Source organism: Tamandua tetradactyla, chromosome 5 (genome assembly GCF_023851605.1).
Source record: "Tamandua tetradactyla isolate mTamTet1 chromosome 5, mTamTet1.pri, whole genome shotgun sequence".
Taxonomy (NCBI): domain Eukaryota; kingdom Metazoa; phylum Chordata; class Mammalia; order Pilosa; family Myrmecophagidae; genus Tamandua; species Tamandua tetradactyla.
Window position 1 is genome coordinate 768,748 of NC_135331.1, and position 226,598 is coordinate 995,345.

The 226,598-nt window shown below is 44.0% G+C and overlaps 3 protein-coding genes, 3 long non-coding RNA genes and 3 pseudogenes across 12 annotated transcripts; 5 read left to right on the forward strand and 4 right to left on the reverse strand.

The window, feature by feature from the left end:
* Window positions 1-29,344: 29,344 nt before the first annotated feature.
* Window positions 29,345-35,746, forward strand: LOC143683448 (uncharacterized). The gene is made up of 3 exons (XR_013175436.1): window positions 29,345-29,591; window positions 34,356-34,533; window positions 34,673-35,746. It is a non-coding gene; the product is annotated as an uncharacterized LOC143683448 (long non-coding RNA).
* A 155-nt stretch (window positions 35,747-35,901) lies between these two features.
* Window positions 35,902-39,703, forward strand: LOC143683450 (uncharacterized). Its single transcript, XR_013175437.1, has 3 exons — window positions 35,902-37,092; window positions 39,047-39,102; window positions 39,454-39,703. It is a non-coding gene; the product is annotated as an uncharacterized LOC143683450 (long non-coding RNA).
* A 9,609-nt stretch (window positions 39,704-49,312) lies between these two features.
* LOC143683447 (uncharacterized) lies at window positions 49,313-63,162 on the reverse strand. Of its 3 annotated transcripts, none has more exons than XR_013175434.1 (5): window positions 62,932-63,162; window positions 59,450-62,816; window positions 59,020-59,219; window positions 58,642-58,726; window positions 49,313-49,673 (listed from the first exon to the last, which is right to left on the reverse strand). It is a non-coding gene; the product is annotated as an uncharacterized LOC143683447 (long non-coding RNA). The 3 variants fall into 3 exon arrangements; XR_013175435.1 differs by having other exon boundaries at window positions 59,445-62,816; XR_013175433.1 differs by having other exon boundaries at window positions 59,020-62,816.
* Window positions 63,163-63,303: 141 nt separating this feature from the next.
* CHFR (checkpoint with forkhead and ring finger domains) lies at window positions 63,304-108,776 on the forward strand. The gene is made up of 17 exons (XM_077159500.1): window positions 63,304-63,551; window positions 66,835-66,934; window positions 70,638-70,747; window positions 71,645-71,704; window positions 71,861-72,070; window positions 86,929-87,081; window positions 88,387-88,486; window positions 89,402-89,562; window positions 89,688-89,844; window positions 92,630-92,772; window positions 94,117-94,236; window positions 95,324-95,407; window positions 95,911-95,981; window positions 97,302-97,389; window positions 99,850-99,957; window positions 100,404-100,476; window positions 101,750-108,776. The coding sequence occupies exons 1-17, from the start codon at window positions 63,419-63,421 to the stop codon at window positions 101,790-101,792; spliced, it is 1,914 nt and encodes a 637-aa protein (XP_077015615.1). The 5' UTR covers window positions 63,304-63,418; the 3' UTR covers window positions 101,793-108,776.
* Window positions 108,777-110,799: 2,023 nt separating this feature from the next.
* LOC143682207 (peroxiredoxin-1 pseudogene) lies at window positions 110,800-111,360 on the reverse strand (annotated as a pseudogene).
* Window positions 111,361-114,315: 2,955 nt separating this feature from the next.
* On the reverse strand, window positions 114,316-116,687 carry LOC143682659 (uncharacterized). Its single transcript, XM_077159222.1, has 3 exons — window positions 116,680-116,687; window positions 115,186-115,621; window positions 114,316-114,760 (listed from the first exon to the last, which is right to left on the reverse strand). Exons 1-3 carry the CDS (start codon window positions 116,685-116,687, stop codon window positions 114,674-114,676), a joined length of 531 nt encoding a protein of 176 aa, XP_077015337.1. The 3' UTR covers window positions 114,316-114,673.
* GOLGA3 (golgin A3) lies at window positions 114,592-197,257 on the forward strand. 5 transcript variants are annotated; one of them, XM_077159502.1, is made up of 24 exons: window positions 114,592-114,643; window positions 122,156-122,462; window positions 124,608-124,886; window positions 127,463-127,575; window positions 132,561-133,225; window positions 133,692-133,803; window positions 148,661-148,967; window positions 158,982-159,184; window positions 161,968-162,105; window positions 177,016-177,177; window positions 177,541-177,909; window positions 179,812-179,889; window positions 180,649-180,912; window positions 182,290-182,384; window positions 183,869-184,085; window positions 187,017-187,160; window positions 187,778-187,975; window positions 188,691-188,807; window positions 191,700-191,839; window positions 192,545-192,677; window positions 192,930-193,052; window positions 193,737-193,901; window positions 194,769-194,932; window positions 195,585-197,257. In XM_077159502.1, the coding sequence occupies exons 2-24, from the start codon at window positions 122,330-122,332 to the stop codon at window positions 195,772-195,774; spliced, it is 4,509 nt and encodes a 1,502-aa protein (XP_077015617.1). In that variant the 5' UTR covers window positions 114,592-114,643; window positions 122,156-122,329; the 3' UTR covers window positions 195,775-197,257. The 5 variants fall into 5 exon arrangements, with proteins under 5 accessions (XP_077015617.1, XP_077015616.1, XP_077015619.1 ...); XM_077159501.1 differs by lacking the exon at window positions 114,592-114,643 and adding an exon at window positions 114,830-114,923; XM_077159504.1 differs by lacking the exon at window positions 114,592-114,643 and adding an exon at window positions 114,831-114,923 and having other exon boundaries at window positions 122,156-122,450.
* On the reverse strand, window positions 118,040-119,744 carry LOC143683453 (importin subunit alpha-1-like; annotated as a pseudogene).
* LOC143683452 (threonine--tRNA ligase 2, cytoplasmic pseudogene) lies at window positions 162,112-170,629 on the forward strand (annotated as a pseudogene).
* Window positions 197,258-226,598: the final 29,341 nt, after the last annotated feature.

The window sequence follows — 226,598 nt, forward strand, 5'->3', positions numbered from 1 at the left end:
GTCTGTGTTCTCTAGCCACAGCTCCTGTTGGGCAGCCACTCTTCCATGGCTGTAGCTCTCTTCCACTTTGTGTTAAAGCATTGCCTTGCCTTGCTGTTCATACATAAGTGGATAATGGCTCCTGGGTGCTTCATTATCCCTCCTTGGTTTTCTTAATTGAACATATATCTGTAAGTAGCCATTTCATTAAATTTTCTTAAGTTAATACTTTGAGTGTGTCATTTGTTCTCTGTGCCATCTTTTAAATGGGGAACATTTAATAAAATTGAGTTTATTTTATTGTTTTGATTTATTGATTATGTGCCTCATAAGGCATAGACTGACATCTATCAAGATTTCTCACAGTAAAATAAATATTAGTGTTTTCTATTTGCATTTCAACAGTGCAGTAGAAATTATAGCTTAAATAACATAATTCTTTGTGCTTTTTCTTTTTTCTACATGGGCAGGCACGGGAAATTAAACCCGGGTCTCAGGCATGGCAGGCAAGAACTCTGCCTGCTGAGCCACCGAGGCCCACTCTGTGCTTTTTTTTTCATTTATTTTTTATTATCAAACCAAAACAACATACAGACATGAACATTCTTAACATACAAACATTCTGTGCATGGTGTACAATCAGTGACCCACAATATCATCACATAGTAGTACGTTTATCACCATAATCATTTATTAGAACATTTGCATCACTCCAGAAAAAGAAATTAAAAGAAAAAACTTATATATACTGTACCCCTTACCCCTCCCTCTCATTGACCACTAGTATTTCCATCTACTCAAAAGATTTTAACTTTTGTTCCCCGTTTTTTTTTTTCACATGGATGAGCACCAGGAATCAAACCCGGGTCTCCTGCATTGCAGTCAAGAACTCTGCCACTGAGCCACCGTTGCCCACCCCTTCTATTTTTTTTCTATACCCTTTACCACTCCCTTTCATTGTCTACTAGTGTTTCAATCTACTCAATTTATTTTAACATTTATTCCTCCTATTATTTATTTTTAATGTTTATTTTTTACTCATCTGTCAATATCATAGATAAAAGGAGCATCAGGCACAAGGTTTTTACAATCATGCAGTCACACTGCGAAAGCTATATCATACATTCATCTTCAAGAAACATGGCTAATGGAACACAGCTCTACAGTTTTAACAGTGCAGTAGAAATTATAGTTATAACATAGTTCTTTGTGCTTTTTTTTCTGATTGTTACCAATTGCTACATATATAAATAGGCTCTCAGTCGTTACTAAATCCAATCAATAATAGAAACCAAAATGTTTATGAAGTATTATGCTACCTCTGAGTTAATCAAATAATTTGAATAAAGCAATGTTATTTGTGTTAAATATGTACGTACAAGAAACAAGGTAATCAGCCACTAGCTGAGGATACAAAGGCATAATGTGCCATTTTCTCAGGACTCTAATTTTTTAAAGTACTGTGCAATATAAATATCCTCCTTCCATATTATGCTGCTTTTTAATATGCATAATTCATGTAACCTGTAACTCATGGACCAGATTTTCCATTTTGATAATCAAAATTACTATAAGGAATCTCTTCAAAGGCACTGCACAACCTTTCCCATCAGTTCCCATCTAGAAACTGTGCCAAGAAGAAAATCAGCTTTTCTGAGATCATGCCAGAATTGTTTCATGTGTATCTCATGAAACATGAATTAGGTTGCAATAGCATACCAAAGAGGCCTAATGTAGATAGCACCATCTCCTATCATTTGCCAGATATTTCCCATAAGAACTTCTTAATCTTCTGTCACCCATCCATTTTCTCAGGCAGGCCTGCATACTTCATTTGAAGGGAAATAATTACCGTGGCTGCACAGCAGTATCCCCTCTCCCAGCTGATTTTGTATTTCTGTCTGCATTTTTAATATGCTCTTTATGCAGGTTTCTCATGTTGGACACCCCCAGAAGCACCATTCCCATCATATTTTGTATCAATCAATTCATGTACTCTCTGGTCCTGTCTTTAAAGAATTTTCTTACTAAAGAAATAAATCTTTTGAGATTTAGACATAATTGAAATAGAGCATCAGAAGTTACCTGTGATAATTTCTTTGTAATAATACTGTATGATCTATGTATAACAGAAGAATGGTTTCCCTGTCAGGATCCCCCCATGATCCCTTTTATTTGGGATTCTCATTCTCATTATCTCAGAAAACCTTTTATACCTCGTGATACCTGTCAGCAGCTTGGGACAGTCAATATAACATCTCATGATGAGCTCAGAAGAGTGAAATTCAGCTAAATTATGTTTAAAGTCTGCTTTCCTCATTGTAAAGTTTCCCCTGAAGTCTTTCTCACCACAGGACTCCTCTGTATCAACTCACATATGTTACTGAGCAGTAGATTTGTTTTGAGGCCAAATCTATGAATTTGGTGATATTATCTGACAATTCTTTATTCCCTCAGGTATCTTTGCAACCTGGAACTCAGTTATTACTCATTGTATCCAGGTAATCTTGACATCCTGCCATTGAGACTTTTATATTCAGAATGCTAAGATTCAATAAACCAGAGAACAACAAATACATTTAACAATACCTAAATCATTAAAGGTACCCAACAAAAAAGAACATTTCTTTAGAAGCATTCAGTGGGAAGTTGAAAGGAGTAGAGACATGAAGGGGCATTTGAAATTTGAGCTTCTTGTATAAGTATTCTTCTTATATATACTAATAAAAATTTAATCAGGCTCAGACTTGCCAAAAGTGTTAGGGATGGGTTAAGGTGATTAACATTCAGAGCTCCTTAGAGTGTGATCATGTGAATGGGCTGTTCAAAACATGTAGTACCATTGCAGCCATCCATATGTAGAGTAGGTTTATTCCCAAATTATGAAGATCATAAGACAGTTCTCAGGGCGTAAACAGATTATATATGTTGTAGCCTATTATGTCTAATATGTTTGCATTAAGTAGAATGAGTCAAATGGCCATGATGTCTGAAATCTGGGACCACTTGTGCTTCACCTATAAGGAAGTGGTAAATAGCTCACCGAAAAAGACCGAACTCCTCTTCCCTGTAGATGAGGAGCCGGCATAAGCCGCTGACATTTGTTTCCTCTGATGGATGCATCTTGAGATCAAAAGCAACTAGGGGAGCTGTGCTTTTACACCTATCGCTGACACTTCCTTCTGTGCTGTATTTGAAAAACAAATTTCTGTACCCATGTATTTACCAAGTAAACTATTTCATGAATGAATATGTGTGGGTGTGATCATTGGGAACATTTTGCAATTAAACTCTGGTTTGCATTACAACTAAATCTGAATTCTCGCCAGTTCCCAGGTTATAATCAGATGCACTTAAAGCTCATAGAGAACATCATCCATGATTCAGTTGTCTTTCTTGGTCGTGTTGGTAATAGCTAGTGCCCTTTTTGGCTCTTGGTTACGTGACTAGGATCTGCAGTCTGGGAAAACATGCATGCTGTTCTTACAACTAAACTGGGGAGCCCCAAATCCTCCGAGGCTTAAAAAGAGCAGTATGTTCGTAGGTTAGAGGTACCAAGAACATAATTCCAAGAAAAGTAAAGGTGAGGAACAGCCTGTAGAAGATTTATCCACATGTACCTGAACCTTCTGAAAAGGAGGTCTGGGTAGGATCACAGACAGTTGAAATTGGGAGTTCTATCAGATATCATTTATCTAGATTTATGTTAAACAGATGGGCAGTATCTTGCCAAAGGATCAATCATAAAGTCAGTGAAATTTAAATCTCCCTAGCCAGTACCCTGCGTTTGATGAGACATTGCTCTCCTTGATTTCCTTTCCTATCTTAATGCCTTCCACTCCAATAGCACAAACACAGGCAGATTTCTGTTTTGGTTAATGTCTGAGTGTGGCTTTTAAATGCCATGCCTTTGCCTTGTTTCTCCAATGGAAGGAATGAGATACCCACTATCTCTGGCATTTTTTAATGCAGTGACATTTTTTTACTAGGTAAACCTTGTGCATTTTGTTTTACACATTTTATTTACTCTTTACTCATTTAATAGTTAGCTCATCATTCTGTGCTGTTTTCTACTATCTACATGATGGAGGTGAAAAGCCTGAAGCCTAGAGGTAGCAGGACTTGGGTTCGAACTTCAGTCCATCTCCTTAGGATTTGGACACTTCATTACAATATCATTAATTACCCAATATTCACCCCTGTTTAAAATGGCTATTTTCTTCAAGTAGTTCAAAACCTTCACTCATGGTTTTCATAAACTAAGGCCAGGAAGATTGAGGGTCTGAAACAATCAGAAGCAAACTACTTAAGCTTTCGGGTGTCTGGTTTCCCAGTCTGTGAAATCAGTGGAGGCTGTAGTGGTCTTAAGGTGTCTAGCCAGTATATTTCAATTGGAAAGTATTCCAACACTATTCTGTTCCTGGGGACTGGACATCACGGCCCATCCCTCATCAACACAAGGGTAACTGACCTAGTTGGCCAAAGCAATATTCTATCCCTGTAATCATAGTGACTGTCCAGAAGTATATTTACCAAGATTGCATAGATAGATGCTGGGAGAAGAGGCCTCCTTTGGATTTGAAAACCCTAGGTATAACGACTCTTGTCCATCTTCCCTCACCCTGTGTTCAGTCAAAAAAACAAAAGATTTCAAGAGATAAAATGAAGCAGAGAGAAGCATAGATGAGAGATGATTGAGTAAGGAAAAAATCCCAATGAGTAAAATGAGGTGTTGATCCATTGTCCCTGATGTTATTTCCATCTCTCTAAATTTTCTATTTATTTCCTAATTCTTTTCTACTTTAATTAAATATGTCTCTTGCAACCAAGAGTCTTGACTAAGGTAGATATGACACTTGCTTTAGCTATTTCCAAGATACTTGGGACCAAAGAAGAAAAACAATTAGTAGATAGGCTTCTTATGATTCTTAAATCACTTCTACTTCACCATAATTTCTCCCTTTCCCAAGCTGCAAAACTGGTCACTGGAACTAACATTCCTCCAGCAATGAAACATCGCTCCTCTTCTTTATCCTTGTTACCTGATGTATATAGTCTGGAGCCAAATTCTGTTCACGTTCTTCTTTCAAAATGTCTTATGTAATTTCACATCCATTCTCATGACCACCCTTTAATTTATCACTTCTACACAGCTGCAGTAGCCTACAGTAAAGGGCTAGCATCATTCCATGCATGGGATTTGCTTGGGTTCAAATCCTGAATATACTGTTCAGTTTCTTCATCTTTGAGTATAGTGATAATAATAGTACAAACTACCTATGGTTGTTCTGATGATTAAATGCAGTAGGTGTAAAATACTTAAAATGCCTTGTACATAACAAACGGCCTGATATTATTAATGGGCTTTCTTGCTGCTCTCAATTTTCTACATTCAGAATGTGAGAGTTGGAAGGGCCTTTTAACATATCTAATAATCTAGTATAGATGAGAAACTGAGGTCCAGGGAGGGTAGGTGTACTCCATGACACACAAGGGGTCATTTAACTTTTGGGTCCCAATGAATGGCTTTACCCTTCTATCTTCTCCAATCTGGTCGCTTCTATCACATGAATCTTTCAATTGCACCTCTATCAGAATGGCTCATCTCTACTCCCAGCCTTTCATTGTTTTTCCCAATTAAGGATATTTTCTTAACCCCAGTGCAGTGATCAACTAATTTAATGATGATACAATTTTGTTAATGTTGTCCACATTCCAGTTTTGTCAACTGATCCAATAATGCTGATTCCCTTTTTTTTTTTAGTATTCCCCACCCCCCAGTACTATATTTTATAAAAGATTAAATACTGCATTTTGATTTCATGCCTCTTGGAGTCACATATAATCTTAAATATTTCCATATCCTTTCATCTTTTGACACTGATATTGTCGAAAACCACGAACAAAACTTGGTTAGGTATCAGAGAGTTTTGTTGAATCAGTTCATGAATTGAGGAGATTCCAATCACCATAAGATAGAGAAATTCTGTTGAACAAAGAGAGCAACAAGGCTTTTTTTGTGTGCTGTATGGCAAGGGTCACATTTCATTCTTTTTTAAAAATTTATTTATTAATTAAAAAATTAAAATAAAACATCAACATACATAATCAGTAATTCACGATATCATCACTTAGTTGCATATTCACCATTTCTTAGAACATTTCAGAAAAAGAAATAAAAAGACAATAGAAAAAGAAATAAAACACAGTAACATTTCATTCTTTTTCCATGTAAATTTCCTGTTACAACAAGGCTTATTCAACAAGGGACTACTTTGGGAGGAAATCCTCACTGTCTAATACAGATTATACTTCCTTATCTTTTTTTTTTTTTTTTTTTAACATGGGCAGGCACCAGGAATCGAACCTGGGTCCTCTGGCATGGCAAGTCAGCACTCTGCCTGCTGAGCCACCGTGGCCCACTCAGATTATACTTCCTAAAATGGTTAGTGCAGGCTGTTGCTTAGCAATATTAAATAAAACAAAATAGAGTTTCTATGGCTAAGAGAGTTTAGATGGACTCTGGAGGTCATTATGGAAGTTACTTTTATGCAGGTCTCAGCCAGATGTCACAAACTGCCACAGTGTGCAAATCCTCAAGCCACAATGTTCCTCAAAACCCAAGGACACCCAAACCATAAACTACAAGATAAAGATCTCAGTTAACCATCTCACCTGAAGGACAACTGGAGTACTCCAAATATCCACCAACAACAAACTTGTCTAATCTTTTCCTTTAAAAACCCTTGCCTGGAAATGCCAAGATGGAACATGATTTGGGTTGCTACCTGAATCACAATTCTAAGACCCCAAATTAATGCCTTTGTTGACTTGTAGCTTAGTTATTTCTTGGTTGACATCACATGGCGTCACAAGTGGGACCCAAAGTGGCCACCGATCTGACTTTGGAGCCGTCATTGGATTTGAGCACAATACCAGTCAGAGCCTCTTGAGCTCTGTCGTTTCCCTGTTGGCTCTGGATTCCTGTTGATGAGTCCTCTTGGCTCAGAATCTCTGTCTTTCTGGTTGAAGTTCTAGCCTTTCTTTGGGTGTATTCTGGCGAAGGAAAATTTGAACTTCAGTTTGGTCTGGGACCAGCAACTCATTTTGTGAACTTTGGTTCATTTGGTTTGGGTAACAATCATGTTCTCATCTGGGCTTGTGGCAGAGCCACAGGCCATGTTTGCATTTCCCTTTTTTGCTATATTTGGCAGTTTGAAGCTGTATATACCCCCAGAAAAGCATGTTCTTAAAGCTAATCCGTCCTTTGGGCGTGGGCCATTGTAAATAGGCTCTTTTGGTGGGGAGGATCTTAATTTGAGATGAGACCCACTTCATTCTGGGTAGGTCTTAATCCTCTTATTGGAGTCCTTCATAAGAGGATGGAAGAGAGAGCACATAGGAAAAAAAGCCAGAGAGAAGCTGAGAGGAAAAAAACGCAGAGGAGTTGAAAGAGAAGGACATACGGAAGCTCAAAAAGAAAGCCACAGGTGGAGCAGCCAGAAGCTGAGCACCACAAAACCCAGGAGAAAAGAACCAGCAAATGCCACCATCTGCCTTCCCTTGTGATAGAGTCCCAGATGCTGGTAGCCGTTTCTTCAGGAAAAAGAGATGCTCCTATTTATGCCTTGATTTGGACATTTTTATGGCCTCAGAATTGTAAGTCTTTAAGTTAATAAATCTCCATTTTCAAAGCCAGCCCACCTGTGGTATATTGCATTTTGTCGGCTCTAGCAAACCTAAAACGGTATACACGGGAAATTTCCTTGTCTGATGAGTACTGAAACGGGACTTTAAAAATCCCCACTTTGGAAAGATATTTAGTTGGTGCAAACTTTATATTTTAGGTAGTATATTACCTAATGTAACTTGTCTGGTCAGTTTAGTTGAACACCATAAGTACACGGTATCTGGAATAGGACATGCGATGTGTTGGCTTGTCCAGCTTAGTGTGATGTCCCAATATATCCCAGAGCAATTCGAGCAGTGAATAAAGAAGTACTGGCAAAGTCCCCTTGGGGAACTGGGGAGAATGGAGAAATATTCAAATTCCCCATTTGTAGAATTTCTGATATTCTTGCAAACAGCAGGGACAACCAAATCAGCAGGGTGAGCCCTCAATCTTGGGGTTCACCCATATGAAACTTATTCCTGCAAAGGGTAGGCTAAGCCTACTAAAATTATGCCTGAGATCACCCCCAGAAAATCTCTTTTGATGCTCAGATGTGGCTTCTCTCTCTAAGCCAACTCAGCAGGTGAACTCAACTGCCCCTTCCCCCTATGTGCGACATGACTCCCGGGGTGTAAATCTCTATGCCATGTGGGACAGAAATCCCGGGAGAAGCCGGGACCCAGATTGAGAAAGCCTCCTTCACCAAAAGTGGAAGAGAGAAACTAGACAAAATAAAGTGTCAGTAGCTGAGATTTCAAACAGAGTTGAGAGGTTATCCTGGAGGTTATTCTTATGCATTATATAGATGTCCCTTTTTAGTTAATAGTGTATTGTAGTGGCTGACAGGAGGTAAGTGAAACTGCTGAGCTCTGTTCCAGTACCTTGATTCTTGAAGACAACTGTAACAACTATATAGCTTTTACATTGTGACTATGTGATTATGAAAACCTTGTCTCTGATGCTTCTTTTATCCAAGATATGGACAGATGAGTAAAAAAATATGGATAAAAATAAATAAATAATAGGGGGGATAAAGGGTCAAATAAATTGGGTAGATTGAAATACTAGTCAGTGAGAGGGAGGGATGAGGGGTATGGTATGTTTGAGTTTTTTCTTTTTTCTTTTTCTTTTTCTGGAGAGATGCAAATGTTCTAAAAATGATCATGATGATGAATGCACAACTATGTGACGATATTGTGAGCCATTGATTGTACACCATGTATGGACTGGATGTGTGTGAAGATTTGTCAATAAAAATATTTATCTTTAAAATTCCCACTTTGATAATGAGCTCATTTCAGTGGAGGGACACCTCCCTAACAATCCGTTTGCCGTCTGTTTTGACTGTGAGCAGTCAAATAATTATTTTGGTGGGCACAGGTTAGGCATTTAAATGCGATTAGAATGCCTGCCACCTTTTGATGAGAAGCCTGGGCTTCCAAAGAACAGGACTCTCATGAAAGAATAAGGTGGTTGTAGATGGGCTAGGTTGACACAAGGTCTACCACCACCCTCAGGACAATTTCTCTGCAACTGGGGATACCTGGTTGTGGGACAGACAACTAGAGTGCAGGCTGTCCTCCAAGGAAAACAAGAATCTCATGAAAGTCACACTTAAAACATCGTACTTGGCCCAAGACCAGAGAACACCCCTCAGGCTTAGGCTTTAGGATTGCTCGCAGTCAGAACTCACTTAAAGAATGGGTTCCAACCCATTGAGAAATTCTAATGGTGAACTGCCATCTAGCATACCAGCTAGTTTAATATACAAAAATTATGGTCCTGCCTCATGTAAATTCTTATCCTGCTGGACCTGGCACATAGAGAAAATTTTGAATTAGAATAGCCACAATGGGGATCTTTTGATATGAGTAAATTGGTATATTTGCATGCTCAACTAGAAAATAGAGGCTCTAAAGCCAAGCAACCCAAATGGAATACTTAGTTTAATTGGTACATGGAAGCTCCAAATGTACAACTCATTATATAATTGTCTCTCTTCAAGAAACAAACACTAAATTAACAAAGACTTATTTAAGTGCACTGTCAAGCTTAAGAAGTTATCCCGAACTCCTAATACTGACTGTTCTAACCCACCTCTAAACCTCTTTTGTCCTTCTCCTCTATATTTGGCTTAGCTAAACTCCCATTCTATACAGATAAGATTTCCCTAGTCCTGGGCAGCCCACGGTGGCTCAGCAGGCAGAGTTCTCTCCTGCCATGCCAGAGACCCAGGTTCAATTCCCAGTGCCTGCCCGTGCAAAAAAAAACACGATGTGACTGTGTGATGATGAAAACCTTGTGTCTGATGCTCCTTTTATCTACCTTATCAACAGATGAATAAAACATACGGAAGAAAAATAAATAATAGGAGGAACAAATGATAAAAAAAAAAAAGATTTCCCTAGTCCTGCTGAAGACCAGTGGGTTTTGAAAATTAATTTAGTGTTATCATACAGACTTATGAGCCTGGATACACAGACCTTTACCAGTTAAATTCACATAAGTGCTGGGAAATGTCATGCCGGAATCTGAATAGACGAAGCTAACTGGAAAGATCCCTTAACAAGTATTTTAGCTAGCTAAGGAACTTCGTGTGGTCATGAGGTCATACATGAAATTTTACCCCCAAATTATTCACTAGAAAAACAACAATGTACCCAAAAATTCAATGAGCCCATATATGATATTATAACAGGATAAAAAGAAAACCCTCAGATAATTCTCAGATCTTGACCATATGAACTATTAAAACTCCTACTCTATTTTACTTTTACTAAAGGCCTCTCAGAAGAATAAACACCACTCTAAGACCTAAACAAAACTGGACCAAAAAAAAACTTGGACCATGTGCTAGTTTGAAAGGATTTTGTACCCTAGAAAAAACATGTTTTAATCCTGATCCAATCTTTGGTAGCAACCATTTATTTTAATCCCTATTCAGCACTATAGGCTGGCAACTTGATTAGATTATTTTGTAGAGATGTGACTCGCTCATTTGTGAGTATTAACCTTGATAAGATGAAGTGACTCCACCTATTCCAGGTGGGCCTGGATTAGTTTACTGGAATCCTTTAAAAGAGGAAGCATTTTGGAAAAAGCTTGAAAAAGCCATGATGGAACCATGAGAACCATGAGAGCCCACACAGCCAGAGACCTTTAGAGATGAAAAAGGAAGCACCCTGGAGGTGCTTCATGAAAGAAGAAGCCTGGAGAGAAAGTTAGCAGACATCGACAGGTTCACCATGTGCCTTTCCAGTTGAGAGAAAAACACTGAACGTCATCAGCCTTCTTGAACCAAGGTGTTTCTCCCTGGATGCCTTAGATTGGACATTTTTATAGACTTGTTTTAACTGGGACGTTTTCATGGACTTAGAACTGTGACCTTGAAACCTAATAAATTCTCTCTTTTAAAAGCCATTCCAGGGGGAACTTTGTATAGGACATGAGATTTTGTTGGTTTGCCCAGGTGATGCCCTGATGAATCCCAGAGTGATTTGATCAGTGAGTGGAAAAGTATTTGCAAAGTCCCCTTCGGGGAATGGTGAGAACGGGGGAAAACTCAACTTCCCCAAGTTGAATTCTTGATATTCTCACAAGCAGTGTGGACAACCAAAGCTATAGGCTGAGCCCCCAGTCTATGAGTTTGTTCATATGAAACTTAACCCCACAAAGAATAGGTCAAGCCTACTTAAAATTAAGCCTAAGAGTCACCCCCAAGAGAACCTCTTTTGTTGCTCAGATGTGGCCTCTCTCTCCAGCCAACACAGCAAGCAGACTCACCACCCACCCCCTGTCTACGTGGGACATGACTACCAGGGGTGTGGATCTTCTTGGCAGCGTGGGACAGAAATCCCAGAATGAGCTGAGACCCAGTATCAAGGGATTGAGAAAACCTTCTCGACCAAAAGGGAGAAGAGGGAAACGAGACAAAGTGTCAATGGCTGAGAGATTCCAAACAGAGTCGAGAGGTTATCCTGGAAGTTATTCTTATGCATTAAGTAGATATCACCTTGTTATCCAAGATGTAATGAAGAGGCTGGAGGGAACTGCCTGAAAATGTAGCGCTGTGTTCCAGTAGCCATGTTTCTTGATGATGATTGAACAATGACATAGCTTTCACAATGTGACTGTGTGATTGTGAAAACCTTGTGTCTGATGCTCCTTTTATCTACCTTGTCAACAGATGAGAGGAACATATGGAATAAAAATAAATAATAGGGGAAACAAATGTTAAAATAGATTTAGTTTGAAATGCTAGTGATCAATGAAAGGGATCAGTAAGGGGTATGGCCTGTAAAATTTTTTTTTTCTGTTTGTTATATTTTTCTGTTGTCTTTTTATTTCTTTTTCTGAATTGATGCTAATGTTCTGAGAAATTATCATGATGATGAATATGCAACTATGTGATGATATTGTGAATTGCTGAGTGTATGTGTTGGGAATGTTTGTTTCTTGTAATTTTTTTTAATTAAAAAATTAAAAAAGAAACTTATGAAAACAAAACAAAACAAAAAAGCCATTCCAGGGGGAGGGGCATGGGTAGCGTGGTGGTAGAATTCTTGCCCGCCATGCAGGAGACCCCAGTTCGATTCCCAAATCTAAACTTGCCAAAAAAAAAAAACCAAAAAAAACCGTGGTTCTGTTTCTGGTATATTGCATTCCAGCAGCTAGCAAACTAGAACAGACCACAATGAAACTAATTATATAGTAAATCTCACAGATCAATTAGATTGCACCTTAAAAAAAGAAAAAAAGCTGAGAAAAAATCCTCCAAAGCTAAAACAGCAGCCTAATGAACTCCAGTGAGCTCTCTAGGCACCAGGGTTCAAGGTGCTGGTGCTAGTAATGACTGTAAATCTGGGCATTGAAAAAGAGACTGCCTAAAACTTCCCCAAATAGTGGCAAACCCCTTCTCCCTTGGCTCTGTTGCCTCTAAGAAAGCAGTGTCTTTCATGTGACAGCTAAGGCTTCCCCAGCAAACAGGAGAGGCTTTTCTAAATGTCCACGTCACCATAACTTTAGGTAGAATAGATCTGATCATTGGAAGCAATTGGAATTGATTGCAAACAGCTCTAACAGATACTATGGCCATCTTCTCTGTCTTAAATTCCACTGCCCTCATTTTCCCTCCTTCCCTGTGTACAGAAACAATCCAAATGGTGGGACTGTGACCAACCTTAATTCCTCCAGTTCCCTTTCAGTTAGGACCCTCTACCCAGATTCATCTTCAGGGAAAATGTTTCCTTGGATAATTTATTCCAAGCATACATATCCTTCTCCCAAAAGGGGGAAATTAGTTTGGAACTCTTAAAACCAGATTCAACAGAACAGACTAATACATAGTCCTGTCCTTTCAGTCAAAGAAATAAAATTTAAATGCCACCCTCTTTTAGATGCTCTTCCAACCCACTTAGCCACATTCTTTGTATCTTATCTGTCTCTCTCCCTCAGGGCCTCCTCCTAGACTTTGGCCAAATCCAAAGCATTCCAGCTCTCAGTCCTCCCAAGACCAAACATTAACTAAGGATTTTTAGATCTTGTGGAATATTGTAGAAATTGGATTACTAATTTTTCCTTAATGGCTCAACCCTTATATGCCTTGTTTAAATGTAAATAAATTGAGCCCCTTATTCAGGAATGCAACTAGTCAAAATTCCCTTAAAGAAATAGAGCACAGTTCGCCAGTTCTCCTGCTCTGGGACACTGTAATTACAAATTACCCTGTTTTCTGTTTGTCCCTGAGCAGGAAGGGAACACCTTAGGTGTCCTTTCTCAAGCAGAGAGCCAACTAGACCTCTAGGATATTGCAGCCAGCAGCTGGATACCTAACCAAGGGACTCCCCCTTGTGTGAGCTCCATTGCTGCAACAGCCAAATTTTAGAATCAATTAAAGAATTATGGTAATTAATAACAAATTAACTATCTACAACCCTCATTTTCTTGAAATTCTCTCTAGAAATCCTCTCTACCAAAAGATCAACTTCTTAATGAAATTCTTTTACTTCCCCTCCTAATGGGGTTGATGTTGTCACAGCCTTAATCAGCTACTTTACTCCCTGCTAATTCTGATGAAACTCCCCATGATTGCATAGCTTTTACTGACTAATTATTAACCCCCTCAAATAGATTTAGAAGAAACCCCAATTAATAATGCAAATATTATCGGGTATACAGATTGTTTCCACCTTAAAGATAATTCAGGGATCTATCAAATTGGATATGTGCTTAATGTAACTATGAAAGAATATAATTAAATTCCTTACCTAACCCTACATCACTCTGCAACCTGAATTTTTTGCCCTCACAAAAACCTGTATACTTGCAGAAGGAAAAACAGCAAATATATATACTGATAGTCAGTATACTTTTGCGGCTAGTCATGATTTGGGGGATATTATGGAAATGAAGAGGTTCTCAACCTTCAATAGAGGGGAAAAAAACACAGCTCTTTTGTTAAGAAGTTACTATACTGTTATCAAAGGCTTTGGCTGTAAGTAAAATTCATGGTCATTCTCAGGCAAATGAGGAAAGCACTGGCAACCACATATCAGACACAGCTGCAAAAAAAAATACAGTAACTAATTCTAGTCCCATTCCTGTTTCTGTAATGACTTTTGAACCAAGCAACTCTATTGGAAAACATTAAAAAATAAAAGGGGGCAACACCGCCTGCTTTTATAAGCCTGCAATCAAACCATGGTTTAGTCCAGGTGGTAAACCAGTCCTCCCAACTTCCCTCTATCGCCCCCAATTCTAAGGCTTAGTAAAACTCCAAACCTATGCCTTTCCCCTCTTCCCATACACAGCCCTTTCCCCATTGCTACCCTAACAGGTTCCTCTTGACTCTCTGAAGGAAGAAGTTAGTCTGGCCCTCTAAAGATTAAGGCTCCTGTGGAAACTGGCTGCCCTCTACAGAAGAATTTAAACCTTGGGCCTAAATTGAATTAAGAGCTAAAATGAAAGATTTCCACAAATAAGACCAGCAAATAACTCATAGAAGAATTTAGATTTCTTTTGGGTGCGTATGATCCAGGCCTAATTAACCCATATCAGTTTGTACAAATGTTGGTCAGAACCTCAAATGTTAAATCCTAGATGGTAAAAGCTGGTTGGATTGACCTTGCAAGGGACATGGAAGATTCCTCTTTCCACAGTCAAATAGAGTCAAATAGACCTGAGAAATAGGACAAAGTTTGTGTGAGGTTACACATCAGGGCAAAGAAAATCTTTAAAGTCTCCTCCGCAAATTGCAATGGGAAAGTTTTAAACTTCATACCAAATAAATAATCTCAACTTGTCCCATCTGCCAAGAACAAAAATTTTAATATATATTTGGAGTAAGGAGAGAAAGTCAACTCTTTATATAGAAACTGATGTGTTTTCTCTTTCTGTTTCTGCCTTGTTATGACTGACTTATTGCTGAAAAAAATTTAATTGAAACTATAAACTCTCTATGTTTATCTGTTTGCTTCATGTGCATTTTCCTACCACCAGATGGTGGTATATTAACAAATACAAATTCTTAAAAGAGCTCTATTAAGATTGCCTAAAGATAAATAAGTACTTATATATAAATCAATACTCCTAAAGTCTCAGAAATTAAGGAAACTGAACTAATAATTCCAATGTAGAAAGAGTATTCATAGAATGAAATCCAAATGTTTTTAAGAATTCAAGTACACATAATCTGGGTAAACTTTTGGCAAACAAGACTAGTTTAATATTGTTAAACAGCTGTATCTTCTAACTTACCAATGTTAAGTATAATACAAGCATACAATTTTATTTTATGTGGGTATGTTCTTAAATTTTTACAGGTTTATTTTTCTTTAAATGAAGAAAAAGTATAAATTTATGTTTAATAAGATTGAATTATTATTTGACAATCTTAATTTTAAGAATAATTTTGTTTTATAAGATGTATGAAGACAGTTTTAAAAATCTTTTTGTTAACTTAGAGTATGCATATATGAAATGTATACAGATGTCTTTGTGAAGGAAAAGGCGTGTAGTTTTGTCCTAAAGTAAAATGATTAGTTTTCACAAAATGAGAAGCAGGAGTGTGTAGGGCAAAACCTATATGAATATAGAAAGTTACAGAAGATTTGTGGAAATAAATTTTATTTGTCGTGCTCAATGTTAAGTTTTATAGGCTTATTTATAAAATAAAATGAAACAGTATATTCATACAAAACTAGAATCTGGTTTTCTCTCTATTAAAATAGGATTTTCTTGGATTATTGATGTGCTCTTGGTGAGAGGTTATAAAAGGTTTTTCTTTGTCATCTGAGTAATCTGCCTAAAATAACAAAGACTTTATATCATATTAGAATAATATTCTAATTGATGTTTATATAGACTGTTCTAGTTTGCTGGCTGCTGGAATGCAAAATACCAGAAACAGAATGGCTTTTAAAAAGGGGAATTTAATAAGTTGCTAGTTTACAGTTCTAAGGCTGAGAAAATGTCCCAATTAAAACAAGTCTATAGAAATGTCCAGTCAGAGGCATCCAGATAAAGATACCTTGGTTCAAGAAGGACGATGAAGTTCAGAGTTTGTCTCTCAAGTGAGAAGGCACATGGTGAACACAAGGTTTCTCTCTCAGCTGGAAGGGCACATGGCAAACACGGCATCATCTGCTAGCTTTCTTCTCCTGGCTTCTGGTTTCATGAAGCTCCCCGGGAGGCATTTTCCTTCTTCATTTCCAAAGGTCGCTGGCTGGTAGATTCTCTGCTTCGTGGTGCTGCAGCATTCTCTGCTCTCTCTGAATCTCCTTCATTCTCCAAATTGTTTCCTCTTTTATAGGATTCCAGAAACCTATCAAAACCCACCCAAATGGGTGGAGACATGTCATCAGCTAATCCAGTTTAAGAACCACTCTTGATTAAATCACACCTCCAGGGAGATGATCTGATTATAGTTTCAAACATACAGTATTTAGATTAAAACATGGCTTTTCTAGGGGACATACATCCTTTCAAACCAGCACATAGCCCTTATCATCCTTTAATGTTTTAGAAAACAATACTTCTCACTTTTAAAAGACCTAACTATTTTTCTTACAAAACAAATTAACTCGTATTTACTCTTTTATTATTACTTTGGTTAAATAGGGAATCAAATACTGTTAAACTGTGACCCATTTTCCTGTTTAATATAATGTTCAAACTGCACAACTTTTAACATTTTGCCTTCCCCAAATCAAACCCTAAAAGATACCTTTTTAATACCTTCTAGAGGACCACTGGAAAATCACAAAGGATTTGTTCTTTCACCTTGTAAAAAGAGAGGTGCTAAAAATAATTAGATTCATTTAATATGCTATGACTTGTATTTAATATGCTGTGTTGTCAAATTAAAAGGGATTTTTCTAAATTTTCTATTTGTTAGATTTGCAAAGGGAAAATGTTATTCATAAATATTTAGAGATAATATAAAATTCCTAGATATTTGCCAATGTCCTAATTGTCCATGATTTGTCCTGCTACTGATCTACATGATATTAGACAATAGTGTAGTGTTATAGGTCATAATTTTAGTTATTTAAAAAAATGGTACATGACACAAAACAACCGAATTTCCTTATCAGTTTCATTGTTTTACTCTAATACTTCTCTGAAAATGCTCGCAGTCCACTCCAGACCATACCTTTATCTTCAGCAAAAGAGGATTTTAAACAAGAAGCAAGGCAAGTATATAAATTATATTCTACCTGCCAATTAATATAACCTTGGTAAATGTGAAAAGGTAGAACAGGGTCAGAAATTCATCTGACAGGAAACTTTTGGCCATCTTCAAATGAACTTTATATAACTACACTGTTCCGTGGGATATGAATTTGTACTTGTTATCATCTGCCTGTTTCCTGAATGGAGAGAGGCTTTTCTTTGTCACAAGGTTACTGGCCTCCAAGTAGCTAAAAAACTATTAAACTTCCCCACCTGAGGAATTCCTGCTATTTAAAGAAAGCTCCTAGCCTTACCTGGAAATCCACTCCAATTGGGAACTTAAAGCTCAAAATCACAAAGGATCAGAAGTAGACAGCATCCGATATAGACAGCTATCCCAATATCTGGGACCAGGCTTGCATCATCAATACTAACTAGTGATTTTAGGCATAAGTCACCCAGATGTAGATAGTATCTGATACAAACCGCTAACCTGGGAAACAGGGCCAGATCTGATTTTCATAAAATGGAATGAACTCAATAATACTGTTATAATCACCATTGTTATCCTATTAGCTCTCTTATGCACATTCGTATTCCTTCTCCTTTGTTTGTATCCCAGTCCATCTCTGTCCCTCCCACAATGAATCCTACCCCCTTTAAACTCCTCATTCTTGTCCTTACTCTCTATTCCTCGTCTCTTGCCATTCCCATCCTTTTTTCCCAGCCATACAAAAAGTTACAACCTAAGTAATCTACTAAATTGCTGGGTCTATGCTAAATGCAAATTCCATGAAACTTACTTAAACTAAACCTAATTATAATTAATACCTGAGTCACCCCCTGAAAACCATCTTGTTGTTAAAAGGTGCCCCCAGCCCCACCCCCATCAAGCCAAAATCTGAAAGTATACTCACTACCTTCTCCCCTAAATGGGACATGATTCTCAGGGATGAGCCTCCCTGGCATCAAGGAATTATGGGGAAATGTCTATTTGTATGCTGTCCAAATCAGTGCTTTCATCAAGAATAGAAACTGGTTATTTTTCTAAGTCTATAATTTCTACATTTAGTAATTGGCATACTTCTATAAAGAAAAGCTCCCCTTCACAGCTAGTATCATTTGGTTTTTCTGAAATACAGTTTATTCTAGACTACTAGCTGCCGGGATGCAATATGCCAGAAGCAGAATGGCTTTTAAAAGGGGGAATTTAATAGTTTATACTTCCAAGGCCGAGAAAATGTCCCAATTAAAACAAGTCTATAGAAATGTCCAATCTAAGGCATCCTTGGTTTAAGAAGGCTGATGAATTCAAGGTTTCTCTCTCAAGTGAGAAGGCACATGGCGAACACAGCCAGAGTTTCTCTCTCATCTGGAAGGGCACATTGCAAACACGGCATCATATGCTAGCTTCTTCCCCTGGCTTTCTGTTTCATGAAGCTCCCCGGGAGGCATTTTCCTTCTTCATCTCCAAAGGTCGCTGGCTGGTGGACTTCTGCTTCTCGTGGCTATGTCGTTCTGCTCTGCTCTCTCTGAATCTCTTTCATTCTCCAAAATATTTCCTCTTTTATAGGACTCCAGAAACTTATCAAGACCCACCCAAAAGGGTGGAGACATGTCGTCACCTAATCCAGCTTAACAACCACCCTTGATTAAATCATATTTCTAGGGAGATGATCTGATTACAGTTTCAAGCATACAGTATTGAATAGGGATTATTCTGCCTTTACGAAATGGGATTTAGATTAAAACATGGCTTTTCTAGGGGACATACATCATTTCATACCAGCACACAGTTCCTACTGGAAATCAGGAGAAATACTTCAATTTTACTCTTTAACTGTGAGTTTTCAGAGTAAGATGTTATACAGGAAAAGGCAATCACAAACCAAAAAGATAAAATAGTTCCAAAGAAGAGAGCCTAAGTAAAACAAAATAAAAAATCAGAGGAACAAACTCAAAGCATTGAATAAAATGTAGGTCTAAATATACTTGTATGAATAATTACATAAATGTGAATGGCCTAGTAGCCAAGCCTACTTGTAAGTATGCCTAAGTCACCCCAGAGAATCTCTGTTGTTCCTCTGGTGTAACCATTCTTTCTAAGCCAACTCTGCAAATAAAAGCACTACCCTCTCCCCACACATTCATGAGACTTGACTCTCAGGGGTATAAATCTCACTGGCATCATAAGACATGACTCCCAGAGATGAGCCTGACCTTGGCATTGTGGGATTTAGAATGCCTTCTTGACCAAAAGGGGGAAAAACGGAACAAAATAAAGCTTCAGGGGCTAAAAGATTTCAAATAGAGCTGAAAGGTCCTTCTGGAGGTTACTCTTATGCAAGCTTCAGCCAGATATTTCAAATTACCACATATGCCCAGCCCCAACTGACAGTATTCCCAAAAACCCTAAAGAATACTCTGGGCTCTATCTAAATTTCTATAAATGTTTTGCCTAGTAAGTTTATTTTTCAGAAACTTAAGGACTCCACATTGTTCCTATGCCAGATAAGTCCTGAAACCAAGAGGTAACAGTCTCCCCAAGAACATCAACCAGCTGCATACCTCTACCCCATATGGTCAACACCCTTTTAATTTTTTTTTTTTTTTTGCATGGGCATGTACCAGGAATCCTGGGTCTTGGCCATGGCAGGCAAGAACTTGTCTGCTGAGCCACCGTGGCTTAGCACCTTTAACTTTTAAGAAGTTAAAATGGTCATTGCTCAGTGTACCAGTTTGAAATTTTTGTACCCTATAAAAGCCATTTCTTTAATCCTGATTCAATATTGTTGGGATGTTTTTTAAAGTTGTTTCCATGGAGATGTGACCCACCCAATTATGGGTGGGACCTTTTGATTAGGTGGTTTCTGTGGAGATGTGTTTCTACCCATTCAAGGTGGGGACACCTATTGGGGCTCTTTAAGAGGGAATCATTTTGGAAAAAGCTTCAGTGCCAACAGAGCCCACACAGCCAGAGACCTTTGGTTGGATATGCAAGAAGAAAATACCCCCAGGAAAGCCGTTTGAAGAAGCCAGGAGAGAAAGCTTGCAGATGTCACCACATGCCCTCCCAGCTGAGAAGAGAAACCCCAAAGCTTCATTGTCCCTTTCTTTGGAATGATGTTATCTCTCTCTGGATGCCTTAGTTTGGTCATTTTTCTGGCCTTAGAACTGTAAACTTGTAAAGTAATAAATTCCCTTTACAAAATCCATTCCAATTCTGATATATGCCATTCCAGTAGTTTAACAAACCCAAATACCCAGATATCCCTGAAGATTGAGAGAATGATTAAATGAGAGGGAGGAGGAATAATGGAGAAATTTTGATTTAACAAATGATTATGACTACTGATTCATCATATATATATTTATTTTTAGTTTCATTAGAATAGCTAGAAAGATATACCAGAAATTGTTGAGCTGTAATCCAGTAACCATAATCTTTATAATTGATGGTATAGCTATATAAAAAAGAAGTCTATTACCCATGTTTGTATGGATCTTCTTCTGGATGTTTTATTTTGTTCCACTGATCTATGCATTTATCTCTGACAATACTATATGGTCTTAGTTAACTCAGCTTTATTGTAAGTCTTTAAATTGGAGAGAATGCAATGCTAAGTGTCAATAAAAAGTATGAGATGTTTGGGGATTTCTCTTTTGTTTCTTTTTCTGGAGTGATGCAAATGTTTTAGGATTGAGCGTGGTGATGAATGTAATACAAGATACTGTGAACCACTGATTTCATACTTTGATGGGTTGTATAGTGTATTAATAGTAACTCAATAAAATTACATTTGAAAAAATGTGAATGGCCTAAAAATGCCAATTAAAAGACAGAATTTGATATCCTGGATGAAAAAAGATACAATTATGTTGATCATGATGAAAAATACACAACTATGTTATGATATAGTGAGCCATTGATTATGTAGTATGGTTGGACTGTACATATATGTATATATCTCAATGAACATATTAAAGAAAGATGCAATTATATACCCAATTACATTTAAAAACACACATTAAATATAATTACGTGAACAGGCTAAAAAAAATGATGGGAAAAATATACCATACAGTAATAATCAAAGAAACCTGGAATGGCTTTATCAATATCAAAATAGATTTCATACCAAAGAATATTATCACGGATAAAGAGTGTCATTCCATATTTATAAAAGGGTCAGCTCATCAAAAAAGCATAATAATCCTAAATGTATGCAGTTAAAAAGGGAGTCTGTAAATGCATGAAGGAAAAATCAATAACTGAAGGGAGAAATAGGCAAAAACGTTATTATACTTGGATATTTTAATATTCCTCTCCATTAATTGATAGAAGAGAAAGAAGTAAGACTTTCCATTTTTGAAAATGACATGATCCTGCATACAGAAAGTCCTCAAAAACCAGAGATAATAAATGAATCCAGCGAAATGGTGGGATAAAAGGTCAACACCCAAAAAACAATACTGTTTCTATACATTTGTAATGAACAATCACACAAAAAAAAAAATCAAGAAAAAATTCCAATTACAATAACAACTAAATAATCAAATATCTAGGAATAAATATACCCAAAGATGTAAAGGACTTGCACACAGAAATCTGCAAAACATTGATAAAAGAAATCAGGGAAGATGTAAATAAATGAAAAGACATTCTGTGTTCCTGAATTGGAAGACTAAATATTGTTAAGATGTCGATTTCACCCAATCAACATTCCAACAAACTTCCTTGCAGAAATGGAAAAGCCAATCAAATTTATATGGAAGGGTTAGGGTCTCATATAGCCAAAGCCATGTTGAAAATGAAGAACGTAGCTAGAGGAGGCACTCACACTTCCCAATCTTAGAACTTATTACAAAATCTGGAGAGGAGAATGCTTCTTAACTCTTTCTGGTTCGCATCTGTACTGAGGCTTCCATCTCTGCCTCAGTCTTCACCTGGCATTCTATCCTCTCTCTGTCTCTCTGTGTCCAAATCCACCCTTCTTATAGTAACATCAGTCATATTGGATTAGGGTCACCCTAATCCAGTTTGACCTCACCTTCACAAATAACATCTTCAAGACATTCTTTCCAAGTAAGGGCATGCTCATAGCACCAGATGTTAGGACTTGAACATGTCTTTTTGTGGGGTACAATTCAATACATAACAATATCCAATTGATTTTTTACAAAATTGCGAGGTCAGGTGAATGGGGCAACAATGATCATATGAAAAACGGTGCTGGAAGAACCTCAATATATATCTCATACCATTCATTTGTACAAAATGAATCATGGATCTAAATGTAAAACTACAAAAATTCTAGACATTGCAGATTGGCAAAGACAAAGAGCTTAACACTAACAAGCCCTCACTGAAGGAACTTCCAAAGAGGGATTTTAGGAAAAAAGAATGTGAAGAAAGAAATAGATAAGCTTGTCAGTGAATCTAAGGTTGTGCTGGCTATGTGAAATAATACTGATTAATTTGGGGATAAAAATTATGCAAAACTAAGACATTGAACAAGTGATCTGTGTGCAGAATGATCAGAAGTAATATCAAGTAGCTAATTTTAGGTTGTGCAGAGTAACATTTCAGCCTTAACATGATTAATATAAAAGAATAGATACCAAAAGTATAATTTAAACATCAGTAGAGATTATAAAAGAGAATAGACAAAATTGATTGATCCAAAAAAGACAGAAAAGGGGGAAGGATAGTTAGAAAAAGCAAGGTCAATAGAAAGTAAAATGTAACATGGTAGAAATAAACATCAGCATATATATCAGAATATATATTCATCAATTAAAAAGCAGAATTTGTCAGATTATACCATAATATTCCATTTATATGCTGTTTACAAGAGAAACGCCCAAAAATAAATCGCAAAGACTGTATGTAAAAGTGGAAAAAAACATACTTAATAATCATTAATTAGGCAAGCATCAATATTAGGGATAAAAAAGGGTCATTATATAAGAGAAAGGTGCAATTCACCAGGAAGATAGAAGATAGAAGATACAGTCTATTTACACAGACTGTAGAAATGATCATGCAAATTTGACAATTATAAGAACATATTAACAAATCCACATTTCCATTTAGAAATTTATACACACCTTTCTCAGTAACTGTTAGATCAAGATAAAAACATAATTTAAAAGGATATGGAAGATTTGAATTATGCAATAAACAAACTAGATTTAATGATATCTTACCCAAAATATACATACACATATCTTTTAAGCAAATATGTAAGAGTTTGAAAATTGAGCATTATTCAATTGAGTCTCAACAACAATTGAACAGTATCATACAAATGAATATAATTAAGCTTGAAGTCAATGTCATAAAGATAATTTTAGAAGTCAGAAATTTATGTAAGAATAAGTCCACTGGGTGCACGGGTGGTTCAGTGGTAGAATGCTCGCTTTTCCTGCAGAAGACCCAGGTTCGATTCCCAGAGCATGCTCCCAAAAAAACAAAAACAAGTGTAAATAGCTCATTGTCAAAGAAAAATCAGAATGGCAATGAGAAAAATAATTAAAACTGAATAATAGGGTGGGCCACGGTGGCTCAGCAGGCAAGGACGCTTGCCTGCCATGCCAGAGGACCTGGGTTCAATTCCCGGTGCCTTCCCATGTAAAAAAAAAAAAAAAAGAATAATAGCAAAATTTATTACCTATTAAAACCTGCAGAATGACCCTATAGGTGATACTTAAGGGAAAAAGTGCTTCCATTAGGGGAAAAAAAGGAGGAAGAAAATTAATGAGTTACACTTCTAACTTGAGACTAGAAAGAATCATGGAGCTTACCCAAATAAAATAGATAAAAGGAAATAATACGGGGAAAAATTGAAAACTTTCCCCCTAAGATCAGGAACAAGACAAGGATGTCCACTATCACCACTATTATTCAACATTGTGTTGGAAGTTCTAGTCAAAGCAATTAGACAAGAAAAAGAAATACAAGGCATCAAAATTGGAAAGGAAGAAGTAAAACTATCACTGTTTGCAGACGATATGATACTATATGTCGAAAACCCGGAAAAATCCACAACAAAACTACTAGAGCTAATAAATGAGTACAGCAAAGTAGCAGGCTACAAGATCAACATTCAAAAATCTGTAGCTTTTCTATACACTAGTAATGAACAAGCTGAGGGGGAAATCAAGAAACGAATCCCATTTACAATTGCAACTAAAAGAATAAAATACCTAGGAATAAATTTAACCAAAGAGACAAAAAACCTACATAAAGAAAGCTACAAAAAACTGCTAAAAGAAATCACAGAAGACCTAAATAGATGGAAGGGCATACCGTGTTCATGGATTGGAAGACTAAATATAATTAAGATGTCAATCCTACCTAAACTGATCTACAGATTCAATGCAATACCAATCAAAATCCCAACAACTTATTTTTCAGAAATAGAAAAACCAATAAGCAAATTTATCTGGAAGGGCAGGTTGCCCCAAATTGCTAAAAACATCTTGAGGAAAAAAAACGAAGCTGGAGGTCTCGCGATGCCGGACTTTAAGGCATATTATGAAGCCACAGTGGTCAAAACAGCATGGTATTGGCATAAAGATAGATATATCGACCAATGGAATCGAATAGAGTGCTCAGATATAGACCCTCTCATCTATGGACATTTGATCTTTGATAAGGCAGTCAAGCCAACTCACCTGGGACAGAGCAGTCTCTTCAATAAATGGTGCCTAGAGAACTGGATATCCATATGTAAAAGAATGAAAGAAGACCCGCATCTCACACCTTATACAAAAGTTAACTCAAAATGGATCAAAGATCTAAACATTATGTCTAAGACCATAAAACAGTTAGAGGAAAATGTAGGGAGATATCTTATGAATCTTACAACTGGAGGTGGTTTTATGGACCTTAAACCTAAAGCAAGAGCACTGAAGAAAGAAAGAAATAAATGGGAGCTCCTCAAAATTAAACACTTTTGTGCATCAAAGAACTTCATCAAGAAAGTAGAAAGACAGCCTACACAATGGGAGATAATATTTGGAAATGACATATCAGATAAAGGTCTAGTATCCAGAATATATAAAGAGATTGTTCAACTCAACAACAAAAAGACAGCCAACCCAATTACAAAATGGGAAAAAGACTTGAACAGACACCTACCAGAAGAGGAAATACGGATGGCCAAGAGGCACATGAAGAGATGCTCAATGTCCCTGGCCATTAGAGAAATGCAAATCAAAACCACAATGAGATATCATCTCACACCCACCAGAATGGCCATTATCAACGAAACAGAAAATGACAAGTGCTGGAGAGGATGCGGAGAAAGAAGCACACTTATCCACTGTTGGTGGGAATGTCAAATGGTGCAACCACTGTGGGAGGCAGTTTGGCGGTTCCTCAAAAAGCTGAATATAGAATTGCCATACGACCCAGCAATACCATTGCTAGGTATCTACTCAAAGGACTTAAGGGCAAAGACACAAACGGACATTTGCACACCAATGTTTATAGCAGCGTTATTTACAATTGCAAAGAGATTGAAACAGCCAAAATGTCCATCAACAGAAGAATGGCTAAATAAACTGTGGTATATACATACGATGGAATATTATGCAGCTTTAAGACGAGATAAACTTATGAAGCATGTAATAACATGGATGGACCTAGAGAATATTATGCTGAGTGAGTCCAGCCAAAAATTAAAGGACAAATACTGTATGGTCCCACTGATGTGAACGGACATTCGAGAATAAACTTGAAATATGTCATTGGTAACAGAGTCCAGCAGGAGTTAGAAACAGGGTAAGATAATGGGTAATTGGAGCGGAAGGGATACAGACTGTGCAACAGGACTAGATACAAAAACTCAAAAATGGACAGCACAATAATACCTAATTGTAAAGTAATCATGTTAAAACACTGAATGAAGCTGCATCTGAGCTATAGGGTTTTGTTTTTTTTGTTTTTTACTATTATTACTACTTTTATTTCTTTTCTCTATATTAACATTTTATATCTTTTTCTGTTGTGTTGCTAGTTCCTCTAAACCGATGCAAATGTACTAAGAAACGATGATCATGCACCTATGTGATGATGTTAAGAATTACTGAGTGCATATGTAGAACGGTATGATTTCTAAATGTTGTGTTAATTTCTTTTTTTTTCTTTCTTTCTGTTAATAAAAAAAAAGGAAATAATACGGATAAAAGTGGAAACTAGTGTATAAAAAAGAAATCTATACATAAAACTACATCTTTGAAAAGATTAATAAAATAAAAACCACCAAATGAATCAGAAGTAAAAAGAAATCTAGATGGTTTCCCGTTTGAGATCTCTCAAGCATTTAAAAACAGATTATTCCAATCTTATACAAACTGCTCTAGAAAACAGAAAAAGAGAGAATGCTTTCCAACGCAGTTTATTAATCCATTATAATCTTGTTATCAAAACTGAATAAGTGGGCAGGCCAGGTGGCTCAGCAGGCAGGCTTCTTGCCTGCCATGCCAGAGACCTGGGTTTGATTCCTGTTGCCTGCCCATGGAAAAAAAAACTGAATAAATCCTGCAGGGGTAAAAAAAATAAGGACATGTTACAGCCTGGTCATGAAAGTAGATTTTAAAATCCTCAGTTAAAAATAAATAAGTAATGAATAAAAATAAAATCCTCAATTAAATAGTAGCAAAATTAATCAAGCAATCTACATATATCTATGAATATGTGTATATATAAGTACAAAGTACATATATTTTTATATGCTTACATCTGATCCTTTGGGTTTATCCCAGAAATTCATAGATGGATTAACATTAGAAAATCTTTTAATATAATTCACCAATCAACAGAATAAATGATGGACAAAAACTATATGATCCTCCCAACAGATCCAGAAAATAGAATTCCAGATATTTAATATTCAAGGTAAAGAAATAAAAAATAAAGCTAGCTATTTGTAAACTATAATAAGGAAGGAATGTCAATAACCTGATAAAATATTTCTATTAAATGGTTACAATTCTAAGAAATTGTCTTTCCAGTTAGCGATGAAACAAATCTGCCGGTAGCACTACTTGTATTCAACAATCTTGGGAAGAATTTCTAATAAATGTTAGAAAAAGCACTATTTACAATAAATAAATAAATTTGACTATATCAAAATTCAAATCTTCTGTACAAGAAAAAAAACATAGGCAAAATTGGAAGATAGCAACAGACTAGAAGAAACTTAGAGTAATTACAGAGAATTGGTATCTAGAATATATTATATTAAAAACCTTCTGTAAATCTATAAGTAAAGACAAATAGCACAAAGATAATTAGGCAGAAGCTGTTTACAGAACACGTGAAAAACGTGGACTAATGGGAGCTTCATTCATTGCTGGTCATAGTGTAAATTGATAGAGCCACTTTGCAGAGCAATTTGGCAATATCTAATAAACAGTGGAGGATATTCATATGAAAAACCAAGCAGTTTATACCCCAAAGAAATATCCAGTAAAAATACAAGAAGATATGTACAAGAATGTTCCCTGAAGCAGCTTTTTCAAAAGCTGCACAAGTAAAAAGTATTCCTATTGCGAAAGTAAATACCTGCCTGTGCATTCACTAGTCGGGGAGGACAGAGACACATTAAGGGAGCACCAAAGCTAAAAAGTAATGATGTTTCTCCCAAGGAAACGCTGTAAATTGTCATAAAGGGTCCTCTCTTTCATTGACCGCTGCTATCTTCTTCACTAAGAAAAGTTTAACATCACAAATTGTTGGAAACTTTGCTGTTGAAGGTTACATCTGTAAAAATTCCGTATCCCACCCTGTGATCGCGACACAGAGAAGCAGCCTTGAAATCCAGCCGAGGGGCATAGTGCCAGAGAAGGGTTTCTGGGCACGGTATTCCACCTTCACTTTAACTTCATAGTGTTTCAAGGAAACTGGTCCCTGGCCCCTCTGCACTGCGAGATTTATCTGCTCCAGGGACCCATCTGGAGCTTGAAGGTTTTGGAAAGTTACTCTAGTGCATGGAACCTTTGCAGGATGTTATATATTGCCCTAGGTGTTCCTTAGGATTGGCTGGAATGGTTTTGGTTGAGGTTTGGCAAGTTATGATAGGTAGCAATGTCTAACTGAAGCTTGCGTAAGAGTGACCTCCAGAGTAGACGCTCGACTCTATTTGAACTCTCTCAGCCACCGATACCCATTTGTTAGACTTGTTTCCCCCCTTTTGCTCAGGATGGAATTGTTGATCCCATGGTACCAGGGAAGTCCTTGATTTTTGCTATTCATTTTTTCTTTTGTAAGCTCCATGATGGGGGCCACATTTCATTCTTTTTGCATGTGATAATCCCCTTATTGTAGCACTATTTGTTGAACATTTTTTTTTTTTTTTTTGGCAGTGGGGAGGTGCATGGGTCGGGAATCAAATCTAGGTCTCCCACATGGCAGGCAAGAATTCTACTACTGAACTACCCTTGCACCACCCCCCTTCTTTTTAAATATAGGCATATAGGGCAATAAATTTCTCTCTCAGCACTGCCTTTGCTGCATCCCATAAATTCTAATTTGTTGTATTCTCATTTTCATTCATTACCAGATATTTACAGATTTCTCTAGCAATTTCTTCTTTGACCCACTGATTGTTTAAGAGTGCATTATTTGTCTCCATATATTCGTGTTCTGTTTCTTTGATGGTTATTGATTTCTATTTGGAGTTTATTGGGCTTCTTTGGTTTGCAAACTTTTGTCCTTTATAAGGTTTGGAAGGTGTGCTGGTTTGAAATTATGTACCCTGGAAAATTATATGTACCCTAGAAAAGCCATGTTTTAATCCTAATCCCATTTTGTAAAGGCAGCCATTTCTTCTAATCCCTATTTAGTATTGTATGTTTGAAACTGTAATTAGATCATCTACCTGGAGGTGTGATTTAATCAAGAGTGGTTGCTAAACTGTATTAGGTGATGACATATCTCTACCCATTTGGGTGGGTCTTGATAGGTTTCTGGAGTCCTATAAAAGAGGAAACATTTGGAGAATGAGAGATTCGAGAGAGCAGAGAATGCTGCAGCACCACGAAGCAGAGTGTCCACGAGCCAGCGACCTTTGGAGATAAAGAAGGAAAACGCCTCCCGGGGAACTTCGTGAAACAGGAAGCCAGGGGAGAAAGCTAGCAGATGACGCCGTGTTTGCCATGTGCCCTTCCAGCTGAGAGAGGAACCCTGTGTTCGCCATGTGCCTTCTCACTTGAGAGACAAACTCTGAACTTCATCGTCCTTCTTGAACCAAGCAAGGTATCTTTCCCTGGATGCCTTTGACTGGACATTTCTATAGACTTGCTTTAATTGGTACATCATCTTGGCCTTAGAACTGTAAACTAGCAATTTATTAAACTCCCCTTTTTAAAAGCCGTTCTGTGTCTGGTATATTGCATTCCAGCAGCCAGCAGACTAGAACAGGAGGCTTCCCTCATTATATCCTCAGCTTCTCTTCCTAGCCCTTTCTTCTTCTCTTCTTCTGGGACACCACTGATTCTTGTATTTTTGTGCTTTGTTTTGTCTATCATTTCCCTGAGATCCAGTTCAAAATTTTCCATCTTTTTTTTGCCATTTGCTCTTTTGTGTGTTTGAAATCAGGTCCCTGTCTTCTAGTTCGTTTATTCTTTCTTCTGCCTCTTCAAATCTGGGGTTGTGTGTCTCTAGTGTATTTTATTTATTCTACAGCATGTCGGCGTCTTTAATCTCTGCAATATCTGCTCTTTTCTATTTATTTTCTTCAAATTCTTCTTTATGCTCTCCTCCTGTCATCTTAATCTCCTTTATGCCATTAGCCATCCCACTGATTTTATTTAGTAGAGTTATATGAACAGCTTTGATTAGTTGTTCCAAAATCTGTCTTTGGTGTGTGAATTTGGTCTTTGGGCTGGGCTGTATGTGTCTGCATTGTCATATGCTTAGAGATCTTCTGTTGTCTTTGTGCTGTGTAAGTATTTTGATAGGGTCACTTTAGGTATTGATTTCCTTCAGTAGTGTAAAGCTCTGTATTTGCAGGTCGGGTGTGGAGCAGGATGCGGGGTGTGGGGAGGGGCACAACAGTGTGGGACAGTTACAGTGCAGGTATATGCACAGGTTCGGGACTCTATGCCGGTGGCTGTGGGCGTGCGGTGCCCAGGCCTGGGGGCGGGGTGCAGCTCAGGCAGGCCTTGGAGTGCAGGAGCAGGGTTCCACCTGAGGGACACAGAGGTAGGGTGTGGCAGAGGCGGATGGGGGGCTGTGCGGAGGCACGGGGGTTGGTGCACAGACAGGATGTGGGTGGGAACATGGAGCGTGGGGGTCGTGGGCATCAGGCTGTAGAGTAGGTGGCACAAAGGTCAGGGCACAGGGAGGTTGGGGCGTGGGTGTGTCCTTGCTCAGGGGGAGGGGCCTAGGGGGGCTATTATGCGGATGGACAAGGGTGTACGAGTGGGCACAGGTCACAGGGGTTGCAGGATATGAGTCAGGGATAGGGGATATTGGGTAGACGGCGCCCTGGCACGGTCCACAGGTGCAGGGCTGGGTGGGGCAAGGGTGCCCGCTTGTGAAGGGCAGGGACTATGTAGCACAGATGCACACCTACCAGGTGTGGGAGCAGGGCACTTTTGCTGGTGTTGGGGCAAGGGTGTGCATGTGTGCAGGGAAGGGGATTGGGGTGCAGGGGGTGCACGTATGTATGGTGCCCAGCAGGGAAGATGCGGCTGTGCCGGGCCCTGGTATGGGCGGGGTCCTGGTGTGGGAAGTTTTGGGGGCGGGGCCCTGGTGTGCGCGTGCGCAGAGCTCAGGGGCAGTGGGAAATGTGCTTGCGTGGGCTGGGGTCTGGAGTGGCCTGGATGCGCTTGCCCAGAACTGGGTGGCGTGGCGGTAGGTGCATCTGTGCCAGACGAGATGCGGTTGTGCGGCTGCGTGCCCCGAGCTGGGTTTGGTCCACGCATGAAAGTGAGCGCCGTGGCAGGGGGCAGAGGGGGAGGTGGGGGTCGGGGCGGGGGTCCTTGGAGCATGGTGCGGGGGGCTGTGGGCCAGTGCGGGTTCGGGGAGCGCGTCCGGGGGTGCGGCGTGGCTTTCCTTCCTGGTTGGCGTCTCCGCCCCTGAGGCCCCGGGCCTCGCCTTGGGCTTCGCACGTGCGGACGGCCTCGGTCCCTCCGCCTCGCACCCGGGGCCGCCCGCGTGGGGCGGAGACCCCCAGTCCACGGGCACCCTGGGGTCGCCGGGCCCTTCCCTCTGCCCCGGGAGCCGGTGAACCGGCCTGTCCCACCCCGCCCGCTTCCCGGAGCTCCCCCCGCGATGGGTTTTGTTTCTGGCGGTCGGGGAGCTGTGGGGATCGGTGTCTGGGCGTCTAAGGGTCACCGGGTGGCTGGGGATATGGGAGGGGCGGCCACACCCGGAGGCTGGGCTGGCTTATGGTGACTTGGCGGGGCTGCGAGTGGCGGTGAGGGGCAGCTGGGGGCCTCGATGGGGCATGAGGGGCAGCTGCGGGACTCGACCCTTGGAGGACCCGGCAGTTGAGCGTTTGTGGAGTGAGTGAGGGGCATCAGGGATGCAGAGCCAGCTCGGTGGGAATGGGGGGCAGTGTGGGGAGGGCTGACCCCGTGGCTCTGAGGGCCTCTTGGGGGACTGTGAGGCTGGAGACGGGAGGAGGGGGTAAGGAGCTGCGAGAAAGGTCTTTCTGGCTGCAGGGGTGAGGTGGTCAGGGGGACTTTGTTGTGTAGAAGCTTAAGGTCTGAAGCCATCTTTTTCTTCCCTGCAGTCCGAGTTGTTTTCTCGTGGCTCCCAGAGCTTCAGTAGTGTGTGCAGGAGGCGAGGGCAGGGCGGGGAGGACGTGAGGGGTTGATGTCTGTGGCTGGTGCTCAGGCTGCCGAGGATGAGGTCTGGTCACTCTTAGGGACGTGGGACAGGAGAGCCTGTGGGTTTGGGTGACTGAGGCCTGCGGATCAGGCCCGAGGAGGGGATGTGCTTGGGGGGCTCTGAGGGCGAAGGATTGGTAGCCGAGGTGGAGGTGGAAAATCCGTAGACGTGGTGGCGAGTGATCGGGATGTGGTAGATTTGGACACTTGGAGTGACGTTTTGTGAGGACGGGAGTGCTGTGCGGGGTGACCTTGTGGGTTGGTGATGGGAGTGGAGGGCCTGAGCAGGGAGGTGATGATGGGCCCGGTGGATCTGAACAGCTGGGACCTCAGGGTTGGGAGAAGTGAGTGGTCACAGAGACTTTGCAAGTGGTTGATGAGGGAGCCTTGGGTGCTGGGGGCCTGGGGACCAGTGAGCGGCCTGTGGAGAGACTGGTTGGGAGCTGGGGGCATGAGTTCTTGGGCGTTTCTGAGATTCATGATAAGGGAGACCCTTTGGAGTTGATGGGTGGAGGACTGGAAGGAGGCACCGAATGTGGGGCCGGGGGGCGAGCACTTAGGGTCCTTTGCAGGTTAGGGGTTGAAAACTGAGTGGGTGGTTTATGAGGGTAGGAGAATAGGACCTTGGGTGCATTTACCGGTCAGAAAATATGTTCACAGTTTTGTGTAAAAGCCAGTTCAATAATGTAAAACGGACCACAGGGTCACATTTCTGTAGAAATACCAGCCTAGACCCCACCAGTCTCAGAGTGGTTGCTTTGAAGAAGTGGAGCTTTGGGTAATAGTTGTGTGTTGAGTTTGTCTGTGTTTTCTGGTTTCTCTATTATATTATATAATAATAGCAGTGATAATTAGAGTTTACTGAATGTGTATGTGCCAGTCATAGTTTTAAGCTCTTCATACATACTAGCCAATTTAGAACTTTCAAGAACAATATGAGATTAACCTGAACTGTTTCTTATATTTTGGGGAGAAACTGTAATGAACTATTCCTTTAATGGATTGTTAGATTGAACTTCCTATTTTATTCATGCCTGTATTTAAAAGAAATTGGTGTTACTTCTTATTTGTTGTATGTTCATCTCACTAGCCACGCAGTCTCACACGGACGTGGTTATACACACCTTTTGTCTCTCTTTATTCCTCCCTTACTTTCAGAGTATACAATTAAATACCCAGTCTCCCAGGCCAGCCACTTCCCAACAAATAGATGAGGTAGAGATTTTTTCACCTCCCAGAGTGGTGTGCTGTGAAGCTACGTGAGACAGGATTTCTGGAATTCAGTGGCAGGCCTATACAGAAAGACCATGCATGCTGGACTCATCCCCTTTATTGCCACACATCCACTTCTGCTTTTGGACTGTGCCCCTTTTCTCTGATCCTGCATCAGGCCAGCCCAGGACAGAGGCCCTTGTTCTCATGTGCCTCCAGACACAGAAAGGGGATGTGTGTCCCTCCAGATGAAAGAGCTGAAGGGGACTCCAGGGGCAGAAGCACGATTCCATTTATACATGCAGGCTCTGAAACCCTTCCCTTAATCATTCCACTTTCCATTTTTTATTATAAAAGGCTTTGGTAGGCACTATATTTCAGTATCTCCTTTCATCCTTATAAACACCCCACTGTCCATGTTTCCATCAACATCTGAAAACAGAACAAAACAGCCCAGCTCGGGATGGGGAAGCTGCTTAACCAGCAAGAGAAAAAGTTTAGATTGAATCTCATTTGCTGTATTCCACTTCTTTTGTCCTCCTTTGCCTGCAACACGTTTTATTCCCAAGCACCTAAATGTTCAGAACCATGGGGTCTTGAGAAAATAATTGTAGAGGTACTATTGAACTAGTCTTACAGGTGACCCTGGAATTATCAGGAGGGCTGCTGTTCCTGCAGCGCATGTGGCGTAGACATTGCTGTTCATTCTGTGAGGCTCCGTCTGCATGCACCAGTACTCTGGGCACCTGAAGCTCCGTTTAGAGTCTAGATGACAAAGACCAGGCTTTATTATTATTTTTTTTTATTAATTAACGGAAAAAAAAAAAGAAATTAACCCAACATTTAGAAATCATACCATTCTACATATGCAAGACCAGGCTTTAAATGGAAGGGAGTTGCCAGCAAGAAAAGGAGATTTAGGTGCCAGAGAGAATGCCTCAGCTAAAGGGAATATCCATTGATTTAACAGATTCCAGCTCCCCCAGACTAAGTGGACCACTGGGGATAAAGAGAAGGTCCCAGGACTAAGGGTTCATCCTTGGCAAGGAGGGTCTTGAGCAGAGACCTCTAACAGTGTCCAGGAGCTCCAAGGAGCAGTAGGCCCTGGTGGGGCTATTTCCCAGCAGCAGAAGATGGCCATGTCATAGGTAAGTTTTTTTGTTTTTTAATTTCTTCCTCACTTGGAGTTCCATACAATTTACCCAGTTAAAGGGTACATTTCAGTGCTTTTTATGGGGTTGGTAAGCATCACCAGAATCTAATTTTAGAATCCGTTCATCTCCGCAGAAACCATCTACCCAGTAACAGTCACTTTGCATTCCTCCCTCCGTGCCCAGCTCGAGGCTACCCCGAGTACACTGTCTGTCTGTTTGGATTTTTCCAGCCCTGAGATTTCAGCTAAGTGAAATTATACAACCTGGTCTTTTGGGACTGGCGTTCATTTAACATAATGTTTTCAAGGTTCTCCCATGTTGCAGCAGGTATCAGTACTCATTCCATTTTACAGTTAAGTTCTAGCCCATTGTATGAATTTACCACATTCTGTTTATGCATTGATCAGCTGAAGGACTTTTGGGTTGTTTTCAACTTTTGGTTATTATAAATATGCTGTCATGAACATTTGTGTACAACTTTTTTTTTGGTGGACGTTTTAATATTTCTTGGAGTTTTCATTTCCTTCCTACCTAGGAGTGGACTTGCTGGGTCATATGGTAACATATTTCGCATTTTGAGGAACTGCCAAATTACTTTTCAAAGACGTTGCACACGGGGACAACCAAATCAATAGGCAGAGCCCTTGATTTTGGGGTTCACCCCTATGAAACTTATTCCTGTAAAGGATAGACTAAGTCTCCTTAAAATTATGCGTAAGAACCACCCCAGAGAACTTCTTTTGTTGCTCAGATGTGCCCTCTGTCTCTAAGCCAACTCGGCAGGTGAACTCACTGCCCTCCCCTTACATGGGACATGACTCCCATGGGAGTAAATCTCCCTGTCAGTGTAGGAGAGAAATCTTGGGATGATCCAGGACCTGGCATCAAGGGATTGAGAAAGCCTTCTTGACCAAGAAGGAGAAGAGAGAAAGGAGACAAAATAGTTTCAGTGGCTGAGAGATTCCAGAGTTGAGAGGCTATCCTTATGCATTATATAGATAGCCCTTTTTAGTTTATGGTGTATTGCAGTAGCTGGAGAGAAGCATCTGAAACAGTTGAACTGTCTTCTACTAGTCTTCATTCTTGAAGGCGATTACATAAGGATATAACTTTCACAATGTGACTGTGTGATTGTGAAAACCTTATGCCTGTTGCTCCTTTTATCCAGGGTTCAAACAGATGAGTAAAAAATATGAATGTAAAATAAATTGGGCAGATTGAGATACTAGAGGTCAATGGGGGGGGGGTAAGGGGTATGGGATGTATGAGTTTTTTCTTTTTTGTTTTTATTTTTCTGGAGTGATATAAATGTTCTAAAAACTGATCGTGGTGATGAATACACAACTATGTGATGATATTGTGAGCACTGATTGTCCACCATATTTGGGCTGTATATGTGGAGGATTTCTCAGTAAGAATATTTAAAAAGAAAGAAAAAATAGAAGCTGCACTGTTTTACAGCATCACCAACAATCTGTTAGTCTATTTTTTGAGTACTTCTTTACTTTCTGGGATGACAAGATACTCCGAATGCATCATTCTTGTTGCTCCCAACTGTTTCTAGACCCTCTCAGCCAGGAAATGTGGATATGCATGTGTACGGTTCTCACACATTCAGGCTACATGGGTCTGTTACAGATACAAAACATGAGTTCACAGGATGCCTCCGATGCCTGTCCAGCACCTTAGGGTTCCTTCTAGTCTCTCTCTTTCTATGTTTGTCAACCCCTTCTCCAACAGTGAGAAACTTGGCTCTTAGTATCTTCAATATATTTGCTTCTTAGCTCCATCAGCTTAACTATTTGCTTAATATATCCATTTCCTGACCATGCTGTCCCTTTTTTCCACCTGCGCCTCTGTTTCCCCCAGTCCTTGCATCCTCAGTGGCCTGTGGCCAGTGCATCGGGACTTGGCACCCCTTCCTTGCAGCACCCTTTGAGCTTGGGCTGTGGCAGGCACGTTGACTGTGTACTTCAGTGATGGCCCCTTTCCCCTTTGCCATGTGGCAGAGCTGCACAGTCCTCTACTCTGCCGCCCACGAAGTTGGGCATTCGTGGGTGTGCTGCGGTGCATCTTTGTGCACCATCACTTGAGCTCCCCAAACTTGGGTGTTGCAGACGTGGGCTCATGCAGCTCTCCCTTCCTGCTTTCAGCACTCTGGGCCATCAGGAAAACACCTTTATGGACTTCCTCTCTCCCCCCCCCCTCCCCCATGATGTGGTGGGTCCACCTTCCTTGTTGGGCCCTTTGGTGCTGGTCATGTGCTGGCCTCCACGCAGCTTCCCTCTTCTCCCCGCAGTCCCAAGAGTCCACAGGTATGGCCATGAAGCCCCCCATTTGGGCCTCCACCATTTCTTCACCACCAAGTGATGGGAAGCTGGGACAGGAAGGGAAGACGGGAAGGCTCAAACAACTTTTTTGTTGTTGTTTGTTTTGCATGGGCAGGCACCAGGAATTGGACCTGGGTCTCCGGCATGGCAGGCGAGAACTCTGCCTGCTCAGCCACCATGGCCCTCAAACAACTTTTGAAGAACATAAGAGAAGAGAAAAAAGGTCTTTTATATTTGTCCATGCACTTTCCTTTTTGGGCTCTTCCTTTCTTTATGTAGATCCTAGTTTACAATTGATGTCACCTCCCTTCATTTTGAAGAACTTCACCATTTTTTTCTGCTGTAGCTCTGCTGGCAACAAATCCTTCAACTGTTGTTTATCTTAAAATGTCTGTATTTTTACTTTATTGTGAAGGATTTTTTTTCTGGAAATAAGTTTCTAGTTAGATAGTTGTTTTTTTTTAATCTATCATTGCTTTAAGGAAATTATTTCAATCTCCTGGTTTCTATTATTACTGTTAAGAAATCTGTCAGTTTAATTGGCATTATTTCATAAGTAATGTATCTTTCTGTTTCACTTCCTGTAAGTTAGATTTGCTTTTGGTGTTTTGCAATTTCCCATTTGTTTTTCATCATCATCATCAGTGCTTCTCTGCCCAGAAAACTATTGTTATTACTCATGACTTCTCAGTTGTTCTCAGAAGTTCTATCTCGGAATATTTCCTCTCCCATCCTTTCTATCCCTTCCTTGGGGAACTCCTTTTAGATGCATATTGCTCTGCCTGATTTGGTCTCTATGCGTAATAGTTTCTGATTCAGTATTTTCAGTGTCTTTGGTGCATTCTCTGACATTCCTCGGGTATGTTTAACTTTTATCTGTCTCTGCCATCTAACCACTCCGTTTCTGACAGTTCTTATTTTGTTCATTGGTGTTGTTTTCTAAATCTGCTGGTCTTCTAAAATATTGTCATGTTTCTCTCTTGTGTTCTGAGTCCCTTCATTGTGACTTTAGTGGTTTTAACATCCCTTGTTTTATCGTTTGCATCCAATATTTATTAGCTCAAGTTTGTAGGAGCCAACTTCTACTCTAGGCTATTTCTGCTGACTCTTGCTTATGGTGGGAAATTTCCTCATGTGCTCTGAATTTTGTAGTGAGATCACATGTTTGGCAGGACTTTATCTGTGCAGTTTTGTCGCAGCTTGGTTGAGAGTGTGTCCCTCTGGATTTGTGTTGCTGCTACTTGGTGACCCTGCAGAGGAATTACTAGATAGAGACAACTTTTTTCACCTAATTCTTGAATGCCTTTATTTTTTATTTTTTATTATATATATATATATATATAAAACCCAATGAATTTCAAAGCACACCACGACAATTAGACATAGAACAGATTTCAGAGTTAGATATGGATTATAGTTTTATAATTTTAGGTTTTTCCTTCTAGCTGTTCTAACACACTGGAGACTAAAAGAAATATCAGTATAATGATTCAGCAGTTATACTCATTTGTTAAATCCTGTCTTTTCCTGTTATAATTTCTCCTTCTCCTTTGATCTTTCTCCCAATCTTTAGGACTATTTGGGCTATGACCATTGATAGAGACAACTTTTATGTTAATTTCTTAGCTTAGAAATTCCTGGACCTTGCAGGTATTGTACATTGGAACCACAAATTCACGTGGGGTCAGACCCATGATTGCTAGCTCTCAGTTAGGGATGATTTCACCAACATGTTTTGAAGTTTGATCCATGCTCTTACATAGAACTGTAATCCATACACTTTCACTGTTGTGCAATCCATTGCTTGCATTGTTATTTATCTTTTTTTTCCTATCAGTGGAGATCGTGGTCTTAGACATTGATGCCCTGAGCCTGATACACATGTGTAAAAGCATCTCTAACACGGGTCACCTGAGCTTTTCTGTAAAGGACTGGATGGGAAATATTTTAGGCTTTCCAGGCCATAAGGGCTCCATAAACCACTCATGTCTACCACCATAGTATGAGACAGCCATAATATACAAACAGATGGGCATGACTGTGTTTCATAATTTAATTTGCAAAAATGAGTGATGGGCTGGGTTTGGCTCACAAGCTACAATTTGTCAATCTCTGCTGTAAGGTATAGACCAGAGAACTGCTGTATTATGGGAATTATGAATGTTCATCTTTTCTAGATAATGCCAGATTGTGTCACACAGACTTTGGAGCATTCTGTGTGCTTACCAGCCAGGTACTAGTTTTTTATTCATTCATATCCTCACCAACTCTTGATATGGTCAGGTTTAAAGTTTTGCCAATCTAGTGGAGATAAATGGTATCTCAGCGTAGTTTTAATCATGGTACCTTTATGCCTCTGTCATTGCCACTGTACGAGTTTGACCTCCTATAGAAGATTGAAAGCTTGTTAAGGGCATAATGTGTTTTGTTCATCTTTATACTAATTGCAGTCATCCCTTTTGTCGCTCAATAAATGCATTCTAGATCATTCTGTTATTTAAAGCATTGAAAGTATAATAGCAGACTATTTTTTTAAGGTTTAAAACCATAGCAACACTGCTCTTTTGTTTTCTTTCTTTAAAAGCACACCCTGGTGACTGTGGGTCATGAGCATTGTTGGGTTGCGGTGCACTCCTTCCAGTGAACCACGCTGGGCCAGCCAGGCTCCCATCTGCATTCGAAAACCTTCCTGTTTTTACTTCAATAGACAGCAGTGATAATCAATCTTATGTACAGTTTCTTACAGCTAAATCCTTTTGCCTTTGGCAAAATTACTTACAACTCATATAACTTTTTAATATTGAGAACTGTTTAAAATATTCTAAATGCATAAAAATAAAGATTTTGGCTTTTTGATATATATTTATAATATTTATTCTGTTACTTAAAATGGAAGTGCAACTTTCCTCCAAAAATATAGCTTTCTTGGGCGGTTGACAGTGTGACCTCCAGGAATTCTGAGCACACAGCATGTTTCTCTCTTCCCCAGCCTGAGCCCAAGCTACACTGTCCTTGATCTCCAAGACAGGCCAGTGTAAGTTGTGGCAGGTGAGCAGCCTGAAAAGCAAAGGGAGATCATTTTGCTTCCAATAGCACACTTTTTCAAAGGTTTTTGTTTTCAAATAAAGTGTAATGTAAGACTAATTATAAAACAGACAATCTATATGATGAATCCTGATTAAAGTGGATGTTTTCAGTTACAAGGAACAGAAAACCTAAATAATGGAACCTTTAATAATAAGGACATTTAGTTTTTCTGCTATAAGGCACCTGGAAATAGACAGTCTAGGACTGGCAGAGTCTTCAGAGATGAAGAATATTCTAATGCTTCATTCTGACATACTTAACAATTTGGTTTTCTACCTTCACATATTGCCACATGGTTTAATTTAAGATAGCTGCTGTGACTCGGAATATAATGTCTGCATTAAAAGCAGGAGGGATGGTGGAGGGCAGTATCATATCTGCCTCTTTATCAGAAAAGTGAAAGCTTCCCCCAGAACACCCTAGCAGACTTCTTGTATCTCATTGACCAGAACGTAGTGGCTAACTCTAGATGTAAGTGAAACGGAAAACAAGGGAACTAGGACTGTCAAGATTGGCGTAGAACAGTTATTTGTCAGTGAGGACTGGGCACATTTCACTTATAATATGATTGGAGAAGAAGAAGAGAAAAATAACTTACCAAGGATGAAGAGGAAAATAACGATTTGAAGGCAAACAGTGGTGCCTACCATACCATTTCTTTACATTTTTGTCATTATTATCCGTTATGAGTTTCTTCGGATTTAATGTGAACACCCGTTTTCAGGGGTCATTGTCATTTGAGGATGTAGCTGTGGACTTCACATGAGAGAAATGGCAGCTACTGGATTCTGCTCAAAAAAATGAGTACAGAAACATGATGTTGGAGAACTTTAGCAGCCTTATGTCTTTGGGTAAGGATAGCTTCCTGTAGACTGCAGACTCCACCTGGTTCATTGTCTCTTCCTACTCATTTGCTAAAAACCGGAGCACTTTTAAAGTGTTTAATGATTTAGGGCTTTCGTTTATGAATTCAAAAAGTCTTAGTCCCTTTTTGTCTTCAAAACGAGTGTTTGTACACTCATATCTGAAAGGAAAGCCATCATTGCTCAGCCTTTGAAACTAACTTCTGGAGCCTGAAGCCAAAGCATTTGGGCTCAAGTGTTCTGCCATTTTCCATGGAGAGGGTTTAAAGTTACCAAACCAGATGTGATCTTCAAATTGGAGCAAGAACAAACATGGATAATAGATAGATACCCCAAGTCAGAGTGTTTCAGGTAAGTGATTGATGCCATGTGAGATGATAGAATTTAAATACCACGTTGCAGGATACTGAAGAGTTGTACTTTGACATTTTCTTTAGAGAATGCATCTTGAATTCTCTAGACCTTTGGAAGTCACTCAGGGTGGTTGACATGATCTTCTCAGTTACCAAAATATCATAACACATGTCATTTATCCATACTGGGAAAATATGGTCTTCTTTGCTTTGATTTTTAAATGAGATTTGCCCCACTTATCTAGATGTGTTGCTTCCTGTGAAACGGAGCTCGAAGGATATTAAGGAATGACGAGAAAGAAAGAAAGAAAGACACAGACAGACGGGTTCAGGGGGTCTGAAGCTTAGCAATAAAGACAACAGACAACTTTATTCTTAACTAATTCCTGCTTATATAGTGCAGGGTTTAGGTGACTAAAAGCATGCATACATTTCGTGATAAAACAGAGTGCCTACTTATCAGTATATTACTCCCTACATACAAGAGATAGCTAACCAGACCTTGGGGCTTAAGAAAAAACAAACATTCTCTCCCTCTCAGAGTGTCCTCCAATTAAGCAGATAACAGCCACTCCGGAGCCAGTTGTGCCCAATAAATTCCGCAGGTTTTCCATTAACCCTGGCTCCTACATATCTGTACTCAGGAGCTTAACCCTGCCACTCTTACATTGGACCTTGTATATTCTATTTTTTTTCTCTCCACCAAATCTTATGTTGCCAATAGGTTCCATATGTTGTATACCGAAGGAGTTGTTGTTTATTTTTTCCCACAATTTTCTAATTCCTATCCACTTTTCCCCCTTCCATTGTTAAATGCCTCAGATTATTCTTGTATACCCAGTCATCTTTTCTGTTCCCTGCTTGAGAGTCTGCCTCTTTGTCTATAACTGAGGTGCTAAGTTTGAAGTCATCCTTCCCTACCTTCCAGTGTAACATTTTGTTGCTTTCGTTAGTGTTGCTTGTGATGTAATAAAAACCCTAGCTTTGCCTAGAATGACTTATTCTGTCTTGGCTTCTAAATGTCTATTTAGTCAAAGCATTTTTGTTCCTCTAACATGTTATCCATTTCCTAGCCTGGGTCTCATGATACTAGTTCATTTGATTTTCATTCTCAAATGAAAGCATATAGTTGTACATGATAATTTCTACATTTCATAAGCAATGTCAATGAAGGATTCAAAAGATGTGCTTGTTCTCCTTCCTAGAACTCTGAAAAGTTGATGATTATGTAGATTGACCCCAGAAAATCCCCAATAAGCCTAAAAGATTGCAACAAGACCATGAAAGTAATGCAAATGGAAAAATATTTTATTCAGGCATGAGCCCTATACTTTAAAGACCCAATAAATATGTCTCAAATATAAAACATTTGAATTATCTGTTAGATTTATCTACTCAACGTGGAAGCTATGGAAGAAAGAAACCTGTTAAGTTTAATGGATAATGTAAATCACTTCATTGTATCCAGTATGAAAAAGCTCATGCTAGGTTAAAATACTGTGAATGAAATGAATGTGGAAAAGTGAGTAGCAGAAAGTCTTGGCTCATTGTGCATCAGAGATACAAGTCCTCTAAATGCAGTGCATGTGGTAAAGCTTTTCCCCAGAGGTCACACCTTGTACACATCAGATAATTCACACAGGAGAAAAACTTTATGGTTGTAGTGAATGTGGGAAGGCCTCCTCTCAAAAGTCACAGCTCGTTACACATCAAATAATTCATACAGGAAAGAAACCCTATGAATGCAGTGATTATAGCAAAGTCTTCTCACAGGCATCATAGCTCATTATTCATCAGCAGAGTTACACAGGCGAGAAACCCTATGGCTCTGGTGGATGTGGGAAAACCTTCAGTGGGAAATCAGAGCTCATTACTCATAAGAAAACCCAGTAAATGCAGTGTGTGTAGAGAAATGTCAGTCTCAGTAAGTGTCAGAAAATTCATTCTGGAGAGAAACTTTATGGATGCAGTGAGTATGGAAATGCCTTCAGTGAGAAGTCACTCCTCACTGGGCTTCAGAAAACTCATGGAGGAGAAAAACCTTATGGATGTAATGAATGTATGAAAGCCTTCATCTGGAAGTCACAGATCATTATGCATCAAAGAACTCACACAGGAGAGAAACCGTATGTATGCAATAACTGTGGAAAAGCCTTCTCCCAGATATCATAACTGCTGATTAATCAGAGAACTCACATAGAATAGAAATTCTATTCCCTAGGGATATAGTGAATGAGAGAAAATTTAAAGAGAATATTCACACTCTTTCTATACCACAAAAGTCATTTATAGAAATCCTATGAATGCCATGAGTATAGGAAAGTCTTCCAAAGGAAGTTATATTTCCTTAAACAACAGGATGTCAAATGGTAGAGTAAGCCCATGAATGGAGTGAAAGAGACAAGCGGTATGGAAAAGCACACCAAGGATTGTTTAATCTCATTGTAAGCTAGGTTATACATACTGAGGAGAATAATAATGACTTAAATGAATATGGAAAAATATTGCCATCTTTGGTGGTTTGAAATTGTTATATACCCCAGAAAAGCCATGTTTTCTTTGCTAATCCAAAGAGTGGAAACTTTGATTGGATTGTTTCCAAAGGTATGACATACCAGCTGTGGGTGTGGTCTTTTGATTTAGATTGTTTCCGTGGAGATGTGACGCACCCAGTTGTGGGTGTGGCCTTTTGCTTAGATGGTGATGTGACTCTGCCCATTAAGGTGGGTCTTGATTACTCTACTAGGGTCCTTTAAAAGGGGAAACATTTTGGAGAAACCTTAGGTGCAGATGTTTGGGGTACAGTTGCTTTGGAGCCAGAAGAGAGACAGACATGCTTGAAGTGCCAACAGTGAGAGCAGATGTGTAGACATGGACATTTGGAGATGCAGGGCCTGGCCGATTTCACCGTGGACTTCCCATGAGATGCTGAGCTAGCCAGAACCCAGAGTTGTGTCCTGCAGGAGCTAAGTGAAGGCCCGCAGATGCTTAGAGAAGAAGCCACTGGCATCAGAATCTGGAAGCAATGGAACCAGGAACAAGGACCAGAAGACACCAGCCATGTTTTTTTTTTAAACTGTTAAAAAAAAAATCTGTCTGCTTATTTAATGTACAAAAGACTTCTTGTGCAAGTTTTTTACTGTTGGAAAAAAATCTGCTATTTAACGTGCAAGAAACTTCTGCAAGGTATTAACCCTGTTTAAAATGCATCAAGCTTTAATTTAGTTAAGTTCTTAATTATGTTTCTTGAAAATGTCAGTAGCCTTTCTTGAATGTTGGTTAAATTCAGGTATTTGCGCCATTGTCTAAATGTGTGATTTTCTTCTGTGGCCAGCACAAGACCATGTTCTTGTTGAAATCTTCTATTATGAAAGTTATACCTACCTTTTAGTTTAAGCTTTTAGTAATACCTCTCTTTGGTGTTGCTTGACAATACTGAAAACTGTCTTAAATGGTTGTAACTTACGGGGTCACACAACTCTGAGCTGTCTGTTAGAAAAGGGAGATGTCTATAGATTGTATATCCAAGAGTAAAGATTATTTGCTTATGAGGCTATATTCAAGGTTACAGTTATTGTCTAGGTCAGCAAAATATTGCTTTGGGGAATGACTGTACCCCGTTTTTTTTATGCAGCCCATAAGGGGAGGTATCCATTATTAACTGGTTTATCCATTAGGATACAACCTAGAAAATAGAAACTATTCCAAGTAGTTAAAATAGAGGGAACTTAATACAGAAAGTTGGATACACCGGTGACAGGAGAGATGAGAAGCCAAAATAGATTGGTGTCATAAGTATGAAAACTTCTTGTGTGCTGATTTGGCATTCCTCTCACTTGGGCTAAGCCACTTGCCTCAACGCTGATGTGTGGCCTAGTTAGTAAGCAACTCTCCAGTCCTGGGGTATAAGGTCTTGCAGAGCCCAAACCTGCATCTGAGGCCACCACCTGCTCACCTGTCCCAAAATCCACAGCTGGTTTCAAAGGGTGAGTTAACTGTCTGCACTGCCCTCAGATACTCCTCCTTTCCCTTTTTGCATGTGTTTACTTTAAACTAACCAATCCTTGACTCCCATGGGAAATCATCTAACATCCTCTCCTGGAACACAATAAAGGAACACACCCGTGCATATGTGCTCTGCTTATGGGCTCCCCCACCTGCTGGTTGAACCACCCAAGCCAATTGTGCTTTCCATTTGCCCCTCATCATACCCCCTTGCTGTGAATGTGAATAACAATCTTTTCTCATGCATTATGGCCTCAGTTTCCCATCATGTCACACTTTACCTCCATCTGGACCCACGTTTAAAATCCAAGATAACTTATTTGAAACAGCTGGTGGCATCCCAGAAGTTATCAGGAGCAGGAATTCATTATCACCACTAGGCTAGAGGAATAGAGCAAAGAAGGATGAAGTTACCAGAGCCCATAGTACAGGGTCATCCAGTGGAAGATGGGGCCATGGTGGGCCCATCCAGAAAGAACTGGAGTCACAGGGTGGGGACACAGCCATTGCTGGAGACACTACCTGAAGTACAAATGTGAATATACTCCGTTTCACTCAACTAACTCCCTCCAGTTTTTCACCAGTGCCTTCCACTAACCAAAATGCAAACTAGAGGCACTTGATACAGGAGACTGGGATGCATCCTGTAGGGCAGATTTCCTCTGTGTAGGAGCCAAGTGTTAATAGAAAACCTGAGGAATTTATTGGGAGTGACTGGCTTCAAAGTGGCCTTGGCAGTAGACTGTGGAAACTCTTATCTGCATACTCGGAGGACAGTCTGAGAGGGACAGAATGTTTGTTTTTTCTTAAGCCCCAAGGTCTCTTTAGCTATCTCTTGTATGTAGGGAGTATTATACTAAAAAGCAGGCTTGGTCAGCAAAAAAGCTGTGAGAAAGGATATAAAATAAAGCAGCTGGGCGGGCCGCGGTGGCTCAGCGGGCAAAGTGCTTGCCTGCTATGCCGGAGGACCTCGGTTCGATTCCCGGCCCCAGCCCATGTAACGAAAACGGAGAAACAAAATACAATAAAACAAGAAAATGTTTAAAAGATGTTTCCCTTTCTTCCTCTCTTCCTTCCTTCTATCCTTCCTTCCTTCTCTCTGTCTTTCCTTTTAAAAAAAAAAAAAAAAAAAAAAAAAATAAAGCAGCTGAAGCTCTTCGGGGCTGCTGCAGTCATCTTGTATGTCGTGTGTGTCTGTGTGTCTCATTTCGCAGGGTTGCTGAAAGATTGCGACAAGTGTCCGTGTCTGCAACACCTCTGCCCAAGAGCAGAGCCAGTGTGAGAAGGAGAAGGGATGGGTCAGAGGACCAAGAGATCAAACATCAGCACAGTCCACCCATTTTGTTATTCAGCATGCTTCTCACCCTTCTGCAATACACACATGTGCCTTTAAATAATAATTTTGTGCTTCTGCATATCATGAATCAACCAGGCAATGTATAAGCCTCTCACTCCCAATAAGAAGAGATATAAAGTACCATAAGTCATCGTTTGCATTTAAGTGCAGAATCTCCAGGTGCGGTGTGACTTTTCTTGATCTCATGAACTATGAACTAAATTATAAAACTAAATTGCACCAATACATAATAGGTAGTTGTTCTAGTTTACTAGTTGCTGGAATGTAATATACCAGAAACGGAAGGCTTTTAAAAAGGGGAATTTAATAAATTGCTAGTTTACTGTTCTAAGGCCAAGATGATGTACCAATCTTCAAAGCAAGTCTATAGAAATGTCCAGTCAAAGGCATCCAGGGAAAGATACCTTGCTTGAGGAAGGTTGATGAAGTTCAGGGTTTCTCTCTTAAGTGAGAAGGCACATGGCGAAGACAGTCAGTGTTTCTCTCATCTGGAAAGGCACGTGGTGAACATGGTGGCATCTGCTAGCTTTCTCTCTTGGCTTCCTGTTTCATGAAGCTCCCTGGGAGGCGTTTTCCTTCTTCATCTCCAAAGGTCGCTGACTGGTGGTTTCTCTGCTTCTTGTGACTGTCGTTCTCCTCTCTCAGAATCTCCAGCTTTCTCCAAAATGCTTCCTCTTTTAAAAGATTCCCATAAAATCAAAACCCACCCAAATGGGTGGAGACATGTCTCACCTAATCCAGTTTAACAACCACTCTTGATTGAGTCACATCTCCAGGGAGATAATCTAATTACAATTTCAAGCATACAGTACCTTATAGGGATTAGAAAAAACATCTGCTTTTACAAATGGGATTAGGATTAAAACATGGCTTTTCTAGGGAACATACATCCTTTCAAACCAACACAGTAGTCAACTCTCCTACCCATGAAACTCTCGTTCATTTATTTTTTTTCTGCCACCAGTTCCATGTTATGCTTGCCATTAGCCAGCAATTGGCTGGTCAGTGTGTGTTCCTTACCTAATGTGGAAACCCAGATTTTCATTCCTGAAGAGTCCGAATTTCTAATTGTCTTGTCCTTACTGTCATACATGGATGTATTGAGAGGCTTGCCAGTGAATCATGCATAGCCTACTCTGAGAGCTGAGTGGCAGTAGGCCCTTAATTCCTTGGATTAAAATGTTCCGGAAGTAATGGTCATCTCCTTTTCTAATTATTGGTTCACTGATTTACAAAGTTTAAAATAGCAGATGACTTCAGTGTCAGTGAATGACTTGTGTTACTCCAAGGAAGCATTTTTCCCTGGGAAATACAACATCTCAGAGGAGCCCAAGGTTGCAGAGATAGAAAACAAAAATTGCAAGTAAATTATTTCATTTCCACCTCTTGGTTCCCTGTGTATTACACCTATGGGAGCAACAGCGTGTGGTACACGTGGTCCAAAGGATATAGTGCATCCTATAAGATGGCAGTGTAGACTCCCAGAATATGCAAGTTCCGAGCATTTCCTAATACAATTCTGAGCATTCATAATAGACAAATACTGGAAACAATCCAAACCATCTTAGTGCATGGATAAAGAAAACATGGCATATTGATCCAGTGAAATAGTATTCAGCAGTAAAAAGGTGTTACAGCATGGATGAAACATGAAACAAGCCAGGTGCAAAAGGACTGCATTTTCCATTTTTATTAGATGTCTAGGAAGGGCAAATTTTAAAAAAAGATCTGTGGTTGCCTTGGACTGGGAGTCGAAGCAGGGATGACTGAAAATGGGCATGGGGGAGCTTTTGGGGATGATAAAAATGTTCTAAAACTAGATTGTAGCAGTGGATGAATTTACTGAATGAATTTACTAAAAATAATTGAACACTTATAGTGGGTGGTTTTTATAGTACAGGAATATTCAGTAAAATTGCTTTTAAAATGGATGGAAATAAAGGGAGAAATAGACCTGCACAATAGTAGCTGGCAATTTTAACTCCCCGTCTCAGTAACTGATAGCAAAAGTGTACAGAAAAGGAGAATATAAAAGACTTGAACAATTTTATGAAGCAGCTTGACTTGATCAACATTTAGAGACCTCTAATGTTGGAGGATCGACAATGCCATCCTGACCAAAAGCGTAAATAGATGTATAACTAATAAAGTATCAGTGGCAGAGAGAGTTCAGATAGAATCGAGAGGCTACTCTGGAGGTTGTTCTTACACAAGCTTCAGGTAGACCTTGCTACCTGTCATATCCTGCCAACCCCCAACCAGGACCATTCCAGCCAATCCTAAAGAACACCTAGGGCAATATATAAGATTCCACAAGGGTTCCAGGCACTAGAGTAACTTTCCAGAAACCTACAACCTCCAGATGGGTCCCCGTTCCAGATAAATCCTGAAACCTAGAGGGCTCAGCCTCTCCAGAACATCAGCTAGTTCCATCTCCCTACCCCATATTATTGACAGGCCCTTCCAACATGAAAAAGTTAGGATGGCCATAGCCCAAATACCCCTAAAGAGTAGGATAGAAAGATCAAAGGTGAGGGTGGAGTTATACAGAAAAGATAGGATTTAACAAATGAATATGAATGCTGAATCATTAAATAGATATTTCTTTTAGTCTCCAGTATTTTAGAACAGCTAGAAGTAAAAACCTAAAATTGTGGAATCGTAACCCATACCAAATTCTGAAATCTCTTCTACAACTAATTGTTGTGCTGTGCTTTGAAATTTATTGGTTTTTTTTGTATATATGTTATATATCACAAAAAAGAAAAAAAAGTTGATTGTAATGGTGTTCTAGTTTGCTAGCTGCTGGAATGCAACACACCAGAAACAGATTGGCTTTTAATAAAAGGGGATTTATTTTGTTAGTTCTTCAGAGGAAAGGCAGCCAACTTTCCACTGAGGTTCTTTCTTACATGGAAGGCACAGGATGGTCTCTGCTGGTCTTCTCTCCAGGCCCCTGGGTTCCAACAACTTTCCCCGGGGTGACTTCTTTCTACATCTCCAAAGGCTTGGGCTAAGCTGCGAGTGCTGAGATGAGGAATGCCGAGCCGCTTAGGCTGTGCTACATTGCGCTCTCTTATTTAAGCATGGCCAGTTAAGCCAAACATCACTCATTGCAGCAGCCACGCCTCCTAGCTCACTGCAGATGTAATTAGCAACAGATGAGGTTCACGTACCATTGTCTTATGTCCGCAGCAACAAGACTAGGTATGCTCACCTGGCCAAGTTGACAACTGAATCTAACTAACACAAATGGTAAAAAATATTTATTCCTTCTAGCCTCCTTTATTCTGGAGCAGCTAGAAGGAAGAATCTGAGAGGATTATATGGTAGCCCATGACAAACTCTGGGATCTGTCCTGTAACTATTTGTTGAAGGTTACTCTGAAAATGGTTTTTTTCTTTCTTTGTTTTGTATATATGTTAAATTATAGTTAAAAAAGTAAAAAAAAAAAATTTATAGGATGCAACTAAAGCTATGCTTAGAGGGAAATTTGTAGCTAAATTCTTATTAGAAAAGAAGAAAAATCTGACAATGTTTAAGCCTCCATCTTAAAGAGCTAGAAGGGGAGATGCAATTTAAATCCAATATAAGTAGAATATAGGATATAAAATAGATAAAAGTGGAAATCAAATAGGAAACAATAGGGAAAATCAATAAAAACAAAATTGGTTTTTAAAAAACAAATGGATAACCTTCTAGCTATACTAGTCAAGAGAGACAGAAAGCTCAGATTACTCATGACAGGAATGAAAGGGGTTATCACCACAAATTATTCAGATATTAAAAGGAAAATAGGAGAATGTAATGAACAGGTTTGCAGTAATATATATATATTTTTTGGTATGTGCAGACTCCGGGAATGAAACATGGGTCTTCCACATGGCAGGCGAGAATTCTACCACTAAGCTCTCCTTGCACTCTCTACACTAATATATTTTAAAACACAGATTAAATAGAAAAATTATCTGAAAAACACAACTTACTAAAACACACAAGATGAAATATAATATCAGTATGACTTTATATCTGTTACATATGTTAACTTCATCCCCCCCCAAAAAAAATTCACTTGTGAATTCTGTGAAACACTTCAGTGAAAAAGTAACACCAATCCTATAAAAACAGTCATAAAGCTGAGAAGGAAGGAACACTTCCCAAATCATTTTATAAGGCCAACACAGCCTTACACTAAAGTCTGAGAATATTATACAAAAATAAAATCATAGGCCAATATAATATAGATGCAAAATCCCTAAGCAAAATATCAGCAGATCATTCTTAGCAAATATTTTAAAAATGCTAAAACACCATCCTGGAATTGATCCCAGGAATCCAAATTTTTCATTTTTCTGGTGCTAGAACTAATACCCCCCAGTAGGCTGGCTGGAAGAAGGGGGTCGATGGGCTGTTGGTTTTGAGGCTGGGAAAAGCCCAGGACCGAGGCAGCAGTGAAGGGGTGCTTTCTTCCCAAAGCCTGGGGTGCTGTGTGGCTGGCTGCTGGCTGCCCGGGCCCTGGGCTTTTCTTTCACCTGGCACTGCCCCTTATGTCTCTCAGCTTCTCTCCATCTCACTTTCTCTCTGCCTGTAAGTCTCTAGTCACCTGGTTAAAGCCCCACTGCGAGGGACTTCCTGGAAGATGGCGGCTTAGTAAGACGTGCGGATCTTAGTTTCTTCTCCAGGACAGCTACTAGGGGAGTAGAAACGATACAGAAAGCGCCCAAAGCCACAACAGAGATAAAAAAGACAGCGTACCCCATCCTGGAACGGCTGGCTGGCTGAGCGAAGCAGCTCGGGTGAGATCGCCGAGGCGCGCGGGCCTCACCAGGCGGGGCGGCAAGCAGCCGGAGTTACTCCCTTCCCCCTTCCCGGGCCGGCTGGGAGAACTGGAGAGGCGGTCCCCTGAAACCAAGGCGGCTGGCGCCCACACCACGCGCAGCCCCCCGGACCAACTGAGAGAATTGGATCGGAAATCCCCAGGCCGTGGAGAACGGTGACGGGCGGGGGAGGCCCCTTCCAAACCCGTGACTCCCGGGGAACGTGCACTCTCTCGGGCGGGCTGCTGCCGCTGGTGCCCTCCCGCCATGCTTGTCGCCCAGGGCCGACTAGGAAATTCGGACGGGCTCTTTCCCAGGCTGCGGCGACCAGCAACCCTCCCTGCGTTCGGACCCCGGGCCGGCTCAAGCCGCTTCGGCTAGCGAACCCCCCGGACGGCAAGAGTTTTCCAAAGTTTAAGGTCCCACAGCACCTTTTACTGGTGGGACCCGCAGACAAACGTCTGCCACGAGTGCCACCTACTGGGCAGGATAAGAAAAACAGAACCCAGAGATTTCACAGAAAAATCTTCCAAACTTTTGGATCCAATACCCAGGGAAACCTGTCTAAATGCGCAGACGCCAACAGAAGATAACGGATCACGCTCAAATAATTGAAAATATGGCCCAGTCAAAGGAACAAACCAATAGTTCAAATGAGATACAGGAGCTGAGACAACTAATGCTGAATATACGAACAGAAATGGAAAACCTCTTCAAAAACGAAATCGATAAATTGAGGGAGGACATGAAGAAGACATGGGCTGAACATAAAGAAGAAATAGAAAAACTGAAAAAACAAATCACAGAACTTATGGAAGTGAAGGACAAAGTAGAAAAGATAGAAAAAACAATGGATACCTACAATGATAGATTCAAAGAGACAGAAGATAGAATTAGTGATTTGGAGGATGGAACATCTGAATTCCAAAAACAAACAGAAACTATCGGGAAAAGAATGGAAAAATTTGAACAGGGTATCAGGGAACTCAAGGACAATATGAACCGCACAAATATACGTGTTGTGGGTGTCCCAGAAGGAGAAGAGAAGGGAAAAGGAGGAGAAAAACTAATGGAAGAAATTTTCACTGAAAATTTCCCAACTCTTATGAAAGACCTAAAATTACAGATCCAAGAAGTGCAGCGCACCCCAAAGAGATTAGACCCAAATAGGCATTCTCCAAGACACTTACTAGTTAGAATGTCAGAGGTCAAAGAGAAAGAGAGGATCTTGAAAGCAGCAAGAGAAAAACAATCCATCACATACAAGGGAAACCCAATAAGACTATGTGTAGATTTCTCAGCAGAAACCATGGAGGCTAGAAGACAGTGGGATGATATATTTAAATTACTAAAAGAGAAAAACTGCCAACCAAGACTCCTATATCCAGCAAAACTGTCCTTCAAAAATGAGGGAGAAATAAAAACATTCTCAGACAAAAAGTCACTGAGAGAATTTGTGACCAAGAGACCAGCTCTGCAAGAAATACTAAAGGGAGCACTAGAGTCAGAACCGAAAAGACAGAAGAGAGAGGTATGGAGAAGAGTGTAGAAAGAAGGAAAGTCAGATATGATATATATAATACAAAAGGCAAAATGGCAGAGGAAAATATTATCCAAACAGTAATAACACTAAATGTTAATGGACTGAATTCCCCAATCAAAAGACATAGATTGGCAGAATGGATTAAAAAACAGGATCCTTCTATATGCTGTCTACAGGAAACACATCTTAGACCCAAAGATAAACATAGGTTGAAAGTGAAAGGTTGGGAAAAGATATTTCATGCAAATAACAACCAGAAAATAGCAGGAGTGGCTATACTAATATCCAACAAGTTAGACTTCAAATGTAAAACAGTTAAAAGAGACAAAGAAGGACACTATATACTAATAAAAGGAACAATTAAACAAGAAGACATAACAATCATAAATATTTATGCACCGAACCAGAATGCCCCAAAATACGTGAGGAATACACTGCAAACACTGAAAAGGGAAATAGACACAAATACCATAATAGTTGGAGACTTCAATTCCCCACTCTCATCAATGGACAGATCATCTAGACAGAGGATCAATAAAGAAATAGAGAATCTGAATATTACTATAAATGAGCTAGACTTAACAGACATTTATAGGACATTCCATCCCACAACAGCAGGATACACCTTTTTCTCAAGTGCTCATGGATCATTCTCAAAGATAGACCATATGCTGGGTCACAAAGCAAGTCTTAACAAATTTAAAAAGATTGAAATCATACACAACACTTTCTCAGATCATAAAGGAATGAAGTTGGAAATCAATAATAGGCGGAATGCCAGAAAATTCACAAATTCCTGGAGGTTCAACAACACACTCTTAAACAACGAGTGGGTCAAAGAAGAAATTGCTAGAGAAATTAGTAAATACCTCGAGGCAAATGAAAATGAAAACACAACATATCAAAACTTATGGGATGCAGAAAGGCAGTGCTAAGAGGGAAATTTATTGCCCTAAATGCCTATATCAGAAAAGAAGAAAAGGTAAAAATGCAGGAATTAACTGTTCAATTGGAAGAACTGGAGAAAGAACAGCAAACTAATCCCAAAGCAAGCAAAAGGAAAGAAATAACAAAGATCAGAGCAGAAATAAATGAAATTGAAAATATGAAAACAGTAGAGAAAATCAATAAGACCAGAAGTTGGTTCTATGAGAAAATCAATAAGATTGATGGGCCCCTATCAAGATTGACAAAAAGAAGAAGAGAGAGGATGCAAATAAATAAAATCAGAAATGGAAGAGGAGACATAACTACTGACCTCACAGAAATAAAGGAGGTAATAACAGGATACTATGAACAACTTTACGCTAATAAATACAACAATTTAGATGAAATGGACGGGTTCCTGGAAAGACATGAACAACCAACTTTGACTCAAGAAGACATAGATGACCTCAACAAACCAATCACAAGTAAAGAAATTGAATTAGTCATTCAAAAGCTTCCTAAAAAGAAAAGTCCAGGACCAGATGGCTTCACATGTGAATTCTACCAAATGTTCCAGAAAGAATTAGTACCAATTCTCCTCAAACTCTTCAAAAAAATCGAAGTGGAGGGAAAACTGCCTAATTCATTCTATGAAGCCAACATCACCCTCATACCAAAACCAGGCAAAGATATTACAAAAAAAGAAAACTACAGACCAATCTCTCTAATGAATACAGATGCAAAAATCCTCAATAAAATTCTAGCAAATCGTATCCAACAACACATTAAAAGAATTATACATCATGACCAAGTAGGATTCATCCCAGGTATGCAAGGATGGTTCAACATAAGAAAATCAATTAATGTAATACACCATATCAACAAATCAAAGCATAAAAATCACATGATCATCTCAATTGATGCAGAGAAGGCATTCGACAAGATTCAACATCCTTTCGTGTTGAAAACACTTCAAAAGATAGGAATACAAGGGAACTTCATTAAAATGATAGAGGGAATATATGAAAAACCCACAGCTAATATCATCCTCAATGGGGAAAAATTGAAAACTTTCCCCCTAAGATCAGGAACAAGACAAGGATGCCCACTATCACCACTATTATTCAACATTGTGTTGGAGGTTCTAGCCAGAGCAATTAGACAAGAAAAAGAAATACAAGGCATCAAAATTGGAAAGGAAGAAGTAAAACTATCACTGTTTGCAGACGATATGATACTATACGTCGAAAACTCGGAAAAATCCACAACAAAACTACTAGAGCTAATAAATGAGTACAGCAAAGTAGCAGGTTACAAGATCAACATTCAAAAATCTGTAGCGTTTCTATACACTAGTAATGAACAAGCTGAGGGGGAAATCAAGAAACGAATCCCATTTACAATTGCAACTAAAAGAATAAAATACCTAGGAATAAATTTAACTAAAGAGACAAAAAACCTATATAAAGAAAACTACAAAAAACTGCTAAAAGAAATCACAGAAGACCTAAATAGATGGAAGAGCATACCGTGTTCATGGATTGGAAGACTAAATATAGTTAAGATGTCAATCCTACCTAAATTGATTTACAGATTCAATGCAATACCAATCAAAATCCCAACAACTTATTTTTCAGAAATAGAAAAACCAATAAGCAAATTTATCTGGAAGGGCAGGGTGCCCCGAATTGCTAAAAACATCTTGAGGAAAAAAAACAAAGCTGGAGGTCTCGCGCTGCCTGACTTTAAGGCATATTATGAAGCCACAGTGGTCAAAACAGCATGGTATTGGCATAAAGATAGATATATCGACCAATGGAATCGAATAGATTGCGCAGATATAGACCCTCTCATCTATGGACATTTGATCTTTGATAAGGCAGTCAAGCCAACTCACCTGGGACAGAACAGTCTCTTCAATAAATGGTGCCTAGAGAACTGGATATCCATGTGCAAAAGAATGAAAGAAGACCCATAACTCACACCTTATACAAAAGTTAACTCAAAATGGATCAAAGATCTAAACATTAGGTCTAAGACCATAAAACAGTTAGAGGAAAATGTTGGGAGATATCTTATGGATCTTACAACTGGAGGCGGTTTTATGGACCTTAAACCTAAAGCAAGAGCACTGAAGAAGGAAATAAATAAATGGGAACTCCTCAAAATTAAACACTTTTGTGCATCAAAGAACTTCATCAAGAAAGTAGAAAGACAGCCTTCACAATGGGAGACAATATTTGGAAATGATATATCAGATAAAGGTCTAGTATCCAGAATTTATAAAGAGATTGTTCAGCTCAACAACAAAAAGACAGCCAACCCAATTACAAAATGGGAAAAAGACTTGAACAGACACCTATCAGAAGAAGAAATACGGATGGCCAAGAGGCACATGAAGAGATGCTCAATGTCCCTGGCCATTAGAGAAATGCAAATCAAAACCACAATGAGATATCATCTCACACCCACCAGAATGGCCATTATCAACAAAACAGAAAATGACAAGTGCTGGAGAGGATGCGGAGAAAGAGGCACACTTATCCACTGTTGGTGGGAATGTCAAATGGTGCAACCACTCTGGAAGGCAGTTTGGCGGTTCCTCAAAAAGCTGAATATAGAATTGCCATACGACCCAGCAATACCATTGCTGGGAATCTACTCAAAGGACTTAAGGGCAAAGACACAAACGGACATTTGCACACCAATGTTTATAGCAGCGTTATTTACAATTGCAAAGAGATGGAAACAGCCGAAATCTCCATCAACAGAAGAGTGGCTAAACAAACTGTGGTATATACATACGATGGAATACTATGCAGCTTTAAGACAGGATAAACTTATGAAGCATGTAATAACATGGATGAACCTAGAGAACATTATGCTGAGTGAGTCTAGCCAAAAACTAAAGGACAAATACTGTATGGTCCCACTGATGTGAACAGACATTCGAGAATAAATTTGAATATGTCCTTGATAACAGAGTCCAGCAGGAGGTAGACACAGGGTAAGATAATGGCCAATTGGAGTTGAAGGGATACAGACGGTTTAACAGGACTAGATACAAAAACTCAAAAATGGACAGCACAATAATACCTAATTGTAAAGAAATCATGTTAAAACACTGAATGAAGCTGCATCTGAGCTATAGGTTTTTGTTTTGTTTTGTTTTGATTTTACTATTGTTACTTTTATTTTTTTCTCTATATTAACATTCTATATCTTTTTCGGTTATGTTGCTAGTTCTTCTAAACCAATGCATATGTACTAAGAAATGATGATCATGCATCTATGTGATGATGTTAAGAATTAATGATTGCATATGTAGAATGGTATGATCTCTAAATGTTGGGTTAATTTCTTTTTTTTCCGTTAATTAAAAAAAAAAAAAAAAGAGAAGGGATAATTGGAGCTGAAGGGATACAGACTGTACAACGGGACTGGATATAAAAACTCAGAAATGGACAGCACAATACTACCCAATTGTAATGCAATTATGTTAAAACACTGAATGAAGCTGCATGTGAGGTATAGGTTTTTTGTTTTTGTTTTTGTTTTTTTTTTTTTCTTTCTATTATTGTTTTAATTCTTATTCTGTTGTCTTTTTATTTCTTTTTCTAAATCGATGCAAATGTACTAAGAAATGATGAATATGCAACTATGTGATGTTAAGAATTACTGATTGTACATGTAGATTGGAATGATTTCTAACTGTTTTGTTAATTCTTTTTTTAATTAATTAAAAAAAAGAAAAAAAAAAAAGAAAAAAAAAAAAAAAAGCCCCACTGCTTCAGGGGGCCTCCACTAACTGCAGTCACTGTCTGAAAAGCCCTTGTCCGCAGTGGGTCGGCGCCCACCAGCTTGCAGGGCGAGGGCACACACTGAAACCCTCCATGCAAATTTTCATCAAGATTTGAGAAGCAATCTATGTGATTCACCACATTAACAAAATGAAGGAGAAAAATCAAGCAGTTTACCTCAGTTTATGCAAAAGAAGCATGTGACAAGATTCAAATGGGAATATTGAGAGATTTAGAAAGTCTATTTCTTGATTGGAGTGTATTTGTCAAAGCTACACATTTAAAATATGTGCATGTAACTGTATGTAAATTGCACCTCAATGCAACGTGACTCAGCTGTAATACAACTCAGCCCCTGAATGGACTGAAGTTAATGTGTCTACCTTGTCTTTCTAAAATAGAAAAGGAAGAAGCTGTGATGTAAGATAATATCTAAAAACCTTGTATTTCTTAATTTCAGTGTTTAACATAAAAATTACAAGTGTGAAAAATCAGGAAAACGTGACTGATCAACAAGAGTGAAAAAACAGCCACTAGAAACAGATGGACAAATTGTTCAGAAGCTGAAGTTGGCAGTCAGGGACCTTGAAATTCTGTAATTAATTAACGTAGCAGAAGATAAAAGAAAAGGTGGACACTATGAATACAAAGATTAGAATTTTAACAGAAAAGGAATGTATAAAAATTATCATTAAAATATATTATCTGTAACTATGAGCTTATCAAACATGATTGATAGAGTTTACTTAGGAGAGGATTGGTGAGTATAAGGTGGTCCAAAATAACGACCAAAACTTTAGCACAAAGAGACAGAGATGGATAAAACCAGAAGGTACAGGAGATACGAAGGAAAGTAAAAATTTCTAACATGTATAAGTGACGTCCCAGAGGGAAGGGCTTGCAGGCAATATTTGAAGAGATAATGAATGACTGGGCATTTTCTGAAAATGATGAAAGACATCAGACTCAATATGTCTCTATTCATTTGGATTTCCTGTGGAAACAAGGAAATGAGCCTACCTCACACCACACACAAGACACCAATTCCATGTGGTTGTAGGTCCAAATGTGAAACACCTTACATATTTCACCAACCGTAAATCTTCTAGAAGAAATTAGGAGGGAATGTCTTTATAATATTGAAATAGGAAAAGATCTAAACAGAACACAAAATTTGCTAAACATTACAAAAGATATAAATTGTACTATATTGAATTTATTATTTGTAAATATGACTATCAAGAAATTCCACTTAAATTTTAAGTCAAAGAACAGGTAATTCATTCACAATACCTTAAAGGGCTACTTTGCTTCAAAATAATGATATCTTGGGTAAAACATGCCTTTTTGATCTCCAAAGAGGTAAAAGAACTTGCTAAACGAAACAGTGATACACACCCTGAGTTGAAACAAAGCTGAAGTCTGCCTGCCTGGCTCCGACAGGGTTTGGGCTGCACTCGCGCCTGGGGCTGGCTGGGCCCAGAGGTGGTCGTAGGGAACACGAGTTCATGGGGAAGGAAGGAGGGGTCTGAAGCAATTCCAGTTCCTCCTCACTACAGTCTTCAACCCCAGCCATCGAACTATGCATTTCTCTTTAACTACGGCAAAATACATGTAACAAATTATTTAAACAATTTGAAGTGTATAGTTCTTTGACGTTAAATATACTGACAGTACTGACTTTCACTACTATTTCCATCATACCAAACCATAATTCATATTCATTTAGCAATAATTCCCCACTTCTCCCACTCCTCCACCCCATCATTCTGCTTTCTGACTCTAAGCATTTGCTTATTCTAAGTATTTCACATAACAGAAACCTGACAGTGTTTGTCTTTTTTTCTCATCCCTCTCAGCATAGTGTCTCCAAGGCTCACCCATGTGGTCCCAGTGCTTTGTAACAGTTTTTCCTCTGTGAAAGAAGCTGCTAAGAAAATGATAAAAGAAGGCAAGACTGAGAGATAAACTGTAGAATTTATTAGAAAAGTCCTATCTTACAGCCTTTCCTAAAATCTAAATGTTGAAAATGTAAAGGTTAACTACTAAAAAATAAAATAGAATGTTAACTTCCAGTCAATTGGAAGGGAAAGAAGGAAATAAAAAATGACACAAAATAGGACAAAGACTGCATGGTAAATAGAAAACATGATATAAGAAATTATAAATACGTTCAAATATTATAGTAAGCAAAACATGTATAAATGACTCAAACTTGTCCAGTAGAGTATTGAAATTCTTACACCTTCGCTGTTTATGAGAGACTACCTAAGGAACCCAACAATTTATAATTATCAAGTGATGCAGAGGTGTGATTGACAGGACCCCAGCCAATGCAAATAAAACATATGAGCAGTTTTAATGCTGGCAAAACTCCAGAAAATTATCTATGTGAAGGTGTGCAACAAAATATTAAGCAACAAGGATTATTCCAAGAAAGGGGATAAGTTTGTTTTTTAAAATATATAATTCACTCTTTTTTTGTACGTTCTATGGCAGAGCAACATTTCATTATTTTCCCATGTGAGTATCCTGTTATTTCAGCACTATTTGTTGACTTTTTGTTTGTGTGTGTTTTGGGAAGTGCATGGACCGGAAATCACAACTGAGTCTCCCACATGGCAGGTGAGAATTTTACCATTGAACTACCCTTGCACCCCCTATAATTCACTTTAAAAGTATATTTTTATAGAGATATCTCCAGGTACATACAGGCCATCCAAAGTATACAGTTAGTAGCTCACAATATCATAAATTAGCTGTGTATTAATCACCACGATGATTTTTAGAACATTTGTATCACTCCAGAAAAATAAAGACAAAAGAAAAAACTCATACATCCCATGCCCCTTACCCTTCCGTCTCCTTGGCCACTAGTATTTCAATCTACCAACAAATTTTTTTACCCCTTATCCCCCCATTATTTATTTATTTTTGTCCTTTTTTTTCACTCATCTGTCCATACCCTTACCCTGGATAAAGGGAGTGTCAACCACAAGGCTTTCACAATTACATGCTCACATAGTAAAAGCCATACTTTTTTACCATCATCTTCAAGAATCAAGGCTACTGGAACACAGCTCAGCAGTTTCAGGTACTTCCCTCCAGCCACTCCAATGCACCAGAAACTATAAAAGGATAACTATATAATGCATAAGAATAACCTCCAGGATAACTTCTTGACTGTTTGAAATCCCTTAGCCACTGAAACTTTATTTTGTCTCATTTCTCTCTTCTCCTCTTTGATACATTTTGAGTTAATTTTTATCTACAGTGTGAGGTATGACTCCAAATTCATTTTTTTTACATGTCCCAGCACAATTTGTTGAAAAGCCTATTTTTTTAAAAAAGTTCTCATTATGAAATATACATACAAAAAAGCAATAAAATTCAAAGTACATTGTAAGAAGTAGTTATAGAAGTTTGATAAGTTTCAAAGTTTGGTATGGGTTAGTGTTCCACAATTTTAGGTTTTTACTTCTAGCTGCTCCAAGACACTGGAGACTAAAAGGAGTATCAATATAATAATTCAGCAATCATACCCATTTGTTAAACCCTATCTTCTGTGTTACAACTCTGCCTTCTCCGTTGATCTTTCTCCCACTCTTAAGGGTTATTTGGGCTGGGCCCATTCTGACTGTTTCATGTTAGGAAGGAGTGTTGATCATATGGGATGGGGGGATAGAACTAGTTGACGTTCTGGAGAGGCTGGGTTTCAGAACTTATCTGGCCTAGGAACCCCTCTGGAGGTAGTAATTTCTGGAAAGTAATTTCAGTTCATGAAGCTTGTAGGATCTCAGTTCTTTAGGGGTAACAGGAATGATCTTGGTTGGGGGTTGGCAAACTGTGGTAAGTAGCAATGTTTAGCTGAAGCTTGCATAACAGTAGCATCCAGAGGAGCGTCTCGATTCTATTTGAACTCTCTCAGCCACTGATACCTTATTTGTTACACTTGTTTTCCCCCTTTTGGTCATGATGGCATTGTTGATCCCATAGTGCCAGGGCCAGACTCGCCCCTTGGAGTTATCTCCCATGCTGCCAGGGAGACTTTCACCCCTGGACATCATGTCCCACATAGCAGGGAGAGTAATGATTTTACTTGCAGACCTGGGCTTAGAGAGAGAAAGAAGAACAGAGGTCCTCCAGGAGTAACTCTTAGGCACACCTACAGGTAGGCTAAGCTTCTCTGCTACATGTATAAGCTTCACCAAAGCAAGCCTCAAGATCAAGGGCTTGACCTACTGACTTAGGAGTCCCTAATGTTAGAGACAGTATTAGGGGTTTCCCCCGTGGTAAAGTTTAATAGTTCCATATTTTTTTCTCCTGTGCCTGAAGGGACTTTGTGAAAAGGTTTCATTTTAACCTATTGATTTGTCTTGGCAACCCTGTCAAAAATCAGTTGCCTATATATGTGTGGGCTTATTGCTGGAGTCTCAATTCATCCCATGGAATTTTGGAGGAATCTGAACTAAAAAATCTGCCAAATCCTGGAAACTAATCCTTAAATGAAGGAGTTGAATGCACTTTCTGCCAGGAGATTTAAGCAAACGTTTTTACTTTCATCTATTTCTTACCTAACATAAGATGTATTAACAAGTTAACTTTATATCATGGTATGTAAGTTACAGGGAATCAAAAGAGTCAAAACCATGCAGTGAGTTTACATCCTCTTCTGGGGAAAGGGATAGCATGTTTTAGGCTGTACACAGGATAGTTGTGTCGTGTTAGGCAGAAGTGTAACTTTGTTATGGTGTTTATTTGGAGATTCAGTGTGATATAAGGAAGTGAGCATGGTTGAAGAGTTGACGAGCCATAGAGTGTGATGGTCATATGTGCCAACTGGGCTAGGTCATAAAGTCCCCAGCTTACCTGTGAAGATATTACTGTAACTGTGATTAGTTCATAACCAGCTTCCCTTATGAAAGATTATTCTGGATAATCAAAATAGAACTGATTGAATTACTTGAAAGGCCTTCAGAGCAGAAGCGAGGCTTCCCAAAGAACACACTATGCCTGGGAATTACAGATGACCTCAGCTTTGGCCCGCGACTCTGCGGCCCTCGGCGGGGTGTCCGTGCCCACGTGTGCGCTCGGGAGCGAAGTGGCCTCACCTCTAAACCCCGACAGGAGCGCGCATTTCCGGCCGTTTTCCGGAATCCGCCAGTGCTGGTCGCTCGCATTTCCTCCAGGGGCAGCTACGAGCACAGAAAAGGTTCAAGGAATTGGGCGCTTCTTCAGACCTTCCAGCCCCCCCACCCGGGAGCTCTCCCAGGGCAGCCACGGCCTCACGCCCACCCGGGCCGCCCTCACCGGCCGACGGTCAGCTTTTCCAGTCTCCTCTTGAGTACGGCTGAGCCTCGCTTCAGGCACCGGAAGGCCGCGTGTGTTTCCAGCGCCCTTGCAACCTGGGCTCCCAGGCACCGCCCCGTAGCCACTCGCGGCTTTGGCCCGAACCCTTCTGGCGCCAGCTGCTGCAACTCCGCGGGCGGGAGGGCACCGAGTCATCCCTACCAGCATCAAACATGGCTCTGCAGCCGTCAGGGCCTCGACTGCGCACGCGTTCGTGGTCGCGTGTCCCAGCCCGGCCCTTCTAGCCGCAGCGCTCGGTGGGCTCCACCGCGGGCCAATGGCAGCGCTTGGGCGGCCGCCCGCCCCGCCCCTGCGTCAGCTGACGGAGCGCGACGCCTGTTGACAGCGTCCGAAGCGCAGCCGGTTCCGGGTTTGGCGCGGCGCAGGAGTGAGAGGCGGGCCCTCTGCCCCGGGCTCTGCAGCCTCGCCCAGCGCGGCCAGGGAGTCGATGGCGCTGCCTGAGGAGGGTGAGCAGCCGCCGCGGCAGCAGCCCTGGGGACGGCTCCTCCGTCTGGGCGCCGAGGAGGACGAGCCGCATGTCCTCCTGTGGAAGCGCGAGTGGACCATTGGGCGGCGGCGAGGTGCGCGGTTGGGCGGGGGCCTGGGCTGGAGTCTGAAGTCTGGGGGTCAGAGGGCGGAGGCGGGAACCTGGGGCCTGGGGCTCGGAGGGCCGGGGCAGGGTTTTGGGGCATGAGATCTGGGGGTCAGAGGGTCGGGGTGAGGGCCTGGGGCCTGGGGATCAGAGGGCCGTGGCGTGGTCCTGGGGCTCAGAGGGCCGGGGTGGGGGCCTGGGGCCTGGGGTCTGGGGTCTGGGGATCAGAGGGCCGGGCCTGGGTCCTGGGCTCGGAGGGCCGGGGCGGGGGTTCTGGGGCCTGAGGTCTGGGGGTCAGAGGGCCGAGGTGGGGGCCTGGGGTCTGGGGGTCAGAAGGTCGGGGCGGGGGCCTGGGGCTCAGAGGGCCGGGGTAGGTGGGTGGGAGCCTGGGGCCTGGAGTCTGGGAGTCAGAGGACCGGGCTGGGGACCTGGGGTCTGGTGCTCGGAGGGCCGGGCCGGGGTTCTGGGGCCTAAGGTCTGGGGGTCAGAGGCCCGTGGCGGGAGCCTGGGGCTCAGAGGGCCCGGGCAGGGGCCTGGGACATGGGGTCTGGGGGGCAGAGGGCCGAGGCCGGGTTCTGGGGCCTGGAGTCTGGGACTCGGAGGGCCCGGCCTGGTCTGGGGGTTAAAGGGCCGAGGCAGGGAGGGACCTGGGGCCAAGGGCCGGGGAGGGGGTCTGGGGCTGAGGCAGAGTTTTAGGATGCATAGTGGGGCAGGTGAATGCAGGGAGATTCCCTTGGAAGGCTACAGAGGCAGGGACAAGGTATTCTTTAGGTTTTTCAATGGAATGTGTTCTTTTTAATAGCTGCCATTTATTGAGTAATTTGCTCATAATTCTTCTGAGTACGTCATGCAAATTATTTAATCTTCGTTACAACTTTATGAAGTCGGTACAATTACTATATCCTCTGGAATGCAAGCTTCTTATGTCCTTACTATACCAAGTATCTTCTCTGATCACCATGGGATGAGACCAGAAATCAGTATCAGAAGAAAAACTGGAAAATCCACAAATAAAATTAAGCAACCAATTTGCTTAATTTTGTGGGCCAAAGAAGAAACCACAAGAAAAATTACAAAATCTCTTGGGACCAACTAAATTGAAAACTCAAATACTAAAATGTGTGGGATGCAGGTAAAGCAGTGTTCAGAGGGAAATTTATAACTGTAAATGAGAACATTTGAAAAAAGAAAGATCTTAAGTTCATTACTTTACTCTGTTCCCTGCTATAACCCCAGTTTCTGGAATAGAATCCCTCAAATATTTGTGGCTGTTATGAACCCAGGAGCCTAAAGAATTGAACACTATCACAGAGCTAGTGTGACGAAGTGCCCTCAACCTTTGCATGGGTTATACTGCTGCTGAAGCAGCCATTTGGTAACCTGACCTCTCTTGTAGCTTTTCTACCAGGAGAGAAATGCACTGTTCAGACCAACAAAACATAAGTTTGTATGAAAATGAATAAATCATGATTCTGACTTTATAGTTTAAAAAATAGAAAGCTTGACCAGTGTTCTGGAGCAGCTAGAAGGAAAAATCTGAGACGATGGTATGGTAGCCCATGACAAACTCTGGGATCTGTCCTATAACTGCTTGTTGAAGAGTGCTTTGAAAACTATTGCTTTTCTCTTGCTTTGCTTTGTATATATATTATGTTATATAATTAAAAAAAAGTTAAAAGAGCTTAGAAGGACTGCTGTTCAGAAACAAAAATTTTTTTGTTTCAATTTATCTTTTATGATTTATCTGAACCTATTTTTTCTTTGGCAGTCTTAAGTCCCAGTATCAAGTTAAGTTTTTTTTTACATCTTTGAAAGTATTTACATTCCATTAGGCACTTTTGAAAAATGCCTTTAAGTGTCTTTAATGGACATAAGAGGTTTGGTCCTGGAGATAAACAGCCTGGCTTTCCCTGCCGGCACCACCAATAATTTTCTTGGCTAAATGGATTTTTTTTTTTTTTTATTAATTAACGGAAAAAAAGAAATTAACCCAACATTTAGAGATCATACCATTCTACATATGCTAAATGGATTTTTGTGCCTTTGTACTGACTTAGTAGATTTTCAGTGACGATCACATGGAATCATACTTGTGGAGAGTATAGAGCAGAGCCTGGCTTACACTTACCTTTTAGTAGCTTAACCATGGTCATTACAACATCCTTTCCCATGTTGGGACAAGGAGCAAACACCTGTTGAGTTCATCTGCTTGTTAATTGCAGAAGTCCTTTTAGTGAATGTATTAATAATCTTTCCCAGAAAAACAAAGTTTGTATTACTTATGTTTATATTAAAACTAATGCATGTCTCCTGTATACAAGGCTTGGTTTTGGGAGTAACGGCCAGGGCAGGGGAATTGACAGTGTGGGCAGGAAGATGAGAATGCTTTCCCATTCTGGGGAAGCAGCAGAAATGGTCACTACTCATAAGAAATGTAAACCACTAAATAGCAGGCAGAGCGTGTTCCAGAAAAAGAACTTTAGCACAGAGCATCGAAGTTCCAAATTGGCAAGTGGGTGTGGTAGCATGGAGACTGTGGGGTCTGTGCAAGCGAGGAGGCCCTCCTGGCAGCGTGCATGGCCCCGGAGCTGCCGTGAAGTTGGGCTTGGATAAGTGGATAATGAATGTGTCAGTCAGATTTTAAATGTCAGGTTTATTGAGGTATAATTTATATTTGGTGAAATTCACTCTTTTTTCATGTTTGGGTCAATGAGTTTTTACAAATGTCAAGATGTGGAATATTTCTATTATCCTGGTAAGTTCCCTCCTGTCCTTTGATTTGAAAGAGAAAGCAAAGTATTTGAGGATTTTTCTCCTGTGCAAATGATTTGCTCAGTCATATATTCTGTGACTCTTTGTTATTATTTCAGTTTTGTGATAATCTATGAAACTAAAGATTGCACAGAAAAGAGAATAAAGTCTTGGTTGTGATACTACAGAATTACTTGAGTCCTTTAATTTTTTCTCAAGTTCTGGTAATATTTAGCAGGTTAGCCGTATATGGGTACATATAACATTGCCGATAAACTCTTTCTGTGTAGCTGTGTGTGTGAATGGACATCCATTGGGGAATGGGGGTTCAGAAAGGCTCAAGGCAGCCCCTGCCCTTGCTCTGGTGGACACTTACATACTTTTAAAATAATTTCTGCATACCTGGCTTTGTTGAACATAGTTTTCCTGGTGCGTGCAGTGGGGATGCTTCTAGTCTCAGCACAGTGTCGACACATGGTAGTAACTGCAGTATCCAGAAACCTCCCCTCTCCACGCTTTAGGTTGTGACCTCTCGTTCCCGGGCAATACACTGGTCTCTGGAGATCACTGTAAGATTATGATGGATGAAAAGTCTGGCCAGGTGTCACTGGAAGATACCAGGTGAGCTTTTTCCGAACTTCTTTTTTGTTTGCATTCATAGCTTACAGATGTTAAAGAGGCCGTACTGTGCTATGACTGAGAAGACGACGACGTTCTATGTTTTTAGTGGGATAATAATGACTCATGTTTTCTATAACATAGTAGTTAGTTAGGGTCTCAGGGTACTTAGGAAATGTATTTCTCGATTTTGAGGGTAGGTTATTCAGTGACACTTTGGTATTTATGTCTCTTCTTAAATGTGTTCAGATAAAACCAAAAATATCTCAGAAATAAGTTAAAAGGACTTGATAAGTTTCTGATTCTTGCAAATCTGTTCAACTTTGACTTCTTTCTCCAAAATCAGAATTTTTCTTTTTTCTGCTAATGAATTCTTAAACAACTTAAAAAAGCGTATAGAAAGTGAAAAGCTTTCCGTAATCTCACTCACATTAAAGATGCATATAAAGGTATATTTGTTTTATATGAAAGAGATTATACTATGTATATTGTTGTATGGTCTACCTTTTTCATATATAATAGTTGATTGTTTGTTTTGGGTGAATTTCTAGGAAGGGAATCCTGTATCAGAATGTGCATATTTTAAATTTGATTCAAGTGGCCAGGTAGCCTTCCAGCCATATGTTTAGAATAGACCTTTCCTACCAGATGAATTTAAAAAAATTTTTAAGCAGCATAAGCTGCTGACAGTTTTGGGGGTATAAGACTAGGAAGTAAGATTTTATTGGTAAGAACTGATATTCCTGTTTTATTCTCACAGGTAGCAGGTGAGGTTATTTATTTCTCAACACAGTGTAGGATGCTGAAGAGAGCTAGTTCTAGTGCCACCCTGTCGGGTGGTTTAGTCCAACCTATTCGGGGGTTAGTCCTAGCTCTCTCCACACTTGCTCTGTGCCCGTATGAGCTTCCTGCAGCGAACTAGGAAATTACCACAACTTGGTGCCTTAACACACGCATCTCACAGTTCTGCAGATCAGAAGCTGGACACGGGTCTCACAGGCTAAAAGCACGGCGTTGGCAGCACTGTGCTCCTTTCTGGAGGCTTTAGAGGAGAGTTGGTTTCCTTGCCTTTCCCAGCTTCTTGAATGTGTTCAAATAAAACCTAAAATATGCCACTTGTGGCCCCTCCTGTGTTTAAAGCCAGCAGTGGGCAGCTCTCTCCCGTTCTGATCCTCCTGCTCTAAGCACCCTGCCATGGCCAGGCCCACCTGATAACCCAGGATGCCCTCTGCAGACAGGACCCTTGCGTCACACCTTTTGCCACATGAGGTCACACATCAGCACGTTCTGGAGAGTAGGGTGCCTGCCACATGCCCCAACCCCTCTGAGGTTCAGGGCTTCATCCTGGGTGGGGTATGGCTTTTGTGGAGAGGGAGAGAGTTAATGTGCACAGAGTTCCCAGAACACAAAATGCTAGTCATTTCACCAGCCTGAGTTGTTCAGCAGATAAGAAATCTGAATCTGTCTTGGCATTCACAACTCAGTCTGCATTGAATAGTCTGGCCAGCCTGGTGGAACGGGGAGTGAGGATTGGCATCGAAGAGCAGGATGTTGAGGGCTGTACTCTTAGTGTGGCCATATGACACCCTTACTTCAAGTGCAGATACTTTAACGGACACGCTAGGCCGGGAGCCAGGCTGCTTTGAGTTCATGTTCTAGTTCCCTCTTGCTAGCAGGCAAGTTCCTGAGCTTCCTTCTGTCAAATGGGGCTAATCATTCCTTGGAAGTTGGTTGAGCAGCCTAAGATGCCAGGTGCAGGGGCTTGGCATGCAGTAGACTCAGTAAAGGTTCTGCTCTTTTTGGTCGGCAGCATAATGGCCCCCCATGGTGTCCGAATCCCCAGAACCTTACATGATAAAGGAAACTGCAGATGTGATTAACTTAACGACCTTGAGAGGGGAGCTCATCCTGGATTACTGGGATCCTAGATACAGTCTTTATAAGGGGGAGGCAGAGAGTCACCGAGAGGGAGAAATGGCAGCAGAAGCAGAGGTTGGCTTGGTGCCTTAGCTGGGGAGGGAGAAGGGGCCAGTCAGGGAAGGCAGGCGGCCTCAGCTGGAAAAGGAGCGCAGGCCAGGCAACACCTTGCTCTGAGGACTCCGGCCTGCAGAACTGTAAGAATCAATGTCTTGTAAGCCCCAGGCCTGTGGTGATTTTTCACTGCAGTAATAGGATGTGGATACCCTGCTGCTCCCGTGCTGCCCTGAGACTAGATTAGGAGGCAGTGACATTCCTGCCACAAATCGTAGTAAATTATGTGCACTGGAATTTGACTCTTCTTTTTCTGTCCTCAGAAATGGTTTTGAGAGTTGTGATTCCCTCCTGCTCTCCCTTTCACCTCCCAGCCCCCAAACCCTTCTGTGACAGCAGCCAGCATGTCGGTTGTCTATGAGACGTGCGCTGGTGTGCGCTGTGCTGACTGCTCTCCATCCAGGCCTTTGTGGTCAGTGCTGTCACCGTTTCCGTTTCGTAGATGGGCCCGTGGAGGCCAGCAGAATTGGGAATCCCCCCAAGATCGCCCAGCCAGCATGTTGTTCTCTGGTTTGGGAATGGCTCCCCAGAGTCTATTGTATTTGTCCAAACTCCATTATAGGACAGTGAAAGCCATGTCTTCCCTTTTCATGCCACCCCACACCCCAACCACTGTCCTTTCCACCTGGGATCCAGTGGGAAGACCCCGAGTCATGGAGCAAGGAAGACACAGTGTGATGAGTTGTATTGGATGCCTCTCCCCGGCCTGGGAGGCCATGACAAAGCTGGGCCCTGAGGAAGGGACAGGTGCTGGGCAAGGGGGGGGTGGGGGGGGCAGGGCACAGATTTTTCCAGGCAGGCAGAAGGAACCCCATGTCCAAAGGAAGTATGCTTACCAGTAAAGGCAGTTTGCCAACAGGGCTTCCAAAGTCAGGACTGTGGGGATAAAGCATGGGTGGTTTGAAGGATTTAAATGGTTAATTTGCTCTTGTCAGATTTCGTTTTGGTTATGTATGCTGGTTCCTTTGCCTGCAGTGGACTCTCCATTCTGCATCAGCCAAGTCCTGACTTTGCATCAGCTGCCAACTCCCAGGGAAGCATGGCCTGTCCCCAGCCTGCCGCAGGTCCTGGTCATCATGCCATGGCCCCCTGTGCCACAGGCCCTGACCTCAGACTTCTCACACTGCTGTGGGTCCTTGGTTGGCTTATGGCTCCCCACTGGGCGGCACGTTCCCAGGGGCAAGGACTGTCACCTCCTGCCGAAATCCCAGCTTGTATTTTGCTTTGTCAAGAACCCACTTCTTAGGAGGAATCAGTGTCTATTTGAGGAATTAACCTGACCAGGAGGTTGCAACCGCTGAAGGGAGCAGGGAGAGATCTGTGGAGAGAGCTGAGTGCAGAAACAGGTGATGTGGGGATCGAAAGTCCAGTCCAGATGATGGAAGTCTATGGGTCTGCATAGAGGAAAACGGGAGGAAACACTGCATTTGGATGGCAGAAATCCTAAATTGCAGGTTAAGACCATTTGGTTGCTAGCTAGGTTGTGAATAATGGCATAATAGGCACCTTTTTGCCTCAAGACAAATATCAAGGCGGCACTTGCATCTGTACCTTATTGATACGTATGTTAGTCCTATGACTCCTTTATTATTTGCAAAATGGTAATATTGAGTTGCTTTTCTAGTGGTGGTAGGTATTTTAGGTATGATGAGTTGCATTTTTGTTTTCTTTACAGTACCAATGGAACAGTAATTAACAAGCTGAAGGTGGTTAAGAAGCAGACGTGCCCTTTACAGACCGGAGATACCATCTATGTGGTGTACAGGAAGAATGAGCCGGAACACAGTAAGAGAGTAAAAATCATTGTGCTCACACACACAGGGAAGGTCCTGCAGAAGTTGGAAAGCAGTCTTCAGAAAGAGCTCTTGTGTAGAACGTTCCCTTTACCTCTTACACAGACGCTTCCTCTGCCTTGGCATAAACTGTCATGCTGAGAAATGGGGCTGCAGGACTAGCCTGGCCATGTTTTAAGGCCATGTGGTCATTAGAAGAGAACCTCAAAATGGCAGCTGAGGGAAAAATGAATGGAGATAGGTTAGATTGTATAATAGAAGACATTTGAGTCATGGGGAATAAAACCTAGGAATGGGGAACTGGCGGCCACTCATGGTTTTTATTTTTGGAGATACAAAAGAAGGCCAAAGTAAGTGGGTTCTGTTAGGACTTGTCCAGCTCAGTAGTCTTGTGTTATGTTTGTGGAAGAAGATGAAATAGAAGAAGGAGAGTCCTTAGAAAGGGCAGGGGGCAAAATATTTAGACTACCGATGGGACGGAAGAGAGAGAAGGAGGCAAACATTCCTGAGGTCATTTCGAACGCGATCCAGACCAGCCCCTTCCCACACATCAGGCCCTGTAACTTGCTTTCATTGGTTTGGAATCGCACGGAGGCCTAGATTCCTCAGCTTGTCATCCCCTTGCCTCCCTCTAGTCAACCTTCTGATGTCAGACCTTTTGCTGAGACTTGTTTATTTTAAAGTTGATGAAGATATTTTCAATCACGTGTTTTGAAATATCTCAACCAGGGCAATTTCGAGTTACTGACTGATAAATAAAAATAGTCAACAAGTCAGACTGACCGTGAAGTGATTGCTGGGAAGTCTCCAAGGGTTTTAGAGAAAAGAAATAAAGGGGTTTTCACTTTACACATGGACCAGTACTCTGACTTGATTGATTTCCTTTTAGATGTGGCATACCTCTATGAGTCTTTAAATGAAAAGCAAGGCATAATACAAGAATCTTTCGGTAAGTAAAATTATAGCAGAGAAGTGGGTGCATATTAAGGATTGTCACAATCTAAGGAGAAAAGCCTTTCACTTGCCCTGGAATTTCTCTGCCTAAAGTAGCTGTCTTCTCCCTGGCCCTGAGGGCATGCTCCTTCTGCTCCTTTCGTGGTTACAGAAGCTAATAAAGAAAACGTGTTCCACGCGACTGAAGATGCCTTGGGCGTGGGGAGAGGTGCCGAAGTACAGGCCCTGCTGCCCTCGCCCACCGCCCAGGTGAGCTTCGAGGAACCAGAGCCATCGACGTCGGCATCCGACCTCTTCCGGAGCGCCACTGCCTCCTCCGCGGAGGCCATTTCTGCAGGGCAGGAGCCTTCTTCTGCTCCCGGTGAGACTGAGATCTCCTTGCCCACATTTAAGGACATCACAGTGATAGTTGAGAATAGATTTTTAAAAACAGTTTATTTTTAATTGCAGTAAAAATATACATAACAGAAAAATCATTTTAATCATTTAAGTGGACAGTTCTTTGATGTTAAGTATGTTGTCAACACTGTGGAACTTTCACCACTATTTCCGACTGTTTTTATCACCCCAGTGACAACTTGTACTCATTTAGAATAACTCTCCACCCCTCCCTACCCCCTCGTCGCATCGTACTTTCTGTCTCCTGAGTATTTCGTGTGAGAGAACACATACATCGGGACTTTGGTGTCCGGCTTATTTCACTCACCACGAGGCCCCTGAGGCTCACCCATGTTGCAGCGTGTTCTAGCCCTTCACTGGTTGCAGAGAGATTTGTTCACTAATCGCTGTCTGTGTTGTTACAGAGACAGGTGAACCACCTGAGAATTGAGAGATGGTGTTGAGCCTTTGGTTCTCAGTAGTAAGATTTTTATGGTAGTAAAGTTTGTCTTGTTCTGTCCCCAGGAGAAAACTTCAGTGTCAAGATGCTGTGGTAGTTCTTCTTTTAAAGCTTTGTTGAGATCTAAGTCACATCCTTCAGCAACCATAATCACAACTTCCAGAAGTCTTCCCCCATGTTAGAGGAACCTATTTCCATTTTTGTTATTACTTTTTGTTAATTTACTAGTACTGTGCCTCTTTTTTTTAAAATTTATTTAATTAAAAAATAAAGAAACAAAACATCAACATACATAATCAGTAATTCACAATATCATCACTTAGTTGCATATTCATCATTTCTTAGAACGTTTGCATTAATTCAGAAAAAGAAATAAAAAGACAATAGAAAAAGAAAGAAAATGAACACAGAAAGAAAAAAAAAAGATTATACATACCATATCCCTTACCCTCACTTTCATTGATCACTAGCATTTCAAACTAAATTTGTTTTAGCATTTGTTCCCCCTATTATTTATTTTTTATTCCATATGTTCTACTCCTTTGTTGACAAGGTAGATAAAAGGAGCAACAGACACAAGGTTTTCACAATCACACAGTCACATTGTGACATTATTATTGTATCATTATTCAGTCATCCTCAAGAAACAAGGCTACTGGGACACAGCTCTACATTTTCAGGCAGTTCCCTCCAGCCTCTCCATTACATCTTAAATAACAAGATGATATCTACTTGATGCATAAGAATAACCTCCAGGATAACCTCTCGACTCTGTTTGGAATCTCTTAGCCATTGACACTTTGTCTCATTTTACTCTTCCCCCTTTTGGTCGAGAAGGTTTTCTCAATCCCTTGATGCTAAATCTCAGCTCATTCTAGAGTTTTTCTCAATCCCTTGATGCTGAGTCTCAGCTTATACCAAGATCTCTGTCCCACGTTGCCAGGAAGGTCCACACCCCTGGGAGTCATGTCCCACGCAGAGAGGGGGAAGGTGGTGAGACTGCTTGTTGTGTTGGCTGGAGATAGAGGCCCCATCTGAGCAACAAAAGAGGCTCTCTTGGGGGTGACTCTTAGGCCTAAATTTTAAGTAGACTTGACCTGTCTTTTGCGGGGTTAAGTTTTGTATGAACAAACCCCAAGACTAGGGGCTCTGGCTGGGAGCTTTTTTTTTTTTTTATTTTTTATTAATTAAAAAAAATTACAAGAAACAAACATTCCCAACACATACACTCAGCAATTCACAATATCATCACATAGTTGCATATTCGTCATCATGATTATTTCCCAGAACATTAGCATCAATTCAGAAAAAGAAATAAAAAGACAACAGAAAAATATAACAAACAGGAAAAAAAAAAATTTTACGGGCCATACCCCTTACTGATCCCTTTCATTGATCACTAGCATTTCAAACTAAATCTATTTTAACATTTATTCCCCCTATTATTTATTTTTATTCCATATGTTCCTCTCATCTGTTGACAAGGTAGATAAAAGGAGCATCGGACACAAGGTTTTCACAATCACACAGTCACATTGTAAAAGCTATATCATTATACAATCATCATCAAGAAACATGGCTACTGGAACACAGCGCTACATTTTCAGGCAGTTCACTCCAGCCTTTCCCTTAATCTTGGATAACAAGGTGATATCTACTTAATGCATAAGAATAACCTCCAGGATAACCTCTTGACTCTGTTTGGAATCTCTCAGCCATTGACACTTTGTCTCATTTCCCTCTTCCCCCTTTTGGTCGAGAAGGTTTTCTCAATCCCTTGATGCTGGGTCTCAGCTCATTCTAGAGTTTTTCTCAATCCCTTGATGCTGAATCTCAGCTCATTCTGGGATTTCTGTCCCACGCTGCCAGGAAGATCCACACCCCTGGTAGTCATGTCCCTTCTAGACAGGGGGAGGGTGGTGAGTCTGCTTGCTGTGTTGACTGGAGAGAGAGGCCACATCTGAGCAACAAAAGAGGTTCTCTTGGGGGTGACTCTTAGGCTTAATTTTAAGTAGGCTTGACCTATCCCCTGTGGGGTTAAGTTTCATATGAATAAACCCCAAGACTTCAGCCTATAGCTTTGGTTGTCCACACTGCTTGTGAGAATATCAAGAATTCAACTTGGGGAAGTTGAGTTTTCCCCCGTTCTCACCATTCCCCGAAGGGGACTTTGCAAATACTTTTCCACTCACTGATCAAATCACTCTGGGATTCATCAGGGCATCACCTGAACGAACCAACAAAATTTCATGTCCTATGCAAAGTTCCATGTACTTAAGGTGTTCAATCAACTGTCTACATAAGTTATATTAGGAGATGCACTAGTCAAAGTATAGATTTGTACCAAATAAACATTTTTTGCTTTAGTCTCACACATTAGTTGAAATTTTAAAATATTAACTGCCATCTATTTTCAGCACACTGCAGTAATGACATTCCTTTGTTCTTCCTCATGCAAAAACATTTTTTAAATTTGTACATTTAGTCACTATCATTATATACTCTAGGCATTCCTAGATTACACCATCTCAATCTTTATCGTCTGTCTTTCTTTGTGATTTCATTTATGCCCCAGCCCTCCTCCCTCTATCATTCTCATATGCAGCTTCATTCAGTGTTTTAACTTAATCGTATTACAGTTAGGTACTATTGTGCTGTCCATTTCTGAGTTTTTATATTCAGTCCTGTTGCACAATCTGTATCCCTTCAGCTCCAATTACCCAATATCTTACCCTATTTCTATCTCCTGATGGTCTCTGTTACCAAGGAAATATTCCAAGTTTATTCACTAATGTCAGTTCATATCAGTGAGACCATACAGAATTTGTCCTTTTCTTTCTGGCTAATCACACTCAGCATAATGTCCTTAAGGTCCGTTCATGTTGTTACGTACTTCATAACTTTATTCTGTCTTACAGCTGCATAATATAATATTCCATCTTATGTAAATATCACAGTTTGTTTAGCCAACTGTTGATGGACATTTTGGCTGTTTCCATGTCTTGGTAATTGTTAATAATACTGCTATAAACATTGGTGTGTAAATGTCCATTTGTGTCCTTGGTCTCATGTCCTTTGAGTAGAGACAGCATATAGATGGGTCCTGTGTTTTAATCCATTCTGCCAGACTATGTCTTTTGATTGGAGAGCTTAATCCATTAACATTCAGTGTTATTACTGCGTGGGTAGTATTTTCTTCTACTATTTTGCATTTTGGATTTTATATGTCATATCTAATTTTCCTTCTTTTTACCTTTACTCATAGTCTTCCTTTCTTACACTCTTCTCCACGTCTCTCTCTCCTGTCTTCGTATCTGTCTCTAGCGTTCCCTTTAGTATTTCTTGCAGAGCTGGTCTCTTGGTCACAAATTCTCTCAGTGATTTTTTGTCTGAAAATGTTTTAATTTCTCCCTCATTTTTGAAGGACAATTTTGCTGGATATAGAATTTTGGGTTGGCAGTTTTTCTCTTTTAATAATTTAAATATATTATCCCACTGTCTTCTCGCCTCCATGGTTTCTGCTGAGAGATCTGCACATAGTCTTATTGGGCTTCCCTTGTATGTGATGGATTGCTTTTCTCTTGCTGCTTTCAAGATCCTCTCTTTCTCTTTGACCTCTGACATTTTGATTATTAAATGTCTTGGAGAACGTCTATTTGGGTCTATTCTCTTTGGAGCGCGCTGCACTTCTTGGATCTGTAATTTTAATTCTTTCATAAGAGTTGGGAAATTTTCAGTGATAATTTCCTCCATTAGTTTTTCTCCTCCTTTTCCCTTCTCTTCTCCTTCCGGGACACCCACACACATATATTCATGCGCTTCATATTGTCTTTCAATTCCCTGAGTTCCTGTTCATATTTTTCCATTTTTTTTCCTATAGTTTCTGTTTCTTGTCGGATTTCGGATGTTCCGTCCTCCAGTTCAGAAATCCTATGTTCTGTCCTTCGAAATCTACCATTGTAGGTTTCCATTGTTTTTTTCATCTCTTCCACTGTGTCTTTCATTCCCATAAGTTCTGTGATTTGTTTTTTCAGACTTTCAGTTTCTTCTTTTTGTTCTTTCCTTGCCTTCTTTATATCCTCCCTCAATTCATTGATTTGGTTTTTGATGAGATTTTCCATGTCTGTTCGTACATTCTGAATTAATCGTTTCAGCTCCTGTATGTCATTTGAACCGTTGGTTTGTTCCTTTGACTGGGCCATATCTTCAATTTTCCTAGTGTGATTTGTTACTTTTTGCTGACATCTAGGCATTTAATTACCTTAATTAGTTTATTCTGGAGATTGCTTTCACTTCTTTTATCTAGGGTTTTCTTGCTGGATGAGTTTGTTGTCTATCTGTTCTTTGACATTCCATTCAGCTTTATCTGGACCTTTAGCTTAAGTTTCTTTTAACAGAGGAGAGTTTTTCAGTTCTTGTTTTCTTGTTTTTTGCCCTGCTTGTGTGTTGCCTTCCCCCCACACACTTAGGAAGGTCTACTTAGATATTATAGACCCCAGCCAGATTTTCCCAGACCACACTGGCCTCCTATCAGGAGGAAAGAGTCCCCTGGATCAGTTTTCCCTGAGGGTGAGACCCAGCAGGTTGAAAGACTTTCCTGTGAGTCTCTGGACTCTGTTTTTCTTATCCTGCCCAGTATGTGGCGCTTGTCTGACTGCAGGTCCCACCAGCATAAGATGATGTGGTACCTTTAACTTTGGCAGACTCTCCCTGCTGGGGGTTTGTGGAGACAGAGAAGAGGTTGTAGGCTGGTTTTAATGGCTTCAAATTACCAAACCCTGGTGTCTGAATTCCTTGAGGGAGGGATTCCACCTGGGTGGGGCTTCTCCCCTCCCCTGGGGAAGGCACAGGCTCCAGACAAGCCCCCAAAAGAGCTCACTTCTCCCTATGCCTGGGGCAGTTGCAGCCTGAAAAGTCCTGCCGCTATATCCAGAGGCAGTCAAGCCTTTGTAGATACACAGCCACAAAAACCTCTGTTTCCTTCTTTTTTTTTTTCCTCCTTTTTCTGTCAGTCCTGCCCCCTTGGCACCAGGGCAAAAATGAGCAACCTCCACTTTAATCAGGTTCACCTAAGCTGGGGGCCTATTTTTAGTAGTCAGTATTTGTTAATTAGTTCCACAATTGGCGTTTGATTGTGCCCAGTCCCTGCTGCTGCTAGAGTCCTTTCCCCTCTGGGAAGCGGCCTGTTGGGGAGGGCTGCTGGCTGCCGCAGCTTTGGGAACTCACGATTCTGGGGGGTGCTTGCAGCCAGTCCAGCTGGTCCAGACTGGGGTACGCTGTGTGTCCGGGTTCTTGTGGCTCTGGGAGCTGTTCTGTACTGTTTCTGGTTATGTAGTAGTTCTGGAGGACGAACTAAAATGTGCACGTTGTTAAGCTGCCATCTTGGTCCGGAAGACCTGTTCCTCTTTTTTAACACAGACCACTCACCTCATGCATTTTTAATTACTTTTAAGGCCTTGTAGCCCGTCACTTCCTTACCCAGAGGCCCTTTACCTAACTGCACTGCTCAGGAGTACAAGGCTTCCAAGCAACATGCTCCCTTTCCCAGATCTAGACAGCTCAGCCGTCTAAATAACAATACTCTGGGTCTTGTTGTGGTTTTCCTGGCTTCATATTAAAGGGCTTAGTCCTTAGGGCTTCTTCATTGCTCATCACAAAGTCTTGTTTACAGAAAAGACTGGGCAGTGAGTGGCATTTCAGTCCTGATTCTTTACCTTGAAGTTAAGAGTCAGCTGAGACCACACAGCTGACAAGGGGGCTTCCTCCCAGCCCTACGAGGCTCAGCCCACACTCAGCAGTCAGGACAAGACACAGGTACGGCTGGGACAGTCGCACAGCCAAGGCTCAGCCCACCCTTAGCTCTCAGGACAAGAGACCTCAGTGGAACGAGATGCAGTATCAGCCCCTGATGTGCGTCCCTGGCCTATTCCAAGTAACACATGCAGATAAGACAAAAAGTTGGGTGCATTTTGGATTGAGTGCAAATCTCCAGCTCTCTGCGTAGAGGAAAATAGCCACATGGGTAGTCCATTTTGTGTACTTTGTGGTTATTACATAATTTGCTTCAGAAATGAAGTACGAAATGGATAGTCTGTAAGGAAAACCTGAGTCACCCACAAAATCCTTTTGTGTTCCATTTGTATGCCTAACACAGCATAAAAGTGATAAGGTTTTGTTGAATGCCTAAGTGACATGGGGTCATGAAGAGAAAGTAGTGCAGTCTTGCATTACTGCTTTCGGTACTTAAGTCCCAGCACCTTTTCTTTTTGACTGGCAACCACAGCCTTGGTCCCCAGAACCTCTGAGTGTGTAAGAGGCCATCCCAGCACTCCCGCCATGACATCCCACATCCAGAGGATGAGCCTCTCCTATAGGTAAAAAGCAGTCAGGGTCTTTTGATGGCATGGCTAGTTTGGGGTCTGGTGATGGCGGTGGTGGCAGCTCTTACTGCTGCTGGTGTGTGCTCCTCCGTCAGGTCCTCTCGGCCGTGCTTTGTCCCCATCCTACGCCAGGGAAAGGGAGAAGGGAAGCGAGTTGCCCAGGACCAGAGCGCAGACTGCAGCTGTGCTGCACCCCAGACCCAACCTCCTTCCTAGACGGCACCTGGCTATGCCTGGAAGGCCTTGCCAGCCCACTCCATGTCTTTGCAGCCCCTCCATGCCCAGCTCCTCTTGACCTCCTTCCCTGCTGGACACCCCCTTGAGTGCTGTGGTCCTCTGGAAGTTACCAGACACAGAATCATGTCTTTCTCACTACCTTCCTCTTGTCGCATCCATTCACCACACTTCCAAAAAGTGGTTGGCAGACTTCCCCTGTAGCTGAATAAAAATCTAGTTTATTACATAATATCCATCTGGTTTTTAATAGTCAAATGCTAAGTATTTTTACTTTGGAAAAGGAAGAAATTGGTCTATAACAGCTAGAACAGAAAGAATTGTTTGCAGGAAAAACTAAGTCATGGAGTGATGTGCGGGAGTGAAGCGAAGAGCTGCTGCTGGTGAGGCTGGAGCTGCGGGAGTCGCCTGGGCCACAGCCTTGGGGCCCCCCTGTGCCCGGCTGGGCCCCATCTCTCTTGGGGGTGGCCTATGGTGAGGATCGCCTTAGCCTTTAGGGGCACTTTGCACGCTGCCTCCCCTTAGAGTATGCTTGGGGCACATGAGCTGTTCCTGTTCTGTTAGATGGGTAGACATAGGCATACCGGAAGGAGAGCTTCCTTGGCTTTGCACAATTAGAGCTCAGTTGAGCCTCTGAACAGTTGTTTACAGCTGGATTATTTTGTTTTTATTTTAAAATATGGAAATAATATGTAAGTACATTGCCCTTTTGAAGAAATTAGAACATTTTAAAAAAACTAAAGTTGACTTGACATCTCTTCTCCCTGTTTATTCTCCACCCTCTGTGCTCCATCTCCTGGCAGCCACTGCTGTGAGTTCACAGTCCTTTCTGATGTGCTTTCACATAGTCACGTGCACACGCGTTTCTGTTAGGTTCAGCATTCCTTTTGGGATATAGCCATGAAGTGACTTTATTTTTTTCTTCTACAGTCCTTTCATTTATTTTCCAGAAGGCTAACTTTTCTTCTGTCCCTGTTCAGGGCATACCCTGTGACTTCTGGTCACTTTCTAGTAAGAATTCATCATGAGAAGAGACGTTACACATCCTTCTTCATCCTGTGCTGTGTGATGTGAAATGTCTTGGCTTCGTTCTGCGTGGCAGCTCCTTATTGAAAGGGGTGGTGGGGTCTCCGAGTTGCCTCCCCTGGCCTCGAGGACACGTCTCTGCCCAAGGAGCGGTTTAAAGCTGAGGTGGAGAGAAGTTTTCCCAGATTTTTCAGACCCTTCCCTCTCTGCCCTCACTGAGGCGCTCTCTTGTCCGTGCGTAGAGGGAGGAACTTCCCCCACCCGCCCTGCTGCCCGGCGCTCAGTGGGTCCGGGGAGCAGCCTCGCTCCCCTTGCCTCTCAGACTGGGCAAGCTGGGCTCCCGAAGCAGCCCCTCTTGGCTCGGCCATGAGAATGACTGGCAGTGGAGGGTGCGATAGATGCCAGCCCAGTGTGTGTCCCACCTGGAACTTTCTCTCTTGGTCCTGACATGTGGCGAAGAGGGAAGGGGGCACCCCACCCCTTTCCTGGACAGAGGCTCGCCGCTTTCCAACAGCTCTGGCCCGTAACTCATTTCTGTGCTCCCCCTTGCTTGCCTTTCCATTCTGTTTTGTTTTGTTTTCTTTTCCTAGAGGAGTTGTGGGTTAACAGAACAATCGTGTAAATACAGGATTCCCATGTGCCACCCTGTGTTAATATCTGCGTTGGTGTGGTGCAGTGGTTACAGTTAATGAAGGCACGGCTCTATAATTGTACTGTTATCCATAGTCCATGGTGTAACTTAAGGTTTGCTGTTTGTGTTGTACAGTTCCATGAATATTTTTAAAAAATGTTCTATTATATACAAATGAACACTTCCCCTTTTAACCACAGTCCGCCACTGTCAGTGCTGTTGGTTACCTTCGCAGTGCTGTGCTGCCATCACCACAATGTTCCGTCACCCCAAATAGGAACCTAAACTTTGTCTTTTTTTTGTACATGAGCTGGGAGTCAAACCCTGGTCTCCTGCATGGCGGGGGAGCATTCTCCTGCTGAACCACTGCACACCTGACCCTGTACATTTTAAGCTTTAATTTCCCATTACCTAACTCCACCTTGTCCCCTGGTAACCTGTATTTTATTTATTTTTTTGTGTGAGTGGGTATTAACTTTTTGTTATTAGGATCATTTTGTTCTACATATATAGTCAGTAATTCATAATATCACATAGTTGCATATTCATCATCATGATCATTTCTCAGAATATTCACAACAATTCAGAAAAAGAAATAAAAGACAACAGAAAAAAATTCATACGTACCATACCGCTTACCCCTCCCTTTCATTGGTCACTAGCATTTCAGTCTAAATTTATTTTAACATTTGTTCCCCCTATTATTTATTTTTATTCCATTTGTTTTACTTGTCTGTTGATAGGGTAGATAAAAGGAGCATCAAACACAAGGTTTTCATAATCACAGTCACACTGTGAAAGCTTTATCATTATATAATCATCTTCAAGAAACATGGCTACTGGAACACAGCTCCACATTTTCAGGTAGTTCCCTCCAGCCTCTCCACTACATCTTGACTAACAAGATGATTTCTGTTTAATGTGTAAGAACAACCACCGGGATAACCTTTCGAGTCTGTTTGGAATCTCTCAACCATTGACACTTTATTTTGTCTCACTTCGCTCTTCCCCCTTTCGTTCGAGAAGATTTTCCATGATGCTGAGCCTGAGCTCATTCTAGGATTTCTGTCCCACGTTGCCAGGAAGGTCCACACCGCTGGGAGTCATGTCCCACGTAGACGGAGAAGGGCAGTGAGTTTGCTTGTTGTGTTGGCTGGAGAGGGAGGCCACGTCTGAGCAACAAAAGAGGTGTAACCTGTATTTTAGATTCTGACTCTGTGAGTTTGTTTATTCTAATCATTTTCATATCAGTGAGATCATACAATATTTGTCCTTTTGGGTCTGGCTTATTTCACTCATGTTGTGTTCAAGGTTCATCCATGTTGCTGCATGTATCAGGACTTCCCTTTTTTACAGATGAAAAATATCCCATTGTGTGTACACATCCCATTTTATTTGTTCAGTCATCTGTTGAGTGCTTTGGTTGCTTCCATCTTTTGGCAGTCATGAATGATGCCACTGTGAACATCGGTGTGTAAGCATCTGTTCGAAACCCTGCTTTCGCTTCTTTTGGGTACACATCTGACAGTGGGACTGATGGGAAATGTTGTAACTCTGTACTTAGCTTTCTGAGGAACTGTGAGACTGTCCTCTAGAGGGGCTGCACCATTTTACATTCCCACCAGCAACAAATGAGTGTTCCTATTTTTTGTATCTTCTCTAGCACTGGTAATTTTCCATTTTTTTTATTAACAACCATTCTAGTTGGTGTGAAATGGTATCTCACTGTGGTTTTGATTTACATTTCCCTGATAGCTTATGATGCTGAGCATCTTCTTATGTGCTTTTTGACCATTTTTATATCTTCTTGGGAGAATGTCTATTTGATTCTTTTGTCCATTTTTTTATTGGGTTGCCTATCTTTTTGTTGTTAAGCTGAAGGATTTCCTTATATATTATGGATACCAAACCGTTATCGGATATATGGTTTGCAAATATTTTCTCCCATTGTATAAGTTTTCATTTTACTTTCATGATTAAGCCCTTTGAGGCACAAAAGTTTTTAATTTTGATGAGGTCCCATTTTTCAAAGTTTTCTTGTGTTGTTTGTGCTTTGGGTACAAAGTCTAAGAAACCATTGCCTAACAGAAGTCCTGAAGATGCTTCCCTGTGTTTTCTTCTAGGAGTTTGATAGTTCTGGCTCTTATTTTAAGAACTTTGATCCATTTGGGGTGATTTTTATGTAAGGTGTGAGGAAGGAGTCTTTTCTTTCACATGTGGAGATCCACTTCCCCCAGCACCATTTGTTGAGGAGACTATTATTCCCTAATTGCATGATCTGTGCCCCCTTGTCAGAAATCAGTTGACCATAAAGATCCCTAAAGAGTAGGAGAATAATCAAAGGTGATGGTGGAGTTACACAGAGAACGTTGGGTTTAACTAACGAAAATGATTGCTGAATCATTAAATTGGTAACTCTTTTTAGTCTCTAGTATCTTAGCACAGCTTAGAAGTAAAAATCTAAAATTGTGGAATTGTAACCTATACCAAACTCTGAAATCTGTTCCACATCTAATTGTTGTGATATACTTTGAAATATATTGCTTTTTCATATATGTTATTTTTCACATGCAAAAAAAGAAAAAAAATCAATTGTGATGATAAAAAAATATTTATTCCTTCCAGTGTGGACAAGCAGAGCTATAGGCTGAGCCCCCAGTGTTGGGGTTTGTTCAGATGAAACAACCCCAAAAAGGATAGCTCAAGTCTACTTAAAATTTAGGCCCAAGAGTCACCCCCAAGACAGCTTCTTTTATTGCTCAGATATGGCCTCTCTCTCCAGCCAACACAAGAAGCAATCTTACCACCCTCCCCCTGTCTCCCAGGGGTGTGGACCTGTGCAACATGGCACAGAGATCCTAGAGTGAGCTGAGACTTAGCATCAAGGGATTGAGAAAAACCCTAGAATGAGCTGAGATTTAGTATCAAGGGATTGAGAAAACCTTCTCGACCAAAAGGGGGAAGAGGGAAATGAGACAAAGTGTCAATGGCTGAGAGATTCCGAACAGAGTCAAGAGGTTATCCTGGAGGTTATTCTTATGCATTAAGTAGATATCATCTTGTTATTTAAGATGTAATGGAGAGGCTGGAGGGAACTGCCTGAAAATATAGAGCTGTGTTCCAGCAGCCATGTTTCTTGAAGATGATTGTAGAATGATATAGCTTTCACAATGTGACTGTGTGATTGTGAAAACCTTGTGTCTGATGCTCCTTTTATCTACCTTGTCAACAAACGAGTAAACATATGGAATAAAAATAAATAATAGGGGGAACAAATGCTAAAATAAATTTAGTTTGAAATGCTAGTGATCAATGAAAGCGAGGGGTAAGGGGTATGGTATATATAATCTTTTTTTTTTCTTTCCTGTGTTCATTTTCTTTCTTTTTCTATTGTCTTTTTATTTCTTTTTCTGAATTAATGCAAATGTTCTAAGAAATGATGAATATGCAACTATGTGATGATACTGTGAATTACTGATTATATATGTTGATGTTTTATTAATTTTTTTAATTAATAAATAAATTTTAAAAATATATATTTATTCCTTCTAGCCTCCAATGTTCTGGAGCAGCTAGAAGGAAAAATCTGAGAGGGTGATATGGTAGCCCATGACAAACTCTGGAATCTGTCCTGTAACCACTTGTTGAAGAGTGCTTTGAAAACTATTGCTTTTTACTTTATTATTTTTTGCATATATGTTATGTTATACAGTTTAAAAAGTTGAAAAAAATCAGTGGGCCATAAATGTGAGGGTTGACTTCACAGCTCTCGATTCAGTTCCATTGGTCTGTCTCAACTTGTTTTTCTGTTTTTTGTATGCTGTATGGTAGGGTCACATTTCATTCTTTTTCCATGTGAGTGTCCCATCATCGTAGCCCCACTTGTTGAATATTTGTTTGTTTTGGGAAGTACACGGGTCAGGAATTGAACCCGGGTCTCCTGCGTGGCAGGAAGAACTACCCTGGCACCCCCAACCTGTTCTGTCTCTTTTTTTTTTTTTGAACTTTTTTTATTGTACAATATATAGCATATATAGAAATCAAAGAAAGAAAAAAGCAAAAGTTTTCAAAGCACTCTTTAATAAGTAGTTACAGGACAGATCTCAAAGTTTGTCACTGGCTACCATACCATCATATTTTTCTTTTTTTTGTGAAAAATAACATATATACAGAAAAGCAAATAATTTCAAAGCATAGCACAACAATTAGTTGTAGAACAGATGTCAGAGTTTGGTATGGGTTACAGTTCCACAATTTTAGGTTTTCCTAGCTGCTCGAAGATACTGGAGACTAAAAGAAAATCAGCTTAATGATGCAGCAGTCATATTCATTTGTTAAACCTTCCCTTCTCTGAGTAACTCCACCATCACCTTTGATCTTCCTGTCCCACTCTTTAGGGGTGTTTGGGCTATGGCCATTCTAACGTTTTCGTGTTGGAAGGGGCTGTCACTAATATGGGGTAGGGAGATGGAACTATCTGATGTTCTGGAGAGGCTGAGCCCTCTAGGTTGCAGGACTTAGCTGGTCCAGGGACCCATCTGGAGGTTGTAGGTTTCTGGAAAGTTACCCTAGTGCCTGGAACCTTTGTAGATTCTTACATGATCACCCTAGGTGTTCTTTAGCATTGGCTGGAATGGTTTTGGTTGAGGTTTGGTAAGTTAATGTAGGTAGCAATGTCTAACTGAAGCTTGCGTAAGAGTGAACTCCAGTGTAGCCTCTGGACTCTGAGCTCTCTCAGATACTGATACTTTATTTGTTACACTTTTTCCCTCCCTTTTGGTCAGAATTGTTGATCCCACAGCACCAGGGCCAAACTGATCCCTGGGAGTCATCTCTCACGCCTCAACCTGTTTTTAAATGTTGCAAGTATGTGGTCCATTAAGGATGCAAACCTGCTTTTCCTAATCTTTTTCAAATTGCCCATGGTGTCTTTTGCTTCACTTTGGAGTGTGGAATCTGAAGAATTGTTTTAAAGTCTTAGATGAAGCAAAGAGAAAGTTAGATTTTTGTGTCTTCTTACGGGTCATACATGTGGAGTTTTTTATATGTAAATTGATACGTCTGGGGAGTAGACAGGTGATATCGTTTGTAAAGGAAAACCTCTCTGTGGCTCTTGGGTGCAATAAACTGCACCCTGATTGTGGCAGCACTTAGAACTGCCCCCAGGTGAGCTCGGAGGAGGCGTCAGCCTGAGCATCTTTGCTCAGTGTGCAATCTGGTTCTCGCAGGGAGAGGCCTGAGGTGTCGCCAGTTGTCTGCACCCTGCTACATCGGGCTCTGCGGGCAGTGAGGCTGACACGCCCGGTGCCCTGCTCCCCTGTGCAATCACAAGTGTTCCTTTCGCTCCGTGGTCCCCTTGCAAGGTTGACTGCGCCTCTTCCCATTTAACGCCCTCGTGAGTTTTCTGGCATGAGCTGTGGCTTCCTGCCATGGCAGGCCAGGTGGCGGGGGGACGGCGGGTGCCTGTCAGGGAAGGGTTGCCAGAAAGCGCAGTAGGCAGCAGCACTACAGGAAGTCATGGTCGCCGGCCCATCAGCCAGCAGCGTGAAGCTGAGTGCTCACGGCACTCCTCGAGGGCATCGACCCTGAGACAGTTCTGGATTCCCACTTTAGGACTCGGAGGGTTATGGGAAACTTCCCCTGTCTTTCTGCCAAATTCCAATTATTTATGATAAGCCAGCTTCTTGCTTCCTGGTTTACCTGCAAATTGCTGCTCCTTCCCTCCTTTCCTTTATCTCACACCTCACCTGCCTGGTGTTTGGCTCCTTGTAGCCTGAAGCCCACTGCATCCATTCCATGAGTGTCAGTCCATGGCGACCGCACCGTGGCACTGTTAGCAGCTCTGCTTGTGACTGTTGGTGGGTGACATTTCCCTCCTGTGACGGTGCTGCCTTCCTGCCCCTCCCAGCACAGTGTCTGGCACAGGTGCATTTAAGAAATGTGAGTTGAGTGAATCAGTGTTTCTAGCAAACCACATGTAATCCTTAAGCTGTGCCCTCTTGGATCAGTATTGGTGTGCAGACTGCACTTGGTTTGAGATCAGTGCTCCTTCACCCAGGTCTTCTCTCCTGGGTAGGGGCAGAACCTCTTACCTGCCTGTCGTCTCACAGGGCCCGGGAGAACGAGATGTGCTTCGTTCGTGGCAAGTGACCCAGTCTCCAGTTTTGCTTCCGCTCACGCCAGCAGAGATGGAATGTCGCTTCCCCTGGCAGAGCCCCAGGATCGGGAGGACCTGGAGCCCGTTAACAAGAAAATGAAAGGGGGTGAGTCTTGCACTCCTGCTGTCCTTTACCTTTTTGCGACTTGTGTGGGAGCCCACCATCGCGTGGACACTGCCCTCAGTCAGTACTGACAATGCCTCAGCGTCTTCTGAGGGGAAATCTAGCCCTTTTCTTTGCTGTTTGCATAATCAAGACAGAACGAAGTTTCTGAGCAGGACCTGCTCTTTGCTGTTGGCCTGGAAGTGAAGCTGTTCTGAACTGCAGAAGTGATTTAAGACACTCTCTGTGCACATGTGACAACTGAAACATATTGTCTCTAAGTCATAATTTGAACTCACATTACAGATGATATTGAGAAAAATCAGTGCTCTAAAACGGAAGTTTAAAAGTCTGTAGAACCTATTTGGAAATGTAGTAATGGAACAGTAGCCAGCAGCTGTGTGTGAGACTTGGAAATGAGGCAGGGTGGGGTAGGAGCGGGGGGGTCCTGAGGTGTTGTGGGGAGGGGGCAGGAGCTGCCCCTTAGCTCAGAGCCAGGGGGTAGATTGGTCAGCTGGGGGACGATGTGGAAAGAATTGCCAGTAGGTACATAGAAAATAGAAACAAGTATATGCATGAGGCAATTTTTATTTCCAGGAAAAATGAAAATTTTGAGGAAAAGAGCTTATAGTGTGCTGCTTGTCTCGGTGGTGACTTAATACCGCGGCAGTTCACCTTGTCGGGAGGGGCCACGGGGTGGAGCTCCCCCCAACGTGACCAGGCAGAGTGTGTGGCCACAGTCAGAAGCAGGAAGTAGACGCCCGAGGGGGCAGCTTCCTCAGAGGAGGGCCATAAGAAAGGTTTTTTTAAAAAATATTTGACTTTTAAAATTGTGTGCAACTATTTTAAAATAAAAAAAAATTATACTTAACATATGACATTATTGAAAAATAATAACAAACAAGTTGAAGAAAAGAAAAAATGTAAAAACCCACTGTCAACCTCGTGGAATCTTTGCCAGCACTTTGCTATGTACGAGTCCATTTTGTTTGGTTTTTATTGTTTGTTTTGTTAAATACATCACATACAAATACTGTTTGACAACTGACTGTTACCACTTGACCATAGAGCCTCAGCATCTTTTTTATATCACTAACTATATTCTCCTAAAACAAAACGTGGAAGCGTTGGCTTACTTCTGAAAGTGCACGCACGTGGGGAAGGGCTTCGCCGTCTGCCTCTGGGGCCCAGCAGCGGCACGGGGGCTTCCTATACCTTCGGATCCAGCAGCTGGCGACGCGGGAGGCCATGAGCTTGTCCGCTCTCACAGCTGGGGCGTCCAGCCTGACCCCTGGTTGTCTGCTGCAGACCAGCACGAGGGCAGCCCGGCGGTCCCCGAGGGCGCGGACAGGATGGGAGAGTCCCTCACCTGCATCATCTGCCAGGAGCTGCTGCACGACTGTGTGAGGTGCGACGGGGCCGGTGCCGGCACACTGGGGCAAGCCTGTGGGTTGCGTTTGCAAGTGACCATCCACATCTTGCTGGTGGGGCTGATGAGGAGGATGCCAGCCCTGGCGACGTGGCTGTGGTAGAAGCCGCGAGAGCCACAGGGCCAGCGCCGCACTGACACGGCCATTTATAACCTCCGGGGGCCGAGGGTGCTGGCAGCTGCAGAGCCAACAGACTGTGGCGTGCTGTAAATGTTCCTAGTTAAAGAAGTGTGGTCTTGGGAGAAACTTCTTGTACCTTAGGCCTGTCCGAATCCCAGCATATCCCTGCCCTGCCAGTTCTCACCGCCCCCCCCCCCCCAAAAACAGCAGTTACTGTGGCTGCCAGTTTCTTTTAATTAACCAAGTGGAGTGAAGGCATGGGCAGGTGGAATCGTGTTTTCCCTTGGGGACCATGTCTCACGGCAGTGAGGACCCACACAGCTGGTATCAGTCCCGCCTTGTGGGTGGGCTGGGGGCAGCAGGAGCCCCCGTCCCCTCAGCGTCCACCAGAGCAGTTCCTACCCACGTGGAGCAGGGAGCACCCAACCCCACACAGAGGTGCTGCCACGGGCCACTCCAGCTCGAGGCGTACTGAGACCAGAGAGCTCAGGGCTTCTGTGGGCTTGTTTCTCCCGTTTGTGATCAGAGTTCAGCCTGAGCAAGGGCCCAGCCTCCTTAGGGAGAGAAAGGAGGGGGGCCCCCAGGGACCCCCCCGCTCTCTGCTTGTTGCCTCCTGGGCGGAACTGGCCCCACAGTCTGTCTGGCTGTGGGATCCTGTACGGCCGTTTGTCTGGGCGTGCTGCCACAGAGCAGGATCTGTGGGTCCCAGCCGCCAGCCCCTGGGTCCTGGTGTCCCCTCTCTGCTTGGAAACTTGCCCTGTCTTTGTACTCAGCCTGCAGCCCTGCATGCACACGTTCTGTGCAGCTTGCTACTCGGGCTGGATGGAGCGCTCATCCTTGTGCCCAACATGCCGCTGCCCCGTGGAGCGGATCTGCAAGAACCACATCCTCAACAGCCTGGTGGAGGCATACCTCGCCCAGCACCCAGGCAAGTGTGCTGGCTGCCCGACCTTCCTCAAGAGGTGCTCGCTGCGTGTTCAGCTCTGCGGGTTCACTTTGCACTGTCCCTGCGGCAGGTGGCCAGTGAGCAACACTGGTTCCTTTGACTTGTAGACAAAGGTCGCACTGAGGAAGATGTGCGAAGTATGGATGCCAGGAATAAAATCACCCAAGACATGCTGCAGCCCAAAGTCAGGAGGTCTTTTTCTGACGAGGAGGGGAGCTCCGAGGACCTGCTGGAGTTGTCAGATGTCGACAGTGAATCCTCAGACGTTAGGTAGGACTTGGCCTGGCCGGGGGTGGGGTGGGCTGGGGGTTGGATATTAGGAATGAGTTTCCTGCTGTGGTCGGGCTGAGCTCCTTACTTGTCCTGAGCTTGTTTTTCTGGTGTGTGGTGCTGGGATGGTCATTTCCCTGGGCTGGTGGTGTGGCAGTGATGGGCGGGTGCGTGTTGTGAGTCCTTCCATAGGCGTTGGAGCTGTGGGTGTCCCCGTCCCCACCTTCACCTGTGTCCTCTTCACCTGCTCACGCCCCTCATCATGGTGGCGTGCTGGCTGCTGTGTCGGGGTCATAGCTCCCGTTATGCCATTTGTTCCCCATGAAACACACTTCCTCTCTGTGCATCTGTCGAGGGACTCCAGAGTCCTACTGGATCCATTGCAGTGCTTATTAGGATATTATAATGAAAAGGCACAGGCACCTACCTAAGGGGATAAAACCCTAAGTAGGCTTCATTATACCTGCTTGACTTGTTGGTGTTTCCTAATTCAAAAGTCCAGGATTTGAACTGTGGGTTGAGGCCCTGGTTTTTTTTTTAATTGACAAATCTTCACGCACATACAGTCCATACATGGTGTACAGTCAGTGGCCCACAGTATTGTCACATAGGTGTGTATTCATCACCATGATCACTTGTAGAACATTTGCATCACTCCAGAAAAAAAATAAAAGGGAAAAACTCATACATCCTGTACCTCTTACCCCTCCCTCTTAGTGACCACTAGTATTTCAGTCTACCCAGTTTATTTTACCCTTTGCCTCCACTATTATTTATTTGTTTATTTATTGTTCCCCCCCTTTTTTTCTTTAACTCATCTGCCCTGGATAAAAGGAGCATCAAACACAAACAAGATTTTCACAATCACATAGTCACAGTGTAAAAGCTGTATCATTATACAGTCATCTTCAAGAATCAAGGCTACTGGAACACAGCTCAGCAGTTTCAGGTGCTTCCCTCCAGCCATTCCAGGACACCATAAAGTAGAAAGGGATGAATAACCTCCAGGATAACCTCCCAACTCTATTTGAAATGAAACCTCACCTTGTCTCATTTCTCTCTTTGCCCTTTTGGTCATGAAGACTCTCAATGCCATGATGCTGGGTCCCGGCTCATCCCACGAGTCCTGTGCCATGTTGCCAGGGAGAGTCACACCCTGGGAGTCATGTCGCACGTAGCAGGGAGGGTAGTGTGTTCACCTCCCAAGCTGGTTTAGAGAGAGGCCACATCTGAGCAGCAAGAGAGGTCCTCTGGAAATGACTCTTAGGCCTCATTTTAAGTAGGCTTAGCCTATCCTTTGCGGGAATAAGTTTCATAGGAGTGAGCTTAGAGGCCCAGATATTTTAAAAGATGAAAAACAAAAACCCCCAAACCCAAAACACATCTTTGTTTCTTTTATAAAATTTAATGAATAATGGCCAAGCAAAAAGAAGAAAACCAAAAACCACTGTTAATCTTGCTTTCCAGAGATAACCAGTATTTAGCATTTTGTTGTGTATCCATCTGGTCATTTCTATGTGTATTCTCAGAATTTAAGAAAAATAAGAATCTAATATACTTATAAATAATGTTATAAAGATGGGTTTGTACTTACTGTACATATGAGGTTGTTTTTTTTTTTTTTTAAGTTTAATGGGTTTATTGCTAGAGAGAAAGAAACAGTAAAAGCAAGAGGAGAGCAGGCAGGTGGGAGCCAGTGAAACCTGCTAACAAAAGGAAGAGAAAAATGGCTCCTATACATATGAGTTTGTTACCTGCATTTTCTTTTTAACAGTATATTGTGAATATCTTTTTGCGTAAAAAAGTATATCTCATCATCTTTTCAGATGGTCATCTTTTAAGTTCATTTTTTGGTGTGCTGTGATTACTATACCTAATAATTATATATTGTAACTGATATTCTGTTGTTGAATATTTGAGGTGGTTCTGACTTTGTAAATTCAGAAATGGTGCAGTGCTTGTCCAAATATAATTTTATGCACGTGTCCAGCTATTTCATGAAGATAAGTACATAGAAGTAAATGACAGGCCATCCTACTGTGTCAGCCTGGTGGCGTGTGTGTCACCACGCTGCCCTCGAGCTGGTGCTCTGAGCACTCTGTGTAACCCTCACTGCTGCTCGATGCCAGCACGCTTACAGACCTGTGCAGCTCAGGAGGAGGAGCGGCCATCTCGTCTCAGCGTTACTTCTCTTCTTCCATGGCTTTTAGCCTTCATTCGGTCAGTCCTTTGGCGGCACCCTAGAAGGGCTTTCTCCACCAGAGAGGAGAGAATCTCTGCAGTTTCCAGGGTTCTTTCTTATGTCCTACTTTTCTCTCTAGTGGTTTTGAAAGCACGGTTGAAATGCAGTGGAGGAACTGATTTGGAGTGGTGAGGCGAGGAGAGTGCCACTTGCCGTATAGCGTTTTATTGTGATGTAACAGCGGGAAGAAAGTGGGGTGCTGGTCAGGTGCCCAGGGCCTGCTTCTGGATGCCAGCTTGTTGGACTTCGATGGGGTTGTGTTTGCGGAGGGAGCCCGAGCTGCGTCGGCACCCCCAGAGCGGGCCGGGAGCAGTCAGGGCCACAGTGGGGACGTCTGGGCAGTGTGCTGGGCTGAGGCTAAGTGTGGGTGCAGAGGGAGTAGAAAGGAGTTCCCAGGACGGCTCTCAGCATCTGGCCTCTTCTCTGAGAGACCCAGAGCCCTTCGCGTAGGCAGGAGAGTCCCCATACTGGATGGCCTCCGTGCAGCAGGTTCTGCAGCTCCCTGCCTGCAGGCGGCTGAGTTCTGCCCCGTTTCTCTCACAGCCAGCCCTACATCGTGTGTAGACAGTGCCCGGAGTCCAGGAGGCAGCTGGCACAGCCCCTTGCCTGCCCCAGGCCTGGAACTGAGTCAGGAGTGCTGCCGGCCCAGGGGGACGCACCCTCGACGTCTGCCAGCTACGCTGCAGGTGAGGCCCGTTGGCGTGGGTGCCCCTGCTCTTCTGTCCCTGTGGATTTCTCCACACGGCATCTGGCTTTTCAAATGTTTTCATCCAAGTAAAAGACTCTGAAAATAACGTACCTGGATTTTGTGAGTTGAGCTGGTCGGCACAATGGTTGTGTTTGCAGGACTCTGCTGCGCAGCCTGTGTTCATGGCCACGGCTTGTATCGTCTCTGGTCCTTTTGTTGCTGTGCTCACACCTGCCCACGCTGGCCCTACTACCCCTGTCACTTGTGGCTTTGACATCCTGCAAATGGCTGTTGGTTTGTGGACTGGTGACAGCTCTGCTCCTGAACCCTGGAAGCTGGGCTGCCTCTTGGGCGAGCTGATGTCCACTAGGAGGGTTGTCGAAGAGACAGGATGCCCACCCCGCACCCGCCCTTCAGACTAGACACCGCCCTCTGAGACAGGCATGCCCTGCTCAGTGCTGTTCCAGCAGAGCTGCCTGCTCCTGTAGCTGCGCCTTTCCAGAGGGGCCCGAATGCCATCGTGAAGGAAAGCCAGGGGCTCCCGGCTGGCACAGGGCCTGGCCTCTGGGTAGCTGGTCAGCCTGAGCGGGTGGCAAGGTACCTGGCCAGGGCTGACCGGCTCTGTAGCCCGCATGCCCAGTGGCTCCGCTGCAGCACCAGGCCGCATCCACAGGTGTGCTCGAGCGTGGGTTCTGGCCAGCCCGGCCTGTCCTGATGCCTGACACTTCTGACTCTGCCCTTGCCGGCTCTGCATCTGTGTCATTAGATAAGCCCCCCTCTTGCGAAGTGGGATTCTCACAGCACCTGCCATATGTGGTTGAAGCATGTAGCGAGCGCCTCACGGGCCTGGCTCCCTGAGCTGGTCTCCTTGCTGGTGCCAACGGCAGAGCTCGGGCTCAGTGCAGGGGGCTCCCCTGCTTCGGGCCGGGTGGGCCTGGAGCCTCCATCCGCACCTGTCACCTGCCAGTTGGAAGGGTGCAGATTTTCTCCTACCTCCTCAGAAATTAAACATAGAGCATGTTTTGTTGTTGGAGAGCATGTTTTGTTGTTGGAGAGCATGTTTTGTGTGCCTGTTCCTTACTTTTTAGAAAACAGTAGGAAACCTTCAACTGATCTTTGAAATAAACCAAAAGAGAATTTTCAGTTATTTTTCAGTCTTTTGCAGGCTCACGCAATGTAAACAGCAGACCCTGCTTTGGCCTTCAGGAAACTAGGCCTGTGCTCCCTGTGTTTTCTCCCCTGTGGCGCGTCCCTCCTGTTCTGCCCTCCCGTAGTCGCTTAGGCTGGGTGTTTCTCTCCTGCTGTCCAGCATGTTCCAACCCAAGATCTGTGTCTGCTTCAGCCACCCAGGAGTACGTGTGCCCACTGCAGGGCCGCCACGCCGTCTGCACCTGCTGCTTCCAGCCCATGCCTGACCGGAGGGCCGAGCGGGAGCACAGCCCCCACATCGCCCCCCAGCAGTGTGAGTGGCTCTCATGGTGGGGGCAGGTGGGGGTGGACTTTGGGGTCAGGTGGTGGCTAGGTGGGTTCCCTGCCCCCAGAGGCAGCCCCCATGGGACCTTTGGGGACTTTCATCCCCGCTGAGCTCTGGTTTCCTTGTCTGACAGCGAGGCTTACTGCTTGCTATAAGTAATATTTACTTACTTACCGTGGGGGCCGAGGTGAGAGATGCAAGGTGGGTGCCTTGCCCAGCTACTGACACATACCATGGGGTCAGTACGCACTAGCCAGGGAAGAGTGTGAACTCCCCCAATAGTCTTCACTTTTGACCCTCCTTTCATGTAGATTGCTTTTATACAGAGACATTCTTCGATGTCTTTTCTATACCTGTAGAAAGACTTAACTACTTACAGGAATTTTAACCTGTTTGTTGACACTACATTCCATGGAATTCTGTTGTATGGAATATTAAGCACTAAGAAAGGTACTGCACCCTCTCACTTATGTAAAATAACTGGAATTTGCAGAGTTGTAGAGACGGAAGTCGGTCAGAGGTCCCCAGGGACCGACTTCTAAGCAGGAATGGGGGACTGGCAGGCACCTCATGTGGGCAGGGCTGCTCTTTGTGGGTGAAGGTCTTGCCAGTGGCTATTGGGGACGGTGGACAACATTATAGGCTCTGGAGGGGTTAATGTGAGAAACATTACGTTGCATGTACATTAACACAATTAAAAAAAACTCTGCAAAGGCGAAGTAACAGCCTGAAATATCAGTGTGGTGCGTGGAGGGAGCAGCCACTGAGTCCACGGCAAGACAGGTAGGGGCTCGGCCATGGCCTCGGCACCATGACACAGGCGGACATCTGTTTCATGGATCTTAGTATTTTTCTTAGATGAGCATCTTTACAAAATAAGAAATAACATGGGTTTGTTAGCTTTGTCTAAACTCATAAGTCACAGTCACCCCGTGCACTCACCTCTTACAGGAGCTCTGCTCACCTTCCCTGAAACTTCTCATGTCCGCTGCTAGAAACTGGGATAGAGTGTGATTCTGCAGGCGGCAAATTGCATCCCCTGTGGGGCCTGACTGCTTCTCCTTTGTGTCCCCAGGTGCGGTTTGCCTGCAGCCCTTCTGCCACCTCTACTGGGGCTGTGCCCGCACGGGCTGCTTCGGCTGCCTGGCCCCGTTCTGTGGTAATGCCAGCTCTTTCGCCCTGATTGGGGTTGGTTGTCGACATTCTTCTGTGACCTTTAGGGCAGGTGATGGGCCGGTGGCCTGCCATGTCCCCAAGAAAGGGACACACGCATTAGTCCACCACTAATTAGCCCCCGTGTCTGCTGAATGGTATGTTCTTAGATGTATCTTAAATTCAAATTAGCTCAGAATCAAAGTGACTTAACAATTAGGGAAAAATACTAAGTTTCGGTCCATGGGGTCCGTTTACACACTTGACCCGGCACCGCTGAAGGGCTCGCTTCTGCGGCAGCCTCCCAGTCTGGCAGACCTAGGCAGATGCTGGGAAGCAGCCGGATGGCAGCGATTTTTATTTGTTCTCCATTTAAGGGTGCGTTCTATCCCAGAGCATTTTGTTCTGGCTGGGAGTATAGTGAAGGGAATTGGTTGTGCTAGCTGTGGGGTCAGTAGTACTTTCAGAAAGTGTCTTCATAGGGCAGGTCACTCTCCCTTCCTCACGCAGAGCTCAACCTCGGAGACAAGTGTCTGGACGGCGCGCTGAATGGGAACAGCTACGAGTCGGACATCCTGAAGGTATCTCCACTTCACTCCAGCCTAGGTCCAGCTGGGACCCGCCACGCTACGTGGCTTTTCAGTTGCCTTCAGGACTTTTTTTGTGTTTCCTGTCTTCAGTCCATTGGCCTATCTCTGATTTCCTCATATTCCCAAAATATGTATTTCCTTTGTGCCTCTGATGCCACGAGCCCCTCACCCTTGTTTCCCACTGCTCTGCCTCTAAGGGGGTCTTTACTGGATGGGGTTGGGTGCTGTATGTGAGCCTTTCGGGGCGCCGGGGGCCTTTCTCTGTGGCCCCCTTCCTTCTGGGCATATTTTGTTCCCAGGTCTTACTCACGAAGCCCACTGAGTTTTTAGCGTTTTCAGTGTTGCCTGTGCTTGCTGGTTCTCTTGCCGTGTGTGTAGCCTGTACACAGTGTGCTGTACCCCCGATGCCCAGGGAACCCTCGCTGTGTGCACTTGGTTGCACAGTGGCATGCCCCTGTTTGAAGCCTCCAGGAGCACTGTGGGTGCTTTGGCGTCTCGGGGCCTGTGAGGAGAGCCAGGCACTCTGCTCTTCTCCCAGGTTGCTGAAGCCTGTCCCCAGAATGGGGAGGCTCCAGCCAGGTGGCCTCAATTGTCTGGACCGCCCCTGTTTCAGGAATGTCTTTGCAAAGTGTGTGAGACCTTTTGGTAATGTCCTGGGGCTCTGAAGCAGCCTCTCGAATCAGGGTCCTTATGCAGCCAGTGTTGGGGGCAAGAGCTCCTGATGGGGGGGAGCACAGGGCCCTGGAGCCGCAAGGAGCAGCGTCCACTTTGTTGTGCTCAGACTCTGCCGAGGCTTTCAAAAGCTGCCAGACTTCCCTCAGTAGGGTTGTCTGGTAGGTGGTTTGTTTGGGCAGTTTGAATGCAGTTGTTCCTGGGAGTGGATTAACGTGAGTGCTTGAGAGTTCTGTGGCTCCTGAAAGTCTTTTCTTCTTAGTGTGTAAATCCTCTGGGGCTCACAGCAGACAAGCTCCGTCTGTGTAACCCCCAGCTTTGTCTGGGCATTGGAGCCCCTGGTGGTGAGAGGCCCCCTGAGGGCAGCACTAGCAGCCAAGCAGCCCCACTTCCCAGCTCAGGGCCTGGACCCCAGACCGCAGGCCCTCCCAGCCCCTCCCCATCCAGTCTCTGAACGCGGTGTGTCCTCGCAGTCCAGCCTCAACTGGAGGCCCAGCTGTTGTGCTGCTGCTTGGCTTGGCTCTCCTGGGCTTCCCCACCGCCAAAGCCCCTCAGTGGCACAGTTTACCTGCTTGTTCTAGTATTTCTTTCTCTAAACTAATATTTCTTCTCATTGCTCCTTTTCTTTCCATGACCCAGAATTACTTGGCAACGAGGGGTTTGACGTGGAAAAACGTGTTGATGGAAAGTCTGGTGGCGCTTCAGCGGGGAGTGTTCTCATTGTCCGGTGAGCTCATTTCCTCGCTCGGCTCATTCTAGAATGGTGGTGTGTCCACCCGACCATGCCCAGCACGAACTCTCGCTGGCCAGTCTCCTGCAGTTCATGACTTGAACCTCACACGCCCTGGCACACAGGCCTGTGAGCTTTCCTCTCCCAGGGTGGGAGTGCGGCTGCAGAGGCGCGGCCTTGTTGGAGTCTCAGCATATCCATGGGTTAACTTTGGGGCACTGGGCACGTTGTTCTCCAGCCGTCATGTCCCCTCCCGGGCGGGACCCACACAGCGTGCTGGGAAGGATGATTTCCATCGCTGAGAGTCTATATCAGGGGTAATGTGTGACGCTGTTTCTAAGACAAACCTATTCTGGAAGAAGACAGCTCCTCGAGCCCAGCAGGCCCTGTGTGTCCTCTCCAGTCTTCCCTGGCAGGACAGCTGTTGCCCGCTTGATTAGCCAAATCTGTATGCAGGGTTTTCCTTCCTTTTTTTTTAATGGACTTATTGTTTTTTTGTAACAATAATGATTCTCAGGGAAAATGTAAGAGATGCAGAAAAGTAGAAGGGATAACGTAAAAATCACCTGGAATCCACCCTGTAGAAATAGCACCAGTGGTGAGGCTTTGGTGACACCCCTGCGGATGCCTCTGCGTGTGCAGACCTTTGTGTGTGCCCAGTTCCACCTGCAGATGCCTCTGTGCGTGCAGATGCTTCTGTGTGTGCCCAGTTCTACCTGCAGATGCTTCTGTGTGTGCCCGGTTCCACCTGCAGATGCCTCTGTACGTGCAGATGCTTCTGTGTGTGCCGGGTTCCACCTGCAGAAGCCTCTGCGCGTGCAGACCTGTGTGTGTGCCGGGTTCCACCTGCGGATGCCTCTGTGCGTGCCCAGTTCCACCTGCAGATGCTTCTGCACGTGCAGACTTCTGTGCGTGCCCGGTTCCACCTGCGGATGCCTCTGCACGTGCAGATGCTTCTGTGCGTGCCCGGTTCCACCTGCGGATGCCTCTGTACGTGCAGATGCTTCTGTGCGTGCCCGGTTCCACCTGCGGATGCCTCTGTACGTGCAGATGCTTCTGTGCGTGCCCGGTTCCACCTGCGGATGCCTCTGTACGTGCAGATGCTTGTGTGCGTGCCCGGTTCCACCTGCGGATGCCTCTGTACGTGCAGATGCTTCTGTGCGTGCCCGGTTCCACCTGCGGATGCCTCTGTACGTGCAGATGCTTCTGTGTGTGCCCAGTTCCACCTGCAGATGCTTGTGTGTGTGCCCGGTTCCACCTGCAGAAGCCTCTGCGCGTGCAGACCTCTGTGTGTGCCGGGTTCCACCTGCGGATGCCTCTGTGCGTGCCCAGTTCCACCTGCAGATGCTTCTGTGTGTGCAGACTTCTGTGTGTGCCTGGTTCCACCTGCAGATGCCTCTGCACGTGAGATGCTTCTGTGCGTGCCCGGTTCCACCTGCAGATGCCTCTGCACGTGAGATGCTTCTGTGTGTGCCGGGTTCCACCTGCAGAAGCCTCTGCGCGTGCAGACCTCTGTGTGTGCCGGGTTCCACCTGCGGATGCTTCTGTGTGTGCAGACTTCTGTGCGTGCCCGGTTCCACCTGCAGATGCTTCTGTGTGTGCAGACCTCTGTGTGTTCCCCGTTCGGAAAGTGAGCCCTATGTGACGGGTGCTTGATCACCTCGTTTTCCACTCAGCAGTGTGCCATGGGCCCTTGCCACATTGATTTTTGATTACTATGTCATATTCCAATAAATATAATTCCGCAATAAAGGACACAATTATTTTCAGTTTCTCACTGTTTCAAACAACACTGCGGTTGTTAAGTAGCATGTGATATCCAACGTTTGAAAGCTGGTCTCCTTCAGAAGATAAATGGGGTTTCTGTGGTTGATGTGTCCTTCCAGGCTGACCCCGCCTTCTCCTTGCCTGCCTCAGGCCCTGCATTTGCCTTTCAGATCTCACAAATAGGAGAGATGAGCAGGGATTTACTTGTATTTGCCCATGTTTTACTCTTAACAAAATTAAGATCTTCTTATGGTTGTGTATCATTTGCTTGGCTGTGTCCTTTGCCCATATTTATGCCAGGCTGTTTGTTTTTTCCTGGTATGGATTTGTATGATCTTTGTTAACTAAGGTTATAACACATTGCCATGTCTTTCCTTGTATCGCTAGGGTTTCAGCTCTGTTGATTATATTTATTTCATTTTTGGTATTTAAATTTGTAGGTAGTGAAATTTCTAATCCTTTCCTGTGTACATTTGTTTAACACTTATAACTATCCAAAGGTTCCCTGCAGTTTTCTTCTTAGTACTTTTAGGTTCTGATCTACATGGAATTGTTTTGCTGTAAGTAAATAACTTTGTGTCTAGATTAGTTTTGTTTTAGTTTGGACTGTGCAGACACCCCGTGTGGGCAGTGCCCTCTTCCTGCTCGCATGGAGGCTGCACTGCTTGATGGCTGCCTTTCTCCCTCCAGACCGCCGGGTCGCTGGAGACACCGTGCTGTGCTACTGCTGTGGCCTGCGCAGCTTCCGGGAGCTGGCCTACCAGTACCGGCAGAGCCTTCCCGCCTCCACCCTGCCAGGTGAGGGACCCGTGCTCACGGGGCTCCCGTGCTGCCTGCGCGGCACCTTCCTTGTGCGCCTCTGCTCTGTGGGCTCGGCAGAAGCGCGCGTGGCCAGGGAGTAATCCCGCTGCCCCCTGGGCCCCCAGCTTATGCGAGGACTGCCCTATTTGTGTGACAAATAGGTGTTGCTCTAAGGAGCCGAGAACATTCGTCGTTGCCCATCACAGCACTGTGGTTTCCTGAAACACAGCTGTGCTGCAGGCAGCAAGAGCAATTCACTTCCTGAACTGGATTTTGTGCTTTTTTTTTCTTTTCCTAATATCTCGGGACAGTTTAAGGAAACTCGCTATGGAGTATGACACAATGCTATTTGTCTCTCTTTGGTTCTGCACTTTAATGAAGTGATTCTGGTTGTGACTGGTGTCCGTGCATGACGGCGTAACCGGCTCTCTCTCCCCTTTTAGTGGCTGTCGCGTCCCGTCCTGACTGTTACTGGGGTCGCAACTGCCGGACTCAGGTGAAAGCGCACCACGCCATGTGAGTCGTCGCGCCCGCAGGCGTGTGCAGGGAAGGAGGGACGCCTGGGAGGTGGGCTTCTGGCCACACGTCTCACTCTCGCTCACGGCAGGAGCACTTTTGGGAAGCCTTTTGGATAAATTGATATCTCAGCTTATAGGGATGTGCCTGGAATAGCGAGCAATTTCCTTGGAAAGCCACATATTCTTTAAATGGCGTCTCAGTGTACAAATGCTGCTCCTCCTCTGTGGCCTCACGTCGCGCTGTGTGTTTGTGTGAAGGTTGATCTGTCTTCAGCCTCCATGTTTTCTTCGTGGAGTCATGTTCCCGGCCTCCCGGGCAGCCCTCCATTCCCGCTCGTGCCCTCCCTGAGCCGCTGCCCATGGTCACTGGTGACGAGGTGGCTGGGTTTGTTCGGTACTGTGGGCAGGCATGGTGGCGGCTCTGACTGACCCCGTGGAGCTTCCCTGTGTGCTTTTGCAGGCTTGTGCATGCTGGCCTCCTCGCTGGGCCACGAGTTCCACATCTGGGAATCATTTCTTTACCTCTGTTTTCAAACCGGCGACATGATCGCTGTAAATAGACCAGACTCCTGTGTAGTTTCAGGTTGATGTGTAATCCCCAGACAGTAATTTGGGGTTCGAAATAAAGTAGTTGAGAGAGCACCCTCAATTCAAGCACCGTGGTGAGCAACAAATAGGAAGTGTCCCTTCTAAATACAGAGTGGGGCGAACTAACCTTGTATTTGGACATAAAAAGTCTGTGGAAGGGCAGGCCACGGTGGCTCAGACAGAGTTCTCGCCTGCCATGCTGGAGACCCGGGTTCGATTCCTGGTGCCTGCCCATGAGGAAAGAAAAGCCTATGGAAGAGGCTATTTTTCCCCTACTAAGTGGCTAACCTTTCCTCGTATAAATATAAAGAAAGAGGAGCAAAGACATAACCATGTTTTCCTCCTTTTCTGCATGATTAATGGAGAGGAAGGGACGGCTTCCCTGTCCCCTGTCCCCAGTTAGCCATGTCCACTTTGCGTCGTGTCACAGTGACCTACCGCACTCGACTGCTCTGAGGTCGGCTCTGAATCCCGTCATTAAGAAAATTACCTGGAATGCTGCTTTGACTTCCGTTTTATACCTTTGGGAATTAGTCTTTTGTTATTAAAAATACACTGTTGTGAGATTGCACTCATGCACAGTTTATTTCTCAAGTGGGTCTTCCAGTGTGTGGTCTCAAAACTGTGTGTTTGAATAATTGTCTGATGCTTTTTTATATAATTTGACCATTTTCTTCTTGCAGGAAATTCAATCATATTTGTGAACAAACAAGGTTCAAGAACTAAGTATCAGCTGGAGCACTGAAATGGTTTTAGAGTATTGAAGATTAAATGGTGAAAGTTTTTCAAAAGCATGAATACTGAATACTGATATTCTAAGAACATTTCGAGAGTTCCTTCCTCAAGGGACTCTGGGGTGACATTTTCCTTTTGTCGAGCTTTACCCTCTGAGTGAGGCTTTCCATGGGCCTGGATCCCTGCGTGGAGCCCTGCACAGATCCCTGGAGCCCTGCACGGATTGTTGTGCAGGTCCCCGCCTGGATTCTTGCGTAGATCCCTGCCTGGAGCCCTGCCTGGATCTCTGCACAGATCCCTGCCTGGCCCCTGCATGGCCCACAGTGTGTCTTCCTAGCTGAGCTCATCCTGAGGGATTTGAGCCTCTCTGGGGCCGTCCTGGACTGGAGGAACCACTGTATCACCCTCAGTCGTCCTGGAAGGAGATGGTGCTTCCCGTCAGAAAAGCAGAGGACCCTGTCAAGACCGCTGGGGTTCAGGTCTCCTCTTTCACCTGTTCCTCAGCCGTGGTTAAAACAAATCTCCTTTCAAGAAAAGTTCCGTGGGAGGAAAAGAAAGTTTGGCAGAAGCCTTTTGTTGTGTAAGGAAAAGGGGGCAAATGTTTACAGCCAAGAGGTTGTACAGAATATTCTGCTGTAGGGAGAACCGCAACGTTTTATATATTTTTTATTTTAATAGGCTCGGTGCTTAACTTCTAATAAGATTTAAATATCACAAACTGTAGCGCAAAAAAATATAATTTATAATTTACAAGTTGACTAAAATTTGGGATAATATGAAGAATAAACATATGTTTCTATCTGTTAAAGAAAAGACCATAAAATGTCCCAAACTGCTAACTTAAGAGCACCCAGTACTGAGTTAGCGCAGTTCCTTCTTGGATCAGTGTGTAGTCTCTCTCACTCGTTCTCATGTGATCCTGCCTTCGGCCAAGCAGGAAGTTGATCTGGAGCGGCACAGAAAGCCAGGCACTGCTGGCATCAGGTCTCCTCTGCTGATCACTGGAGTCTTGACCCAACACGTTGCCACAGAGCCGAGCCAGAGCCCCTCTGTTTTGGGTCTCTTCACCCCTTTGTTCCTTCCCTGCTTCCCAGTAACTGCAGCATTTGAGCAGGGGTTCGTCAGAGGCAGTTCCTCCCTGTGCCGGCCCCAGCCTTTCCCTGGGGCTCACGGCCACCCGTCTGTCTGTCAGAGCAGCTTCTTCCTACTGGGGTCCCAGGAACTCAGGAAGAGAGGCCGTGGAGCCGGTTCCAGCTGCTGCGGGGCGGGCGCTCCACTTTCTCGTGTGCTCGCCTTTCCCCTGCCTTCTGTTTCAGGATTCCATTTCATCTGGAAGAATACTTGAAATTTTGCTTTTTGTATATTAAAAAAGAATCATTTTTTATCTTTTGTTGCACTCACCTGTTAACATTTGTTCACAAACTTTTAACTCTTTTGCTTCTTCTCAGGAATATGATTTTCAACTGTTATCTTGCTCTTGATATAAACTCTGAGAAGCAGCACCCTGTATTTGTGGGGAAAAAGCTCTTTTTTCCTACTTTTAGTAAACAAGTTGTTTGTTTCTCTCCGCTTCCTGTTTGGTTCTTATAGTGTCTGGAGCTTCTTGTGCTGAAAACCATGGCCAGCCTGGTGAGTTGCTGTCACACGCAGAGACGGGCTACACCTCATCTGTGCAGGTTTTGCTTGCTATTTGCTATACTGTTTACTCTAGTAGCTAATAAATCTGGCAGTTCTGTGATCCAATTGGGCATGTTGGGTGAGCAGCTCTCGAGCTGTAACTGACCTGGGGAGGTGAGGTGGGGGCAAGATCCAGGTGTGCCACAAAACCAGGTGCTGTTGCCGCCCTGCCAGCCCCAGAGAGGGGCCCAGTCTGCCATCTGTCCAGTGTTGAGGCCGTCTGTCCGGTGTTGAAGCCACAGCTCCGTGCTCTGTGGAGCAGCAGCTCAGCAGCAGGCTGGGGCTGGGCCGTGACTCCTTGCTGCACCTTAGGGATGGGCGGAGGCCCTCTTCCCTCACTCCCCCTCCCCACCAAAACAAAAGAGAAGCTGAGCACCTTGAAGGACACATCGGCTTTTCTAATGTCTGAGTTTAAACAGAACGTTCAGCTTTCCCTGCATTATGCTTGATGTGTCTGGAGGGACAGAAAGCTCGTGCGACCCTTGTGTGACCATGGGCACTCCCAGGTGAATGTTGTTGCTGTGTCCCAGTCCCGTCAGCAGGTGAGCCGTGTTTGCAGGGTGGGAGTGTAGCAGCTCTAGCCCCCTGAGGCAGGCCTCCGAAAGCTGCGGGCATGGGCGCACGTTGTAATGAGGCATTTGTGCCGTCGAGGGGTCAGGATGGACTCGCCCCGCTCTCAGGATTTTCTGTCACCCTATTCCTTGGTACCCCCTCTTCCCACCCAGAGACAAAGCAGGAGAACCTGCATGGGTCTCCGTGATGCACCTCTGTCTTCCCACTGCAGGTGTCTAGGTCCCCTGCTGTGGGTGTTGAGGGGCACAGGCCTGGCTCCCCAACACTCTCACCCAAGGCCACAGGAGATGCGCGTCTCTGCTTCCTTAATGCCAGCTCTGCACGTCCACCCTGACCAGGACCTGCCTGTCCTCCCACCTCTTCACAGTGATCCTGCCAGAGCCTGGGGCTCAGCCTTGCACACACCCTTCTCAGATCACTCAAGGACCTGCTAGCTTCTGTCTGAGCTACCTCTTCCTGTCCCGAGGGGATCTGCTCCAAGCCAGAAGGGAGGCCCTGGCTGAGTCCCCAGGCAGGCTGTGTCAGGCAGTTTTTGCTTGGCTTCTGCAGGACTCCTAACTGCAACCTGGAGGCCCAAGCAACTTGATTTAAGCAAAAAACCAAAGGGACTAGGTAACTTGGACCAACCTCCTACTAAAGATGACTAAAAATGCCATTTGGGAAGGTTTCTAAGTCCCCCTCCGTGCCTTACAGCTACCAGGCTTGCACTCGTTGGGTGATCCTGAGGCAGTCCAAAGAGTGGCGGGTTGGTCCCAGCACTGGCCATGGCTCTTCTCCGCAAGCTGGAACCTGTGCTGTTGGTAGGGCCACTGGAGACACCCAGACCTTCACACCCTAGGAGTAAAGTGAGCTCAAAGTGGACCAGCCTTGGTACAGCCAACGCCTGGCTTAGTTAAGTGGCCCAGAAAATGTCAGGTTCTGAAATTGGGTTAAGATGTTCCCTGCTCGTACCACTAGGAACCTGGCAATAGTAGACTAAAATTCTCTCTGAAAGAAAACCAAAAAATGGATGCACTGGATCTAGAAAGTTCAGAGTGGATCTTACTGCAAGTGTGGCTTTATGTGGGAACCTGAGACTCACTAGGACTTCTCTCCTGTCCCTTCAATGTCCCCGTTTTGGCCCACTTTAGGATGCCAGGATGGATGCCAGCTTCCCAGACTTCTGGTTCTAATCCAGACAGAAGAGAAAGGGCAGACCTCTTCCTCCAGGGTTCAAAGAGAAGCACTAATCCACCTGCGGCCCAGGCAAGGGCGTGCTCTGATAGGCCACACGCCTCCTCCTGGGGCCTTGGGGCCTCCACAGGCAAGTTGGCCCAGAGCAGTTCCTGGCCAAGGGAAGGAAGTGTTACCAAAGGAGTCGCTGCTGGGCCACAGGTTGGAGACCACCAAAGTGCAGTCAAGACCTAAGCCTCATGTGAAAATTTGATCTCACCCTCATGCTGGTGAGAGGAAGCAGCCCAATCTACCACTGGACTGCCCAGGGTAGAGCTGCCCCCACCCCCCAGGGGTTAGTGCCCGCTAGTGAGTGGCATCCTCGAGAGATCTGGCCCAGTGTGGTCGCAATTAACCCATTTGGAAATGTGGCCCACTCTGCCTTGTTGCTCTCAGGCCCGGGTGTGAGTGGGTCGGTGGGGAAGGCCATGTATAGAGAAGGGATCTTTTAAACCAAACCGGGAGTGAGAGCAGACAAAATGGAGCACGAAGCACTAGCCACCGGTCCCTCCACAGAAGCAACATTTGAGCTGGAATGAGCAGTGTAATCAGTTATTGTGGAACTCTGAATAGTGTTCAGACACTCATAGGGACCAGGGGAGCGCTTGGTGAGAAGAGAGGCTGCTGAGCTCTGTCCCTCCTTACAGAAGTGGGGGCAGTGCCCTGCATTCTGGAGTGGCTGGCTGGCACTGGGCTGGGCAGCACGGACCTTGTCTCCAAAAACAGGCTGTATCTCTCCGCTGGCCGGCTGGCTCCCTGGGGGATTCGCACAAACCCCTTTCTTGGTCTCACCTTCGGGTTGTAGTGACTCCCCCAGCAGCACGTACCAGAAGATAAAAGGGAGAGAACGCTGGTTTCCCCTTATTGTAGCCAGTCAGGCTACCGGCTGACTGCAGAGGTGATGGAACAGAAGCTGCAGTCACCACACACAAGAGATACAAACTTCAGAAAACTTTGTAAAAAGCACAAACAGATAGATGGCTGTTTCCCTCATCAAGCAAAAATTTAGTAGTCCCTGAGGTGTGAGAGAATCACATTTCGAGAATTAACTCATTAAAATATTCAGAATGTCCTGTTCTCAAATAAATAAATAAATAAATAAAACATACAGAGAAAAAAGGAAGGTATGGCCCATTCATATAGAAAGTAGGATTTGATGGACACTTTCTCTGAGGAGGTCCAGACATTAAAGAAACCATTTATTTCTCCATAATAATAACCAAATAAATAACCAAATAATAATAAACCAATAAATAACCAAAACGATTTATTTTGAATAGGGAATGAGATCTGATGATTCTATATAGCTTAATGCAATACCATGATACATTCTAGAGTGTTTAGGGCAGATAATTAAAAAGTACTTGCAAATCCTTTGAGGGACTGGAGAAAAGAATATGGAACAACTAACCTTCCCCACCTGGGGAATTCCTAATACTCTCTCAGGCACTGGGACTCCCAGTGTAATGAGGCTGGCCGTTATGAAACTTACTTCTGTAGTGGTGAAGCTCAGCCTACTCATAAGCATGCCTGTGCCAGTCTGAACTGTTATTACCCCAGAAAAGCCATGTCTTTTTCTGAGCCAATCTTGTGGGGGCAGCCATCTCTTTTAATCCTGAATCAATATCATAGGGTGAGACTTGATTTGATGAACTCTACAGAGATGTGACATGCCCATTTGTGGGTGTGACCATTTGATTAGATGGGAGATGTGACCCACCCATTCAAGGTTGGCCTTGATTAGTTTACTGGAGTCCTTTAAAAGGGGAAACATTTTGGGGAAAGGCAGAGACACTTAGAGATGCAGATACTTGGGGAATAGTTGCTTCAGAGCTGACAGAGACACAGATGTTCGGACATCTTGCAGCACCAACAGAGCAGATGCCTAGACATGGGCAGAGAGCCCAGCAGATGTTGCCATGTGCCTTCCCATGAGATGTTAAGCAAGCCAGAACCTGGAGAGAGCCAAGGGAAGCCAAGAGATGAACGCCAGTCCTGGGGGAGCAAATGAATCCTGCAGGAACAGAGGCTGAAGGCAGTGGAGGCCAGGAGCAATGGCACCAGCAGATGCCAGTCACATGCCTTCTCAACTGACAGAGCTGTTCCGGGTGGCATCAGCCTTTCCTGAGTGAAGGTTAACTCTTGTTGGTGCCTTAAGTTGTACATATTCTCGGCCTTGGAACTGTAACCTTGTGATTTCCTAAATTCCCTTTATAAAAGCCATTCAATTTTTGATATATTGCATTCCAACAGCTTAACAAACTCATACAACACCTAAGAGTCACCTCCAGAGAATGTCTTTTGTTATTCAGTTGTGGGCTCTCTCTCTAAGCCACACTTTGCACATAAATCATTGTCCTCCCCTCTACGTGGGACATGACTTTAAGTGTTGTCTCATTGGCAGTGTGGCATGAGGGACCATGATGGTCCTGGTTCACCATTCAACATCCCAGGACATGATGCCTGCCGCTGGCATCATGGGATCAACAATGTCTTCTGCCCAAAAGGGGGAAACGGTACATAAAAAAAATTAAGTTCCAGTGGCCAAGAGAGTTCAAATAGAGTTGAGAGGCTATCCTGGAGGCTACTCTTATGCAAACTTCAGCCAGATATTGCTAATTGTTGCAGTATGTCATGGCCCAAGCAACGGTATTCCTGAGAACCCTAAAGAACACAGGGCTCCATCTAAGATGCTGTAAAAGTTTTACTTATTAAGTTTATTTCAGAATATTATTCAGAAACTTAAAACCTCCAGATTGTACCTATACCAAATAAGCCCTGAACCTTAGAGGTACCAATGTCTCCCAGAACATCAACCAGTTGCATTCCCCTACCTCATAATGTCAGTACCACTTTTCAGCATGAAGAAGTTGGAATGGTCATTGCCCAAATATCCCTGAAGGTTGAGAGAATGATCAAATGAGAGGCAGGGGTTTCAACAGAGAAGTTAGGATTTAACAAATGATTATGACTACTGAATCATTATATAAACATTTCTTTTTAGATTCTAGTGTATTAGAATAAACAGATGGAAATACCTGAAATTGTGGAAATGTTATGCCTACTATGATTTGAAACTTGCTCTATAACTACTTGTTAAACTGTACGTTGAAACACCATTTTTCTGCATGTTGTATTTCACAATAAAAAATATAAAAAAAAATTCTGGAGTTGCAAATTACATTAGAGGACAGGAAAAACTCAGAGTGGATTCAATAGTAGATTTGAGCAGGCAGAAGAAAGGAGCAGTGAACTTGAAGACAAAGCAACTGAAATGACCTAGTGTGAGGAGCAGAAAGAAGAAGGAAGAAAAGGAGAGCCTGAGGGGCCAGTGGAACACCATCAGGTATACTGTATGTGCATCACAGGACCCAGAAGAAAGAGAAAGGGGCAAAAATAATATTTGAAGAGATAATGGCCTCAAATTTACCAAGTTTGATGTATCCATCTGTGCCAGTTTAAAAATATTATGTACCCCAGAAAAGCCATGTTTTAATCCTGAATCAGTCTTGAGGAGGCAGCTGTTTCTTTTAATCCTGATTCAATACCGCAAGGCGGAAAGTTTTGATTGGATTATACCTATGAGGATGTGGTGTGCCCAATTGCGGGTGTGAACTTTTGATTAGATGGAGATTTGCCTCCACCCATTCCAGGTGGGTCTTGATTAGTTTATTGTAATCTTTAAAAAGGGGAAACATTTTGGAGAGAGCCAGAAATAACAGAGCCAACATAAACTTCAGAGCAGAGCTGACGCACATGCCAGCACTTGGAGAACAGAGACACAGATGTTTGGAGATGCTTAGAGCCCAGCAGACGTTGCTGTGTGCCTTCCCATGAGATGTTATGTAAGCCAGAACCTGGAGAGAGCCAATGGAAGCCAAGGCATGGGCCAGTCCCAGATAAACAAACTTAGGAACCCCCACAGGAACAGAGGCTGAAAACAAGAGAGCCCAGGAGCAAGGGACCAGCAGATGCCAGGCACATGACTTTCCAGCTGACAGAGCTGTTCCTGATCCATTGGCTTTTCTTGAATTAAGTTATCTTTCCCTGGAGACCTTAGTTTGGACATATTTATAGGCTTAGAACTGTAAACTTGTAAGTTAAAACCCGTTTTATTTCTGGTATATCACATTGCAGCAGCTTGCAAACTAACACACTGTGCCAGTTTGAAAGTATTATGTGCCCCAGAAAAGCCATGTTTTAATCCTGATTCCATATTCTGGAGGCAGCTGTTTCTTTTAATTCTGATTTAATAATGCAGATTGGAATATTCTGATTAGATTACATCCATGGAGATTTGGCACACCCAATTGTGTGTGTAAACTTTGATTAGATGGAGATGTGACTCCACCCATTGCAGGTGGATCTTGATTAGTTTACTGGAATCCTTTAAAGGAGGAAAATTTTGGAGAGCGTCAGAAACGACAGAAACAACATAGCCTAGAAAAACGACATAAGTCTCAGAGCCAACAGAAACTTCACAGCAGAGATGTTGCTATGAGGTGTTAAGCAAGCCAGAACCTGCAGAGAGCCAAGGGAAGCCAAGAGATGAAAGCCAGGCCTGGAGAAGCCAAGTGAGGAACCCCAGTAGGGGCAGAGGCTGAGAGCAGCAGAGCCCAGGAGCAAGGGACCAGCAGATGCCAGCTACATGCCTTCTCAGCTGACAGAGCTCGCACAGATGGCATCTGCCTTTCTTGAGGAAACGTAAACTCTTGTTGGTGACTTTTTTCCTAATCTGGACATTTTCATAGGATTAGAATTGTAAATTTGTAACATATTAAATTTCTCTTTTTAAAAGCTCTTCTAGTTCTGGTATATCGCTTTCTGGCAGCTAGAATTTGCAGCTAGCAAATTAAGACACACCATCCAAAAATCTCATTGAAAAAGAGGTCTATGCTGAGATGTATTGCAGTCAACATTTTTAAAAGCTAATTTTAAAAAACAGTAAAGGAGAAGAGGCTCATCACATATAAGGGGTCCTCATTAAGGGTAACAGCTGACTTCTCATGGGAAACCATGAAAATAAGAACATACTAGGGTGACACATTTAAAGTCCTGAGGGGAAAAAAACCCTGCCAAGCTGAATTCTATATTCAGCAAAATTATCCTTCAAGAATGAAGGACAGGAGAGGTTGTAGGTTTCTGCAAAGTAAACATAGTGTGTGAAACCTTAGAGGGAGCTCAGAGAGAGCCCTGGGTGCTCTGAGTTGAGAATGGTTTTGTTTGGGGTTTGGCAAGTTACCATGGGTAGCAAAGTCTAAATGGAGCTTGCATAAGAGTAAACTCTAAAGTAGCCTCTCGACTCTATTTGAACTCTCTCAGCCACTAATACTTTATTAGTTAGGCTTCTTTTCCTCCTTTTGGTCAGGATGGCATTGTTGATCCTATGGTGCCAGGGCCAGCCTCATCTCTGGAAGTCATCTCCCACGCTGCCAGGGAGACTCACACCCCTGGATGTCCTGTCCCACGTACTGGGGAGGGCAATGGTTTCACTTGCAGAGTTGGGCTTAGAGAGAGAGGCCACATCTGAGCAATAAAAAAAGTTCTCTCGGAGTGATGAGTCTTAGCCTGTGCTCGCTTTTGCTTGGAGAAATATTCTTTACTGGATGTCAGGCTTCCAGGCAGCCAGGCACACTTCCCCATGTTTGTCCATGAGCTGGAAGGCCTGGACTAGTCTCCGAGTCTCATCCTCAGAGCGACCATCACAGAGGCCTTCACAGCTGTCAGTGAGGCCCTGCATGGGATTCCTTTGTCTACCATTAAGACCCCCTCACCCTGAGCTTGGGCACGCTTGGGAACGGATACCAACAGAATGTTGGTGGGCCCCAGTCCTCCTGCCAGATGCCAGAAGGAAGAACCCACGGAAGCACGAGTCACCTGTCAGTCGAGTTTCTCAAATTCTTCTGGCCTGTCTGGATCATCCTGAAAGCAATGATTCCCACAAGGCGCACGAAGTCAAGTCAGGAGGGTATTAGAAATGTACAGTATATTTCCTTTTGTTGGCAGACACCGTTGTCTTGGAATTGGCCATCTGGCATAACAGCTGTGGCTTTGAAGCTGGGGACAGGGGCCCAATTTTGGCAGTTCCTGAAGACATCTTGCTAGTAGTAATTGCCAGGCAGAAGAACTGAGAGGTGCCAGGAAGAGGATGCCACAACACACTATTTAGCCCTAAAAAGGAATGGGTCTTGATGCAGGCTACAGCATAATTGGTCTTGGAAATGTATGCGGAGTGGAGCGAGCCAGACGCCAGAAGACGAGTGTGGCCCCTCTTAGGCTGGCCGTCTAGGGTACCAAGTCACATGGAAAGTCGGGGGTTCCCAGGCCCGGAGGGAGGGCAGTGGGGGCTACTGCTTCGTGGGTCAGCCTTGGTCTGTGATGCTGAAAAGGTTCTGGAAACAGACATGACATTGTGAACGTGATTATGCCACTGAGCTTTACCCTTACAAACTAAAAATGGCAAATGTTATGTGTCTTTTACCACAATAAGGAAAACAACAATTAAATTAATTGGGTCATGTTCCTTCTGTTGCCATGGCAGTTGTAATGAAATCCCTGCCCCGTGGCTGTAGCAGGCTGTGCTTGGGACTCAGGGTCATGTGGGGGTCAGGGGCCTGCTGGGCAGCCAGTGCCTACAGCCACGTGGGCACCTGGATCCTAGCTGCTGCAGGTGCGGTGGCCAGGGGGCCGGCCCAAGGGGACGCTGGCCCCAGGGACTACTGACCGCTACACATCAGGGTCGTCCATCTCGCTTTTGTTTTCTTGTGGAGAGGTCGTCTTAGGTGGTAGTCGCAGCCCACTCTGCCGGCCACCAGGAAGCCACAAGCAATAATCAGTCTTTGTTTTAAGCCACCACCTTTGAGTGATGTGTCTGGTCCCCAGGTCTGACCCACTGGCTCCGGACCCCAGCCCGGAACCCTGCCCCCCGCCCGCGCCCCCAGGACTCTGGCCCGGAACCCCCCTTCCCGGGTCCCCACCCCCGGCCCAGCCGCAGAGCTCGACCTGTTCCCTCTGGCCCACGCCCCGCACTGCCCACCCCAGGGCTAGCTCCAGCTCCCTCATGGGCTCAGCCGGCCCCGTTTGTCCCCTTCCTGGCGCCTATCAATATGGAAGTCCACACTGGTTTACTGCTTGTCTCTGCCCTTCAAATAAAAACAAGCAAATAAGTCATAGAGCTGGGATGCTCTCCTTGCCCCTGTGTACACCCAGCTCCACCCTGGGCTGCTCGAGGACTGGCACTGCCTGTCTCCCACCTTCCCTGGGCTCTGTCGGCAGCTCCTTCCTTGGTGTCCCCTCTCAGCTGGGTGCACCTTCACGTATCTGGTTTATGTCTCCTTCCCAAGGCTGTGAGCCTGGACCCTGTCTCTCTCTTTTTTTTTTTTTTTTTTTAATTTTTTAAATTTTAAGCTTTTTATTTTGAAAGAAACGTACAGGACAGTTGCAAACATAATACAAAACCCATACAGCCCACTCCACTGTACCCCTCACAGATGCCCAGACCCACCCTTTTAACATTTTGCCACATTTCTTTACATACTAGCCGTCTATCCTTTCCGTCCCCTACCTATCATCTAACTTCTGTCGATCTACCATCTATCTCCATCTAATCCACACCTGCCACTCTATTGTCTATCGAGATCTCTACATCTCTACCTGTCATTATCTATGCCTGTCATCTCTGTCAGTCATCTTTCTAGACCTCTATCTGTCTAGATCTCTGTCTGTCCTCTTGATCTATCATCTGTCATCTGTCTTTCTAGTGGACCATGTCTCTATCTTTGTGTCTAACACGCATGGCATAGTAGTCAGCAGTAGCTCATGTCTTTTGAATGGAAAGAAACGCCGACTAATTAATCAGACCAGGAGTTACAACTGTTCATCATGTGCTTGCTCCACAGGGTTTTACAAAAGTCGGGTTTGGGTTTTATCCAGACGCTGCGCCCTACATCCACTACCACCCTGCGGTCTTCTGGACCTCCGGTCCCCAAACATGGGAACTTGGGCATGGGTCGCCTTCGTGCTGGACAGGAATTTAAGACAGGGAGAAGCTCCTGCGCTGGCGATCCCCAGTGTAAGTCAAGAGCCCTTAGGGGAAGGCAAGATGGCCACAGGCCCCAAAGAGAGCTGGGGGTCAGGCTGACGCACGGGGACGGTGGAGGTCAGGGCCCTGAGCCAAGGAACCGCCCAGCCCGTGACACTAGTCCTTCCTTTTCATTCTGGCTCTTCTGGTGGGTGGGAGGCATGGCTCCATGGGGTCTTCATTTGCATCTCACTAATGGCTAGTGATGTTGAACAACTTCTCAGGTTTGCGTCATCCATATATTCTTTTGATGAAGTATCTTTTTGCCATTTTCTGTTTTTACTGTTGTTTTGAGGGTTCTTTATATCTTCTGTGTGCGAGTCCTTCAATCAAATATGTGCTTTGCAAATATTTTCTCAGTCAGTAGCTCGTTTCTCATTATCTTAACAGAGGCTTTTTCTGAACTTTTTCATTTTAAGTCTAGATTATCAAATTTTTTTCTTTTATGTGTTGTTTTTGGTGTCATGCCTAAGAACTGTTCACGAATCCAAGTTTTATGGCTTAACATTTTACATATAATGTTTAATATACATATAAGTCCATAATCATTTTTACTAAGTTTTTGTATTTGCAGATGACATGATACTCACTGGAGAAAACCCCAAGAAACCGACAGAAAATCTTAGAATTACTAAGTGAGTTCAGAAGGTCTCAGGACACAAGACCAACACATCTAATCCAGCCACACTTATAAATACTAACAACGGACACGTGGGAGCCAAAATTAAAAACAACACATTTACAATTGCTCCAAAGAAAATGAAATGCTTTGGTAGAAATTTAACAAAACACATACTGGATCGGAATGCTGAGAATTATGAAATGCTGATGAAAGAACCAAAGGAAAACCTGGACAAAAGGAGAGAGACGCTGTGCGCACGGACTGGGGGACGCGGCCTGGTCCCCCGGGGGCGGCGCGGGGCCGGCGCAGCCGCGAGGGCTCCTCCTCTCAAACCGCACACCCTGGGCCAAAATGCTAATTTTTTATTTTTTTTAAAAGGTAAAGCAGTAAGTGCCCAAAGAACAGGCCACTTCTGAACCGGCACTTTCGTCGTCGGCTGGGCGAGACGTTTGCTGTGGGGAGCTGCCAGTGTGGGTAATGTCCCTGGGGGAGTAAACCCCTGAGCTCCGGACCCGCCTCCGCCCCCAACGCTGCTCTCCGTTTCTGTCGCGTCTAGGGGCCGCGCCCACTAGCGGGGGCGGGGCGATGTGGCCACGCCCACAACCGGACGGCAGGCGGAGCAGGGCCCGGCCTAGCCATTTCCGCCGGAAGCTCATTTGGTCGCCTTCCTGCCAGGAGGTGTGTTTCTGTCAGGGAGGCGCCGCAGACTCAGGTCCACTGAATGAATTCCGTCTCGTGCCAGTCCCGGGTGTGCTTCACCCCGACTCCGGCCAGGGCGTTCCCGTCCGAGTGTGCCTGCCGGCGAGCGGGAGAGGACAGTCTCGCTCCCGGAACGAAGGCGCCGCTCCCCTCGTGTTTCCGGGGGGGGCCCGAGGCGGGTGCACGCGCCCCGCCCCTCGCGCGGCCACGTCTCCTCCTGCCGCCTCCCGGGCCGCCGCCGCGCCTGCCGCAGCACCGGGTGAGGGTCTGGCCGGGGCGGCCAGGGCTACTGGGCGTCGCGGCGCCAGGGCGCCAGGCGGGGCGGGGCCAGGTCCCCTTCCCCTTTCCAGGGCCGGATCCCCTTCCCCAGGGCCGGGTCCCCTTCCCCACGGCCGGGTCCCCTTCCCCAGAGCCGGGCCCGGGCCAGCCCCTTATCGGCTCGTCACACTGGGCACCCGTGGGCGCCGCGTGCTGTACCCGGATGTGTCGGGGCCGTCCCGAAACGCGCGTGGTAGCCTCACCTCGCGCAGAGGTTCTGTGGGCCTAGCGGGGAGCGACGTGGCGCCGGCTGGCTGGCGTGGGCAGGGCGGAGCGCTGTCCGCGAGCTTCCCGTTGGCCTCCCCGGCGCCGAGGGCTGCTTGCTGGGGAGTGGGCCCGGCAGCTGTGGCTGCGCGTGAGTCAGGTGGGCAGCCGGACCTCCACCCGCAGCTGGTCACTGAGAGCCGGGGGCTGTGTCCAGGGGCGCTGCCTGTCGGGAGCTCACGTTCCAGGGGAGGGAAGCGCAGGAAGACGGTCGAACGGTGACTGCGCTGGGTCAGCTGCTTGAGGTCGTGCGGGGAGGCTCGTGGCACCCGTGCGGCAGCGCGGGAGGAGAGTGCTGAGAGCAGAACGCGAAAATAGTAGAGTGCTGAGGGCTGGGAAGCGCGTACGCCCGGCGCCAGACTGAAAAAAAGGCTTCTAGTTTTTTTATGGTAGGAAGTTTGGCTTTCGTTGTCAGTGTGATTGAAGCCGTTAGGATATCATAAGCCGTTTTTACAAGTGATTCTCATTTAAAATTGTCCCTTCAGTGTTTCAAACATAACCCTTTACTCAGGTGATAACTTTCAACTACAGTCTACCTTCAAAGGCAAGAAAAGGAAATAGATGTTTTAACTTTTTTATCTGACATAACTTAAATTAAAAAATAATTGTTTTTTTAAATTTTGTTTTAGCCAGTTTCTATGTCAAGGGAGACTACTTTCAGTCTGTTAGTTTTGATAAGCTGCAATTGGAGAAAAAATAGTGATAATTATTATTGCTGCCATTTATTGAAGACCTGGGAAAGTCTTCATTACTGCATTAATCCTAGCCATAATCTTGTTCAATTTTCTCAATGTTTTACTGATAAGGAAAGGGGCTAAGAATCATAAAGAAGTCCTCTCAAGAGCTTACAGCTAATTATCAGCGGAACCAAGATTCGTTTGACTCCAGAGGCTGTCCTTGAAATCGCTTTGCTATTCGGGACACAAAGCTTGGAATAACATTTTAGATTTCCCCTTTGAATGTAGGTCTGTGTGTTGTTTACTTTTGATTACTAGTTATGGCCATTTTACTTTTTGGCTATGCTCTTGTTCTTTTTAATTGCCCATAGGAGCAACTTAAAGTATCGTGGGGTAGATGAGGCTGTTAATGTATTTATACTCAGCTCAGGTGATCTACTAAATGAGGAAAGCTGGAAGTCGAATAGATGTAGAAGACAGTGGTTTTTTCACACGAAGTTCCTCGAGGTGAGACCAGGGTGAATCTAAAGGGAACTGCACCTTGTGGAGTTCTAAGTGAAAACTTTGTTCCTTCTCTTCCACTCTAGGAAGCACACCAGAATGCACATAGTCTTTATTTAGGGAAAAAAAACTTCACATAATCGCTTCATGTTACTATTAGCTTCCTTCTGACGTGCCCCAGCTGTCTGACCCTCCTCAATGTAAGCCCAGAAATTTGCTTTTGTCAGTGGCCTGAGGTGATGAGGTTGTGAAAACTGCGTCATGCTACCGAATACAAGTGAGACTGAGGACAGACAGAGGATTCCAGTTTCCCACCCTCCAGTGAGAAGTGCAGCCGTCACTGCAAGGCCACCTCAGGCACGCTCACACCTTTGATTGTGAATTCCTTCTCTGTGGTCAGACTTCAGGAAGAGCAGCACATAAGCAGAAGTGTCCTCTTCAGCTACCAGGAGAAGTCACAGACATGGTCCCTGTGGTCATTGTGGGGTAGGACTGTTTGGGAATGAGCAGGTTTCTTGTTTAGCAAGAATTCAGAATAAAGGAGAGTTAGTGAATGTAATAGTTGATGGCGTTGGGCAAGGGCAGCCTGGTGTTCTCTGTGTAGCTGGCATGCTTTCCCCCATGGAGCCTGGATCTGCTTGGCTGATGTCCCCTCTTTCCTGGACAGTGGTAAGTTTAGGCCTTGTCACCATTGGTCTCTATGCACCTTCTCTTTTGTAATCCCTTGGCTGTGTACCTTCCAGCCTCCCTCCTGCTTGGTGTAGTAAGTCAGTCTGTCTCGTGCTGCTGGTTTGCTCTGCTTTTCTTTCTCACTTAGGTGACAACCTTATCTATGCTGTGGCCCTTCCAGGTCGCTCTTTCAGTTTATCATTCCCAGAGGCATTCTTTTTGCATATATATTTTTAAATTTAGTCTTTATTTACAGGAAACTGCAAGATAGATAATTAGAAACATATTGAGAGGAGAGGCTTCCTACAGCATGTACAGTTTGGAACTGTTCAAGTATAGTTTTGTTATAAAAAGTGCTATATAACGAATCTAAAAAGAGAAACAAGACTTACACCAAACATAGCATACAAACATTTCTATAGTTCAGCTGTACAACCTAAAAGTTAAAAGTCCCAGGAGTACTATGGTAGTTAGATTCAGTTGTCAACTTGGCTAGATGAAGGTACCTAGATCTGTTGCTGCGGACATGAGCCAATGGCATGTGAACCTCATCTGTTGCTGATTACATCTGCAGTCAGCTAGGAGGCATGCCTGCTGCAACGAATGATGTTTGATTTAATTGACTGGTACTTAAATGAGAGAGCTTGAGGTAGCACAGCCCAAGCAGCTCAGCATACCTCATCTCAGCACTTGCACATCAGCCCAGGCCTTTGGAGATGCAGAAAGGAATCACTCCCAGGAAAATTGTTCGAACCCAGAGGCCTGGAGAGAAGGCTAGCAGAGATTGCCTATGCCTTCCCATGTAAGAAAAACCCTGAGTTGAAAGTTACCTGCCTTTCTTCTGAAGAACTATATGTTTTTAACTAAATAAATTCCCCTTATTAAAAGCCAATCCATCTCTGGTGTGTTGCATTCTGGCAGCTAGCAAACTGGAACAAGTACCTTCCTAAACTTGCAAGGTACAGCCTTCAGAGGTTGTTTCTGCACAACCTTCTGAACTTCTCCAGAGAAACATTTCTCAGTCATGCTTAATGAAACCTTGTACACAGACCCATTTTTGTGGTTTTATAGAGCTTCAATTTTGTCCCAGCCTCCACATTCTTCAATCATTATACTAAGTTTCTCAGTTTCACCTAGTTTCTCAGCAACCTGAAGGATATTTGAAATGACATCCAAAATAACCAGTACAATTTGATGTTTCACAGTTAAAAAGTTCATCAGTGGTTCTACTACACCATAGTGGACGACATATACAAACTGTTCAGCTGTTCTACTGCTTATATAGTTGGTCATAGCCCATATGGCTTTCTTTTTTGTCATAAAGTCTGCCTTAAAAAGAATGCTGATGAGAACTGGGACTAATCCATGATTCACTGCTTGCTGTATTTAGTCCTGATGGCCAGCTGTGGTGTTTGACATTGTCCATGTAGCTTCCTTCTGAATATTAGTTTTGGTAACCCCAGCAGGTTGGGAAAGACGTCATGTGCTGGGGCTGTGCTATGTTGAGCTCTCTCGTTTAAGCACCAACCAATTAAATCAAACATCATTCATTGCAGCAGGCACGCCTCCTTGCCGACTGCAGATGTAATCAGCAACAGATGAAGTTCACATGCCATTGGCTCATGTCCATAGCGGTAGAACTAGGCACCTGCACCTGGCCAAGCTGACACTTGAATCTAACTACCACATGCTCCCACCTCTGTTACAAACTGAGTCTGTTGGTCCCAGTGACAGCACTTCCTCTGGCTCTTGGTGCAGGAGTCACAGTTGTTAATTCAGTAACCCCTAGAGTCTTCACCAGCAGGGACACAGCTCTAGTTCCCACGACCCCTTCAGTCCGTTCATTTGGACCATCAGTGAGCTATGAAATGGCCACCAGGTATCTGCTGATACTTCTGAGTCCTCTTGATACAGGAAGCACAGTAAAGTGGGAAGAATTTGCCCCACAGCATCTAATGGGGGTGCAGGATTCTTGTTCCCACAAAGGTTGGAAAGTGTTCAGGTAAGATTACTTAAGTAACCACTGCTGAAGATGACATATCAAGAACTGCAAGTAGGGCCAACAGGATCGACCACAGCGTATTTGATAACCAAGTCTTGGAAAGTTGAGCCACCACCTGCATTGTTTCCTAGAGCCCATACAGTTTGTTCACTGATATGAGCATGGGGAGCCCTGGGGTAGCACCTCCATCTGCCATAACGCTGGCCTGTCCTGCTGTCCCAGGAGTGGTGTTAGTGAGTGCCCACGCAGGGTCAGACTGCATGGGAGCATTGTCACTTCTGCCCAAAAAGGACATGCATTTTAGGATCAAACCAACCTGGCCTGTGTTGTCTATGGGGGGCTGATTTTCCCTAGAAAGCAGTTTCTTGGCAGCTTGAGTAGCTTGGAGCTGGCTTTCCAAATTGTTGCTGTTTATGCCTTTGACAGTTTCATAACAGGCCAGTTTACAGTGCTATGGTTGTTAGGATTTTCCATAACAGTGGGAAAGGAAGAGAGCTGGCATTTATCTGTTTCATCATCTGGTCATCCTTAGCTTTTTCCAGCTCCAAACTAACGTCTCTATGCCACAGCCCATTTCTGTGCTGCCTTTCCCCTTGCTCTTGAATCTGTTAAGGGGCAGCTTTGAATTGGCGTGCTAATTGTTAGGCATGGTTGTGAGATGAAAGGAGGGAGTTCAGGAGCAGGTTGGGCTCCACAGGTGTAGAAGTGGGGGCGCAGGGCACTGACTGGACACGACCACCGTGGCTCCGCCCAAAGACTCTGTTTTGTGTTTTTAGATAATTTGTAGGTTTACAGAAAAGTCATGCATAAAAAACAAAGTTCCCAAATACCACCCTATTATTAATACCATGCATTAGTGTGGTATATTGGTTACAACTCATGAAAGAGTGTTTTTCTAATTGTGCTATTAGTTAGGGTCTGTTGTACCCATAGAGTTCCCTGCTGCCCGGTCCTGTGAGCTGGCATTTTTTTCCCTTGCTGGAACCGTAGCTCCCGGTACTTTTACAGGACTGGAGATTTTCTGTATTTAAAAAGGTGGTGTTGATGCTCAGGGATGCAAATATTTAGAGCTATTTTTTGGTTTCTAAGGGGTGGAACTTGGTAGAGCCCAAGTTTCTTGAAATGTGCCTTAAGCACTCCTACAGGCTTGGGAGGTTTGAGATGATGGGCCTGGATGTGATGGGCTGGAGGGTCTTAGAGTCATGGCGTGGACAGGCACACTCCCACTTACCCTGCACACCAGGCTCAGAAGGGAGGATATGAGGGGCCAAGAGGGACCTGGCAGGCAGGGTGGTCCCGGGAGGATTGGTAGACACTCCCCTGGTGGGTCAGGGAGAAAGCGTTCTTGGCAGAGGGTTCGACTTCTGCCAAGGCACCATGTGTGGAAAGCATTGATTCCACATAGGCTTGACGCTGTCACTTTGGGCAAGACACAGAGTACTGGGCGTTGTGGGACACAGCAGTGATTTGGACGTCATCATCTCCCATCCCAAGAGGCAGAAGCAGATTTGTGAAAATCAAAGATATTTCAAAGCAAAATGTGGAAAATTTTTTTTTTGTTTGTCAGGAAGAAAATTTCCTAACATCACCGATATATGCAGTATGCAAATATTCAGTGCGCTGTTGATTTTGGTGTGTTTGGATTGTAGCTGGGCTTGCTGGGTCTGGTAGCAGTTTGTCACAAAGATGGGCTCTAGTGGAATGGTGATTTTCTGGATGTGCCAGGATAGGCGTGTGGTTTAAATCCCTCCTTCCAGCCTCCACAGGCCCACTCACCTGTCTGCTCCCCCGAAAGTCACTTCCGGGATGGAAGACGTTACTGGTGGGAGTTTGCTGTGCGTGTAGATGCACTGGGGACACAGGCTGACCATACCTGTGGCGTACAGGATCATCTTGTGACTGGCCTCGTAGCTCCTGCATTTCTGTGACTCGGACATGGTTCAGTCCTCAGAAGCATGAATGTGCCAGGCACCCCGAGCCCCTTGGATGAACTGACAGGCCTTTCCTCATTTCCGGATTAGTAGTTACTGATGTATGCCTTTCTATAGCAGTACTGTCAGGGTACAAACCTCAAGGTTTGTGCTGGTTTTGCGCTGACTTTTGGTATAGCTCATGGTGTCTCCGGCCCTAGGGGTACATTAGGGAAGGCCCCACTACTTTCCAGTTCTGGGTGCCCAGCGGGCACTTGGTGCTCAGGGACTGGGCAGGGGCGGCTAGCCTGCTGCATGGTGCTGGCGGCCCTGTCTCCATAATTTCCACCTGAAATGGTAAACTAGAGGTGAGAGTTACTTAATGTTTCTATCGTGAAGCTTGTTAAACACAGAACGGTGCATTGGAAAATATGACTTATTTTAAGGAAAGTAAATATCAGCATGCCTGCAGAATGAGTGACTCATACTGGTGCTGTCTGTTGAGGAAGTGAGTTAATGTTGTCAGAGATGTTGCTCACCTGCTAAACTGGGAGCAAAGCTTTTCTGCCTTAAACTTAGCTGAGCAGTCGGCGTTAAAAGCTGCTCTGCTAGAAGTAAAAGGTGGGAAAGGCCCTGGCCGTGAGACACTCCCACACTCCCTATACGCCCAGGGTGTGCTCCTGCAGCTCTTGTGCTGCCAGAGCGGAGGCCAGCGGCCAGGGCCTGTGGAGGTGCTAGCTGAGTGTCCCCCTAGACTGTGTTGGCCACCCTGAGGGGTCTGCCTGCAGGGCGGCCTGAGAGAAGCTTGCACACCCCTCAGGGCATGTCCAGTAGAAACCAGGCCACATGTGACTTAATTCAAGTTAAGGATTCCTCATTCCCAGGATAAGCGGCCGTGGGTGAGAACAGTGGCACCGATGACGGAGTGTGTCCCTTCTCAGGGGGCTCTGCAGCCTCACTGGCCTCACCTTGGGTGCCTTTAGGGAACCACGTGTAACTTAATATTTGTAGACTTATTTGCTGAATTAAAGATATACATTTATTTACCTGATGAATGAAAATTGGAACCCAAATGTTAATCTCAGAATTGTTACTTCACATCTAATAAATGAGAGTTAATAAAATGTCTTTTCTCTTTCTCTCCTATTAGGCACCATACTATTAGTTGGTTTGACTTCAAACCATTTACAAGATTTCCTTTCAGTCGCCTCTACAAAATGAGAAGCACAGAGCCGTCCTTCACAGGAACCCTGGGCTGTTGCTAATGGAGAGAAGCCAGATTTGCTAGCAGGTCCCGGTGGCCCCTGGCCTGGGTTGGCTGGCCATGGATGGAGCCTCTCCCATACGGGATGGTGTCGCGGAGGATGGCTCCAGCAGCGGTACCACTGCCCGCCCAGGAGCTCTCCTGGGGCCCACCAGTGCACTGGAGCTGTCCGACCTGCAAGGCAAGGCCCAGAGTGAGGCCCCTGAGCTGCGGTGGGCTGGGGGCCAGGGCTGCACAGCGGGCTTGGAGGAGGACGGCCCTGCCCAGGGCCGCTCGGGGTGTTCTCTCAGCCAGCACTTGCTGCAGCCCTGCCCATGCTCCTTGCTCTAGGGCACCGGGCTTTCTCCAAACATGACTGTTCCCTGCCTGCACATCTAATGTTGGGTGGCTTGGTTGCCAGTTTTTGATGACTGAGATCCCAGAAAGGTCCTTCATGACCTAAGGTTTATGGAATCCCATTTGTATGTTACCTCATGGGTTGTTTATACATCAGAAGCCAAGCGTTAAGGACATGGCTGGGTCCTCATGTACCTCCTAGGCAGACGGTGTCGTCATGCATCATGTGCCTTAAAATGATGCAATTCAGTGTGTGGCAGTTTACTAGCAGAAATTGCATTTTAGTTCTTTTAAGATGATATTCAGGCACTTAAAATAGCTTTCATGATTATTGCTATCTGAGTGCCAGGTAAGGCAGGTAATGAAGCATCAGGTTTAGGAGCCTGGTTCTGCCAATCAAACCTGAGCTCTGCCACTTAAAGGCCATCTCCCTCGGGCAAGGTTTCTCAGCCTCAGTTTCTTCTTTTACCAGTGGGAGGCTCATGGCCTACCTCCTAGGGTCATTCGGAGAGTGCCAGGTACTGGGAAGGTGGGGCTGCTCTTGTCCTTGTCTCTGTAATAAGGCCTCTGATGGGAAATGATAAAGTCCTATTGTTCATTGGACCTTTTTACTTTCAGGTACATTTAAGTGCAGTATGATAACCAAAACAGTTTGTTCTGTATACCAGAAGGTTTGGAGACTCTTCCAGACTATAAGCATAGCAGAAAGTGGCATCACCGTCCTTGACTTGTGTCTGAAGTGTGCAGCCTGGCCTGAGGAGCTTGAGCCGATGCTTGTGGTCTCTTAGGGCTCTGGTGATCCTTCCTTGTTTCTACTCCTCAGTCATCGCGTCCCTAGTTTTATTCTGACTTTGCCTTCCTGACACTACTTAGGGGTATTAGTTGGGATTTAAGTTTGCAAGGAATAGAAACTGTGAATCAGCTTGAGCCAAGAAGGACTCTGCAGGACACATCTTGGTAATGCTGACCCTGGTGTGCAACAGGTACGTTGCCAGCCTTGGGTCCACCAGAGCCGCATGTGGACGGCCTCCGGGCCCTGGCAGCCTCTCTCTCCCCTCTCCCCGCACACCAGCTTGGTTCTGTGGCTTCCAGGGTGGAACCCAGGTTCATTGCACGAAACTGTGAAACTTGTTTTTGAGCAAAGTGGAGAAAAAACTAAAAATGATTTCATGGTATGAAGTTTTTCTTCTTTTTGGTAAGGAAATATGTTTTAGTTAGTGTAGTAGGTCTTTCTGTTAGAATAGTGTTAATGGGTGAAACTGAATTTAGTGTCTGATTGTGGTGGTTTGGAGCTGTCACTTGTCAAGCTTGAATTTTTGTCTAATGGTTTTCAATTGAGCTAGCCAAGAAGTATGTACTCTGGGTGCTATGCTCCGCCGGACCGGGCTCTTCCCAGTCGGGTCATTGGTCTCCGCCCTTGTCTTCAGCTCTTTTTTGGAGGAGGACTTTATGGTCTGAGATGACTAGCTCAGCTCTTTGTAACTGGCATGCTATGACTGCTAGCTGCTGTGGCTGTCTGTTAGGAACTAGTTGTCAGCTATGTTTTAAGATTTTGTTTTTCTATTTATTTATTTATTTGGGGGAGATGCATGGTCCAGAAATTGAACCCAGGTCTCCCACGTGGCAGGCGAGAATCCTACTACTGAGCTACCCACATACCGCCCTCAATTTATTTTTTAAACAAACTTTCATAAGATTTCTCATTGGCCTTATTTAAATGAAAAGAAAATATTGCCGTTTAAATTCTACACCTATTGTGCAGGAGGTGAAATAATTTTACAGGTGAAGGTATTGAGGCCAGAGACTTGTGACTTTTCCAAATCTACCTGCCAGTGGGAAGAAAAAAGAGACCTTGTCCTTCTAAGTGAACAAACTTAGGTGAAAATTACGTTCATGTTCATATGTCTCAATTTTTTTTTGTCCTACTTTAGCTGTGTTTTCAAAATGACTTGATATTGTTTTTTAAAAAATGTGATGGCCCAAAGCTGCTTTCTTTTTCTAGTTGCCAATGTGAAAGGAAACAAAATCTCAGCTGAAAGAGGAAGCCTGGATACACCTAGCATGGGGGACGTCTGCCAGAATGGGCCAGCACCGCCTTTTCCAGGCCTGCCCCTGCCTCTCGATCCTGTCCCGAGCCCAGTGGGTCCTGAGTCATCCCCAGGTGTGGCTGGATTCCATGACAGCCTACAGAAGTCTGAGGGGACTAGTGCTGAGGGCAGTATTAGAAATGAAGCTTTGCAGTCTCTCAAACTGAGTCTTCCTATGCAAGAAACACAACTGTGTAAGCATCTGTTTGCTATTGAACCTCTTCCCTGTTGCCCTCCTCAGAGCCTCTATCATTGTCGTTTGTCACTCTGTTTACCTTTTTGCGGCAAATGAAGAATTGTGTTCCTTAGCCATTTGCTCTCTTATTACTGTGGTGATGTGTATTTAATAAGATGGTTTCATTTTTAAGAGAGAAAATACCCTTGTGTGTTGACACTGTTGTATGTCTGATATTGAGGCTGGTACTTCAGCTCTCTAAAGAGCCAGTGCTGGGTGGCCTTCGCCACTCCTGAATGGCCAGCAGGAAAACAGTAGTGCTTATGCACTGAAGCCTTTCTCTTATGAATTACTTTAATCAGCACTGATCATGTGCTGAACTCCAGGGTTGCCAACTGGCAGCGTGTGAGCCCAAGAAATGTCCAGCCGTTTCCTTACACCCGCACATACATATGTTTACATGCTGGGGTCATATTCTGCCCACTGTTTTTGTCCTGATGCCTTGTGCCCCTCATCCCTATCAGATTCTACAGCTGCCCTTCAGGTAAGTCATGTTCTCATATGCCCCTTCACAGGCCTCAGTAAACACAACCAAGGCTTTTTGGAAATTCTTTTTAAAAATGTGGTCTTTTTTCCCCTCACTCAGCATTATCAGGTAGAAATTCCTCTGAGTTGTGTGAGACAGCTCCAAATCCATTCTTTTTGACAGCTGCGTAACAGGCCCTACTGTGATAGAATCAGTGGCATGGGCTGTTCTGCTCGCTGTGCTCTAGTTCTCGGCCAGGTGAATTACACTACAGTAGACATCTTGGCCCGTGTGTCTTGTGACTTAGTATTTTAATTTCTATGGGCTTCTTGCCCAGAAGTGGAATTGTTTGGTCAGAAACACCGTGCATCTTTATTTTCATCCTGTGTGGTCCCGCTGCCGCCGTGGTGGCAATGAGTGAGTGCACTGTGTCTCCCTCTTCCCCCAGCAGTAGACACCGGGTTTAGCTCTGAGTAGCCTTGTGCATGTAAGCTGATATTTCACTGTTACGTTAATTTGCACTTCCCTGTTACTAGTGAATTTGAGCATCTTTTTATCTTTTTGTTGCCATTTGGACATTCTCTTCCATGAATTATCTATTCATGTCTTTGGCCCATTTTTCTTTTGGGTTGTTAGTCTTTTTCTTCACAAGTATTACTATGTTAGGGCTACAGTGTGTTTTAAAATTTGCCAAAAATTAGACAGCGTTTAAATGAAGGGGTATCATATAAAGGTTGGATCCTGTATCTAGGTTCCCCCATGGCAGTAGTCTGAGGCATACCTTCTCGGGTGGCAGCAGGTGGCCCCTTGACTGGGCTCATGCCACGTGTCACCCAGCTTGCAGCACCACCTCACGTGCGTCCAGCCTAGTTTGCTGATTTATTTACCTGCCTGATACCAAGCCATCTGGGCCAGGTTAGCCTTGTGAAAAATATTAGAGATTTTTTCAGTGATTAAAATATATAAATGAATAATGATACTGATGAATTTCTAGTGACAGTGAGTTTATGGGTTATTTAAAACAACATCTGCTTATGTCTGCAAAATTCATATTTGAAAATAGTGTCATGTATGAGAAGTTAATGTGTTACTACGTTTATCTGCTCTCATCAGTGTATTAACACTGATTGGCCATTCTGCTGATATATTAAAGAAGAGTAAAGCCATAAATTTGAAAATAGGGGGAAAAGTGGCAGCACTAGTTTTGTAACTAATACCTTTTGTACTCACTATATACCCCTTTATTTCTCATAATAGTAATAATAACAGGTTTGGGGTGTACATATATGTGTGTATGTAGGCTATACGCTTATGTTTTTAATAGTATTGTTGGCTGAAAAGTAGCTCTTTCCCCTTCTGTCTTTATGCACAATCCCTGGGCTTGAGTCCCCAGTCCCTGGCCACTACGGGCAGATGCCCACTGGCCTTTACTCTTTGGTTGGTCACTGTAACGTCAGACTGTCCAGTGGTTTTATGGCTTTAATGAATAATGTCTAAGTACAGCCAGCTTGCGTAAGTACTCTTGCTTTTATTAAACCTTACTGTACTATAACTTGTTACTGCAGAAATTTAGATAAGCTGTGGATCAAATTATATCCCAAATGTAATGGCATGAAGAAAGCATTTGTCACACGAGCACATGATGGGCGTTGCTCTTGTTCTCATCCTGGAACATGACTGCCTCTGATGGCCCCTAACGGCCAGGTGATGCGTGCCTGTTGTAAAGCCGGAGGGCAGAGTGGGGCTCGGTGAGAACTGCGGGCCCCTGTGCCTCAGGAAATTGCCCTCCCAGGCTGCCCGTGCAGCTCTCTTTGTTATGATGAGATTCATTGTGGCGCTCTTCCGTTCAGCAGCTGGGTGTCCCTAGGAAGTGAACCTGAGTGCCAGAGCTGGAACGTCTGTGTCACAAGGTAGATGTGCTCACAGTCATGGTTTTCTCTCTACTCTGCAGTTGTCCTCAAGTCTGCGTGATTAGGAGCGAAAGTATAATGTAATTTGGGCTATAATTTGATCCGAAACAAGGTCCTTGACACTTTATGAGTTTTTAAATGGCCATTTCCACACTGCAGGCTCAAAAGAGGCTTCCCTGCCCCTGGAGAAAGAGGAGCAGATCCGACTTCAAGCTCGGAAGCGTTTGGAAGAACAGCTCAGACAGTACCGAGTGAAGCGGCAGCAGGAAAGGGTGAGTCTCCCTCTTTTGTTCAAGCTCATTGTCTTAGTTTGCTAGCTGCCGGAATGCAATATACCAGAAACAGAATGACTTTTAAAAAGGGGAATTTATTAAGTTACAACTTTACAGTTTCTAAAGCCATGAAAATGTCCCAATTAAAGAAAGTCTATAAAAATGACCAAATTAAGGCACCAACAAGAGGTTACCTTCACTTAAGAAAGGCCGATGATCAGCAGGTAAGAGTGCTTGCCTGCCATGCCTGAGGACCCGGGTTCAATTCCCAGTGCCTGCCCATGTTAAAAAAAAAACAAAACAAAGACCGATGAAGTTCAGGGTTTCTCTCTCAGCTGGAAACGCATTGCGAAGATGGCGACATCTGCTAGCTTTCTCTCCAGGCTTCTTGTTTCGTGAAGCTCCCTCAGGTGTTTTCGTTCTTTGACTCTAAAGGCCTCTGGCTGTGTGGGCTCTAAAGCTTTTTCCAAATTGGTTTCCTGTTCAAGGGCTCCAGTAAGCAATCCCACCTTGAATGGGGTGGAGACGCATCTCCGTGGAAACCATCTTATCAAAAGTCACCACTCCCAATTGGGTGGGTCACATCTCCATGGCAACAATCAAAAAGCTCCCAGCCAGCAATATTGGATGAGGATTAATGGACATGGCTTTTCTGGGGTCCACAGCAGGTTCAAACTGGCATACTGATGAAAAGCTCCATGTATAAAAGACGGTAATTAGACATAATTGCCGGATCTGCTGTTTGTTTCTGTGTGAAGAGAGGACCTGGTGGGCTCTCTACTGCTGCTACCTGGGCTCCTGTTTGCATCTCTGAAAGACTGTTTTGCTCAGGTTGTTCTTACCCTCTGGAGATTTCTGCTGCTGTCAGGTCCCTCTTCCCTTAGAACAGTGTTGATTCCTGAATCTGCAGTTTGGAAAGCAAAGAAAATAAATACTAGCATGTCACTACTCCCTCTTACTTAGCAGCTGGTCACGTGGTCAGACAAGATTGCTTTGATAAATAATTCTACAAAATTCCTAGAGTGAGTTTTATTTAGAGTAAAACTGTAAAACTCTTTGTTAGGATGGTATTTAAAACCATCTTTTTAATCACATTGAGTAAGTTTAAGCAAGGACTATATGAATGTTCATTTTGTAGTTTTTGCAATTTTCTGTGAACTTGAGGTCTTTCAACTTAATTTATTTAGAATAAAATTTAAATAACTTTAACAAAAATACATTGAGGGTTTTAGTAGTACTGTGTCTCAGAGTTAGCGTTTCATTTTCCCTGAGGTGTACCCTGCTTTGCTGGTGGCCACCGCCCTGGGGCAGACACAGGAGGTCTGGGGAGGACCTCACCGACTTTGTGGGAGGAGTGGATTAAGGGAGGGCTGCCCGCAGTCACCCAGCCTGGCCCACTAGACAGTCAGTAGTTCATTGTGTGCCAGGCCACCCTGTGTTAAATTCCTTATAGACCTGTAATAACAAGCATTACACAGTGTGTGAAATTAGTGACAATTAGGAAGAAATGACTGGTGCGGGGTTCAGTGACTTGCTGGAGGTCACACAGCAGTAAAGTGGGGGGCCAAGACCCCAGCTGGGGTCACCTCACAGACCCTCCATCTGGGGCCTTAAAAACCTGCCCCACTTGTGACGTCTACATGGATTGTTGGACTGTGGTTGATGTGCCAGGAGTTCAGATTTAAATTTCACATGTGAAAATTTAACATGCTTCCCCACTTTAAGAAGTTAGACCTCTCTATAAAAAGCACTAGTAGTTGAAAGCACTTCTCACAGGTGGTGGACGGAGGGTCATCCCAGTGCCATCAGGTCCTGCAGGGACACCCTCGCAGCTCCACTGCCTTGCACACCCTGGGGGGCAGGGGGGAAGGCCCCCTCCCTTGCTCTAGGAGGCAGGGCCCATGGCAGCCCCAGGGCGTTGGCCCCTGCTGTGGAGGTGTCCACCTCCCCCAGCCACCGCCCAGCCCATTTGTGGGTGCAGCCCTGTGATCCCACCCCCCCGTGCAAACCCTCCTCACTGTAGAGGCCCCACGCTTGGGACGGGGGGCTACTTCCAGGCTCTAGACGGATGGTGTCATTGTAGCCTGGGGGTTGGGCCCCCTTGGGGACAGCCCCCCCTGCCCTGCCTGCCCTTCACTGTGCATTACTACTCTTCCTGCTCCTTTTTTTTTATTTATTTATTAAAAAAATATATAAAATAAACAATGTACATAATCAGTAATTCACAATATCATCACTTAGTTTGCATATTCGTCATTTCTTAGAACATTTGCATTAATTCAGAAAAAGAAATAAAACGACAATAGAAAAAGAAATAAAATGAACACAGGGAAGAAAAAAAAAGATTATGCCTAACATACCCCTTACCCCTTGCTTTCATTGATCACTAGCATTTAAACTGAATTTATTCTAAGCATTTGTTCCCTCTATTATTTATTTTTATTCCATACGTTCTACTCCTTTGTTGACAAGGTAGATAAAAGGAGCATCAGACACAAGGTTTTCACAATCACACAGTCACATTGTGAAAACTATATCATTATTCAATCATCCTCAAGAAACATGGCTACTGGAACACAGCTCTACATTTTCAGGCAGTTCCCTCCAGCCTCTCCATTATGTCTTGAATAACAAGATGATCTTCCTGCTCCTTTATTACTCCAGCTGCAGTCCAGCAACAGTTTGCGATGTTTCTTATCCTGCCCTTATATACCTCCTCCACCGATATAGAACATGGGATATTTTAATTGGGATTATGTTGATTCCGTAGAATAACATAGAATTGAAAATTCTTCAATAAGAGAAAGTCTTGTTGAAAGAACAGTAAGGTAGGGTATTTTTCCTTCGTCTCCAGTGCCCCCAAGGCCATTTTGGAAGTTATAGCTAATACAGTAAGAAAAAGAAGTAAGAGGGTAGAGCTAGCACAAAAGAAGAGAAATGCTACTATTTGCAGGAATAGGTAATGCCTAGGAAAACTATTCTGTTGGAAAATGTTGTAAGACTTAGTTCAAATTATAAATACAAGAAAATCAGTAGTTGACTAACATGCCCAATTATAAAATTAGTAGGAAAAGATAACATTTATAAAGTAACAAAAGTTACGAAAAATCTAGGAATTAAAGTAAAATGGCAAAAATGTGTTTAGAATCTGGATGAAGTAGACTACGTAACTTAGTTTGTTGAGGGATATTAAAGTAGGCATGAATAAATGCAGGGAAACAGCTCACTATCCCCTATGGAATTATGAGTTTAAAATAGTTCTAATCACAGTTTAAAGAGATGAGAGCTCTGGAAGTTTGTGGCTAGAAGCCGGAGAGCCCTAGTACTTTTTGTTTTTAATGTTATCTGGAATAATAAACACTGGAGAAAAGCCAGAAAAGTTTTGTAAAAGGGGCATGATGAGGAAGGCCTTGAGGTAATAGGTAATTTTTAAGTGCTGCAAAGTCATAGTCATTAAAAGCTCATGCTCCAAATAAAATCAGAAGGAAAGAGACACACTGAAGACTGAGATGGTATAATGTTGAAATGCCTAGACTGTATAATGATAGTGACTAAATATGCAAATTTAAAAATGTTTTGCATGAGGAAGAACAAAGGAATGTCAATAATGCAGGGTGTTGAAAATAGATAGTAATTATTATTTTAAAATTTTAACTTATGTGTGAGACTAAAGCAAAAAATATTTATTTGGTGCAAAATTTTTATTTTGACTAGTACATTTCCCAATACAACTTATGTGGACAGCTTACTCAACACCGTAAGTACATGGAACCTTGAGTAGGGCACGAGATTTTGAAGGTTTGTCCAGAGTGATGCCTTGATAAATCCCAGAAGGATTTGAACAGTGAATAAAAAAGTATTTGCAAAGTCCCCTAGGGGGAATGGTGAGAAAGGTGGATATTCAACTTTCCCAAGTGGAGAATTCTTGATATTCCCACAAGCAGTGTGGACAACCAAAGTAATAGACTGAGCCCCCAGTCTTGGGGTTTGTTCATATAAAATTTAACCCCGCAAAGGATAGACTAATCCTACTTAAAATTAAACCTAAGCGTCACCCCCAAGAGAACCTCTTTTTTATTGCTCAGATGTGGCCTCTCTCTCCAGCCAACACAACAAGCAAACTCACTACCCTTCCCCTGTCTCCGTGGGACATGACTCCCAGGGGTGTGGACCTTCCTGGCAATGTGGGACAGAAATCCTAGAATGAACTGGGACTTCGCATCAAGGGATTGAGAAAACCTTCTTGACCAAAAGGGGGAAGGGTGAAATGAGACAAAATAAAGTGTCAATGGCTGAGAGATTCCAAACAGAATCGAGAGGTTATCCTGGAGGGTATTCTTCTTATACATTAAATAGATATCATCTTGTTAGTTAAGATGTAATGGAGAGGCTGGAGGGAAGTGCCTGAAAATGTAGAGCTGTGTTCCAGTAGTTATGTTTCTTGAAGATGATTGTATAATGATATAGCTTTCACAGTGTGACTGTGTGATTGTGAAAACCTTGTATCTAATGCTCCTTTTATCTACCTTATGGACAGATGAGTAAAACATATGGATTAAAAATAAATAATAGGGGGAACAAATGTTAAAATAAATTTAGTAGATTGAAATGCTAGTGATCAATGAAAGGGAGGGGTGAGGGATATGGTATGTATGAATTATTTTTCTGTTTTCTTTTTATTTTTTTTCTGAATCCATGCAAGTGTTCTAAGAAATGATCATGATGAATATACAACTATGCAATGAATAAAAAAAAGAATGTTTATGTTGTGAAAACAAAGAAACAAATGAAAAAAAGCTTGTGCTCTGGACTGGTCAGTGGGAGGTTGGGAGGTTGGAAGGCCTCGGGGTGTGGGAGCACCCTGAGAGGGGAGGTGGACGCCCCGGTGTGTGCAGGCCGCATGGAGGGCACAGCTCTTCTGGTGGCTGTCTTAGAAGGCTGTTTGTCAGTTTAAATATAGTCTTTTGTCTCTGTTTCTTTCTCAGTCCCACCAACCTGTAACTAAGACCAGACTTTTCAGCACCCTCGATCCTGAGCTCATGCTCAATCCAGAAAACCTTCCACGGGCCAGCACGGTGGCAATGACAAAAGAATATTCCTTCCTGCGCACCAGTGTTCCCCGTGGGCCCAAGGTGGGCAGCCTCGGGCTCCTGACTCATCCTAAAGAGAAAAAAAGTTCCAAATCAAGCAAAATCCGGTCTCTGGCTGACTACAAAACGGAAGAGGCGAACACCGGGGCTGGTGGCGGGAGTGTCCTGGCTGCCGACCTTTCTCCGGGCACCATGAAGCAGAACAGAAGCAGCGTGGCCTCTGTTGTGTCCGAGGTCAGCCTGCCGCCCGATGATGAGGACCGTCTAGACGACGCTGCGCTGGCGGGAGACAGTGTGTCCGAGGCTGATGGAAGTGAAGTGGGCATAAGGCTCGACGGGAATGACAGTGACAGTTCTTCATACAGTGGTATTTCCACCCGGGGGGTGGTGGGCAGACGGGAAGCACCCTACGTGGTCAATGGCCAGGAGGTCACCGTGGAGGCCGTGGGCCAGTTCCCTTCGATTAAGGATGTCCTCCAGGCTGCAGAGGCTGAACATCGAAGCCGAGGGCAGGAAGTGGACGGGGGAGGACAGAGCCGGAGGGCCAGTGTTTCCAGCAGGTAGGCATGGGCCCCATGTGGGGAGGCACGCGGGCAGGAAGCATGCCTCAGGATGGCTCAGCCATCACACTTGTCGCCTGTCTGGTCTCCTTCCTGATACATGCTTTCCTTTCTCAAGAGCACCTTCGGTCTTTATCATTAGCATTTCATTGTAATAAAGCAACTCTGCTGCTTTGTAAGACATAGGATTCTGTCTGCAAATATTTTATAGGCAGTCTTCTGAAACTGCTCATACACTTACATGGGGTCATACTTCCAAGAGCATGTTCCAGGTTTGTAATGCCAGCTCTGTAGCTGGGAGTTTTAGTTGGTGCCATTCATTTTTTGCTTGCATTTTCTACATGAATCATTTATTTAAACAGTTTGGAGAGAGTGGCGGGGATTTGGGGACTTTGGAGCCCAGAGGAGCATGGAGGGCATGTAAGTGGTGTTTGCAGCCCCTGATGATTGTGCCTTTATCCTCTAGCGGCTCCATGGAGAGCTCTGTTGCCGAAACTCATGATGAAATGCTGCAGGTTCTTAAAGAAAAAATGAGACTTGAAGGACAGCTGGAAGCTTTATCATTAGAGGCTGGTCAGGTAATGGATATTTGATTAATTTTTTTCCTTTTTTTTTTTTTTAAAGTACTTTCATTGCAAAATCTTCACACACAGACATTCCATACATGATGTACAATCAGTGGCTCACAGTATCATCACATTATCGTTATGTAGTTGTGTATTCATCACCATGATCGTTTTTAGAACATTTATGTAACTACAGAAAAAGAAATAAAAAGAAAAAAGTGAAAAAATCTACATCCCATACTCCTTGCCCCTTCTTCTCATTGATAACTGGTATTTCAATCTACCTACTTTATTTTATCCCTTATCTGCCCCTATTATTTATTTATTTATTCTTCATATTTTTTACTCATCTGTCCATACCTTCGGTAAAAGGAGCAGCAGACACAAGATTTTCATAATCACACAGTCACATTTAAAAGCTGTATCTCTATACAGTTGTCTTCACGAATCAAAACTACTGGAACACAGCTGAACAGTTTCAGGTACTTCCCTCCAGCCACTCCAATACATCATAAACTAAAAATGGATATATATGTGTATACCCTCTCAACTCTGTCTGAAATCTCTCAGCCACCGAAAAACTTTATTTTGTCTCATTTCTCTTTCCCCTTTTGGTCAAGAAGACTTTCTCAATCCCTTGATGCTGGATCTTGGCTCATCCTGGGATTTCTGTCCCACATTGCCAGGGGGGGTTACACCCCTGGGAGTCATGTCCCACATAGAGGGGAAGGGCAGTAGGTTCACTTGCTGTGTCAGCTTAGAGGGAACACATCTGAGCAACAAAAGAGGTTCTCTGGGGATTACTCTTAGGCCTAATATAAGTGAGCTTAGCCTATCCTTTGCAGGAATAAGTTTCATAGTGGCAAACCTCAAAATTAAGGGCTTGGCATATTGATTTGGTTGTTTGATTGATTTTTTATGTTTTATGTTTGTAAAAAGAATATATAGTTCTTGTTTTCATACAAGGTTTTATAAATGTCAATAAAAAAGCTTTTCTATAGATGGTAATTAATATTTAAAACTTTAATGTATGTGTGAGATGAGCAAAAACTGTTTATTTGGTAGGAAATTTATATTTTGACTAGTGCATTTCCTAATATAACTTATGTGGATGGCTTAATCAAACATAGTACTTGGAACCTTGCATAAGGCATGAGATTTTGTAGGTTTGTCTGGAGTGATGCACAGATAAATCCCAGAGTGATTTGAACAGTGAATAGGGAAGTATTTGCAGAGTCCCCTAGGAGGAATGGTGAGAAAAGGGGAAATTCAGCTTCCCCAAATGGAGAATTCTTGATAGTCTCACAGGCAGTGGGCACAGCCAAAGCAGTCGGCTGAGCCTCCAATCTTGGTGTTTGTTCATATGAAACTTAATCCCGCAAAGAATAGACTAAACCTACTTAAAATTAGGCCTACGAGTCACCCCCAAGAGAACCTCTTTTGTTGCTCAGATGTGGCCTGTCTCTCTCCAGCCAACACAACAAGCAAACTCACCACCCTCCCCCTGTCTCCGTGGGACATGACTCCCAGGGGTGTGGACCTTCCTGGCAACGTGGGACAGAAATTGTAGAATGAGCTAGGACTCAGCATCAAGGGATTGAGAAGACCTTCTTGACCAAAAAGAGAAAGAGAGAAATGAGACAAAATAAAGTGTCAATGGCTGAGAGATTCTGAACAGAGTGAGGAGGTTATCCTGGGGGTTATTCTTACGCATTAGATAGATAACACCTTGTAGTCAAGATATAATGGAGAGGCTGGAGGGAAGTGCCTGAAAATGTAGAGCTGTGTTCCAGTAGTCATGTTTCTTGAAGATGATTGTATAATGATACAGCTTTCACAGTGTGACTGTGTGATTGTGAAAACCTTGTGTCTGATGCTCCTTTTATCTACCTTATCAACAGATGAGTGAAACATATGGACTAAAAATAAATAATGGGAACAAATGTTAAAATAAATTTAGATTGAAATGCTACTGATCAGTGAAAGGTAGGGGTAAGGGGTATGGTATGTATGAATTATTTTTTGTTGTCTTTTTATTTGTTTTTCTGAATAGATGCAAATGTTTTAAGAAATGATCATGATGATGAATCTGCAACTATATGATCATATTGTGAATTACTGATTATATATGTAGAACAGAATGATCAAATTAAGAATGTTTGCATTTGTTTATTGTATTTTTTTAAAAAATTAAAAAATAAAAAAAATAAAAAACTTTTCTATTATTGGTAGCAATATAATACCCAAATTTTCTTTATCCTTAATTTTTTTGTCTGCTTAATTTGCTTTCCTGAGAAAGAGGAGCATCACACTGCCACGCTGAATGTCCATGACTTGGTGTCTCCTTGAATCTCCTTAAGGATTTTCCTTTAATATTTTTAGCTATGCTGTGAAGTACTTAAAAGTCCATACTACGTAAATTCTTTTGGTAGATTGTGTTCTTTTCTAGCATGGTAAATTGTCATTTTTGCCCCTTGGATACTTAGTCTGTGTGCTGCTTTTTATGAGGTTTATATTGCTATTACCAGATAGCGTTTGCAAATCATTTTCCACCAGTTAATTTTCAGTTTTCTTTGTCATTTTGTTTGATCTCTTTTATAGATAGCAAAGAACTAGATTTTTTTTTTAATTAATTAACAGAAAAAAAAAAAAAGAAATTAACCCAACATTTAGAAATCATACCATTCTACATATGCAATCAGTAATTCTTAACGTCATCACATAGATACATGCTCATCGTTTCTTAGTACATTTGCATCGGTTTAGAAGAACTAGCGACACACCAGACAAAGATATAGAATGTTAATATAGAGAAAAGAAATAAAAGTAATAATAATAGTAAAAACAAACAAACAAACAAACAAATTAAACCTATAGCTCAGATGCAGCTTCATTCAGTGTTTTAACATGATTACTTTACAATTAGGTATTATTGTGCTGTCCATTTTTGAGTTTTTGTATCTAGTCCTGTTGCACAGTCTATATCCCTTCAGCTCCAATTACCTATTATCTTACCCTGTTTCTACCTCCTGCTGGACTCTGTTACCAATGACATATTCCAAGTTTATTCTCGAATGTCCGTTCACATCAGTGGGACCATACAGTATTTGTCCTTTAGTTTTTGGCTAGACTCACTCAGCATAATGTTCTCTAGGTCCATCCATGTTATTACATGCTTCATAAGTTTATCCTGTCTTAAAGCTGCATAATATTCCATCGTATGTATATACCACAGTTTGTTTAGCCATTCTTCTGTTGATGGACATTTTGGTTGTTTCCATCTCTTTGCAATTGTAAATAACGCTGTTATAAACATTGGTGTGCAAATGTCCGTTTGTGTCTTTGCCCTTAAGTCCTTTGAGTAGATTTCCAGCAATGGTATTGCTGGGTCGTATGGCAATTCTATATTCAGCTTTTTGAGGAACCGCCAAACTGCCTTCCAAAGTGGTTGCACCATTTTACATTCCCACCAACAGTGGATAAGCGTGCCTCTTTCTCCGCATCCTCTCCAGCACTTGTCATTTTCTGTTTTGTTGATAATGGCCATTCTGGTGGGTGTGAGATGATATCTCATTGTGGTTTTGATTTGCATTTCTCTAATGGCCAGGGACATTGAGCATCTCTTCATGTGCCTCTTGGCCATCCGTATTTCCTCTTCTGGTAGGTGACTGTTCAAGTCTTTTTCCCATTTTGTAATTGGGTTGGCTGTCTTTTTGTTGTTGAGATGAACAATCTCTTTATAAATTCTGGATACTAGACGTTTATCTGATATATCATTTCCAAATATTGTCTCCCATTGTGTAGGCTGTCTTTCTACTTTCTTGATGAAGTTCTTTGATGCACAAAAGTGTTTAATTTTGAGGAGCTCCCATTTATTTATTTCCTTCTTCAGTGCTCTTGCTTTAGGTTTAAGGTCCATAAAACCGCCTCCAGTTGTAAGATCCATAAGATATCTCCCAACATTTTCCTCTAACTGTTTTATGGTCTTAGACCTAATGTTTAGATCTTTGATCCATTTTGAGTTAACTTTTGTATAGGGTGTGAGAGATGGGTCTTCTTTCATTCTTTTGCACATGGATATCCAGTTCTCTAGGCACCATTTATTGAAGAGACTGTTCTGTCCCAGGTGAGTTGGCTTGACTGCCTTATCAAAGATCAAATGTCCGTAGATGAGAGGGTCTATATCTGAGCACTCTATTCGATTCCATTGGTCGATATATCTACCTTTATGCCAATACCATGCTGTTTTGACCACTGTGGCTTCATAATATGCCTTAAAGTCCGGCATCGCTAAACCTCCAGCTTCGTTTTTTTTCCTCAAGATGTTTTTAGCAATTCGGGGCACCCTGCCCTTCCAGATAAATTTGCTTATTGGTTTTTCTATTTCTGAAAAATAAGTTGTTGGGATTTTGATAGGTATTGCATTGAATCTGTAAATCAATTTAGGTAGGATTGACATCTTAACTATATTTAGTCTTCCAATCCATGAACACGGTATGCCCTTCCATCTATTTAGGTCTTCTGCGATTTCTTTTAACAGTTTTTTGTAGTTTTCTTTATATAGGTTTTTTGTCTCTTTAGTTAAATTTATTCCTAGGTATTTTATTCTTTTAGTTGCAATTGTAAATGGGATTCGTTTCTTGATTTCCCCCTCAGCTTGTTTATTACTAGTGTATAGAAAAGCTACAGATTTTTGAATGTTGATCTTGTAACCTGCTACTTTGCTGTACTCATTTATTAGCTCTAGTAGTTTTGTTGTGGATTTTTCCGGGTTTTCGACGTATAGTATCATATCGTCTGCAAACAGTGATAGTTTTACTTCTTCCTTTCCAATTTTGATGCCTTGTATTTCTTTTTCTTGTCTAATTGCTCTGGCTAGAACCTCCAACATAATGTTGAATAATAGTGGTGATAGTGGACATCCTTGTCTTGTTCCTGATCTTAGGGGGAAAGTTTTCAATTTTTCCCCATTGAGGATGATATTAGCTGTGGGTTTTTCATATATTCCCTCTATCATTTTAAGGAAGTTCCCTTGTATTCCTATCTTTTGAAGTGTTTTCAACAGGAAAGGATGTTGAATCTTGTCGAATGCCTTCTCTGCATCAATTGAGATGATCATGTGATTTTTCTGCTTTGATTTGTTGATATGCTGTATTACATTAATTGATTTTCTTATGTTGAACCATCCTTGCATACCTGGGATGAATCCTACTTGGTCATGATGTATAATTCTTTTAATGTGTTGTTGGATACGATTTGCTAGAATTTTATTGAGGATTTTTGCATCTATATTCATTAGAGAGATTGGTCTGTAGTTTTCTTTTTTTGTAATATCTTTGCCTGGTTTTGGTATGAGGGTGATGTTGGCTTCATAGAAAGAATTAGGTAGTTTTCCCTCCGCTTCGATTTTTTTGAAGAGTTTGAGGAGAATTGGTACTAATTCTTTCTGGAACGTTTGGTAGAATTCACATGTGAAGCCATCTGGTCCTGGACTTTTCTTTTTAGGAAGCTTTTGAATGACTAATTCAATTTCTTTACTTGTGATTGGTTTGTTGAGATCATCTGTGTCTTTTGAGTCAAAGTTGGTTGTTCATGTCTTTCCAGGAACCCGTCCATTTCATTTAAATTGTTGTATTAATTAGCGTAAAGTTGTTCATAGTATCCTGTTATTACCTCCTTTATTTCTGTGAGGTCAGTAGTTATGTCTCCTCTTCCATTTCTGATCTTATTTATTTGCATCCTCTCTCTTCTTCTTTTTGTCAATCTTGATAAGGGCCCATCAATCTTATTGATTTTCTCATAGAACCAATTTCTGGTCTTGTTGATTTTCTCTATTGTTTTCATGTTTTCAGTTTCATTTATTTCTGCTCTGATCTTTGTTATTTCTTTCCTTTTGCTTGCTTTGGGATTAGTTTGCTGTTCTTTCTCCAGTTCTTCCAATTGAACAGTTAATTCCTGCATTTTTGCCTTTTCTTCTTTTCTGATATAGGCATTTAGGGCAATAAATTTCCCTCTTAGCACTGCCTTTGCTGCATCCCATAGGTTTTGATATGTTGTGTTTTCATTTTCATTTGCCTCGAGGTATTTACTAATTTCTCTTGCAATTTCTTCTTTGACCCACTCGTTGTTTAAGAGTGTGTTGTTGAGCCTCCACGTACTTGTGAATTTTCTGGCATTCCGCCTATTATTGATTTCCAACATCATTCCTTTATGATCCGAGAAAGTGTTGTGTATGATTTCAATCTTTTTAAATTTGTTAAGACTTGCTTTGTGACCCAGCATATGGTGTATCTTTGAGAATGATCCATGAGCACTTGAGAAAAAGGTGTATCCTGCTGTTGTGGGATTTAATGTCCTATAAATGTCTGTTAAGTCTAGCTCCTTTATAGTAATATTCAGATTCTCTATTTCTTTTTTGATTCTCTGTCTAGATGTTCTGTCCATTGATGAGAGTGGGGAATTGAAGTCTCCAACTATTATGGTATTTGTGTCTATTTCCTTTTTCAGTGTTTGCAGTGTATTCCTCACGTTTTTTGGGGCATTCTGGTTCGGTGCGTAAATATTTATGATTGTTATGTCTTCTTGTTTAATTGTTCCTTTTATTAGTATATAGTGTCCTTCTTTGTCTCTTTTAACTGTTTTACATTTGAAGTCTAACTTGTTGGATATTAGTATAGCCACTCCTGCTCTTTTCTGGTTGTTATTTGCATGAAATATCTTTTCCCAACCTTTCACTTTCAACCTATGTTTATCTTTGGGTCTAAGATGTGTTTCCTGTAGACAACATATAGAAGGATCCTGTTTTTTAATCCATTCTGCCAATCTATGTCTTTTGATTGGGGAATTCAGTCCATTAACATTTAGTGTTATTACTGTTTGTATAATATTTTCCTCTACCATTTTGCCTTTTGTATTATATATATTATATCTGACTTTCCTTCTTTCTACACTGTTCTCCATACCTCTCTCTTCTGTCTTTTCGGTTCTGACTCTAGTGCTCCCTTTAGTATTTCTTGCAGAACTGGTCTCTTGGTCACAAATTCTCTCAGTGACTTTTTGTCTGAGAATGTTTTAATTTCTCCCTCATTTTTGAAGGACAATTTTGCTGGATATAGGAGTCTTGGTTGGCAGTTTTTCTCTTTTAGTAACTTTAATATATCATCCCACTGTCTTCTAGCTTCCATGGTTTCTGCTGAGAAATCTACACATAGTCTTATTGGGTTTCCCTTGTATGTGATGAATTGCTTCTCTCTCGCTGCTTTCAAGATCCTCTCTTTCTCTTTGACCTCTGACATTCTAACAAGTAAGTGTCTTGGAAAACGCCTATTTCGGTCTATTCTCTTTGGGGTGCGCTGCACTTCTTGGATCTATAAATTTAGGTCTTTCATAAGAGTTGGGAAATTTTCAGTGATAATTTCTTCCATTAGTTTTTCTCCTCCTTTTCCCTTCTCTTCTCCTTCTGGGACACCCACAACACCTATATTTGTGCGCTTCATATTGTCCTTCAGTTCCCTGATCCCCTGCTCAAGTTTTTCCATTCTTTTCCCGATAGTTTCTGTTTCTTTTTGGAATTCAGATGTTCTATCCTCCAGTTCACTGATTGTAGCTTCTGTGTCTTTAGATCTACCATTGTAGGTATCCATTGTTTTTTCCATTTTTTCTTCTTTGTTCTTCACTCCCATAAGTTCTGTGATTTGTTTTTTCAGATTTTCTATTTCTTCTTTTTGTTCAGCCCATGTCTTCTTCATGTCCTCTCTCAATTTATTGATTTGGTTTTTGAAGAGTTTCCATTTCTGTTCGTATATTCAGCATTAGTTGTCTCAGCTCCTGGATCTCATTTGAACTATTGGTTTGTTCCTTTGTCTGGGCCATATCTTCAGTTTTCCGAGCGTCATCCATTATTTTCTGCTGCTGTTTGGGCATTTGATCAGATTTCCCTGGGTGTGAGACCCGGCTGGTTGAAAGGTTTTTCTGTGAAATCTCTGGGCTCTATTTTATTTTCCTGCCCAGTCGGTGGCGCTCGTCTGTCTGCGGGTCACACCAGTAAAAGATGCTGTGGCTCCCTTTACTTGCCAATCCGAATCTTGCAGTCGACCTGGGAAACCGCGCGTGGAGGGGGGTGGGGTCCAAATTGCCCAGCTGGCCCGAGACGTCAAGCATGAGGGGAGGGCCCCGCTATCCAACGTTCCGGGAGCCACGTGCGTGGAGGGGACCCCATTCGCCAGCCGCCCCGGCCGGGAAAACGCGCGCCCCTCGGGTATCTCACCATAGCGGATTCTCCCTGCCCATTCAGCCGTTCCAGAATGGGGTACGCTGTCTTTTTAGTCTCTGTCGTGGCTCCGGGAGCTGTATCGTATTGTTTCTGTTTCTTTAGTTGCTGTTCTGGAGGAGGAACTAAGACCCGCGTATCTTACTAAGCCGCCATCTTCTCCGGAAGTCTCTTTCTGCTTTCTTGAGGAAGTTCTTTGATGCACAAAAGTGTTTCATTTTGAAGAGCTCCCTTTTATTTATTTCCTTCTTCAGTGCTCTTGCTTTAGGTTTAAGGTCCATAAAACCACCTCCAATTGTAAGTTTCGTAAGATATCTCCCTATATTTTCCTCTAACTGTTTTATGGTCTTAGACCTAATGTTTAGATCTTTGATCCATTTTGAATTAACTTTTGTATAGGGTGTGAGAGATGGGTCTTCTTTCATTCTTTTGCATATGGATATCCAGTTCTCTCGGCACCATTTATTGAAGAGACTGTTCTGTCCCAGGTGAGTTGGCTTGACTGCCTTATCAAAGATCAAATGTCTGTAGATGAGAGGGTCTATATCTGAGCACTCTATTCGATTCCATTGGTCGATATATCTATCTGTATGCCAATACAATATCTGTTTTGACCACTGTGGCTTCATAATATGCCTTAAAGTCCGGCAGCGCGAGACCTACAGCTTCGTTTTTTTCCTGAAGATGTTTTTAGCAATTCGGGGCACCCTGCCCTTCCAGATAAATTTGTTTATTGGTTTTTCTATTTCTGAAAAATAAGTTGTTGGGATTTTGATTGGTATTGCATTGAATCTGTAGATCAATTTAGGTAGGATTGACATCTTAACTATATTTAGTCTTCTAATCCATGAACGCGGTATGCCCTTCCATCTGTTTAGGTCTTCTGTGATTTCTTTTAGCAGTTTTTTGTAGTTTTCTTTATATAGGTTTTTTGTCTCTTTAGTTAAATTTATTCCTAGGTATTTCATTCTTTTAGTTGCAATTGTAAATGGGATTCGTTTCTTGATTTCCCCCTCAGCTTGTTCTTTACTAGTGTATAGAAATGCTACAGATTTTTGAATGTTGATCTTGTAACCTGCTACTTTGCTGTACTCATTTATTAGCTCTAGTAGTTTTGTTGTGGATTTTTCCGGGTTTTCGACATATAGTATCATATCGTCTGCAAACAGTGATAGTTTTACTTCTTCCTTTCCAATTTTGATGCGTTGTATTTCTTTTTCTTGTCTAATTGCTCTGGCTAGAACCTCCAACACAATGTTGAATAATAGTAGTGATAGTGGACATCCTTGTCTTGTTCCTGATCTTAGTGGGAAAGTTTTTAATTTTTCCCCATTGAGGATGATATTAGCTGTGGGTTTTTCATATATTCCCTCTATCATTTTAAGGAAGTTCCCTTGTATTCCTATGTTTTGAAGTGTTTTCAACAGGAAAGGATGTTGAATCTTGTCAAATGCCTTCTCTGCATCAATTGAGATGATCATGTGATTTTTATGCTTTGATTTGTTGATATGGTGTATTACATTAATTGATTTTCTTATGTTGAACCATCCTTGCATACCTGGGATGAATCCTACTTGGTCATGATGTATAATTCTTTTAATGTGTTGTTGGACACGATTTGCTAGAATTTTATTGAGGATTTTTGCATCTATATTCGTTGGAGAGATTGGTCTGTAGTTTTCTTTTTTTGTAATATCTTTGCCTGGTTTTGGTATGAGGGTGATGTTGACTTCGTAAAATGAATTAGGTAGTTTTCCCTCCACTTCGATTTTTTTGAAGAGTTTGAGGAGAGTTGGTACTAATTCTTTCTGGAATGTTTGATAGAATTCACATGTGAAGCCGTCTGTTCCTGGACTTTTCTTTTTAGGAAGCTTTTGAATGACTAATTCAATTTCTTTACTTGTGATTGGTTTGTTGAGGTCATCTATTTTTTCTTGAGTCAAAGTTGGTTGTTCATGTCTTTCCAGGAACCCGTCCATTTCAACTAAATTGTTGTATTTATTAGCGTAAAGTTGTTCATAGTATCCCCTATTACCTCCTTATTTCTATGAGGTCAGTAGTTATGTCTCCTCTTCCATTTCTGATCTTATTTATTTGCATCCTCTCTCTTCTTCTTTTTGTCAATCTTGCTAAGGGCCCATCAATCTTATTGATTTTCTCATAGAACCAACTTCTGGTCTTATTGATTTTCTCTATTGTTTTCATGTTTTCAATTTCATTTATTTCTCCTCTAATCTTTGTTATTTCTTTCCTTTTGCTTGCTTTGGGATTAGTTTGCTGTTCTTTCTCCAGTTCTTCCAAGTGGACAGTTAATTCCTACATTTTTGCCTTTTCTTCTTCTCTGATAAAGGCATTGTAGGGCAACAAATTTCCCTCTTAGCACTGCCTTTGCTGTGTCCCATAAGTTTTGATATGTTGTGTTTTCATTTTCATTCACCTCTGGTATTTACTAATTTCTCTTGCAATTTCTTCTTTGACCCAATCGTTGTTTAAGAGTGTGTTGTTGAGCCTCCATGTATTTGTGAATTTTCTGGCACTCTGCCTATTATTGATTTCCAACTTCATTCCTTTATGATCTGAGAAAGTGTTGTGTATGATTTCAATCTTTTTAAATTTTTTAAGACTTTGTGAGCCAGCATATGGTCTGTCTTTGAGAATGATCCATGAGCACTTGAAAAAAAGGTGTATCCTGCTGTTGTGGGATGTAATGTCCTATAAATGTCTGTTAAGTCTAGCTCATTTATAGTAATATTCAGATTCTCTATTTCTTTATTGATCCTCTGTCTAGATGTTCTGTCCATTGATGAGAGTGGTGAATTGAAGTCTCCAACTATTATGGTATATGTGCCTATTTCCCTTTTCAGCGTTTGCAGTGTATTCCTCACGTATTTTGGGGCATTCTGGTTCGGTGCATAAATATTTATGATTGTTATGTCTTCTTGTTTAATTGTTCCTTTTATTAGTATATAGTGTCCTTCTTTGTCTCTTTTAACTGTTTTACATTTGAAGTCTAATTTGTTGGATATTAGTATAGCCACTCCTGCTCTTTTCTGGTTGTTATTTGCTTGAAATATCTTTTCCAAACCTTCCACTTTCAACCTATATTTATCTTTGATTCTAAGATGTGTTTCCTGTAGACAGCATATGGAAGGATCCTGTTTGTTAATCCATTCTGCCAGTCTGTGTCTTTTGATTGGGGAATTCAGTCCATTAACATTTAGAGTTATTACTGTTTGGATAATATTTTCCTCTACCATTTTGCCTTTTGTATTATATATATCATATCTGACTTTCCTTCTTTGTATACTCTTCTCCATACCTCTCTCTTCTGTCTTTTTGTGTCTGACTCTAGTGCTCCCTTTAGTATTTCTTGCAGAGCTGGTCTCTTGGTCACAAATTCTCTCAGTGACTTTTTGTCTGAGAATGTTTTAATTTCTCCCTCATTTTTGAAGGACAATTTTGCTGGATATAGGAGTCTTGGTTGGCAGTTTTTCTCTTTTAGTAACTTTAATATATCATCCCACTGTCTTCTAGCTTCCATGGTTTCTGCTGAGAAATCTACACATGGTCTTATTGGGTTTCCCTTGTATGTGATGAATTGCTTCTCTCTCGCTGCTTTCAAGATCCTCTCTTTCTCTTTGACCTCTGACATTCTAACTAGTAAGTGTCTTGGAGAACACCTATTTGGGTCTAATCTCTTTGGGGTGTGCTGCACTTCTTGGATCTGTAATTTTAGGTCTTTCATAAGAGTTGGGAAATTTTCAGTGATAATTTCTTCCATTAGTTTTTCTCCTCCTTTTCCCTTCTCTTCTCCTTCTGGGACACCTACAACATGTATATTTGTGCGGTTCATATTGTCCTTGAGTTCCCTGATACCCTGTTCAAATTTTTCCATTCTTTTCCCGATAGTTTCTGTTTCTTTTTGGAATTCAGATGTTCCATCCTCCAAATCACTAATTCTATCTTCTGTCTCTTTAAATCTATCATTGTAGGTATCCATTGTTTTTTCCATCTTTTCTACTTTATCCTTCACTTCCATAAGCTCTGTGATTTGTTTTTTCAGTTTTTCTATTTCTTCTTTTTGTTCAGCCCATGTCTTCTTCATGTCCTCCCTCAATTTATCGATTTCGTTTTTGAAGAGGTTTTCCATTTCTGTTCGTATATTCAGCATTAGTTGTTTCAGCTCCTGTATCTCATTTGAACTATTGGTTTGTTCCTTTGACTGGGCCATATTTTCAATTTTCTGAGCGTGATCCGTTATCTTCTGCTGGCGTCTGGGTATTTAGTCAAATTTCCCTGGGTGTTGGACCCCACAGGTTGAAAGATTTTTCTGTGAAATCTCTGGGTTCTGTTTTTCTTATCCTGCCCAGTAGGTGGAGCTCATGGCACACGTTTGTCTACGGGTTCCACCAGTAAAAGTTACTGTGGGTCCTTTAACTTTGGAAAACTCTCGCCGTGGGGGAGGTTCGGCAGCCGAAGTGGCTTGGAAGAGTGCCAGCCGGCCCGGGGGTCCGAACGCGGGGAGGGTCGCCGGCCACCGCAGCCTGGGAGAGCGCCCGACCCTATTTCCTAGTTGGCCCGGGGCACCAAGCATGGTGGGAGTGCGCCAGCTCCCGCAGCCCGGGCGAGTGCACTGTTCACAGCCGGACCGGGGAGTCACGTGTTTGGAAGGGACCCCCCAGTCACCGTTCTCCACGGTCTGGCGATTTCCGACCCAACTCTCTCAGTTGGTCCGGGGGCCTTGCCTGTTGGGGGCGCCAGCCCCCATGGCCCGAGCGAACCGCCTGCCCAGTTCTGCCAGCTGGACTGGGAAGGAGGAAGGGATGAACTCCAGCCGCTTGCCGTCCCGCCCGGGAAAGCCCGCGCCTCTCGGCGATCTCACCGGGGCTGGTTCTCCCAGACAGTCAGCCGTTCCAGGATGGGGTACGCCATCCCTTTAATGTCCGTCGTGGCTCCGGGAGCTGCTCTGTATCGTCTCCACTCCCCCAGTAGCTGTTCTGGAGGAGGAAAGGTGAGGGTGGCAAGGCAGTCAAGGCCGGTGGCGGAGGAGCCGGTAAAGGCGGAAGAGGGCAGGGTGGTGGTTGGAGAGCCGCCGGAGCAGGAGGAGAAAGGTAAGGATAAGATGGCGGGTGGAGCGCCACCGGAACAGAAGGGGGAAGAGGGAGAGAAGGGCGGGCTGGCTGGCGGAGCGTGAGCGCTGCGCCGGGCCGGTGGACAAAGAGGGAGAGGAGGGCGGGCTGGCTGGCTGGGCGTGAGCGCCACACCGGGCCGGCGGACAAAGAGGGAGAGGAGGGCGGGCTGGCTGGCAGGGCGTGAGCGCCGCTAGAACTAGATTTTTATCTTTTTTTTTTTTATCAATGGTTAGAGGAAGTCAGTTCACTTGCGTTCACCTGTAGATGTTGGGGAGAAGGGGGGGCTTATGCAGCCGACACAGCCCGGGGCTCTGCTCCAGTGCAGGTGGCAGGCAGAAGAGGAGCTGCCTGCTTAGCTAAGCCTCGTGGGCTTATACGCGTTATTTGGTATGCCGTAGCCCTTGGCCACGAGCACCTGTATTGTGGGTGCATGAAAGTGCTTGTGCTACACAGGTGATTTCAGAGCGTTTGTGATTAATTTGTACACAGTTTTCACTTAATGTACTTTCAGTTTACAAGCCTTTCATCAAGTGCGTTCTTGTTTCATCTATATTTGATCCCTTGAGCTTTCTTTTACTTTACCTTTTTAGTTGGATATATGGATTGTTATGGGTGTAATACTGTCTGACATCTCTGTGACGATACTTATTTTACCTATTCTCAAATCTTACTGAGTTTGGTCAGGCACCTTACTTTCTTTGGCTGTGTGTTCTGTGTGTTGAATTTGTTGTTGCCTCCATGATGTTGGTTTTTCTTAACTGTTTGTAGGCCCACGATTGTATGGTCGTCTTTGAATTTGGAAATCCCCATTCACATGCCTAGGTGGATTTTTCAGGATGGGCAGGGAGCATTTTGTCTTTTGCATGTCTTCTTCTCGTAGTACTTTACCATTCCTGGGTCTGGTGCTGCTGGAGACAGCACCTTCCTGCCCTTCCCTGCTCTGTGCTGCGGGCTTGCGTCCTGGCCCACGGCTGCTCTGGCAGCTCCTGTGTCTGTGGGTCCGTGATGGGCCACTCAGAGCCCTCTCTGTGCACTGGCAGGCTTGTCTTATAGGTGTTTTCCTGCTTTGCTGCTTTTTTGTTTTCCCCAGACGTGAATGTGACTGCTTTTTATCTTTTAGGAATCTCTCAACATTTCTGGTTTTCTTACTCGGTTTTGTTTTTCAAACATATGTGTTTCCTCATAGTGTTCTCACAATTATTGGGGTGTGTACACAGCTTTTCCTGAAAGTCACGCTGATTGGTTGTTCCTGTGCCTGGAACTAGCTGGACCTGCCTTCTCCTGCCTCTTTGGTATGCTTGGAGAACTGTCTCACTAGACTGACCAAATCGTCTGTTTTAATGTAAAATTCACCTTGTTGGGCCCCTTTTTTGTATTGTTTGTTGTTTCTCAGCAGTCCTGATGATACTGTAGATGGAAGTGACTGATTTTCCTGAAATTAAGTGTAACTATCTGGGGACCTTTCCAGGCACTTAAGGATAAGGCAGAGCTACAAGCACAGCTTGCTGCTCTGAACACGAAGCTTCAGGCTCAGGCTGAGCACAGCCGCAGCAGCCAGCAGGAGCAGGCCTCACTCAGTTCTGAAGTGGACACCTTGAAGCAGTCTTGCTGGGATCTGCAACGGGCCATGACCGACCTGCAGAGCATGCTCGAGGCCAAAAACGCTAGTCTGGCTTCGTCCAACAGCGATCTGCAAGTGGCAGAGGAGCAGTACCAGAGACTCGTGGCCAAGGTCGAAGATATGCAAAGGAGCATTCTCAGTAAAGACAACACAGGTGAGCTGTGTCCATGTTCCTACCTCTCTGTTCTTTATTCCTCTTTGAAATTGCTCAGTAAGTTTCAGCCCAGTGGTGAAATTTAGCTCACTGATCAGTGAGTGCACTGCTCTGCGGTGATATGAATGGGGCTGGGTTTCTTTGTATTAGTTTATTATCTACACAGAAGGTGTCTACCTTCTAAAGTAAGTATAAGTTCTGGTTAAGCTCGTGGAATTCTGTACGTTTTTGCATGTGCATCAGGGAGAATGACAGGTTTGGAAATTTGCTGTGGGATCTTGATAGTTAATACAGTCATTTCCATTCATTGTACGTTGAGAGTTCCATTGTTATTTGTGGGTGTAGAACTGCCTTCTTATTCTGCAGAATCACAGATTCTATTTTTTTAAAGACCGCACTTTGCTTGTTGGTTAAAACTGCTTTTCTCCTATCTTTAAGTTCAGCATTTCAGTCTCAGTGGACCCCTGTTGGGACCACCTCCAGGGCAATAGAGGGGTGGATAGAGCAGGAGAACCACAGGGAGCATGGGTGCAAGCCACACACACAGGCCCCATGTGGCTCAGCAGCTGGTGTCCCTCTCCTCATGCTGTGTCTTTCATCCTGAAATACTCTCATACTCAGTTCCCACCGTGTCCACTGCTCATTGAAATCAGTCAGGACTTGGTGTAAATGCCGTCTTTTGCAAAGCTTTCCGTATTCCATCCAGCCAACATTGGTTATCTCTTCTCTGTATTGCTTTAGATAAACTTCATTTACTAGGGGTAGGAACTGCATCTTCTTCGCCTGTGTCCAGCCAATTGCTATATTTGGCACATGGTTGCCTCTTAACATATGTTTGTTTAGCTGCAGAGAACCAGAGTGTGTCCAACCTGCCATTGAGATAGCAAATCAGCTAGGAATCCTTTTAGTGCAACTGACAGCACAGCCCAAACTTGCTTAAACAAAAAAGAAAGCCTGAAGTTTGGGGTGGGCTCAGGTGAGACTTGGGAAAAGTCCCCAGTAAAGAACACTCTTCTTGCTCTTGAGTTTTTCGTCAAATTAAGACATAAGACACATGAATCCCAGGTGAAAGAAAATATCACTTTTACTACTGTGAAGGCTGAGTTGGAGGGGGCGGGGCGTAGCTTTTTTGGTGTGGCAGCCAAGGACATGTGGTCTTGTTCTCCCTGGCCAACCCTGGATTGGAGCTGTCTTCCCCACGTAGGCCCCCAGTGAGATAGGACCTGGGGAACACCGGCTCCCTGTGGGCAGCACACTCCCTGTGCGGGAGAACGTGGGCAACTCAGCCTGCCAGTCTCCAGGCTTCCTCCCAGAGTTCCCCTCACATGAGTTCCTTGATCTTCCAGGGAACATAGGTAGAAGCCAAGTTGGTTCTACGACATGAGTTGTTCCTGTGGAAAATCAGGAGCCAGGAGAACGTGTACTCCCTAAGATCTGGGCTGGCCGGCCCCAAGGGTTCAAGTCCTCTGCCCTGGGCCTCTGTTCTGCTCTCCACAATGTGGCTTTTCTTTGGGATTACATCTGGTCCCTGTGGTGACTCCAGGCCTGCCCTTCACTGTGCAGAAAAAAGCTCCAGTTCCTGATGTCCTGTCCTCACAGCACCTTGTCCAGAGACAGGGAGGGTTCTTCTGGTCACCACTCAGCAGAAAGAAGAAACTTTCCCCCATAAACTGAGTAAATGCCTCTTTACTTTTCATTGGCTCTGAATCGGCCGTGCAGCCTTGCCTGCCACTTCAGCTGAGGGGAAGGAATCCACTGGGATGAGGTGAGGTCAATCCTGCCAGATTATGGTTGAGGATGGAGGAAGGGTGAATTTCCCGAAGGAATGTAAGGGTGCCACTGGCAGGTGGGGCACATCCCACTTGCTTGGAACTCTAGAGTACGAAAGACCTTGGAGAAGGACTCTGCAAAGGCGGAATCAAAGAAAAAGGGGGGAAAAAACATCAAAATCAGGTTAGGAGATTGACATCCTGGACCTGCCATCCAGGAGCCCCCCTGACTCAGCCCCGCACAGAGGCAGTGTGGCCCAGGCCCCTCCTTCCACAGATGCTGTGAGTGAGAAGTCACATCTGCAGAGATCCAGGTCAGAGCACAGGCCTTAGAGGAGAGCTGCACACACCATGCCCCAGGGAAGGAAGAGAGCACAGTATAGATGCCAGAAGGAGGTGCCCACTCAATGCAGCCTCAGTCTGCTGGGCCATCTAAGTATGCCATGCACCTTTCTGGATTGATCCCTCCTGGTCCCTGGGGTGGGGTACCCGGAGGTAGAAGAAACCAGAGGCAGAAAAGCCTCTTGGGGGCAAAGAGGTGCCATGGGGGTTACTGAACTGCTGTAAGGCAGGACAGGTCACAGATTATGAAAAGCATAAGGATAACAGGGGCCTGTGTGAGAGAGAATTCAAACAAATCATAGGACTTGGGTAGAAAATTCTGCACGAAAACAAACAGAATAAATCCATGTTCCCAGAGCAAGAACAAAGGAAAGGAAGTTTTCTCATGGAGGTGAAACAAGTGCATGCAAGGGGCAATCTTAAAAATTGTACTGCGAAGAGATCACAGGAGGGAGGGGCCAAGATGGCGGCTTAGCAATGTGCACGTTTTAGTTCGTCCTCCAGAACAACTACTATATAATAACCAGAAACAGTACAGAACAGCTCCAAGAGCCACGTCAGTGACTGGACACACAGCGTACCCCAGTCGGGACCAGCTGGACCGGCTGCAAGCCCCCCCCAAAAACCGTGAGTTCCCCAAGCCGTGGCTGGCTCCTGGCACCCCTCCTCCACAGGCGGCTTCCCAGAGGGAAAAGAAAGAGACTCTAAACCTGGTCAAGGCAGAGGTCGCCCATTGGGCTCACGGAAAAAGAGGAAAGGGGAAGAAACAGAGTCTTTAGTGGCTGTCTCTCTATGGAGACTTAGCAGCCTCTGGATTCAGCAGCGGGACTTCTCAGGCTGCAACTGCCCCAGGCATAGGCAGAAACGGGCTGCTTTCAGGGCTATCTCCCACCTGTGCCTTCCCCAGGAGAGGGGTAAAGCCCAACTCAGGTGGAGTCCCTCCCTCAAGGAATTCAGACCCCAGGGCTTGGCAATTTGAAGCCATTAAAACCAACCTACAACCTCTCCTCCGTCTCCACCACACCCCCAGCAGGGAGAGTCTCCAAAGTTAAAAGTGCTGCAGCATCTTTGGCTGGTGCAACCCACAGGCAGACGTGCCACATACTGGGCAGGATAAGAAAAACAGAGCCCAGAGACTTCACAGGAACGTCTTTTAACCTGCTGGGTCTCACCCTCAGGGAAAACTGAAGCAGGTGACTCCTTGCCCCTGATAGGCCAGTTTAGTCCGGGAAAACCAGGCTGGAGTCTATAATACCTACGTAGACGCTCCTAAGGGTGGGGAGGGAAAAGGCACCATACAAGCAGGGCAAGAAACAAGAAAACAAGAACTGAAAACTTATCCTCTGTTAAACAAAACCTAAGCTAGAGGTCCAGAAAAAGCTGAACTGAAGGTCAAAGAACAGATAGACAACAAATTCATCTAGCAAGAAAACCTTAGGTAAGATAAGTGAAAGCAATCACCAGAATAAACTAATTAAGGTAATTAAATGTCTAGACGCCAGCAAAAAATAACAGATCTCACCAGGAAAATTGAAGGTATGGCCCAGTCAAAGGAACAAACCAATAGTTCAAATGAGATAGAAGAGCTGAAACAACTAATTCAGAATATACGAACAGACGTGGAAAACCTCATCAAAAACCAAATCAGTGAATTGAGGGAGGATATGAAGAAGGCAAGGAATGAACAAAAAGAAGAAATGGAAAGTCTGAAAAAACAAATCATGGAATTTACGGGGATGAAAGATTCAGTAGAAGAGATGAAAAAAACAATGGAAACCTACAATGGTAGATTTCAAGAGACAGAGGTTAGGATTAGTGAACTGGAGGACGGAACATCTGAAATCTGACAAGATACAGAAACTATAGGGCAAAAAAATTGAAAAATATGAACAGGGACTCAGGGAATTGAATGATAATATGAAGTGCACAAATATACGTGTTGTGGGTGTCCCGGAAGGAGAAGAGAAGGGAAAAGGAGGAGAAAAACTAATGGAAGATATTATCACTGAAAATTTCCCAACTCTTATGAAAGACCTAGAATTACAGATCCAAGAAGTGCAGCATACCCCAAAGAGAATAGATCCAAATAGACGTTCTACAAGACACTTACTAGTTAGAATGTCAGAGGTCAAAGAGAAAGAGAGGCTCTTGAAAACAGCAAGAGAAAAGCAATCCATCACATACAAGGAAAACCCAATAAGACCATGTGTAGATTTCTCAGCAGAAACCATGGAGGTGAGAAGACAGTGGGATCATATATTTAAATTACTAAAAGAGAAAAACTGCCAACCAAGAATTCTATACCCAGCAAAATTGTCCTTCAAAAATGAGGGAGAAATTAAAACATTTTCAGACAAAAAGTCACTGAAAGAATTTGTGACCAAGAGACCAGCTCTGCAGGAAATACTAAAGGGAGCACTAGAGACAGATACAAAAACACAAAAGAAAGAGGTGTGAAGAAGAGTGTAGAAAGAAGGAAAATTAGAAATGACATATAAAATACAAAAGGCAAAATGGTAGAAGAAAGTACTACCTGTACAGTAATAACAATAAATGTTAATGGACTGAACTCCCCAATCAAAAGACATAGACTGGCAGAATGGATTAAAAAACAGGATCCTTCTATATGCTGTCTACAGGAAACACATCTTAGACCCAAAGATAAACATAGGTTGAAAGTGAAAGGTTTTAAAAGATATTTCATGCAAATAATAACCAGAAAAGAGCAGGAGTAGCTATGCTAATATCCAACAAATTAGACAAGGTGGCAGGTTACAAGATCAACATTCAAAATCTATGGTGTTTCTATACACTAGTAATGACCAATCTGAGGGGGAAATCAAGAAACAAATTCCATTTACAATTGCAACTAAAAGAATAAAATACTTAGGAATAAATTTAACTAAAGAGACAAAAGACCTATACAAAGAAAACTACAGGAAACTGTAAAAAGAAATCACAGAAGACCTAAATAGATGGAAGGGCATACCGTGTTCATGGATTCGAAGACTAAATATAGTTAAGATGTCAGTTGTACCTAAATTGATTTACAGATTCAACGCAATACCAATCAAAATCCCAACAACTTCCTTTTCAGAAATAGAAAGACCAATAAGCAAATTTATCTGGAAGGGCAGGGTGCTTCGAATTGCTAAAAGTATCTTGAGATAAAAAAAACGAAGCTGGAGGTCTCACACTGCCTGACTTTAAGGCATATTATGAAGCCACAGTGGTCAAAACAGCATGGTACTGGCATAAAGATAGATATATTGACCAATGGAATCAAATAGAGTGTTCACATATAGACCCTCTCATCTATGGACATTTGATCTTTGATAAGGCAGTCAAGGCAGCTCACCTGGGACAGAACATTCTCTTCAATAAATGGTGCCTAGAGAACTGGATATCCATACGCAAAAGAGTGAAAGAGGACCCGTATCTCACACCCTCTACAAAAGTTAACTCAAATGGATCAAAGATCTAAACATCGGGTCTAAGACCATAAAACAGTTACAGGGAAATGTAGGGAAATATCTTATAAGTCTTATAATTGGAGGCGGTTTTATAGACCTTACACCCAAAGCAAGAGCACTGAAGAAATAAATGAATAAATGGGAACTCCTCAAAATTAAACACTTTTGTGCATCAAAAAACTTCATCAAGAAAGTAAAAAGACAGCCTACACAATGGGAGACAATATTTGAAAACGACATATCAGATAAAGGTCTAGTATCCAGAATTTATAAAGAGATAGTTCAACTCAACAACAAAAAGACAGCCAATCCAATTACAAAATGGGAAAAAGCCTTGAACAGACACTTCTCAGAAGAGGACATACAAATGGCCAAAAGGCACATGAAGAGATGCTCAACATCCCTGGCCATTAGAGAAATGCAAATCAAAACCACAATGAGATATCATCTCACACCCACCAGAATGGCCATTATCAACAAAACAGAAAATGACAAGTGTTGGAGAGGATGTGGAGAAACAGGCACACTTATCCACTGTTGGTGGGAATGTCAAATGGTGCAACCGCTGTGGAGGGCAGTTTGGCGGATCCTCAAAAAGCTGAATATAGAATTGCCATATGACCCAGCAATACCACTGCTAGGTATCTACTCAGAGGACTTAAGGGCAAAGACACAAACGGACACTTGCACACCAGTGTTCATAGCAGCATTATTTACAATTGCAAAGAGATGGAAACAGCCAAAATGTCCATCAACAGAAGAGTGGCTAAACAAACTGTGGTATATACATACGATGGAGTGTTATGCAGCTTTAAGACAGAATAAACTTATGAAGTATGTAACAACATGGATGTACCTTGAGAACATTATACTGAGTGAGACTAGCCAAAAACCAAAGGACAAATATTGTATGGTCTCATTGATATGAATTGACATTAGTGAATAAACTTGGAATATTTTGTTCGTAACAGAGACCATCAGGAGATAGAAATAGGATAAGATATTGGGTAATTGGAGCTGAAGGGATACAGATTGTGCAATAGGACTGGATACAAAGACTCAGAAATGGACAGCACAATACTACCTAACTATAATATAATTATGTTAAAACACTGAATGAAACTGCATGTGAGAATGATAGAGGGAGGAGGGCTGGGGACATAAATCAGAAAGAAAGATAGATGTTAAAGATTGAGATGGAATAATCTAGGAATGCCTAGAGTGTATAATAATAGTGAAACGCACAAGGTACAATTTTAAAAATGTTTTTGTATGAGGAAGAACAAAGGAATGGCATTATTGCAGGGTACTGAAAATAGATGGTAATTAAAATTTTAAAATGTCATCTTTTGTGTGAAACTAAAGGAAAAAATGTTTGTTAGTTACAAAATTTATATTTTGACTAGTGCATTTCCTAATGTAACTTATGTAGATAGTTTGATTGAATGCCGTAAGTACTTGGAATCTCAGGTAGGATATGAGATTTTGCTGGTTTGTCCATAGTGATGCCCCGATGAATCCCAGAATGATTCGATCAGTGAGTGGAAAAGTATCTGCAAAGCCCCCTTCGGGAAGTGGTGAGAACGGGGAGAAATTCAACTTCCCCAAGTTGAATTCTTGATATTCTCACAAGCAGTGTGGACAACCAAAGCTATAGGCAGAGCCCCCAGTTTTGGAATTTGTTCATATGAAACTTAACCCCGCAAAGGATAGATCAAGTCTACATAAAATTTAGGCCGAACAGTCACCCCCAAGAGAGCCTCTTTTGTTGCTCAGATGTGGCCCCTCTCTCCAGCCAACACAACGAGCAGTCTTACCACCCTACCCCTCTCTACGTGGGACATCACTCCCAGGGGTGTGGACCTTCCTGGCAACGTGGTACCAAGATCTTGGAATGAATGGAGACTCAGCCTCAAGGGATTGAGAAAAACCCTAGAATAAGCTGAGACTTAGCATCAAGGGATTGAGAAAACCTTCTCGGCCAAAAGGGGAAAGAGGGAAATGAGACAAAGTGTCAATGGCTGAGATATTCGAAACAGAGTTGAAAGGTTATCCTGGAGGTTATTCTTATGCATCAAGTAGATATCATCTTGTTATTCAAGATGTAATGGAGAGGCTGGAGGAAACTGCCTGAAAATGTAGAGTTGAGTTCTAGTAGCCATGTTTCTTGAGGATGATTGAATAATGATACAGCTGTCATAATGCGATTGTGGGATTGTGAAAACCTTGTTTCTGATGCTCCTTTTATCTACCTTGTCAACAAAGGAGTAGAACATATGGAATAAAAAATAAATAATAGGGGGAACAAATGCTAAAATAAATTTAGTTTAAATGCTAGTGATCAATGAAAGCAAGGGGTAGGGGATATGGTAGGTATAATCTTTTTTTTTTTCTTTACTGTGTTTTATTTCTTTTTCTATTGTCTTTTTATTTCTTTTTCTGAATTAATGCAGATCTTCTAAGAAATGATGAATATGCAACTAAGTGATGATATTGTGAATTACTGATTATGTATGTTGTTTTATTTCTTTATTTTTTTAATTAATAAATTAAAAAATTTAAAAAAAATCGTACAACTCAAGGAAAAGATAAACAACCCAATGAAAAATGGGCAAAAAGCTTGAATAGACATTTCTCGAAAGAGAATATATAAATGGCTAAAAAGCACATGAAAAGATGCTCAACATCCTGAGCCATTAGGAAAATGCCGATTAAACTACAATGACATACTATTTCATACCCGCTAGAGTGTCTACTGTTACTATAACAGATAAATGGAAGTATTGGCTAGGTTGTGGAGAAATAGGGACACTTATTCATTGCTGGTGGGAATGTCAAATGGAATAGCCATTGTAGAATACTTTTTGGCAGTTCTTTAGGAAGCTAAATATAGAATTACCATATGTCCTGGCAGTCCCACTTCTTGGTATGTACCTGAAGGAATGGAAAGGAAGGACTGAAACAGATATTTGCACACTTATGTGTATAGTAGCATCATTCACAATTGCCAAAAAAATGGTACAACACAAGTGTCTGAACCTAGGAATGAATAAACAGCATGTGATATACACAATGAGAAGGACTATTATTCATCTTTAAAAAAGGGATGAAATTCTGGTTCATATGACATCATAGATGAACCCTGAAGACATCATGTTGAATGAAATAAGCCAGATATGTAAGGACGAGTATTATATAATCTCAATGACTTGAAACAATTAGAATAAGCAAACTCATTGAGTCATAATCTAGAATGTAGGTTAGCAGTGTCAGGCTGGGGGCAGAGAATGGGGAGCTAATGCTCAAAGTGAACAGTTTTGATAATGGGTGGTGACGTCACACAACAGTGTGAACATAAACAGCACCGAAGTACAGGTGCGACCGTGCTTGGAAGGAGAGATGTTAGGTTGTTTATTTGTTACTGTAATCAAAATTAAAAGGAAAAACATAGACTAATAAAAGAATAGAAAGCAGAGGTTGAAGTGGAAATGAGAGAGATGGAAGATCAGAGCCCAAGAGGTAAAGAGTTGATGCACATCTTCAATCTTCCCACAGATGCTTAGGTAGGCCAGGTTCATCTCGTAGTGTTGTGGGAACACTGAGAAAGGGGAACGGTAAACTTGATGGAGCTGATGGTGATGACAAAGGTCGTATAACTTTTGTGTCTTTATAATAAGGCTTACGAAACTAGGTTTGTGTTCTGAAACATAAAAAAAAAGTGAAGAGCTGCTACTGCAAGGCTTTAATCTAATACTAGAAAATAACAAGCCAGCTAAGAAAAAAATTGACTGCTTTAATTGCTGTTAATTACTTAGTCTTTTAGCATTTAATGATAATCAGTCCCTTAACGGAAATTGTACAATCTCCAAGACTCTGAGCACCAAAAAATGTTGTAGCTTAACAGGCTGCAAGACCTTATCTGGGCTGAACTCACTTGGCAGCACAATTTGACACAAACTTTCAAAAGACTATTTGCGGTCTTAACTTCACAGCACAGCATGAACATTAGTACATTTAGTTGCAGAAATAGCAATGTTTGATTTGGAGTGTTGTCTCAGGCTGCCTGGAGGAGAGATCTAGTATTGACCAGTAATTTTAATTTCAAAACATTTGACTGATTTTGTCTTTACTCTGATTAGGGTTACCTGTGACTTCCTGTCTCCTCCCTGTCCCTTGTCAGTGAGAGCTAGCTATATATGTAGACCCCGGGGCCTCACTGTATAGTGGGCAGCACAGATGCCCTTGCAGAATCTTGGTGGCTGCTTGGCATTGCAATGCCATACAGTGATTGGAGTGACAGCACTCACACCTGTTGCGGGAATGTGTATCATGCCCTCTGCAGGGAGGCCAGCTTGTATCACCTGTGGAGCAGGGCTACAGCTCCCCTGTTGTATAGTCCGTCTGAGCTTGCGCTGCTTGCTTACTTTCAGTGCACGACTTGAGACAGCAGATGACGGCCTTGCAGAACCAGCTACAACAGGTGCAGCTGGAGCGCACGACACTGACCAGCAGACTGAAGGCCTCTCAGACTGAGATCGCATCTCTGCAGAGTATCCGACAGTGGTACCAGCAGCAGCTGGCCCTGGCACAGGAAGCCCGGATCAAGCTGCAGGGCGAAATGGCCCACATCCAGGTGAGGCGCAGGGCGAGGCGGCCCACATTCAGGTGAAGCTGCAGGGTGAGGGCTCCACGTGCTGCAGGTGAGGTTGCAGAGTGAAATGGCCCAAGTGCAGGCGAGGCGGCAGGGTGAGGGGTCCCACTTGCAGGTGAGGCTGCAGGGCAAAATGACCTATGTTCAGGTGAGGCTGCAGGGTAAGGTTGTATGTTTCTGGAGAGTAAACCACACATGAAACTTTTGTAGAATCTCAGAGCCCTGGGTGTTCTTTAGAGTTAACCAGAATGATGTTGGTTGGGGTTTGGGAAACCATGACCCTGCCTGCTCTTGTTTAGTAATTGATATTTATGTAAGTAGAATTCAGCAGTAGGATTTGTGGCTTCCTTCTTTTCTTTTTCCTCAGTTAAAATATAGCATATATTTTCAAACTTTATTTCTGTATTGAATTTCTCTGTGATTTTTACATCAGTTTTGGAAATTTTTTATAAGTTTGAAATGATTTCAAAGTAAGTTTAAAAAGCAAACACACATGGAGCATCTAAATGGAAAACGTAAAATTGTGGAACTTAACCCATACCAAACTTTGAAATCTGTTCTATAACTACTTATTACAATGTACTTTGAAATGTGTTGCTTTTTTGTATATATTTTATATTTCACAATAAAAATGTAAACACACACACATACAATGAGATATCATTTCACAGTTTCTTAGAAAAGCCACAATTTAAAAACCCAGAAAACTACAAGTGTTGGAGAAGATGTGTAAGAAACAGAAACACTCATTCACTGCTGGTTGGAAGGTACAATGGGGCAGCCGCTGTGGAAGACAGTTTGGCAATTCCTCAAGAAACTAAGTATAGAATTTCCATATGATCCAGCAACCCTGCTATTAGATATATACTCAGAAATACTGAAAGCAGGGGTGTGAACAAACTTTTGCACACCAATGTTCACAGTGGCATTTTTTACAATTGCCAAAAGATGGAAGCAACCCAAGTGTCCATCAACTGATGGACTGATAAACAATATATGCTATATATACACAATAGAATATTATTCAGTTGTAAGAAGGAGTGAAGTTCTGAAATCCGTGATAACATGGATAATCTTGAGGACATCATTTGAGTGAAAAAAGTCAGACACAAATGACAGCTAGTGTAAGATCCCACTAATATGAACTAACTATAATAAGCAAACTCATGGAGTTAGAATCTAGAATATATGTTACCAGGAGATAGAAGGGGGTAGAAAATAGGGAGCTGAAATAAATAATAGGGGGAACAAATGTTAAAATAAATTTAGTTTGAAATGGTAGTGATCAATGAAAGTGAGGGGTAAGGGGTATGGTATGTATAATCTTTTTTTTTTCTGTTTTAGTTTTATTTCTTTTTCTGTTGTCTTTTTATTTCTTTTTCTGAATTGATACAGATGTTCTAAGAAATGATGAATATGCAACTATGTGACGATATTTTGAATTACTGATTATATATGTAGAACGGAATGATATGTTCATGTTTTTGTTTGTTGTTAAATTTTTTTAATTAATAAAAAAATTAAAAAAGCAAACACACAAAAAAACTTTATTTCTCAAGTAGCGGATATAAAATACTCTAAATGATTCCTTTTTTTATAACTCTGAAGTTCACAAATATAGAAGAGAAGTTTTCTTAACTATGTACTGTATTTTAAGTCAGGACCTTACAGGGAAATGTTTGCTTTACTTAAAACATACTTGGACATAAACTGTTATACAAATTAGTGTTGTTTTGAAGCTATACAGCATTTATATCAGGCATAAAATATTTAAAGTTGTAAACCAGATTTCTGTATTGTGGCATAAGTAAGAGAGGTAGTTTGCAAGACAAAAATAGATGCAGAACCAAAGCAAGTAGCAGTTTGAGAGCCTCACCTGCTCTTTAAAATACGCTTTGGAACCATTGTTCATAACCAGTCTCTTTAAGACATAGTCTGTACCTGAATTGTCCCCTCTGTCTGCAGTCCCACAGAAGGGATCTGAGCAGGGAAACTTGTCCTCCTCTTCCATGAAGTGCAGTCCATCACCAGCAGCCTCCTGCTGAGACCCTGGAAGCCCCAGCTCTCTCACACCAGGCAGCTCTGGGTGCTCTTGGCGGATGCAGCCAAGGCCCCAGTTTGCCTCTTGATTTCTGTTGGGTCCTTGCTTCTCACTGCTAACCACATGCTCCTCCTGGAGCCAGTGTTCTTAGGGTGCTGTAAAACTGGGCTCCTTTCTCACATGAACCCTGACTTACAGTTTAAAAGTTGGACCTTTTTCTAGGACTTGATTGCCACGACCTGGGAAGAACAGGGTTCCGCCCTGGTGAGCATCCAGGGTCAACTCAGGCAGGGCCATTTGTGTGTGTGAACATGTTAGGTCTGGTCATTGTGGACATACTTCTACCCACAGCTGTCCTTTGTAAGGTAATGCCCCTCACCTGTGGAGGCTCCCAGTGCACCTGTGATGGGAAGTTTTGCATAGGTCTCACTGGACATAAGGACCCTTGGTCTCTGGGCCCCAGCCTGTCCCCTGTAGGTGCACAGGCCTACATGGCCTCAACTTTAGGGTGCCATAGTTGTGTGGCTGCAGCGAGGGGTGGGTCTGTGAAGTCCTGTCAGGACAGGATCCCGTGAGGGAGCTACAGGGCTGTCCCTGTGTAAGTGGAGAGCCACCATCCAAGGGATTGTCAAGCAGGGAAGCCAGTGTCACCTCTGGTAAGACGGCTGGCCTCTGCACTGCACATCGAGCCACTTCTTACCCTGAGGCTTATTTTTCTTCAAAGGTTGGACAGATGACCCAGGCGGGGCTCTTGGAGCACCTGAAGCTTGAGAACGTGTCCTTGTCCCACCAGCTGACAGAGACACAGCACAGGTCCATCAAGGAGAAGGAGCGCATTGCTGTCCAGTTGCAGAACATCGAGGTGAGGACTGAGGCATGATGGGAGCAGTGGTGATGTTTAATTTGGGTCATGCTGCTTAACTGTTTACAAAAACATTATATACATATACATACCTTCATGACAGGCCTTGGAGGTACTGTTTATTTGGTTCAGACCACTCTGATAAAGTGAGTATTACAGTAAAGCGAGTCACACCAAAGTTTTGGTTTCCCAGGTGTATAAAAGTAATCATTACACTATACAGCAGTTTATTAAGTTCGCAGTAGCATTATGTCTAAAAAAACAATGTACGAGTTTTAATTGAAAAATACTGTATTGCTGAAAGTGGGTGCAAGGGTTGTTCAGTAGTAGAATTCCCGCTTGCCATGTGGGAGACCTGAGTTTGATTCCCGGCCCATGCACTTCCCAAACACAAACAAACAAGCAAACAAACAAAAATTCAACATATGGTGCTGCAATAACGTGATACTCCCATGGAAAAAGAATGAAATGTGACCTCCGCAATACAGCATACTAAAAATTAGATACACACACACACACATTATTGCTAAAAAATGCTAAACATCATCTGAGCCTCAAGCAAGTTGTCATCTTTTTGCTGTGGAGGGTCTCATCTCATCTCAATACTGACAGCTGCTGACTGAGCACGGTGGTGGCTGCTGTAGGCTCGGATGGCTGTAGCAGTTTCTTAAAATAAAGCAGCAGTGAAGTTTGCCACATAGATTCTTCATTGTTGAATTCAACTTCACTTTCTTCCATGAAGGATTTCTCTATAGCATGCGGTGTTGTTTGATAGCATTTTACCCACAGTAGAACTTCTTTCAAAATTGGGGGTCAGTCCTTTCAAATCCTGCTGCTGCTGTATCAACTAAATATGTAATATTCTCAATCCTTTGTGGTCATTTCATCAGTGTTCACAGCATCTCCTCCAAGCATAGAGTCTATCTCAAGAAACCACTTTCTTTGCTCATCCTTCAGCCAACTCCTCCTTTTGTTGAATTTGTATCCTGAAGTTGCAGGAATTGACTCATATCTTCAGGCTCCACATCTAATTCTAGTTCTCTTGCTATTTCCACCACATCTGTATTTATTTCCTTCATTGACATATTGAACCCCTTAAAATCATCCATGAGGGTTGGAATCCACTTCTTCCAGACTCCTGTTCATGTTAATATTTTGACCTCCTCCAATGAATCACAAACATTCTTAAGGGCATCTAGAACGGTGGCTCCTTTCCAGATAGTTTTCTATTTTTTTTTCCCTAGATCCATCAGAAGAATCACTGTCTATGACAGCTGTAGCCTTATGAAATGTATTTCTTCAGTAATAAGACTTGAAAGTTGAAATTACCCCTTGATCCATGGGCTACAGAATGGATGTTATGTTAGCAGGTGTTCTAGTTTGCTAGCTGCCAGAATGCAGTATACCAGGACTGGAGTGGCTTTTAAAAGGGGGAGTTTATTAAGTTGTAAGTTTATAGTTCTAAGGCCCTGAAAGTGTCTAAATTAAAGCAAGGCTATAGAAATGTCCTATCTAAGGCATCCAGGGAGAGATACCTTGGTTCAAGAAGGCTGATGATGTTCATAGTTTCTCTCTCAACTGGAAAGGCACATGACGAACATGGTGGCATCTGCTGGCTTTCTCTCCAGGCTTATTTCAGGAAACTCCCTGGGGCCTATTCCTTCTTCATTTCTGCGTGAGCTGTCATGGTTCTTGTGGCTGTGATGCTCTCAAGACTTTCTCCAAGATGTTTTCTCCTTAAAGGATTCCAGTAGAGTAATTAAGAGCCACCTGGAATAGGTGGAATCACATCTCCCTCTAATCCAGGGTTAATACCCAGAATTGGGTAAGTCACATCTCTATGGAGAATAACCAAATCAAGTACTAAATAGGGATTAAAAGAAATGGCTGCCTCTGTAAGATGGCAGCAGGATTAAAACATGGCTTTTCTAGGGTACATAATTCTTTCAAATCTGCCCAGCAGGTACTAAAACAGCATTCATTTCATTCTACATCTTCATCAGAGCTCTTGGGTGACTATTTGTGTTGCCAACAAGTAGTCATATTTTGAAACAGTGGGCTTAAAATGTTCAGTAAACCATGTTGTAAACAGATGTGCTATCATCCGGGCTTATTGTTCCATTTATAGAGCAAAGGCAGGGTATAATTCTTTAGGGCCTTAGGGTTTTTGAGATGGCAAAAATCCATTTCAGGGTCTTGTGCCATCAGCATTTTAATGAAATGCAGAGTGTGTGCATTCAAGAAGCCTGACCATCCCTATGCAGTCTAAACTCAAAGAGAGCCATGCTTGGACAAATAGAACTCACACTGTGAAATGCCAAGGACAGGAGTGAATTCTGAAGACTGCAAAAGGAAAGTAGTGTGTTATGTTTAGATGGGTCCTAATAAAATGAAGTCCCAGTTTCTCGTAGAAACCATGGAGACAAGAAGGCAGTGGGATGAAATATTTAAAGTGCTAAAAAAAAAAAAAAAGAAATGCCAGACAAGAATTGTATGCTTGGAGAGTCTTTAAAAAATGAGGGAGAGATTAAGACATTTCTAGGTAAGCAAAAGCTGAAGGTGTTTATCACATGACACCTGCCTGGCAAACAGTGCTGAAATATGAAAGAAAGGACACGCAGCAGTGAATCGAAGCAGCATGAGGAGAGGACTTTTGGTAAAGTAGCCATACCGGTAATTATAAATGCCAATGCTGGTGTATTTTTAGACATGTAACACCCCTTTTTACTTCTTAGAGGTTCTAAAATGCAAATGCACAAAAGTATTGATAGGCCTATGGTTTGGGAATACAGCATATAAAGATATAATTAGTAAAAAGTACAACAAAATGATGGGGGGATGGAGGTGTATATAGTGTATATTTATAGAATTGAAGTTAAATTGGTATCGAATTAATTTGGTATCAAATCAAACGTGATTGTTAATAGACTTAGGTTGTTAAATTTAAGCCCATGTTAACTAAAATGAAAAATGTATGAAGAAGGAAATGAAAAGGTACTGAAAAGAGTATACTACAAAGCCAAACAAATAAATATGGATGTAGGCATTAATGAAAGAAATGAATGACAAAAAGGTATAAGGCTTACAATGATCAAATCGCAAGATGTCAGAATAAAGTCCCTGTAGTACTACTAGTTACTTTACTTATAAATGGATTAAACTCTCTAGTCAACAGACAGAGATTGACAGAATAGATAAAAAAGTATGACCCAAACATATGCCATTTACAGGAAACTAGCCTTAAATTTAAAGACCCAAGTAAGTTGAAAGTGAAATGATGGCAAAAGTATACCATGCAAACAATAATCAAGAGATCAGGAGTAGATATCCTAATATCATAGAGTTGAAGTCGAAAACTGTTATGGGGGACAAAGAAGTTCCTATACAGTGAAAAAGGATTCAACTCAACAAGAACACATAATAATTAGAAATATATATGCCCTTAATAGCTGGGCCCTCTAAAATATAAAGCACATAATGACAGATTTGAAAGGAGATACAGACAGTTTTACATTAATAGTAGGAGATTCAAAATACCACATTGAATAATGGATAGAACATCTAAACAGAGGATAAATAAGGAAGTAGAAGACTTGAATTTAACCACCTAGACCTAACAGACATATGTAGAACACTATTCACCCAGCAGCCACACAGTATGCATTCTTCTCTAGTACACAAGGGCATTCTCCAGGAAAAACCACATTAGGTCATCAAGTCTTTGTAAATTTAAAAATATTGAAATCATACAATGCATTTTCTCTAAACACAATGGAAAATTCACAAATGTTTGGAAATTAAACCACATCCTCTTAAACAATTAATATATCAAAGAAGAAATCACAAGAGAAACTAGGAAATATCTTGAAGCAAATGAAAATGAAAAATAGCACAAAAAACTCACAGGATGCAAACAAAGCAGTGCTGAGAGAGAAATTTACAGTTCTTAACACTTAAAATTAAAGAAGAGGAAAGCTCTCAAATTGGAGTTCTAACGTCACAACTGGAGGAGTGAGAAAAACGAGCAAACTAAACTCAATATGAGCAGAAGGAAGGAAATAGCAAAGATTAGAGTGTGGATAAATGAAGTAGAGAATTTTAAAAACAGTGTAAGTGAACAAAACTAAATGCAGTTTCTTTGAAAAAAGCAATAAATTCAACAAACTTTTAGCTAGACTGAGAAAGAACAAAGAGGACACTAATTAAAATCTAAAAAGCTGGAAATTACTATTGATCCCACAGAAATAAAGAGGATCATAAGAGCATACTGTAAACAACTATACACCAACAAATAACCTAGGCGAAATGGAGAAATTCCTAGAAACACCCAAGCCACCTACACTGACTGAAGAAGAAATAGAAGATCTCAACAAACCAATAATTAATAAGGAGACTGTTATCAAAAACCACCCAAAAGCACACAGGACATCTATGTGATTAGTTAGGGGAGCATATTTGGCTTTCTTTGGCTGGTCTTAAGTTGGAAGTGGGGGCAGAAATTAGGGAAGTTGACAGATATTGATCATATCCTGGCTATGTACGCTGATTGCTAGGGACTATTGTTTGATGGCCTGGGCTGATTGCTGTAGATACTAGCCAGCTTCATGGACTGATTGTTGCAGATAGTGGGTTAGGGTTTCCTGGTCATTGTTCATTTGTATATTCAGTGTCTCAGGTTGAATCATATTATATTCCTTCCAGAAATATATAAGCATTCCAGTTGGTACACATCTTCATTGATACTTGCTGTTATTAGTCTGCCATTCTGGAGGAATACCACAAAAGTAACTTCATGGAAGTACTCTCTCCCAATGTGTACAACAGTAAACTCTAGGAAGCCTCGGGCCACTGGCAGCATTACAACGAGAATATGTTTACCTTTGATATTGAAAAGGATACTTTTGCCTTAAAACCTATGAATTGTCCTGGGCACTGTCTGGTGTTTGCCCATCATCCACGATCTTGGAGGGAAATGCCTATTAGATTAGCTGATTTTAGAGTTCTTCATAGAAATGAACTGTCAGGGACTTTAAGTGGCTTGACCCGAGTTAGGCACTTCCAGTAAAACAGATTGAAGAAGAAATGTTTACAGTTTTTAAAACATGTTTACTCAACATTTGGCCTCTCTTTTCAATTAAATCTCTCGACAAGACCTGAAAATTTCCTAGGAGAGATTGAGATGTGGGACCAAGCTGAAAAGCAACTGCAGAATAGCTTGATGGAGTTTGGAAAACCATGGAATATGAATCCAGGAGATGGAGCATTTTATGGTCCTAAAATTAACATAAAAATCAAGGATGCCATTGGCAGATATCATCAATGTATTACAATTCAGCTGGATTTCCAACTACCTATTAGATTTCATCTCACCTATGTTAGTAAGGATGGGGGTGATAAGAAGAGACCAGTGATCATTCATCGAGCCATTTTGGGGTCAGTGGAAAGAATGATAGCCATTCTCTCAGAAAACTATGGGGGAAAATGGCCTTTCTGGCTTTCGCCTCATCAAATAATGGTCATCCCTGTAGGGCCAACTTGTGAAAAATATGCACTTCAGGTATCCAATGAATTTTTTGAAGAAGGTTTCATGGCTGACGTTGACTTAGATCATAGTTGTACACTAAATAAGAAAATACAAAATGCACAGCTGGCTCAGTATAATTTTATTTTGGTGGTTGGAGAAAGAGAAAAGATAAACAATGCTGTAAATGTTCGAACAAGAGAGAACAAAATTCATGGAGAGATTTCAGTAACTTCTGCCATCAATAAATTAAAGAAGCTCAAGAAATCACGTACACTAAGTGCAGAGGAAGACTTTTGAAGTTCTTTTTTTGTACTCACTTCTAGTAACTTTGTTTTGATTCTTGAAATGTATTTTCTTAACCAATTAACATGTTAGGACCTGTTCTAAGGACTTTGAACCCACTGGTGAAAGAAGACAGGACACAATGAGAAATGAGTAGCTGAGATATATAGATATACAGAGTTTAATTCACTAGTGAGTTCTGAGGACAGTAAGAGGACAAGCTTGCAAAATTTTCAAGAAATCAATGCCTTGAGGTATATAAGTAGAAAAATGTTTTTCATTGAAATGGGGAAATACTAGGGAATGAGGAGAGGTATTGATGATTTATTTATGATTTTTCAAAAGATAGGTCTCAAAAGTCTACAAAGCTTTTTTTTTTTTAATTATTTTTATTGGTAAATCTTTTCACACATACAGCCCATACATCGTAACAGCCCATACATAGTATACAATCAGTGGCTCGCGGTATCGTCACATAGTTGTATATTCACCACCATAATCACTTTTTGGAACATTTGCATCGCTCCTGAAAAAGAAATAAAAAGAAAAACTCACACATCCCATACTCCTTACCCCTCCCTCTCACTGACCATTAGTATTTCCATCTACCCAATTTTACCCCTTATACCCTCATTATTTATTTATTTATTTCCATATTTTTTTACTTATCTGTCCATACACTGGATAAAAGGATTATTAGACATGGGGTTTTCACGGTCACACAGTCACATTGTAAAAGTTATATCTTTACACAGTCATCTTTGGGGATCAGGGCTGCTGGAGCACAGCTCAACAGTTTCGGGTACTTCCCTCCAGCCAACCCAATACACTATAAACTTTAAAAAGGATATCTATACAATGCGTGGGAGTGACCTCCAGGATGACCTCTTGATTCTGTTTGGAATCTCTTAGCCATTGAAACTTTATTTTGTCTCATTTCTCTCTTCCCCTTTTGGTCAAGAGGGCTTTCTCTGGGTCCCAGCTCATCCCCTGGGAGTTGTGTCCCACGTTGCCAGGGAGATTTACACTCTTGCAAGTCATGTCCTACATAAGAGGGAGAGCCAGTGAGTTCACCTGCACGGTTGGCTTGGGGAGAGAGACCACATCTGAGCAGCGGCGGAGGTTCTTTGGGGGTGACTCTGGGGCCTAATTTTAAGTGGGCTTGGCCTGTCCTTTCAGGAATGAGTTTCGTAGGGGCGAACCCCAGGATTGACGGCTTGGCCCGTTGATCTGGTTGTCCTCACTGCTTGTGGGAACATCGGAAATTCTCCAAATGGGGAGAATCAGTGCCCCAAGGGGACTTTGCTAATACTTCTTTATTCACTGCTCAGGTTACTCTGGGATATATCAGGGCATCACACTAACCTGGACAAAGCAACAAAATCTCATGCCCTAATAAAGATTCCATGTACCCCTAGTGTTCAACTAAACTGACCATACAAGTTAAATTAGGTAGTGCACTACCCAAAATGTAAATTTAGTCTACAAAGCTTTTTTGAAAATGGACAAAAGCTTATTGTTTAATAACATTATCTTGGGTATTTGTACCTGTTACGGTCTGCTAAAGCTTCCGGAATGCTATCTACCAGAAATAGATTTGCTTTTAATAATGGAGATGTACTAACTTACAATTTATAGTTTAGGCCATGAAAAGGTATCTACAGGATGATACCTGGACTCTGAAGATAGGCTGCAGGCATCTGGGACACCTCTGCATTTGAGAAGGCACATGGCACCATCTGCTGGTCCTTCTCTCCTGCGTTTCCATTGCTTTCAGCTTCAGGTTCCAGTGACCGCCTCTCTGAGTGCCTGTGGGTCCTCTCTGAGCTTCTCCCGGGGTTTCCTCTCTAAGCTCTCTTGGCTTTTTCCATCCTTTATCCTCTCATAAAGGATTCCAGTAAAAAGATTAAGACCCCCTCCAAAAACAAGCAAAAAAAATTAAAATCCACCTTGAATTAAGTGGGTCACATCTCAAATTGAAATAACCTAACCAAACGTCCCATCCACAACAGATCTGAACCCACATGAATGGATTAAAAGAACATTGCCTTTTTCTAGGGTACATAACAGCTTCAAACCAGCACAAAACTATGGTTTTACCAAAGTTCACACTGTAAATTTTGTCCTTGAAATTGGAATCATTACTTAATTTGTTTTAACCAACAACCACAGAGGAAGAAGGTAGTTTCAAATATTAGATTAACACCAAAGGATTCTGAACTGCTAAGAAATGCAGTGTTGTGGAATCTACTGTTGTTTGCACTTAGGTTAAGAGTTGCAGTTTTAAGGCTTCTAATTCATAATTGAGCCTTGTTCACCTTTAAAAAAATTAAATTCCCAAATAAAATGCATCACACAGTGGGGAAAAAAAAAAAATACCCAAAAAAGAAAAGCCTAGAACTGGATGGCTCCGCTGGTGAATTTTATCAGACATTCCGAGAAGAATTGACACCAATCCTGCTCAGACTCTTCCAGAAAATTGAAGAGAAATAAACATCGTATCTCACTTTATGAGGTCAACATCACTGTGATATCAAAGGCAGGTAAAGATATCACAAGAAAAGAAAATGACAGACTAATATCCCTTCTGAATATAGTTGCAGAAATCTTCAACAAAATAACAGCAAACTAAGTCCAGTGGAACTTTAAAAGAATTGTACATCATCAACAAGTGGGATTTATCCCAAATGAGCGAGGGTTGTTCAACACAAGAAATAATGTACCACATTAATAGGAGAATGGTGGGGAGGGGGAGCATGACACGTGATCATCTAGGTTGATAGAGAAAAGGCATTTGATAAAATCCTGCACCTCTTCTTGATAAATACACTCAGACAGCTATAAGTAGAAAGAAACTTCTTTGCCATGATAAAGGGTATATGTGAAAAGCTCATAGCTGATGCCTCTCTCAGTGGTGAGGACTGAAAGGGCCCTCTAAGATCTACACTGAGAGAAGGACAGCCGTGGCTACCACTTTCATTCCGCACTGCTCTGGAAGGTCTAACCAGAGCAGTTAGGTGAGGAAAAAGGAATTAAAGGCATCCACACCGGAAAGGAGGAAGTAAAATTACCTCTGCTTGGAGATGCACTCTTCTATATTTAGAAAGTCTGGAAAAATCTATAACAAAGCTATCAGAGCTCATCAGTGAATTCAGCACAGTGGCAGGATACAACGTCAACATGCAAAAATCAATAGTGTTTCTATATGTTAATAATGAGCAGTGTGAGGAGGAAATCAAGAAAAATTCCATTTACAGTGGCAACCTAAGGAATGGAATATTTAGGAATAAATTTAACCAAGGATGTCAAGGACTTGTATATGGAGAACTACAAAGCATTCCTAAAAGAAATCAGAGAAGACCTAAATAAATGGAAGGACTTGTGTTCTTGAATTGGAAGATGAAGTATAAAGTTGTCAGTTCTACCCAAAAGGATTTACAGATTCGATGCAATCTCAGTTAGAACTTTAGCATTCTACCTTCCAGAAATGGTGAAGCCAGTTATCATGTTTATGGAAAGGTTGGTGTATTAGCTAGGGTTTTCTAGAGAAACAGAATCAATGGGAAATATCCATAAATATAAAATTTATAAAAGTGTCTCACATAACCATGGGAACGTAGAGTCCAAAATCTGTAGGGCAGGCTGTGAAGCTGATGACTCCAATGGAGGGTCTGGACGAACTCTACAGGAGGGGCTCACCGGCTGAAGCAGGAAGAGAGCCTGTCTCTTCTGAATCCTCCTTAAAAGACTTCGAGTGATTAGATTAAGCATCACTCATTTCCGAAGGCATGCCCCTTGGCTGATTACAAATGGAATCAGCTGTGGATGCAGCAAATGTAATCATGATTAAATTCTATGAAATGTCCTCATTGCTACAGACAGGCCAGCACTTGCCCAACCAGACAAACAGGTACCACCACCTGGCCAAGTGGACACATGAACCGACCATGACAGTTAGGGATGACAAATAGCCAAGACCAACTTGAAAAAGAACAAAGTTGAAAAAGTCACATTTCCTGATTTTAAAACATATCACTAAGCAACAGTAATCAAAACAGCTATATAGATCAATGGAATAGAATTAAGAGTTCAGAAATAAACCCCTTCATCTATGGACAATTGATTTTTTGAAAATTTTTAATAAAACCAGTCACCACACAATATGAACATTTTTTTCATCACATAGTTGTATATTCATCATCATGATTATGTCTTAGAACATTTGCATCAATTCAGAGAAAGAAATAAAAAGAAAACAGGAAAAAAAAATTCGTACATGCCATACCCCTTATCCCTCCCTTTCATTGATCACTAGTATTTCAGTCTACTAAATTTAACATTTGTTCCCCCCATTATTTATTTATTTTTAATCTGTATGTTTTACTCATCTTTCCATAAGGTAGATAAAAGAAGCATCAGATGCAAGGTTTTCACAATCACACAGTCACATTGTGAAAGCTGTATCGTTATACAATCATCTTCAAGAAACATGGCTACTGGAACACAGCTCTACATTTTCAGGCAGTTCTCTCCAGCCTCTGTATTATGCCTTAACTAAAAAGGTGGTCTGTTTAATGCATAAGAATAGCCTCCAGGATAACCTCTTGACTCTGTTTGGAATCTCTCAGCCACTGACACTTTATTTTGTCTCATTTCGCTCTTCCCCCTTTTGGTTGAGAAAGTTTTCTCAATCCCTTGATGCTCAGCTCATTCTAGGATTTCTGTCCCATGTTGCCAGAAAGGTCCACACCCCTGGGAGTCATGTCCCACATAGAGAGGGGGAGGGCAGTGAGTTTGCATGTCATGTTGGCTGAGAGAGAGAGGCCACATCTGACCAACAAAAGAGGTTCTCTTAGAGCTCTTAGGTGACTCTTAGGCCTAATTTTAAGTATGCTCAGCCTATCCTTTGTGGGCTTAAGTTTCCTATGAACAAACCCCAAGATTGGGGGCTCAGCCTGTTGTTTTGGTTGTCCTACTGCTTATGAGAATATCAAGAATTCTCCACTTGGGGAAGTTGAATTTTCCCCCTTTCTCACTATTCCCCCAAAAGGGACTTGGACAATTTATTTTTGACAAAGGCGTCAAGTCCACTCTTTTGGGAAAGAATACTGTTCAACAAATGGTGGTGGGAAAATTGAATTTCTTTTTCTTTTATTTTTTTAATACCTAAAAACACAAAGCAAATTCAAACATTCCTATTTTGATCATGGAAAACTGGATTTCAATATACAAAAGAATGAAGGTGGAACCCTTCCTACATTGTATGAAAAATCAACTCAAAATGGATGAAGACCTATAATTAAGAACTAGAACCAGAAAACTCTTTAATGGGAAATGTAAGGAGGCATCATCAGGACCTTGTGTTTTGTTAGAGATCACAACAAAAGCATGAGGAGCAAAAGAAATATGAGATAAATATGACTTCATCAAAAATTAGAACTTTTGTGAATGAAAAGACTAGCTGCCAGAATGCAATGTACCAGAAATGGAACAGCTTTTAAAAAGGGAAATTTAATAAGTTGTTAGTTGTCATGGTCAGTTTCATGTGTCAACTTGGCCAAGTTGTGGTACCTGTTTGTCCGGTTGGGCAAGTGCTGACTGACCTGTCTGTTGCAATGATGACATTTCGTAGAATTAGATCATGATCACGTCAGCTGCATCCACAGCTGATTCCATTTGTAATCAACCAAAGGGGAGTGTCTTCTGCAATGAGTGATGCTTAATCTAATCACGGGAAGCCTTTTTTTTTTTTAACATGGGCAGGCACCGGGAAAGGAACCCGGGTCCTCTGACATGGCAGGCAAGAACTCTGCCTGCTGAGCCATCATGGCCCACCCACGGGAAGCCTTTTAAGGAGGATTCAGAAGTGACAGATTCTGTTCTTGCTTCCGCTGGCGAGCCTGTCCTGTAGAGTTCATCCAGACCCTCCATCAGAGTCTTAGGCTTCACAGCCTGCCCTGTGGATTTTGGACTCTGCATTCCTGCCTTCACGTGAGACACTTTTATAAATTTTATATTTGCGAGTGTTCCCTGTTGATTCTGTTTCTCTAAAGAACCCTAACTACAAATATACTAGTTTACAGTTCTAAGGGTGAAAAAATGTCCCAGTTAGAACAAGTCTATCAAAATGTCTAATCTAAGGCATCCAGGGAAAGATATTTTGGTTCAAGAAGGCTGGTGAAGTTTAGTGTTTCTGTCTCAACTGGAAAGGCACATGGCGAACATGGTGACGTCTGCTCTCTTTGTCTCCAGGCCTCTTGTTTCATGAAGCTCCCTCTCATCTCCAAAGGTCGCTGGCTGGTGAACTCTGCTTTGTGGATCTGTGGGATTCTGAAGCTTTCTCCAAAATGCTTCTTCTTTTAAAGGATTCCAGTAAACTAGTCAAGACCCACATAGAATAGGTGGAGACACGTCAAGTTTAATACTCAAAACTGATGAGTCACATCTGTGTGGAGATGACCTAATCAAGTTTCCAACCTACAGTGCTGAGTGGGGATTAGAAGAAACCGTTGCTTCCACAAGGTTAATGGTGATTAAAACAAGACTTTTCTCGAGTACATACATCCTTTCAAACTGGCACAATGCCCAGCAGAATTGAAAGCAGGACTGGAACATATTTGGGTACTGATTTTCATAGCGGCGTTTTTCACAAGGGCTGAAAGATGGAAGCAACCCAATTGTCCATCAACAGATAGGTGGATAAACAAATGTAATACGTACATACAATGGAATATTATTCTTCCGTAGAACAGGAGTGAAGTCCTGATACATGTGACAACATCGATGAACCTTGAAGACATCATGAGTGAAATAAGCCAGACATATATAGACAAATATTGTATGATCTCACTGTGATGAAATAATTCTGATGAGCAACTTCACTGAGTCAGAAACTAGAATACAGCTTACAGAGGCTGGACTGGGTGTAGGAAATCAAGTATTTACCTGGTGCCGAGGTTCTGTTTGGGGTGATGGGAGAGGTTTGGGGATGGATGGTGGTGATGATGGCAGGACAGTGGGATTGCAGTTCACAACCCTGAATTGCCTATTGAGTGGAATTAAATGGCAAAATGTTAGATTGTCTGTATGTTGCTAAAATAAAATCTAAAGAAATTTAGGACTATACAACACTACACAGTGAATTTTAATGCAAACTGTAGTTAATATTATAATTGTGACATCACTCCTGTATCAGTGGTATCACATTAATGCATAGTGCTAACAGGGAAAAGTGTGTGATGTGATGGGTATATGGGAACTCTGTATTTTCTGCATGATTTTTCTGTAAACCTACAACTTCTCCAATTAAAAAAATGCATTAATTTTTTTTTTTAATGTGAGGCCTGCCATACTTGTTACCATGGTCCCTAGTGTCCTATGTGGTTTACAGATGGCTTCTCAGGAAAGCGCTAAGGCCATTTCTTCCCATCAGCAGCAGCCAGTGGAAGGAGTGGATCTGTCTGTCTCGGCTGAAAGCTGCTGGCTCCCTGCCAGTGCTCCCAGAGCTGCACAGTGTGTTTCAGTGCTCCCAGAGCTGCGTGGTGTGTGCCAGTGCTCCCGGAGCCGTTCGCCCTCTGCCAGTGCTCCTGGAGTTGTGCGGTGCCTGCTAGTGCTCCTGGAGCTGCTCGCCACCTGCCAGTCATCCCAGAGCTGCTCGCCACCTGCTAGTGCTCCTGGAGCTGTGCAGTGCCTACCAGTGCTCCCGGAGCTGCTCGCTCTCTGCCAGTGCTCCTGGAGCTGTGCGGTGCCTGCCAGTGCTCCCGGAGCTGCTCGCTCTCTGCCAGTGCTCCTGGAGCTGTGCGGTGCCTGCCAGTGCTCCTGGAGCTGCTCGCCCTCTGCCAGTGCTCCTGGAGCTGTGCGGTGCCTGCCAGAGCTCCCAGAGCTGCTCGCCCTCTGTCAGTGCTCCTGGAGCTGTGCGGTGCCTGCTAGTGCTCCCAGAGCTGCTCGCCCTCTGCCAGTGCTCCTGGAGCTGCGTGGTGCCTGCCAGTGCTCCCGGAGCTGCTCGCCCCCTGCCTGTTCTCCCGGAGCTGCTTGTCACCTGCTGGTGTTCCCGGAGCTGTGTGATACCTACCAGTGTTTCTGGAACTGTGCGGTACCTGTCAGTACTCCCGGAGCTGCATGGTGACTGCCGCTACTCCTGGAACTGCGCAGTTCCTGCTCTCAGCTCCATACTGTCCAGTGCCCATGTTCTGTGCTCAAACCAATCTGTGGTGTCAGTGTTGTCTCTTCATGGGGGGAGGGAGCGCTGCAGAGATCTCAGGCACTGTCCCACAGAGATAGATGCTGCATCCTGTGTCAGGCCCCCCTGTCCTCTGTGAAGTGGTGCTGGAAGGCTCAGGTGAGGGCCAGTTTGCTGCCATGGGCTACTCCGTGGCCCAGTGGTCACTGTCGTGGTTCTTGCGCTTGTGCTCTTCTGCATAGAAATGGATTTCGAGAGCTCCTCTGTTCCTCTAGCACCTCCTCTTCTCTGATAAATGGAGTAATTTCTTCAGTGGCCATTCTGGAGGCCTTTTCCCTTGCAGGCCTCTGCTGCTCCCCGCAGGCACCCATGAGGCACCTGCTCGGGATCCGTGGCCTGTGGTCAGCCAGTAGTCCGGGCATGGTGTCCCGAATAACAAGCAGTGCCCCTTTTGGTCCTTTCAACTGTCTTTGAGTTCCTCAAAGACCGAAACTCTGGAGTGGCTGCTTGGAGGAATATGTAGCTAACGTACCCTAGGCAGACCTGTCTTTGGGAAGAAAAATACGAGTTCTATGTCATTAGAAATGAGTATACTTGTTTCATTCTCCCTCAGGCTACTGGGCGCAGGTTCACTCTCTGGAAAATAATGACAATACCTTTTGAGCCCCTTCCCTTAGGCAGACCCATGTATCGGCAGAGAGACCCATGTATCGGAAGTGCCTTGCTTGAAGGCATATCTTTTGAGCAGTGGTCAGTGCCAGCTGCCTTCTGCCACCTGCAGTCTGAGGCCCGCGGACATGGTTTTGGTGTGGGTATGGGACCCTCTCGCTGTGGACATGTTCCCAGGGGTTGTTGGTTATCATGTCTGCAGCTGCCAAGTGTGGTATGTTGCTCTTACGAGAAATGCTTTCTTTTCTGGGCCTAGGCTGACATGTTGGACCAGGAAGCTGCCTTTGTTCAGATTCAAGAAGCTAAGACAATGGTGGAAGAGGACCTTCAGAGGAAGCTGGAAGAGTTTGAGGATGAGAAGGAACAGCTGCAGAAGATGGCTGACTCTGCGGCCTCCCTGGAGCAGAAGCTGGAGCAGGTGAGTGTGGTCACAGTTGTAGACGGCACAGTGAGCACAGAATCGAGACCTGCCCTGATGTGTTCCCACTGCGCAGGCCACCTGGTGGCTCTTACGGAGGCTGAGCTGGCAGGTTGGCTTTGGGTTGCCTGAGTCACTGTGGTCGTCCCAGCCCCAGGCTTGGCCACCATGGCACACCTTGCACATCTGTAAAACTCACAGGGGATTTACTCGTTCTACAGCAACGCTTTGCATTAAAGGAGACTACTTGCAAAGTGCTCATCAATGTCCTTTAATTCCTGAACAAGAAAAACTGTAAGTTCGTGGAGCAGGGTGGAGTGTCATTCAGGGGTGCCATCTTGAATTCAGAACTCTTTTTTTCAGGTAAAGTTGACGTTGCATCAGCGGGACCAGCAGCTGGAAGCTTTGCAGCAGGAGCACCTGGACCTGATAAAGCAGCTCACTGTGACCCAGGAGGTCTTGCAGACCCGGGAGCAGTCCCTTGGGGACCTGCAGACGCGCTATGACGAACTGCAGGTGCGGCTGGAGGAGCTGCAGGGGGAGGCCGCCTCCAAGGATGACACGATCCGCTTCATGCAGAATGAGAAGATTGTCTTGGAGGTGGCTCTGCAAGCGGCCAAGAGCAGCAAGGAGGAATTGGACAGGGGAGCAGAACAATTTGAAGCAAGTGCCATGGAAACTTCAGAAACTTTAGAGCAGTTAAGACAAGAATTAGCCATAAAGTCCAGCCAGGTAAAGCTATCTACTGCCATTTTGTTATGACTCAGATTCGTGTGTGAAAGAGTAGACAGTGCTTGCTGGGTTGTTTCCTGGGACGTGTGTTTTGTTATGAACTTCTGTATGTCCCTAAGTGCCTGGCCCTGTGGGTAAGGAAGCAGCCTGGCCAGTGACCTGCTTCCTGAGTCCTCCCGCCCTGCTGGACGGTGAACAGAGCCTGGGGCTTAGGGGAGAAATGCCCCAAGCGACACGAGGTTCTGGGCACATGTAGCTTAAGAGTTCAGGTTTAGGAAAACCTGTGTATTCTTCACATTGCTTGAATATACACAGAACTTCTGGTGCTTCTTTCCTTTTGTGCCTTTCTTTGCCCCTGTTGCGTGTGGCACTGCACTGCCAGTGTCCCCACTACCAGGGCCAACAGCTAGTGTCGTTTTGGTGTAGGCACATGCTCGAAAATCCAGGGAGAATAGAAAAAGTAAGGAATGATATTGAGGGTGTATTTGTATCAGATAGAAATAAAGTCCTTAAATTCCATCCTCTAGGCTCAGGGGCAATGGGAAATGAATAGTGGTTTCCCTTTGGCAAAGTAAATAAAATGCAGCTGCCTTTTCTCTTCAAACCTTGGCCTGCACTAAATTAATTTCTACGGTAGATGCAATAAAGCAAAGATTGCCATACCATACAGCGTGTTTACATGCAGTAGAAGGAGGTAATGTAGAGGAATTGTGAGGATTCTTTGGTGAATTTCAGTTTTACCTTAGTAAGACCCATGTCCCCTGAAATCTGGAGAACCCTGACAGTGGGATTCAGTGGCAGCCGTTGTTGCTTATGTGTGAGCCCAACATGTCCTGTCCTGAGCTGAGGCCCAGGCTGCCCTTGGCTGAGGTGTCACCTGCTGGCACACTGGGCATTAGGGACCTTCCTGTCGCCCAGTCAGCTTCCTTTCCGAAAGCCCTGGATTCGCGAGGCCAGTTGAGCTGGGAGCAGCACAGGCCTCGTCACCCAACATGGCAGCCTCCCACCCCTGCCTGCCTGCACAAGGCTCGGACTGCACTGTGCCTCGGGGAGCAGTTCCCTTCCTTGTCCCCCCACTGCTGTGAGGTGTCCATCCTGGACCCAGAGGCCCTCACACCCTGGAAGTCGCTGCCATTGTGGCGGAGTGCGGCATAGGGCTCCAGGCTGCTTAGTGTGAGTTTCCCAAGCTGAGCTTCAGAGTTGTCCTTGCATGGCAAAGTGATGAGTGCTGCCCCAAGCGCCTGCCAGGTCCTACCCACATGGTGTGTTTCCTTTGCTTTACTAGTTTCTACCACTTGGCCTTTAAAAAGGTGTTTACAAAGAGTTCAAGTAGCATTTCCAGCCCCCCATGGTTCCCCCTGCGGGTTCTGAGTTGTGGCCTGCCTGCTGGAGCGGTCCTGTGACAGGCTGGCCTCTGGGCTGCCTGCCTAGGAGTGTGGCACCAGGCCCGGCCTGCCTACTGGTCTCAGGAATAAAGTTTTGCCAGAGCAGGCCGCTTACCCCCTGCTCATCCCCTTGTGCCCTGTGGCTGTTACTGTGTCATGAGGCAGATTGAGAAGCTGTAATAGAACCTGTCCGGCCTGCACCCCTGAGATCTTTTCTCTCTGGCCAGTTTGGACCAGGCTGGTCCCAGGCCTGGGGCTTCTGTGCCTCATGCCCTCCCCTCTGCTGCTGCCCTGCCCCCTCCCCTCCCATACCTCTCCTTTGTCTTTACTTTTCTTAAGTGGCAAGGAGTGAGGGCAGGTGGGCTCGTCATGCCACATGCTCTTAGGATCCGGCAGTGGTGCTCAGAGCCTCTGCTTCTCCCCTGTGCAGCAGTGTGGTGCCGGTCGGGCAGTGTCTGGGCACAGTGCCTTTCTGGAACCTTCTAGTATAATGTATGGTGTGTCATGTCCCTCGCAGGTGGGGCACCTGCAGCAGGAAACTGCAGCACTCAAGAGGCAGACGCAGAAAGTCAAGGAGCAGTTTCTCCAACAAAAGGTAAGATGTTTGGCTGGTTTTCTTCACATGGAATAGGTGTAGAAAGAGAAACACTTTTTGTTGTAGTCTCTGCAATAGAGCAGAAAGATCAAGACAAATATATCATTTAGCATCATGAAAGCTGCTTTCAGGGCACATCACTGATTCCCAGTCTGCTCCCTGTGCCAGCACATCTCCGCGGCCAGGCCACAGACAGGTCTGCAGTGACAGGTACGGCCCTGGTCACTTTAGAGGATTGTGCACTCTTGCTGCCTCTGTTGAGTTTTTCCCTGAAATGCCTTTGGGGAATTTACCCCAAGGCTCAGCGTTGAAGCACGTTATGGGCACACAGAAAGGCGCAAGACGTGAATGTGATAGAAGAATGTGTGTTGCTGGATGAGTGACCATGGTTCCCTTCATCATGTGCTTTGAGGACTCTGAGAGAAGAGGCCCCAGAGTAGCTGAGTGGTGAGATGTTCTACAACTGAAGCAAGCGGGAGAGCCCTGTGAGGAGCCAGGCGTTCCATCTGGAGGAGGCACAGTTCCCGGAGTCCCAGGGACAGATGAGCTGTAAATGGCGAAAGGCTGGTGTGTGCTTTGCGTGTTACACCAGCCTCTCAGGATGCTGGTGCAGTTTAGTTGGAAGCACTAGTGAGTTCAGAGTAACAGTGACTTAGATTTGACGAAACGCAGTAAATTAGGCCTAGACGTGTGGTGAGACTGGTTGGACCAAACATTTCTGTGTAAGCCGTCTGTAGCTTTTCTGTTTTGTCTGGACAGGTGATGGTGGAAGCCTACCGGCGGGACGCTACCTCCAAGGACCAGCTCATCAGTGAGCTGAAAGCTACCAAGAGAAGGCTGGACTCGGAGGTGAAGGAGCTGAGGCAGGAGCTAGTGACACTGCAAGGTGAAAGGAAGTCCATGGAGGTGGAACACTCCAGGTTGCAAAAGGAGGTCTCGCGGGTCCACCAGCAGGTGGCCGGACTCGAAGGGCAGCTGCAGTGTGCACAGAAGGAGCGTGACGAGATGGAGGCGCAACTGCAGGTCTGGGGGTAGGGCCTGGGTCGACTTAGTTGCTTTTGAGGGCTCAGTATCCTGGTATGCACTGGGGCCTCGTGGAGGGCCTTCCCCTTGCGTGGCTCACGTGCAGGGAACAGACAAAGGAGCTCCTTTCATAGAGGACGTGGACAAGGAGATGCTCATAGGGCGGCCTGCTGCTGGCCCTGGGGTGTCCAGTGCAGGGGCCTTTGGTAACTGAACCGTGAGGCTCCAGCCATGCCCAAGGCTGGGGAAAGATCTCTGTGCAGGGGCTGCCAAGGGTGGGGCCAGCCGCACGGCAGGCCAGGGGCTGAGCAGGTGCGCGGGGGCGGGGCTGTTGGGCAGCAGGCGCGTCAGCAGCATGAAGCACACGCCATGGGGGAAAAGCCTGGGGGTTTGTGTGTTCAGCGGACACTTGGATTGTGGGGCATATGTGGAACTGGGGCCGTCATGAGGCCACCTGGCCAGTCAGCAAGGGTCAAGGGCAAGGGCAGAGGCCCCCTGGAAAAGAGTGCCCTGGCCTCCAATAGATATGGCACGAAGGACAGTAGCCTGGGGCGCAGCGGGGAGGTGGGTTTGGCCTCCGATTGATTGTCCCATTGCACAGGCTCGGGAGAAGGCTGGGCAGCTGGGCCGCGGGGCTTTCCCAAGACCGGGGGATGGGCAGGTGGTGTTTCTTTCCAGACTGAGTTCAAAGCCTCAGGGATGGTGCCGCCACCTGTCGGGAAAGTGTTAGCGGGGCACAGGCTGGATGCTGAGCTGGGGGGCTTGGGTAGACCGGAGGAGCCTGCTGAGAGACCCATGTGCTGGGGCCAGGAGTGTAGGGGGCACCGAAGCATGCAGTCCTGTCAGTGCCACCTGCGGCGTGGGGAGCCAGAGCTGTTACTGGACTTCGTGCTGGGGGTCCTGAGAAGCTTTGGTGAGAGCAGAGTTGGGGGTTCAGTGTGGACTTACAGAGGTGGGCGCTGGACCTGGCCTAGCACTCCAGCCACTAAGGCTTCCTTGTCTCTAAGGGTCAAGCAGTCCCAACCCCGCCCCCCGCTCTGCCTGGGACATGTACAGCAAGTAGAATAGGGGCCGTTCAGTTGCGATATCAGAATATGTTTGTGATGAAGCGGTTCTGGAAGACGTAGCCCATGCAGTTCAGATGCTTACCACAGAGAAGGAAACGCGGGAGAGGCCAGGAGGCGGTGGCGGGGTGTGAGCCGGGAGTTGGGGACTAGGGCTGTGCGGTGGCTCTTATGTTTCTCTGCCCTTCCTGCTGAGCCCTCTGGGCTCAGGGCACACGGTGCTTTATAGAAGGGCCGGGGGCCCATCCAGGGACGGTGTTGTGGGAGCAGGCAGGGCCTTCTCACTGCCTCCCTCCCTCTCTGCCTTTTGCAGTCTCTGCAGTTTGACAAAGAGCAGATGAGCGCGCTTACTGAGGCCAATGCGGTCTTAAAGCGGCACATAGAGGAACTGCAGCAAGAAGCCAGGAAGTAAGTCCGTGGCTTCGGAGGAGCGGGTGCTGGGTAAGAGTGAGGCTAAGGACACACCCGCACGGGGTCTGCATGCCGAGACCCGACAGCTGGGGACACCCCCAGAGAACGCCCAGACCGAGTCACCTGTGGTGTCATCTGGTCCTTGAAAGCACTTGCGGAGAAGTTCAGGTGTGCATGGCTTACTTAAAGAAGCCTCGTGTGTTGAATTCCACCTTTTCAAAGAGATTTATTCCACTGGGATCTGATGGTCGTTTGCTCCGTGGAATGATCCCACGGTTCATAAGTAACTTTGCTTAAGCATCCTCTTAACTGGAAAGGCTGCATTTTGCTTTTACGTTCATTTGTTTTTTTGTACTGCACGCTTGTTGCAGCATGGTCCCCCCAGTCCCAGCTCCCTGACCAGGGTCATGTTCGGAACTTACCCCGCCCTACCCTTTTCATGCACACATAACACACCCAGTTTGCACACATACACCTTTACAGGTGCACATGCATATACTTGGGCACATACACGCACACCTGTATACATCCTTCTTTTGGGGCCCAAACAATATATCCTGTACTGCCTTTTTTTTTTCTATTTTAAATGTTTTATTTGAAATTTATGCAATTATAGGATACACATCACAATCACGTTTAGAGCCCAATACCTTCACAATTTCTTTGCATTCTATACCACTGAAGCTATAGCCTCTAACTGATGTTTTCTGGCACTATAATTTTGCCTTTTCTAGAATTTCTTATAAGTAAAATTATGGTATAATGTTTTCTGTGTGACTCATCTTACTAAGTATATTTTTTAGATTTATCCATGTTGTTTCTGGTTTCCATATTTAATTCCATTTTACTGTAAAGTACTATTCCATTGTGTGTATGTGTGTATATATATATATATATGCTTAATATTTATTTATTTATTTTTTACTTTTTAAAATCGTATGACATATATACAAAGCAAAGAAAGAAAAAAGTAGTAGTTTTCAGAGCACTCTTCGTCTTACTAATGAATGTGCTTTCATTTGACATTGCTGATATTCAAGAAGAATATTTGAAATTTTTTTCTTTTGTTGAAGAGGAACTATTTCTCTGCTTTCACAAAATCATTTCAAAACAACTCCAAAAGGAGGACAAGGCACATTTCATATTAGATCAGTGAAGAGCCTCTGCTGTGTGCTGGGCCCTGGGGCCGATTGAGTGGAAAATGTCTTCTTGCGTTGCAGCAGCCCTTGGGACAGGGACACTCGCCAGGTTTTCCCAGGGGGGCGGGGCCGACTCGGGGAAGGGAAGGCACCTGCCCCTCGACCCCAGCTGGGGAGAGTCCTGGTTGGGCCTGTGCCTCGAGGAAGGTGGGGAGAACCCACAGGGATGGGTTTCTGAAACAGGCTTTGCTCCTACTTGCTGTTGCCCGCTAGAAGATTCAGCTCAGTGGCGGTGAAGGCTAACTGGGTCCCTCCTGTCTCTCCACCTGCACGCTCTCCCAGGGCCATCACGGAGCAGAAGCAGAGGGTGAAGTGCCTGGGCTCGGACTTGAGCAGCGCGCACAAGGAGATGAAGAGCAAGCACAGGGCCTACGAGAGCGCCGTGGGCCTCCTCAGCCGCCGCCTGCAGGAGGCCCTCGGGGCCAAGGAGGCTGCGGAAGCAGAACTGAGCCAGCTGCGGGCCCAGCTCGGGGACGGCGGTGGCAGCCTCGCGCTACACGTAGGCACGCGGGCATGGCCCTGGCCGGAGTCGGGGGCTGGGGGTGTGGGGAAGCGACACCGCAGAGACAGCCCTTCCTCTGACGTCCTGAGCGAGAAAGGACAGGACTGGTGAGGGTAGGTGGCCTTTCGTTTAAAACCTGCTTGGCTGTCAGTATCTGCCAGGGCTGTGTGATGAGTTACGTAAATTGCCTCAGTTTATCCTGAGAAAGCAGTGAGATGAATGGTATTGACTTGCTTCTCAGCTGGGGAACCTGGGCTTGAAGAAATTGGGTCCCTGGCTTTGAAGAGGCAGACTCAAGGTTTGCACCTGGGCCTCCCAAGCTCTCCACCGCAGGGGGGCAGGCAGGCATGTGTGGGCGGCAGTTGAAGCCCCATGATGTGGGCTGGCAGAGAAGCGTGGGTAGAGGAGAATACCTGGCAGAGACCAGGAAGGCTTCTTAGAGGAGGCGACATTTGAACTGGTCCTAAAGCATCATGGAGTGAAAGGAGAGGGAGCTTATTTTCCATGGCGGGCCTCACGCAGCAGGGTGCGTGGCTGGAAAGTTCGCGTGTGTGGACTGTGCTGGGGTGGCTGGAAGATTTTGTGGATGGGGCCTGTGCCCTTTGTTTTGTAGGACAGTGAAAGCAGTGGTTTGAAGGGCAGCCGAGGTTAGGAGAGGGCAGTGACAGGTGAATTGTTACAATAGTTGTAAGATGGTAAGAGCCAAAAAGGGCTAGAAAAATGGGAATCCCAAGGGGGCATCTGGGAGAAGTTGCAGAGGCACCCTGGTCTCGCCTACTTGGGTGTGGAAGGGAGCATGGATGGCTAGGGTGGCCCACAGAGCCAGAACAGGGATGGCTTATGTTTGTGGAGTTCTGGATTGAAGGGTGGGTCTCTTGACAGGTCCCAGGATCATTTTGTAAGAGTTGGGTAGAGATCACTTAGAAACATTGGGATTGAAGTGGGTATAAAATATTCAGACCCAGGAAGAAATGTCTAGTTAGAGGCTTGGAAAGAGGGCTGGGTCCAGATTTAAATGTGGAAAGCAGTCTGCAAAGGGACAGACATTTGACTGGAATTGTTCTGACGCTTGCCGACAGCCTTTTTTTTTTTTTTTTTTTACATAGACAGGCATCCGGAATCGAACCCGGGTCTCTGGCATGACAGGCGAGAATTCTGTCTGCTGAGCCACCGTGGCCCACCCCAGACAGACTTTTACCTTTGGATTATTTTAGCAAAAGAGGAAAGGATGGAGTCCCAAGGACAAGTGGAAATCACAGAGGCTGTCGGGGGGAGGCCCCAGGAGCACAAGGCAGCCAGCTCGTCACCCTGAGAGTACGCTTCCTGCCACGTGGAGAGGGCCAGGTGCCCCGTCAGGGAATGGGCCTCTTTGCCTCTGCTGTGCTGCCTCTGGGTCTTCCTGGCTTTCTCTGACATCTGCGAGTAGATGTAGAATTCTACCTCTTACTTACCTTGAATTGTTTTGCATAAGTCCAGGGAGTTGATTGCTGGAGGTGTTTCTGTCTTTCATCCGTTGAAGAATTCGAGTAGGAGGAGGCTGCATATGCATGATGTTTTCTTGTCAAGTCATTCTTCCCTCTGTTAATTTATAAACTAATGGGGAGGGGAAATCATATTTATTCAGTTGTTATTTCATTTCTACATTGAAACCTGCCCCTGGTGGGTGCCCCCTTCAGGCTACGTGGTGGCGCGCCTGGCACGGCCCATGGGCTGCTGTCCATCATCCTCTTGCCACGCAGCCATGGTCACAGCTGGGGAGGAGCCCGGGCTCCAGGGGCAGCTGTACCTCTTGTGAGATGGTGCACACCAATGGATTACTTGCCTTCTCGAGCCTCAGTAACAGGCAAAAATGAGGCTGTGTTCAGACTGCCTTATTAGGGTGATTATACCAGGTGAGACGTGAGGGTTTTAGAAGAGTGCCTGGCACCATAAATGTGACACCTGTGTGTGCACGTGTGTGCTGTGGACATGAACCTCATCTGTCACTGATTACATCTGCAGTCGGCTAGGAGGCGTGCCTGTTGCAGTGAATGACATTTGACTTAATTGGCTGGTGCTTAAATGAGAGAGCGCAAGGTAGCGCAGCCCAAGCAGCTTGGCATACCTCATCTCAGCACTCGCAGCTCAGCCCAGACCTTTGGAGAGCAGAAAGGAATCACCCCGGGGAAAGCTGTTGGAACCCAAAGGCCTGGAGAGAAGGCCAGCAGAGATCACCCTGTGCGTTCCCACATAAGAAAGAACCTTAGTTGAAAGTTAGCTGCCTTTCCTTTGAAGAACTAATGAAATAAATCCCCTTTTATTAAAAGCTAGTCCGTCTTTGGTGTGTTGTGTTCTGGCAGGTAGCAAACTAGAACACTGGGTGAGATTGCTTTTCTGTTGTTGTGCTTAGCAGAATTGGATCGGCACTTGGGAAGCGTCTTTTGTGTTGCTCCATCCAGTTATTAGGGAATTCTGAATATTTATGAAGTCCTTATCTTCCTAAAGTTACCATTCATGATATGTTAGTAAAGTTACAGTATTAAGTAAACATTTTAACCTAAGAAAAAGAATAAAGAAAAGGGAAATGTTACAAGCCTGTGTTCAGAATGATTGCCAGCGTTTTGTAGCTTGAGTGTGTGTGTGTTCAGATGGAACCAGGTCTGGGGGTGGGTTGACAGATGGTGACAGGTATGCTTGCCCGTCACTTGCTGCCTGTCACGTGAGCCCTACTGTGAGCTGCGATTGCAGGTAATCACTTAGCTGTGGTCCTGGTACAGGCTCATACTCTTGAGGAAGGCCCCACAGTAATGCAGTGGTAATCATAGGGGAGTTTGTGTCAGGGAGGGTGTCTGTGGGGATTTTATAATTTCTGCATGATTTTTTCTGATTTAAAAACAATCCCCCCAAACAAATTGCTCATGAAGTCCATCTTCACACCTCGGCTGTTAGGAGAGAATTCAGGCTCTGGAAGAGGACCTGCAGACTGTCGGTCACAGTAAGGTAGTGCTGGAGAAGGAGCTTCAGGAGGTCATCTCACTGACCAGCCAGGAGTTGGAGGAGCACCGGGAGAAGGTGCTCGAACTTGAAGATGAGGTAACTGCCTGTGCTTCTCTTCAGAGCAGCGAATCTGAAACCACATTAAAATGCATGAGGGCTCCAATGCCATGAGTAAAGGGGAGCTGAAGGGTCCCAGCAGGGTGTTTCTTAACCTCTACTCTTCCTACAGTACACGTGTAGCAGTCACGACGGGCCCCTCTGGTAGAGTGCTTTGGTTGCAAATAACAAAGTAAAAACTGCATGTTGTTTTGCTCATATCCCACAGGGACATCCCTGTCCCTGTCCTGATATGCATGTCAAGAGACTGGCTCAGGTTAGAAGCGCAGCCCAGAACCAACCCTAGATGAGGGGGCAATGAGCGGCTCAGCCTGGATGTGCTTCTCCAGAAGATCACTGTCCCCAGGAGACCCTGGCTGCTGGCAGTGAGGGAGGAAGTGCTGTGGGTGACAGGAAAGCAGTTGCAGCACCCACTGCAACTGGGTGCCTTGCATATCATACAGCAAGGGTAGATTGCAGCCAGGGTAGTTTTCACATCATGTTTTTGTTGCATTTTACTTTAAGCTGGAATTTGTTGAAAATCGCTAACCTGTTACTGGAGTATGTGACAGCTCAACCACAGTCTGTAATTTCACTGTTACTATGATTTGCTTCAGCTTCAAGAATCCAGAGGCTTTAGGAGAAAGATCAAATGCCTGGAGGAGATGAATAAAAAGTTGGCCCTCGAATTAGAGCATGATAGAGGAAGGCTTGCGGGTCTGGGACAGTCCAGTGCAGCTCTGCGGGAGCACAACAGCATCCTGGAGACGGCCTTAGCCAGGAGAGAGGCCGACCTCGTGCAGCTGAACCTTCAGGTAGTCAAGCCGTACCCCTGAGACAGGGTGAGCTGCTGGGGGCCAGGGAGTACTCTAAGGGCTTTATCTCTGTTTGTGTATTTAGTCCTTAGAACCTCCTTCAAGGGAGGTGTCAGCATCCCTACCTTCTAGGTGAGGACTTGCGGGCTCTGTGAAGACTGTTCACTGAGCCAGCCAGGCCAGGGGTAGAGCTGGGGCCCCTGGCATCTGGCCTAGGGCAGGCGCCGAGCAGGCATGCTGAGTTCGGTAACTTCTCTTTGGAGCGGTGGGCTCCTGGCGGTGCAGGTGGACTGTCTTCCGGTTCACAGAGTCCTGTGTGCATGCAAGGGACCTTACCTGAAGACCACAGAGGAGGGGCGGGGGCTCCAGCTGCCAGTGGGCTCCAGACCTTGTCCTCAGTCCCTGGGGGCACATCTGTCACTAGGGAGCGGGTGCGGCGGCCCAGTGTGGCCAGAGCCCCGGGGCTGCAGCCTTGACGTATTCAGTCAACAGAGTGTCACGCAGATTTGTTTGTTCTCACTCCCCCCCACTCTCATGGTTTTTGCACCCGTGTGCCTTGCCGTGTCCAGACAATGGTAGTCCTTTCAATCCCAAATTTCCAATTTTGTAACATGTTCTCCAGAAATAGATTTTGTGCCCCCTCCCTGGCCAGGCCCTCGGTCAGCAGTTTTGGCTGCGTGTCCCCCCACCCCCACACCCTCGCTGTGTGACCCAGGTGCAGGCAGTGCTGCAGCGCAAAGAGGAGGAGGATCGCCAGATGAAGCAGAAGGTCCAGATCTTGCAGACGGCATTAGAAAAAGAAAAGCTGAAAGTCCACAGCCTCCAAGAGCAGGTATGCCCAGCTTCTGCGGGCCAACCGTGGCATCCGGGCTGCGCCTCTCGGGAGGCCACCTTCTCTGCCATGACTTCCTCTGTGAGTTGTCCCGCTCGTGTATACAGAGGATGGAGGTGCTGCCCCAGCACTGCTGGGAATGGTGAGGGGCACCGAGGGCTAAATTCAGGTCCAGGCACCCGGGTTCAGAGCCTGAGGGCTGCGCGGATGCAGGCGAAGGGAGGCGTCCACCTGGGGCGCCAAGTTTAGCAGAGCAAACTGCACAGCAGCTGTGACCCTGTGGTGTTCACGGAACTAACAGGAAAGGTGGCTGTGTTTACCTTTGCCTGTGCCACTTCCTGCTGGTGGGATGCTCTTCAGGGCCGGCTCGTGAGAGGCCTGCCAGTCCCCCACCCAGGGCTATGCCCATCCGCTCGCCTGGGAGTCTCCGTCACAGGCCCTGTCTGCTCTTGAGTCTTTTGAGGACGCCCGTCATGGGGTGGGTTCTCAGCCCGGGCTAAATAAGTAAGTGTGTGTGAGTGAGCCTGTGTGTGTGTGTGTTTTCACACTGGTATATACAGAGCAGGTTTCTAAAGGGATACACAAGAAATGACTATGTCTCAGAAAGATGGGAAGGGAGATGTCACTTTTCCCTTTAAATTTTTGAAGGGAAATGTTTGAATTATTTTACAAGTTTTAATTACTTTCACAATTAAATAATTTCAATCTAAGAATAAGGTGTGTTTAGTTCCTATAATTTTGATTTTCACACAGCTTTTAAAGTTTTTTTCTCTGATTACATATTTAAAAGAGAAAAGTTTCTTTATTTCTTGGGTGAGGAAGTGAGACACTCTTAAAAGAACAGACTGTAAGGCATTGTGACACTAATCTGAATATGAACAATTACCGCTCGTCCTTGACCACACGCCTCACCTGCAGCAGTATGAGTCCTTTTCACAGCTCTGGGAGCAGAGTCCGCGCGGGCCCTGCCACCCTCCGCCTCTGCCTTTTCTCTGTGCTCAGGGATCACGTGCTAATCCTAGTCTCCCTTCAAAGAAGGCAGAACTCAAAAGCTGGTAATGGAAACTACTGCAGTTATTGCGAGTGGTGGTTTAATTATTCTGCTTAGACCCGGTGCTCACGGTCCTTCTTCTTGTCCTGAGCACAGAGGCAGCACGTGCTGAGAGCGCCCACCGCGGCGTGAAGACCAAGGACAGGCCCCCGCGGCTGCCTGGCCGCAGTTGTGCCTGCAGCACTGGGTGTTCCTCCCTCTGATGTGCTCTTGTGTGCTTCTCTGTTATGTTTTATCAGTTTTTCTTCAAGTTCATCATATTTTGTGTAATGATTCTTTTTATTTTTCTATTTCAGAAATTTAAAATTTCAGTCAAATTTACCAGCTTTTTTTTTTCCTTCAAGGTTTCTGGATTTTATGTAATTTAAGATCCTCATACCTAATTATAAAGTCAAGTTTCCTACTTATACAAAGGTTTAGTTTTTAAAAGTCGGTGTTCCTGCTGCCACTTTCGTGTTTTTTTTTTGCATGGGCAGGCACCAGGAATCGAACCCCGAGTCTCTAGCATGGCGGGCAAGAACAACTGCCTGCTGAGCCACGTGGCCCACCCACCTTTGTTTTAAATACAGTGTTTACTAGTACCCTAAGCCAAAAAACTAAATTTTTGGAAAAGAAAATGGAAAATTTTGTTTCATCCTGAGGATTTGCATGTCTTCTTAGAAATGAGATAATTTATTGCTAAACTATGAAAAGCAATTCAAGTTCAGGAAAGAGGCTGGTTACATCATAAATGGAGAATAATCAGTAGCTTTAAGACAGAGGATATGATGGAAAAGTAAATTCCCCTCAAAACATGCCAACAATGAAAAAGATTTTCCAGTGAGAACCACAAAACTGTGTAGAAAGAGAACATCTTGAGTACAAACCTGCAACCTGAGCACATGTGTCCTGAATGTGTGTGCGTCCTAAGTGTGAATGTGCATCCTGAATACGTGTGTTCCGAGTGTGGATATACCTCCTGAGCACATAGCTCTTATGTGTGAGCGTGCATCTTGATATGTGAGTCCTAAGTGTGAGCATGCAGGCTGTGAATGTGCGTCCTGAGCACGTGTCCTGAGTGTGAATGTGCCCTGAGCATGAGCATCCTGAGTTGCCTGTGCATCCTGAGCGTGAACATATGTCCTGAGCACTTACATCCTGAGTTTGAGCGTATGTCCTGAGCACGTGCGTCCTGAGTGCAGGCGAGCATCATGTCCTGTGTGCAAGTGTGCATCCTGAGAGCTAGCATGTGTCCTGAGTATGAGTGTTCATCCTGAGCACATGCATCCTGAATGCAAGTGTGTGAACATGGGCGTGCATCCTGAGCACGTGCATTTTATGTGTGATTGTGCTTCCTGAGCATGTGCATCCTGAATGCATGTGTCCTGAACGTGGGCTTGCGTCCTGAGCATATGCGTCTTGATTGTGCATATGCATCCTGTGCACGTGCATCCTGAGCGTGAGCATGCTTCCTGAGTGCAAGCGTGCAACCTGAGTGTAAGTGTGCATCCTGAGCACGTGCATCCTTAGTGTGGGCGTGTATTCTGAGTGTGAGCATGCATCCTAAGCACGTTTCCTGAGCTCAGGTGTGCATCCTGAGTTCAAGCGTGCAACCTGAGCATGAGCGTGCATCCTGAGCATGGGGTGTGTGTTCTGAGCGTAAGCGTGCATCCTGAGCTCAGGTGTGTGTCCTGAGTGTGAGTGTGCATTCCATGGTCCTAGGAGCTGCAGACCTTTAGGGAGCTTGAGGACTGTGCAATGCTTTTGGGGATGCCTGCCCCCGAAAAGCTCTGGTGGCTGCTGGGCACGCCTTCGTGCTTCCTGCCTGTGACCATCTGTAATTGTGGCATCCTTGTCTTCAGGTTGCCACCACAAAGGCTGAAGCCGGCCACAGCCGCCGCCACTTTAAGGCTGCCATCTTGGAGCTGAGTGAGGTGAAGAAGGAGCTGGCGACCAAAGAGCAGCTGGTGCAGAAGCTGCAGGCGGAGGCTGACAGCCTGCAGTGAGTGCCGTGTCTGTGGGCAGGGAGGTGGGCGGAGAGACTCACACCACAAAAGTTGTCCTTCCAGAGCCATGCGAGGTGGGCATGGCACAGCCCCCCACATCCCCCTGAGATTGCCAGTGCACATGGCACACTGAGGCCCCCTGAGTTTCAGCAAGCTTTGGAGGCAAGTCCAGGAAGTCTTCTGCATCCGACTCTTGTCTGCAGGGAGCCTGCACTGGAGCTCCTCTTGCAGTTACAGTACTCTCCCCACACCATTCCCGCCTTCCCCACTTCCCATCCTGTCTGAGGGCCTGGCTGAGAAAGAACCCGCGGGCAGCCCAGCCACCAAGAGGCACATCTCAGGCTCCGTGTCAGTCCTTCCCAGCCAGCATCAGGTCAGACCCAGTATGGCCTGCATGGCCAGGCCGCTGTGGCAAGAAAGTGTTGTGGTGTTGTCACCACTCCCTCTCCGAGGACCAGCTTCGTTGGGCTCTGGGCCAAATCCTGACTTCTACCTCCTGTGAGATCCTGGAGGATCTTCACACAGGTTGCTAGAGCCTCCAGCTCACAGAGGGTCTTGTGAGGATTCATTGATACCATACCTTGTGAAGTGCGTAGAACAGCTGCTAGGGCAGAATGAGTGTTCCCATTCAGCTGATGGAAGCCTAAAGGTGAAAGGTGTGTTGGAAAACCGCTGTAACTTCATTCTTGGTTTTGTTTTAGGATTCAGGAGGGGAAGCATTCACAAGAAATAGTGCAGTTCCAGGAGGAGCTGGCTGAGGCCAGGACCCAGCTTCAGCTCCTGCAGAAGCAGCTAGAGGAGCAGCTGAGCAGACAGCCCGTGGGGAACCAAGAGGTGACGGCCTTCCCTGCTCTTACTAGGCTGGTTCTCTCTGTTGGTTGATTGATTTAGCAGTTTCATTCCCTGTGTGCTTTAAACATTTTTTTTCCAAGTGTATTCCTTATGTGCTTATTTTAAGAAATTTTTTCTGATTGGTTTTAAAAGAAATTTTTATCACAATAAGCAGAGGTACAATTAGAACAATTTTCTAGTCCAAGAAACCCATTTTAAAATGCTTTTGGCCATGTGAGTTTTCTCTTCCTTTAGATTGAAAACCTCAAATGGGAGTTGAATCAGAAGGAGAGAGAAATCCAGTCCTTGAAGCAGCAGCTGAACCTGACTGAACATCAGGGTAGGAAGGAATTGGAAGGAGTACAGCAGTTATTGCAGGTATGCGTTCTGTGTGGGCGAGAGGCCGGCTCTGGGTGATGGGTCTGTTGTGTGTGTCAGCAGGCGGTGGGCTCAGGCAGCCTGCCCAAGGGTCTGGCCCCCCGTTTTGATAGCACGCTCTGTGCCCCAGGGCTGAACAGTGTGAACGTGTGAGAAACGCCATCCCATTAAGTCCAGTGAGAACCTGCAGGGGGAGGCTTTCTGGTGTATGGTACATCTCTGTGAATAAAGACGTGGCTGCTCAAGGCAAGGGTCAAAGCTTACTTAAAGCCTCTTGCTAAGAGTCCTCACTTGAGAGCAGGTGGCTTGAGCAGCAGTTAGAGTCTGTTCATATTTCCCAGAAATTGTTTGGCTTGTTCCTGTAGCTGCCCTTGGCATTAAAACAGGTGCGTCTTGGTGGTTCATTGTAGAACTTGGACTTGGGGATATTACTGGTTCCTGGCAGGGACACTGAAACTTGGGTGAGAATGTTGAAGAAATGGATGTAAGTGGATGTTGGATTTAAAGGGCTGGAGGAGAATATACGCTGAGACGGGAAGCATCACAGATTTCATCGTATAAAAGTCAGCTGTACTTTAGTCCTTTAGATTACCTGTGACATGCCAGGACTTAGTATGCATTTAAAATCTTTTAGCTTTTGATTTTCTTCAATAGCTGAAAAATCTGTGCCTTCACTTTCCTTAGAACATGAAGTCTGAGTTGGAAATGGTGCGGGAAGATCTGTCTGTGACACAGAGAGAGAAATCTGTGCTCCAGGCTAAAGTGTCAGAGCTGAAGAACGGCATGAAGACTCTGCTGCAGCAGAGCCAGCAGCTGAGGCTGGAGCTGAAACGAGGCTCCTCCAGGAAGGTATGTCGACCCCAGGGCCCTGCTGATGAACCACAGTGCACCGCAGACTGGCTTTGATAGGAGGTTGGCCGGGGTTCTTCCTGTCATTCAAGCCTGAAACAGTGACCTTACCCCCACCTACGAGCGTTGTCTGCACTGCATGTTGGTGATGATACGGAGTTCTGTGCCTGGATGAGCCACACCACTCACCTCGGTGCCTTTCCCAGTGAAGCCTCTTTTCACTTTGTAAACCATGCAGGAGAGGGTTTGTGAGGGGCATCTCTGCGAGCCTGGGCAGCTGGGGACTCAGCGTCCTGGAGGCTTGGCTGGCCTCTCCCCTCAGACATGGTCCTGTAGGGAGGCTGTGCTGGAAGAGCCTAAAAAGGGGAGTCTGATAAGCTGAAGATTTTACGTAATTTCTTAGAGAACCTCAGAAGCTTTCAGGGAAAACTGCCAATATGAGAGTTTCAGTTTGGGATTGAGCACCCCCCACCTCGAGGAGCCAGGGCTCTGTCAAAACACTGACATGGCCCGTGACTCCCTTTTGCCGATATTTTTGATGAGTCAGAGACTCCAGGTTCCTAGAGAAACCATGCAGTTCAAAACATAAAACTTTGTGTTTTGTGCTTTGATATATGCATGAGAAATAATTTATTCATTCAGCCGACATTTCTTGAGCACCTGTGATTACCAGGCACCGTTGGTATGAAGCATAAGTAGGGCTGTTCCTTTCCCATGGGCACTCTGGTGGGGCTGGGGGACACAGGGAGAGCGCTTGCTGTCCACCCTGGCAGGTTGGGGGGGTGGGCCTGGGTGACGGGTGTGATCGCAGTGCAGCGGTGGGGGCTGGGGCTGGGGGAAATGCTGATAACGTGCTTTCTGAACCAGAGAAAGGAACCAAAGGGAGAGGCCAGTCCTTCCAACCCAGTGACCCCAGTTAAGATTCCCGATTGCCCTGTGCCTGCCTCTCTGCTGGAGGAGCTGCTGAGACCCCCGCCCGCCGTGAGCAAGGAGCCCCTGAGGAACTTGAACAGCTGCCTCCAGCAACTGAAGTAGGCTCCTTTGTCTGTGCTCCATTTTGTTTTGTCTTGACAAATAAAATCACATGTTTAGCTTCAAGGGACCTTTCCTTGCTGACAGCTTTCAGTGTCCAGGAAAGTTTGAGTAGGTTCATATTTAGTACAGCATTCTCATACACAGATGTGGCACCTAGATCCATAGTGTAAGGTAAGAAATGTGTAGCACTCAGCTGCCCTTGACCGATGAGCCTGACAGTGCTGGGGTCCACCCTGAGATGCTTGAAGGCCAGACCCATGACCCCAGAGCCCCTGCTCGGGCCTGGTGGGCAGTGCATGTGGGGTATGGGTGCCTGGGTCCTGAGGGAGCATGGTGGCTGGTAGCTGCTTGACCCTGTGAACTCCCATGCCTGAGAGTTGGACACTCCATCTGGGTTGAGGTGAGTTGGACGCCCTATCTAGGTCTTTCCTTTTTACACTCCAGATCCCCACAGCAAAAGCACGCACATGCTGAGCTGCAGGCAGGGCTGGCCTTGGTGCCCACAGTGCCTCGCGTACTCAGTCAACTGTGCTGCGGCCTCTGGAGGCCAGAGACCAACGAGTGAATGCAGCCTCGTGTGGGTGGGCTGACCCCATGGGTGCCTGGCTTCCAGTGGCCATAATGCTTCTACCTCTACTTTTCCCCCAGGCAGGAGATGGACAGCCTGCAGCGCCAAATGGAGGCTCACACCCTCACTGTGCACGAGTCTCTGTCCTCGTGGGCTCAGGGTGACGGCCACCCTGCCGGCCCCACTACCCCTGGAGAGGACACTGACCCCAGGGATGATAAGGAGAAACTGAGTCAGCACAGCACGCCGGGAGAAGCCCGGGGACAGTGAGCTTACAGATGTGCACACCTCCCCAGCTGTTTGTAACTATGTAAAAGAATATTCCTTTTATCACTGTTATTTATTTGATTGTGTGCTCTGTGGTTTTTAAGAGATGAAATTATAAGTTTTGCTTTTGTCTTTAAAAAGGAGTGAAATAATAGAGCGAGAGGCAAGGGTTCCAAGGAGCAGTTCCTTGCAGACCACAGCTTTTCCTGTGAAATGACCACATTGTAAAAACCTGGTTTAAATCTCGGTGGAACCCCCGCGTGTCTGTGGCTTGTTGGGGAGGGTCTCAGGGCCAGGAAGAGGCTTGCCTGCGGGCCACTCCCCGGGGACAGGCCAGCCCTGGGCACGCAGCGAGGACCTTATTTCCCGCCTGGTTCCCTGAGACCTTTACTTTCCTGAAGAAATGAAACTCTTTTGCACCTGTGGCTTTTTCTTTTTTTTTTTAATAGCTATCCCATCATAGGATGTGTATATAAATACTGAAAATCATCTAATCTTTAAGAAATATATGCTTATATTATTTAAGAATGTCCTGAATTGTCTTTTTCTTGATGGCCTTTTGAAAATTTATTACTAAGAAATAATGTACGTGTATGATTTAGGTATATCCGCCAGAAAACTCTATTTTAAGAAATGTAATTGTTTTCTTTACTCTATCTTCTAAAACCAAATATTCTCACACTGAAGGTGTTTTTGTTGTTGTTCTGGTTCTGGTTTATTTTGGTGTTTCCCGTCCCTGCTGACGCTGAGTGCCCTGCCTGGCCACGGTTGCCGCAGGCACAGGCAGGCAAGCTGTGAGGAGCAGACCTGCGGCCAGGACAGGGCCAAGGAGGCCTGAGGACAGGATAAGAACAGGGCTGGGGGGGTGCTGGGCACAGCGCCAGGCCCCAGGCGTTACTTGAGCCCCACCCCCACCCCACACGCTGCTGGGCTCTGCCGGAGCTGCTGTCCTCCGTCCCCGGCTTGTTTTCAAGTGGGAACCTGCGGTGCGGGTGCCCCTCCCCAGGACATGTCCTCTGGTATGAAGTGGGCATTCTAGAAGTCCCTGAAATGTCAAGAAAATCCCAGAGGCCGTGTACTGTCCTGTGTTAGAGCCAAGAGGGCCATGAGTCCTGCCCGGGGACTGTGCGGGGACTGTGTGGAGACTGCAGGGACTGTGCGGGGACTGTGTGGAGACTGCAGGGACTGTGTGGGGACTGTGCGGGGACTGTGTGGAGACTGCATGGACTGTGTGGGGACTGTCGGGACTGTGCGGGGACTGTGCAGGGACTGTGTGGGGACTGTGTGGAGACTGCATGGACAGTGTGGGGACTGTCGGGACTGTGCGGGGACTGTGGAGACTGCATGGACTGTGTGGGGACTGTCGGGACTGTGCAGGGACTGTGTGGGGACTGTCAGGACTGTGGGGACTGTGCAGGGACTGTGTGGAGACTGCATGGACTGTGCGGGAACTGCAGGGACTGTGCGGGGACTGCAGGGACTGTGTGGGGACTGTGCGGGGACTGCGTGGGGACTGTACGGGGACTGTGCGGGGACTGCATGGGGACTGTGTGGGAACTGCGGGGACTGTGTGGGAACTGTGCAGGGACTGCGGGGACTGTGTGGGAACTGTGCAGGGACTGCAAGGACTGTGCGGGGACTGCATGGGGACTCTGCGGGGACTGCAGGGACTGTGTGGGGACTGTGCGGGGACTGCAGGGACTGTGCGGGGACTGTGCAGGGACTGCAGGGACTGTGTGGGGACTGCAGGGACTGCGTGGGGACTGTGCGGGGACTGCACGGGGACTGCGTGTGGACTGCGGGGACTGTGTGGAGACTGTGGGGACTGTGTGGGGACAGTGCGGGGACTGCGCGGGGACTGTGGGGACTGTGCAGGGGCTGTGCGGGGACTGTGCGGGGACGGCGCGGGGACTGTGTGGGGACAGTGTGGGGACTGCGTGGGGACTGTGCGGGGACTGCGGGGACTGTGCGGGGGCTGTGCGGGGACTGCAGGGACTGTGTGGGGACTGTGCGGGGACTGCGGGGACTGTGTGGGGACAGTGCGGGGACTGTGTGGGGACAGTGCGGGGACTGCGCGGGGACTGTGCGGGGACTGCATGGGGACTGTGCGGGGACTGCAGGTACTGTGTGGGGACTGTGCGGGGACTGTGTGGGGACTGTGCGGGGACTGTGCGGGGACGGCACGGGGACTGCGTGGGGACTGTGCGGTGCGGGGACTGTGTGGGGACAGTGCAGGGACTGCGCGGGGACTGCAGGGACTGTGCGGGGACTGTGCGGGGACTGCGGGGACTGTGCGGAGACTGCGGGGACTGTGCGGGGACGGCACGGGGACTGTGTGGGGACTGTGCGGTGCGGGGACTGTGTGGGGACAGTGCAGGGACTGCGCGGGGACTGCAGGGACTGTGTGGGAACTGTGCGGGGACTGCAGGGACTGTGTGGGGACTGTGCAGGGACTGCGCGGGGACTGCGGGGACTGTGGGGACTGTGTGGGGACTGTGCGGGGACTGTGCGGGGACTGCGTGGGGACTGTGTGGGGACTGTGCGGGGACTGCGCAGCTACTGTGTGGGGACTGCATGGGGACTGTGGGGACTGCAGGGACTGTGCAGGGACTGTGTGGGGACTGTGCATGGACTGCAGGGACTGTGTGGGGACTGTGCAGGCACTGTGCGGGGACTGTGCATGGACTGCAGGGACTGTGTGGGGACTGTGCAGGCACTGCGGGGACTGCATGGGGACTATGCGGGGACTGTGCGGGAACTCTGCAGGGACTATGTGGGGACTGCAGGGACTGTGCAGGGACTGTGCGGGGACTGCGGGGACTGTGCGGGGACTGTGCAGGGACTGCATGGAGACTGCGGGGACTGTGTGGGGACTGCGCAGCTACTGTGTGGGGACTGCGGGGACTGTGTGAGGACTGTGCGGGGACTGTGGGAACTGAGGATTGCGCGGGGACTGTGGGGACTGCACGGGGACTGTGGGAACTGTGTGAGGACTGTGTGGGGACTGCGTGGGGACTGTGCGAGGACTGTGTGGGGACCGCGGGGACTGTGCAGGGCTGCCAGGACTGCATGGACTGCGTGGGGACTGTGTGGGGACTGCGTGGGGACTGGGGACTGTGCAGGGACTGCATGGACTGTGCGGGGAAAGTGCGGGGACTGCAGGGACTGTGCGGGAACTGTGCAGACTGGGGGACTGTGCAGGGTCTGTGTGGACTGGGGGACTGCGTGGAGCTGGCCAGTGCTCCATCCCCAGGGCCTGTGGAGGTGGGGGGAGGCAGCGCAGAGCTGCCCGCGTTCATGTCTCTGTAACTCGGTCTTGGAAGGTTGATTGATGAGGCTAAAGTAGCTTCATTGCAGAGACGGTTAATGTTTAAAGAAAGACCTCTAGCAAGTATTGGGGTTTCTCAAACATGAATGTTGTTTGTACAGTGTTAATCTAGAAATGATACTTGAAAACTTCATTATAAATCTATCTTAACTTTTTAAATCCGAAGTCAGAAATCTTTCTGCTAAGTCGTTTTTGTATCATTAGAAAGGAAAAATGGTAATGTGCATTCTTTATTTTGACTCTATTATCCTATGTTTTAATTTTAACACTGGGAAGTAGCACTTAGACGGGCCCTGTGCGCACCTTCCCCGGGCCTTGAGTGCGCCTTGCCCGTGTGGCTGAGCCAGGGCAGCGGGGAGGGGAGATGGGCATCGCGCTCCTTCTCATTCAGTGTTATCCTCTGTGCGTGTGTGCAGATGTGTGTGCGCACGTATGTGCGTATGCGAGTGCGCACGTGTTGGAACCAACACTGCCGCTGTCTCCTGCCTCTGTTGTGCGTCGGGCTCTGCGTGGGTCTCCTGGAGCTTCCGCCTTGCCGGCGCCTCCAGGGGCTTCTGGGCGGTGGCCCGCTGCTTTCCCTGCATCCCGGGGTCCCCACCCCGGCCTCTTTTACCGAAGCTGAGGCCCTCAGGCCTCCTTAGGGAGCCACCCCAAGGGGTTGTTGGGCCTTCCTGCTGCTGCCCTGGTGGGCTGGGGATGCTGCCTGCACCCCAAGAAGGGTTCTCCAGCCGATGGGTTTGAAACGTTCTTTCTGCGGGCAGAAGGGGGACATGAGAAAGGGATGTGTGGAAACAAGCTGCCGTTCCCAAGTGCCCTCTGGACTCCCAGTGCTGCTGCATCAGGTTGGTGCCACACAAAACTGTCCTGTGGCGGGACCAGCGCAGGTCATCCAGCAGGATCACCACAGGCCATCCTGCAGGTTCATCACGGGCTGTCCTGCAAGGTCACCACAGGTCATCTGGCAGGGTCACCACGGGCCGTCCTGCAGGTTCATCACGGGCTGTCCTGCAAGGTCACCACAGGTCATCTGGCAGGGTCACCACGGGCCGTCCTGCAGGTTCATCACGGGCTGTCCTGCAAGGTCACCACAGGTCATCCAGCAGGATCACCACGGGCCGTCCTGCAGGGTGCCTTAGAGATGCATGGCTCTCGTCAACTGCCCACTCTGACCGGCCCTTGGCTCTTGAGTCTGCTCTGTGGCATGCCTGGGCCCACCTCCCTTAGCTAAAGAGTATCCCTCTTTCAGGTGGCAGGCCTGGGAAGCCCTCGACCCCCAGTCGGCGCCTGCGCCCCTCCCTCCCAGGGCTTTGGTTTCTGTTGAATGAACATTCATTGCCCTGTATAGAGATTGCTGGGAACTAACGAGGTGGATGAACTGGAAAAGGAAGGTCGTGGAGCCCATCAAAGGGGCCATTTCAAACGCTGCCCAGAGTGCATGGACTGAAAACCCCACGGTGAGGGTCTTGGGTTACAGCATGATCTGCGAGGATTTTACAGAGGCTCTGGAGAGTTCTATCAAAAACTTACTCATGAAGGGGAGTCCTCAGATTGCGGCTTTTTAAGGGAAAGGTGACCCATGTACAATGAATTGTGACTTGTAAAACCATGTTATTTTTCTTTTTAACGTAAGTGTGCTTGGGAATTCCTTAAATTTTGTGTAATAAACTATTTTTTGGTAAAGATTTCCATATTTCATTGGGGGGGTTCATTTTAACATTTAAGTATATTTTGTTATATATTAAGTATATGTTGTAACTTTTTTTATCTCGTGTTGTTAAATACTCTGTTGTAATGCCTTGTTTTAAGAGAGAGTTTTACTGTTCTGCCAAAGTTTTCATTTCAGATGGGTTGTAAAATCTAACTTCTTATTTTTGACGACAGCAATAGAGTAGCACTTTACCCATATTTCTTCCTTCTTCAGCCCCTGCTTCACTTGTTGACATATACTGTAGCAGTGGGAAACTCCAAATGACACCCCAGAAAGCACTGGAGCCTCTGAGACGTGGACAAAACTTATTTCCGGCAGTCTCAGAGGACTCCCGTCCAAAGTCTGAGGCCCAAACTTTCTTTGTTTCTGGATCATAGAGGCTAGTGAGCAAGGCAGGAGTTACTATAGGAATGGGCGGTAAACACTGGAAAGGTACAGAATTTCTTTTGTTTTAGGTGGGACATGCGCAGAGGACCCTTGTTCCACGGACGCAACCAGGGACAAGGTGTGTGGACACGAGCAGGGGCAAGCAGACACGCTGACATTTTGTTTTACTTCCTACTTTCTACATACATTAGGAGTACATAATTTCATACATAAATTCATAAGATGATATGTACAGTTGCACAAAGTAATACACATAAATTCATAGAGTTATACAGTAATAATACTGAGGTTAAACTAACTTACTACCTTAATATAAGTGAGTATAAAACTAGGGAAGGGTTTATAGGACAGCAGAGAATGCACATCGTGAGCAAGAGGAGAGGATGGCAAGCTGCCCGGACTGGGGGCCCGTCTGTTCTCCCCTGGGTCTCCAACCCTCTGTCCCAGTGTTGTGACCCCCAATCCCTCCTGTCTTTTTCATCCACACTTTATGTCTTGTCAGTAAGACACAGCCAGGTGTTGAGTTTTCCGTTAAATGTTATCCCTTTAATAATCAGCATAGTAAAAAGTGTATAGAAAAGGGGTAGACAGCTAACCCCAGGATGTGATTTTTTGGTGGGGCTTAGATATATTTTCCCGAAGCCACTTTTTAGTGGTACGGGGTCAGGTGGTACGTGCACTGCACAGTTGTAATGAAAATTGCTGACCTCCTTCTGGGGTGGCCTTACCTTCCTGAAACATTGAGGATGCAACCTGCTTTGTCCACAGCACTCATTAAGAGGGCTTACATGTGTCTGAAATTTTTCCTTTTGCTTATAAAGTTGCGAAAACATTTGTGTTTGTGAGCACTGAACAAGCTTCTTGGTGAATTTATTTTCTAAGCTGAGTCCACTTACCAGAGAGCTGTTGTGTGCTGCATCTCTTAGAGACTCGCTTAGCGTGGACTGCAAGAGCAGTTTCAGCAGATGGATGAATAGCTGAGCTAAGTGGAGAGCAGGCAGTGCAAAGCAGCTGATTCACCAGTGTTAAACAATAACCAGGTCCCTCAGAAGTCTCATATGGGATGCACATTATATGGGAAATATATAATACGATCATTTATACTATCCAGTTTCATTGATAACGATTTTTATCAGGAGAGTCCCCATGCATTTTCTAAAAAACTCTCAACGATCTGTAAGTCCTAAAATGAAAAGCATTTATTGGCGATCTTTCTGATTGCCTTTATACTAGGTTTTCCCTAGACAGTTTATGGTGCAGAGTCGGGGACAAAGTGTGTTTGAAAACGGCATTTTTCACGGAAGCAATAGGAGGTGGTGAACCTTTGCTGAGCTGGCTCTGCCATTGCCTATGGTGCCTTCTGCTCACAGATTGGCCTGCACAGCTGAGGGGCCCAGGCTGGGTAGGCACAGCACCACCGCTCTGGGTACCTAGTCCACAGCTGTACGCTGCATGTCACAGCTGAAAACCCTGCACTGGAGCTCGTCAAGGTTGAGGTGTGTGTACAGGCTCCAGGCCTAGTGCTCACGGCCCAGCGTCCAGCGCGGGCTTCTCAGGCTCGGGCTGCGGTGTACATAGCCGGGGCGTGGGGGACTGCAGCATATGTTGCCCAGGGCAGCAGGTGCGGCTGAAAGAAGCTCCCCACCCATGGCTGAGGGATTCACCCTCCTTCACTTGGTTTGGAAATCACCAAGTGAATGATTCAGGGGCTTTTTTTTTTCTTAACACATAATTTGGGCCAGATCTTACCTTTCAATAAAATATTTTTGAGCATCCTATCTAAACACCCTAAGAATGTGGCAGAACTCCACAGAGGAACAGCACCAGGCTTAACAGTGACCCACGGTTCATCTGCAGGAAAGACCCCTCGTGACCTTCAATGTGCATTTCTGTCACTTGGTGGAAATTTCACATGCATTTCTCCAGTACTATTCTCAGTGTGCAGAAAGCTGAATGCCTCACTGTCAGGTCTGTTCTCTGAATCTAAAGGTTTAGGACTCTCATCTGCCCTGTCTCAGCTGCCATCAGCTGTCCCCGTACACAGCTCCTCCACTGTGACTGTGGACGTCACACCCCTTGTTTCTTGGGATCAACTTAGAATTGTAGTCATGAAACAGTCCTGTGATTGGTCTCCTGGCCTACAGAATCCTCTTTCCCTCATTCCTACATTAAAGGACTTACTTGATTGGGTCATTCTGGCGCTTAAAACCTTCAGTGACGCGCTGGTCCCTGCAGGATCAAGTTCAATACCCGCTTGGCTTTCTAACCATTTACAATCTGGCCCAAATCAAATCTCCCTTTCCAGCTTTCTTAGTTAATTCAGCCAACATTTATTGAGCTCTGTAGTAATGAGGAGGGAGATACACCAAATATTCTCACTTCTCTGTCTTCCAGGGAGATGGCAGAATATGACTTCAGGGCCCTCGTGGGCTTGCGAGAAACACATGCCCAGCTCCAGCCCAGGGGCTTGGCAGGGAGCGTGCTCTGCTGCAGAGCCCGTGTCCATTCATGTGAGCCCCAGAGCAGCAAGCCCAGGAGGAACGCGAACAACAAGCAAGAAATAAACCATCATTCTTCTGTGCCTCTTGAGATTGGGGATTGTACTGCAGCATAACCCCGCCTATGCTGACTGAACTGCATGCCCGTGTGTGCCCACCGTGTTCCCTTGCTTGCAAGGCTCCTGCTGAGCTCACCCAGAGGCAGGTTAGGGGTAGGGAGAAGCCAGACTGTCTTGGCCCCTTCGCGACTTGGGCTTTTCTCAGGCACTCCTTGCCAGGAGGCACAGCCCCTCGGCTCTGGATGGTCCTCCCGGAAGCGCACGGTATCCTCCTGTGCGCACAGCTTCTGGATGCTGCACTTGGGCTTCCCTGCTCCACCCGGCGTGGGTGCCCATCTCCCTCAGGAGCCCCGACTGTGGGGCATCACGTGCAGCTGGGTTTCCACAGGGCGCACATTTATTTATTGATAATAGCCTACTGGACATACATCCTTTAACATAAGCAAACCCAACAGATATTGAAAATAAAGTCAAAGAAATCATTACCTACTCCCTGCTAGGGCTTGTTCCTTAGCCTGTTTCCTTAATGTGTTAAGTGAGGATGGTATCACTTTGCTCCACCTACCTCAGTCTGTAGAGATGATTAAATTAAAATATGTCTAAATTTTGCTTTGAAACTTGCTAACAGTTGCTGTGAAGATATTGTAGATTCAGCATAATTCTTTGCACTTCACAGTAGCTATACTAAGCAATCTGGCTGGGTTTACCTGGTCGTTGATGTTTTCCTCACGGTTTGTTCTGAAGTGCCGGATCATTATGGAAGTACAGTCGGGGTGGTGCCTCAGCCAGCACCCCTCACAGTGGCTATGCTCGTCCACGTGGTCCCTGCCCACACGCCTTCCCCATCAGAGCACCACCTCTTTCACACACATCTCCCCTGGTCCTCCCAAGGTCTCCCTGCGCCCCACCAAAGAATCCCCATCTTTGGGCTTGGCCTCTCTTTCTAGCTACATCTTGTACCATCCTCAGTTTTTCTTAATTCCTCAAACAAGCCACATCCCTCCATCCTCTTGGAACAGCCACACAGGCATGTGACAGACAGTCCCACTCAGGCAGTTCCTAACCCCTCCATCTGGGGTCAGAGGTGAGGTGAGGGACTAGGGTGGGAGTTAGCCAGACTACAGTTTAGGATTATAGCTCAGGAAAGAACAGCAACTTTTTTTTCTTTTTTTTTCATGGGTAGGCACTGGGAATTGAACCCAGGTCTCTGACACAGAAGGTTAGAATTCTGCCACTGAGCCACCATTGCCCACTGTTCTAGTTTGCTGGCTGCTGGAATGCAGCACACCAGACGGATTGGCTTTTAATAAAAGGGGATTTATTTCGTTAGTTCTTCAGAGGAAAGGCAGCTTTCAACTAAGGTTCTTTCTTATGTGGGAAGGCACAGGGTGATCTCTGCTGGCCTTCTCTCCAGGCCTCTGGGTTCCAACAGCTTTCCCCAGGGTGATTCCTTTCTGCATCTCCAAAGGCCTGGGCTGAGCTGTGAGTGCCGAGATGAGGTATGCTGAGCTGCTTGGGCTGTGCTACGTTGCGCTTTCTCATTTAAGCACCACCCAGTTAAATCAAACATCATTCATTACAGCAGGCACGCCTCCTTGCCAACTGCAGATGTAATCAGTGACAGATGAGGTTCACACGCCATTGGCTCATGTCCACAGCAATAGATCTAGGCACCTTCACCTGGCCAAGTTGACAACTGAATCTACCACACCTGCCCAACTCTCTTTTTTTTAAGCCATTATCTTGTGTACAATTTAATAATATTAATTACATTCACCGTATCATGCTCCCATCACTTCCATCCATGCCGAACCTTTTTCATCACCCCAAACAGCAACTTGGTGCCCATTAAGCAATAACCCCAGTTCCTGTCTACTGCAGCCCTAGTAACCTGTAACCACTCAGCACTCTTTAACTTCTCATTCATTGGCTATTCATTTCTACTTGCAGTAGTTTGTCCCTCAAATTCTCTATCTCCAACTAGAATAGTGGTCACTAATGGGGTTGGTTTCTTAGCAATGGGATATGGTTTTTCATTTGGAAAACTAGGTATAGGACACCCACTGTTCTTCTTTTCCTCAATTGTTCTAGTCTGATTTCACTGCATGAGATGGGGATGAAAATACGACCTTAACAGGATCCCTTTTTGTTAGCTGGATTCCACAGAACACCCTGGTCCTAAAATACCTGTTAGCTGGCTTTAAAAGAGAGCCCCAAATTCAGTGGCGAACATCAGAGAAAGTTTATTTCACGTAATAGCACAGGACTGCAAAGGGTATTTTTATGGTTCTGGATAAAAGGGTCTCTGTTGCTTGGTCCATAGCATCTCTCTGGCCTAGGCACCCCCTTCACCTCTCAGTTTCCAAAGAGCAGAGGGGAGAGAGGAAGCAAAGGCCCGAGTTCCCTGGCTAAGGGTCAGTGCGACAGCTCAGTGCTGTCCAGTCCTGATGCCTCAGCCCCCTCACAGGACCCCAGGGCTGGGGGGGGGGGGGGGGGACTGGCCGCAGGGTGTCCACACCTGAAACAGGGACGGATGTTGGGTGGTAACTGTCTCTACCACAATTCACAATTTAAAAAAATCAGTTCTCTTATGACTACTTGGATTTATGATCGATAAAAAAGCCTCTAAGAGGCTTATTCAGTGTTAATACACTTCACATATAATAACGTAGGTATATTAATGACAAAATTAGTAAATAGCTAATGCTTGTGAAGCTTACTGCATGGGGCTCTGTAGGAAGGGCCTGGCAGGTATTTTCTCATTTAATCACCTGTGAGACAGGTGCTGCTGTTCTCCACACTTAACAGCTGAGAAAGCAGAAGTGGAGAAATTAAGTAACTCAGCCAAAGCCATGCAGCAGGGGCAGCTAAGCCAGGTCTGAATCACCTACGATGATACATGCTCATGAAAGGGCCACATTTTGGGTGAGCTAGGGGCAGACATCTGTTTTCACGGTACTTAACAATTACAACAAACTTAAGATTTCATTCCAACAAGGCATTCTATTGCTCTTCGGACGGAAACAATTTATACATACAGCACAGAACTTTGGCGAACCGGGTGATGAGTTTTGACAAATGCGTGTCACCCCCATGTCACTACCTACCCAAGGGGCGCAGACATTCCCTCCATACCAGAGGCGCCCGACGCCCGTCCCCGTGCCTGCTGCCCGCCCGCAGGACCTCCACCTGCCCTTCGACGCGCTCGGAGAGCGGCAGCTGGGCGCCGACGCCTGGGCCGCGACTGCGGCTGTCACTATGGCCACTCTGGTCCGGGGACGCTCTTCACCCCTGGGGGTATGGGCCGCTGCTTCGCCGGGCCCGAGGCGTGAAACCCGGCTACAAGCCGCCGCTCTCGGCCCGTGCGGCTCCCTTCAGCGAAAGCATTTGTTTCTTTACCAAAAACATTCATTACTTCCTCTTTTTTCCCCCTTTTAAAAGTTACAGACGTCACTGATAAGCAAATACAGTCGCGTAAGCGCCACAACCAGCTCCAAACCGCCTGGCTCCAGCCCGCGCCCCCGACGCAGCCGGGCCCCCCGGGCGGCCGGGTCCGCGCGCCCCACACCGCACCCGCACCCGCACCCCACCCCGCGCCCGCGACCCTCGTGAGTCCTGGGTCCGCGCGCCCCCCCACGTGCCCGGCGTCCGCGACCCCCTTGAGTCCTGGACCCGCGCCCCCCACGTGCCCGGCGCCCGCGACCTCCGTGAGTCCTGAACCCGCGCGCCCCCCACCACACCCGCGACCCCGGTGAGTCGCCCCCCCACGTGCCCGGCGCCCGCGACCTCCGTGAGTCCTGGACCCGCGCTCCCCCCACCACACCCGCGACCCCGGTGAGTCGCCCCCCCACGTGCCCGGCGCCCGCGACCCCCGTGAGTCCTGGACCCGCGCGCCTCCCACGCGCCCCGCGCCCACGACCCCCGTCAATCCCGGGCCCGCGCGCCCCCCACATGCCGCGCGCCCGCCCCCGCGTCCTCTCGCTGCCGCCCGCCCGCGGGTCCTTAGCCCCGCGGGCCCCGGCTATCCTCGGCACCCGCCCGCCGCCCTCGCCCGCCCGACGCCGCGGGGCCCAGGGCTGAGGTAGCACCCGCCCCCCAGGCCGGGCCACCGGACGCAACGGCGGGCGCCCCGCCCCTTACCGCGGCCCCAGCTCCGCTCCCGCCGCCCCGAGACGCGCTGCCGTCAGGCGGAGCCGCGGGCAGCCCCAGGCCCAGGGGCGGGGCGAGCGACGAGGACCCCGCGGCCTCCTCGGCGGCGGCGGCGGACGCGGGCGGCGGCAATGCTGTGGCCGCGGTTGGCGGCGGCCGAGTGGGCGGCGCTGGCCTGGGAGCTGCTGGGCGCCTCGGTGCTGCTCATCGCCGTGCGCTGGCTGGTGCGGCGGCTGGAGAAGCGGCCTCGGGCCCTGAGCCGCGGCGGGGCCCCCGACCTGCCGCCCCGCGCGGCCGCGGCCCCGGCCCCGGCCCCTCACCCAGGTAAGGCCCATCGGCCCTTCGCGATCCCGCGTCTCTCGCGCGGCCCCGTCCGGCGCCCCCCGGCCTCCCTTCGCGGCTGCAGCCGGGCCCCGGCACCCCTCGGCCCTGCCCAGCTCCCCCGGCCCCAGCCCGGCGCCCCCGCCCTGCCCAGCTCCCCAGGCCTCTCGGGGCGGCTGTGGAGGCGACCCGCCTTCCGGAGCCGACGATCCGAGGAGGCGGCGTTAGGCGGAAATCAAACCCGGTGGGTGGTGGTTCTGAGACCCGAGTCTCCCGGCTGCCCTTCCAGTTCTCTTCACCCGTCCTGAAGTTAACTTTAAAGGTTGGACAGATTCTACCTGGCGGACACAATTTCGGTTTTGTTTTCTTCCAAAAGCAGCTTTTGTTTTTTTGTCCCTAAATCTGCTTTACTCTGTCTTGCCAGAATATTCTTTCCATCTCCTTTGATTTTCGAAGTTGCCTCCAGTTCCTTGAAAACACATGACTTTGTCTGTGCGTTCAGCAGACGTTTTTAGCGCCGCTGCGGTGCTGGAGGAAAATGCCCGCACAGAGCCTAGGTCTGGTGGCGGGGATGGACAGATGCGCCCCAGAGGGTGTTGAGAGATACGCCACCAGGGAGGAGAACGTGGCCAGTGAGGGGAGGTGCGGTGCCCGGTGGTGGGGAGAAGGGGACGTGGCTGCCCGGTTTTACTAGGTGGCCTGGGAGGCCTTCCCGAGACTGGGGAGGGCTGGAGGAGTGAGCCGTGTCGGAGCAGCCTCCCGGGGCGCGGGCCTTAGGGCAGAGTCCTTGAGAACAGCCTAGGGACGCGGCGGTGGACCAGCGTCAGACCCGGCTGTCACTGTGGCCCACAAGCCGGGGGGAAGGCTGAGGTCAGTGTGTCGGCAGCAAGCCGTTGCTGGATTCTGGGTGTGTTTGAATATGAAGCTAAATGAAGTTACTGATAATTGATACACAGTGAGAGAAAGACATCAGGAGGACACCCAGATTTGGGGCCAGAGCAAATGGAAGCATGGGGGGTGCCATTTATCAATTTGGGCTGGACGGAAAGGAAGCGCAGGAGTGGGGTTTTCAAAATGTTAAATTTGAGTTGGCTGTGAGGCACCGAAAGACAGTGTTGTGTGATCGAGAATGAGGATTCTAGAGTCCAACTGTCTGGCTTCACATGTGTTAGTTGTGGGACTTCAAGTCAGTCACTTAATCTCTGTTCTTAGTTTAGAAAACGGGCATGATCACAGCACCTACTTCACGGGACTTTTGTGAGAATTCACCCAGCACAGTGCTTGGCACTTGTGAAACCCTGCTGTCATCATCCTTGTCACAGGCGTTGAGATGTTGGGGCAGTGTGTGCCTGCGTCTCACCTTGTGGGGACAGGATCTGGGCTGGAGAAGCTGTGTGAGGCCGTGAGGCCTGATGGTCAGCTGTCATGTTCTGTGGGCAGCTTTCTTTGAACCCCAAACCTGTCTGAGAGGCCTGTCTGCGGTGCCCTGGGTGCTCGTGCTCCCCCTTGCACAGCGTCACCTTGGGCCGCACTCTTGGCTTACAAGGCAGTAAAAGTGGCACTCTTGCCCTTTTTTTTTTTTTTTACATTTTTTATCGTGAAATATGCAGAAAATCAATGAATTTCAAAGTATAGTGTACCAAGTAGTTAGAGCAAATGTCAGAGTATGGTATGGGTTACAGTTCCATAATTTCAAGAATTTACTTCTAGCTGTTCTAGTACCCTAGAGTTAATAACTATCAACATACGATTCTGTAGTCACACTCATTTGTTAAAGCCTATCTTCTCTGTTAAATCTCCTCTCTCTCATTTGATACTTTTCCCAATCTTCAGGGGTATTGGCCATAACTTATGTTGAAAAGAGGTGTTGACATTATGGGGAAGGGGGATGCAGCTAGTTGATGTTCTTGGAGAGACTGATAGCTCTGGGTTTCAGGGCTTCCTAAATCATCCGGAGGTTTTAGGTTTCTAAAAAGTAAATTCAGTAAGTAAAACTTTTATAGAACCTCAGATAGAACCTTGGGTTTTCTTAGGGTTTTCAGGAAGGCTGTTGATTGGGGCGTGGCATACTGTGGCAATTGGCGTAAGAGTAGGCACCAGAGTAGCCTCTTGACTCTCAGCAGCTGATACCTTATTTCTTTTCCTCCTTTTGGTCAGGTAGGCATGGTCCATCCCATGGTCCCAGGGCCAGGCTCAGCCCTGGGAGTCAGGTCCCGTTTTGCCAGGAAGACTTTCACCCCTGGAAGTCATGTCCCACATAGTGGGGGAGGGTAATGAGTGTACTTACAGAGTTATACTTAACTCTGGGCTTTTTTTGGCGAGAAATGAAAACTTAGCTTTACCCAGAAATCTACAAACAACTGTTTGTAGCAACTTTGTGATTGCTAAAAACTGGAAACAACCCAGATGTCCCTCGAAGGGTGAGTGGTTTAAGCAAATTCTGGTTGTATTATTCATTTTTAATACCATTAAGTGTATTTGTTTGTTTGTATTCCATTTGGGCCCATTCTCTCATCTCTGCTGATTTTGTTACTTTTTTGAGTGTGGTTCATAAACATGGTTCTAAAAGTCAAAACCATAAAAAGATGTTACACTCAGAAGTATCACTCTTCCATCCAGTCTTTTCTCTCTACTTCATGTTCTTTCATTGTCTCTACTTCATATTCTTTCATTCTTTCTGTCTGGTTCCTACCCACCCTCTGTAATAGCCAATCTCATTAGTTTCTGCTTTATCCTTTATTTTTGCACAAGTAAGCAGATACCTGTATTTACCCTTGTCTTCTTGAAAGTTGTGTACTCTTTTGTGCTTTTTTTTTCACTAGATTGCATTTATATTATTAACACTTGGTCTGAGTAATAAACCTTAAATATTTTTTAATACATATGTTAGTAACAGAGTATACATTTTCTTATTCAGCATGTTGCTGACTTTATGACATAGTGTATATTTATTCTGAAAGGGATTAATAAGCCTGTATTTTTTGATGTTATAATAGCTGTAGCAGACATTTATTGAAATTTTTCAGTGTCAGATGCATGGTCCAGACTTTATATGCATAGTTTATCTAATTCTCATTACATCCCTAAGAGGTAGAGGTATTAATATGTTCCTTTATAGATAAGGAAACTAAGGTTTAGAGTTTAAATAACTTGCCCAAAGTCTCACAGTTAGTCATCTGATTGTAATGTAACATAATTCTATGTAGGGCTTTCTTAGTTGCAGGGAAAAACGTGGCTTTAGAATAAGAATGCAGAGATTTTATGAAAATGAAATATTGTCTAGGACTGGTACAGCCCCTCTCTGTTGTTTCTTAGTGTCTGCTTGAGTCACTACTGCCTCTCACTTTTGGCCCAGCCCCTGGCTTTGACTATTCTGAAATAGACTCATTAGAACCATTTTTATCAGTTTCGACTACCACACCGTTTCTGTCATTCTTGTGTCAGGTTATTCGGGGCAGAATTCCATGGTCAATATATCCCCCTGCCCTCATCACATTCTTTGGAGCTTCAGAGGGGTTGTGCAATACATCCATTGTTTAAAAGATCATTATCCCCTTTGCCAATCATAGTAGCCATTATAAGTGTCTCAGGGCTGTGTGCGTGAATGGGCGACAGGGAGAGGGCACGGTGACCCTGAGTGCCCTCCGCTGGGCCTGACATTGGTGAGGTGCTGTGGAGGCTGGCAGCTGGCAGCTTCATATATACATTATATATATATGTTACACTGAGAGGGTTTTGAAGTGAGATGTAGATTTAAAAGAATATCATGAAAAAGATAGTGTTCCTATATACTCCCTATTGTTGAGTCTGCATTCGTTTATTTTTTTACAGGTGGTAAAAACATTAAAATACTACTATTAACTATAGTCGATAATTTACATTAGGTGTATTTTTCCCATTATACCACCCTGTTATCAATACCTTGTATTAGAGTTGTCGTTTGTAATTCATGAAAGACCATTCTTATACTTGTACTGTTAACCCCAGTCCTTCATACACAGCAGGGTTCACTGTGTTATTTAGTCCATGTTCTGACCACTAGATTTCATTCTAGTAACATACACAATCCAAAATTTCTCCTTTCAAGTACATTTGCACTTATAATTCAGTTCTGTTAATTATATTCACAATAAAGTGGTGCCATCATCACCATCCATTTTCAAAGCATTACAATCAACCTAAATAAAAACTTATACAAATTAAGCATCAGTTCACCATTCTCTACCCCCAATCTATCCCATTAACCTATATTCTGGATTCTAACTCTGTGGGTTTGCTTATTATAATTAGTTTGTATCAGTGCCATCATACCATATTTGTCCTTTTTGTGTCTGCCTTTTTTCACTCAACACAGTGTCCTCAAGACCTATTCATGCTGTCACATGCATCAGGATTTCATTCCTTTTTACAGCTGAATGATATTCCATTGGCTGGATAAACCACAGTTTTTTTTCTTTATATACTGTATGGTGGGGGCCCCATTTCATTCCTTTTCCATGTGAGTATCCCCTTATTGCAGCACCATTTGTTGAATTTTTGTTTGGTTTGGCTTTTCATTTGTTTGTTTGCTTGTTTGTTTGTTTGGGAAGTGTATGGACCAGGAATCAAACCCAGGTCTCCCGCATGGTATATGAGAATTCCACCACTGAATTACCCTCGCACCCCTATAAACCACGTTTTCTCTATCCCTTCATCCGTTGTTGGGCACTGGGTTGCTGCCATGTGTTGGCAGTTGTGAGTAATGCTGCTATGAACATCTCTGCAAATGCTGTTCAAATTCCTGCTTTCCATTCCTCTAGCTATGTACCTTGTAGCAGGGCTGTCAGGTCCTGTGGTATAGTTAGCTTCCTGAGGAACGACCAGTGTCTCTCAAATCGCCGGCATCATTTTTTTTCATTCCCACCAGCAAAGAATCATTTCTATTTCTCACATCCTCTCCAGCACTTACAGTTTTGTGTTCTTTTAACAGTAGCTATTCTAGTAAGTATGACATGATATTCATTGTGGTTTGATTCACATTGACTTAATAGCTAGTGATGTTGAGCATCTTTATGGATACTTCACCCCCACTTCTATATCCACTTTGGAGAAGTATCTGTTCAAGACTTTTACCAACTTTTGAGTTGTTTATCTTTTTATTGTTGAATTTTGGGATTTCTTTATATATGCTGTCTATAAAGCCCATATCAGACATTTGGTTTCCAAATATTTTCTCCCATTAATTAGGTTGTCTTTTCATTTTTGTTACAAAATCTTTTGATGCATGGAAGTTTTTAATTTTGAGGAGATTCTATTTATCTATTTTTTTTCTTTTGTTGCTTTCGCTTTTGGTTTAAAGTCTAAGAAACCATTGCCTAACATAAGATCCGGAAGATGCTTCTATACCTTTTCTTCTAGGAGTTTGAAGTCTTGGCTTTTACATTTAGGTCTTTCATCCACTTTGAGTTAATATTTGTATACGATGTGAGATAGGGGTACTCTTATGTTCTTTGCACATGGCTATCCAGTTCTCCCAGCAGCATTTGTTGAAGAGACTATTCTTTCCAGATTGAGTAGACTTGGAAGGCCTTGTCAAAAATCAGGTGACTGTAGTTAACAGGAATATCCAACAGCGCCACCACACCACCACAAGGGGGAGAGACAAATGACAAGGGCAGCCCTGACCTGATCTCTGGTGAGGCCCCCCCAGTTCTCCATCTCCGTGGACCAGTGAAAATTGTCCAAAACTGAGAGTCCTGCCAACCAGGTGAGGACCCTGGGGGGACATGGCCCATTCACTTCAGACACCATCCATCATGACGCCCAGCAGATGGAGGGAGCCCAAGGGCACAACAGCGGAGATGCAGTTTGGCAAACAACAACACACATATGTGATGGAATATGGTGCAGCCATAGAAAGGAAGGATGCTGAGAGGCATGCAATGAACTGAACAAACCACGAGGACAACATGCCACACCAAACAAGCCGGAAACAAAACAAACATGCCAATGTCTCCCCCAGAAAACACCCACAAGAAAATTGGAGCCTAGATTGCAAGCCACTGTAGCAACCACACCCAGTCCGAAGCTGTAAGTGTACCTCTAGACTCTGAGACACTAAGCCGTACGTGCGTCACTTGGTACCTCCCCGGAACTCCGAGCAACTCCATGGCACCAAAGACGAGAAATGGAGTGCCACAGCCCTGTAAGTTAGCCATAGCTATATACAATAGGCGACTTCACTTTGAAGCTATGGGTAGTGTTCTAGTTTGCTAGCTGTTGGAATGCAATATACCAGAAACAGAATGGCTTTTAAAAGGGGGAATTTAAGAAGTTGCTGGTTTACAGTTCTAAAGCTGAGAAAATGTCCCAATTAAAGCAAGTCTATAGAAATGTCCAATCTAAGGCATCCATCCAGGGAAAGATACCTTGGTTCAAGAAGGCTGATGAGGTTCAGGGTTTCTCTCTTAAGTGAGAAGGCACATGGTGAACATGGTCTGGGTTCCTCTCTCATGTGGAAGGGCACATGACAAACACGGAATCATCTGCTAGCTTTCTGTTCTGGCTTCTGGTTTCATGAAGCTCGTGGGGAGGGTTTTCCTTCTTCATCTCCAAAGGTCACTGGCTTGTGGACTCTCCGCTTCGTGGTGCTGCAGCATTCTCTGCTCTCTCTGAATCTCTTATTCTCCAAAATGTTTCCTCTTTTATTGGACTCACCTGAGTGGGTGAAGACATGTCCGTCACCTAATCCAGTTTAACAACCACTCTCGATTACATCACATCTCCAGGGAGATGATCTAATTACAGTTTCAAGCATGCAATGCTGAATAAGGATTAGAAGAAACGGCTGCCTTTACAAAATGGGATTAGGATTAAAACATAGCTTTTCTAGGGGACACACATCCTTTCAAACCGGCACAGGTAGCCACTGAACAATTTTGAGGAAGTAGAGTATTTCATTTTTACCTAGTGTCTCTTGTTTCCTGGACTTATCAATTTGTATAGAAAGTCAGATTAGTTTACATTTTGGAATTTCTTGACTGAAGTACATTGGAAATTCCTATTTACCAGGGAAAGTTTTTAAAAACAACTTTGAGGTGTAATTTATATTCAGTCAAATGCGTGCATACATTTGAAGTGTCTAGTTCAGTGAGCTTTGACAAATGTATACACTTGCATTAACCACTGCCCCAGAAACAGTTCGGAACATTTCTGTCATCCCCCAGAGTTCCTTGTAGTCCTTGCACTTTATTTCCTGTCTGCAGGAAATTTTATTTCTTTAACTGACGGGCAAAAGCATCTACTCAACACTCACTCTTGCCTAGGTCCTGTTGGAAATCCAGAGGCAACTTTCTTAAAAGCTTTACTGATGTATGATTGACATATAAATGTATATATTTAAAGTATGTAATTTGGTAAGTTTGGCATATTTTGTAAGTTTTCTGCTGTTGTGTAACAAATTAGCCTCAAACTTAGCAGATTTGAACAATAAATATTTATCTCACACAGTTTCTGAGGCAGAAAGCTAGGTGGTTTGGCTCAGAGTGCCCCAAGGTCGTAGGCTTGCTGCTGGCTGGGTCCTGGTCATCTCAAGGCTCCACTGAGGCTGGGGGAGCTGCTTCCGTGCTCATTCACCTGGTTCTGGGAAAGCCTTGGTTCCTTATTGGCCGAGGTTCTACTTCCTTGTCACGTAGGCCTTTTGATAGAGCTGTTCACAGCATGGCCGCATCCGATCTCCCCTCACCGCCCCCCACACCCAGTTGGAAGAGAGAGTGCCCAAGAAACAGCAGTCTTTACAACCTGAAATTGGAAGTGATTTTGCCATCCCTTCTGTCAAATGGTATTGGTCACACAGACCGAGCCTGGCATGGTACACCCTGGGAGGGGACTACATTCAGGTTGTAGTCCAGGAAGCAGGTATTGTTGAAGCCATTTGGCTGCTGACCACCACACACAGGTTTACATACGTGGACACACCTGTGGAACCCATAGTGAAGGTAACAAACCTTTCCTTCGTCATCACAAGTTTTCTCCTGCCAGTATGTAAGCCTGCTCTCCCACTTTGACTGCCTTTTTCCAGACAATCACCAATCTGCTGTCATTGTAGGATAGTTCAAAATTTCTGTAATTTTATATAAACGGAGTTATGCATTTATACTCATGCATTCATTTTTGTCTGGCTTTCTTCACCCAACGTAATAAGTAGTTATTCATTCATGTCATGGTATCGATAGTTCATTCTCTTGTATTGCTAATTAGTATTCCATTCTAGGAATGAACACAGCTTGTTTATCTGTTTACCTATTGATGGGCATTTGGGATGTTTCTGTTTTGGGGCTAGTAGAAGTAAATCTCTATGAACATTTACATATAAGTCATTATATGGACATATACTTTCATTTGTCTTGGGAAAATAAGGAGTGGAATTGATGGACCAAATGCAAACTGTATTTAACTTTTTAAGACACTGCAAACTCTCTTTTAATTGATGAGCTTAGTCCATTAACAGTCACTTATTACTGTAAAAGCAGTTCTTGACTCTACCATCTTATCCTTTAGCGTTTATTTATCAGATCTGTATAGTCTTTTCTGTCTCTGTCTTATAATCCTTTAAGTTAAACTAACTGTTAGTCTTCAGTTCTGTACTTTTCCCCAGGCCTCCCTCTCCTGTCTTTTTTTTCCAGTCAACAGAATTCCCTACAGTTTGTGGGGCAGATCTCTTGTTGACAGATTCTCTTAGTCTTTGTCAGTGAAGATTTTACTCACTCCCTCAATTTTGAAGGATAGCTCGACATGATAAAGAATTCTTGGCCTGACAATAATTTCCATTCAGATTCTGATGTCATACCAATGCACTCTTGCCTCCACGGTGGCCATTGAATAGTCTGAGTTCAGTCTTACGTGGTTTCCCTTATATGTAGTGAATTCCTTTTCCTTTGCTACTTTCATGACTTCTTGCTTCTTTTCAGTATTTTGCATTCTTATCAGTGTGTGTCTTGGAATAGTCCTATTTGGATTTATTTTATTGAGGTTTGTTGGGCTTCTTTGATGTGCATATTTGTGTCTTTTATGAGAGTTGGCAAGTTTTTTCCCACTGTCTCTTCAACTAGGCTTCCTATCCCTTTTCTTGTCTCATTGTGGGATGCTAATTATTCTTATATTTGTGCACTTTGTGTTCTGAAGTTTTCTGAGATCTGTTTCCATTTTTTCCATGTTTCTTGCCATTTGCACTTTTATGCATTCACATTCAGTTGTCCTATCTTCTAATTCGTTTATTTTTTTTTTTTAATTTTTTTATTAACGGAAAGAAAAAAAAAGAAATTAACACAACATTTAGAAATCGTACCGTTCTACATATGCACTCAGTAATTCTTAACATCATCACATAGATGCATGATCATTGTTTCTTAGTACATTTGCATCGGTTTAGAGGAACTAGCAACACGACAGAAAAAGATATAAAATGTTAATATAAAGAAAAGAAATAAAAGTAGTAATAATAATAAAAACAACAACAACAAACAAACAAACAAGCAAACAAAAACAAAAAAAACCCTATAGCTCAGATGCAGCTTCATTCAGTGTTTTAACATGATTACTTTACAATTAGGTATTATTGTGCTGTCCATTTTTGAGTTTTTGTATCTAGTCCTGTTGCACAGTCTGTATCCCTTCAGCTTCAATTACCCATTGTCTTACCCTGTTTCTAACTCCTGCTGAACTCTGTTACCAATGACATATTTCAAGTTTATTCTCGAATGTCCGTTCACATCAGTGGGACCATACAGTATTTGTCCTTTAGTTTTTGGCTGGATTCACTCAGCATAATATTCTCTAGGTCCATCCATGTTATTACATGGTTCATAAGTTTATCTTGTCTTAAAGCTGCATAATATTCCATCGTATGTATATACCACAGTTTGTTTAGCCACTCTTCTGTTGATGGAGATTTTGGCTGTTTCCATCTCTTTGCAATTGTAAATAACGCTGCTATAAACATTGGTGTGCAAATGTCCGTTTGTGTCTTTGCCCTTAAGTCCTTTGAGTAGATACCTAGCAATGGTATTGCTGGGTCGTATGGCAATTCTATATTCAGCTTTTTGAGGAACCGCCAAACTGCCTTCCACAGTGGTTGCACACTTTGACATTCCCACCAACAGTGGATAAGTGTGCCTCTTTCTCCGCATCCTCTCCAACACTTGTCATTTTCTGTTTTGTTGATAATGGCTATTCTGGTGGGTGTGAGATGATATCTCATTGTGGTTTTGATTTGCATTTCTCTAATGGCCAGGGACATTGAGCATCTCTTCATGTGCCTCTTGGCCATCCGTATTTCTTCTTCTGGTAGGTGTCTGTTCAAGTCTTTTTCCCATTTTGTAATTGGGTTGGCTGTCTTTTTGTTGTTGAGTTGAACAATCTCTATAAATTCTGGATACTAGACCTTTATCTGATATGTCGTTTCCAAATATTATCTCCCATTGTGTAGGCTGTCTTTCTACTTTCTTGATGAAGTTCTTTGATGCACAAAAGTATTTAATTTTGAGGAGCTCCCATTTATTTATTTCTTTCTTCAGTGCTCTTGCTTTAGGTTTAAGGTCCATAAAACCGCCTCCAGTTGTAAGATCCATAAGATATCTCCCAACATTTTCCTCTAACTGTTTTATGGTCTTAGACCTAATGTTTAGATCTTTGATCCATTTTGAGTTAATTTTTGTATAAGGTGTGAGATACGGGTCTTCTTTCATTCTTTTACTTATGGATATCCAGTTCTCTAGGAACCATTTATTGAAGAGACTGTTCTGTCCCAGGTGAGTTGGCTTGACAGCCTTATCAAAGATTAGATGTCCATAGATGAGAGGGTCTATATCTGAGCACTCTATTCGATTCCATTGGTCGATATATCTATCTTTATGCCAATACCATGCTGTTTTGACCACTGTGGCTTCATAATATGCCTTAAAGTCCGGCATCGCTAGACCTCCAGCTTCGTTTTTTTCCCTCAAGATGTTTTTAGCAATTCGGGGCAACCTGCCCTTCCAGATAAATTTGCTTATTGGTTTTTCTATTTCTGAAAAATAAGTTGTTGGGATTTTGATTGGTATTGCATTGAATCTGTAGATCAATTTAGGTAGGATTGACATCTTAATTATATTTAGTCTTCGAATCCATGAACACGGTATGCCCTTCCATCTATTTAGGTCTTCTGTGATTTCTTTTAGCAGTTTTTTGTAGTTTTCTTTATATAGGTTTTTTGTCTCTTTGGTTAAATTTATTCCTAGGTATTTTATTCTTTTAGTTGCGATTGTAAATGGGATTCGTTTCTTGATTTCCCCCTCAGCTTGTTCATTACTAGTGTATAGAAAAGCTACAGATTTTTGAATGTTGATCTTGTAGCCTGCTACTTTGCTGTACTCATTTATTAGCTCTAATAGTTTTGTTGTGGATTTTTCCGGGTTTTCGACGTATAGTATCATATCGTCTGCAAACAGTGATAGTTTTACTTCTTCCTTTCCAATTTTGATGCCTTGTATTTCTTTTTCTTGCCTAATTGCTCTGGCTAGAACTTCCAACACAATGTTGAATAATAGTGGTGATAGTGGACATCCTTGTCTTGTTCCTGATCTTAGGGGGAAAGTTTTCAATTTTTCCCCATTGAGGATGATATTAGCTGTGGGTTTTTCATATATTCCCTCTATCATTTTAAGGAAGTTCCCTTGTATTCCTATCTTTTGAAGTGTTTTCAGCAGAAAAGGATGTTGAATCTTGTCAAATGCCTTCTCTGCATCAATTGAGATGATCATGTGATTTTTCTGCTTTAATTTGTTGATATGGTGTATTACATTAATTGATTTTCTTATGTTGAACCATCCTTGCATACCTGGGATGAATCCTACTTGGTCATGATGTATAATTATTTTAATGTGTTGTTGGATACGATTTGCTAGAATTTTATTGAGGATTTTTGCATCAGTATTCATTAGAGAGATTGGTCTATAGTTTTCTTTTTTTGTAATATCTTTGCCTGGTTTTGGTATGAGGGTGATGTTGGCTTCATAGAATGAATTAGGTAGTTTTCCCTCCACTTCGATTATGTTGAAGAGTTTGAGGAGAGTAGGTACTAATTCTTTCTGGAATGTTTGATAGAATTCACATGTGAAGCCGTCTGGTCCTGGACTTTTCTTTTTAGGGAGCTTTTGAATAACTAATTCAATCTCTTTACTTGTGATTGGTTTGTTGAGGTCATCTATTTCTTCTTGAGTCAAAGTTGGTTGTTCATGTCTTTCCAGGAACCTGTCCATTTCATCTAAATTGTTGTATTTATTAGCGTAAAGTTGTTCATAGTATCCTGTTATTACCTCCTTTATTTCTGTGAGGTCAGTAGTTATGTCTCCTCTTCCATTTCTAATCTTATTTATTTGCATCCTCTCTCTTCTTTTTTTTGTCAATCTTGCTAAGGGCCCATCAATCTTGTTGATTTTCTCATAGAACCAACTTCTGGTCTTGTTGATTTTCTCTATTGTTTTCATGTTTTCAATTTCATTTATTTCTGCTCTAATCTTTGTTATTTCTTCGCTTATTCTTTGTACTGCCTCAGGTCTGCTGTACTTTGTCTCTAGTACACTTTTAATCTGGTCTGTGCTGTCTTTCATCTCTGTGAGATCAGTTATTTTTCTTTTTTTTTTCAAATTAAGAATTTTTATGTTTTTCCAGTGTCTTTTTTATTTGTCCTTTACATTTTTTTCCCATGGAGAAATCTTCACATACTACAGTCCATCCATAGTATACAATCAGGGGCTCACCATATCATCACATAGTTGTGTATTTGTGTATTCATCAACATGGTCATTTTTAGAACATTTGTATCACTCCAGCAGAAGAAAGAAAAAACTCTTATATCCTGTACTTGTTTCCCTCCCTCTCATTGACCACTAGTATTTCAGTCTACCCCAATTTTTTTTACCCATTATCCCACCCATTATTTATTTATTTTTATTCTTTTTACTTATCTGTCCATATCCTGGATGAAAGGAGCATCAGATGGAAGCCTTTCAGAATCACACATTCACATTATAAAAGCTATATTGTTATACAGTTATCTTCAAGAATCAAGGGACAGAGTTCAATAGTTTCAGGTACTTAGCACAATGCACTACAAACTAAAAAGGGACATCTATATAATGCCTAAGAATAATCTCCGGGTTAACCTCTCAGCTCTGTTTAAAATCTCTCAGCCAGCTGAAACTTTATTTTGTCTCATTTCTCTCTTCCCCCTTTTGGTCAAGAAGACTCTCAATCCCACGATGCTGGGTCCCAGTTCATCTCAGGAGTTGTGTCCCATGTTACAAGGGAGATCCACACCCCTGGGAGTCATGCCCCACGTAGGGAGGAGGGCAGTGAGTTCATATGCTGAATTAGCATAGAGAGAAAGGCCACATATGAGCAACAAGAGATTTTCTGGGGTTACTCATAGGCATAATTTTAAGTAGCCTTAGCCTATCCTTTTTCTTTTTTTTTAAATTTTTATTATATAATAGCATATATACAAAGGAAAGAAGGAAAAAAAGCAATAGTTTTTAGAGTGTTTTTCAACAAGTAGTTACAAGACAGATCCCAGAGTTTGTCACAGGCAAACCATACCAGCATCTCAGATTTTTCCTTCTAGCTGCTCCAGAACATTGGAAGCTAGAAGGAATAAGTATTTTTTTATCCTCACAATCGACTTTTTCTTTTTGTGAAAAATAGCATATATACAAAAAAGCAATAAATTTCAAAGTACAGCACAACAATAGTTGTAGAACAAATTTCAGAGTTTGGCATGGGTTACAATTCCACAGTTTTAGGTTTTTACTTCTCGTTCCTTAAGATATTGGAGACTAAAAGAAATATCAATATAGTGATTCAGCAGTCATACTCATTTGTTAAACCCTACCTTCTCTGTATAACTCCACCATCACCTTTGATCTTTCTCCCACTGTTTAGGGGTTTTGGGGCTATGACTGTTCTAACTTTTGTCATGTTGGAAGGGGCTGCCAGTAATATACGGAAGGAAGATAAAACTAGCTGATGTTCCGGAGAGGCTGGGCCCTCTAGATTTCAGGACTTATTGAGTACAGGGACCCATCTGGAGATTGTAGGTTTTGGAAAGTTACTCTAATGCATGGAACCTTTGTAGGATCTTAATATATTGCCCTACGTGTTCTTTAGGATTAGCTGAAATGGTTTTGGTTGGGGTTTGGCATGTTACAATAGGTAGCAAAGTCTAACTGAAGCTTGCATAAGCGTGAACTTCAGAGTAGCCTCTCAACTCTATTTGAACTCTCTCAGCCACTGATACTTATTAGTTACACTTCTTTTCCCCTTTTTGGTCAGGATGGCATTGTTGATCCCACGGTCCCAGGGCCAGCCTTGTCTTTGAGAGTCATCTCCCACGCTGCCAGGGAGACTTTCACCCCTGGTTTTCATGTCCCGTGTGGGAGGACAATGATTTCACTTGCAGAGTTGGATTTAGAGAGAGTGAGGCTACATCTGAGCAACAAAAGAGGTCCTCTGGAACTCTTAGGCACAACTATAGGTAAGCTAAGCTTCTCCAGTACATACATACACTTTTCACAAGAGTAAGCCTCAAGATCAAGGGCTTGGCCTATTGATTTGGGTATGCCTAATATCTGACATAGAATCAGGGGTTTCCCCTGTGGTAGAGGTTAATAGATAAGTATTTTTTCTCCCTTCCCTCAAGGGACTTTGCCAGTGCTTTTTGATTAGCTGTTTGATATATCCTAGGATATATCTAGGAATTACATTAAGCTATACAGGATTAAAGGCCCTCATTCTTATTCTGGGCTCCCCGTGTTTCGATTGTTTAAATGAGGCTTAAATAATCCTTTACAGGAATAAATTTCATATGGGTGAACCCCAAGATCGAGGGCTTATCCTATTGAATTGGTTGTGGCCACTACTTGCAAGAATATTAGGAATTCCCCAGACGGAGAAGTTTAATATTTCCTTCTTTCTCCCCAGTCTCCTAAGGGGACTTTGCAAATACCTTTTATTCTCTGCCCAAATTACTCTGGGATATATCAGAGCACCACACTAATCCATACAAACCAACAAGATCTCATGCTGTATTCCAGATTCCATGTGATTATGGTTTTCAACTAAACTGGCCATACAAATTAAATTAGATAATACGCTACCCAAATATAAATTTTGCACCAAATAAGCATCTCTCCCTTTGTGTCTTAACAGAATTTGAAATTTTAAAACATAGACCATAACATCCTTTACCCTGTGTTCTGATTTACCTTAGTCCTATCCAGATCAGCTTCTTTCATCTGTCTTGTTGAAGTCTGATCACTTTTTCAACTTTTTAAATAGTTGCTGTACAGAGTAATGCTTACTTTCATAGCTTCAGTGCTCTAACTCAGAGTCTTAGATGTCACATAAATACCCTAAGTTTCAGTGTCACATGTGCCTCCAGCCCCTCTCCTTCAACAGTACTCACAGTTTCATTCAGTGTACTTATATTATCAGAAAGTATTGTGCTATCCATTTATGAATATTTACAGTCAGCCCTGTGGACATTCTGTATTCCTTCAGCAGGATACTATGAGCAACTATATGCTAACAGACTCGACAGCGTGGATGAAATGCAGAAGTTCCTAGAAAGGCATGATACTCCTTCAGCAGGATACTTTGATCAGCTATATGCTAACGAACTAGACAGCGTGGATGAAATGAAGAAGTTCCTAGAAAGTATGAGCAATTAGCATTGACTCGAGAAGAAATAGATGACCTCAACAAACCAATCACAAGAAATTGAATCAGTCATCAAGAAGCTCCCAAAAAAGAAAATTCTAGTATCTTCTTAGTATCTTTTATTTTGCTATGAGCATCCTTGATTGGTTCAAAATTCTGTATCCCTTCTGGTGATTTAATTAGCTCATTTGACTGGGCCGTGTAAGTTTTAGCATGCTTTATGATTTTCTGTTGCATCCAGTGCTTATGCAGGTCTTAAGGTTCTTTTGCAAGTTGACTTTCACTTGTCTGTGGTTTTGTATTTATTTAGATTTGCATTGAAAGTCCCCTTTTAGACTTGGTATATCAGTTCTTCCCTCCAAACCAAGCCCTGGATCTCATGTGGCGATTGCAGTTCTACCTAAAGCCCCATTGAGAGCTAGACAGGGGATTTGCCAGACTGCACTTTCTGCTTCTTCCTTTTATGTCTGGCTTATTTCACTTAGCAGTTTGTCCTCAGGATTTGCCCATGTTGTCATGTCATTTCATCTTACTGTTGCATAATCCATCGAATGTATATACCACATTTGTTTATCCATACATCTGTAGTTGAGCACTTGGATTTTTGCCATCTCTTCGATAATTGTAAATAATGCTGTGAACATTGGTGTGCAAATGTTTATTTGTGCCACAGCTTTCAACTTTTCTGGGTATATGCCATAGGATCGTATCATCTGCCAATACTGAAAGTTTTACTTCTTCCTTTCTGATTTGGATGCCTTTTATTTCTTTTTCCTTCCTGATTGCTCCAGCTAGAATTTCTAGGACACTGTTGAATAGTAGTGATGACAGAGAACATCCTTGTCATGTACCTGATCTTAGGGGGAAGCTTTCCGTCTCTCACCATTGAGTACCCAGTGCTTTCTGGGTTTTTTCATATATGCTCTTTATCATATTGAGGACGTTTCCTTTGATTCCTACCTTTTGAAGTGTTTTTTTTTTCTCCCCAAGAAGAGATGTTGAACTTTGTTGAATGTTTTTTCAATATCAGTTGAGATGATTATAATTTTTCTCTTCCATTTTGTTAATGTGCTATATTATATTGATTGATTGTCTTGTGTTGAACCACCTTGTATTCCTGGTATAAACCCCACTTGGTTATGATGTATAATTCTTTTATTATGTTATTGAATTAGATTTGCTAGTATTTTGTTGAGAATTTTTTGCATCTATATTATTTAGGATGACTGGCCTGTAGTTTTCCTTTCTTATAGCTTTTTTACGCAGTTCTGGTATTAGAGTGATGTTAGTGTCATAAAATGAGTTAGATAGTATTCCTTTTTCTTCAGTTTTTTGGAAGAATTTGGGCAGGATTGGTGTTCGTTCTTTATGGAATATTTGATCAAATTCCCTTGCAATGTCATCTTGCCCTGCCTTTTCTTTGTAGGAAGATTTTTGGTGATTTCTTGAACCTCTTTACTTGTAGTTCATTTTTTGAGATCTTCTGTTTCTTCTCAAGTTAGTGTAGCTTGTGCATTTCTAGGAATTTGTCCATTTTCTCTAAGTTGTCTAGTTTGTTGGTGTGTATAGTTGTTCAGAGTATCCTCTTATGATTGCTTTTATTTCTTCAGAGTCCTTGGTAATGACTCCCCCCCCCCACCCCCGCATCTCTGATTTTGTTTATTTGCATCTTCCCTCTTTTTTTCTTTGTCAGGCTAGCTAGGTGGCCATCAATTTTATTGATTTTCTTAAAGAACTGACTTCTTTTTGTGTGATTTTTTTCCTGCTGTTCTTTTGTTCTCCAATTCATTTAATTCTGCTGCTTTGATCTTGTGATTCTCTTCTTTGTTTGCTTTAGGGTTAGTTTGCTGCTCTTTCATTAGTTCCTCCAGATGATCAGTTAACTCCATTTTTGCTCTTCTTTTTTAATATAGGCTTTTAGGGCAATAAATTTCCCTCTCTGCACTGCCTTTTGCCACATCCTATTAGTTCTAATATGTTGTATTCTTATTTTCATTCATCTCCAGATAGTTACCAATATCTCTAACAGTTTCTTCTTTAACCCACTGGTTATTTAAGAAGGCATTATTTAACCTCCATATGTTCTTGAAAGTTCTGGTTCTTTGGTAGTTGTTCATTTCTAGCTTCACTCCAGTGTGATTGGAGAAAGTGCTTTGAATAATTTCAAGTCTTTTTAAATTTGTAAACACCTGTTTTGTGCTCCAGCATATGATCTCTCCTGGAGATGTTCTGTAAGCATTGGAGAAAAATGTATGTTCAGGTATTTTGGGGTGTAATGATGTATATATGTCTGTTAGATCTAATTCATTTATCAAAGTTCTCTTTCCTTGTTGATCCTCTACTTGCTTGTTCTGTCTATATGAGAGTGGTGTATCAAAGCCTCCCACTTTTATTATTGAGATGTTTTGCCAGTGCTTGCCTCATGTGCTTTGGAGTTCCTTGATCAGAAGCATAAACATTTATGATTGCTATTTCTTCTTGGTGAATTGTCCCTTTTACTAATATGTAGTGTCCTTCTTTGTCTCTTAGCATATCTTCACATTTAAAGTTTATTATGTCTGATATTAGTTTAGCTACTCCTGTTTTCTTTTGGTTTCAGCTTGCATGGAACATCTTCTTCTGTTATTTCACGTTCAGTCTGT

What these genes read in the sequence shown, in the direction of transcription:
- CHFR (XM_077159500.1), top strand. Translation starts at nt 63,419, where the DNA reads ATGGCGCTGCCTGAGGAGGGTGAGCAGCCGCCGCGGCAGCAGCCCTGG. An exon ending in GTGTCACTGGAAGATACCAG is followed by an intron (nt 66,935 to 70,637) that starts GTGAGCTTTTTC and finishes TTTTCTTTACAG; the next exon opens with TACCAATGGAACAGTAATTA. An exon ending in ACGAGTCGGACATCCTGAAG is followed by an intron (nt 95,982 to 97,301) that starts GTATCTCCACTT and finishes TCCATGACCCAG; the next exon opens with AATTACTTGGCAACGAGGGG.
- LOC143682659 (XM_077159222.1), bottom strand. An exon ending in CCACAGAACCTCTGCGCGAG is followed by an intron (nt 114,761 to 115,185) that starts GTGAGGCTACCA and finishes GCTCGCCGGCAG; the next exon opens with GCACACTCGGACGGGAACGC.
- GOLGA3 (XM_077159502.1), top strand. Translation starts at nt 122,330, where the DNA reads ATGGATGGAGCCTCTCCCATACGGGATGGTGTCGCGGAGGATGGCTCC. An exon ending in TATCATTAGAGGCTGGTCAG is followed by an intron (nt 133,804 to 148,660) that starts GTAATGGATATT and finishes GGACCTTTCCAG; the next exon opens with GCACTTAAGGATAAGGCAGA. An exon ending in TCGTGCAGCTGAACCTTCAG is followed by an intron (nt 187,976 to 188,690) that starts GTAGTCAAGCCG and finishes TGTGTGACCCAG; the next exon opens with GTGCAGGCAGTGCTGCAGCG.